The 288,358-nt window shown below is 42.8% G+C and overlaps 9 protein-coding genes and 1 pseudogene across 15 annotated transcripts; 5 read left to right on the forward strand and 5 right to left on the reverse strand.

Moving 5' to 3' along the window:
• Positions 1-4,992: 4,992 nt before the first annotated feature.
• On the reverse strand, positions 4,993-5,996 carry LOC103286375 (olfactory receptor 13C3). The gene has a single exon (XM_008141839.3). It carries the CDS (start codon positions 5,944-5,946, stop codon positions 4,993-4,995), a length of 954 nt encoding a protein of 317 aa, XP_008140061.2. The 5' UTR covers positions 5,947-5,996.
• Positions 5,997-18,679: 12,683 nt separating this feature from the next.
• LOC103286573 (olfactory receptor 13C8) lies at positions 18,680-19,642 on the forward strand. The gene has a single exon (XM_008142129.2). It carries the CDS (start codon positions 18,680-18,682, stop codon positions 19,640-19,642), a length of 963 nt encoding a protein of 320 aa, XP_008140351.2.
• A 16,761-nt stretch (positions 19,643-36,403) lies between these two features.
• LOC103286572 (olfactory receptor 13D1-like) lies at positions 36,404-37,342 on the forward strand. The gene has a single exon (XM_008142128.2). It carries the CDS (start codon positions 36,404-36,406, stop codon positions 37,340-37,342), a length of 939 nt encoding a protein of 312 aa, XP_008140350.1.
• A 1,189-nt stretch (positions 37,343-38,531) lies between these two features.
• Positions 38,532-39,774, forward strand: LOC103286571 (SWI/SNF-related matrix-associated actin-dependent regulator of chromatin subfamily E member 1-like; annotated as a pseudogene).
• Positions 39,775-41,825: 2,051 nt separating this feature from the next.
• LOC103286570 (olfactory receptor 13F1) lies at positions 41,826-42,785 on the reverse strand. Its single transcript, XM_008142127.3, has one exon. The coding sequence runs from the start codon at positions 42,783-42,785 to the stop codon at positions 41,826-41,828; it is 960 nt and encodes a 319-aa protein (XP_008140349.2).
• Positions 42,786-49,509: 6,724 nt separating this feature from the next.
• On the reverse strand, positions 49,510-50,847 carry LOC103286374 (olfactory receptor 13C9). The gene has a single exon (XM_008141838.3). The coding sequence runs from the start codon at positions 50,845-50,847 to the stop codon at positions 49,891-49,893; it is 957 nt and encodes a 318-aa protein (XP_008140060.2). The 3' UTR covers positions 49,510-49,890.
• A 4,219-nt stretch (positions 50,848-55,066) lies between these two features.
• Positions 55,067-86,250, reverse strand: LOC129151702 (olfactory receptor 13C3-like). Of its 3 annotated transcripts, XM_054727557.1 has the most exons (5): positions 85,801-86,132; positions 81,985-82,157; positions 80,199-80,284; positions 65,976-66,237; positions 65,419-65,488 (listed from the first exon to the last, which is right to left on the reverse strand). In XM_054727557.1, the coding sequence occupies exons 2-5, from the start codon at positions 81,988-81,990 to the stop codon at positions 65,459-65,461; spliced, it is 384 nt and encodes a 127-aa protein (XP_054583532.1). In that variant the 5' UTR covers positions 81,991-82,157; positions 85,801-86,132; the 3' UTR covers positions 65,419-65,458. The 3 variants fall into 3 exon arrangements, 1 of the variants encoding a protein (XP_054583532.1); XR_008558369.1 differs by lacking the exons at positions 65,419-65,488; positions 65,976-66,237; positions 85,801-86,132 and adding exons at positions 55,067-55,198; positions 86,176-86,250 and having other exon boundaries at positions 80,199-80,288; XR_008558368.1 differs by lacking the exons at positions 65,419-65,488; positions 65,976-66,237 and adding an exon at positions 55,067-55,198 and having other exon boundaries at positions 80,199-80,288.
• LOC103286568 (olfactory receptor 13D1) lies at positions 71,959-77,998 on the forward strand. Its single transcript, XM_054727602.1, is given in 6 exon segments — positions 71,959-71,980; positions 71,983-72,693; positions 72,696-72,760; positions 72,762-72,789; positions 73,356-73,377; positions 77,845-77,998. Coding segments are annotated over 6 exon segments (1,002 nt in total).
• LOC103286373 (protein NipSnap homolog 3A) lies at positions 84,931-105,931 on the forward strand. 5 transcript variants are annotated; one of them, XM_054727554.1, is made up of 7 exons: positions 84,931-85,045; positions 89,498-89,708; positions 92,253-92,411; positions 94,068-94,217; positions 95,822-95,908; positions 95,999-96,174; positions 105,447-105,931. In XM_054727554.1, the coding sequence occupies exons 1-6, from the start codon at positions 85,013-85,015 to the stop codon at positions 96,073-96,075; spliced, it is 717 nt and encodes a 238-aa protein (XP_054583529.1). In that variant the 5' UTR covers positions 84,931-85,012; the 3' UTR covers positions 96,076-96,174; positions 105,447-105,931. The 5 variants fall into 5 exon arrangements, with proteins under 5 accessions (XP_054583529.1, XP_054583531.1, XP_054583527.1 ...); XM_054727556.1 differs by having other exon boundaries at positions 85,035-85,053; XM_054727552.1 differs by lacking the exon at positions 84,931-85,045 and adding an exon at positions 86,227-86,383.
• Positions 102,613-214,651, reverse strand: ABCA1 (ATP binding cassette subfamily A member 1). Its single transcript, XM_008141836.3, has 50 exons — positions 214,401-214,651; positions 192,754-192,915; positions 181,480-181,573; positions 177,660-177,801; positions 176,780-176,898; positions 165,004-165,125; positions 162,749-162,925; positions 159,547-159,639; positions 154,977-155,217; positions 153,038-153,177; positions 152,587-152,703; positions 148,286-148,483; positions 147,441-147,646; positions 146,677-146,853; positions 144,886-145,108; positions 142,996-143,217; positions 141,760-141,964; positions 140,267-140,380; positions 138,270-138,441; positions 137,141-137,272; positions 136,394-136,536; positions 136,092-136,229; positions 135,005-135,225; positions 133,724-133,796; positions 132,611-132,813; positions 131,374-131,422; positions 131,072-131,185; positions 129,893-130,041; positions 128,241-128,365; positions 126,901-126,999; positions 124,213-124,402; positions 123,236-123,330; positions 122,063-122,095; positions 120,784-120,889; positions 119,684-119,758; positions 118,987-119,156; positions 117,569-117,746; positions 115,414-115,529; positions 115,161-115,305; positions 113,564-113,687; positions 112,397-112,526; positions 112,016-112,136; positions 110,973-111,035; positions 110,226-110,332; positions 107,974-108,115; positions 107,457-107,591; positions 106,094-106,197; positions 105,436-105,528; positions 104,554-104,797; positions 102,613-103,969 (listed from the first exon to the last, which is right to left on the reverse strand). Exons 2-50 carry the CDS (start codon positions 192,817-192,819, stop codon positions 103,829-103,831), a joined length of 6,786 nt encoding a protein of 2,261 aa, XP_008140058.2. The 5' UTR covers positions 192,820-192,915; positions 214,401-214,651; the 3' UTR covers positions 102,613-103,828.
• Between the last annotated feature and the right edge of the window lie 73,707 nt (positions 214,652-288,358).

A 288,358-nucleotide genomic window follows, 5' to 3' on the forward strand; every position in this document is an offset into this window, starting at 1 on the left:
GAATTAATGGGCATTATATAGAAATAACAATGATAATAAATCATAGTTATTTGGTAACAATAATAAATTGGTAGCCATATTTCCTCACATTATTCAAATTTTAAATCCATATTTAATAATAGCTTAAATTATGGAATGAAGATTGCAGTTTCATGGTATTGAAGACTTACTTTTCAACTGATAATTATTCCCACCTCCTAAAAGAACCAGTTACTTTCTTCTTAGTATTTATGTCAGCATTCTGAATTAAGGTCAGGTTCAACAAACAATGCCAGATTCCACAGATGTGGAAGAATAAATATTTGTAATGCAACAGTTGTAATTGCTCCCCAATTCCCAAAGCAATTTAAAGTTGGAAGGATAGCTCTGTGGAATGAAGAAACTTCAGGTGTGTCAGGGACAGTGTCCCACAGACCCAATTAAGATGGCTATTAGGAATACACTGTGACCGAACTAAAGCACAAAAATAAAATGACATTCTCCGACCCATGCACCTTGTGGAAACAAGAACAAATGTTCACCAAATTAACTTTATAAAATGTCAAAGCTTTTTAATCCAAAATATGCTTACTAAAGCAAAGTTCATTCAAAGTAAGTTCTTAATTCAAATGATAAGTTCCAAGGTGAAATGCTGGAACTGGAAAATGGTCTGGATATCTATCATAAATTAAACAGATATTTGTTGTGAATTAAATACATTGCCATTTAACTTTTTTGCTTAGTTTATCTTCATTCTTTTAGAAAGGTTAATGTCATGCAGAATGCTATCATCAAGCTTTTTTGGAATGAGATGAAATACAGATAATCAATAATATTAATAAATTTATAGGGCAAAAGTGAATTCAAATGTTTAAGGCCAACAAGTAAACTAAAAATAATCCAGAATGGTTAGTTTGGGGCATGAATTCAGATAGATAGACGGTATATTATCAAATTACAGTGTTTCAAACAACAATTAAGCTATATTACAGATATTAACACAGATTCTGGCTGTAATTTTCCAAAAGATGCTATATTTCACTGCAAAATAGATGAAATCTGGAGGGCCATTTTCAGAAGGCAGGCCCATGCCCAAGCAGGAGACTCGCCAACTATGGACTATGATTCCACATACTAATCCAGAACCAGCCCTGTTCCTCTGCGGACTTGGCTACAACACCGTTTGACCTTGATCGTGCCACCAGTACCATCTGCCAAAGGACCCATCAGGAGTCATGCCTCCCCATGCCACAGGTAACAGGCTCACCAACTTCACTCCTGGCTGTGGCCCTGAAGTAGCCATGACCTGGCGCCAGCTGCTCTTAGCCAACAGGAGCATTTGTCCAGGGACCAGGCAGGAGACACACTCCTTCTATGCCCCATGGCAAGCCCGCCAACCTCTGTCTGGCTGCAGATCCTGAACTGGCCTATAAATCTGTTCCAGTCCCTTGCAGCTTCTGGCTGGGAAACTCCCTGCCCACCAGGGGCCCGCCTAGAGACATGCTTGTCTAACTCCCTGGAGGTAGACCTGCTGACCTCAGTTCCTCTAGAAGGAACTAGAACCTGGCTCCTTCACCTTGGCAACCAGAAAGAAGTACTGTTCGCACACACTTTTTAGTCTGTGTCTCTAGAGGTAAGCCCTTAACCTCTGTTCCACTGCAGATCTTGAAAGGGTACCATAAACTGGCTCCAGCTCCTCACAGCCACAGTCTAAAAGTGGACCAGCCCAGGGCCCTGTTGGGAACCCTCCCAGCGACCTGAGAGCTACATGCATCAGTGCACTTGATAAAAATCCCACTGTCTGTGGACCCTAAAGCAGACCCTTGTCCCAAAACTAGCAATATTGACCAAGGCCCTGGAGGCAACCTCATCCACCTGGGGACTTGAAAGTATATAAAATATGCACTTCACTGCTAATGACAAATATAAATATATACTGCAATGGTGGCATGTAAATCACTTTTATTACTAGTATATAAAAGATAAAAGTAGTATGAATTAACTGAAGCATAATAATCTCTATTTTGTAAAATTACTGTTTATAATTCTCTATTTTTAAATGATACCTTGTTCTATGTAGTCAACTCTTGTTATTTTTTAGACAGTAATTCTGCAAATTAATGTTACTTTTTAGCTTGAGTGAATAATAGTGAAGATAAACTTAGCTGTCTGACCTTGCAGGCTAGCCATCTGATGTAAGGGGCTGATACTACTCCCATACTCTGTGCTCAAGGTTACAAGCTGCCTGCAAAAATAACTTATACAGAGGTCTTTGTAAAGTCTGCAGAAAGTCTGGAAAAAAACCTTATTTGGGAGACAAAAGGGCTGGAAAGATATAAAAAGGGAAAACTTCCTCCATATTTTGCTCAGAATTTGAAATATTTCTTTGAGCCTGCATGCGTAATAAACAGTGTAACTCCATTTCTGTTGGCGTTGCTTGGTTTTTCTCTGGTCTTCTGTAACATAACTAATACCACAGAAATTTGTTAATAGAAAAACAATACAGAAACCTGATATCAATTACATGAAAGGAGGGAATAAATTGTAAAATTGCTGCATGTGATTGTGTTATGTTCATCTGAAGAGAGTAGTAATGAGTAGAGAGTAAATCAATAATAATAAAAAAAAAAACCTCCCAACAAAGAAGAGTCCAGGACCAGATGGCTTCAATGATGAATTCTGCCAAATATCTAAAAGAAATTAATTCCAGTCCCTCTCAAAATCTTCCAAAGAATTGAAGAAGAGGGAATGCTTCCAAATTTATTTTAAGAGGATGGCATCGCCCACATACCAATACCAGGTAAGGACATTATAAGAAAAGAATAATACAGACCAATATTCCTGATGAGCATAGATAAAACAATTCTCAACAAAATATAAGAAAAACAAATTCAACAACACATTAAAAGGATCATGCGGGATTTATCCCTGAGTTGCAAGGATGATTCAACATTTGAAAATCAATAAACATGAAACTCCATATAAACAGAATGTAGATTTAAAACTATATGATTTATTCAATAGATGCAGAAAAAGCACTTGATAAAATTCAATACACTTTCATGATAAAAACTGTCAATAAATCAGGTATAGAAAGAAGGTACTTCAACATAACAAAGACCATATATGACAAGTTCACAGCTAACATTATACTCAAAGGTGAAAAGCTATGGTGGTGGGGAGTAAAACTAAGGTGCTCAAGAGTTGGTTAAAATTATTTAAATAATATTTTTATATGCCTAAAGCCTTGTTGTCATAAATCAAAGTTAAAGAGAATTAAACAAGGATCAGATACAAATGCAGGGCCCCAGGGAGGAGGGAGGAGGGAGGAGGAGAAGCACTAGGAGTTCAAAAGCCATCATCCACAGGGTCTGGTACACACCCTTCTGTACAGAACCCAAAGCAATGCCAATGGGACCCACCCGGAGAAGAGAGGAGCAGCTGAATGTTTTCTGCAGTAACAACACTCTCATTCTGGCGGAGCAGTGGCAGAACAGCAGAATTTAGTGACCACATCATTTATATAGAAACCTGGGTCAACCCAAAGGAGATGGATTGGCAAAGAACGCAGCCTCTGCGTAGGAGATATATGGTCATGTTGTGGCTCTAAAACAGGAAAGAGTAAAATTAAGAAAATAAAATCAGCCCTAGCTGGTTTGGCTTAGTGGATAGAGCTGACGCCTGTGGAATGAAGGGTCCCGGGTTTGATTCTGGGTAAGGGCATATGCCTCGGTTGCAGGGTCAATCCCCAGTAGGGGGTGGGGAGTATGTGTGCAAGAGTCAGCCAATCAATTATTCTTTCTCATCACTGATGTTTCTATCTCTCTCCCTCTCCTCTCCTCTCTGTAATCAATAAAAATATATTAAAAAAGAAAGAAAATAAGATTAAAGCTTAGCTATCATAATGGACCAAGAGATTATGGGAAAGCTAGATGGTAAAAAAAAGAAAAACTATGATAAATTTATTGAAGAGTTTCAATGCATTGGAGAATGAAAAAAAACCTGATTTTATTTCCCCAATCACTGTTTTTAACTCTCCTTTGGATCCTTTGAGAACATCTCAGACAGATTTGAAATGTTTCTGTTTATTTTGGCATAAAATACCTTCTTCCCTCTTTTAGATAGTTCTCTGCTAGTCTGCAGTCTTGAAAGTTCAGCAGGTCTTCATTCATGACGACAAAAGCCAAATGCTCTTTTTTTGCAGGCACCCAAAACCTTAAGAGTTTTTTTGTAGCACACCCTCACTTGGCTTGCATTGGAAAAAACAGCTTTCCCATTCTTCCACAGGGACTGCAGGGAAACACCTCTCACCACTCCGTTGTGCACTCCCCAAAAGGTAGAAGTTTCTTCTCCTGGCCTGAACTTTTCTTTATATAGATATGGAGGGAAAGACAAAGGAGGGTGTGGCATATTAGCAGAGTGATTTTTATGGGGTGATATCCAGCTCTTGTAATTATTAGTTTTGGTAAAAGAGGTGCTTAGTAGTAACTTTTAGTCCTCAACTTGGAGTCTTAGCTTCAATTCTGAATTTCTAGGGCACTACAAAGCTGGTACTATGCTGAGTCCCTTCTCCAGTGGAACCTGGTTTTAGTCATTTCCTTACTGCATGGTAAGGTAACTATGGCTTACAAAGAAAGTCCATCCAATATCATTTAGGTAGTTTGTGTAATTACAGATTTTGTACTCTTGTCTCTCTACTTCCAAAGCTGTGTGTGATTGTTTTCTACAATATTTCCACACAGTATAAAAGAAACACTTATTTTAGATATCACCAGGAGTGAGACGCTAATAGAATTCATTGTTCTTGTGTGATCTGGATCAGAGCATATTGGAAGCTGAGTTTATAGAGAACTATATTTATCAGTAATTCTTGCTGTACAGGTTTAGGGAAGGAGAAGAATAAAAATATTTCTCCTTCACTATGCTTTCCGCAAAAAGGTTCTTACTGGTTTACCTATGAGTCCATCTTTGTGCCTATTACACACAGACTTATATTTTCTGAATAGAAAATATTTATTGAATAGATTTTTTGTTCAGCAGATATTTCACAGCAGCTTTTACATCCTTATTTCTCAAGCTATAGATTATAGGATTTAGCATGGGGGTCACTACCCCGTAAAAGAGGGAAATAAGCTTGTCTGAAGTTTGCAACTTGTCTTCCCTAGGCCGTTCTTGAGACTTGGGTTTGGCATACATAAAGAAGATGGTTCCATAAAATATGATCACCACAGTCAGATGTGCTGAGCAGGTGGAAAAGGCCTTATGCCTCCCTGTGGCTGAGTTCATTCTCAAGATGGTGTAGAGGATGAACATGTAGGAGAGAAAAATGACCAGCAGTGGAAGAACCAGGAACGCCACATTGGATATCACCATGGTGATAACATTGAGGGATATGTCAGCACAAGCTAGCTTAAGGACAGCTAATATTTCACATGTGAAGTGATTGATAATATTATTCCCACAGAAAGGCAATTGCATGGCAAGAGATGTTTGCACCATTGAGTTAATTCCGCCGGAGAGCCATGACACAGAAGCCATCAGAACATACACCACCTTGCTCATGATGATGGGGTATCTCAAAGGGTTACAGATGGCCACATAGCGGTCAAAGGCCATCATGCCGAGGAGCAAACACTCTGTTGACCCCATTGCAAACCCAAAGAACATCTGCACTGCACATCCAGAGAAGGAAATGTTCCTTTTCTTTGAGATTAAACTCACCAGTGTTGAGGGAACAGAAGAGGATGTGTAGCAGATATCCAGGAAAGAGAGGTTGCCCAGGAAGAAGTACATGGGGGTGTGAAGACGGGAATCAAAGATGCTCACTATGATCAGAACACCATTGCCCATCAGAATCACTAGATACATAACCAGAATTAGAGCAAAGTAAATGATCTCAGTCTTTGGGTATCCAGAAAGACCAAGAAGTAGAAATTCTGACACAAATGTCTGGTTAATTTTATCCATGTCATCTGCTTTCAGAAGGAAGATGCAATATAAAATGCATTCACTGCCAAGAAACACTTGTAAAAATTACCTGAACAATTCGTGTGTGTTTTTTAATGGATTACAAGGAGTATTTGCTTGAAGCTCTACCATCTGGTTATCTTCAACAATGTATGTAACTAGACTACAATAAAATTGGGAAAGATGGAAGTTCCAGCACCCAATGCCAATATATGAAGATCTACCTCTGATCAGACACAGAAGTAATATTTCCTGCTGTTGAGGACATGACCCTGAGTTGAGATTTCTAAACTCTTGACTAATTACTAATTATAAGCCTGACTTCTTAATCTATCCCAGAAAGCAAGCAGTGGAAATGGCAAAACACTGAAAATTAGATTTGGAATTAATAACGATGGTCAAAATTTCACAGCAACTTTGATTTTTTTGGTGCATATATCTTTCTCAGCATGCATACCTTAGGTTAGTCAATTTAATTATAGATTTTATAGACAATTAATAATAACTTGAATGGCATTAACTGAAATTTAACATGTTTAAACATAGTTGATCTCATATTCCAGCCCCTCTGGGTATCTTCTGTGAGACCATTGCACATATCAGCTCCACATGAATGTTATAGATAATCTTCGGAGAATATTACACAGTCTCTTCACTTATTTTATTCTGTAAAATAATAGGTAAATCAGAGTATATCTTGATAATTTATTCATTTAGTTCAACCTAAGAAAATTAGGTTTAAATATTTTATATAAATACATATGTGTGTATATGCACCACTTTATGATTTATGAAATATAATCTTTTATATTATTTCCATTTTTTCAAACATAAAAGATGGAACTTCTCCAAAGTTAACAAGGTAGCAAATAAGCAGAGCTCGAAGCTCCTATCAAGCCTAGTTCACAGCTTCACTAACTTTCATTACATATGAACCATCTGGGTATCTTGAAAACTTTAGATTCTGCTTTAGTGTTCAGGGCAGCTCCGGAGATTCTGCATTTATCCTGGGTGCCCAGGTGATACTTATGCAACAGGTCTGAACACACAGGTAGCCTACACCAAATTGGTAGATTATGTAGATTTTTCTGATCCAAATAGATTTTCATTTGCTTTATGATGGATGGGCATGCCATCCTGAAAAATGACAAGAACATACTTTTTTGTTTTACAGAAAGCTCCATATTCACATCATGTTTGTAAACATCCTAAAGAGAAAATATTATTGAAAGACAAAGTTTTTTAAAGTAGGCTAAACCTTGCCAGATCTTTAACCCAGTCATATTGTCAGCACAAAAGAATAAATAAAAGAATAAAGTAAAGTGCCTGCCATTACCAAGCTGACAATTCAGTTGGATACAGGAAAAGTACATATGAAAAGATATTATAAGTATAATTACATTATGTAACTGAAACCGTGGAAAGTGAAACCCTGGATAAGAAGGAACTACTGTCCTTATTGATATATATATATATATATGACATGCGTTTAACATACTGGAATAGTCTCTCAGGCTAAAGTGAAAGTCTGGTTTGAAGTTTTGAGCTCCTAATTAGAGCTGCAGTCTTTTCATTTTAAAAATGGTGATAAAAATATCTGCTTTACTTTTCTTGCTCAGGTATTATACGGAAATAATGAGATAGCACAGGAAAATTGCTTTGAGAATTATATTAACAGACATTTTATAAATAATAATGAAATAATAAAATTATTCACATCTGTATTTTGCTGACAATAAAATGAATATTAAATAACAGCCTTACTGTAGATTGAAATACAGTTTCATGGTATTGAAGACTTACCTTTCTACTGATAAATTATTCCCACCTCCTAAAAGAAGCAGTTACTTTCTTCTTAGTATTAATGTCAGCATTCTGAATTTAAGGTCAGCTTCAACAAACAATGCCAGATTCCACAGATGTGAAAGAATAAATATTTGTAATATAACAGTTGTAATTGCTCCCCAATTCCCAAAGCAATTTAAAGTTGGAAGGATAGCTCTGTGGAATGAGAAAACTTTTGGGTGTGTTAGGGACAGTGTCCCACAGACACAAATAAGATTGTTGTTGGGAATAAACTGTAGCTAGACTAAAGCACAAAAATGAAATGACATTCTCCTACCCACATAACTTTGGAAACAGGGGCAAATGTTCACCAAATTAACTTTATAAAATGTGAGAGCGTTTTAACTCAAAATATGTTTACCAAAGTAAGGTGATTTCAAAGTAAGAAATTACACATTCAAATGATAATTACCACCCTGGCCGGTTTGGCTCAGTGGATAGAGCGTCGGCCTGCAGACTCAAGGGTCCCCAGTTCTATTCCGGTCAAGGGCATGTACAGGGGGATGTGCAGGAGGCAGCTGATCGATGTTTCTCTCTCATCGATGTTTCTGACTCTCTATCCCTCTCCCTTCCTCTCTGTAAAAAAAATCAATAAAATAGCCCTAGCTGGTTTGCTCAGTGGATAGAGCCTATGCCTGTGGACTGAAGGGTCCCGGGTTCGATTCTAGACAAGGGCACATGCTGGGGTTGCGGGCTCGAGTGCAGGAGGCAGCCGATCAATGATTCTCTCTCATCATTGATATTTCTATCTCTCTCTCCCTCTCCCTTCCTCTCTGAAATCAATAAAAAAATATTTTTAAAAAATCAATAAAATATCTTTTAAAAAAAGAGAAATATTTCAAATGATAATTACCAAAACAAAATGCTAGAATTTAAAATGATCTAGCTTGGCTGGTGTGTCTCATCAACTGAGGAACCAAGAGGTCATGATTCCCAGTCAGGGCACATGCCAGGATTTTGGGCTTGATCCCCAGTGAGAGGGAGGGGGTATTGGAGGCAGCTGATCTATGATGTTTCTCTCTTATTGATGTTTCTATCTCTCTATCCCTCTCCTTTCCTCGCTCTCTAAAAATCAATAAAAACATATTTTAAATGATCTACATATTATAAACAGATATTTGATGTGAGTTAAAGGCATTGTCATTTAACAATTGTCTATGAGTTATTGTTTTTTGCTTAATCCCTTCACTTTTTCATCCAGCCCACAACCCCTGCTCCTCTCTGACAGCTGTCAGTCAGTTCTCTATGAGTCTGTTTCTATTTTTTAAAAATATATTTTATTGATTTTTCACAGAGAGGAAGGGAGAGGGATAGAGAGCTAGAAACATCGATGAGAGAGAGACATCAACCAGCTACCTCCTGCACACCCCCCACTGGGTATGTGCCCGCAACCAATTACATGCCCTTGACCGGAATTGAACCTGGGACCTTCCAGTCCGCAGAACGACACTCTATCCACTGAGCCAAACCGGTTTCGGCAAGTCTGTTTCTATTTTGCTTGTTAATTTATTTTGTTCATTAGATTCCACATGTAAGTAAAAGCATGTGGTATTTATCTTTCTCTGACTGATTAATTTCACTTAGCCTAATACTCTACAGGTCCATCCATGCTGTCACAAAAGGTGAGATTTCCTTCTCTGTCACAGCTGAGCAGTATTCCATTGTGTAAATGTATCACAACTTTTTTATCCATTTACTAGAGGCCCAGTGCACGAAATTAGTGCATGGGGGTGGGGGGGAGGGTGTCTCTCAGCCCAGCCTGCACCCTCTCCAATCTGAGACCCCTTGAGGGATGTCCGACTGCCCGTTTAGGCCCGATACTCCAGGCTGCTGGCTCCCAACTGCTCGCCTGCCTGCCTTCCTGACTGTCCCTAACCGTTTCTGACTGCCAGCCTGATCACCCCCTAACCACTCCCCTGCCAGCCTGATTGATGCCTAACTGCTCCCCTGCCAGACTGTTTGTCCCTAACTGCCCTCCCCTGCAGGCCTGGTCACCCCTAACTGCCCTCCCCTGCAGGCCTGGTCACCCCCAACTGCTCTCCCCTGCAGGCCTGGGTCCCCCGCAACTGCCCTTCCCTGCAGACCCGGTCGCCCCCCAACTTCCCTCTGTTGGTGTGGATTCATAACTGCCCTCCCCTGCAGGCTTGATCACCCACAACTGCCCTTGCTTGCAGGCCTGGTCCCTCCCAACTGCTTTCCCCTGCTGGCCTGATCACCCACAACTGCCCTCCCTTGCAGGCCTGGTCCCTCCCAACTGCCCTCCCCTGCTGGTCATCTTGTGGCAGCCATCTTGTGTCCACATGGGGGCAGGATCTTTGACCACATGGGGACAGCCATCTTGTGTGTTGGAGTGATGGTCAATCCGCATATTACTCTTTTATTAGATAGGATAGAGGCCTGGTGCATGGGTGGCGGCCAGCTGATTTGCCCTGAAGGGTGTCCTGGATCAGGGTGGGGGTTCCCTTGGGGTGTGGGGCGGCCTGGGCGAGGGGCCTGTGGTGGTTTGCAGGCCAACCATGCCCTCCGGCGACCCAACCGGAGGCCTTGGTATCTGGGATTTATTTATCTTCTACAATTGAAACTTTGTAGCCTGGAGCAGAACCAAGCCTTCTGCTTGCTCTGTGGTGGCAGCCATTTCTGTTGGGATTTATTTATCTTCTATAATTGAAACTTTGTAGCCTGGAGTGGAGGCCTAGGCCAGCCAGGGCTGCAAAAGCTTGGCTTCCTCCATCACCGGGGGCAACCCTAGCCTCCTGCTCTCTCCAGCTCCATGGCTGCCACCATTTTTGTTGGGATTTATTTATCTTCTATGATTGAAACTTTGTAGCATTGAGTGGAGGCCTAGGCTGGCAAGGGTAGGTGGAAAGCTTGGCTTCCTCTATTGCTGGGGAAACCCAAGCCTCCCTCCTGCTCTCCATGGCTGCAGCCATCTTGGTTGGGTTTATTTGCATATTTGTTCCTGATTGGCTGGTGGGCGTGGCTGGTGGGCGTGGTGGAGCTACAGTCAAATTGCATATTACTCTTTTATTAGATAGGATATCATATCAACACAATGTTATATATCAATAAAAATTCAGAATAATGCCCTCGCCGGTTTGGCTCAGTGGATAGAGTGTTGGCCTGGAGATGGAAGGGTCCCAGGTTTGATTCTGGTCAAGGGCACATGCCTGGGTTGCGGGCTCGGTCCAGCGTGCAGGAGGCAGCCAATCAATGATTCCCTCTCATCATTGATGTTTCTACCTCTCTCTTCCTCTCCCTTCCTCTCTGAAATCAATAAAAATGTATTTTAAAAAAATTCAGAATAACACAAAAACATAGATTCCAAGTTTTTCTGGTTTGAAGAACAGAGAAAGAGTTTAGAGTAAGAGGAATTGAGCTCTAACTTCTTTCAGAATTCTTTTTTTTCAATGGTCCTTCAGTGAAAAGTACCACTGTAGGCCAAAACTATAGACATTAAATCAACATATAATTTCATAGTAGACAAAATATAGAGCACATTTGAGAAACTAATGGATATGGTAAAATTGTCCATCTGCCTACAAGTGTATATTTTGTGTGTCCACCATGCTCAAGACACATCTTTTTTAAAAAAATATTTTAAAAATTTATTTATAGAGAGAGAGGAATGGAGAGGAATAAAGAGATAGAAACACTGATGAGAAACATTATTGATTGGCTGCCTCCTGCACACCCCCCACAGGGGATCGAGCCCACAACCCAGGCATGTGACCTGATGACAAATCAACCCGGTGATCTCTTGGTGCATGGGTCAATGCTCAGTCATAAGCTACACTGGCCAGGGCTCAAGGCACATCTTGAGATGTTGCTGTGATAGAGAAAGTAAAGCAGAAAGTTGTCTGCCTTTAAGTAGTTTTCAGCCCCTGCAGGAAAACTTGTTGCATATACATATTATAGGCAATGAACAATATCTTTTTGTTGCTCAGTTACTCATTCTTTAACAGAAAGATAATAATAGTATCTACCTCATGAACTATAATAAGGATTATATAAATCAATAGTATATATCTCATGTAAAGTGCATAAAATGGCCCCTTCTCCCACTCAGTTGGTATTGTCTGTTATTAATTAGCATTAGATTACAGACACCTGAACAGAATAACTTATATCATTTAGAGTAAACTAAAGAAGAAATATGTAGGAGATTAGAGAGAAATTACTAATTTGAAAAAGTAGGCTTATCTGAAAAAGCTTTAACCAAAAAATATTGAGAAAGGAGGATTCATTTCTGGGACAAAAGTTGAGTTTGAATGCAGACCCTTGTTATTAAAGATAAATTGTTTTTTATACAAATTTACATTCTGTCCCACATGCTTTAACTCTTACTTGGATCTAGAGGGAAAATAAAGCTTAGTTTTAACTTTTTATTGAAATTTCATTGTTAGCTTAAGTTAATAAAATCTTCTAACCTCACTTTCCCTGCACTCATCGCAAAGTGGGGGATGCAATATTGGAAAAGCTCATTTCAGGTTCTCATTGTGAGCAAGGGGGCAGTGCTGCAAGTTGATTGCAGCAGCTGAGGTCATAAAAGCTGGATTTGAGATATTTTTCCCCCCTTCTTATACTGGTTGGACAACATTCAGCAAAATATTTTCAACTTTCAGAGTCTCGGGCTCTACATCTGTATAATAGTGACATTGTACTAACTGATGGTAATATTCTGAGAAAAATTGCAAATATTTGAAAATTCTATGCCAATGAAGGCAATATCTATGATTAATCATAGGACATTTTCAGATAATTTCAGAAAAGAAAAAACAATACTTACTAAAGAGTTTTTCTGTTTGAGTTTTTAAACCTTCAAATACTATGGTGATATAGACAGTGATGTAAATGTCTTATTTAGGTTGCATTGCAACAAGGATATACCAATTATATGATATAATTGGATCTAACTGCATTCTCCCTAGAGTTTTGGAAAGTTTTTAATTTTCCATGTTTACAGTCCTAACTTTAGTTTGCTGCAAATATTGGACCACTCCCTTGGCTCACCCAAAAATGAATATAAAATGTCCTGCTGTAATAATGGCTGGTCTTTTTGAGGATGTTTCTGGAGCTCAAAATCAAGAGAAACACTTAGATAACCACAAAGTCTTCAAGAATCTACGGGTTATCATCCTTCCCCCCGCCGCCACCCCACCCCCCGAAACTGAACTAGAAACTCTGGGCCTGAGAGTCAGAACATTTTAAATAAACTCATCTATCCATTTACCTGAGGAATAAACTGGTAAGTACAAACTGGAAGAAAATAATGACAGCACCTGGCTTACTGTATAAATTTCACTAATATCTCCTCACTTTGTCCTGCAGATTATTGCAAAAATAGAATTTCTTAAACTTGTAAAGCGAGACAGCCATTAAGAAAGAAAACTGGTCTCAAATCAAGGAAAGGAAACCATTCCTCAGAGGTATATAAATGACATAATATTCCATCTTCTTTTCTTGTAAATATTGGTGTTTTTTTAAATTATGGGTAAGATATCAATCTATAAGTATGTCTTTGATTTGTTCCTAAAAAAATGTGTGTTCCCGTGTAAAATATTCACTTTAAATTTACATATAAATTTGATTGTGCTATAAATCACAATATCGATTCCTTTTTTAAATGCTTTTCCAGGGATCTATTTATCTTGCTACATAAACATCTGGTTCATTTGCTTCTCACTCTGTAAACTGTTGCATAATGCATGCTCACACGTAGTAGAAGCATTCCTCTAATGATGGACATCCAGATCACCTCTAACCACTTTTTGCCACAAACAATGCAATTAAGAGTATGCTTATGCTATTCCCCTTATAGTCCTGGGCAAGAACTTATTTAGGACATAGTCTCACGACTGGAATCACTGGGACCTATTGAACTTTAATACAGCCAGAGAGTTTTCCAGCATACCAGTGTACACTCCCAACGTTTGGTATCATCTACTACTTTTTCTAGTAAAAATGAATGATATCTCATGAACATTTAATGAGCACTTTTCAGATTTTCTAAGTGTGAGAATCTCTCCAGATACTTGTCAGCCACTTAGAAAAACTCTTCTGTGAATCACTGATTTCTATCTTTTGACTAAGTTTCTACTGGCTTAAAGCTTTATATTTTATAAGTTTTTTTCTCCACTATAAGTTCATATGAGATTTTCTAGTCTTTTATTAATTTTATACTTTTTTTCTTTACATGTAAATTGTTAATCCATCTGGTTTCCACCTTTATGTATGGTAATCTAAGAATCTAATTTTATCTTTTCTCATATAAGAGCATTTTCCTAACATGTTCTACTAAGCTGTTACTTCCCCATTGCTTTGGGGTGAGTTTTATGACATGTTATTCCCATAAAGCATGTGTCTGTATCCGAGATCTCTTTTCTTTTCCACCGGACTATTTAAATGGCCCTGGACCATTATCATAATATTTTTATTACTGTGGCTTACAGTGTGTTTCAAATATGGATGGTCCCCTTATTTTTCTTTTATAAATTTAATTGTTCAAGTTGTATACTTTTATTTTTCCATATAAATTTTAGAATAAGTACTCATATTCCTCAAAACAAAATTAACTAAAATTTTGAATGTATTTAATTGAATATATAAATTAATTTGGGGGTGAAATGGCAGCCTTATATTTTTATACCATTTATTAACATGTTTACCCTTTCAATTACTCAGTCTATTAGGCTGTTATAATTTTTAAATGATTTCTGTAAATATTTTGCACATGCTTTAAGATAAAACACAGGTGCTTCATATTTTTATTTTTATCATGTTAATTTCCATTATGTTTGCTAGTCATTTACTGCTAATATAAAGAACTATTGATTTTTCCATTGATCTTACATCCAGACTCTTACTAATTTTTTTCTCACTAGGTTTTATAAATTTTTCAGTTTCCTTTTATTGCTACTTTTGCCATTTTTTATCTTGTGATTTTGAACAGGATTACCAACTCTATGTTAAATAGTAGCTTTAAGAATGGGCATCCTTATTATAGATCTTAATTAAAATGTACAAACTGTCTTAATTATTACTAAACTAGGGCCCAGTGCATGAAATTCATGCATGGTGGGGGTGTGGGAGGATCCCTCCGCCCAGCCTGCACCCTCTCCAATCCAGGACCCCTGCCGGCCTGATCGCCCTAACTGCTCTCCCCTGCCAACCTGATCCCCCTAACTGCTCTCCCCTGCCGGCCTGATCCCCCTAACCACCTCTGCCTCGGCCCCCACCACCGTGGCTTTGTCCGGAAGGATGTCCATTCTAATTAACATATTACCCTTTTATTAGTATAGATAGTAATTTGCTACTGGTTTTTGGTTTCCTTTTAAGATTAGGAAGTTAACTTCTGTTTCTGAACTTCAAATAGTTTATATGAAAATTATGAATTAACCTTTACCAAATTTATTTCTTAAATCTCATAAAATAATTGCTTTTCATTTTCTTCAGTCTAGTCATAATATGATTTACTGGTGATGTTTAGCAAATATTTAAGAAAAGCTAATAAGAAAAATCCATATGCATACAATAATAGTTCTTACTTCCTTGGATTGTTATGCATAAAATCACTTAGAAATATATATGGCATAGACTAATCGATACATATATTACTATTTTATTTTATTATTAAAATTATTAAAATGTAGATTATCAATATTACTCCATACTTAATGCATTGGTGTCCAAACTATGCCCCTTGGGAACCAAATTGAGGGAGGAAGAGTGAATAAGGTACCAAAAGATCGTGCTTTTTCCTTCCCTGCAAAGCAGTGTAATTTGACCAGAAAAATTCTCCTTTTAGTTTGTTTCCTATATTATGCTTCCATATAAATGTTATTTGCTAAAAAACAATGGTTGCATGTCACTGACTTAATTAAATGTATACATTTTTAATAAAAGTACTGTTATTACAGTTGATCCCTAAGTTATAGTTCTTACATAAAGTGAAAATAAACAAGTTAGGTGTAGTCTACAATACACAACATTACATCACTCTATTCATTATTAAATTGACTTTGTAAATACTTTCAACTCATATCATATACATATGTATGTATGTATGTATGTATGTATGTATGTATGTATTTGAACACAAAATTCCTCATCAAATTGAAGTAGATACTGGAGTAATATAATTATACTAGAGGTCTGGTGCATGAAATTCGTGCACTGGGGGAGGGTGTCCCACAGCCCAGCCTGCACCCTCTCCAATCTGGGACCCCTCGAGGGATGTCCAACTGCTGGCTCCCAACTGCTTGCCTGCCTGCCTGCCTGCCTGCCTGCCTAATTGCCCCTAACCGCTTCTGCCTGCCAGCCTGATCACCCCCAACCACTCCCCTGCCAGCCTGATCAATGCCTAACTGCTTCCCTGCCAGCCCGATTGCCCCTAACTGCCCTCCTCTGCTGGCCTGGTCACCCCTAACTGCCCTTCCCTGCCAGCCTGGTTGCCCCCAACTGCCCTCCCCTGCAGGTCTGGGTTCTCCCTAACTGTCCTCCCCTGCAGGCCTGGTCATCCTCAACTGCCCTCCCTTGCAGGCCTGGTCCCTCCCACCTGCCCTCCCCTGCTGGCCTGATAGCCCATAACTGCCCTCCCCTGCTGGCCATCTTGTGTCCACATGGGGGCAGCCATCTTGTGTGTTGGAATGATGGTCAATTTGCATATAACCTCTTTATTATATAGGACTAGAGGCCCAGTGCATGAAATTCATGCACATGGGGGAGGGGGGAGTCACTCAGCCTGGCCTGTACCCTCTCACAATCCAGGACCACTGGCTTCTAACTGCTCACCTGCCTACCTGATGTCCCCAAACCACTCTGCCTGCCTGCCTGATTGCCCCTAACCACTCCTTGAGGGAAGGTCTTAAGGGTCTGTAGGGTTGGGGTGGCCAGCCTGGGCAAGGGCCCGTGGTGTTCTGCACTTTCCAACCAGGAATGTTTTAATAGGCAGTCTCCAAAAACTTGAACTGGAAAACCTAAAACTTAAGAGTGCTCAGATTTCAGGCATCAGGTGCTATTAGCAGGATTTCTATCCCAATTAAAACTCTAATTCTGAGCTCTCAACAGTCTGGACAAACTGTCCTTCACTATCTCCAAAGTTTCTTATTCGTCACTATCCCATTTTCCTCTGCTTTAAACCAAAGTAACAAGCAAAACCTTTAATTCTGATCTTCCTGCCGCAAGGGAACAGCAAACCTCAATCGAAATAATTTCCTGCCAGAAGTCACATCCAAATACTGTGAGACTGAGGACTATAGGGCTGACTATGTACATGCGCAATAACAGGCTCATGTTCTAGCGGTAGGTGCCCAGGCATCCTCCACAATCCCACAATCCTCTGGTTGCATACTTCAGGTTTTTCTAGATCCTCTGTAAGTAGTGTTTCCTTCAGTCGCGTTGCAACTTCCAGGGCCTCTAGTTGGAGAGGATATTTCTGTTCTTTGACATTGATAGCTGTTTACTATTTGGAATCAGTGAAGTTTCGGGAGTACTGCCGCTGCCATGAACATGTCGGACCCAGGCGCACTCATGAAACAACCACCAATTCAGCCCACGGCTGGCACTTTCCTGGTTCGCAATGAGAAAAGTACTGTGCTGAGCCATTTTCCAATCAGATCTTCCTCTTCCTTCCCCAGAACACTCCAAACCTACTCCAGGCTGACCACCCCAACCCTACAGACCCAAAAAGTGAGAATCTGACTTTCCCCCATCAAACTCATACCCTATTGTGTTGCCTAGGAGCGCCCCTAACCGCTTCCTGGGTGGCGGGGTCAGCTTAGGCGAGGGGCCATGGTGTTCTGGTCTCTAGTTGTTCTGGTCATTCCACTGTTTCGGTTGCTGGGCTTTTATTATATCGGATGTCCTTTCAATAAGGCAACTGTCCTCAATGAGACTGTATGCATATATGTAATGACTGCTTATACCACCAGCACAAACATACTGAGCTCTAGAAAGAGACTTAACCACACAGCACTGCATTATGATTTTGATGGGCCCACGACACTTTGCCTTTATGGGCCCTTTCTTCCATGCAATAATATTACACTTTATATTTACATTGGCATGAAGACAAATATACTAATACTGTGTATTAAAACTTAAAAATTCATTGCTTTATTCAGATTTTAAAAGAAATAAAAACATTTTCATAGTCTCCTAACAGTATGGTAGGTCTACTATGCCTGGCGGATAAATCAGCCTTGTAGCCTTGGGTCAAGCATTCAAATACATACAGGATTCTGTCAGATAATATCAATTACTGAAGTCAACTGAGAATAATATGTTAATGGGCAACTAATATTCATCTCCAGTGACAAACGTAAGAGAGAAGGGTGAGTGTTCTTGTAGAATGGGGAACATGCTTCAAGTCCAATGCATCAGCTATAACTGAGCATGATGATGAAAATGGGTTCAATGTTCTCAGCATTATAATTTATTTTGCGATGAGCTAAAGGACAGATTTTTACACCATATCCCCTGCTTTTACAATGCTGACCTCTAATTTAAATTTAAAGCATAGTGTGGGAATCCCAAACAAGGCACATCTGTCTGCTGAAAACTATGGGCCGCTGATTTGCAGTCAATGTATTAAGAGGCAGAGCCAGTGGAAATGACAAGAAACTGGTTTGGGACCCAATCTTCCCATAATCAAATGTGTTCCCTCTTAACCCTGAGAAAATCAGATTAGGATTCCTGCTCTAGTGGTATGGGTTTGCAGTAAGAAAACAAGTGAAAATAAACAAGTTAGGAGTTATACTGTTGCATCCAAATATAGAACTACATACAGGAACAGAATATGTTTATTAAAGGAGGAACTTTTACCTACACTGTTTTAATAAATTTCTGTTCTATCATCCAGACAGTCTGTTGGAGAAATGGTATATGTGATATGGAAAGGACCAATGACTCCACATTGACAGAATTTGTCCTGGTTGGACTTTCTGCCCACCCAAAGCTCCAGACAGTCTTCTTTGTGCTAGTTTTGTGGATGTACCTGATGATCCTGCTGGGAAATGGAGTTCTCATCTCAGTTATCATCTATGATTCTCACTTGCACACCCCCATGTATTTCTTCCTCTGTAATCTTTCCTTTCTGGACATTTGTTACACAAGCTCCTCTGTCCCACTAATTCTTGACAGCTTTCTGACAGTAAGGAAACGTGTCTCCTTCTCTGGGTGCATGGTGCAAATGTTTCTCTCCTTTGCCATGGGGGTCACAGAGTGTTTGCTTCTTGGCATGATGGCACTTGACCGCTATGTGGCCATCTGCTACCCACTGAGATACCCTGTCATCATGAGCAAAGGTGCCTACATGCTCATGGCAGCTGGGTCCTGGGTCTCTGGGCTTGTGGATTCAGTGGTGCAGACATCTCTCGCAATGCAATTACCATTCTGTGCTAACAATGTCATTAACCATTTTGTCTGTGAAATTCTGGCTATCCTGAAACTGGCCTGTGCTGATATTTCAATCAATGTGATCAGCATGGCAGGGTCAAATGTGATTGCTCTGGTTATTCCATTGCTAGTAATTGCCCTTTCTTACATTTTTATTGTTGCTGCTATTCTGAGGATCCCTTCCACTGAAGGAAAACGTAAGGCCTTCTCCACCTGTTCAGCCCACCTGACAGTGGTGATTATATTCTATGGAACCATTTTCTTCATGTATTCAAATCCCAAGTCTAAAAAGTCTGTTGGTACAGATAATCAAGACATCACTGAGGCCCTCATCCCCCTCTTCTATGGAGTGATGACTCCCATGCTCAACCCTCTCATCTACAGTCTTCGGAACAAAGATGTAAAGGCTGCTGTGAAGAACATGCTGGGAAGGAAAAACGTCTCTGATGGACTATAAATGAATACTGATTTGCACTATGTGACTCGCCATCCAAAGCTGTGGCAGACACAAAATGCAAATGGAGAAAATTACCATGTGAAAACAAATTTACTATCTCATTCAGAACCATACTATGAACATATTTGGGGCCCTGACTGGGTAGCTCAGTTGGTTACAGCATTGTCCAAATACACCAAGATTGTGGGTTTGATCTCTGGTCCAGGCACATACAAGAATCAATGAATGCACAAATAAGTAAAACAACAAAGTTTCTCTCTCTCTCTCTCTCTCTCTCTCTCTCTCTCTCTCTCTCTCTCTCATAAAATTTTTAAAAAGCAGGTCATTAAAAAATAATAAAATATTTTGATTTGGTTGCTGTGGTTACTATAAGTTTTTGTTCTAAGTGCAGAAATAAAACATACTTGTGGTTATAAAATACTATTATGGTCAGACTGTAAACTGCTTGTGATTATGGATGCCTTTGTTCTTTGCTTGTGTTTTTCCGTTTTCTATATATGCACATGCTAATTTTAAAAAAATAAATGTTACTTAAAAAATACTATTATGAAAATACAAAACATTGAAAATCTCTTAGGAAGCCCCAGCAAAACATAATTATTCTTAAACCTTCAGAAAACAATAAAGGCAAAAAGTGTTCTAAAAAGGAGTTTATAACCTAAGTTACATTATTAACAGTTAATTATTCAAGTGATTATTAATCAGCACATGATATATATTCATTTATATATATATATATTCATTTTTAATTTGTTCATTTATTTACTATTTCTGTCTACCACACATATAAGCTTTCTGAGAGTATTCTGAGAGTAGGAACTTGTCTATTACCCTATATAACATTGCAAAGGCCTAGAATAGAACTTGACATATAACAGATGCTCAATAAATATTTTTCAATAACTAAATGAATCACATCTATAAAACTAGAAATGTATTTATGTCATATCTGAGGTGACAATAGTTATTCAAAAAGAAATCTGATCAACTAGGTTGTAATGAAGACTTCTTTCCCACTCTGCATTGAATCACACAGCTCCTACGCAGAAGGAGAACTAGACAGAACTGATAACTGACAGAAGCTGCAATAAGAGGATTAGAAGTGGTGAAAGAGAGTCAAGTCATTCAGTGAACTGAGGAGCTGCAGGGTTTTGGGGGGATATGACGAATATAACTTAAAATTGAGATGAATGTTATTGCTGAGGAGTGCAGCCCTGGGGGGGTGGGGCAGTGCTATTGGAGGAACCGAGTCAGATCTCGTCCTTTGAGGAATCTATGGGAGTTTACGGTTAGAACACAAATCTGAAGCAAAAGTCTTTAACTACTTCTAAATTGTAAAAGTAAGTCCATAATATCTTCCTTTCTTGTTAGAAGGTAATTATTGTTTCTTCATAAGATTAAATAAGTTCATTCATGCATAGCACTAAAAAGTGCCTGAAACATACTAAATTCCAAAAACATTGACTGTTTTTTTATTAGTGGTGGGTGTATTTTAATGGGTCATAAAGCTTTTGAGTATGCACAAGATTTTCATCCTTACTTTTTATGGAGTAATTTTGATGCTATTAAACTATTGTCTCTGAGCTTCAAATCCGCTTTGAGTTGGGATCCTCCCTCATTAGCTAGCTTCTGTTGAATTCTTCCAAAAGAGTTGCTAGAGAGAGAATGGAAGGTAAGTTGGATGAAGATAAGGGACCTCCCTGTGTGTTTCTTGTTCCTGACAGCACCCGGCCAGCTGTGGTTCTTCACCATGACAATGGCAACTCCTGAGCTGCTTCCAGCATTGGTTTCAGTTTTCATTTCTTCTTTTCTATAACCCAGAAGCTACCAGTGCTACCTCCTCAGAGGTTTGAATATGTTTCTCAGCTTTTACTTCTGATTAATGAATAGCCTGTCAAGTCTTTAGCCTTGAAGATCTTTAAAGAAATAAAACACACAATTCTCTGCTTGAGAAATTTAATGAATGAGATAAGAGTGTAAGCAATAGATTTGGTTGGGCTATCATTTTCAGGCACAACTAAATAACAGAAGTTAATGGGCAAGATATTTGTATTTCTTTTGCAGTTTCTTTCTTATGTCTAAAATGTAGATTATGAAAGCCTTATTAGTATACTCTAAAATAACATAATGATAATCATTATGTGAAAAAAATACTAAATAGTTATAGGAGACTCTGAAATACGTGTGAGAAGGAACAAACTTAGGACCTTGAGGAAAATGTATCTTTACTTTCCTAATGCATACCTAGCACCTACCTAAGTTCCATTCCTAGCACATAGTATGTTATTTCTATAAATACTAGAGGCCCAGTGCATGAAATTCATGCACGGGGATTGTGTGTCCCTCAGCCCAGCCTGCACCCTCTCCAATCTGGGACCCCTCGAGGGATGTCCGACTGCCCGTTTAGGCCTGATCCTAACCTAAACGGGCAGTCGGACATCCCTCTCACAATCCAGGACTGTTGGCTCCCAACTGCTCACCTGCCTGCCTTCCTGATTGCCCCTAACTGCTTCTGCCTGCCAGCCTGATCACCCCCTAATCACTCTCCTGCCAGCCTGATTGATGCCTAACTTCTCCCCTGCCAGCCTGATTGCCACTAACTGCCCTCCCCTGCAGGCCTGGGTCCCCCCCAACTGCCCTTGCCTGCAGGCCCGGTCGCCCCCAACTTCCCTTCTCTGCCAGCCTGGTCACCCCTCTCCTGCAGGCTTGATTGCCCCCAATTGCCCTCCCTTGCAGGCCTGGTCCCTCCCAACTGCCCTCCCCTGCTGGCCATCTTGTAGTGACCATCTTGTGTCCACATGGGGGCAGCCATCTTTGACCACATGGGGGCAGCCATCTTGTGTGTTGGAGTGACGGTCAATTTGCATATTACTCTTTTATTAGATAGGATTATTAGATAGGATAGAGGCCTGGTGCATGGGTGGGGCCCAGCTGATTTGCCCTGAAGGGTGTCCTGGATCAAGGTAGGGGTTCCCTTGGGGCATGGGGCGGCCTGGGCAAGGGGCCTGTGGTGGTTTGCAGGCCAGCCACGCCCCCCGGCAACCCAAGTGGAGGCCCTGGGATCTGGGATTTATTTATCTTTTATAATTGAAACTTTGTAGCCTTGAGCAGAGGCCAGGGCAGGCCAGGGCTGTGAGAATCTTGGCTTCTTCCATCGCTGGGGGCAACCCAAGCCTCCTGCTCTCTCCAGCTCTGTGGCTGCCGCCATTTTTGTTGGGATTTATTTATCTTCTATAATTGAAACTTTATAGCCTTGAGCGTAGGCCAGGGCCAGCCAGGGCAGGAAGCCTGGCTTCCTCCATTGCCAGGGAAACCCAAGCCTCCTGCTTGCTCTGTGGCCACAGCCATCTTGGTTGGGTTAATTTGCATACTCGCTCCTGATTGGCTGGTGGGCGTGGCTTGTGGGCGTTAGAAAGGATGTTAAATTGATGCATAAGTAAATAAGTGGATTAAAAACTTCAGAAGGGCCCTAACTGGTTTGGCTCAGTGGATAGAGTATCAGCCTGCAGACTGAAGGGTCCCAGGTTCGATTCTGGTTAAGGGCATGTACCTGGTTGCAGGCACATCCCCAGTAGGAGGTGTGCAGGAGGCAGCTGATGGATGTTTTTCTCTCATCAATGTTTCTAACTCTCTATCCCTCTCCCTTCCTCTCTGTAAAAAATCAATAAAATATATTTTAAAAATAATAAAAAATAAATAAAATAAAATCTTCAGAAGGGTATATATAGTTTTCAAAATAGTTTATCAAGATCATATTATTAGATCCTCATGATAACTGTTTAAGTAGCTAATATTTCCCCAACATTAGATAAAATAAAACCTAGTTCCAAAAATACAGAAATATCTGAAGTCACAAACAGGATATAAAAAGTCTTTGATTTGAACAAAACAACTGACAACTTTAACAACCGAACTAGTATGAAATACAAATTCTTCTAAAGTACATATAAAATATGCACAAAACCTGGTATTTTGTTAGACAGAAAGCAAGAATAACAAATTTGAGAGAGAGAGATAGAAACATCTAGCAGTTGCCTCCCCCACACACCCCAACCGGGGTATCAAATCTACCACTTTTGGTGTACTGGACAATGCTCCAACCAACTGAGCCACACAGGCCAGGGCAAGAATCAGCAAATTTCAAAGAAATCATATTAAATATTCTATATTATTCCAATTAAATTAAAAGTTATTAATTTAAAAAACTCCATAACCTGAGTTAACAACTCTAAATGACTAATGAGTAGCCATGATATTCAAAAATATTTAACAACTTCTATGGCAAGTACTCCAATAAATCAGAATTGAATGCCTGCCATAGTAATGTATGCCAGCTCGATTTCAGCTTTGCTTTTCAGAGAAAAAATTACAAAGAAAAATATTAAAATGTCATGCAACCAGACCTGAACTTGTACCCACTAGTACCACAATACTGGTTGTTTACAGTTAGTAGTCATGCTGACTGATAGAGAGCTGTGACACAGTCTTTGTAAAAGATACCCAAATATCAATCCTGCTAGGAAATGAAAGATAATTGTATATAGTATATTAAAATTTAATAGATATTAAAAAAAACGTTTTTGAGGGAAATTTTCATTTTTAGTTTTTTATAGGAAACAGCTTCTTAATGAAGAGAGAATAAAGGAAAGGAAGAGAAAGGTAAGAAACTATAAAATTTGAATGCAAAGCCAATACACAAGGCATTGTTGCTATATATTTACATCTTATTTTTATTAAATCTTCACAAAAATGCCCTGACCAGTTTGGCTCAGTGGATAGAGCGTTGGTCTGTGGACTGAAAGGTCCCAGGTTCAATTCTGGTCAAGGGCATGTACCTTGGTTGCGGGCACATCCCCAGTAGGGGGTGTGCAGGAGGCAGCTGATCGATGTTTCTCTCTCATCGATGTTTCTAACACTCTATCCCTCTCGCTTCCTCTCTGTAAAAAATCATCAAAATATATTTTAAAAAATCTTCACAAAAATGTTGAAAAGTAGATCTCCTTGCTCTTAATATATAGGTGAAGAGACTAAGACTCATAGAAGTTAAGATCATGCAGGTTCTAAGTGGTAAAGCTAGTTTTCAAAGCATGGTCTTGACTATGGAGACATTATTTCCTCTACTGCCTCCTAGTAAGAAGGAAAATACCTGAAGTCCAGCTACACCTGAATCAGGAAAATTTAAGATATTAGAAGGCAAGAAAGTTAATATAGCCAAACTGAATTTAACCTCAGAATTTCTCCAAAGCTGTTAACTGGATATATAGGTGAATTCAGGAGACTATGACTGAAATCTCACCACCACATCTATCTTACTAATCTATAGTCTATGCAAGTAATTTAACTTCTCTGAGCCTCAGATTTCCTATTTATAGTGAGGATTAAATATGCCAGCTCAGTCATCTACTCATGACAGCACTTCTCTCACTCTAAAGAAAGGGTCTTAGTTTGAAAGACCAAAGAGCCAGGGGAATAAGGAGAGTTCAACTAAAACCACGGTTGCTCTGGTGATAGTGTAACTACATCTACCAGGCAGATGTAGTCTAGCCATCATATGAAATGGAAATTTAAACACTAATGATGGAAATTTAATTTGATGCCGTAGATGGTGTGATTTTTGATGCAAATGTTATAGGTAATACCTTTTCAGGATATGAGAAAAGGTATTAACTCTATGTTTTAACATATATATATATATATATAATTGATTTTTTACAGAGAGGAATAGAAAGTTAGAAATATCGATGAGAGAGAAACATAGATCAGCTGCCTCCTGCACACCCCCTACTGGGGATGTGCCCACAACCAAGGTACATGCCCTTGACTGGAATCGAACCTGGGACCCTTCAGTCCACAGACCAATGCTCTATCCACTGAGCCAAACCAGTTAGGGCTGTACTCTATGTTTTAAGGAAGAAAGAAGGAGGACCACTAAAAGGAGAAGCAAGTTGCAAGAGATAGAAAGAGAGGTATGGAATGTAGAGTCACCAAGATCACAAAAAGGAGAGCCTCGAGAAGCCTAAAAGGGAATATCCTAACTCTAAGAAAGGAAATTGGAGATATGACCACTAGCGATACCAGAGATGTTCAAGTAGAGAAGAGGGACCATGACCCAGTTGGCTCAGGAATGGCTCCTGGAGGGCAGGCTGGAGAGTCATCAGTGGTAAGGCCAAAGCTGTCAGAGCATCAGTAGGACCGTAAACAAAAATAAAAGAACAATAATTTTACTGAGCCCAGATAGAAAATTATCATGACTGTGTCTAGACAACACCCATGCGTTTTCAGAGAAATGGGAAAAGAAAGGAAGGGCCCTCTTCCCGTTGCAGAGCAATTAAAATGAAGCAAACATGTCAGTGAGTAATGTTTTATGTAGCTCACGGAAGGGAATACATTCAACATCACTTAAGTTGCAGATACATTTAATTCTCATAAAACCCTGAAGATATATGTGATTTTCTACAGTAAGGAATGTGGAGTCCAAAAAAAGTTACACAAATTGCCCTGGGTCACATAGCAAGAAGTGGCACAATTAAACAGACTCCAAAATTCATACATTTCCCATCACCATTTTATATATATATATATCTGCTAAAAGACCTTCCTATCCATCTCTTTAGCAAATAGAGAATGATTTTCAGTTCTATATGACCTCTGCTGTAAAACACAATGGTTCCAAGGAGGCCAGTCAGCCTAGGAAGACATCATTTCTTTTCTACTTGTTATCTCATAACCTGGTAATCTCCTCTCACGGGAATATAAAACACAGTCAGATATTTACATCTAAGCAGAGAACTACATCTCAGAGGGCTTCATTAAAAGTTGACTGACCTACTTCTCTCTGATACCAAGATACAAATAGGTTACATAGGGATGGGATCCCATGTGCTTGCAACTAAAGTCAAGCTTGTTAAAGTAAACTTGTAACTTTTTAACAACATTCCCCTCAATACATTTTCTGGAGGGAATCTGGGGATGTTCCTAAGAGAGTCAATTCTCCTCCTTAGTCACAACTTCTATGAAAGAAAAAAATGTATGAGATCATCACAAGGAAATTCTAAAAGTGGAATCATTTTATTCTGTGAAGAGAAAGTAGTCCTCTATGCACTTGCCATCACCATGTCATTCATAAAATGTAATTAGATAGAGTAAAGAAGGTATATCCTAATGAAAACATTGCATAGAGGGGGTGATAAGCTGATGGGAAAGGGAATAATATATAGCACATACATTTTATTTAGTCAAATAGAATTTAAAAGAGTAGTCACAGTCCTCCGCCCTCCATATTGCTTTAGACTCAACTTGTTTTACTCAAGTGCATAGCAGTGAAGATATGTGAGTTTGTGACTCCTAGAAGACATAAAGTCATGCAGATGGTTCATTTTTGTTCTGGGAAATGAATTGAGGGCCCATATAATTAATGTTGTGATTAAAAAAAATAATTACATTTGTTTGGAAATAGAATGATCTAACTTTTAAAGTACAAAGTTATTTTTTCTCCAATATTCATGTGTAAGGACACCATAAAGGAGAATCCTGAGTAGGATTCCTCCTACCTGGAGTAAAGTTCAATCAGTATTAAGATGTTTTTCTAACTCTGGATTTAAATAATCTATGATAACATTTAAATATGGTATAAGTCAAGTACTTAGGTCAGGGCCATTAAGATGATAAATGGCAACTAAACAAAAATGGTAAACGAATAATCATATTAATCAGCACACGTTTGAAATGCACCGGTCATCATATCCATTCAGAATCAACTGTGAGATAATTAAGACCCTCAAAGAGCAACCTTCTCTATCCGGGTTCTTTTGGAGAACAACGAATAAACTATTTGCTCATCTGCATCTAGATATGTGAAATTTATTACAGCAATTTTAATATACGGATGCCCAAGGTTTCTAACAGTAGCTATATGATCAGATATCTATGAGATGGTTCAGTGAGAATATATCTGTACTGATTATAATACAAATGTGAGTAAGGGCACTAGGGCTGACCAAACCCCCTTATCTTTTTTGTTGGAGATTTCTTACGATTGCTCAAATTTGCAATGCAAATTTAGAGGACTCAAACTTGAAATATGTCTCAAATAAATACGTCATTTTTAACATTGCCTAGCACTCATCAGAACTACAAATGTATCTATCTGTCCCTTTGGCATCTGGTAGCATTGGACACAGACATGTGTGGTGAGAAGGGAATCAGCCCATACTTACCTGCCAGGGCCTGTGTTCCTGTCTTCCCTTTTCTTCACCCACACCCCAAGCCACACAGAGTTCCAGGAATGTAGGATGAGCTACCTTAGCCCTGGCTGCAATCAAACGCCCAAAGATGAGCATGAGAATGACAGCCCAATACTTGAAAGTATGAATTCTGCTTTTTCCAAATATATTGTTTTAGAGGAACCTGTGAAACATATGAAAGTCAGAATGCAACATTTCCTCTCATCTTCAGGAAAAAGTTGCTGTCTAGAAGGAAGTCCTTATAAGATAGCAAGTGGTGGTCATTGCCCAGTTTACTATAAATGTGAAACTGTGCCCTAACAAGAGATGATATTCAAAAGAATATTTAACAAGTAAGATATAGGCAACAACAAATCGTAAGGAAAGCACAGCTGAAATGACATGTTAGGCTGCCAGCAGAGGGTGGTGGTTTGATCACTATCACAGTTTAAGATGATCCATCCTGCTGCTGTCTGAAGACTAGACTGAAGGAAGGCAAGAGTGAAAGCTGAGAGGCCAACAGGAAGGCGTTACTGAAATGCCACGTTAAGCAGGAGCTCACGACTTACTGGAGCTGTACATTACTCAACTTTGTCTCCCACAGCCTTTTGGTCTGCAAACGTGCCTGCTGAGTTAAACTGACTTGAATACATTTATCAGGAAAAATGAGCCTCTTCTAATGTAGATGGAATTATTTTAAATGACTTACCAAGGCTTTTTGTAATCAAATTTAGTAAGTTATATAATTTTATCTCATACAAGCAATCAATATTTTCCCCAACTCATTAAGGAATAGATTAGATTCTTTGGTGGCAGTGGTTCATTTTGATATTCTTTCTATTGATTTTTATAGCTTCATATTGGAACACAATTACGTCTATTTTATTTACCTAAACCAACTAAAAGTGATTCTTTTTAGTATCAACAGTAAGCAAATTGTTCTCAAACTCACTGATTTGTAATTAAATATAGTAATGTTAACCATTTTTTATGGAGGGCCTATTAAATACCAAGAACCATGGTAAGTAATCTTTACCATGTAACAACCTTGTCAGCAATCTGTAAATACTTTAAAAGTTGTCACAAGAAAGGAATATATACTTATTTTTTCTTGTTTGAAAGGGAAAGATGAGTTGCATATAGAGTTTTATATATAAAGAACATTCTAACAATGACAATTGTGCCCAAATAAGCTGTGTGGCCTCACTGGGTTTGGGGAGAGAAATAAGATGAATGTCAAGCATACTTAGATGTTTTCTGTCATCTCATAAGGATTATAACTAGATTAATTTAAAGATGATTTCTAGCTCTAAAATCCAATAATTTAGACTTTGACTATTTTACTGGCCCAATTGTATGTATATGCATTTAATTATATTTATCTCCACTCTCATAAGGATGAAATTTTAAAAAATCAAGTCAGCCCTAACCGGTTTGGCTCAGTGGATAGAGCGTCGGCCTGCAGACTCAAGGGTCCCAGGTTTGATTCCAGTCAAAGGCATGTACCTTGGTTGTGGGCACATCCCAGTAGGGGGTGTGCAGGAGGCAGCTGATCGATGTTTCTCTCTCATCGATGTTTCTAACTCTCCCTCTCCCTTCCTCTCTGTAAAATAAATCAATAAAATATATTTTTTTAAAAATCAAGTCATAAAAGAAAAGTCCATTCATATATTTTTAAAATATTTTTATTGATTTCAGGGAAGAAGGGAGAGCGAGAGAGAGAAGCATCAATGATGAGAGAGAATCATTGACCAGCTGCCTCCCCCACGCCCCGCACTGGGGATGGAGCCAGCAACCTGGGCATATGCACTGACTGGGAATCAAACCTGGGTCCCTTCAGTCCGCAGGCCGATGATCTATCCACTGAGCCAAACCAGCCAGGGCAATATTTTTATGGATCATATGAAAATTAAAATAACATGTCAAAAATAAGGAGGAAATCCACACGTTGGAAAAGTATTTGCAAAAACAATTGGAGCCCAGCCAGTGTGGTTCAATGGTTGAGTGTCCACCTATGAGGTCACAGTTCGATTCCTGGTCAGGGCACATGCCCGGGTTGTAGGCTTGATCCCCAGTGTGGGGCGTGCAGGAGGCAGCCGATCAATAATTCTCTCTCGTCGCTGATGTTTCTATCTCTCTCTCCCACTCCCTTTCTGAAATCAATAAAAAAAATTGGAGAGAAAAGTGTTAATCTATGAAGAGCTTAAGCAAATTAAAAGGAAAACTATCAAATTACCAAGAGATAGTCAAGCAAAAGATGTGGATAGACAACAAAAGAGAAAATACAAGTAACAAATAAACATGGACTGCCCTGGCTGGTTTGGCTCAGCGGATAGAGCGTCAGCCTGCAGACTTAAGGGCCTTGGGTTCGATTCTGATCAAGGGCACATGTCCAGTAGGGGGCATGAGGGAAGCAGCCAATGATTCTCTCTCATCATTGATGTCTCTATCTCTCTATTCCTCTCCCTTCCTCTCTAAAATAAATAAAAATTAAAAATAAATAAAAGAAAAAGTCATAGCTGGTTTAACTCAGTGGATAGAGCATTGGCCTGTGGACTGAAGGGTCCTGGATTCAATTCTGGTCAAGGGCACATGGATTTATAGAAATAGAGAGTAGACTGGTGATTTCCAGGGGTTAGGGTTGGGGGGGAGGGATGAGTGATGGTAGTCAGATGGTACAAACTTCCAGTTATAAGATTAATAAGGTCTGGAGACCTAATGTACAGCATGGTGACTATAGTTAACAATATGTATTGCATACTAGAAAGTTGCTATGAGAACATCTATTTCATACCTAAAAAAAAAAATTTAAAGTTGCTATGACAGTAGATTTTAAATGCTTTCACACCAAAAAGGCAACTATGTTGAGAGGATGCATATGTTAACTAACCTTACTGGTATTGTGATAATCACTTTGCAGTATGTACATTCATCAAATCATAACATTGTACACCTTAAACTTATAAAATGTAATGTAAATTATTTCTCAATAAAGCTGGGGGGTGGCAAATTCTTGGGGAAGAGTAACTTTTTTGAGAACTTTTGTACATATTCTGATTCCAGACCCAACTTATTTTGAAGCCATAAATACACAGACATAGTCAATGAATACTCCAAGAAATGTATGGAAGTTATATAAATTTCCAATCACTGGGTTGTGCACCAGAAACTATACTGTACCTCAACTCTAATTGAAAAAATAAAAAAAAATATTATGTTAAAAAAGATTATCTTTATGTCAAAATAATTGGGTCTTTGGAATGTGCAGAAGTAGAGACTTTCTCTCTAGGGAAGCCTAGTTTCTGACTCACAACCTTAGGGACTGAAGAACTTTGTAAAAGTGCTAGACTGACTTCCAGAAGAAGCCGAGTCTCTCTCGAGTAAGTATCAACTTCAGGGCAAATCATGTAAAACGAGAGTTACATCATTGACCTTTATTTTTAATGTGTCTTATTTCCTTGACACCCTCTTCAGAAGATTCAAGTTTGCCTAACTATGGCTAAACTTTTCCGTGTGTGTGTGTGTGTGTGTGTGTGTGTGTGTGTGTGTGTGTTTAGGAAGGAGGAGCAATCTTCTTTAAAATTGAGAATTTTCTGGTCTCATTTAAAAAATGCAAATGAAATTCAAATTCCTGGGGATTTTTTCTATTACTTTATAGAGTGGATGGTGTGGATGACTTACAAATCCAGTCACAAGGTAAGATAGACAAGTTTTATTAAAATTATCCCAAAAGAAAAATACCCTATCAATAAATACAAAAATTTCTGAGTTCAGGCCATCCTTAATGGTAGGGTTTTAAAATATATATATAAAGAAAAAAATACAAAATCCCAGGCATCATCTCCAAGACCAGAATATTCTTTGATTTTTTTTTAAATCCCAAAATAGTTTATGGAAGAGACTAGTGAGGAAGAGAAAGTTGCTTGCAATATTAACAGACTCTTATAAATAATGGGCTAATGACTACTATATTTGAGTATCCAATGCAATAGAATCTTAAGTAAAAATTATCTGCAGCAAGACCCATAAACTAGGCTCAATAAGGGTTTGAGAAAATATGTAGTTAAAGGTGTTAATGGTAAAAAAAAAAATAGGATTGGAATAAAAAATATATGTAACAGAGGGCAGAAGTAATCACACCTGTAAGTCTGAATCCCAGGTGGCCAAGGCTAAAGAAGAAATACTAAAAATGATGGAGTTCTCATTTATTACAAAGCAAATTCTGCTACCCTGGACCTTAATTCTCTCCACACTAGACATGAAAGGAACTTGGGGCATGTTTTTCATTTGAATTTATCTTTGTGAACAATGTCTTCATAAGTGGAAGACAAGGTCTTCAATGTTTTCAAAAGAGGTAAATATATTTTGTGTGTATAATTATCATATGGATCCTTGCATTGTATTAAATTTTATTTTATTATAAGTTTATGAATTAGTAAACATTGTAGTATAGTGGGAAAATGGAAGCTTGGGGATCATATAAATAAGAGTTTAAATCATAATTGTAGTATTTGTCAATTATAAGATATTTAAAATTGTACTTAACCTTTAAAATCTCAAATTAGTTTCTTCATAGGTAAAATTTTAAGATAATATTTGGGCTACTTTGAAGGTTAAATAATAAAATTTATATGAAGTGCTTCATACTAGAACATCACATGTCAATTATTCTTCTCTTTGTGAGCTAAAATAGTACATCTTTCCTTGTGGCATATTAAATAAAAGATTAGAGTTTTCAAAATCTATAAATTGAGAGTTGGAAAATCCATTAATCTTTGTGTAGTATCATCATTGGTCTTAATTGATCTTTTTAGAAAAGTTGGAGAGGATAACTGAGAATTTAGAGTGCAGATGGTATGTGTTTTTCATTGAAAAATCTTAGTACTTTAAAAACTAGATCTTAAGTAGCAAAGTCAATTTTAAAAAGCAAAATAAAAAACAAAGAAAGTTAGAGGCCCTTCTAGAAAGCTAGAGTTTGACTTCTGGCTTGGATTAAAAAAAAGGTCACAAATTTTTGTAAGTCTATTATAACACTGAAATAGTGACTGGATGAAGTCCCAGCATTAAACCACAGAATGGTGATTTCATATAAAAGACTAGAGGTTAGGAGAGAGGGATTAGAGGATGGCTAGGATCCAGGCCAGTTCAGCCTTTACAAATAAGAATTTCATCTTTTAGGGACAATTCTTTTCTTGGAATCAATGGTCTGCAATCTCTTTTTATCACACGTGATTAAGTCAGGAGCTCAAGTTTTCTTGGTGTACCTCCTAAAAACAATAAACACTGTTACCTGGAGGATTTTGAGGGCAGGGATTATAACTGTACTAGGTCCACCAGAAACAGTGCATTCCTATCAATAACTGGACATCAGTACAACTCAAGCTCACTGTACAGTCTCTAGACACCTAAGACAATCAACATTTCTTATACTGTTTTAACATTTTGTCTGAGTTCATCTTCCTAACATAATTGGATACCTGCTTCAGTGTTTTTCTCTTTTTTATTATTTTTTTTATTTTATGCACATCTATTTAAGAATTTGGGTAATTCAGAAAAGCAGAAAAAATATCTCTAAGATAACCATTAATGTTTTGGATATTTCTTTCTAGTCTTTCTATTCTATCTAGGTTATCTTGGTTGAGGTTTTGGTTTTATAGACAATGCTGTAATTGTTATTTTGTTTCTTAATCATTTTAACATAATTTAAGCATCATTTTTCTATTTATACAAATTCCTCATAAATGTTATATTATTAGGTGCATAATGATCCATCAAATAAATGTACTAAGATTATCTAACAATTACTTTAGCATTAATCAAAAATAAAACTGTTTAACAAAAACAATATCCAATAATGGCAAAGAACTAGAAAAAAATTGAATTATCTAATATATAGATCTCATGGAAAGTAACTTACTAGAAACTCAAAAATCTTAAAAATCTTCATTCCCTTGTTCCCAGAAATCCATTTTAGGGAAGTAAACGTAAGTGGAGAAAATATTTCAGACAATGATATTCAACAGAGTGTTTGTAGATTGCTTCTTAAAAGTTACTCTAGCTTTATAAGGTAATGAAAATAACTTCCTTTATACTGTCCATTACCCCTTTCCCCCCACTTGAAATCATTAAATCAGATTGGTGGTCTCTCTTATAAAGATTTGCCAGTGATTTTTTTCCAGCAACTATCTCAGGGCTGTTAGAATAGCAAATGCACACCATAATTTTTTCCTGCAATTTCCAAATAGAAATCAATTTTCAGGAGATGTTTCTAAAAAAGAAGAGGGGGCATTTGATCTGATTCACATATTGTCTGAAAAATCTTCAGGACAGACCCCAAACAACTTATGTTCCTGCAAAGCCTCTACAAGAATTTTATTCCTAGATTCAGAGTAGGTTGATATCCGCACATATAGGCAATCAAATTCTAATCTTTTTGTTTTATGTTGCACATTAAATACTTGATAAAAACTGATGATGAAGACAATGTTGATGATGAAGAAAATACTGGAATAATTAAAGTAACAGAGTAATGTAAATTTAGAAATGATGTTAGGATAAAAAAAGGTCACAAACTTTAGTAAGTCTATTATAATAGACTCATTATAATGTTGAAGAAAATAGGATTTTAATTTGCAAAACAATTTCTACTAGTTTTACAGATAGCTTTTCAATGTATTTTTTACTCAATCAGAGTTGCCACTCTATTACAAAATATTAGTATATTACATTACATTAGATTAGAGTTTATGGTGTGATAGATTCTGCTATGCTTAACAATTCTTGGGTTTTCTTTTTTCTCTCATTGACTAGGAATATTACATTTTTTAATAATTTTTTGCAGTACATAAAGAGTTATATGATTATGATCTGGTTATTGGAAGCTGGACAAAAAATTAAAGCAAATTGAAGTATATGCTGGCCTACCCAACCCTTCTTACCCTCTTTGTAATGTGTGCCTACAAAGTAGGGTTCAGCTTGATTTGTGTGAGAGGTCTCATTTCCATAGCCAACATGTATGTAGACATTCTATTATGCTGATTAATATGTCTCACTATTATAAACTGGAGTTTTTATGGAAAGTAGCATAACATGTTGGCAATTTACTATACCAGAAACACAGCCACTGTCTGAAAACACTAAGTAGAAACTAATCCACTGGATCAATTTTCCCCCACTAAGGATATTTTTTAAGCAATGCAAAATACCTTGAGGATGAAGAGATGTCTTCAAAATTATGTTAATTTATTTGCTATAAAGAAGGTCATCTACTAATATCTACTCTTTCATTTTCTCAAATTAAAGTCATTTGCTCCATGCTTTATGGTACACAACTCAGGTGCTTGAGCTAACCTCGAATTCCTGTTTTGAAAAAATATTGATCCTAATTACAAATTCAACACATGGAAGAGTAATGACTTTCATATGGGCAGAAATAAAAAAAATTGTATGTAATTTGGTTGACTGTGTATCTAAAAAAATCTAAAGATCAAAAAATGTATTGCTACACACTAACACAGAAGTCTCACATCCAACTCTCCCAAGTGTTCAGTTTTGCATTGTCTACTATTCACTTCTACAAAGCACCAATGGCACTCTGCAAAGGTTGTGGAGAAAGATGGTCTAAAATGCCTTACTATTCAAGTGAGTTGTGCAGAGAATCAGCATTAGCAGCATCTGGGAACATGTTAATAAGTGCAGATCTTAGAAGCCACATCAGGCCCACTGGTTCAGAATCTTTTACCAGGATTCTCTATGTGATTCACCTACACTCTGACGGTTGGAAGCACTCCACAAGACAGGTAGCTCTCTCCCTCAGTTGCAAATTAGAATCATCTGGAGCATACTACTTAAAACTATGCCTGATTCTCACTCCTTAGACAACTTGCATAATTTGGGGACAGCAATAAGCAAGTAGTTAAAAAGGGGGAGGGGAGCGAGGTAAAGTAAGAAAATGCAAATTTGAATAAAAAGTATGTTTTTATATACATTTCATTTACTATGTTTTTATACATATTTTGCCTCTATGAATTTTATTTTCCTTAGAGAATTAGAGTAATAATAAAATAAGTATAATGTATGAACATATTTGTAAATTATAAAACCCTAAACCAATTGTATTGTCAATGATTGACATTAAAAATAAATAGGTATTTTTAACAGGTTAGCATGCTCTTTCCCAAATACTCATATTCAAAATGGGGCCTGTGGGTCCACTGAATCAGAGATTACAGATGTTTATTCAAAATTCAACTAGTTCTTCCCTACCTCATAACTTGTGCATTACACTCTCAGGAATAGACTCCAGAAACCTGTATTTTTCATAAGCTATCCATGTAATTATTTCATGTCTTCAATCCCTTGCCTTATAAGCTAGAAGAGGAACTGGAAAAGCTAAACTCACAGCTGTTACCACTATTCCAGCTAGTGCTGATACTTGTTGCCCCTCCTACAATGATCTCTTCCTTCATATGTTAATACAGTAGACTCATTAGATTAACTTGTAGTTTTCTCTAGATTACTCCAGGTATAAAATAGTGAAATGGAATTGACCAATTGGACAGAGATCGAGTTCATTCTGCAGGGACTTTCTGAGTACCCAAGAGCTGAAAAACTCCTTTTTGTGACTTGCTTGGTGATGTACCTGGTGATCCTCCTGGGGAACGGCACCTTGGTCCTCCTAACACTCCTGGATTCCCGCCTCCACACGCCCATGTACTTCTTCCTTGCTAATCTCTCTTTCCTAGACATTTGGTATACATCCTCCTTTATCCCCTCAATGTTGATACACTTCCTATCAAAGAAAAAAACCATCTCCTTCACTAGATGTGTTGTGCAGATGTCTGTCTCCTATAGTATGGGGTCCACAGAGTGTGTGCTCCTAGCAGTAATGGCATACGATCGGTTTGTGGCCATTTGCAACCCTCTGAGATACACCATCATCATGAGCAAGGCTCTTTGTATTCAGATGGCTGCTCTCGCCTGGGGATTGGGCTTTTTCAACTCACTGACAGAAACTATTCTTGCAATACGGTTGCCCTTTTGTGGAAAAAATGTCATTAATCATTTTGCTTGTGAAATATTGGCCTTTGTTAAGCTGGCTTGCACAGATATTTCCTTGAATGAGATCGCTATAATGTTGGGTAATGTAATATTTTTGTTTACTCCGTTACTGTTGATTTGTATCTCCTACATTTTCATCCTTTCTACTGTACTAAGAATCAATTCAGCAGAAGGAAGAAAAAAGGCCTTTTCCACCTGCTCAGCCCACATAACAGTGGTGACTGTGTTTTATGGGACAATCCTTTTCATGTATATGAAGCCAAAGTCCAAAGATTCTGCTTTTAACAAATTAATTGCCCTGTTCTATGGAGTAGTAACACCCATGCTCAATCCTATCATCTACAGCCTGAGAAATACAGAGGTGCATGGAGCTCTGAGAAAATTGGTGAGTAGACACTGGTTCTGGAGGAAAGGATGAGAAACTCACATCTTTGAATTCATGCACAAAACAAGCTTATAGATTGGAGGCAAAGGTTTTTAATACAAATGCAACAAAAGAAATAAAAGTTATATGTAGAGTCACAGAATTTGGAAATAAATTTCAAAATAATAATCTACCTTCATCTTTTTATGAAAATGTTGGAAATAAATTGCAAAATAATAATCTACCTTCATCTTTTTATGAAAATGACAAAAATGTAGGGACAACTGGTCTAAGAAGTAAGATTAAACTTTTTAAAATAAGGAAAAAATGAACTTGAGCTTTTCCAAGAAAATCCAGTACATATGTCTACTTAACAAGTAAAACACATATTTTTCATTCCCCTTTTTGAAAGAACTATTTGAGTTCATTTTTTTTCTGTTTGTAATTGGTTCCTGGTTTTGAATTTAGTTTCTCACTTGATTGTCACAAACAACCTCATGATACAGGCATTGCTGTATCCATCTTCCAAATGAAGTAACCAAAGCACAGAGAGGTCAAAATCAGTTTTCCAAGGTCACACTTCAAGGAAGTAAAAAAGTCGGCATTCAATCCTGAGTACTTTGGTTGTAAAGTCCATGGTTTTCCATAATACCATATCACTACCCCTGCTGCAGTAGTTACTAGATTGACAGGCATTAATATGTAAATGAGAAAGAGATTTTTTTCTACAATTTTTTACTTTGTTAGCAGGAATATGTAGATAATTAGAATAATATGCTTTGTGATTTTAATTGAGAATCAGGTTATCATATATCTTATTTTATTATACTAATGAGGATTCAGTGGAAAGGAGGATACACAGGATTTTTTAAATTAATATCCATTCCCATTTGAACATTGCTCTTTGTTCACAAACCTTTTTATTTGTCATGATAACCCTATTACTTCTTCAATTCAGAGGTAGTCTATGCATTAACATTAAAAGGCATTTTTTAATATGGAATATACCATTAACCTTGACTCCAATATCACTTTTTCACTGTATTTTAAAAGTAATGCTAACCCCATCTTGCTATTTAATGTATTAAAATAAAAATTATGAAATATAAAAAATCTAGTCATAAGATGGTCTTCTTGACATTTTAGAAGATTGAGTTCGCAGTTCCTTAAGAATGAATCTGAGACACCGTGGGCAGAAAAGGTGCCTGCAGCTCCAGCCTCACTTCCCTTTGTCAAACCCACCCCAGCTCCTGCAACACAAATGCCCAGCACACCATGGTTTGTGGGATACAATCCATACAGTCATCTCGCCTACAACAACTACAGGCTGGGAGGGAACCTGGGCACCAACAGCCACGTGGCATCTTCTGGCATTACAATTCCAAAACCCCCAAGCCACCAGATAAGCCGCTGATGCCCTACATGAGGTATAGCAGAAAGGTCTGGGACCAAGCAAAGGCTTCCAGCCCTCACCTAAAGCTGTGGGAGATTGGCAAGATTATTGGTAGCATGTGGTGAGATCTCATTGGTGAAGAAAAACAAGAACATTTGAAAGGAATATGAAGCAGAAAAGATAGAATACAATGAATCTATGAAGGCCGACCATGATTCCCCCGTATATCTTGCTTACACAAGTACAAAAAGTCATGCAGAAGCCTCTTTAGAGGAAGAAAGGCGACAGAGGCCATCTCACATGGAGAAAGGAGAACCTTACATGAGCACTCAGCCTGCTAAAGACTGGATGATTATGATGATGTCTTTTCAATGAAGCATACAGCCACCGCTCGTTTCCAGAGAAACCACAACCTCATCAGTGAAATCCTTAGTGAAAGTGTGGTGCCAGATGTTCGGTTGGTTGTCACAACAGCTAGAATGCAGGTCCTCAAACAACAGGCCCAGTCCTTAATGGTTCACCAGCGAAAACTAGAAGCTGAACTTCTTCAAATAGAGGAGCAACACCAGGAAAAGGAAATTCCAGGAGAGCACAGATTCATTTAACAATGAACTTAAAACGTTGTGTGGTTTAAAAATAGAAGTGGATATAGAAAGAAAAAAAAAACTGCAGCTGAAATTGCACAGGCAGAGGAACAGGCTCGCAAAAAGGCAGAAGGAAAGGGAGAAGGGGGCAGCAGAGCAAGCTGAACACAGGTAGAGCAGTATTGTTCCAGAGGAAGAACAAGCAGCTAATAAGACCGAAGAAAAGAAAGAAGACGAGAACATTCCAATGGATATAAAGGAGACACATCTTGAAGAAACGACAGAAAGTCAGCAGACTGGTGAAGAAGGCATGTCTACTCCTGAGGACAAGGAGAGTGGACGGGAGGGGGGTGGGCAGTATGACCGAGGAAGGAACCAGTGATAGTAACACTAGATTGGAGAACAACTGTGCAACAGTGGAGGAGCCACCACCAGATCCAATACCAGAAGATGAGAGAAAAGAACAAATGTTGCCTTGTTTTATGTATTCTAAATCCTTTTGTAAATGAAAAATTGTTTTTTTTTTTTAGTTTAAGAAAAAATACTAGTCATAGGCAATAGAAGAATGAGAGATCCGTAGCAATCTAGTGTGTGTGCTACTGAAGATGATTCAAATCAGGCAGAGCAAACCACAAGACTAATGCCTGTGATCCTGTCAGAAGCCTTAAGAGGTCTTCACAAGTGAAGGCATCCTCATACGCTCATAGATATTTGGTGAAGTCAGTTTCAGAAAAGTACCCACTTGGAGATAGTAAACCCAAGGCCAAATAACAGAGAACATTATAAGGGATGCAAGCCTTATTTAGGAAGGCTCCTGATAGAAACAGAGGTTTGTGAGTTCCATAGACCATATTCACCCTGCCCTTATGCAGGCAGTAAGGTGAAATCTCTGAGGTAGAATAAGTGATTATGACGAGATGGAATTAATAAGCTTTAAGTCTTATCACTGTGTTTGCTGTTGCTTACATTCAGTGCCACTCTCCTTTCTGTTAGCTCCACTCTCTCACCCGTCTATTAAGGATTATCACTGAATGACGACTGGTCAGTCCACTGACCCCAATCTATCTACCAGTCTTGCAGTTGTCACCCTTTAGACAGACTAGATAAACCTTTGATATGATTTTCTCACATGCCGTAAAGTTAATCCCAGAACATCTCCCTCCCGTCCTTTTCTTCTACACCAATGGGCAGCCCTCAACCTGGATCTAAACCATCACAACAATCCTACTGACTCTGGTGACAACTCCATGATAAATAGCAAATAAGTTTCGCACATTAACCTTGCATTTAGTTATCTGGTCCAGAGGGGATCTACGATACTATGAAAGCTGCTGGGTGTACATTTTTTAAAGTCCTCGAATATTGTGGTATATACAATAAGATATATTCATATGTTTCAATAGTTTACACCAATTTAGTGGGGTTGGGGTATTGTAAATTCTCTAATATAGATACCATGTCTTTTCTAAGTACTAATGGGTTTATTTATACCTGTGGATTTAAGGAACCAGGTGTCAGGAAAAAGCACAAAAGTGCTAGTAGTTTCATTGAAATACCCTGTGGCTTCTCGGAATTCACAAAATAATGTCAGCACTCTAAGACCAACATAACACTAAACTCTCTATTTTTCTTCCAGACTGGCACTCCTCTACCCCACTTCAAGATACATTTGTGCATTCCTTTTACATTTGTACACAGACATTCACATCACACACATACTTGTCTGCATGAACAAACATACTTATACATGTAAAACACAGCCACGCATTTATAGAATATTAAATTATTTCCATTAAATTTAGCTATGCTGAAAAATAGGTTGTATTCGTTTGCTAACTGCCATAACAAAATACCAGAGATTTGGTGTCTTAAACAACAAATTTATTTGCTCATAGTTCTGGAGGCTAGAAGTCCAAGTAGGGTGTTGGCAGGTTTTTATTTCTTCTGAGGTCTCTCCTTGGCTTGCAGATAGCCACCTTCTCCTATGCCCTTTCCTCTGTGTGTGAGCACCCCTGGTGTATCAATGTGTGCCTAAATGTCTTCTTCTTACAACAACACAACTCAGGTTGTAGGAGGGCCAAAACTAACAGCCTCATCTTAACTTAATCACCTCTCTAAAGAGCATATCTCCAAATGCAGATACATTTTGTGGTACTTGGAAGTTAGAGCTTCAACATGAGAGTTTTAGAGGAAAACAATTCAGCCTAAAATAGAGGTTAATCATAAATTAGCTTTTAAAATCTATAAGAGTTATTATATTTGTATGTTACATGTACATAATTTTGAATACTCAGTATAAAAACTTTTAATGTTTATTTCAAAGTTATATTTATACTCTATAACCCAGAACAAAAACTGAAAATTTTCATCATAAGACTTATTTGTATAAGATTTCAGATATGTTTACTTAAAATATATCTATATTATCTTAGAGTCTCAGTGGTTAGTCAAGAAAGAGACTTAGGAAATCACATATCTCATTTAAAATGAGAGCCTGGCCCAATTATCCCAATGTTCTGGTGTGTACTGACCACTAAATATCCCTTAATGTTTATCAATATTATTTGTTACTATGGATTGAAAGAGCACAAAGAGAGTTCCTAATTACCAATTTTCTCACAGCCGCTTTTACCTCTTTGTTTCGTAAACTATAAATGATAGGATTCAACATGGGAGTTAATCCAGCATATACCAACGCCATAAATTTATCGATTTCTTGTGAATCTACACCTGAGGGCTTCAGGTACATGGAGAGAGCTGTCCCGTAGAACAAAACCACCACAGTTAGGTGGGCTGCACATGTTGAAAAAGCTTTGCTTCGACCATCCACTGAGGTGATTCTTAGGATGTTGGAGAGAATAAACGCATAAGAGATACAAATGAGAAGCATCGGCATAGGAAGAAGAAGTACACTGATCACCAGCATGATTAACTGCACTTTGGAAGTGTCCCCACAAACCAGTTTCAGGACAGCCAGAATTTCACAAGTGAAATGATCGATGATGTTCTTTGCACAGAGAGACTGATGCAGCACAGACACAGTTTCCACCAGGGAGGTGAGGCAGCCTGCCACCCAGGAGCCAGCTGCAATCTGCACACAGACCCTCTTGTTCATGACGATGGGGTATCTCAAGGGGTTGCAGATGGCCACATAGCGGTCATAGGCCATCATGGAGAGGAGCACACACTCAGTGGAGCCCATGGCAAGAGAGACATACATCTGAGCGGCACATCCTGAGAAGGAGATGGTGTTCTTCCCTGAAACAAAGTTTGCCAGCATTGGAGCAAGAGCAGAAGAAGTGTACCAGATGTCCAGAAAGGAGAGGTTGCTGAGGAAGAAGTACATGGGGGTGTGGAGGCAGGAATCCAGGATGGTGACGGAGATCAGAACAATATTACCCAACAAAGTGACCAGGTACATCAGCAAACACAGCACAATTATGATGATTTCAACTTTGGGGTAGTGAGTAAATCCCAGAAAAATAAAATTTGAAATGACTGTTAAGTTTGTCTTGACCATTTTATTCCTTCTTGTTCATCTGTCATAGTGAATAAAAGTATACATTGTATATACTTAAAATTTTAAACTCTACCAACTTTTAAGGGGTTTTTGATAGGGGTACTTTAAGAGAATCATGATCCTGGCAATACCTATTTATTTATTCATTCATTCAACATGTACTGCACACACTATAAGTCACTGAAGATCTAAAGCTACTCCCAGGCAACTCACAATAAAATATAAAACACACTCAAGTAAATAAACAGTTATAATGAAATGACATAAATATGCCCCAGGGTACCAGGCAAACATGAAGTAAGAATCATAATTCTATGTTGGGAGTGCTCAGTGAGACAGTTTGAGAATTAGTTTAATAAGGTATATTGGACCTACTCAAGATAAGGACCAGGGGAGATTTCTAGGCAAATAAAAATATTTTATAAAAGATGCAACAAGAAAATATTTGGTTGCATTTCATAAAGCTGCAAATTGTGTAATATATTGGATGGATATGCTACACACTACAGAATATAAATAGAAGATAGACAAGTAAGTGTTCACTCACTGTAATACTAACTGATTTCTCTCTTCAAGAAGGCATTTTTGTGTGTGGAATAATCATAAACCTGTACTTTCTTAGAAAGAAAATAATTTTACCCAACAAGTATTTTATAATGCAAATCAAATTACTTACAATATATTTCACAATCCATCACATATGGCAACACGCTTAAAAACTACTTTCCTACAAGATAGAGTTCAAATGAAAACAAACACAAACACACAAGCCTCACATGCTCATCATTGCCTACTTCTCCAACCTCATCTCCCAATACTCCACCTCCTTACTCTGGTCTGAGGCAACAACCAGCTTACCATGCCATTTTATATTTTTATGGCTTTAATTTGCAGTTTGTTCACCTAGAGTGTCCTTCTTTCCCAACTCCAATCTTGTCTTTCTCGAATATTTTATCCAGTCATTAAAAATATGTCATTGTCTCAAGTACACTTTATTCTTTGTACATACTTATGTGTCACACTGAACCACAATCATATGTGCACAACCACTGGACTGTCAGTTTCTCAAGAGCTTGTTCTCCACAAAACTAGCAAGTAACTCACAGTTAAGATTTTTAATGATACAACGCTACCTTGAACTTGGTAAGTTTTGAATACGTGTTAAAATAAGTGGACACTCAGCATCCTCACCATCCTGACTGTGAATGGACACTCAGCACCCCCACAGAACATTTTCGCTATAGTTCTATGTCAACATAAAAGCCTGAAGACTTCTTAACTTGTAATTTACTTTTGCAATAAATTATGTGCAACATTCAAAAAAGCTAGTTTCCTTAAGAAATAAAGATGAGCTCTTATCTTTAAATATTTGATGTACAGTGTGTATATATAGGGTCGGGAGGTAAAAAAAAATAACCACTTGTACTCGCAGAAGTAGAAATGTTTTCCAAACAATCATTTTCTGCAATGGAGCACCATCTTCAGAGTGTGAGATCTGGGCTCTCAGTCCAACCATGCTACTTACTGGTATGCAAAATTAGGCAAATCGCTTGATTTCTTTGAAACCTGGTTTTCTTTTCTTTCTTTCTTTTCTTTTTTTTTTTTTAAGACAGACCCACTGGATCATTTCCCCAGTGGATCTTGTCATGATGCTTTTTTAAATTTATTTTTTATTTTATTGATTTCAGAGAGGAATGGGAAAGGGAGAGAGAGATAGAAACATTAATAATGAGAGAGAATCATTGACTGGCTGCCTCCTGCACGCCCCACACTGGAGATCAAGCTTGCAACCCGGGCCTGTGCCCTGACAGGGAATCAAACCATGACCTCCTGGTTCCTAGGCAGATGGTCAACCACTGAGCAACAAAGGTTGGGTGAAACTTGGTTTTCTAATCTGTACAAGAAGGATAATCATTCCTCCCTTGTTCACAAATCAGAGATCTAGATGAACTTCTTTTATATTCTCCCTCCACCACCCCTCCAATTCCATGGCTTCTCTAAAATTTCCAACAATCACAAGGGTCTATGATTTCATGGCTTCCCTGGCCTGCAGAACCATAATTGCCTCTATGCTGCTCCAGTGCTGGCCCACACTGACTCAGATAAAATAACTCTGCACCTCTTCATAACCTATTAAAATTTCAACCAACAATCCATAGGTGAATATGAACACTCTACTGATTCACCGGGAAGGTGAATGTTAGACATTTTTGGTCTCTAAAGTCTGTTCTGGGCAGCACACACCCCTACTTCCATTGAGGGTTTCTCTATTGGTCTTTCCCTAGCCAGCATGCGGTCTTCTTGCTCCAGCTCTGGGTCCTGTCTTCCCTCTCCTTTCACTCTCTCCACCACTCTCCTGCTCTCCCTTTCAGAAACAAAACAGTGAAGTCCTCTCGTGCATATTGAGTCCCCACTCCTTCCCTTACCCTTATCTCACATGTTTGCCAGAGTCTAGATCTTTTCTCTTTTTCTAAACATGATTTCTAATTACAGTGCTAAAATAATTAAATGTTTTCCTGCAAACTCCCCCTCGTTAAAATGTCAAAGCCAAAGTAGACTTGGAGAATTTATAATCCAACGCTCTCAATTTTTTTGTTTTTGTTTTTTCCTTTTTATTGAATTTATTGGCATCACATTTTAAAGTTGACAGATGCTTGGAGGGGTTTAATGAAATGTTTAAGATAAATGAGAAAAACTAGGGCATAATAATGCTAAAAATTCTATGCTACAGGGTGGGGCAAAAGTAGGCTTACAGTTGTTCATATGGAAAATAATACAATAATTAATAAAAATAATGTAAGAATAAACTTTGTTTTGTGCACTCACAACTGTAAACCTACTTTTGTCCCACCCTGTATATTCATGACTCATTTCTTCAATTCAATATTTTCCTACTAATTAATACTTCTTTTTAAAGTAAGTATCTCTATTCTGGTTTCATGGCCTACCTGAGACTCATTAACAAATTCTGTAAATACAAGAATACAAAAAGTAGATGGATAATGTCAGTGCCCATTTACCTCAGCACTTGTGATGAGCATCTTCCTTTGGTCAATGTATGCTTCAACATTTAGACTTAGTTATCTTCAGCACAGTCTCTTATGAATCTGATGCAGGGCTCCAAAGAGCAAAAGATTCTTAATGTTTTAAATTACACTAATACTTTACAAAAACTATATTCAAGTCAGCCATGCAGAGGTATTTTTTTTTCAAAATATTGCAGTGAGAAGCAATATGGATACTCATAGTTTGCAAAAATTCAACCCAAAACTTGCCTGATTCACAAAGTCTCAACATATATAGTTCCTATTAATTAAAAATTTAAAAGTAACTTCCTAAGAGAAGTCAGGACATGAAGATTTGTTCTGCCAAAATCACCACCTATAATCTGCTCCAAAAAAAACTTCCAAAGAGTTACCCATGGAACTAATATTACTAATATATCTTGTTGCTCTTAGGGACCTTCCAACTCCCTTAACAATTTAATATTGTGATTCAGAAGCAAAGTTAAGAAACTTTCCAGTTCTCAAGGGTGTGATTCTCCAAGTTCAGGACCAAAATAAATTGGGCAACTTTAAAAAATTATTTTAAGTCATTTGGCCCAGTAAAAGACCTGGTTCTTGAGCAGCATTTGAGTAAGCAGAACTGGAAGAGACTATTTGCCTATTCCATTCATTCTATAGATTGCCCTTGAATTATACAGCAAACATTGCAATTAATAGAACTATAGAAATGCCTTCCCATGTGGCCTCTGAGCTTGTAAAGTGACCCATTTATTTTCAGAAATCTCTCCAAATATCTGTTACCTGAGTAATAGAAGACAGACATTCTTACTGAGCTTTAAAAGTGAAGAGAGAGCGTTGATCAATCAGATAAGTTATTACTATCAAATGCTCCATGAATAAACTAAGTTCCTAATGCAATGTTTGTGATTCTTTATAAAGATTATTTAATAATACCTGATGGTGCAATTCATTAGAATGAGTATTGGACTTAAAGTAAAAGAGTTATGGATTGAGTCCTGGCCTGTGTGGCTCAGTTTGTTGGAGCATCATCCCGTGCATGGAAAGTCTTGAGTTTGATTCCCGGTCAGGGCACATACCTAGGTTTCAGTTTTGATCCCCAGTTCATGTGCATACAGTAGGCAAACAATCAAAGAATATCTCTCATATCAATGTCTTTCTATCTCTGTCTCTCTCTCATCCTCCCTCTCTAAAATCAATAAATGTTTTTAAAGTTATGGATTGAACCTTAGCTCAACTACAATTAGCTAAGTGATCTTATACAGTTGTGGTACATTAATTGCATTAATGACCCTGGTTATTTGCTTCTTCCTAGGTCCACCTAGTCTGATTTTGGCCCTAGGCACTTGACCTGGTTTGGTCATATAATGCAAGTAGAAACTTGTAAAGCACTTGCACAATTAAGTTAGCCCTCTCCCTTCCATCTTTGCTATTGTCATGAGAATATGTCCAAGTTAGCCAGCTGGAGGAATTGGGTCACCTTAGGTGAGCCAGCTGTCAGTCAATCCTCAACAAATTAGTGAGTCCCAAAACAAGCCAACACACAGCTGATTTGAGATACAAAGATAATCTAGCAAAGATCACCTGGCTCTAACCCAGATAAACTATTATCTCATAGAATTTAATAAATGTTTATTTTGGTATGCCACTAAAATTTTATGATTATTATGTTGCATCATTGTATCAATGTAACATTGACATAACAATAGATACTTACATTACCTATCCAACATTGACTCACTTGGACCTTTACCCTTCTTAAAAGAATCACAATTTTATTCATTTTTCTATCCTATTTTCTATCCATAGAATGCCCTAATTAGTTCAAGTCCCCTACCTTTCTAGAAGCCTTACATTTTTTACCTTTGGTAAAGACATATACAATCCATCTGGAATTAACTTTTGTATGTGGTATGAGACAAAAGTCAAGATTTATTTTTTACTGTATGAATACTATTTGCCTCAACATGATGTATTGAAAAGAGTCCTTCACCACTGCACTACAGTGTTACTTTTCACATAAATTAATTGACCATTTTTCTATGGTTCTGTTTTGGGCCTCTTGTTCTGTTCTTATGATCTATTTTTTATTGACTTTATTAGGGTGACATTAGTTAATATAATTATATAGGTTTCAGGTATACAATTCTACATCATTTGTATACTGAGTGGCCAGATTATTATGATCTCTGAACACATAATAATCTGGCCAATCAGTGTGTGTGTGTATGTGTGTGTGTGTGTGTGTGTGTGTATTAGAGGCCTGGTGCATGAATTCATGCATGGGTGGGGTCCAGCCAGCCTGGCCAGGGGAAGGGGACATGGGCGGTTGGCCAGCCTGCCTACTGGCCAAACTCCTGGTTCAGGGGACAATTTGCATATTAGCCTTTTATTATATAGGATATACAATGAGTGGCCAGATTATTATGCGTTCAGAGATCATAATAATCTGGCCACTCAGTGAATACTGTATTGTGTGTTTACTGCCCCAAGTCAAGTCCCCTTCAATCATCTTTACTCTCTCCTATTTTCCCCCAATGCCCCTTCCCTCAGGCAAGCACCATACTATTGTCTGTGTCCATGAGTCTTTTTTTTTTTTTTTTTTTTGCTTAAACCTTTCACCCTTCTCACCCAGCTCCCAGCTCCCTCCCCTCTGTCTCCATTTGATTACTTTATATCAGGGGTCCTCAAACTTTTTAAACAGGGGGCCAGTTCACTGTCCCTCAGACCGTTGGAGGGCCGGACTATAGTTTAAAAAAAACTATGAACAAATTCCTATGCACACTGCACATATCTTATTTTGAAGTAAAAAAACAAAACAGCAAAAACACCCACATGTGGCCCGTGGGCCATAGTTTGAGGACGCCTGCTTTATATTGTTCATTAAATCCCATATAGTGAAATCATGTGGCACTTGCCTTTCTCTGACTAGCTTATTTCAATTAGCGTAATACTTTCCAGGCCCAGCCATGCTTTTGCAAAAGGTAAGATTTCCTTCTTTTTTTATGGCTGAATCATATTCCATTATGCTTGGATACATGAAACAGATTGACAAATATTAAAAGGAAGGGAGGTGGGGGAGAGGACTGGATAAAAGAAGGTAAAGAGATTAGCTAAAGAACATATATGCATAGCCATGGACACAGACAAAGTATGGTAAAGGCTTGGGAGTGGAGGCTGGGTACAGGCGGGCAAAGGGTTGGTAAAGGGGGGATATCTGTAATCATGTTAACAATAAAAAAAATCAAACGTAAAAACCATCTTAAAGGTAAATCTAATAACAAGGTAGGTTAATAACAAATTCCTCTTGGATTAGCAACATACTTCATGGATAAAGAGCCACTGAGACAGAGGAAAATTGTAGCTCTATATTAACAGTGAATATTTGACTCAGACATTATTTACATTTAATTTTCAAACAGCTTTAAAAATCAGTTATTTGGTCCCAAGTCCAAAGAAGTTAGATCCCACGATCAGAAGGTCTTTGGAAAGAAGACTATCACAAATATATTGAAAGCAGAAAAGAATAATAATGTAATGCTTCATAGTTAAAAATGAACAAAAAGTTATAAAAATACGAGTATTTTAGAACCAAAACATTTAATAGATTACAGCTACCTAGACAGAAGACAATCACCATTACATATCTGAATAAATTATTTCAGTAACTACAGTATGAAATTTTCTAATTTTAGCTGAGTTTTAAATATCTGAAACCAGGTTTCATTCTTTGTTGTAAAGAAAATAAGGAAGTATGAAACTGACTTTGGAAATAATTGTATCAAAAATATTTTAAGGTTTTAACACTTAGTATAACATTTTTTGCCTAGAACTTTCTCTTCCTATTACACTATCCCTCTACTAGCCCTCACAATCAAGCTCATCATTAACAACAACCAACTATAATCACTGACTCCACTGCCAAAACACTGAGGTTTACTTGCTTTCATTATGCACCACACCAAGAAAGACTATTTTAAAGCTTGCAAGCATTGAGAGATAAATTTGGCACAGTAGCAAGAACCTATCTTTTTGACTCCTTGATTTCCTCGTTGTGATTATAAAAATTACCTGTTTCCCATTTACTTGTTAAAAATTTTTCTTCTAAGTAGATGTTTTACTGCCTCCTTCACATCTTTGTTTCTGAGACTATAGATTAAAGGATTCATCATGGGAGTCATCACTCCATAAAACAGGGATATAAGTTTGTCAGTAGCATCCAAGTCATGTGAATTGAGTGTCTCTTTAGACTTGGGCTTCATGTACATGAAGAGAATGGTTCCATAGAATATTATCACCACAGTCAGGTGGGCTGAGCAAGTAGAGAAGGCTCTGCTTCTCCCGTCAGAAGGGTGGATCTTGAGGATGCTGGAGATGATTAGTGAGTAAGAGATGACAATCAGGAGCAGGGGCATCAATGTGAACAATGTCGTGGCCACAAGCATGATGAACTCATTGTCTGAGATGTCAGCACAGGCCATCTTCATGACAGCCAGAATTTCACAGGAGAAATGATTGATGACATTATTCCTACAAAATGTCAATTGTACCACAAGTGTGGTTTGTACTGCAGAGTTGATAACCCCTGCAAACCAGGACCCAGCTGCCATGGGCACATAGGATATCTTACCCATGACAACAGGATATCTCAGAGGGTTGCAGATAGCCACATAGCGGTCAAAAGCCATCATGCCCAAGAGCACACACTCTGTTGTCCCCATGGCCAAGCCAAGGAACATCTGCACCGCACAGCCAGGAAAGGAGATGGTCTTTCTTTCTGAGAGGAAGTTCACCAGTGTGGAAGGAATGGAGGTGGTAGTGTAGCAGATGTCCAAGAAGGAGAGGTTCCCCAGGAAGAAGTACATAGGGGTGTGAAGGTGGGAGTCCAAGATGCTAATTAAAATAAGGGTGCCATTGCCCAGAAGGATGACCACATACATTATTAAGATTAGCACAAAAAAAAGTCGCTCAAGCCTTGGGTAACCAGAAAGCCCCTTTAAAAAGAATTCCACCAGAATGGTTTGGTTTTCCCATTCCATTTCACTTTTTCTCTTTTACCTGTAAAAATTCAAATATTTTTAAAAATAATTATTTACTATGGTAACTCCAAGTTCACCTATGCATAAATATAAAAGTCTTCCATGAGCCCAATAAGAAGGAAGAAAGAAATCAGGGAAGGAAAGAAGAGAAAAAAGTAAAGGGAGTGAAGAAATAAACAATTTAGAAAGAGAAATATGAGGGGGAAGCTATTGTATCAATTACTCTTTCTGTTCCAGCAACTTCATACATTTCCTCATTTAAACGCCACAAATATTATCATTTTAAAGATAAGAAATGTATTTAAGCTAAACAAGAGAGTTTATTTTAGCCTGCAGTCATATATTTAAAATTAACATAGAGCAAAGACCAGACTCAAGCTCAAGCTTGCTTGTCTTCCATAATTTATTTGGTATTTTAATGAGCTATAAAAGCAATATGGAATGCATTATATCAGAGATTGGGTTAACTTGGAAAGGCAATCTAGGTCCTGGGTCAGGGAAACTCAACAGTAACCCACTGCATAATAAAACACTAAAATAAGTGTATCAATCTAATGGGAGAATGGTTAGCAATAAACCCAAGCAATGTTTATTGACTGCCTGATTGCCCAAAAAACAGGTGCAATTTATGTAAAGCCCAATAATACGAAGTCTTTTTGTTACAACGTAAATATACTGTTGTGGTGAGATATAATTTTTAAATTTGTATTTTCTAAATAATTAGACAATAAAATTGATTTTTGACTATTTCAGTATTCAGTTCTATGAATTTTAAAACATGTATAGATTCATGTAATTATTACTACAATCAGGACATGAAACTCTCCAATCACCATAAAATCTCCATTGTGCTCTCCCTTAATAGCCATCGTTCCATCCACTCATAAATCCTGGAAAAAACTAATATTTTTCTATCGCTACAGTTTTACCTTTTCCAGAATACCATATAAATTGGAAATATGTGACACACAGGTGTCTGGCTTCTCTCACTTAGCATAAAGCCTCTGAGATTCATCCAAGTTGCTATTGCTGAATAGTATTCCACTATATGGATGTACTATAGTTTATCTATTTACCTGTTGAAAGACATTTGGGTTGTTTCCAATTTGGGGGAATTATGAATAGAGCTGCTATCAATATTCATGCCCAGATTTTTGTGTGAACAATTTTCATTTTTCTAGGGCAAATATCCATGAGCAACATAGTGGATGATATGAGATATACATACCTAAATTTACTAGAAACTGCCAGTTTTCCACAGTGGCAATCTCATTTTTGCACTCCAAGTGTATGAGATTTCAAGTTGTTTTCCATCCTCATCAACACTTGAAATTGTCAATATATATATTCCTTACACATCCTAATAGGTATGCAGTGATATTTCATCATAATTTTTAGTTTGCATTTCCCTAATGACTAATTTTTTTGTGGAATTTTTTCCCTCTTTATTTTCTCTATAGTAAAGTGTCCTTCATATATTTTGATCATTTTTAATTGGGTTGTTTGTTTTCTTATTGTTGAGTTTTGAGAGTTTTTTACATATTCTGACTACGAGTCATTAATCAGACATATAACACATATTTTGTCTACAAGACTGTGATTTGTCTTCTCATTCTCCTAATGCAAACACATTTAGTTGCCATTTTAACTAGTTGCTCCTTAAGTACAATTGAAAGAAACACTATGATCAAAAGGACATCTTCCAAAAGTTCATTGTCACCTCTTATCCTGGGTGAATCCTTGGGGAAATAACTACTGCCATCATTCAGGGGTCAAAAAGGTAGGTTTTGCATTCAAAAAGCTTGACTCATAAAGTCTCAGGCCATTCCTTTTCATTTTTCCTCAGAAATAGAGCTTGCCCACCTTCTCTGCGCCTCCCCCGCCCCCTGCCAACTTACACACACTAATTTATAGCAATATCCTTATTCATGGACACAAAATCCATTGAAGGTGTTCTAATTCATTCACAAAGCAAATAGGCACTTAACATGTAGACCATTTCTCCTTATTCAGCAAACTTGGCAGAAATTTTAGGTCTGGATTTAATCCTTTGGGAGTATTTCAACTAGCTTCTAATTACCTATATTACCTTTTGTCATTATTAGGGCACTTCAACTTTTATTCTATTTTGTCCTTATTTCAATCAATTCTACCTTTTATACTTTGAGATTCTTTCATACCCTAAAAATACGTGCTTCTTTTACTCTGAGTCCCAGATCACCTTCTTAATGCTAGCCACCCAAATCCCAATTCCCTGGTAAATGATAACTGAAAAGCAATTTCACTGTCTCACAAAGCAAGCTCACTTTGTCTATTAAAAAGAACATGTATGTTTTACTGAAATTGAGATTTTTACTGACATATAGATGTGCTTTAGAGCAAGTTTTCTACACAGTTTCTATAAACAATAGAAAACTTCTAGCATGAAGTCACAGGATGTTAAAAATATTAAAACTCAGTAAACACAATTACCCCCTCCACAGCCCCAACCAACCACAGAGAGGAGTAGGCAGCTATCAAGCTTGGAGGGGAACTCGCTGTGAGATGGCTTTCACAAGTAACAGTAGCTCAAACACCACACCGCCCAACAAGAGGGTGTGGTGTAAGTCTTTGCTGCAGAATCAGCCACAGGGGACTCCGCCTCCTATTTCCCCAGTTCTGCTACTTCCCAGCCCTATCTTGACTGGGGGCCTGCACCAGCTGTCAACTCAGTCCACACTTCTCCCCTCAGTCCTCACTGAAAGCCTTTGTTCAGTGGATTGGATCAATGATAGGCTTCTGCCTTTGTGCAGAGCACATGGACACACACTCTACGTGGTTTCTATATGGATTAAATCTGTCTATGGCCAAAAATGACCTCAGGAGTCACTCATCCATGGTCCTTCTGCTTACAAGGCCAGTAGCTAGTTATGTGACATTGTGCAACTTCTGTCTCAATATCCTTACCTATAACAGGACTTTAATAGCATCATGGGGTGTTCTGAGGAGAGTTAATAAAACAATGCATATAAAGCACCTACCATATGGCAAGCACTATTTTGGTTTCCTTTATCTTCCCTTGACTTACTCTTTTTTCAAGTCCTTTTACACTTCTGTCCCCAGGTTTATGCTCTTACAAGAGTACCTTTAAATTTTTATAATCAGACCTGTTAGGTAGCTCTCTTCTTACTCAACCAACCTACTAATGTTCATGACATCTATGATATGACATGGACGCATATTATACCAAACTCTACTCACTTTGCAATGAAGGGCATTATACAACTATAGCAAAGACCAATGCCATTTAAAATAAGGAACTCAAGGGGTTGACATTATTTTGAAGAAAGGCTATTTCAATTCATTCATCTAAAAGTTAAATGAAAGTGTGTGTGTGTGTGTGTGTGTGTGTGTGTGTGTGTGTGTGTGTGTCATATATTATGTCTAAAGTCACCATAGGAATACATTACCAACAACAAGAAAGAAGAATTAAAAGTGCTAAAAGTAATTCCCAAAATACTCATGCAAACATTAACTATGAAAGTCAAAATTATTTCCTGTTAGCTAAGAACTCATTGTTCTTCACTTCCTTTATGCACAGATCAAAAGATGTATGCAAGAGCCAGTAATGAAGTTTTCCAGATAGCATTCTCAGTGTAGAGGCCCCAGGACAGGGACTGTCTGCTCATGATTAGCACTGGATATACATTTGCTAACTGAACCAAAGGGAACTGAGTTAGTGCTATGAGGTATATTGTTACAGAATCAAAACTTTGGTGACACCAGCCTCCTTTACATTCTGGATCAAGGGTACAAGTCTGCTGCCTATTTTACAGCAACCTTATTGCACCAGTGAGAAATGACAACATTAGACATGAAGGCACTTGTACTGACGTAAGGAACCAGTAAAGTATATTCTGACTAAATGAATCTCTATTCCCTGTAAGATAAATTCTAGACCTAAATATCCATCTTTTGGATATTTAAATTACTTTGTATTTCAAATTACTTTTTGGTCATATTTTTTCATTTTTTTTCTTTATTTTCTTACTATATCCAAGAAAATCCTCTTAGAATGTTTTTAGTCCTATTCTCTTTAGACTCTCTATGGTAAAAGAAATATTCTATCCCAAAACGCATAGCCTATTTCAACTCGGTTCATTGGACTGACATCCCCTTGGATTTGTTAGTAGTATGTTTTCAGCAATTACCCTCTGAATGGAAGGTCGACTCACCTCCTAGGTTGCAACACACACCAGACTGTTTTGCCTTGATCTTCTATTTGCAGCCTTTTGTACAAAATTTTCTATGAGGTTGATGAACTTCTGAAGGTGTTACCATTGAGGTGCCAGAGTGTCACCGGACTTGTAGTCTGGAAAACATTGATGGCAAAGTTACTATTTCAAAATTGTTTTAAAACCTATACGGTACAACCAATATTGATTACAAAGGAAATGTATTTTGGTTCTGCTAGTTCAAAGTAAGAGGAAAATGAGTCTTTGAGAATCTGGAAGATTTCATTTGCCCTTCCAGCCCAGGTTGAAATATTGCCCCATTCTGAAGACCCAGGAAATTTTCCAAAGAATCTTCTCCAGGCTCAGGAAGGCCATTTAAATATTTCTTGCTCTCAGGGACTTACGCAATTTTCTAAGCCATAACTTCAAATTGCTTCAGAGGAAAGATGCTCAAAACTTTTGAAAACTTCAAGAATAATCCCTAAAGACTTAATTATATTAGATCCATTACTGTATTTCAAATAACCAATCGGAAGTCTTAAAGACGTGTCTTATCCCATTTCAGTCTATTCTCAGATACTTGCTGGAATCGTCACTCCAAACATATTCTAATGGCTTTGTCCAGACTTTTGTTCATGCTACCATACCTTATTGACAATATAGTAGAAAGACCTCATTTAGCTACATTAATTCTTGGTTATAAATAATAAGAATGAGAATAAAAACTTATGTGGTTCTAGGTGTTGTTATAAGCATTTTTTTATATATTGATATTTAATTTGAATTTGTTAAACTAATGAGAGAAGACAAAAAGGGTTTTATTTTACAAAATAATCTAAAAATAATTGCATTTGATTCAAACTCAGAATTTTCATGTGTTCATGTGAATATGAGTAGCATGTTGAAATTCATAATAAATTCAGAAATGTGGGAACCATACAATGAAAATGTAGAAGACATTGAGCTATTCAGTTTTCCTATTGTAAATCTACAACCTAACTTGTAACTTAGTCCCACTCCATACTGTAGGAATCCCCAAAGAATTCACCTAAACAGATATACCTGTCACCCAGATTAATTGGCATAAAATCACCATCTATCTAATTTAAACCATTACAAGGAGCTCTCAATCATATTCTATATTTACAAGCAGTGCTCTCCTTTTCTTGAACTGCTTCACTCAAATAATGAATGCAATTTGTTAACCACAAAACCACTAATCCAGGAAAAATAGAGTTTGACTAAAGGTCTAAAAATAATGGTGGGGGAAGGGGAATCATAGCACTGGACAGGAAACAAGTTAAAACCGGTGTTCAACATCATTGTTTCTGAAATTCAGTGACCTGATCACAAGGCATTGCTTCCTGGACATCTTTCTAACCTTTCTTCTCAAGAGAAAAGTTCTTTTCCCAATCTTTCTAAGCTTTCTTCTCAAGAAAAAAGTTCTTTTCCCATTCCATCCTTCCCCCCAAGTCACAGGGGATCCTCAAAATCCTATATCCAACATTACTTAAAAGAAACACCCAAATAAATCACATCAGAACAATGTTTCAAGGAATAAAATTTTTTTTAGTTTTCTTGGCAGAGAAGAAATTTAATCAATACTTTATTCAACCTATTTTATTAATGCTAGGAAATGGAGATAATTTTATAAATCCAAATAAGGCCCCTCACCAATTATTTTTTAAAAGCTATAGTTATCTGTTATGACATCACCTAGGATGTAGCAAATATCTTAATGGGCATGCTGTACAACTCAGAATCAATGTGTAATCTCCAGGCCTAAAGTTGCTTCAACAGTTTAAATTGAGATTTTCCTTTTTTTTTTTTTTTTTACTATAAGTTAATTTTTCTAACATAATTAGGTACCTGTTTAAATTTTTCTCTCTTTTTTTTAAATTACAGTTTTCTGTTATCCATATGTATCCATATTTACTTTTAAAAATTTGGAAATTTCAGAAAAAATACCATGGTTAATTTTGGGGGGATATATCTTTCCAACCTCTATAATGCATGTTTCCTTGGTTTAGGTTTTGCAAACAATGCTGAACACTAGTTTTTGTTTTTCTTTCAGTTAAACATAAATATTTTTTATTAATATAAATTCTTCAAAAATGTTATTAATTTAATAGTTGTAAATGATTGATGTACTGTCATGATTTCATAATTCCCCATCAAAATAGATAAATATGAAAAATGAGTTCAAATGATAGCATAACAATGATGGCAAGATTATCTAAAAGGGCAAGTTCTATGGGAAATAAATAAAAATTTGTTACATACTAGTCTTAAATTTTTTTCATTTCCTTTATCCAAACAGATTATGGCACTCCATCTTGTATAAGAAAACAAAGATGCAGGAAACATCTCAAAGATATTCAACACAGTACTCTTTTGAAGGACAAAATGTTTAGAATTCATCAGTTCCTTTTTTAAAGGAGTTACTCTAGCATTATGACAGAAATACAAATAATGGTCTCTACTCAATTAATTAGATTTTTTAAGCATCAAAAGAGATGGGTGGCTTCCTATAGAAATGTCTGCAAGTAAAAGCTTTTGGCAGCAATCATTTTAGGGCTGAGTACCAAATATACTACCTTAGTCACAGCATAAAATAATTACTTTCTCAAAATAATTTCTAAATAGGATTAAACATTTTGGAGAAATTAAAAGAGAAGAAATGGCATTGGACCTGATTCATACCTTCCCTAAAACAGCTTCAGTGTAGACTCCAGACTACTGATGCTTATTCAAAGCCTGTCCGAGATTTATACACAGACTAACAATAGGTTGATTATGCTCCTGTGGTAAATCAAATTCCAATCTCAAACAATACTGAATAGGAGTATATACTGGCCTATCCACCTCTTCCTGCTCTCTTTGTAAGTCTGCATAGTTTGGCACAGCTTGAATTGAGTAAGAGTCCTCCTTTCCATACTCAATATGATTATACACTTCCTTATATACCGACTAAATTGTCTGAGCATTGTTTCCTCAGAGAGCAGCATAAATTGTTGGCAAATGACTATCACAAGGAAAATCCTATATCACCTCCACAATCATTGTATTAAAATATTAAGTAGTAACTCATCTATTAGATCGATTAATTTATTTATCTAGAGATATAGTTTGTAGCTATGGTAGAATACCATGAGGATACAAAGCTGTTTTTAAAAGGACATTCTGTATTCTTCAAGGAAGGAACAACCTAAGACAGGCACAATCGCAGTGGGGCCATCAGGAGAGAATTTGGGGATCAACAGAGGTGGGGCACAGACCCTCACCTCCCCCCAACATTGCAGGGGCCTGAACCCTAGCCCCTTCTGAGGGAGGTCTCCTGCCCCCATGGCTGCTTCGTGCTTCCCATGCCCAGCTCAGATCAGGACCCAGGTGACCGACAGAGACTTGGCCCACAGCAGCTGCCCTCTCAACTCCAACAAGAATTGTTTGAGTTGTCTTGTACCCATGGTGTGGGAAAGTGGGTTTACGATATCTAAATCCAGCCTACCACCAGGAATGCTCAGGACCTACTCAAGAAGGCAAATAATCCTTTCCACTATTATTTACAGGGTAAAATAAGATTGTTGTTAGAGTAATAAATTTGACAGTAAAATAGTAGTCAAGTTTTCAGGCAAATTTAAATTGGCTAGTTCAAACAAGCGAATATGCTAGAAAAATTAATTGTACTGGACAAAAAGGTGTTCCTAAAGTGTTAACTAAAATTTTTATTGGTAGTTCAACTCATGATAAAAATTGCGCACAATGTAATGAACCTAAAACAGTAATATTATAGTGCAAAATATTAAAATTTAAAATCCATCAAGACTACATTATAAAATTTTCAAGAGCCTCCTAATATTTAAATCAAGAAAGGGGGGATAGTAGAATATCATGTAAGGAAATATATCCTGTAAGTAAATTAAATCTAGAAAATTAATTGTAAGGCTAAAAGCAAGACACCCATGAAAAACACACAAGGTGTCAAAACAAGCCAGAGGAAAATCATTTGGGCAAAAAATGAAATAGGATTCCAAGTCAAATTTATAGAAAATATTCCTTTATTAACTTTTGGTCGAGAATATGATTGTATATTTTTAGAAAACAACTCTGAGACCATGTGGATCCCAGCAACAGAGAGGAATCGACAGGACTACTCCAGCCATGAAGACAGAAGAGAAGCAGTACAGAGATGGAAGATGCCGACGTCACCTTGCCATACTAGCAGTTAGCAGCCGGGCGTCACTGCAGGTTGCCCAGGACCAAACCAGAGAGAGTCGGACCTGCATTACCACCATTTGTCCACCATCCAGAACTGAAATGTCAGTGCTGACATGTACACATAAGGAAATGTTTGACATTGAAATTGGGTCTCAAAGGAACTGTTGGCCTAGAAAGAAACTCACTACAGACTGATTCATTTGCCTGTCAGTATAACCATTATTGCTTTTCTCATTTTCGGTTCTTATAAGTGTATTTCTAATAGCACATGATCTCACTCATCTTGGGGAAATAATGAACAACACAGACTGATGAACAAGAACAGACCCAGAAACAAGGAGGCATGGATCAGACTGTTGGGCCTCAGAAGGAGGGTAGAGGAGGGTGTGGGTAAAGGGGAGAGATCAACCAAAGGACTTGTGTGCATGCATATTAGCCTAACCAGTGGTTAAGGACAACAGGGGGGTGGGGGCATGCGTGGGGAGGGGTGTGGGATGGAAATGGGGGGGATGAGGACAAATATGTGATACCTTAATCAATAAAGAAATTTTAAAAAATAAAATCAATTAATCAACCTCAAAAAATAAATAAATAAATAAATAAATAAATAAATAAATAAATAAAGGCTACATACCAAATGAAAAAAATAAAAATAAATAAATAAAAAGACATTCTGTGATTCATTTACTCTAAACAGGAAGGTCATTTGCTAATATTTATTTTTTAATTCTGTTTTCAAATTGAAGAGATTTGCTTCATGCATTTTTATGAAAAACTCTGGTGCTTTAGTTGACCCAAAATTTATTATTTTAAAAATATTGGCCCTAACTGAAAATTCAACAAGTCTAATTACTTTCCTATGGACAACCTATATGCAATTTGGTTGCTTGTATATCTAAAATCGTGAAGAACATGAACCCATTTGCAATAAACTACACAGAAGTCTCACCTCCAAGTCTCAATAGAACATTCCACTTCACATTGTGTACTACCCAATTACCACTCTATACACAGTTGAAGCCGCAGTGGTGCTCTCCCAGGTTTTGAAGAGAGACAATCTAAGAGGCCTTGCTACTCTGTGTGCTCTGTGGAAAAGGAGCTCTTAGCATCACCCTGTAACATGTTCACAAATGCAGAACTCAGGATTCACCTCAGCCCTAGTCTATCAGAATCTGTATTTTTCAAAGACTCCTGATGGGGTTTATATATGCACTAAAGTTTGAGAAATGCTCACTGATTGAAAATCATCTGGAGAGATTTACAGGAAGATGGCAGTGTAGGTAAACGCCTGTACTCACCATCTCCCACAACCACATCTAAATTACAACTAAAAAATAATAACTAATTAATTAATTAATTAATTACAACTAAAATACAGAACCACCATCATCCAGAACATCATGAGAGAGAACCACTGATTGGCTGCCTCCTGCACGCTCTCTACTGGGGATTGAGTCCACAACCTGGGCATGTGCCCTTGACCGGAATCAAACCTGGGACCCTTTAGTCCATAGGCCAACACTCTATCCATTGAGCCAAACCAGCTAGGGCAATGTGTGGCTTTTTTAATCAGGAGGGAGGTCATCTCTGCAGAGGCCACCCAGAGGAGTAAGGGGTCCCAGCCCCACACCAGACCCCCAGCCCAAAATCCCAGAGCTGGGAAAAGAAGTCCCTACAGGCAATAAGAAGAATGGGCTGTAAAAACCAGTGCATACTGGGGCTCAGTGACACAAAGGCTGCTGGAGACCCAGCTGTTCCTCTTAAATGGGAGGCACCACACACAAACTGAACTTACAAGCTCCCACTTCCTCTGAGCTTCAGCACTAGGGCAAGGTGCTAGGGAACACAGACACATATGAGGAGGAACTGGATTGTCTGGCATGAGGGCAGGAACTCAGGATGGCTAGCTCCCAGAGGTGCTCTCAGGGATCATTGTTCCTATGCTGGCACCTCCCCAGTTGCAGAGCTGACTGGCAGCCATTTCTGTTTGCTCCACCCTGGTGATTCCCTAACACCCCACCTCATCCAATTTACAACTTCACCCAAGCTGTATGCAGAAGCTTTTGCATATGAATGGCCTTTCCTTGCTCAGGATAAACTCTCTCAAACAAGCTGCAACTGGATCAGGGATCCCCAAACCTATCAATAAAAGGCCCAAAACCCAGCACCAGCACCAGCCTGCCATGTTTCATAAGTGGGCCTCATCTGGACACTTCCAAACCTGATACAAAGAGGAGGAATCTGCAGATCTCTCTGTATCTCCTGCTGGGTGGGCCCAGACAATGGCTGACTTTGCACCTCCCTGGAGACCCAAGAGCCAGTGTACCTAGTGGTCAGTGTCAGACCATACCAGATTACAATTCTACACATCCATAAGTGACACACGCAAGGGGCAGACTCAGTGAGCACCAAAGCCCCACTAAAGCAAGTCCTGCCCCATAAGGGTGTCTCCTGCATAGCAGCTCTCCCATTGTAGTCGAAGCTGGTCCCCACAGCCAATTGGCCTGGAGGTCAATTCCTTCCAGTGGCATCAACAGCAATCAAGTCTCAACTACAACAGGACTGTGCTCACAGCCCACAAAGGGGTGCACCTAGAGCTCCCAGCTCAGGTGACAGGGGAGGCTGAGCCACTGGGCTCTATAGAACACCTACTACACCAGGCCACTCTACCAACTCAAGGAGACATAGTGCCAGAAGCTAATTCCAGCATATCATAAATGCAAGAAGTTTCATCAAAAGGTTGATGAAACTTGGGGATTCAGCAGGGCTGAATCACATGTTATTGCCTGTTGGAAATGGCTGAGGGCATTTCCCCAAACCTGAAAAGGATGCATAAATGATTGCTTGCTGCCAGACAGCTGAGGGCATTTCAATCTATATGTTATTGCCTCCTTGCTGGCCAAACACCTGAACAGCCAAAGGCAGTTCCCCCAATCTAACAATGCCTACTGTATACCAAACTTACCTTTGATATGTATATCTATTTTTCCTTAGGACAAATTGTGTTAATAAAGAACAAGGGGTCCGGAGATTCAGGAGGACTTGGTTTCTTTAGCTAAGTCTCCTCTGGCTCCCCAAAATGCCTTCCAAAATTATGTTTCATCTCTGGATTCCTGGACCCTTCTAGATGCTGGACAAGACCCCCTGCAATATAGCAGCTCTACCTAATACATAGAAACAAACACAGGGAAGCAGCCAAAATGCGGAGACAAGGAGGCATGTGGCAAATGAAAGAAATGGACGAGAGCAGACTACTGGATATAGAGTTCAAAACCATGGTTATAAGGTTACTCAAGAATCTTCTAGAAACCTCCAAAAAAGTGGAAAAGGACTTGTTAGAAATTAAGCATACACTGACTGAAATAAAAAATAATATACAGGGATTCAACAGTGGAGTGAGCAAATCAAGATTTGAAATATGAGGGAGCAAAAAACACCCAACCAGAAGAGCAAAAAGAAAAAAGAATCAAAACATATGAAGATAGTGTAAGGAGCCTCTGGGACAACTTCAAGCGTACCAACATCCGAATTATGGGGGTGCCAAAAGAAGAAAGAGAGCAAAATATTGAAAACCTATTAGAAGAAATAATGACAGAAAACTTCCCCTACCTGGTGAAAGAAATAGACTTACAAGTCCAGGAAGCACAGAGCCCCAAATAAGAAGAACCCAATGAGGACCACACCAAGACACATCATACTTGAAATGCCAAGGGCTAAAGACAAAGAGAGAATCTTAAAAGCAGCAAGAGAGAAGCAGTTAATTACCTACAAGAGAATGCCCATACGGCTGTCAGCTGATTTCTCAACAGAAACTATGCAGGCCAGACGGGAGTGGCAAGAAATATTTAAAGTAATTAACAGCAAGGACCTACAACCAAGATTACTCTACACAGCAAAGCTATCATTTAGAATTGAAGGTTAGGTAAAGAGCTTCACAGACAAGAAAAAGCTAAAAAAGTTCATCACCACCAAACCAGTATTACATGAAATGTTGAAGGGTACTCTTTAAAAAGAAGGAAAATATAAAAAATATGAACAACAAAATGGCAACAAATACATACCTATCAACAATGGAATCTAAAACTCAAAATAAACGAATAAAAAATCTAATGAACAGAATAAACTGGTGAATAAAATAGAATCAGAGGCAAGGAAATGAAACAGACTGATGATTCTCAGAGGGAAGGGGGTTGAGGGGACGGGAAGAGATTAAACAAAGATCTTACATGCATATATGCATTACCTATGGACAAAGACAATAGGGTGGCGAAGGCCTGGGGTGGGCAGGAACCCGGTAGAGGGGGGCAACTGGAGGGGGAAAGGAGGACATTTGTAATAATTTCAACAATAAAGATTTTTAAAAAAACAACAGTAAAAGAAATCTCTAGTATGCAATGCTTTCTTCCTTGTTGCATTATCCCTTCTTTCCCACTGTCCCCTTTCATTTGTTTCTTAGAGATGGCCAAGCCCTTTCAGTTTATTCCATTTAAACTACTCCATTTCTACCCATTACTTGTTCAGCCCAATAAAGACCTAACATATGAAAGCAAACAAAATATCCAGCTTAAAAGGATAAAGTTATTAAAATTTTGTAACATTTTATGTGTCCCCAATTTATGTGTCAGTCTGTATTCCTCAAGACTGTGTGCTTCTTGATCGTATTTTGCTTTTGTTTCCAAGTTTTTTAGGTTTTTGGTATCACCAATAGTTAGCACAATGCCTGAGATAAAATAGGTGGTAGGTAAATACTGGTTGATTGAGTAATCGAAATAAGGAATAAATGACTGACTGACTGAACAGAAAGCTCACATTCTATAGGAAATTCATGTGACTGAAAAAATACTTATCTGTAACACTCTAAACCCATTATCACCATGTTCTCAGAGAACTGTGCAACCAAGTTCTTTAGAAATTAATTTTTTGAGTCATTTATCAGTAACAATGGTTTTCACTCAAACATGCCATGGTTCATCCCTATTAAAAATAGCTTCATTTTTCTACTCTTGTCTCCCTGTACCATGTACACAGGCCAGGCACCTGATGCCCTAAAGTCCTCACCCTTTCCCTCTAAATGATCAAAGATTCTCCCCAATAAGAATCATTTAATGTTGAGTTCATATAGTACTCTGCCCCTTCACAAAGCACTTTCAACTTTCTTCCTAAAAAAAGAGATGAGACTAGAAACCTAATGCATGTAGAGGATAAGAGGTTAAGTTAGTAAAATAATATTTCCTTTTACATAGTATTATAAAGTCCATCATTCCTGAACTAAATTCTGTTATCCGTGAGAAAGTAGATGGTTGGGATGAGAATCCTGTTAAGGTCGCCGAAGGAGGAATGCATGAGGCCAAAGTGGTGAGGGATTATAAATTTATTAGGTCATCTGGATACCAGATAGGCTAAGCCCCAAAATGGTGCCAACACCCAAAGATGGGGAGTCAGAGGTTTTTAAAGGACTCTAGGCAGGCTTTTTCTGGGTGGAGAATTCTCTGTGCAGGTCCGGATTCTAGGAAAGTCCAGAGGGGAGAATAATCGTTTTAGCAAATGGAATGTGGTCTAAGCAAGTGGAATGTGGTCTAAGCAAGTGGAATGTCCATTGTGAAGTGGCCTAAAGGTCAGTTCCCAGGAGAGGGGGCATTGATTCAATTATTTGATCAGACCTAACAAATCCTTTTACCCACAAATTTCTGTACCTTTTCTCCTTAATCCAGTCATGAAGGGAAAAGGTAGGACCTAGATTTCTCTCACATTTAAATACCAGGAACAGAAAAATGAGTTTCAGGGATTAATGGTACCACCAACTCTTATTTTTTGTTTTGGAACCTTCAGGTGAGAAGGAGACCTGCATTCAGAGTAAAGGAATTTTTTTATTAGCATTCACGTTCCCTGTGGGGAGCATTTCTGACACAGTATATTCTTCACAGCTGCCTTCACATCTCTGTTCCTCAAACTATAGATGAGAGGATTGAGCATGGGTGTCACAACTCCATAGAAGAGAGAGATGATTTTGTCTGTGACTTGTCCTTTGTCTGCACTGGAAGAGTCTTTAGCCTTGGGTTTTGCATACATGAAGAAGACGGTTCCATAGAATATAATCACCACTGTTAGGTGGGCAGAGCAGGTGGAGAAGGCTTTCCGCCTTCCCTCTGCAGAAGGAATCCTCAGGATGGTGGACATAATCAAAACATAAGAAACAAAAATGAAAAGTACTGGAACAACAAGAAAAATCATATAAGCAACAGCCATGCAAATAACATTTATTGAGATATCAGCACAGGCCAATTTTAAGACAGCTAAGATTTCACAAGTAAAATGATTAATGACATTATTCCCACAGAAAGGAAGCTGCATGGCAAAAGAGGTTTGCAACACAGAATTGACACTCCCTGCAATCCAGGACCCAGCAACCATGGGCACATAGGAAGTCTTGCTCATAATGATGGGATATCTCAGAGGGAAGCATATAGCCACATAGCGGTCAAATGCCATCATGCTGAGAAGGACACACTCTGTGGATCCCAGAGCTAAGGAGAGAAACATTTGCACTCCACATCCAGAGAAGGAAATAGTTTTCTTTGAAGTTAAGCTGCTGAGAAATAGGGGAATAGAAGAACTGGTATAGCAAATGTCCAAGAATGATAAGTTACTGAGGAAAAAGTACATGGGGGTGTGCAGGTGGGAGTCAAAGACACTTACGATTATGATGACTCCATTTCCCAGCAGGATCACCAGGTACATACATAGGACCAAAACAAAGTAAATGGCCTCAAGCTCTGGGTAGCCAGAAAGCCCCAAGAGGACAAATTCTGTCACAGAAGATTGATTGGTTTTCCCCATGTTAATGTTTTCTTTCACCAAAAGGAATTCTGTAGCAGCCAGAAAGTACATGGACCTGTTAAAGCAGTGTCTGTAAGAGTTGTCTGCATCCTTAAGTGGCTTCCTTATGGATAATATGGACCTAAAATGGGATTAGTGGATAGGATAAGAATGTCACTATCTTCTAAGCTAAGATCAGTTAGATTTTTACACTTCATAAAAGAGGCTTTAGCTAAGAACAAAACAAACCCTTGTTAAAGACAATTCAGACGGCACACAACCAGGTTAAATTATATTATGTATCTCACTTACATTATGAATTTGAAATTATTTTGAATGCAGTTTTACTATAACATTTTGACCAAATCTATAACATATAAAGTATTATTGGCCACTATTATATATATAAGTTTTTCCTCTACAATGAATATATTAACCTTAACAAAAATCACTATTCTTTAGCTACTAAAACAAAATAGTATATATAAATCTTGTTTCAATGGTAACAATCTCAGTTTAGAAGAGTTCTGTGATTAGGAGAACAAACCAAAAAGATACATTTTTAGAAAAAGAACTTTTGGTTCTTTCTAATTTGAAGGAAATGTATACTTGCAATCTCTTAAGAACATTAATTACTGGCATTAGTGGTGTTTGTAAAATAAAACATTTTTAGATAAAATTGTTATTCTTTGTCTTTTCCAGTACAAATTGGAACATCTACGTAACTATCCTATCTGATACACATAATGAATGGCGAGTTGTTCTCAGAATAACTTAGCACGCATGTCTCTGTCTAGAGTCAAACCATAAATAAATGTATAATCTAAGAATTTAAGTGACAGGGGATTTACTCTTTTACTTCCAAGAATGAGAAAATACATTTTATCTTCTCCTTGCACAGAAATCAGCTCCCTCCACTCTAACCACTGCCCTTCTGATCTTCCTCTCACTGCATGTTCAGACTACCCATAATAAAAAGGTTTAAGTCACTCAAAATATCATTCAGCATTAGCAATATGTTATAATTATTTGTATCCCACCTAACTGGAATATAGAGCATTTCTACATTAAAATGCCAGAAACAGAAGTCCTACTATTTTATGAGATTGTTAGTCTCATACGTTTCATCTCAATAAGTTCAGTAAGATAACTCAAGGAATTATCTGCTTCTCAGTTTTCATTAACATCAAGTATCTGCCATTGCTATTGCTAAAAAATAATAATAATTTACCAGTGACAAAATAGCACTGACTTCCAGTAACGATGAAAGGTGGGCTCTTTACATTCATTACACTATGAGGCTCCTTTAAAGAACCAGCCAACAGAGTACCAGAGCAACCTAAAGTTTGTGCTGCTCTGCAGATGTTCCTAAATCCCAAAAGCAATTTAAAGTTCACAATGTGGATTGAATAGAATTTAGAAACTTTCTGGTACTTTTGGGATGAAGTCCCTTGGAAGCAATTAATACAAGGTTGCTAATACAATTTAATTGAAGTGTAACTCACAAAACAAATAATTCTTCTGACTTTACACTGTCCAGGAAGAACGAAGTTAAAATGGCTACCTAGGTCAAATGGTCAAGATCTGGAAATTAAAATCGACTATATCTGATAGAGAGATGCATTAGTAATCTGTGACACTTAAGTCAAAATGATACTTTGTTCTTAATAAATTATCTGCTGATATCCTTTATTTTGACCTCTAAATCCTGGAGTCTCAGCGCCCATAAACTGTTATCACTGGTCTCTCTAAAACAGCCAGAATAGTATGCACAGTCATTTTAATTTTTCTCATTCATGTCCTCTGTTCAAATACAGGGTGGGGCAAACGTAAGTTTACAGTTGTGAATATGTGAAATAGTTTATTCTTGTATTATTTTTATTATTATATTATTTTCCATACAAACAACTGTAAGCCCTACCACCCTGTATATACACAATACCCCAAAGTTATCCAACCTGTCCTTCAGTCATGCCCACAGTGGCATGAGACACACAGAACAGACCACATCAACAATTTCCATGAGATAAGCAAACCATACTTTACTTCTGAACAGTACAAGAAGTTCCGATTGAAGTGGATAATTATGTCATGACTATCTTTTGAAATCAATCATTAAACATGAAGGTTATGAAATACTCTTCAGCATTAAACAGTAAAAATCATTATGTATACTGTTAAAAAGAATAGAATAAAATTAGAAAACAGCACTCCTTTTTGTCAGTGGATAATAATCATAAAAAGTTGTTGAGCAAAAGATGCAACATAATCTTGAACAATATGAAAGCAACTTATGCCATGAAAGATGATATTCTATGCTTCAACAAATCAAATTTGAAAACCAATTCTCAGAGTTCTTAACTTTATGCAAATACAGTTTTGGTATACTGGCTTGCAATGCAAATGTTGAACATGTTTTTTCATTAATGAATGTTCAGTGGACAAAGGAATTAAATAGTTTTGATATGACCACAGTAAAGCTATATTACAATGCAAATATAACTGCAAGAAGTTTTATAAGCAAATTATGTAAAACAAAATAATGTTAGAGTAGAGCCAAATAATTATAGAAATATAATTAAAGAGGTACTTAATATAGATACTTATAATTTATTTCTGACAAACAGCAAATAATTTTTAGTACAAGTATTTCCTATGCAATAATTTTCTTGTATCCCAGTGTGCATATGTGAAGGCAATTAGAAATAATACAAATTTAACTGGGCGTCATCTATTTTTATTTGCTAACCTGGCAAACCTAACTTCCTGTGACTGGGACTCACATGAAATCCAGTCCAAGCCTGGGTTGCCCACCTGTAATCATTGACAGTTCTGGCCTTTCCTAGAATGAAGGCATCTAGGCACTACTGTGAGACAGTACTGTTTTTAGAATTTTTAAATGAGAAAGAGGAGAAAATATTTAGTGTATTTCTCTAAGCCACTCTGGTAGACACAGAATTTATTCTATTGTCTCAAATGTACCTTCCCACCACATAAATGACTATAACTTCAACACTCTTACCCCTTTCCAGGACAAATATGGTATGAAGAAACAATTAGGATGAACTTATTGAGACTCTTGATTAATTACTGTGCTTCAACATTACCAAGCCCTAGTCTATAGTCTTATCTCCCTTCTGATTTCATTCAGTCTTTACTAACTGAGATCATCTTGTTCCGGAGACTCTGTCTGCTTCTTCCCTAGATCCCATGCATCACTTTAGTCCTCTGCCAGGTACTACAACCCATTACAAGAATGGCAAGCCAATGTCTAGGGTCTTAATATCTGGGATCAGCTCCCTTACTGTAAACTGCCTGACTATACTTCAAACAGAGTTTGCCCTGGCTTCTGCCTTCACAATGCTCTCCCTCTTGCTGGGCCATGCATCAATCCTCGACTTTCCCCTGGAGTGACTGGCACACACTTCTCTGGTTCCCTAACTCCCAGGCCCCTCTGTATCTCTTACTTGTATGGTATTCACATGCCATCTTCTTGTCCCTTTACGAGACAGCTGGTACATCTGTCCATTTCAGTCTGTCTAAAGACAAATTAACAACATAATTAAGGACCAGACACTTAATTTGGCTCCAACCTCTTCTGTCTCCTAAAATAATTTACTAAAATATGGTTATATTTTATCTAAATTGTGAACAAAATTTTAATTTCATAATAAGCCTAGAAAATTTAGTTTCATCACCTTGAAGTTAGGTAAGAGCAATGTTTCATACATTTTTGTTGAATGAACACAGAATCTCATCTAGATCCTCAGGCTAAAGTTTATCAAAATGGTAAATATTCACCATAGTACAGCTACATTATGATCAGTGTATTCACTCATTTCATCATAAGAGTCTCTCTCACAGACTCATAATCATTCTCTCACTTGCTTGTAGTATGTTCTCTAACAGGAGGGCTTTGTACCTGGCAGGAAAGAATCTAGAAAGACATAACATGACAGATTGTAGGGATAGTCAAAGGCAAACAAGTAACTACCAATTAATCCATGATATAAAGAAGAGAACCAGGATATCAAATTGTGATTAGTTCATTAGAATTTAAATGGGATATCCCAAAGCCAAGCAGTGAAAGGATCAGAGGTGTGATTTAAATTAAGAAAAACAACAACACAACAATTAATGTGATTATGTGGTTAATAGAAAGAGATGGAGGCATGGGAAAAATAACACAGGACAATCTAATGTAACTCAATTCAAAGATAGGTCTCAGTAACAAGGCTGTTTATTTCTTATTAACTTTTTAATCTAATTAACCATTCAATAAAAAGGTGCTATATCCCAGTTCTGAAAAGAGCAAACTAGCATAATCTGATTTCTTCCTCACTCAAACATGGAAATGCCATAGAAATAAGATTAAAAATGTTATCAATCTGAAGAACAGGATCTATTCTAAGAATCCTATCTAATAAAAGAGTAATAAGCAAATTAACCATCACTCCACTACACCCACAAGCCACGCCACCAGCCAATCAGGAGCGAGTATGCAAATTAACCCAACCAAGATGGCTGCGGCCACGGAGAGAGCAGGAAGCTTGGGTTTCCCCGGTAATGGAGGAAGCCAAGCTTTCCGCACACCCTGGCAGGCCTAGGCCTCCACTCAAGGCTACAAAGTTTTAATTATAGAAGATAAATAAATTCCAACAAAAATGGCAGCAGCCACGGAGCTTAAAGAGAGCAGGAGGCTTGGGTTGCCCCCAGCGATGGAGAAAGCCAAGCTCCCGCAGCCCTGGCCTGCCTTGGCCTCCGCTACAAAGTTTTAATTATAGAAGGTAGGTAAATAAATCCAACAAAAATGGCTGCAGCCACAGAGCAAGCAGGAGGCTTGGCTCTGCTCAAGGCTACGAAGTTTCAATTATAGAAGGTAAATAAATCCCAGATACCAGGGCCTCCGCTTGGGTTGCTAGGGGGCGTCTTCGGCCTGAAAACCACCACAGGATCCTTGCCCAGGCCACCCCACGCCCCAAGGGCACCCCTACCCTTATCCAGGAGACCCTTCAGGGCAAACAAGCTGGCCCCCAGTGCACCAGGCCTCTATTCTATCTAATAAAAGAGTAATATGCAAATTGACCATCACTCCAACACATAAGATGGCTGCCCCCATGTGGACACAAGATGGCTGTCACAAGAAGGTCAGCAGGGGAGGGCAGTTGGGAGGGAACAGGCCTGCAAGGGAGGGCAGTTGGGGGTTATCAAGCCTGCAGGAGAGGGCAGTTAGGGGTGACCAGGCCGGTTGAGGAGGGAAGCTGCAGGGAAGGGAAGCTGGGAGGGACCCAGGCCTGCAGGGGAGAGCAGTTGGGCGGGGGGGGAGACCAGGTCTGCAGGGGAGGGCAGTTAAGGGTGACCAGGCCTGCAGGAGAGGGCAGTTAGGGGTGACCAGGCCTGCAGGGAAGGGCAGTTAGGGGTGACCAGGCTGGCAGGGGAGCAGTTAGGCATCAATCAGGCTGGCAGGTGAGTGGTTAGGGGGTGATCAGGCTGGCAGGCAGAAGCAGTTAGGGGCAATCAGGAAGGCAGGCAGGCAGGCAAGCAATTGGGAGCCAGCAGTCCTGGATTGTGAGAGGGATGTCCGACTGCCCATTTAGGCCCAATCCTGGTAGGCTCTTGCTCCTGGTAGGATGAGGCCTAAACAGGCAGTCAGACATCCCTTGAGGGGTCCCAGATTGGAGAGAGTGCAGGCTGGGCTGAGGGACACACACCCCTGTGCACGAATTTCGTGCACTGGGCCTCCAGTAAAACATAAAACAAAATAATAGAAGTGAAAGTCATTTGCTACATCTACATTTTAAAAGATCAAAATTCCCTGAGTCTTGTCCTTTTCTAAACCTTGAAGGTGGATGGACACAAATAGATGGGGAATTACTCAGCCGTGACCAATTCTTTCTGGTAGAACTTTCCCAATACTCAGAGCTCCAACTTTTTCTTTTTGTGCTCTGCCTCAGCATGTTTGTGATAATCCTCCTGGAAAATAGCCTCTTCATTATCATCAGTATCCTAGATTCTCACCTTCCCACCCCCATGTATTTCCTCCTTGGAAACCTCTCATTCTTTTACATCTGTTATACATCATCATCCATCCCCCCAATGCTCATCATATTTAGGGCTAAGAGAAAATCCAGCTCCTCAGGTGGCAGTGATCTGCAGATGGTTGTCTCTCTTGGTTTGGGCTCCATTGAGTGTGTACTGCTGAGTGTGATGGCCTATGACCAGCATGTGGCCATCTGTAACCCACTGAGGTACCCCATCATCATGAACAGGGTGCTGTTTGTGCACATGGCTGCATGGTCTTGGATCATAGGCTGTCTAAACTCCTTTGTGAAAACAGTCCTAACAATGGCATTGCCTTTATGTGGGAATAATATCATTAACCATCTTACTTGTGAGATTCTGGCTCTTCCTAAACTCATATGTTCAGATATTTCCACGAATGTGCTTATTATGACAGTGGCAAGTATTGTTGTATTGATGATTCCTCTACTGTTAATTTTCATCTCCTATGTTTTCATCCTCTCTTCCATACTGAGAATTAATGCTGCTGAAAGAAGAAAAAAAGCCTTTTCTACCTGTTCAGCCCACCTGCCTGCAGTCATTTATACTATGGGTCAGTACTTTTTGTGTACATGAAGCCCTAGTCAATGAACTCAAAAGCATCTTGATGAAATCATTGGACTGTCTTATGGAGAGGGACCAGATCAAATCTTTAGTATTCACAGATGAAATCAAGGGAACTTATCTGCCTGTAAAGTTCATATTATTTTCAAGACAGAATGCTCATTAAAATCTTCGGAATAGTGTCTTGTCTGAGATTTCTAACTGTATATAGTTCTGCCCAGGGTCCCATAAGGGCACGTGGTTTTTCCTCAAGATGAATCTCTCTTCTCTCTGTGATCTCCTTTCTCCTCTCTTTCTCTCTCTCCCTCTTTTCTTTTCTCCATTTTCTCCTCCTTCTTGTCCTTTCCTCTCTTCCATCTACTTCATTTCTCTCCCTTCTGTTTTTCTATCTCCTTTTCTCAGTCACTGTGATTGAACATCTATTGTTTTATTTTCCAGCATCCCCTCTTGTGGTAAGATTGTATTTTTTTTCCTTTTGACAATTAAACGGTCCCATTAGGAACACGTGGTACTAGATGGGGATGACCCTACCCTCTGGAAATAGTGAAAAGCGTGGAACAAAAGCTTAAGCAATTAAAGAAGCAAATCCCTCTGGTCCAGTGATTCATTTAGCATAGCAAGTGAGTCCTGCCAGGCTAATTACACTCAACCCAAGAATGTTGTCTCTCAGAAAGAGATGAGAAGCATTCTTTCTACTACGGTTGCTAAACTGGTCCACTGTAAATGTGGAGTCGGTCTTTAGCAACATGTGCAAAGAACCTGAGAGGCAAAGGAGTATTGAATGGTGGAGGGAGGGTGTGTCTGAGCCTGTTATTTTAACTCCTTGATCCAGCTGTGTCTAAAGTTAGATTCACAATTATTCTTTTTAGTTATACTAAAGGCCCTGTGCACAAAATTCATGCACGGGGTGGGGGGAGGTGGTTCCTCAGCCAGGCCTGCACCCTCTTCATTCCAGGACCCCTCGGGGGATGTCCAACCAGCAGTCGGACATCCCTCTCACAATCTGAGATTGCTGGCTCCTAACCGCTCGCCTGCTTGCCTGTCTGATTGCCCCTAACCACCTCTGCCTGCCAGCCTGATCACCCCCAACTGCCCTCCCCTGCCGACCTGATTGCCTCCTAACTGCTCTCCCCTGCCGGCCTGATTGCCCCCTAACTGCTTGCTCCCCTACCGGCCTGATCGCCCCTAAGTGCTTGCTCCCCTGATGGCCTGATCGCCCCTAACTGCTTGTTCTCCTGATGGCCTGATCACCCCTAACCACCTCTGCCTCGACCCCTGCCACCGTGGCTTTGTCTGGAAGGAGGTCGGATGTCCGGTTGATCCAGTCTAATTAGTATATTACCATTTTATTAGTATAGACTAGAAGCCCGATGCATGAAGATTCGTGCAAGAATGGGCCTTCCTTTCCCTGGCTGCCGGCACTGCCTTTCTACTCCGGCCCTGGAGCCGCCTTCCTGCCTTCCCACGCTGCCCAGAGGCCCTGAGCAGCTGGGGTGGTGCAAAACGCATGCATCGTCGCCATGGTGTGGATGCAAGCTTTCCAACCCACCCCCCACCGCTCAGCACCTGTGTATGCAAATTAACCACCATCTTTGTTAGGTTAATTTTCATACTCACTCCTGATTGGCTGGTGGGCATTGGTCAATTAGCATGTTACTCTTTTATTAGGTAGATTAGGTAGATGAGTCAATAAAACACTAGTTTTGAGATGAATTTTCATCACTTATACTCAATCATATGGCCCTAATTAAAGTATTCCTTTGTGCCCTGCACCCCTCTCACATTTGAGGCAAAAACTAAAAACATGAGGATATATTACCTAGGTGGTCTCAAGTTCTCTAGCCTTCCTTTAAGAACTAAATAATCTAATTTCTAAACTGCAGGTATTCCAGCCATATCCCTAATAATTCTGAAGAGTGTTAACATTTTCCTAGTTTTTGGTGTGCATGGGTATGTTTTTTTTACGCCACACTACTGTTCTAAATTTTCCCTCTCTGGTAATGTTGTATGCTCTGTGTTGCGTAAGCTCTCAACAGTACCTTTTATCCACAAAGAAGAGATATTGAGTCTCCTACATATCCACATTCAAAATGCCACTCTGTGTAGTAACTTTAGTTAGGCTTAAAAATAAGATAGAGAAATTATTATCAGTAAAAAAATAAACCAATATTAAATATTACTGTTTTTGATATCTTTTAGCCATCCCCATTCACAGGGTCCCCCTTAAGTCTATTTTCCTCTTTAGCTCCTGTTCTGCTACAAGATTGATAGTGTCTATTCATTTCCTTCTTCCATAAAAATCAGCACTTCTCCCAATAAAAAAGAATGAATACCTGACTCAAAGCACTCCTCAACATGGTCCTTCCCAAAGTAAAGAGTGAATTTACCCCCAAAACAGACTGCAGCTTCTACTCTTAGAGCTACAAGAAAGAAATTCAGGGAGTTTTAAAAGAAAAGTTTGTAATAGATCAGGCCGAGTCCAACAAACCCAGTTATACATACATGTAATAACTTAACTTGTTGGGCTTATAACTTGACACTGATTAAAATAAAAAATTAGCCCAGCTGGTTTGGCTAAGTGGTTGAACGTCAACCTATGAACCAGGAATTCTCGGCTCAATTCCCAGTCAGGGCATATGCCCAGGTTACGAGTTAGATCCCCAGTGATGGCGGGGAGGGTGCGTGCAGGAGGCAGCCAATCAATGATTCTTTCTCATCACTGATGTTTCTATCTCTCTCTCACCCTCTTCCTTCCTCTCTGAAATCAATAAAACTGTGTTTTTTTTTAAAAGATTTACTCTCTTAGCAACTTTAAAAGAAACAATACAAGAAACCAAGATGGCGGCATAAGGTATACACCTGTACATGCTGCCTCTCACAACCACACCAAAACTACAACTAAAAGACAAAACTATCACCCAGAATCACGGGAAAGCTGGCTGAGTAGAAGTTCTACAACTAGAAGGAAAGAAAAAAGCGCATTGAGACCAGGTAGGATGTGCAGAGGCACAGAAAAGCAGAGGTACAGAGGCACATGAATTGGGCTGGCGACTGGTTGCGCTGTTTTTTTCAATCGTGAAGGAGATACAAACTCCTGACTGCTCTGAACTCCAGTTTCTGGCAAGACTCTGGGGACCCAGACTCCTATGGGGAGAAGCTGGTCAGGTCGGAAAGTGAGGGTGGCTTTCTTGCAGAGGTGCTTGTAGGAATCATTGTTTACCGCACTGGAGCACGGGATGCAGGGAGACGCGGAGACACAGAGACAGCTGACTGGCAGCCATCACTGTTTGCTACACCCTGGTGATTCCCTGAGACCCTGCCCCACCCAATTTACAAACCCACCCAAACTGTGCGCAGTGGATTTTGCATATGAATGGCCTGCCCTTTCACAGCTTAACCTAACAAACTGCAGCTGGTTCAGAGAGCTCCAAAACTTCCAAACCCCAAACAAAGAGGAGAAATCTGCACATCTCCCTGTAGCTCCTACTGGGTGGCCTCAGGCATTAGCTGAATTGTACTTTCTTGGAGATTCAGGAGCCAGTGTACCTAGTGGGGGGGTGAGAGACGACACCAGATTTCAACTCCTCACAACCATAAATGACACACTCAAGAGGCAGACTCAGGGAGCACCAAAGCCCCACTGAAGCAAATCCAGCCCCATAAGGGTGTCTCCAGCACAGCAGTTCTTCCATTATAGACACAGCTGGTCCTCACAGCCAACTGGCCTGGAGGTCAATTCCTCCCAGTGTACCAACAGCAATCAAGGCTTAACTACAACAAGACTGTGCACACAGCCCACAAAGGGGTGCACCAAGAGTGTCCACCTCAGGTGACTGGGGAGGCTGAGTCACTGGGCCCTATAGGACACCTACCACACAAAGCCACTCCATCAACACAGGGAAGCAGCCAAAATGCAGAGACAAAGAAACATATCACGAATGAAAGAAATGGAGGAAAGCAAACTACTGGATATAGAGTTCAAAACCACAGTTATAAGGTTACTCAAGAATCTTCTAGAAACTTCTGAGAAACTTAGTGAGACCTTCAAGGATCTTAATGAGAATGCCAAAAAATAATGGAAAAGGACCAGTCAGAAATTAAGCATACACTGTCTGAAATAAAGAATAATATACAGAAATTCAACTGTAGACTACAGGACCCCAAGAATCAAACTAAAGATTTGAAATATGAGGAAGCAAGAAACACCCAACCAGAAAAACAAAAAGAAAAAAGAATACAAAAATATGAAGATAGTGTAAGGAGCCTCTGGGACAACTTCAAGCGTACCAACATCCAAATTATGGGGGTGCCAGAAGAAGAGAGAGAGCAAAATACTGAAAACCTATTTGAAGAAATAATGACAGAAAACTTCCCCCACCTGGTGAAAGAAATAGACTTACAAGTCCAGGAAGTGCACAGAACCCCAAACAAAAGGAATCCAAAGAGGACCACACCAAGACACATCATAATTAAAATACCAAGAGCAAAAGACAAAGAGAGAATATTAAAAGCAGCAAGAGAAAAACAGTTAGTTACCTACAAGAGAGTACCCATATGACTGTCAGCTGATTTCTCAACAGAAACTATGCAGGCCAGAGGAAGTGGCAAGAAATATTGAAAGTGATGAACAGCAAGAACCTACAACCAAGATTACTCTACCCAGCAAAGCTATCATTTAGAATTGAAGGTCAGATAAAGAGCTTCACAGACAAGAAAAAGCTAAAGGAGTTCATCACCATGAAACCAGGATTATATGAAATGCTGAAGGGTATTCTTTAAGAAGAGGAAGAAGAAGAAAAAGGTAAAGATAAAAATTATGAACAACAAAGTGAAAACAAATACATATCTATCAACAAGTAAATCTAAAAGTCAAGTGAATAAGAAATCTGATGAACAGAATAACTGGTGAATATAATAGAATCAGGGGCATAGAAAGGGAGTGGACTGATAATTCTTGGGGGGAAAGGGGGTGTGAGAGGTAAGGGAAGAGATTGGACAAAAATTTTACACCTATGGATGAAGACAGTGGCGGGGGGTAAGGGCATGGGGCAGGGGTGGAAGAATCGGGTAGAGGGGAGCTATGGGAGGAAAAAGAGGAACATCTGTAATAATCTGAACAATAAAGATTTACTTTAAAAAATTAAAAAATAAATAAAATTTTAAAAAAAGAAACAATACAGCATAGTCACTGTGGGAGATCAGTACGAGCCATCCTGGATTACAGGAGAGCAATTAAAATAAATAAGCAAACTCTAACTATTCATTCTGTTACCCTGTAGCAGTCACTTAGCTTCTGTGAGCTTCTTTTTCATTGTTTTTGTTTTAATCTGTAAAATGGAAATATCAACTTCATAAAGTGAATGAAAGAGAATAAGAAAGGACTAAGTAAAAGACATATCCATCACTTCTCCTACATTATATCAGGTATATTAGAATCTGCTGTTATTTTGTCTGTGAAACAGGCATCATTCACATTCTGAGAGAAAGAGCAATAGGAATGGGATTTATGATTAGAGAATTTTAAGTAAATATTTACTAAAAAACTCTTTAAATGAGAGGACAGTTACATAGGATTGAAGAAAAACGCAACATAGGAAATAAGGGCCTAACTCTCATTAAGGAAGTAATCATAAAAAATACTCTAGTAACATGAATCTATCAACATTCCTCTTTGAAAAAACTTACAGGCTCAGAACCAATGAATATTCAATAAAAAATACTATGAAATAGGATTTATACTGAGACAGCCTGTAAAGTTATGACTTTTCACTGTTTTCAATTTTTATTTTGGGCTGAATGAGAGCATCAGATGGCTCCAGGGGAGTTGGAAAATTGGGATTTTTAATTTTTAATGTCCAGTGTCTTTATATGAGAAAACCATCTTGAGTATGAAGCCTATTTTTCAGAGTACTATTAAGCTATCTTGAGACTTAAACTTAGAATGTTTTTCAGATGGAATTTTAATCTGAGTAGTGCTGATTTCCATAAACTATGTGTCTGTCAGCCTTCATAAGACATAGAGGGACATTTGAACTTAAACCATGAAGTGTGTTGGGGAAAATCCTAGGCGATATCCTGAAGGACCTAACAGAGGGCAAAAGAGATTATAGATCCACTGTGTTTGGACACAGCCTACAAGCCCCTTACATTAATGCTCTGGTCCTCAATACAACATTGAGGATAAATGAAACAACAAAGTATAAAGATGCTGCAAAAGGAATCAATGATGGCCAAGGAAACCTAAACAAATGAAAAAGTGAATTGATAGGTCAGCTGCTGGGTGTCTGGGACAACATGTGGAGGTGAAGAGAGCACTGGATAATGGTGTTCACTTCACAGAGGAACTCATGAAAAAAAAGTTACAAACTAAGTGTACCAGTACTTAAAGCTGAATAATGTCTAAACCTATACCTACAAAAGAAACCAGATATTTAGTAACACAAATAGAAAACAAGTATCACAGGCCCAGAAATACTTCTCCTCAATTCCAATTTCAAAAAATAAGAATTATTCAAAACAATAGACTTACAAAGCCTATTTGGGGAAATGATTCCATTTATTAATGAGAAGTTTTAAAATATCACTAGCTCTAAATTTATTTTCAAATGCAAAACAAGAAAAACCAGTTACTATAGGATATCTAAAAGGAGATATCATGAGCACACATTAAACTCATATGTTTGTGAGTTTTAGTAATAAAAACAATTTGATTTGTTGATAGAAACGTTAAATAAATTCTGCTATACTTAATATTGAGCTGCTCACAAACCTTTCCTGCTATTTATTCTAGTAAGGCTTGCAGCAAAGAGGCTGATACAGAAGTATTACAACATGATGACAAGCTCAAGAAGCCTCCAGTCTTTTTTCCTTCCCCACAGCATTTAATTCAATATTCATTACACAACAGGAACTTCCACAAATACTCATCTATATGAGAATGAAACTTTTTTAGGATTATTGATTGAAAAAAATTATTTTTTATTACCAATTACTTTATTAATGCCCAGCTGGTGTGACTCAGTGTTTGAGCATCGACCTATGAACCAGGACCTGGTCACGGTTTGATTCCCGGTCAGGGCATATGCCTGGGTTGTGGGCTCGATCCCCAGTGGGGTGTGCAGGAGGCAGCCAATGAATGATTCTTTCTCATTATTGATGTTTCTATCTCTCTCCCTCTCCCCTCCTCTCTGAAATCAATAAAAATATTTTTTAATTATTTTATTAGTAACAAAAAGAAACAAATCCATAAACATTATGATGATAATTCGCCTTTACTCAAATGTTTCCAATACATAATTCTGTATCACACCCACATGCACAAAAGGAACTGTAAGCTAACTCTACTCTAACTAAAGGTTCAGTTATAGGAACTCAAAACAACAAAAATGGACCTCTGCACAATTTGAAACCTAATTAAGGAAAAACTAATCTATACCACCATCTAGTGGTCTCACAATATAGCACTAAGAAAGCACTTACCCAGGATGTGTCACCAAAATACAAGCTTCCAGCTGGGCTAGCACTAGATCCACCTCTTCTGCTTTCTTCTGAAGATTTGCATGAGCCTGACTTACGAACAAAACCAAATAGGAACACCATTAAGTTGAGTGTTGCCTTTGCCCACATCATATAATTTCTTCCACCCTTTAACTGACACCTATTTGTTATGTGAGGTATAAAAATGCATCTTCACATTCATCAAACCAAATGGACAATAATAAAAAATTTGTCAGAAAAACCTCACCCACTTTAATTAAGGGTATAAGTATATATAAGACAATTTGGCACTATTTAGTAAAGATAAATAGATATATATTTATGACGCAGCAAGTCCACTCCTAGGTATATATGCTAGAACAGTGTTTGGTAACCTCCAGTACATAGATCCCCAAGAGTCTATGGATAGAATTGGAGGGTCTGGAAACTTGGATGGAAAAAGTTACATCTTCATTGTCACCAACTTCTAACTGAAAATAAGCATTTCCTTTGATTATGAAATATAAGCAATAAATCACAATATTATTAATAGGACCTGTGACTTTGTGGCCAGTAAATAACATAGATATTGTCAAATTCCATTTAGAGTTGTTGCAAATATCTAAAATTATTATAGCTGTTAAGTCTAAGATATTGTTATTTAGTACCTTAATAAAGAAGCATGTCTATTTCTTTGTAAAGAATCATTTAGTTGTATATTTTGATGATTCTAAGTCAATATAATATGTATCCTTTGTAACCCTATGTATTTATTAACCATATAAAACTATTAGGGTTCCATAGACTCACAAAATTTCAAAAGGGTTTATGGCATACAAAAAAGGTTAATAGAAACAATAAATGTCTATTTAAAAATTCAAAATATCTTTGTCGATAGTAGTCAAATGAACAAATAAAGATATATACATACAATGAAATTGCATACAGCAGAGAAATGTATTAATTACTGTGACTGCATCAAAATACGTGACTTTCAAAAACCTTATGTCAAAGCTAAAAATCCAGTGACAGAATAATAGTCTGATTCCATTTATAGAAAGTTCTAAAATAGCCAAAGCAAAACAATATATTTATAGTTATATACAAATGTAGTTGAATTTTTAAAAAAATGAATGAAATTATTAACATAAAATTTGGAGCCATGGTTACTTGAGAGAGGTTAGGAAGGGTATTGTAGGGAGGAGAATGTGACCAGAAAGAAACATGTATTGGATTTCTAAGTTAGTGACAGTATTTTTCTTAAGCTTGATGGCAGGGGCACAAGCATTCACTTTATTCTTTTCCTTAAAAGTGTACAGATATATTATTTATATTTTTCACCTATGATAGGTGTTTCTTGTTACTTACCTCCATAGATAGGCAAACTCAGTCCACTCAATCTAAAATAATGACCCTATTGTTTTATATCACCACATTACCCTACTTTAATAAGCCAGACTTATCTAGCTTTGAACTACCTGTCCTTTGGACCAGTTGCCAGAAATTTAGAATATACACAATAATTTTCAAAATGCTTCCTCTAGGTATCTTCCAGGCAGTTTAGGGATTTTAATTTTTTTTTTCTTGCTGCCACAGAAAATCATTTCTTTTTAAATACTGTTTAGAGGCAATTTTCCACCACAAACCCCAATGTACCACTTAGCAACAGTGAACTTGAGAAAATTCTCAGAACTTCACCTTTCTAACTTGGAGACAAAGCTTAACTCTCAGAGTTTGTAAGATAATTAAAACCTGTGAGAAAGTGAATATGACACCTAGCAGCACTCACCAACATTTTTCCTAAGTTGCAGTTACAAAATTTAATCTTCACTGTTAAATATTTTCATCTTGAAAATTCTGCCATTTTGCTGGCTGGATGCTGTTGATGACGGAGCTCACGATGGCAAAGCCACAGAATAGGAGAAACCTGGGTTCTTAATTCACCACGTGGGAAAGAACTGCCTGCCAATGAGGAAAACGCATTTTAGATTCTTAAAGAAATAAAATCCTATTGTGTTAGAGACATACATTTTGGCATCTATTTGTTACAACAGTTGAGCCTATCCTGTTGAATATACTCTTTAAAAGTTGAATCACGTTCATGAATACCAGACACAGCTGAAGGGATCAGAACCAGTCCTGAACAAAAAAATTAAGTGAATGGCTACCTAGAAAATACTGAGATATCCAGCCTCCTTCCCTCCTCAGTTACAGGAAATTGGCAATAAGGCTTATAACACACAGATGGGACCATGGAAGTTTCCTCACAGGGGTAACTGACTAGATCAGTGGTCGGCAAACTCATGAGTCAACAGAGCCAAATATCAACAGTACAACGATTGAAATTTCTTTCGAGAGCCAAATTTTTTAAACTTAAACTTCTTCAACGCCACTTCTTCAAAATAGACTCGGCCAGGCCGTGGTATTTTGTGGAAGAGCCACACTCAAGGGGCCAAAGAACCGCATGTGGCTCGCGAGCCGCAGTTTGCCGACCACTGGACTAGACTAAGAGAAATGACTTACAGATAACAGACAGGGATATTTCCCCTCAATTAAATAGCCCAGTCAGACAACTCTGCAGTGAAGCCCACTATTTGTCAGTCCCCACCCATACTAAAAGAGTTTTCCAAATTTTGCCTAATTCAGAATATGAGCTGATAGCCAAGGATCACAACAAAAATATTTTCGGAAAAACACTAGCATGTAGGCAGAAAACAGGTCAAATAAAAGAAAACATAATAAAACATAAAAGAAACAAATAATGCATGAAGAAGACCTAATAATTAAAAAGTAAACACCTACAATTAATGTCTTCATAGATAGAAATACTGAATCCACGAAACAAAAGAGGATATTATTTCTAAAAAGAGAGTGAGAAATAAATATTCTGGAGAAGGGTTAAAAAAGGAGATTTTGGAAATAAATATTGTGAAAGCTGAAGTTTAAAATTCAATAGATGAGTTAGAAGGTAAAATTGTACTTTACGCCAAAAAAACTAGACCCAAAAAGTAGAGGTGTGAAATAGTGGAGGCACAATAACATGTTGACAGGAAAAAAATCCTGGAAACAGAATAAAATTTTCAGGATTGAAAAGTGTCCAAATTAAGAGGGTACACTGAATGAAGAACAATGGATATTGTGAAATTTCAGAACACAGGGACAAAGAGAAAAACATAAAAGGTTCCAAAGGGAGAGAGAGGAACAAGTCACATAAAAAAATAGGATTCAGAAAGGCACAAATGTGTAACTAGAAGCTGTAATAAAATGGAGAACTGCTTTAAAAATAGGAGGAAAAATTATTTTCAATGTAATATGTTATACCTACCCAAAATATGAATCAAGAGAGTTGGCAGAATAAAACATTTCTAGAGATGCAAGTCTCAAAAGTCTAATTTCCATGTACCCTCTCCTAAAATTAGAAGGAAAAAGGAGATACAAAATCCTAGAAAGAGAAGGTCCAACCTAAGGCAAATGAGATTCCCCAGGTCAGTGAAAAGAGATGCATCTTAGAGAACTAGACCACACTGGAGCAAGAGAACAAAGGACTCCCAAAAGATAACTCTGGGTGAACCTGAGAAGCTGATAAATGAATTTAATCATATTGAGAAGAAAAGTGTCTTTTGGCAAAAATAGTAACAAAATGTTGATTAATAAATGATAGGTATAAAGAAAACAAACAAGAAAAGAGGAAGAAAAAAAAATAGCCACCCTCCTATTGATTAAGATCATAGATCTAAGCTAGTGGTCGGCAAACCGTGGCTCGCGAGCCACATGCAGCTCTTTGGCCCCTTGAGTGTGGCTCTTCCACAAAATACCACGTGCGGGCGCGCACATACAGTGCGATTGAAACTTCGTGGCCCATGTGCAGAAGTCGGTTTTCGGCCTGGGCGAGTCTATTTTGAAGTGGCATTAGTACACTCAAGGGGCCAAAGAGCCGCATGTGGCTCTTGAGCCGCGGTTTGCCGACCACTGGTCTAAGCCACTCAGCAGTGACTTAAACTAGAAGATGATTTCTCATGTAAAAAAAAAAGTCCAGAGATGGGGAGTCCAAGGCTCCTACTATGTTGCTCCATGGTGTCAGAACCCAGGCTTCTTTTATCTTGTTGTTCTGCCATTTTCAGCATGTGGCTTCTGATTCACAATTCAAGAATTTAAGCCATTACATCCACATCCCAGCAAGCAGAGATAAGAAAGGGACAACGAAGGGAACAAACCCTCCAACACTGCTTTAAGATCACTCACAGTAGGTCATAAACACACTCACGTCCCATTGGCCAGGACTTAGTCACATGGATGGATCGAGTTGCAAGGGTTCTATTACTAATTTTTAAAAACGGGGGTTGGGGGGGCTAGAGACAATGGATATTGGAAAATGGTTAGCAGTCTCTACTCCCTCCTGCACTTTCTCCATATTCTACTTTGTTTTTCCTCGCAGCATTTATTATTCCCTGACATATTCTCTCTCCATATGTTTATCTGTTTCCCCCAACCTGTAAGTTCCAAAAGGGCAGGGACTTTTTGTCTTTTGTTCACCTCTGTACCACAGTTTCTGGATAAGTGCCACAAGCATAGAAGGGATTTAATAAATATGACTTGAATGTGTGAATGAACTGTTAATACCATGTTTGCCTAAAAAAAATACATTTAAACATAGAGATCCCCTCTGGGCACGGATGATGCTTTGTTTTGTCTTACTTGGTTAGAAATGAATGCCCATCGCCTGGAAAAACTGAAGCGCCCCCTCTGAGAATTACACATTTTAAGAAGCCCCGCCTTCCTCTGAACAGGTGTTTCAAAGGCGGCACAAACCACAGGCGATGGCCATGCAGGAATTCACCCGTCTTAACAGTGTAAGCAGGTTTGTTTCCGGGTGCGGTAACTGCTATAATTCTGTGTTTAGTTATGTACTGTGTATAATAACGTGATTAGTGAGAAAAACGTGAACATTAATATAATGTAAATTGATGTAACAAGGAACTAGATTTCATGGAAGCATCGTCAGGTGTGGGAAAAGAACCTGATCCTCATTTTCCAAGCAACAGACATATCTACGACTTACAATATCAAGGAATGACAGCCCAAAACCGGTTTGGCTCAGTGGATAGAGCGTTGGCCTGCAGACTGAAAGGTCCCGGGTTCGATTCCGGTCAAGGGCATGTACCTTGGTTGCGGGCACATCCCCGGTAGGGGGTGTGCAGGAGGCAGCTGGTCGATGTTTCTCTCTCATCGATGTTTCTAGCTTTCTATCCCTCTCCCTTCCTCTCTGTAAAAAATCAATAAAATATATATTTTTAAAAAAAGGAATGACAGAAAATGCCAGGGGGAAAAAAAAGAGGGGTGGGATGGAGTGTGGGGGGGAGGTGGGGGTGGAGGGAACAAGCCTTAGAAGAAACGCCGACATGTTGCAGTGAACTCTGGGGACCCATGATAAGGGGCAGCAGGGAGGACAACATCAAGAGGTCTGCTGTTTTGCTTTCAAGGCTTAAAAACTATTTCATTTCAAACGATGTTATGTTTGAATCTGACTTTTTCCGCATCTAGTTCGGTGCCCCCATTCCTCTGAGCCCCTGAGAAACACAACCTAGGTCATGATGGGGAGCCTTACAAGCAAGTTCGTGGTGGAGGGGGCGCCAGGAAGGGTGCCCTCAGGAAGGACGGTGAAGGCGCCCGTCTTCGCCTTCACGTGCATCATCCCGGGCTCTGACCTCCGCGACTCCGAATGCAACGCAAGACCCACGCGCGCCCCCGCACTTCCTGGTCACACTCCCCGCGCGAACATTTACGAATTTGCGCAACTGCGCCAAGGAGCCGAGGTGAAGGGGCCGGAGGGCGGCACCGGAGCGACCTCGGCGTTCAGCTGGTCCCACGTCACCTCTCACGTTCGGGGATCAGGGGGTTTGAGAAAACAGAAGGGCCCCCCCACGGTGCGTGGCGACACCCGCGGCGGAGCCCGGCGGACGGGGCGAACCGGCCCGCGCACCTCGAGAGCGGGAGGCGGAGCCAAGCCCCCGCGCCCGCGCGCCCGCCCCGAGCCTGCGTCCGAGGGCTGTCCGGGCGCTTCTCCAGGTCGCGAAGCCGTAGGTGGAGGAATCCAGGGAAGAAGACCGGCCGCTGCCCCTCGCCGCGCCATGCTGGTCCTCCGAAGCGGCCTGACCAGGGCCCTGGCCGCGCGGACCTGGCCGCCTCAGGTACGGGGCGCGTTGACGCCCCCCCAGCCGTTCCCCGGCGGGAGGGGGGAGGGACGTCTGCGGGCCGCGCGGGACCCGCGCATGCGGCCACCGGGCTCCCAGCCCAGACCTGGGCCCGCGCATGCGTGCATCCTGCACCGCCAGCCCTGCAGCCCACTCGGTGCTGCCCTCGTGCCCCAGCTGCTCAGGGTCAGGGACGCCTAGCCAAGGCAGGTTGGGGCCAAAGTAGGTTGGCAGTTGCTCGTATGGAAAATAATATAATTAATAATACTCTGTGTTTTGTGTATTCACAACGGTCAACCCACTTTTGCCTACCCTGTAAAATGAACTCATTTAACCTTAGGTTAAGTAAGGTACGAAGTAGATTTTTGTGATTCGGCCTTAACTGTAGGGAATTGGTCTAGTCTGTAAATCTAACCAGAGAGATTTTTCCTTTTGATGTTTATACTTTTCTCCTTTCTCTGTGGCCAGGATCCCAAGGGGTTGAACCTAGGGCAGTGGTCGGCAAACTGCGGCTCGCGAGCCACATGTGGCTCTTTGGCCCCTTGAGTGTGGCTCTTCCACAAAATACCACGTGCGGGCGGGCGCCCACGTACAGTGCGATGGAAACTTCGTGGCCCATGCGCAGAAGTCGGTTTTCGGCCTGGCGAGTCTATTTTGAAGAAGTGGCGTTAGAAGTTTAAGTTTTAAAAAGTTAGCTCTCAAAAGAAATTTCGTCGTTGTACTGTTGATATTTGGCTGTTGACTAATGAGTTTGCCGACCACTGACCTAGGCAATGACTTTCTAATGAAGGCTTAAAAAGAGCCATGAATGGCCCCATTCACCCAAGATTAGCAATACAGTCTTTATCCTTCTGATTATCTACTGGGGAAGGGACAATAATTATTGCTTACAACTTTATTCTGAACTCTACTAAATGTCGTCCTGCTGTTCTTATAAGTGAACTCGAAATTATTGCTGCCGAAAATGAGATGGAACTTGAAAGATAAGGGAGCCGGAATCACTCACAAATCCTTCCCCAGCATAGTTCTTCTCCTTTGTGACACGCAACAAAAATCTCCGCCCCGGAAGCACACACACACTTATCTCACTGCTGTTCAACCTTTCACTGGGCTTCCCCCGTTTGGGTTGCTCCTACAGAAGGTACAACGTTATGTACCTGTTACAGGACAGAAGGAATTTGTCCACCCCTTGCTAGCAGAGCCAAGAATTGCAGTGGAGAAATACTGTCTATTTTATTATGAATGGCAACATCCAGGAGAACGGGAAGATAATGTTCTAAAGCCCGAACTCCCAGATGGCATGTAGGGCAAACTCACAAGACACCATGGCTTTAGGGGTTCCGCGTCGTGCTGGGAGCTTGCTGGCCAGAAGTGAGATAAGTCACATCTTCAGGTCTTGAGGACAGCTCTGAGGTGGTTGTTTTTTTTACAACATCCCTCTGCCTGGTCCAATGGGAAAGTAGCCAGGGGGTGGGTGGTTCCACCTTAGGGGTCAGGACCTGAAACAAAACTTAGGCAAGATGTTATCTTTAGCCAGAGGTCTGGACCTTGTGACCATTAGTCAGGTGTGGACTACTACCTTCTGCTGCCTTACAGGTTGCTAATTAACCGGGAAAGGCCAGGTCTCTGAGGGGGTATAGACAGAGAGATTAGTTTGAGAACTAAGATTTAAAACTAAATGTTATCAAACTCAGTTTCATACCTTTGACCACGTATTTGTTTCCAAATACAAATTCCCTGAGAATCAACTTAAAAAGCAATTGTTACAAATACCCCCACTGTCCCATTTTCCAATATACTTGATCCATAATACTTTTTAAACTATAACACTAGGCAGTTGTTTATTTGTATCATAGTCTCTTATTAGAATTTAGTTAAAATGACACAGAAAGCATGTCATCCAAAAATGGGTGCAGCTGCAATTGTTTTAGGTGGGAATAAGAACGTCACTTTAGTAGACAACAATGAAATGAACTAATATCGATCATTCAAACTATAACATTTTACACAATCAAATAAAATACATAGATAATTATGTGTTTTAACCAAAAATATAGGGTGTCCCCCCAAAAAAAATGTATACACACTTTAACAGCTGATAGTTCAACTGATGTTTCTTTCTTTTCAGATTTAACCCATTGGAATTAATAATTAGTCAAAGTATGTATACATTTTGGGGAGATACCCTGTATGTCAAAAAAAAAAGTCCACTGATTTCATTTGACGTACTAGATAGTCAGTATAATTTGTCCATAATTTACTTTGCACCAAAACTTTTAATAGGTAATGCTGATTCATCAGCTTCAGAAAATTGGCACATAATAACAAAAACTGCAATAGGATGGATTTGTAAATGCAAATGCCATTTTTATGCCTGTGCATGTACACACACATACGAATACACAGAGGATCATTTCTAGTAGGGCATTTCCTACCTAAACTTCAGTTCACTCAGACTTAGGGGTACTAAATAAGAACAAAAATTTATATAGTGAGCATGTAACTAATACAGAAAGAACCAATGGTTCTTAAGGGATATTTCCATCAACCTGGTGTAATTGGATAGATGAAATGCCCTTCAGATTCATCTGTAATTAAACCTAATAATGATTCAGACAACTCCGGCCTGTTGTTTTTTCCTTTATAGCATTCATAAAGAGTTTTCTGCTAGTAAACACATTTTTATCATGTTTGCCAGCATATGTGCATATTTTATAAAGTTCATTTAAATGTAAAACTGTAAAACCTAGAGCATCGACTAGAGATAGGATATTGGCTAAATAAGGTAGAATCTTAACTGTAGTTATTAGAATCTTAACTGTAGTTCTTGAATAAAGGACTGATTAAGACTCCATTGCCTCATTATGATTAACTTTTCATGAAAAGATGGCTAATGGTGGACCCCTGCCAGGAAACAGTAGCTATGTATTCACCATACTCTATTGACATCTCTCTAAACAGATGTCTGTGGAGAGATGAGAACAGAGGTACAAGCATGAACTATGATAAGTCTAATGAGTGTTCCTTGTTTCCAAATTCAGATTTGGTTGTAGCATAATATTATAAGCCCTACCTTCCCCAAATATTTGAATTTGCCATATCTCTTTTTAGGTGTACTCATCTTTTGCCACGGGACCTAGACAAAGCGATGGAACATTCTATGAATTTCGTACCTATTCTCTTAAGCCTTCAAAGATGAATCAGTTTCTGGAAAATTTTAAGAAAAACGTACATCTTCGGACAGCTCACTCTGAATTGGTTGGATACTGGAGTGTAGAATTTGGGGGCAGAATGAATACAGCATTTCATATTTGGAAGTATGGTATGAGTCATCAGCTTAAGTATTCAGTACATATTTTCATTCTGTTAGTTGTTACATGTGTCTTAGTTCTTGGATCTACGTTACCATAAATACACACAGGTTAAACTTTAAAAAAGCAGAACAACAAAAAACCATTGGTTACTCCTCCCAGTGCGAATATATCACTGACAACCTCTTGCTCAAATCCTTGTGTTACCATAAATGGCATCTCATATTTCACATCATAAAATTGTGAGCTAGATTTTAATTCTCAGGAAAAAATTATAAAATGGGTTATTCTAAAGATGATTTCTGAAAAATTTAAAGCAGTAATTGTAAAAGCCCAAGTGGGTTAAGATCATAAAAGGAGAGGAGAGTACTTTTCATTTATTATTGAAGCTACAGCTGGATGTCAGGATTTTAGTGGAAACAGTTGAGGTATTTAGGAGCTTGAGGGTGGGTAGTAGAGGTTGATGTGGGTGATAGTTAACCTCTATGCTTCACCCAACTCTGAGATTTAATGATTTGTTATGTTTATGGAACCACTTTTGTCATTTGTACACCCCAGGGTTTTAGGGAATTCAGTATTATGCTGCGCAGAGTTCTCCCGCTATGGAAGGTGACCTATCCCTGGTTTAGAAGAGGAAAGAGACTAGGTCAGTGGTCAGCAAACTGTGGCTCTCGAGCCACATGCGGCTCTTTGGCCCCTTGAGTGTGGCTCTTCCACAAAATACCACGGCCTGGGCGAGTCTATTTTGAAGAAGTGGCGTTGGAAGAAGTTTAACTTTAAAAAATTTGGCTCTCAAAAGAAATTTCAGTCGTTGTACTGTTGATATTTGGCTCTGTTGACTAATGAGTTTGCCGACCACTGGCCTAGGTTATAGGAATCCCCAGAATGTTCGGTACTCCAGTGTCAAATCTTTGTGAAGTGCACATCAAGACTTGATGATATCCAAAGAACTTTTAATAATTTCATTTAGTGTTTGGTCATATAAAGTACTTTATTTAGTATGAAAGGTGCTCATTCTCTACTTGACATGGCCATTGGTTAGGGGTTTTCCCCTGTTGTAATAGAACAAACCCAATCAAAACACAATTTATGCGTTAATGTGCAAACAAGTAGAACTGTGTTTCATTCAAAAATTACTTAAGGTCCTGGTTTAACTGACTTAAGCTCTGAGGTAGATGTTATTCCTCACCCAGAGCATAAACCATGGAAAACTTTTACTATCCGTCTTATGAGGCCCTAATAATAAACATAGTACTTGGTCCATATACTTAGTAAATACATATACCTGTTTGGGTAACAAACAGAAGAGAAATAATATTGGGTAAAACACTAGGTGGCAATAAGTAAGATAATCAGCATTATTTCTTTGGAAGCTATTTGTTCAAAGAAGATGAAGCTGTAAACTTGCATATTTTTAAAGATTTTTTTGTTTTTTTGAGAGAGAGAGAGAAACATCAATGTGAGAGTAAAATATCTATTGACTGCCTCGTGCATGGCCCCACCAGGAATTGAGCCTGCAACCCATGCATGTGCCCTGACTGGAAATCGAACCAGCAACCTTTTAGTGCACAGGATGATGCAAACTAAGGGAGCCACACCGGCCAGGGCTGTAAACTTGCATCTTAATTTCATTTATGTTACATTTAAGACCTGACCACCATCACCATCACAACCACCAAAGGAAATAGTATTTTCCTAAACTGGCAATATAAATGTCTCAAAGTAGTAAGAATAGTTAATTGAGTACTAACCAGCTGCCAAACACTGTTCTCAGCTCCTTTCATGTATTAATTCATATCTTCCTCATAACAACCCTGTAGGTGTAGATATTATAGCATTATCCCCATTTCACAGACAGATTCGGTAACTTACGGGAGTCATACAACTACCTACTAAGTGGTAGAGCTTATAAAGTCCACTCTATGGTTTTATCATTAACTGTTTCCATTTCTACACCCCTTTTAGGCCATGAGAAACTTGGGATAGATGTCCCATCTCTTTGGTGAGGGGAGGGGTATCCCAGCGATTTAACGCAGTGTTCCTATGTGGCCTTGATGAACGTGTGCTGAATTGAATGCAATCCAAAAAAATGTCTAGATCAGTGGTTCTCAACCTTTCTAATGCTGCGACCCTTTAATACAGTTCCTCATGTTGTGGTGACCCCCAACCATAAAATTATTTTCATTGCTACTTCATAACTGTAATTTTGCTACTGTTATGAATCGTAATGTAAATATCTGTGTTTTCCGATGGTCTTAGGCTCTACAGCAGCGGTGCTCAACCTGTGGGTCGCAACCCACAGGTTGAGAACCGCTAGCAGGATCGCCTAAGAACCGCTAGCAGGATCACCATCGGAAAACACAGATATTTACATTACGATTCATAACAGTAGCAAAATTACAGTTATGAAGTAGCAACGAAAATAATTTTATGGTTGGGAGTCACCACAACATGAGGAACTGTAAGGGTCGCGGCATTAGAAAAGTTGAAAACCACTCGTCTAGATGATTTTAAATAAAAAGTTTTTACTTTTCTTACTCCTTTTCTTCCCATAGATAATTTTGCTCATCGAACTGAAGTTCGGAAAGCCTTGGCCAAAGATAAGGAATGGCAAGAACAATTCCTCATTCCAAATTTGGCTCTAATGGATAAACAAGAGAGTGAGATTACTTATCTGGTACCATGGTGCAAATTAGAAAAGCCTCCAAAAGAAGGTAAGTCCATTCCTCCTAGTCACTTTGAGTTTTGATATATAAAATACTAAAGATTTGAAACTATAAAAACTAAAGTTTCTTAGGGGGAAAATACAATAAGCCTTTGTTTTAGAGAGTAATATATTGTGATTATAGATGTGAAATGAATTTGAGCTCTTAGATTCTCATTAAAACAGTGAACATTAGTGTTTTTCCAATTTGGAAGAAAAAAAGCTCTTAACGTTTAGGTATGAATATAAAACGTTGACATGGTATGGAGAGTAAAGGTTGAGAAGTTGGGGATTTAGAGCAAACAAGTATAGACAGCGAAGGATAATATATGAAATGTTGTCATAGTTTAGTATTTTAGTATTTTTTTACACAAATTATAGCTACTTAACTGTATCTTTGCTTATAAGACTGGCTGGGGGAATGAATTAAAGTGTTAAGCTCTATTACTATATTTTAACTTCGTTGTTTTCTATTTCTCAGTTTGAACATAATTACTATAGATTTGTCTTCTTGCTAATTTAACTTCCTTGTAGACTTTAAGGAAATACTATTTACCTCAACCTAGTTTTAAACAAAGGTCAGATTTTTTTAAAAGCATAAACTAATTTTGTAGTATCATCTTAGATTACAAGAGATTTGAAAAGTCTTATTTGGCCTGACCGGCGTGGATCAGTGGTTGAGCATCGACCTATGAACCAGGAGGTCACAGTTCCATTCCCAGTCAGGGCACATGCCGGGGTTGTAGGCTCCATCCCCAGTGTGGGGCATGCAGGAGGCAGCCAATCAATGATTCTCTCTCATCATTCATGTTTCTACCTCTCTCTCCCTCTCACTTCCTCTCTGAAATCAATAAAAATATATTAAAAATAAAAAGAAGTCTTATTTGGACCCTTGCCCACTTAGCTTTCAGCATTATCTAAATGAACTAAGTGGCTTCTAGAACAGGGTCAAGTCTTGGTTCTCTTCCTCTGTGTTGTTTATAATTCTTTAATAGTTTTATACTTTTTCCCTTTTTCTTCTCAAACCTACTTGTCCCCTAGTTCCTTTCTCTCTATCTGCCCCATTCTTCTTACCACAGGTAAAATGCTTTCCAAGTGTTTACCTGGATATTCAGGAACAATACAACTGTCTCCTCCAATTTTTTAGTTTTTTATTTTTCTCTCAAAATCTCAGATACCACTTTGGGTCCATTGTTTGCTTGCTGTTCCTGTTAGAAATGGAATCCTAAAGAGGGAAATTATACAAACAAAAAATGTATTTTCTCTCAGAATTGGAGGAAGAAGGAAATATAGGTCAGAAACTACTTTTCTTATTCATATCTTACCTGAAAGTGTAGACTTGGGCAGCTCAAAATTCTTAATTCTATAACAAATTCTCAATATTTGCTTTATTTTATAGATTAAAAATAGTTCAGATAATAGCTTGCTATAGCTTCCCTTTGGTTTTGTATGATAAGTTTAACAACTGACCCTTAAACATGGACAAGGACTTTCTAAACATAGAAACAAGGAAAAATAATGCAAAGAATTCATAATGTGTCCACATAAACACATATGATCCTTGAAATTTATATACATATGTTAGCCTCCCACTGGAGCCATACTTACCTGATGAGAAATTTCTTGAATATCTTTTGTAAAATACTTATTTTTCTCCCTTCTCTAGGAGTCTATGAACTGGTTACTTTTCAGATGAAACCCGGTGGGCCTGCCGTATGGGGTGACACATTTAAAAAGGCAATTAATGCCCATGTCATTCTAGGCTACTCAAAACTAGTTGGAGTTTTCCACACAGAATATGGAGCACTCAACAGAGGTACAGTTGTCCACTTCTATGAAATTGCAAAATGTATTGGTGAACTACTAAGTCGCTTGGGTCAGTTTGTCTCACTTTTTCATTCTGGCATATATTTTAATTTTTATTGACAAATTTTTAAGTTTTTCTTTTATTTTAAAGGTTGAAAAAAAAAACCTGTTTTACTTCTTGTCTATATAGAATGTTAAGACTTTATGAAGCCTGTTTCAAAGCTGAATGTTGTTTTCCATGGTACATCAGAATGATAAAATTAAAATCTGCAAGGAGCCTCAAGAAAAGACCTGTTCTTTATCTCTTTTTTTTCCCCTCTAAATATACTTGTATTGGTTTTTTAAAAATAACATTAGTTGGGGGTAGAGATATTGCCTTAGAATGAAAAAATATTACATATTTTAAAATACTAAAAACATGGACATGCCCAAAGGGAGAAACAAACCTTTTCCACCACTGTATAGATAGTACTGTTAACATCTTGGTTTTTGTATTCCTGTGTTATTCATATATATAAGAAGACCAAAATGTAATCTTATATATATGTCAGATGTAATGCATATACATGATTAATAATGACTTTCTAAAACTCTGGTGTGAGGCTATACATATAGAAGAATAGTAATATGCTGAGTATAAATCCGCACATCATTTCTGGAGGACAGTGTATAACACGTACATTGTACACATATAAGTACATATTAGATGTATTCTTTGGTCCTCTCAATTTGAATTTTGGGAGCGTATTTTGAGGAAATAATCAGATCCAAACTGTTTGGCTTTGAATCCCAACTCCACCACTTATAACTTAGTGATGTTGGAGGAGTTACTCTACCTCACTATGCCTTCCATTGCTTATCGTTAACAACCTACCACCTAAGATTTTTATGAAGCAGATCTGGCACAGAATAAGCACAAAATAAGCAAAGATGTTAGTAGCCATCTTTGACATTGTTAGTATTATAGATACACATGTAGGTGCTACTCAAAGGAGGTTTATATGCCAGCATTGTTTACAGGAAGGAAATATTGGGAACAATGGTAATGGCACATACATGGTATGTATATAATGTACTTATAGTACACAGATAGACATATATGTCCATCATATATATCATTTATCAGTAAGACCCTAATTTTATTTTGCTCACATTTTTTAAAGAAAAAAAAAAAAGACTAAGCATTAGTAGGTTTTCTCTGGGCAGTTAAAATTATGCTACTTTTTATTTTCTTCTTTGTATCATCCACATTTTCCATAATAAACACTTTTTTATAATATTGTGAGGTGATTTTTTTTTTTAAAGTAAAATGGAGTAGATAGGAATGAAACCGGGGTCCAATCTTGATTGTCAATGTCTTTAGTTGCATTACTTTACTTCCCCTGTCCAGCTTTCTGTTTCATCTATAAAACCAGCTTTGAATCAGTTTATGAATGTCTCTCCCAAATCTGTGACCCCTCTGAAATTGACCACTAACATACTCAGTCTTCCTTTTTTGATACTCACTTTTTTGACTTAAAGAATAAGATTTGACACATCTGATTAACTTTTCTGCATTTCTTCTTTGTAGCCACGCCATAGTCCTTAGAATCTGTTTCTGGTTTCTCTCTGTAGTTCACGTTCTCTGGTGGAATGAGAGTGCGGATAGTCGTGCAGCCGGGAGACATAAGGCTCATGAGGATCCCAGAGTCGTGGCGGCTGGTAAGCCATTTCACTGGGCATTACTCTTAGGGAAAATATGATTTAGTCAGTAACTTCATATGCCTTCTTCTATGATGTATTTTTTTCCAGTTCGGGAATGTGTCAGTTACCTAGTGTCTCAGCAGAATATGCTTCTGATTCCTACATCGTTTTCACCATTGAAATAGTTTTCTACTGAAATACAAAGCATTTCAAGAACTATCTTAAGATGTGTCTGCTAATGGTACTTAAATACTCCCAAGGGCGTCTCTTATTGGAAGAAGGTGGTAAGTTAATTCGCTATGTCTCTGCATTTTTAAAGCCACCTCTGTTCTTTGTCATTGCCACCTCAGAAGGTAGTTCTGTTCATTGTCCCTCCCCGTGGCATTTCAGTAGCTATACTGTAGAAATAGTTACCACTATTTATGATCTTGATTTTTCATTTTTTTCAAAATATCTCTTATTCTCTATTTTAACGACCCTTTGCTTTATAGCATTTTCTTATATTTAAATGTTTTTACGTTTCTGTGCCTGACAGCATTTTAAAATTATTTACATGCAATGTCTGTATTTTCAACATGTCTTTTTTTTTTCTGAGATTTAAAAAAAATATTTTGCCCAGTAAAATTTATTTTGTAATAGCAAATGGGATTCATAAGAATATCAGATCAAATGTATTTCTTTACCTTGGGAAAGTACAGTCTCATTGTGTCATCTGTATCAATTATGGTTTTCACATTAATTGTTAGTCACTCTAATTTGGAAAATAATGCAATTCTCAATGTTAAAAATAACTTCAGAAGACTTGTTTCATATGCTGAAATGTATACATGTATAGTTAATTTTATTAATTTTGTTCATTTTAGATGACTAACAAAGATACTTGGGACATCTATTTGTTTTAAAAGAGATTTTTTGGTCATGGAAATGCTTGCCCTAATAAAAGCCTACATATCCATTCTGGGTTTTTCTTAATTTGCATTTTATATTTATATTATCTTCTCTGGAGTTTTCACTGTGTTCCTGTATGGTATTGACACAGTAATATTTACCAGTATAATTGCGAGTGTTAACCAGCATGGTGGTAATCCCAGAAGGAGGGTTTCATTAGTATCACCACAGACACGCTAGGGTTTTCCTTGACACACGTGAAATTTCCATTTTAGTTGACTGCCTCTCAGCCTTCTAAAACTAAGTTTGAAACTTCTAAGTTCCCTTGATTGCCTATATTTACAGCTGTATTATTTTACATTTCTAAGATATATTGGAAATAAAATCGTAAATTATGAGTTGGCTAAGGGAAATCTGAACAACATTCAGTGTGTACGGTTTCGGATTGAAGAAATGTCTAAAGGATTAAAAAACCAAAACAAGCCCTGGCCAGTTTCCCAGTGGTTAGAGCATTGGCCCACAGCCTGAAGGGTCTTGGGTTTGACTCCGGTCAAGGACATGTACCTCAGTTGCAGGCTCTATCCAGGCTTAGTCCTAGGCCCCGGCAGGGGGGCGCACGTGAGAGGCAACTAATCAATGTCTCTCTCACATTGATTTTTCTCTCTCTGTGTCTCTCCCCCTCCATTCCACTCTCTAAAAAAATCAATGGAAAAATATGCTCAGGTGAGGAGTAACAACAACGAAAACTCAGAAAGGTGAGATGTTGCTTAGGTGCAGCTTATCTACATATATAAAAGCCTAAGCAATCGTCCAACCATTTGACAGTCTGACCGGTAGCTATGACACACACTGACCACCAGGGGGCCAGACATTCAATACAGGAGCTGCCAAGCTGTGGTGACTTGGCAGCTGTGGTTCTTGGGTGACGCACCTGGAACCAGAGAGGAGGGAGCCTGATTCCGGGGTGTGTCACCCAAGAACTGCCCTCTAGCAATCTGGGACCCCTTGGGGGATGTCGGAGAGCCGGTTTCGGCCCAATTCCAGCAGGTCAGGCTGAGGGACCCCTCCAGTGCATGAATCCGTGCACCGGGCCTCTAGTACCTTTATAAGAATTCAACCTTGTCTGGGTGACTCAGTTGGTTGGAGTGTCATCCCGTGCACCAGAATATTGTGGGTTCGATTCCCCATCAGGGCACATACCTAGGTTGCAGGTTTGATCCCCACAACATCAGTGTTTCTTTCTCTCTACCCCTTCTTTTTAAAAATCAATAAAAACATATCCTTGGGCGAGGATAAAAATAAAAAAAGACAGGAATCCAAATAAAAGCTTTATAAACCAGCTATTGTCATGTTTTCTGCTTTCCTTCAATGCAAGACTCTCTGCAGTGTTGTATATATTTCACCATTTTCCCTTCCCTACCTCTTATCTTCCCTGAGCCCAGTCCAGGAAGGCTTACATCCTTGTCAATCACTGAAACGACTCTCCTGAGGGTCACTGAGGACCTTTGTGTTACCAGATTCAATGGTCTCTCGCTGCCTTTAGCTGGCTCACCTCCTCAGCAGTGTTGGACACAAATGACTCTGCCTTCCTCACTTGATTCTGAGCATCGATCTGTGGCATCATACTCATTATTTTCCTCCTCCTCACTGGCCAGTCCCTCTCTTTCTTTTGCTGGCTTCTCTTCTAAACGTGATATGATCTTAGAGCTCAAGATACATGCTCAGTCAGTCCCAAGACTTAAATACCACACACGTGCTGACGATTCATACATTTTTATCTTTTTTCTTATCATTGCTTCTGAGTTCCAACCTGAAATACCAGCTGCCTTTTTAACACAACCACCTACCTCGTTTGGGTCACAAACCAAAAGTCACTTTGATAGCTCTCTTTCCCTCAGCCCCTACTTGCAGCCTGTCAGCTCCTCAATATTCCTCTTCTTCCCCGTGTCTGTTGCTTCCAGCCTCCATCATCCTCTTAGCCTTCCTACTGTCCTTCCTCCCCATCCAGCCAGCATTCTTTCTGAAAACAGATTAGGTCCAACCACTACCTTGTTTAAAAGTCTCCAGTGGCTCCTCATTGCACGGACGATAAAATCCAGATACCTTGGCCTGGCCTGCGAGGCTGTAAGCTCTGAGCCCTCACATACACACACACACTGCAGAGACGCTGCAGTCTCTCTCTCGCTCCCCAACTTGCCAAGCTTTTTCCCACCTGGGGCTTTTGCACCAGGTGTTCTTTCTTCCGGGAATGTTCTTCCTGCCCACCTTCAAATGCTGGCGCCTCCTGCTCCTTTTAATCAGATCTGAGCATAAATGTCACTCCTCACTCAGGGGAGCCATCTCTGGTTGCTCTCCATCGTTATCCCATGACCATGTTTCATCATCTTGGTACTGACTGCTGTCTGAACTCATTCTATTTGTTTGTCCACACATCCATTGTGCATGTGAACATATTTTCTGCACTGAAATTTAAGTTCATTAGAGCAGGAATTCTGTCTTCTTCGACACTGGATCCCGAACCTAGAAAAGGATCTGGCACACAGTAGAGGTCCATCAATATTTGTTGAATTATTGTAGAATGATGCCATATGGATCAGGATAATTTTAAGTGATACCCAGCTTCACCAAGAAGAACCCTCTGCCAGTTACTAGCCGTATAACTTGGGACAAGTTCCTTATCGTCTGAGCCACAACTTACTCGTATGTCAAATGGTGCTACTTACGTCATAGGGCAGGTATCAATTGAGGATTAAATGAGGTGCCTGACAACACAACAAACACTGGAAAAAGGTAGCTAATTTTCTGTTATACGTTTTCATATTTGATGTATTCATTAGTTTTCCAAAGGCTCCAGATTTGTTTTTTAATCTGTAAATGTTTATATTGGCTTTTCTCTGGATAAGACAATGTTTTGGTCAAAACTCATGGGTAACATTTTCATCTAAATTAACTCTTCACTTTTCAGTAGTTTGTTCCTCTCCCTCCATCAGTTGCATAGAAGTCGCTGTAATGTGACCGCTGGAGGGAGGGCGGGGGGGACACGGGGAAGACAAAGTGGGGACGCTTATGCTGAGCAGTCAACCAGAGTTCACATCCGGTGCCTTCGGCAGAGGACTGTTCAGAAGGGTCACAAATAGAGCCACATCTCCACTGCGCTGCCTGCCAGGGGGTGTCGGACAGGCGTTCTTCCAGGACCAAAATAAGCAGACACTGTTTCTGAGACATCAATTGCTCATGAACTGTAAAAACTGATCCACGCGGCTCATCATAGCACCACGCGGTCTCGGGTGCAGACGGCACCGCTCCTTTCACAGGAGAAAGGGTCTCTGACATTAGTCTCAGTATCCCTTCTCGGCCCACATCCTTCTCCTTGCCCTGCGGCTGGCCCTTCCACCAGCCCAGCACCTCCACAGTACACTTGCCACAGGGTGTCCCTGTATTTGGCTGAGTAAACAAGAGAGCCCCGAAGGCTGCCTTTGTAGCTTTCTCATCTCCACGTGAAGAAATGAGGTTTTGTGAAATAGGCTCAGCCTCAGGGGGTTTGCAGAGATCACCGCTTCGTCACCAGGAAGCAGGACACGTTTATCGAAAAACCTTTTAAACTTCATCTCGGTGACACCCTTAACTGAATCGTGAAAGTGCAAGACACCCTTTTTAAAATTTCCGAGTAGTCCCCTCAGTTCTCTTTTGTGATGACTAGAACATGGAGCCTTTTCTAGAATTTCTACTTGGAATCCAAATGGCTTTAACAGCAGGTGGTGCTCCAAATGCACAGAAATCAATGTGTATAGATCAATAGAACCGTCACAGCTTTATTTCTTCGTGACTCATTACAACACAGAAATATGCTTTTAATACTTCATATAAAGTTATAGACAATACAAATGTTTTTCTTTTTTTCCCCCTTTTAATGAAAATGATTTAACTTAGAAATCTATTGTGAAACTTTTGTCTAGTTTTGCAATTCTCAGATATTCCAGTGCAAAAATAGATCCCATTACAGACAACATAAAGTGCTTGGAATGAAGGGCCAATGGTAAAGAAAAAGCACAAAAACAAAGCTTCATCCTAGGGTATAGGAAGGAAGAATAGAATACCTAATCCTATGTAAATAGAAACATTCTATAAAAGGGATGCAACAATTTTAAAGAGAATTAGAGCACTACTCTATATAGTACTATATTATTACTAGTAAGTAGTAACAAGGGTACAAATTAATATTTCAATGTCAAAGTGGTTCAATATTATATGACACATGGCTCTTTGGAAAAAATCTTTCCTGATATATACAACCACACAAAGAAAACATAGACAAATCCCTTTAGTTACTATACAGTGGATGAATAATGTGCAACATTTAATAACCACAATGCATTGCTTTCAGTACAGATAATGAAATACAGTAGTTTGAGGTTTGGTTGTTTGTTTTTAACAATGAACTGAGCTGGGCATTTAGGTATAGAGGGCTCTGTTACTGTCTTCTTTTGTAGTTTTCATGTTCACAGTTGTTCATAACGTTTCCAAGATGTCCAAAAAAGGCAAAAGCAGAAATCTTTGAACACTTGAGAATTTTCTGAAACTCACATAGTTACAGTTCCACAGGGAATATATAGAGATTTTACTTGAGTAAGAACTGGTAAAAATGTTTACTATATAATTAGGTTTACGTAGGAAAATTCAAAAGGTTTCTATTTGGATAGCCTAAGAGGTAACAGTATTAATGAAATTGATGGTAACTGTAGATTGTTTCTAGCTTCAGAAGATATCTTTTCAAATCTATATTGAAACGTCCTTTTTTTCCCCAAAATGATTCAGTGCCTTTTGATGTTTTTTTAAATATGGCCTTGAAGTCAGAGTAATTAAAGCAATGAGTTGCTTATGGATTTGACATAGGAGAAAATTCAAACATGATTCTACTAAAATGGGAAAACAGAAGTTTGATTCTGAAAAAATTATACAAGAAACTAAATTATGAGTTTTACATCATTATAGATAGCATAAAATACATTGGATGATCTCTAGTATTTGGAAATATGCCTTCATTACTTGTTTATCATTTTAGAAAACAATATTGGCAATCATTTCTGAAAATCATTTTCTTTTCCAATCAATAAGTTATGTGATAACATTCTGTAAATTTTAAAAGGAAAAAATATAAATTAAAAATAGATCTGAAATCTTACACCCTTCGAGTTAACAAATTTTAGAAAAAAGTGACAGTGAAAAGACCAATTGAACTTCACCAAACAGTGGTTCCCTCCTATTTTTGTTGTCTCAAGACAGATGACATTAATCAGTGGTAAAATAATATTTTTTAAGTATTTACTGTCTAAAAAAATAAGACTGGTTGGAAAAGTCTGAAATATACTTCATGTGCGGGCATTTGCTGCTTTTATTTATTTTTCCGTGATAGGTTAGTGATTGAAGAGATGAAAAATTTGAGACTGTACGAATGAGGTGTCTAAGGTCTTCAAAGCCAATGCTTTGAAGAAGGTACTCAATGTCATAAGCACAAATTGTCTTGTTCAGCAACTTTTAAAACTTGCTGTGTTCTCCGGAAAAATACTCATTGTTCAAGTCTTGTGACCCTCGTGACGTTGAAACACTCTTGGCTTTTGCATTGTTGCTATTTTCAGAAAGTGGGCTGCCCCGTTGCCTTCCATCGGGCTCCCACGACCACAGCAGAACCACCTACATGTATTTGTAAACCACTTAGCTGCATAACATGGCACAGGGGATCTGAGACTTGGTTTCTCCCCACCCCATCTATCCAGCCATCCATACTCATTCGGCTGTAACACAGGCTCCAAAAAAAAACACAAAAAACAAAAAAACCTTGAATAAAGAGCTGAGATTATTTAAAATGATAGTAAAGAAACTTAAATGTAATGTCATGAGATCTTGACCCTCACGCTGTTTTCCGGTCACGAGGCACCAGTCAGGTGGTCACCACAGGCCATATTCTAAGGTTTCAAAAGTCACTGGTAGAATTTAAAATTCCAAATAACATTAAAAGCACGAAGACTTTTGTCAAAATACAACTCCATATTTTCATACTCCAGAAAAAGCCAGAAATACTACTACATTTTGCTGAACAAGATCTTGAGATGCAGTGTACCGTGTTGGCAGACAATCGGGACGAGTGGACACAGGCCTGCCCAGGTTCAAACGCACCATCGGCACCATCTCCTCCATCCCTCACCCTGGCCCCGGCAGCTTATCTCCCCGATGAATTGGGTGCTGGTTCTTACCAGGACCTAAGTACATTTAAGGAGTCCCAGCAAGATGACCCTAGAGACCCATGGCTCCAAGCGAGGGACAATGTAACAATGAAGCCACTTGTCTGGAGCCACCCGCAATTTGCATGTTACCACCAACCAGAGCAGCTCATCAACGAGGGCATCAGAGCAGGACTTTCCCCCACACGTGGCACCATTTTTGTCACCTGATATTTGACGATGTCGATAAGACTCCGAGTAGCACAGCTTTCACCGCCCTGGTGCTTCAGGCTTTCTGAGCACCACTTGGCACTAGCAATGCCGGCGCACTCGCTGCCCTCCGCGGAGGAGGCACCGGGAAACCAGTCTCCGGGCATGGCACGGTGGAATGAGCGAGGGTGTGCATGCATGCCTTCTGATGGGGGGCAAAAAATCACTGGCCATGATGACTTGACGGATTGTTGTTGCAACCCCGGTGAGAATACAAAGGAACCAAAAAAAAAAACAACAACAAAAAAACGAAACAGTATGATTTCAAACCCATATGTCCTCTGGGTTCCATACGAGAGGTTCACATAGACATAAAGTAATACACTAAATTCAAGTCTTTTTCCCTCGAGAGCCATAGGAGACATCGGCTACAAAGGCACTGCCCCCGGCATGGAATTCTGTGTGGATTGCATTGAACTGCATTGCATTGAAGAGGATCAGTACAGTATCCAGTTTACTTCTTCCCACGGAAGCGTCCGGCTCTTTCCTCTGGGCTCCGCACCCAGCGTGAAGGAAGGACAGTCCCTCCTCTCTTTCAGCCACCCTCCAGGCACAGGAGTCTTCACACGTAACTTTCTTTCACTTTCTCATCCTTCAGGAAAGATGTGAGAACTGCAACGTTCACTACCGTCTGGTTTTTGTGTAACGACAGGTCCTTTAAGGGATCGTCGTCACTTTGGTCCTTGGCAAAGTTTACAAATACCTGTCAAGAGAAAGATGGACCTTTATCGATACCCCTCGACTTGCTCTCTCTTTATTTTAGTCGCGTTTTTTCCCCTCCGGGGATAGTAGGGCAGGTAGGAGAATACGAGACTGCATAAACACATTAACTAGAAAACGGCTTGAAAAAGCATTAACCCTTCAAAAATTAAAAACCCTCTACACTGACCCCCACCTCACCAACTGCTCAATCATCTATTTGCTTTGGCTTATACAGGCGTGATGGAAGGGAAGAGGGACAAACACGAACATTTACTGAATACCTACTAAGTGCCAAGATCTGTTTGCTGTTACTTAAATGGGATAAGGCACCCAAAGCAGGTACTCAGTAAACGGTAGTTATTAAGATGATGATTACAAGCTATTCTCCTAACTACCCTATGCAGTAGACAGCACCATCGCCCTTTTCGGATTCAGAGAGGTTTGGTAGAAAACACAGCTAGCAGCAGAAGAGGGGGAAGTCAAACTCGTCTAGTCTGTGCTGCTCTAGGGCCCAAAATGGGGTGAGGAAGGGAGCAGGACTCCTCTCCCTAGAAGATAAATCCATTGTTGATCTTCCACGCTTACTTGGTCAAGTGTTGTCTGCGAAACAGAGTAGTCTTCTATGTGGAGGCGCTTCTTGCTCTGGGAGAGGATGCTGAAGATCTTGGCCAGGGACGACAGCGAGGACGGGAGCTGGTACTGCAGCATGTTCCGGTGCTTCTCCTTCAGGACGCTGCCCGGGAAGGCCAGCCCGAAGAACTCCTGGACAGGCTTCAGGTCCGGGTTGGACCCTGCTATGCGGACAACTATCGTATACCCATCTCCAAACCTGAGAGCAGAAAAGCCAAGTCCACATGGAGGATCCTCAGAAAACTTATCAAAAGAATAATTAAAATGAGAGGTCCCTGACAGACCCAGAGTAAGAACCAGAGAGAAGGAACTAGTCACCATTTACTGAGGACCTGCTCTAGGTGGGGTGCCATGCTGAGGGCCTTAGACACATGGCCTCACGTCACCCTCACCTGGACCTCCGAAGCCTGACAGATGAGACACTGACGCCTGGGGGGTAGCCACTCCCCCATACAGCGCTCACAGTGGTAGGCCCGGGACATGGACCCATCCGGTTTTTGACTCCAACTCTCTGCTCTAACCAGACTGGCATGTAGACATTTCTCTCTTTCATCTATGATAACGAAGCTGGAAGAGGTGTTGGGGGGGGCCTATCCCTTAGGAAACAGACTCTCGGAGAGCTTCAGTAACTTGCCCACAGCACACATCCAGTGAAGGTGAAGACAGGATGTGAGTGCAGCTCTGTTTGACTTCAAAGCCCTCATTCTTCCCACCACACCATGTTGCTCAATTTGTTTCCCTTTGGTTTAGAGCCACCATTCAAAACACTCACACAAGAAATAAATAAATGCAAGCTTTCTCAGCAAGGCGCTGCCCCAGAGAAATGATCTTTTTTACCTATTTTTCAGATGTTGGACGCTACCGAGGCACCTGAACTTGCCATTGACCATAATTGCCATCCTCGTGCAAAGAGCTTCACATTCTTCCATGCTGTGGGAAAACAGAACCAGGTTTCAGCTTAGAGTGATGTGCCTCTACCCATTCGAACATCACCAGGACATCTGGCATTTCAAGAAATGTTCCCAGCCTCCTAAGGCATAACGGCGTCCTGTTACAAACACACGTAGATGTAGGGAGAACCCTGTTCGCTGCAGTGCTCTGTTCAATCGTGGGAACGCTAGAAACAACCCAAATGTCTACAAAACACAGTACAATTAAATTGGACTACTCTCCAGCTATAAGAAATGACTTGGAATAATGTTCACGATATAGTGTTGAATGCGCAAGAGCAGTATTACACTAAGCTTGCATTTTTTATTATAAATCACCCACACAGGCACGCACACTTGTGTACACAGGTTTGCGTAAGGAAACAGCAAAGATATATTATTGCCCAATGATACTAACAGTTATCTACAAGTGATGCAATTCTATCCATAATTGTTTTTGTCTTTGCCTTTCTGTATTTTCTAAGTTTTATACGGTGGTCATTTATATCAATTGGAATTTTTAAAAGCACACAATGGAGAAGCCAGGCCAGGCCTGCGCTACGGACCTGTGAGAGGTGAGCACTACCGATCTCCCCTCCTTGATGATGCTCAGGGCACAGTTCCACAGGAACCGCCGGGCCTTGGGGTCCATGCCTGTGGTCGGTTCGTCCTGTAATTAGAATAAAATGAATCCTGTTATTTGCTGACAAATAAACATCGAGGACAGATTTGGTGTTAGATGCAGAAGCATCTCTGAAATAGCCTAAATTTTAACTCAACGATGCCAGTTACTTATGGATAGGCCCAAGAACCAGACCTCACATACCAGAACCAGGTCGTTTTTATAAATGTCTCCCTGAAGCAGGAAGCTCCACCTAAATTTATCTTTAAGATTATTTTTTTAGAGCGAGAAGAAGGAAGAGAGGGAGAGAGAGAGAGAAACATGGACATGAGAGTGGAAACCTCAATCTGCTGCCTCCTGCACGCGTCTCACAGGGGATCCCGCTGCAACCTGGGCACGTGCCCTGACCAGGCATCATGCTGTGCAACCTTTTGGTGCACAGGACAATGCACAACCAACTGAGCCAGACTGGCCAGGGCTCCGCTTAAGTTGTTATGAAATTAAATTTCTCCAAATAGACAGAAATGGGAGGAAAGAGCCATTTAGTTTCCATCACCTTTCAGGAAAGGGCCATTTAGTTTCCATCATCTTTTTGTGACTGACAAATATATACTAAAAATTCCTTTTGTCTAAAATCTCTACTGAAGTCAGTATAAGGTTTTGGCAAATAAAATTCCTTCTCTCCTCTTTTTCTTCTAGTTCACTCCAGCTCACCCCGTGTTATTGTACTTGCTAGTCGTCGAGAAACAAATTTCAGGTCCAAATGCCTGGATAACATTAAAGCCTCAACCCCAGGCCTCTTCCTGCAATAACTTCAATGCTCTTCTCCGTAGAAGATAAAGGGTCCAGGACCACTGTCCCGTCTAGTCTCCTGTTTCCCATGTATCTGCATGTGGGGAATGAAGGCTCAGGTGCTAGTTGGGGGACCTGAAGCTGTGCCCACACACTCCATTCTTAGGGGATAAACACATAGTCGGTAAAAAAAAAAAAAAAAAAAATGTTCCAGCGAAAAGTCAAATCACACAGGCAGCCCCAGCCACACTTGTCAGGACTGTCCGTGCCAGAGAAACAGGCCCTGGAGCCTCTCTCTTGGGGAGCATAGGAGGGCCTGGCAGAGCCACCCCGGGCCTGTCAAGGAGAGGAACAACGGCCCCCCTCTGCTTCCCTGAGGCCGCTCTGCTGTTCCTGGTCGGGGGAGGGGAGCTTGTCACTGGCGAGCCGGTCAGGCAACATCCCTGGACATAACGGGGTTTAGAAAAGTGACGTTTCCATTCGGGCCAGAACAGTTTTCACTGAGTCCCACTCACCAGGAACACCACAGGAGGCCCGCCGATCAGAGCCATGGCTGTGGAGAGCTTGCGCTTGTTGCCGCCACTGTAGTTGCCAGCATACTTTTCTCCGTACTTCACCAGGCCCAGCTTCCGAATCGCCCACTCGCCGACCTAGAGCAATAAAAAGCTCCTTGACATCTGTCTGGTTTGGTAACTTGACCATGTTTGCTCCCACTGCCCTGAGTAAGACCAGATTCTGTCATCATGACCTGGCAAGAGCCACAGAGCCTAAGACAGGGAGAAGGGCACTTCCTCCGTGGCCCTGCAGCATGGGCCTGCCCACAGCTCCCCACCCCCGGTCCCCACCTTCACCCCACCCACCCCCGCCACCACAGACTCCCACCCTGAAGGCAGGGGCAAAGAGCCAGCACTCCCCACCACTGTGTCCAGGAAGAAAGACAGCATGAAGCCGAGGGTCATGTGTGAGTCAAACCACACGGTATATTGCCAGGATGCCAGCTGAGGCAGGCTAGCTTGCTGCTGCCCACGGTACCTTGCCAACTTCCTTCTCTGGGACTCCCCTCAAGAGGGCAAAGAACTCCACGTGCTCTCTCCCAGTCATCAGCTCCGTGATGGCATCGAACTGCGGGCAGTAGCCCATGTTTTGATGTACTTCGTGGATGTTTGATAAGATACTGCAAAGGAAAACAAAACTGGTCAGGCTTGGGGCATTTGGAGATACGCTGGTCAGACGATCCTGCCTATAGAGTACGCATGTGTGTGGCAAAAATACCAGTGAGCACACCTGCTGTAGGAACAGCCTTTCTGCCCCCAGGATGCCAGCCCCTCCTGGCAGTCAGGGTTCCTGCCTCCATCCCGCCCAGTCCTTGCACCTGGCTCCCCCAACAATCTGTAGGCTCGGTCCCATTTTAGAATTCCTGAATCCATTCCAACCACAGTGCCAAGTGTATGACCAATAACCTAGTCACACGAACTTCCATCCCAGACTTGACTCTGTGGTCCAGTCCTTTGTACCAAGTGCTTTGTTTCTCCAAAGTCTCCTTCATTCAGATCCAGAGGAGTCCCAGCAGCTCCGGGTGTGACCTCCCTCCGCACTCTGCTGCCCCATACATGACACGGCCACAGCATGTTCCAACCCGTTGGCCCTGCTCAATATCCCACCAAGGCACCCTCCTGGTTTGTAAGGCGACAGGAAAAAATACACCTGCAGACACAACCTGACATATATCGGAGGGTCGGCGGTGAGGCACTATAAAGCCAGGATCGCGTTAAGAACCCGTGACGTGGGAGAAGCTCAGTGTCCACACCCAATCTGATAGCTGCACTTCAGCCCCCGGGCAGCCCTTGAGCGTGCCCTTTCGGCAGCATCCATTCCTCTCTGCACGTCTAATTAGGACTCCCAGATCCACCCTTTTTCAGGACTATGACTGAGGTGCCCATGACACTCCCTGGCGCTCACGGCTACACTGCCCAAGCCAGCTCTTCCAACCAGTCCCTGCGATCGACCTTCGTGTGGCCACTTATCCCCTCCACTGTTATCCGCCCCAGGAGCCCGGTGCTAGGAACACGCCTGGGGGAGCAGGTGTGCCACCTTACGGCTGCTATTCTAGAATTCTGTTCTCTTTAGACATCCTTCACACGGCTACAGAAAAACCGCGCAGAGACAGAGGAGGAGGGCCACAAGTACATTAAGTTCTTTCTTTTCCCCTCAATTTTATTGGCCAGTAGCCCCCGTCCATTATTTTTCAACTTGTGAGTCATCGCCCATTAGTCGCTTGAGAAATAAACTGATTGGGTCACAACCAGTATTTTTTAATGACATGGTAGAGAGAAGAGTAAGAATTATCAGAGTGTACTATAAGTAGTAACAGGAGGTATTGTTTTATGAACCTTTATTCTGTGCTTGTTTATGCCTTTGGATTTACTGGGTTTAGGTGTAAGATGTATTTGCTCGCGTGGGGCATGGTCGGAAAAGGTCCAAAGGCACTGCCCTGTACCAACTGAAAAGCCTAGAGGCGCCCCACGGGTCTCGAGTCCTCCAGGTGACACGGTCTCCGGGCTTCTGACGTGGAGCTGCACTCCCACTGATCAGACTGCCCAGTGACCGGCACATTCTCAGGTGACAGCCTGTCGGCGGCCCCCAAAACTGAGACAACTGTTAGCGAGGGCAAGTGCATACCCTTTTGCCTGGTAGGATTTTTCCCCGAGGAAACCACCACAGACGAGTACAAGGACATACTTACAGAGGGAAAAGCAGAAACTAATAAATGTCCAACAATAAGAAATCCAGTAAATAAAATTCTACATCTTAGAATAGGTAACCCTTTGGGAAGTAGTTATAATATACTCATTAACAATGAAAACTAACTTTAAAACTCTAGATACAGTATGGTTCAAGTTTATAGTCTATTTATATGTATATAAAAAATAGATTTGGGGTGATGGGCATGTTCTAAGCGTGGATTGTGGTGATGGTTGCAAAACTCTGTAAATTTACTAAAAATCATGCGTTGTGCTCTTAAAACAACTAAGTGGTATGATATGTAAATTGCACCTGAATAAAGCTGTTAAAAAAACAATGAGACGGAAAGGAGAGACAGAGGGGTTATCTCCAGGGACTGGGATTAGGCATGATTCTGCGTTTCTTCTTTACACTTGACTGTATTCCACCATTTTCATAAACTATCTATATAGTACTGTTGTGACCATAGAAACACACATAGGACGTACTTAAATAAGTAATAAAAGTCCTCGTAGCAAAACGCAGACCCGTTCGTTCCTCACCTATTTTTGTTAAGGAAAGCGTCTCCTCTGGTAACAGTGCTGTCTCCAGTTAACATCTTGAAAGTTGACGTCTTCCCAGCCCCATTAACTCCCAGGAGCCCGAAGCACTGGAAAAGATTAGGTAAACTGTGTAACAAATTACGGAAACTCTGAATCTAAGTGACCATTACAAAGTACGGTCACCTCAGCTTAGCTTTTATAGAGCATGACCCCACCATTCTCAAGTATCAATGAAGAGTCCAATATTTTCTTTGTCTTGAGAAATCACATGGTCACTTAAACAGGTATTTTATGACGGGATCATTTTACTAGTAAGTGTGGGCGTATTCTGTAATATAATCTGAGTCCTTAAGTTGAGGCCAAAGTTACTGAGTGAAAAACAGTAATGAAAGCCAACTAGTCAAATTTCACTAATCTAGCTAAAGGGCATAAAAGAACACAAACATGAATGAAACAAACAAAATATAATTTCCAAAAAAATCTATTTGAGTTTCATCATCATCTTGAACAGATCACAAAATCACATGCTGGGCGTGCATGTTTTTCTTACACTGCCTGAGATTATCCAAAATCATTCTCTTTTGACATATGGGGTCCTCATCCCCTCAATGACTGATTGCTTCACAGAGACACAAAGTGAGAAGGAGCCTTTAAAAGCCACTCTGACCCCTTACAAACATTATCGTTGGATTGGGTAGAGGCTGTCTGAATTAACGGACAAATACAATGTAGAGAAAGTGCCTGTACCTCTCCAGGAGGAATGCCAACACAAATCCTGTCCACAGCAGGCTTCCTCTTCCTTCTATATACCTGCAAACAAAATGCAAAAGGTCATGAGCCACAGTGACTCATGGCGATCCCAGGAGGCTATGGAAGAGGGAACGGCACATCACAGGATAAACTCATCGACGAGACTAAGTCACATATAAGATGTGCTAAGAGCCTTGGTCTTTGGTCTGTCTCTGTGGCAACTGGCTTCTGAATGACTCTAAAGCTCAAAATACGAGTGAATTTCTTTTTATTTTCAATCTAATATTTTACAAAACATATTGGTCATTAGTGTCTACATCAGGGGTCCTCAAACTTTTTAAACAGGGGGCCAGTTCACTGTCCCTCAGACCGTTGGAGGGCTGGACTATAGTTTAAAAAAAAACTATGAACAAATTCCTATGCACACTGCACATATCTTATTTTGAAGTAAAAAAACAAAACGGCAAAAACACCCGCATGTGGCCCACGGGCCGTGGTTTGAGGATGCCTGGTCTACATAATACTTCATTTACTTAATATACAAAGAAATTATATATGTTTTTTTAATTAAATTCTACAGGGTAAAAAAAATCTGTAATCGCAACATTGCAAATATTGTACATAATACAAAAAAAGTGGACTTTGGGGACTCTAGCACCTAGAGAGGGTGAAACAGACCTTCCCTCCTAAGCAATGGAGACAGAACAGCTTTGTGGACCATGACATTCAAATCAACCATTCAGTCTCCCTACTTAGCTTTGACTAGGTATACAACATTAGTATGTTTTAGTAATTAATACACGAATAAGCGTGAAAAATAAATATACTCAAGAATGAGAATGCGCATTACAAAGGTATTCTCTAATGCAGAAGTCCCCATGGTGTGTTTTAAATAAAGTTAAGTTGACAGAAGCTGGGTATAGATGCGCATTTTGAGAAGCAGGCTCCTTTTACTAAGCGCGTCACCTAGAAGCTAGTTCCCCACGTTAAAGCCGAAGCAGTTACAGACAAGCTGTCACGGCCTGTGTTCACTGCCTCACCTTAGTCAGCTCCTTGATTTCCAAGATGTCATTCTGGCCTCCCCCGTCGAGAATCCTCTGCCTTTCCCGCCTGACGTCTTCGTCCTCGTCATTCAGAGGAGGAAGCTTTGCGTTCACAGGTCTTAGGGGGGAGAGTTAAGAAAAGTCAACCTTTCCAGCGATTTTTCCAGAGAAAGATCATTTCTAAAGCAGTCCTATAAGATCTACTCTCCAGTTCCCAGGACTGGCAGTGCTGGGGCCCGGGGATGTCCACTTCAGGAACACAGTTTGATCATCTGCTCTGAGTTCAATTCAATCTAAACGCCATTGACAAGTATTTCCCGGTGCTTCTTCTCTGTGACCCTCAAACGGGGGCTCCAAGAGTTCTGAGAAAAAGCTCACCTGGGCCGGATGAAGAATCTGTACTGGATCAGAACAGTGATGAGGAAGAACACCGCCCCCTCCACGGCCATGGCGAAGAGGTTTCGTCCCACCAAGTCCCACGAGAGTGGCGAGACGAAGCGGTTCTCCCCTGGTAGACACAATGCAGAGACCCAGTCAGAATGGAAGCACCAGAGACCACGGCCCTTCCTCAAATTCACCCCTCTTCCCGGAACACCAATGGGTATCCCCCATGACAAGGAGAAAATATATAAGGGAGTGACCACTGTCCAAGCCAGATTTAGGGGAAGTTTGGGGGAAACATACTGCGATTCAGTACCGATCAGAGTTTCAGAGCAAAACGTGTATTAGATCTGTAGCATCATCTAAGATATGTAATGTCTTTTTTTTAATGAGATGCCAAAATCCTTTGTAAAAAGGCAACAATCCAGGGTCATTTTTACTGTCAGTATTTTAACAGATTATAAGTTCCCCAAAGAAAGATTAGAGAGCACTTTACAAAGATGCCCCTCTCAGTAGCATGTAATGTAACCTAGTGACTCAATCAAATCACCTAGTTTTATATAAATATTCCTTCAACTTCCTTATACATCTCCTTTGTACCTCCAAATTGGAAAAAAAAAAGTCTCTGTCCTAAGTCCCTTAAATAACATGACCCATCTAACTGACATGAGCCTGCGGATAAAGAATAGTAATGTGGCCACAGGGCAAATACTTCTAAAGACCATTAAGGTAGAAAGAGCTGCAGTAATTCCCTTTGTATAGACTATGTGAAAGATAATGTACGGCCACAGCCCCAGACCCATGCTTGTCCTAATGAGCCCGAGTTTGCATCTTTCCTTGGGATTCGCTGCCTGTGTACCACATTCTCAAGGCTTTGATTTGACTTTTGCAGTGACTTTGACAATTCCAACCAGTGGTATTAGGCACTGGATTCAAGCTAAAGTCAGTTTTCTCCCTACCTCCTAAATAGCCCTCTCACTTCTCTCAGGCACAAATGGTCCTGTCATAAGACCCATCCCACAACCAGCTGTGCCCAGCCCTGTCAGTCGGGGGGAGTCCTGTGCCCAGCCACCAGCCTCGTTCTTGAAACAAAGGCCAGAGTCGCAAGGCCCGTGCACTCTGCCACCTCTAGTACAACGCCCTCCGACTACTGCTGGCACTCACCGAACCTTTCCAGGGCATCAGCCATGGCCTGGTTTTTCACCATGTCAATGAGCCCCCGTCCCAGGCAGAAGTGCGGGAAGATCAAGAACACAGACTTCAGGATATCATTGATGTTATTCAGCTTCTAAAAAAAATAAGACAGAGGGAGACTGAATGTCATTGGTGGTTTAAGCTAAAAACGTATCCAGGTCAGAGGTATGGGCGTAGAGAAGACATCCGGTTCCCTGAGGTCAAGGTGAGCCTTTGATTTCAGATCCCGGTAAGCAGCAGCAGCCACCATAGCTGATGATATGCAGCTTAATAAAACCTTTGCTCGCGAGAAAATTTGGAATGATCCTATGAGTATGGAGAAATATGAGCCAAGTTGGGAAACACGGTTATGTTTAATCAGAAGCAAATCCACCAAAACATTTGCTTAGCATTTTAAAAGCAAACTGCTCATGTCTGGGTCAATAGTTCAGTTCCAGGATTTTGTGGTCATTTGAACAATGCTTCTTGAACACATCAAGCCAGCACTAGCCAGCTATCAAACAACTGAGTAAGTTGCTATGTGCTGGCTACACGTGCTAGGACACAGGTGAGGCCAAGGTCAATAAGAAATAGTCTTTGTTCTGAGGAAGAGTGACAGGAAACAGGAAATTACTGCACAGTTGGGTATGTGTTGTATGGAGCATGAACTGAGGGCCCTGGGAGCACAGGGCAGAGAGAGCACCTCCCATAGGGAAGGGAAAGAAAGGCCCGCATCGGACCTCAAGCAGGAAGGGTCAGCCAGACACTAGGGGCCCCTGGGACAGAGGAAGGGATTTTAAGCCAGGCCCACAGGAGTGCGGCGGGTTGAAGGAGCAACTCGGCTGAGATTGCAGCCTCTTGGGGAAGAGGATGCACCTCTGGAAGGTCCTAAGGGCCAAGTTCAGGTGTTGGGACCAAGGCGACGACAGGAATGGAGAGGGACCCTTGTTTACGGGATCTGTAACTGGAAGAACTGACAAGGTGACCAGTCGAACGTGGGAAATAAACAAAAGCAAAGCACGCAAGATGACTCAAATGTCACCAGCTCGGGGGACTGGGTGGATGGCACCGCCATCCAGTGTGACAGGAAAGGCAGAGAAGCAGTAGGTTCTAGGGGGAAAGATAACCAGGACATGTCGAGCCTGGGGTATCTGTAAATTATGAAGATGGAGCTCTGCACCAGGCAAGTGAGAAGGCAAGGCTAGAGTTCCAGGGAACCTTCAGGGCGAAAGGCACAGAATTGAGAGAGAACAACATACAGCACCAAGAGATGCTGGTAAGAGCCTCCGGAAGGAATGGTGCCAGCCAGAGACGGCACCGGAAGTGGAAAGCAAAGACGGAAGGTGAAAAAGGATCGGAAAAGCAACATGTAGGCAGAAAGGAGTATAAAAGAACTTGTCGAAGGAAACGGAAAGGTTTGATGAGAGAGCTATAAGGAAAAGGAAGCCGAGGAAGAGAGAACCGGATACAGGACAGAGCGGTGGGTGGTGTGAAACCACAGACGCGTGGAGTGGGATCATGATCAAACACTGTCCCCCGCTCCCGGAGATGCTCAGCCCAGCGCAGCGGCTCTCCCTGCAGAACTCACGTTGTCGGTGAAGAGCTCCAGCACGAAGGTGGCCACGCTGCCGTTGATGCCGATGAAGAGGTTCACGCTGGTGAGGACCACGTAGGCGGTGCTGGGGATCTTGAACACGAAGGAGGCGGGGTACATGAGCGGTGTGATCGACCACCTGGGGAGGCACAAAGACAAATGTCCACTGCGTGTCCCCCCGCCTTCCCTCTGACATTGGGCACCGTGTGCCTCACCCACGGCTGCCACCCACCCAGGGGCACCTTACCCATACAGCAGGAGCAGGAGGGCTAGCACGGGCAGGTTGGTGGAGGACACGTAGGACTTCTGCTGGAAGCAGATGAAGATGATGATGACCAGCGTGGCAGGGACCACATAGTTGCACTGAAAGTGAAACAAGGAAATCGAGTTCGCCCCTACGTCAAAGATACAGCACATCCCACGTCTTCACTAGCGTCGGACAAGAAAGGGCAGTGGACATACTGGAGAATAACTCTGAATTAATAAAGCCGCATAAACTACTAATCAATACACTGAACAATACATTTTGACAAGCATTTTACGCTTGGCTGATTTTATAAACTGAATGCCCTGGCTGTCTTTCCAAGAGCTGAGCCAAGGTGTCACGCTCAGTAAACTTACTGAACAATGGATCCCCGGTCAGAGTGATTTCAATTTCCCAGGCAGCGAATACGCTTCCATTACTCTTCCCAAAGATGACTGTGTCGGTTTCATCATTAATGCCATGTTACAGTCTGCCCAAGTTCAATCTCACATATAATCTATTTATGAAGTAAGTGCTCATAATGTGAATGTCAGAACTGCTTCATCACACTGAGAATAAACTTAAGAGTCTGTCCTGACAGAGTACCGAGAATTAAAATGCACAAACAGGGAGCACCTGAGATCTGGCTTCCCAGCCTATGTCGTGTCAGTTTGACACAAATAAACTCTGATAAAAGTTCTCTAAAAAAATAATAATAATTTTTAAATGCACAAATAAAGACCTGACCACGAGACCATTGTGAGAATTCACAGCCGGCAGAACAGAGCACAGGGAGGGATGTGAGGGCAGGCTTGTCAGATGTAAGAATTTGCAGCTTCAGACCACAGGGCTCTGCTTCAGTCTCATTCTACTCAATGTGTTTACCAACAACTTAGATGAAGACATGATTAGAGCAAACTTCAGAGGCTCGAAAGCAGGGGAGGGACAGATGACACACAGGAAGGTGAGTGACATTCCTGAGCTCGGGACTTGGTCTTTCATCTCGGAAGCTCCTGTGTGCGGTGGAGTCAGGCACGCAGCGAGCACTCGGAATGTGTTGACTGAATAAAGTAATGACTGGGTCAAGATAAAAGCAAATGGACACTAAACAAAATGCAGTTGAACAGCGATCAACATAAAGTTTGGGCTCAAAAATGTCAACTGCATTGGTATAGAGAGAAAGAGGCCCATTTAATAATACCTGTCAACTAGAGATTTCAGTTCACTACCCAACGGCCGCCAAGAGACAGGGCTACTTCCAAAACGGGATGCCCTTGGGCTGTGTTAATAAAGTCAGGGATACAGATCAACTCCCTCTAGGCTCATAGCCACTCAGACCGCAGCCTGAACACAAGGCTAATTCTGGGTTTTACTTTTCAAAAGGGACATTAACAATAGGGAGCATGGCCACACAAAGGCAGTGAAATCCAAAGAATGGCACGTCCGAGAGGCTTGCTCCTCATCATCACTCACACGGGTTCTGTGCTTTAGAGACTACACAATGAGTCCTCAGAGATCGTCTTATCCGGGGAAGACTTAGGTTCAGTGAAAGTTGTCTTCACTTATCTGAGGGGCTATCTGGTGGGAGAAGCATCACGTGTGCTCTGTATGGCCTACAATTAATGGAACTCAGAGGGAGATATATTTCAACTCCGCTTTCCGAGAAGTGTAACTTTGGAATTATTTGAAGTTCTCCATATTGGTCTGAACAAAAGCAATGCATTGTAGCTGGCGTGAAAACGTATTTGCAATAGGTGGATAAGCTTCAGGTAAAATGTGTCGAGTTTTCAGATGACAGATTTCCTAGTAAGACAAAGAACACCCTGACTCTCAAAGAACACCCTGTACCTATCAGACAAGGTACAGGCACTGGAGTTTGGACTGGCTTCCCCGTCCATGTCTCTTTGAAAAGTTTTGCATTAGGGATTAGGTGGTGGTGATACTAACTGCCGTCAGAGTGGACAGATTTCCTCTCGGGTGTGGGATGGGCGCTGTACTTAATGCTCCTTAAGTACACTGCACTTAATTACAATGCCTCTGTCATTTTCTTTCTCATTCATCTTCAGATGAGCAAGGACACCGTAACGAGAGCCAGAGGCTGTCATCCACGCGTGGCCCCGCCGGAGATTTACGCACGGCAGCACGGCGGCGCCCTTACCATGTCCCAGACAAAATTGGAGAGCCAGTAGATGACGGGCTTCACCCCGCTGATGAACTGCAGGTGCTTCGCCTTGCTGACCCGCTCCTGGATCAGGAACACGACAAAGCTGGCTGGGACGAAGGACATGGCGAAGATAACACAGATGGACACGAGGACATCCACCGATGTGGTCATCCTGAGAAAGAGGCAGTGAAGACATGAGGGGACACTGATGCAACTGAAGACTCCATCAGGAGGACACACAGACACGGACACACACACACGCATGCACGCACGCACGCACACAAATATCTGAGCATAGCCCAGGGAAAAAATAACCTGCTCACCAAATATTTATTTTTTTCAGGGCTAATGATTATTATTTTCAAGTAAAAAAGAATAAAACAAAGCAAAAACCCCCCTAACCTGACAATTCCAATGCAAGACTGATTGCACTGAGGTTACAAAGAGCCAGTGTCATAATGAACTATTAATGGGAGTCAGAGTGGCCTAATGTCCTTATAAGAGCAATTAAGTTGTGAATTTTTACTCACAAAGGACAAGTGTAGATTGAAAATTAAATAAAGCAGAAATGTTAGTGTGAAACCATTCAAATAACTTCATTTCTGGCTGTAAATAAATTTGAAAACACCAGTGTGTGGCCTATCAGTCTAACACATCTATCAGATGCTTAGAAGAAGAGCAGTCTTATAAGCTCAATAAACAGGGTTTAATATAAATTATACATATAAATGTTATATAAGCTTGGTATAAAGATTCCAATGACATATATTGATATTTTATACAAGTTAAGCAAAAATAATAACTGTGCCATGCCCCTTATACCGGAAAGGGACCCAACATGTGTTGAATATAAACCAAATGCTAAACTTGGCAACTTACATGAACTGCCTTGTTTAACACCATACATCTAGAAAGTTTAGAAACCAGATTCAAACTCAGATCTCCACAATTCCAAAGGCTCTATACACTTTGCCTAGTGTGTACTGGCTTAACCTCGCACACATACACACAATTCAGGAATTAAAAACACAAGCTGATAAAAGTACATTTCACCAAGTTTAAAACCAGCGAAAGACAGTTGATGGCGGGCTTCTGTTTTTTTTATTAAACACTGTATTGATAGCAAGTTAAAATATTTGGGGGGTGTTATTAACAACTTACATGAATCCACTAGACGTAACGGTTTTTACACATATGAGTAATTTATCTATCTTTGGCACTTTAATCCCTGCCAGCCAATTCCTAAACTGATCATATTCTGTCTAGACCCTGGACCAACCCAGACATACCCTAATGTAAGTGTTTCCCCAGCTGTTATACACAACCAGCATCAGGGTTCCTTCCTCCATTCCACCATTACCCCCAACACCCTCTCCTGCCCCGACCAGGTCCATGGAGACGTAGCTACTTACAGAGCCACTTCCGAGAGCTGCTGCTTGGTGAGGTTCAGGGGGTGGTTGAAAGCCGTGATCCCGTACTGGCTGGGGTTCGCCCCCTTCTGCAGGTTGGCCCGCAGAATGGCGTTGTTGATGACATTCAAGAAAGAGCTGATGGCATGCCACCCCTTGTTATTGAACCACACCTGAAATAAAACACAGAGGTACAAGGTAATGCTCCCAAACCCTGTTCTTGGAGGTGGGTGCGCGCGCGCGCACACACACACACACACACACACACACACACACACACGTCTGTAAATTTCAGAAATCCCAGTCATGCAGAGACAAAACATTATGGTCAGAGAATGTGGCAAAGCGGTAAGGGCAACCAGGTGTACCAAGCACTGACCGTGTGGCCAGGCACGGTGCCGATTACCCTCTATGTTTAACTCATTTAATTTTCATCACGGCTTTGAGAGAGCCTGAGTACTGTCTCCATGGGAGAGGTTAGGAAACTGAGGCTTAGAGAGGTCAAGTAATCTGGTCAAGGTCACAATGGTCCGCCTGCTGTGTCCAGGGGCAAAGCAAACTCTCTGAATCACTGCATTGCACGTCCTCGCTGGTGAGGCTACTAGACTGCTCTCTCTGCCGTGCCTACCCCATCAGTGCGCTCAGGAGCTGAACAGAGGGTTACTGTGCATCAAGAAGCTACTGGAACAAAGGGCTTTACCTTGACGTTGTTTTTCGTGTCCAGTCCTGTCATGAACCTTCCCAAGCTGCTGAGAAATCGTTCCGAAGAGCTGTCCTGTGGACGACAGAACCTGCCTCAGCTCAGACGGCTCGCGGGAGCAGCAGGACAACCTTAATACGGCCACCATGACTACCTTGTTCATTAAAAGAAAAGCTGAGCCGAAACCGGTTTGGCTCAGTGGATAGAGCGTCAGCCTGCGGACTGGGGGGGTCCCAGGTTCGATTCCAGTCAAGGGCATGTACCTTGGTTGCGGGCACATCCCCAGTAGGGGGTGTGCAGGAGGCAGCTGATTGATGTTTCTCTCTCATCGATGTTTCTAACTCTCTATCCATCTCCCTTCCTCTCTGTAAAAAATCAGTAAAATATATTAAAAAAAAAAAAAAAAAAAAAGGAAAGCTGAAGCCACCGAACAACGAGTGGCCAGAAATCCAAAGCACCGATGTTGCCATGAGCCACGGGTCTCAAAGGAACCACCGGGAAGCCCTGTGACTCAAAGTCCCAAGACTCCCACGTCTGTCTCTAACTCAGGGGTGGGGAGTCTTCAAAATGTTCCCCTGGCGTCATCCTAGGGCCCAGGGCAACCCTCGTGGGGTCTGGGCCTCAAAACAGAGATACAGACTCGAGGACTAAGCCTGCGTCTGTGATCCCAGCGTCCCCATCATCTGACCCCCTCAATTCTTAATTAAAAATGGGAAACTCCAGGCACAGAGAAATGAAGTGAATGCTTAGTGAGTCCTAACGCCTGCTGAACACTTACAGAAAAGGATGCGTTTCCTGTTTAACAGTGACCGCTTTGGAAAAGTATGTTTGATGTGAAGTTTGCTTACCTACTGGCTAAATTCATAAATTTAAGTTACTGGGAGAGACCTGGATTTGTCTTTGGTCTGTGCTTTCAGATCCTAACTGGTCACTGAGACCCAGCTCGGTGCTGGCTGGCACAAGACGCTAACTACTCAGGACGACTTTGTACCCAAGTCTTACACAATGAGGTGCTCAGTGATCCGATGCCCCTGCCAACTGCTCCCCTGTACCAGCAGCTCTGGGCCCCTTTCTGACATGTCCTGGGAGGGACACCGTACCTTGGCCAGGTTCAAGTGTTTCTTTATTTGCCTGATGGCATCGTTAACTTCTTGACTTGGAGGAAGCGCGTGAGAATTGCTGACGCCCAGGGAAAAGCCGCCGTACCTGGAAGAACAGCCTGAGGTTAAAACACAGACAGCGCAGGGCACAGGACCCCGGACACCACATGTTTCCCGCAGGCGAACTGCTTCCTCACAGCAGGACCGAAGTCAGACCGAGAGGAAGTTACCACTGGACTCCTCTAGTGGATTCCGGCAATCTCTTCCCTTACCCTTAGGGTTCCTGCCCAAGTAGGAAGGGTCTGGGCCTGACTAGAGACAGAAGCAGCTCCTCCCACCCTGGTGCTCAGGCCTGAACTTGGGTCTCAAGACAAGCAGATGGGCCCAGCCGGTGTGGCTCAGTGTTGAGCATCGACCCATAAATCAGGAGGTCACTGTTCAATTCCTGGTCAGGGCACATGCCTGGGTTGTGGCTCAATCCCCAGGAGGGGGCCTGCAGAAGGCAACGAGTCAGTGATTCTCATCATGAATGTTTCTATCTCTCTCTCCCTCCCCCTTCCTCTCTGAAATCAATACAAATATATTAAAATATTTTTAAATAAATTAATAAAAAAAAGTCAAGCAGACGGGAAGTCAGGACAAGGAGTGAGGACACGGACCGAGCGTCCAGAGGTTTGCCATAGTGAGCCCAGAGGCCTGGGCTCGTTCCTAGCATGAGGACAAGTGGAGGGGCCCCGTCTGCTCTGTTCACAGTTCTGTGGGGCCTGGCCCTCAGGAAAAAGGCAAGGAGGAAAAGTGGAAAGCAGTGTCAAAGAGTCACATTGTGGGGCAGCCACATAAAATTGCCCATTTTTCATAAGATGTTAATGAACTTCAACGATTCTTCCTTCTTTTCTTCCCTGATCCCATCTGTTCCTTCAAATCCCAGAGGGACAGATGGGTTGAAATACAGTGAGGATATATGGTGTTGATGCGTCTTATTTCATCCAAGAGAACCCCTGGGATTCTGGTTTGGGGGCAAAGTGTAGCTAGCGGAGGTTTTCCCCTCACGACATTGTGCTTCCTGCTAAATCGCACCAAAAAGCCTCTGCGCCTCCTCGAGGAGATCAGTGTGCCCGTTGTTCACACGCCTCTGCAGCGGCAGCTGGCGCTGAGCAGAAACACCGAGGGCAACGCAATCCCAAAACTAACAACTTCCCGGGGCCCACGATTCCTGCATCAGAACCACCCTCCTGACCGACAGGAGGTCCGGGGAAAGCACGGGAAGAGGTCAACTCACCTAAACTCGTTCACCCAGATCTTGTTCTTTAAGCTGCAGAAACCAGAGACAAACCACAAATCAGTTCAGAGCAACACGGATCCTATTCCTGATGACACAGAAGGAGTCAATATCTACCTGAGGGCTCAACAAAGGGACGGAAATAATCCTAGGATCAAGCTGATGGTGTAAGTTTTTGCCGATGGGAAGAAGCCCTAATCGGCATGTCATTTTTCCTCCCATTCTTAAAATCTTATGTATATGAAAACCATGCCTTGGATTAAACCAATTCAGAAACTAATTTATAGACAAAGGTGTGATCAAACTAGAAACTTCTAAAATTCAAAGTCATGCATCAATTAGGGATGACATAGGGAGAGGCTGTGCCTCTTTGTTGGAAACTCACAGTAGCTGTCATTCAAGCACACCCTTGTCATTTAGAGCCACTGAGAACTCCGAGAGGCCCAGCTGACCAAACCGGTGGGAAGCGGCAGCGGGTAAATCAGGGTGGGGAGTATCCAGCCTGCGGGCCATCTGAGGCCCACAGAATCACTTGGTCTGGCCCTACCAAGGCACTGACTACCAAGGAGTGAGTCAATTAAATGTTTGACCAAATATAACAGGCTCATTTTTAAGTGGATAATTTTGTATGGCCGGTGAGTGAATGATGTTATAAATATCCAAATGGCCCTTGGCAGAAAGAAGGTTCCCCGCCCCTGAGCTACGTAGTCAGCGTTAGGCTGCGAGGCCCCAGGAAGCTCCATGGCTCTTCCCCACTCCACGGCCCAGGCTGCCATGCATCCCAACCATGAGCGGTATTTATATTTATCATTCATTTAGTCCTCACAACAAACTCATAAGAGCAGCACTGCTTTCACATTTGACACACCAACTGAGGATTTAAAAGGATAACTGGTTTCCGTTCGTCAAACAGCTAGTTGGTAAGTGGCAGAATTAGAATTTGAATCCAGATTTATTTTCATTCTGGAACCAGGCAAACTCAATCTTGAAGCTGACAACCGAATGCTCATAGTACTTCGCATCTTGTCTACTTTGAAAGTGCATCCTAAGCTTCCACGACAACATCAGGCAAAAATATGATGTTTCCCCCACTACTCGGCCTAACTATCTTTAGGTCTTAAATTCCTCTGATCAGTAATGACAGAGCAAGGACTGAGATTAGCAGAGAATGACCTTTTGGCTATGATCTGCACGTATGTCTTCACCAGGTAATCCGAGATGTTTCTCCCCGTCAGGTTCTGAAGGATGTCCTCCGTGTTCTGCTTTCTCTGTTGTTACAGAAAAACCAAGCACATGTGCTTTTATGGACCAGAATTGAGACCAAAAGCAAATCAAGGACTACATTGACACATGTCCCTCAGAAACACACCACTAGGCCCTGCCCACAATGCCCAGGTACCCCAAGCCAGCCACCAAAGCCGGATTCCTTCTACCCCTGACTCAGGCCATACCCTTAAGCCACTCCAAAAAGTTCCCCAGGAAATTATTCTGGACAAATTATTCTGGAAACCACAGACTGTACAATCTATTCTTCACAGTCACAAAGGTCTTTAGGAAGCAGCATCACTGACGATGCTTGGTGAGTTCTTTGTTCAGTGGTGTCCCACGGATGAATAGATTAGCTATTATTTAGAAAGACGCAACCGGAACCCGCAACCTGGATGCTGATAAAGCAGCAGACAGCTTTCACAAGCAAGCCTCATCCTGAAACTGTTCTCAGAAAAAAAAAAAAAAAATGGCTCACAACTGCGTCCCATGCTCAGACTCTGAGAATGTCAGACTTAACAAGACCCTCAGACAGTGATGGCCCAGCCTCCCTAAGGCAGAGCCGGGGAGGAAGGGGGGCCTGTCCTGTGACACCCCCACTCTGGGAGAGGGCACCGTGCGTGTCTCCCGTAGCCCATCGGTCCAGAGTGTTGTGTTCTGGTTTTAACGCAAACAAGTCTCTTCAAAATAAAGAAACAGGCTAAGCTCACTCAGTATAGGAACAAGGTGGTTCAAGCCTCCTCCCCTCAAAACTCACATGTTTTGCCCTGTGACAAGAACTAAGGTCAAGACAGAAAGAGGCCCTCCCGATAGGTCACCCCGTCCTTCTTCCCCAGCCCGCCCTGCGCCCCTGCCTGCTCAGTCACACCTGGTGAGGGGCTCACCTGGGGAGGAGGCAGCCCCCCGGCCCCCAGGGGACACACGGGCAGCATCTTCTTGATTTTCTCGCTGCTGCACTGGCAGGTGGGTGAGGGGTTCTCCATCGTCCAGTTCCCGTTCTGGAAGAGGTCCGTGATGGTCTGGGGGACGGGGGCCGTGGTCCACTCCTCCTCTCCCACCAAGCAGGGCACGTCTCTGCACAGGGAGGACAGCAAGGCCAGGTCACCCAGAGGGCCTGGGTTTCCTGTCGCCTCAGGGGCACAGGATCCATCAATAACACCTGCAGACATGCATCGACCCCTCCCCATCTGATTATTTGTTCCCTCCAAAGACTTGTAAGCTGTGAGCTCACTTCACAGATATGAACAATGGAATGCAAAGAGGGCTTAGATGCTCATCTACGGAACTCCAGTCGATCCAATCCACCAGCATTCAATCACTCACCCACGTGTTCACTCCAAAATACTCAATGAGCATCAACTCTGTGCCAGACACTCTTCTGCGTATTTGAGAGTCTGGAGTGAACGCGACAAAGTCCCTGCCTTCATGGAGTCTGTGTTCCCATCGAAGAGTTAGGTGATGATTAAATACCATCTTAAATGGGAAAACATGTAGCAAAATAAAGGGAGCGTGACTGGTAGGAAAGGAGTTGCACGAAGAGGTGGTACACTTTGGCCAGAACATAAAGGCTGAGCCAGGGAGAGATTTGGAGGGAAAGAATGTGACAAGCAGAAGCAGCAGGAAGGGCAGGTGCAAAGGCCCTGAGGTTCCTGTTGAAGGAGCAGCGGGAGGACAGTGTGGCTGGAACGTGATGAGCTATGAGGCAGAGGAGGAGGCAGGAGCCAGATGACACAGGCCTGGAAGGGGTCTCAGTTTTATGCTCAATGTGCTGATTAGCTGTAGACAATGTCAAGATTCACTTTATGTTTCAAAACAAGTAGAGAATTGGGGCGGGGAGGGGGGGTGCGGTATTAGAGCGATTGGTACATAGAGAGCTGGGTTGTTCATGCCCAACTCGCGCTCTGAATTACTGTGAGATCATCAACCCGTCACCTGCCCTCTCAGGGCTTACTTTCTCCAACAATAAAATAAAAACATAGAATGACTTGTTTCAATAAGTCACATTTCCACAAGTCATTTCCTATCCCTTCCAGTTCCAAACTTCTACAATTTAACGCACAGCCACCATCCAAACGAACGGTTCTGTGGACTGCGCTCTAGCTCTCTGTACGGTGCCCCAGTGAAATGGAAACTTCCAGGGAAGCCCGGCTCCCTCCTCAAGTTCCCTTCCTAACACCTGCACGCAAGGAGTGGCTGAGGCAAAGATAAATGCCCCAGGGAAGTGGCCCCGCCAAACGTCCCTCCTGTCCCTCCGTTCCACTACTTTCTGAAAAACCTGAGAGTGCCCGGAGTGGGGCCCCCACATCTGACTGCCCCCAGCACACATTCCATGTTGCTGGGCCTCACGGCGGGGAGTCCTCTGATGTCGGGGCCCTGCCTCTCCTGTGCTGTTGGCGAGATCTCAACCCAGACTTTGCTCCCACGAGTCTTCCCAGGCTGGCATTGAGTCCACACTGCTCAGCTGGCAGGAGCTGCATCCATCCACCTCTATCACCATCTCCTCTCATTCTTCTATCTCGCCTACAAAACTGTCAAGTGGAATCTCCTCAAAAGAATCGTGACATCCAGATAGGATGCCTCTTGGTCCTTCTCCACGTGAGTCATCTTGTTCTTTAGGAGCTGATAATACTGGCTGCTAGCATTTACCACCCAGTAAGTAGTAACAAACATTTAGTAAGTATCCAATTAATAAGAGATAACAAGTACACAATCGCTATACTTAGAAGCTGCTCCAAAACCCTGCACACCCAGGTACCATGCTCACTGGTCCGTGACTCTGACGGGGTGTGTATCTGCCCTTTAAAACCTGGGATTGAAGTTAGCCCTTTCCCAGTATTTCTGCACCTTCCCACACTCTCCACAACTCCTCAGTGTGTGGGTAACACCCTTACCTGCAAATTCTACCTGAGCCTGGGAACTTGGAACCACCTCTCCCCTCAATGGGCTTCCAGAAGCTCACCTCTGTCCACTGTCTTTACTCACAACCATCGCTGGATGTACCTTCCCACATACCTACTTCGTCTATGGGTCTTTAACAGAATTTATCTACATACTGCCTCTTTCTCTTCAAGAATTTTGAAGGAGGATACAATAAAAGTAGGCAACTCTAAAAGGAGAAAATGTCAACTTTTATAAAACCCCATCACCTCTTCAGCTGTTAAAGTCAAGAAGCTGACAAGCAAAACTGCAAATTCTATATATTGGCATCCTGTCTCTGCATTTAGGTACAGGAGCTGGGCGGGGGAGGGAGGAAGGGAAAAGCATTGGAGCAGTAAGTATAAAGTGCTATTTAAATTAAATATTCATTTATAAAGCAGTAAACAAACATCTGCAGTAATTTGCTTTGCAGGATGTTAGGATATGCTCCTAGTCTGTTATGTATGTTCCTAGATGGTCTTATTAGATTACTATATCAGCTTTTTGAACATTAAAAAAAATAAGGGTTCAAAGGGCAAACGATGGTAGTCACAGTGTGGCGTACAACTGATAAAAAATGCAGTGCACTCGATTCCAAACCAGGCGGCAAGCACAGGAAACCAGAGCGGAGGGGTGCGTAGCTGAAAGGCACTCACGGGATGGGGTTCCCCTCCATACAGCGGGTCCCGAAGCCGGGCTCTCGGGTGAGGGCATTCAGGAGCTCCTGGGTGCCCAGGTCCTCGGGAGCATCGTTACTATGGGAACAGAAGAGGCAGCCAGTTCAGCGATTCATTAAAACCATACATTTGAAGGAGGAAACTTTTTTAAAAACAAATGCTTTATTAAGTAATTCCTGTGTGCCAAGCTCTTAAAACAGCAATGAATAAAACAGAGCCCACCCACAAGGAGCTCAGACTCGGGCCATACACTTGATATCACGGTAACATTCAGCACTCCAAAGTGGGGCTTGTGTAAATAAACTGTATGTACAGAGGTGTGCGTGCACATGCGTATACACACATACTTACACACATGGACATACATATTTTAACAAAAAGCAAATGAATTCATTAAGGATCCGTATTTCAAACATACTTCCACAATCACCCAGTAGGTACAGAGAGCCAGGATATTACTCCAGGTGGACTTTACTGGCTGCATGTTTGCATGGACACCGGATCACACAAACAGTAAAGGGCTCAGGTCACAAACACAAAGCCAGTCCACGCTCCACAGCCCTGGGCAATCGGCGTCAGCAGCTGGGAGAGGAAAGAATAAAGTGACCTGCACTAGGTAGGAAGGTGGGGTCACAGAAAGAAAGACCGATTCCCATGTTTATGTATTTTTTCTGTCTTTTTTTTTTTTTTTAATATAGCTTCTCTTTTACATCACTGAAACAGATCTACTGCTTAACTGCTTCCCAGATCTACCTGTCCACAATTACTAGAGGACTGAAGAAAATTTTTGTGTAAGGAGATGGAGAAATTCCTTGGTCCTTTTGTTTGAAGCACTGGATCGCTATAGAGTAGCTGGCATTTTTGTCCAAAGCACAAACAATAGCTACTATCCACAACTAAAAAAGTCTAGATAATAAATGCACGCATTGTATTGTGCAAAAAAACAAGAGCGTTGACAGTGTCTGGAAGCCCTGTGTTAAACCACAAAATGAAAATCCAGATGTAGTACAGCTCGATCCTAGATGTTTTGCAAGGGCAGATCATTTACATAAAACGCACGCCTGTTCCTGACAACAGCAGTAGGAAGAGGAAAGGAGCTCAAATGTGGCAACAGGGGACTGACTGGCTTATTCCTTCAGCCTGTGTTCACTGCTGTTCTTGGCATATACCATTACCGTGCATAGAGGCTTCAGCCACAGCTGGTAAAACCCATTCCACTGTGTGGTTCTTGAGCCCGCCTCCCCCGGCCCTCGGCAGAGCAGACACCGTGGTTTGCTCGAGCTTTCCTCTCTCCTTGGGCGTAGAAGGCAAACACATACCTGACGAATGTGTACTGCTCGTTGTACATCCAGGGCTGAAGTTCCAGGCTGGGGTACTTGCCAAAGGGTGGCACGATCAAGCTGAACACCAGGGCGATGCAGACAAACACAGCCGGCAGGACAATCTATAACCAGCGGGGAGAAGACAAGTGTTAGAAAGGCAGCCACGGGACAAGCCTCCCAGACCAGCCGGCACGCAGGTGAGTACCAGGCCCATGGCCAGACTCCACCGAGGCGCTGTCGGAGGGTTGGAAGCACGGAGCCTGAAAATTAAACCTCTTCCCTCCAGGGCATCCCTGGAAGCTGGCAACCCAAGGCCAGAGGCTACGGCCACCTGGCAGAGGCATCAAGCTGAGAGTAAACAGTGGTCATAGGTCAGGGTGACTCAGAACTTTGGGTTCTACCTTCTGCCCCTGAAAACCTGGGAAAGACCATGCTGGGCCAGGAGCCCAGCTCAGCTCAGAGGAAGGACAGGGAGCCAGAGACCTGAAGCTGGTTCTGTCCCTACAAGTGCATCCATGAGAAGTCACTGCCCCCTCTGGCCTCAGTTTTCTCATTTATAATCTGTAGACTGAGCTTAGCTGACCCATTCAGACCCATATTGTGATAATAAATTTAAAAAGCCACTCTCCACATTGTCTCCATTGAAAGGGAACAGCAGCCACTGTCTCCCCCACGGCCTCACAAGTATAATTATCTAAATCCTTACTCAACCACCTCAAACTTTACACTCGTACCTTCTCTGAAAACAACGACTTGTACATACTTTATAAGTAAACTCTAAGCTCCTTCTACTTATTCCTGAGAAACGTATCCTTAAAAAAAGAACTTAAAGATTCAAATGATACCCGTGGTTTTAATGTTCTGGGGTTTCAACGCTAAACATTATCACTGAGTGAGTAATTCCATGGAAAAGTACTGTAAAGAGAATTACTTCATTTAATGACCATTACAACCCTAAGTAGCAGTGTCATTATCACCAATCAACAGACAAGGTCAGTGAGGCTCAGAGAGACGGAGAAACTTGCCCAAGTTCACTCAGCAGAACCAGAATTCAAATCCAGGAGGGTATGCTCCATTCATACTCTACATTACCCACACAGCCTGTGGGGAAGGATCTCTGCAGACTCCTTCTCTATACATGATTCTCTAGAGAGCAATAATGTTATCCCCTCTAACCAAGTGAGTCAGCATGCAGATGCTGCCATGCAGGCAACAGTGTAAGGAGGCTTCTCCATCAGTAGTTTCTGACTGGTTATCTTTCCTATCAGTTTGCAGTTAAGCATCATTTAGAGAAAAACCAAGTTTCCAGTAAGTTGATATGTCAAATGCATCTGGTCATATCATCATCGCTCAAGTTATGAAAAACTTCGTCCTCGTTATGCTCTCCTCTACAATAAATACACACACACAAACACATACAGTAATTACTAATGTGAGGCCCATTCTAAGCACTTTCTCATTTTAATTTTCATAACCACCATGGCACAGGTACTATTATTATCCCCATTTTACAGATGAGGAGATTGAGGCACAGAGAACTAACTTGCCAGCAGATCCGTGAGTGGCGAGAAGCAGCCCTGGGGTGGAAATACAGATAATCTGGCTCCAGCCCCCATCTCACATCCTTGGCCTGCCACAGCCCTGCTCACCTGAGCGAAGAATCCCTTCCGACTCCGTCTGGCAATCAGCAGCCTCTTCCACAAAAGGGCCACGAACTGCTGCTGAGTGAGCTTCCAGCCCTTCACCTGGTAGGAGCCTTTGCCATCCATCTCGCTGAGCAGGTCTGTTTCTCTGGATTCTGCAAGAAGCCAACATGAAGGTCACCTACTCTCTGAAGCACTCCTTTCTCCCACACCTGCAGCAACCATCTTGGAGGTTGAGTTTGAAGGGGAAAGTATCTCAGGAGTAAAGGACTTTCACATCCAAGAAAATGCTAGGACTCCCAAGTGTGCAGCCACAGCAGGCTCAGCCTTCTGTTCTCCTCTGAGGAGAGCAGACAATGAAGGTGCCTGAGACAATGAAGAGACGTGTTCACACGTGACTGGGCGTCACAGCCCGTTGTTCAGATGAATCAGGTCATCCTCGACTGCTTACGGAATACTCTATGAAACAGGCTGTGAACACAGGCGGACACTGGAGAACACACAATGGCAAGCTGTCTCCCACCTATTAGACTTCTGGTACAAGGTAGACACAGTCAAGTGACCTAAGTACAGACAGTGTCTGAAGTCGGGGAGAACAGGAGAGTCACACTCCCGCAGGAGCAGGGAGAACCAGACAGGTTTCTGTTCTTAAACATTCCATAGAAATCCTCGTCTTCAACCAATGATTCCTAAATGTCACCTTACCAGGATCTACTTGATTTCTTGCCTCCCTTTCTCCATCCCAGTTAAACACACAGGGAGACACACTCACCCCAAAAGATCTAAGTCTAGGGCACAGGTGAGTCTAAAAGCAAAATCACTTCTCTGGGTCTTTCAAAATGATCCATGCATTCAAAGAATACTTATTGATTCAATACCTCAACACCTAAGTATGCAAGAAACTGGGATTCCACAGAAAAGATGCTAAGTGGACTCAGAGAATCGATGGGCATCTTGGGAGGAGGACCCCAGCGCGGTGAAGGCAGTGATGAGGGTGGGCTTTCTCCTTCAGGCTGGACGGCAAGGGCAACACTGGGAAAGGGAGAGTGGCTTTCCTCCTTTTCCCACTTCCCTTGGGACCCTGCAGGCATCTACCATCCTGGCCACCAAAAGATAACCCCAGAGAAGCACACACGAGGGAAAGTCACTTTCAAGATGTGGAACACAGAGCTCGCCCACACGGACCTGGGTCTATGTCGGAATCATTGGGATCCACAGCGTCGTCCTCCGTGAAGGGGTGAAGGCAGCTCTGCCTGTCCCCGAAGGCCCGCCGGTTGCGTCTTGCCGGCAGAGTGCCATCTGAAGGCAAAGGGAAGGAAGGCCCACATTTTATTTTACTTATTACAAAATCAACTCTCTGCATCCGTAATGAATGTATACACTAAAGATGGAAATGCCACACAACAATTCAAAGGGAAAGACCTAGCCCCCGTGAGCTGAGCAGCCTGCGGGAGGCACAGCCCAGCGTGCAGCCCCCGGAGGGTTACCTGAGGTCTCGGCGTCCACTCCACTCTCTTCAGCCACTTTGAGGAATATCTGAAAAATAAGAGAAAGTGAGAATATTATAGGCTCCGTGTGATGACGGCAGCCACCGCTGCTGTGATGATTACATTATCGAATGGTTGCTAGGCCCTCAACACAGGAAGGAGAAGCTTCGCTTATTAATGCCGCTTGGTCAGAGTCACTTGGGAGAGAAGCCTTTTTTACCGAAGAACCCAGCCTCAGTGGCGAGACTGTCAACCCAGACAAGACAATGGTTTTCACATTAACCTTTTGCACTCAGATGTCGAGTGTGACTCGACTCGGTTAGCATCGGTAGCAGCTCGAGAAAAAAGCAAGCGAGTGCAAAGGGTTAAAGCTACGGCCTCAGGACGCTGCAGCAGAAGAAATGCGTTCCCCACCGACAGAGAATGAGCCCCGTGGCTTCTTCCAGGCGTATGGCCCCAAGTCTTGGAGTGGGCTAGAGCCGTGACATTATCCAGGACAGAATGACCAGGAGACGATGGGTTTCCCTGCTCCTGAAATGCTGGGGCAGGGATCCAGACACCAGAAGAGAATCTCAACTCGACCAATGATTTCCAAACGGATCTACAGACCGCTGCCGCGGAAGCACGCAACAGAAGCACCGACAGCAGGGCCTTCCCTCCAGAAGTTCCCATTCGAAGCCCTGCGGCTGAGCCTGGGGGTTCTGATCATCGATGACATCCCCAGAGGACTCTGCTGCACAGTCAAGCTTGGGACCACTGGGCCAGACAACTTTCTATCCCTTCTAGCCCTCAAGGCCTGGCTGGGATGTGTGTCCCGAAAGGGAATATGGGCTCTAAAGCCCAAAATCCCTTTTCAAATCCTAGCTCAGCATCCCTGAGTGTCTACTTTCTCATCTTGTTATGAGGGTTAAATGGAGTTACAATGACTTAAAAAATTTAAAAAAAAAAGACACCAAGCTTGGCACTTGGCACAAACTGAGTTTCCATGAATGCCGGCCACCTCCTGGGCATGGCCGTGCCGCGGTCACACCGGGGAGCAATCCTAATACTTCTTTCCCACTACCGCCCACTACAACCTTAAAGGGTTTACGGGACCTGACACCGCCCAGGTGCCAATGACCTCAGGACTCCGTGAGCAGTTCCAGGGTAACCTGTTCCCAGTGGAAACGCAGGCTGCGTTGTCTGGCCTTCGGCCTGTTGGCCCTGCTCTGTTCTGACGGCCGGGCCCTGAACTTACTTCCTCCAGGGTGGTCTCTGAGATGCCGTAGCTGGAGATGCCCAGGTCCGAGAGCCGGTCGTCGATCTCGTGGAAGAGTTCCACAAAGGCTCCCTCTTTGGCAGCTTCGTAGGGCAGCACATAGGTCAGCTCGTGCCCAATGTCTTCCACCAGCCGGGCCTCGGCCACGTGCTTCCGGATGAGGTTGGAGATGATGGAGACATCTGTGGGGAGCACAGCACACAGACGGCTCAGCCAGCGCGGAGGCCCCGCACGGAGGGCCGGCCATTCCCTGCCTTCTCCCTCTGCCTACCCTTCAGAACTCCACTAGCCACGTTCTACACCTGTCTCAGAGTCCTAAGTCATCCATGTTCGTCTCTGGCCGCGAGTTCCTGGGGGCAAGAACTATGTCTTTGGAGCCCCCAAACCAGGTCCATCGTAGGTTCAGTGCATGGGTGGGTGGGCGGATAGATGGATGACTCAGCTTGAAAACCTGGTTTCTATTGCCTACGCTCTAGGATTCTTCAGTGGAAAACCTGACTAAACAAGCTTTAAAAGATTCTTCACCCTCCCCTAGAAAGATCCTTATATCTCTCTCAATAGAAGCCTAATCAGACAGTCCATGGAAGGAGTCTCCTCCCTGGAGAATGCTGGCGACGAGGACTGGGCAGGGAGGGCCGAGGTACAGGCTTCTGTTGCATCCTCATTACTGGTGACACTGGCCCCCACACCTGCTTCCAGAGCAAACCTAGCAGGCTATTCCCGATCTCCTGGGCTCTCAGCCTCCCTAGGTCCTGAGCTCTAGTCCCTCCCCAGTGGCTTGGCCCTGAGCTCCGCATCCCTGGTCTCCAGTGTCCAGCCAGATTCACCCGCCTCAGGGATCCCCTCACCCCCAATCATCTCAGCTCACTGGAGCCCTACCCTGTCAGCTCCCAGACCAAGCCCCAGGCTTCCCAGCAAGCGTGAGGCCAACCCGCCACCAAGCTGCACCCTCGCCCACAGCCGCCCGGCCCGGCCCAGCAGCAAACCTTGAGTCAGCGCCACCAGCCTCTGCACCTCCTCTCCTCTGCCTCCACTCTGCCCAGCTGGGGGAAGCTCAGGCACCACCTGAATAAGAAACCCCAGAATCCTTACCGATGGTCAGCGTGTCACTTTCATGGTCGCTGCCCAGGCCAGCATCAGAACTGCTTTGAGAAACACTGTCCTCCTGATGGCAAAGAAGGAGGTGAGAATGGGTCAGGGACCAGGCAAGGCACAGTCACCACCACCTTCGCCAGGGAGGGCTCCGAGAGGCTCTGTGTGTGAGAACTAGAGTGGAAAGCTTCTCCCAAGAGGCATGCAACGGGGCGGCCAGGCTTCTGGGCCACGGTCCGACGTGTGTGCCGAGGGGATGGCCGCCCTCCTGGAGGTGGGACGTCAGGATGCAGCGCCATCCACAGAACCACGGCCACCAATGGTGTGTGAGCAGACCCTTGGCCAGCTGAGCATGGGAGTTACCTGGCTAGATGTCTAGTCAGTGCCTCTTAAGCTCTCATGTGTGTTTAATCACCAGGGCACCGTGACAAAATGCAGATTCTGAGTCGTCCTGGGGTGGCCCAAGTTTCTGCATTTCTAACGAGCTCCCGAATGTGATCCCAGTGCGGCTGTTTTTAGACCACACTTGGGATAGCCTGGCACTAGGGAAAGGCAGTGGACGGGAGCTCCAGGTTAGGATGTAAAGGTTTTAGGTGCCACGGGTTTCAGCACGTGAATCTCAGGCATGCACTGTGGTCCAGAGGCAAACGTACTTGGTTATTGGGTTCTGGTCCCACCCCCATTATTTAACTTGAATAAACTACCAAGTCACTATCAGCCTCCCTTCCCTCATCGGGGACAGTAATCACAGTATCTTATTCCCAGGGTTACTTTCCACTTTGAGATGATGTTTTTTTTAAAAAAAATGTATAAGTAACAGCAAGTTACAAAGAATTATCATCATCATTTTCTTTTGTGCTCAGAGTCTGCTACACTGAGTATCTGGCATGAACTCGGTGCTCACTCAGTAAACGGCTCCTTTGCAGATTAAAAGGTGAGGTCACTGCAATGGCCAGGCCATGCATGACAGGAACAGCAGGGCCTCCTGCAGCCACGCAAGTCTCTTTTCTCCAACATAACAGAGTCCTCTAAGGACCTCCTCCATCACCCAGCCTACGTGCTTCCACAGGAAAATGCAAAAGGGATTCCACGGAGCTCGCATTATGAGACCAGAGGCCTCCCGAGCCTTCCACGTATGCGGTACGATGTGATGCCAAGGGAACCACGGCGCCAACGTGGCGGAGTGGGTGGAGGGAGACAAGCCATTCTCAGCCAGCAAGTCCTGGCCCCCCCGAACCCGGCCAGCCCCCGCACCAGCCCCGCGCACAGGCGGCAGCTCACCTTCTTCAGGTACGACACGGTGCTGCTGCTGTTCCTGCAGGAGCTGAGGGAGGACTCCACGTCCTTCTTGACCAGGGTCAGGTAGTAGCCGGTTCCCATCTGGTTCTTCAGGAACAGGGAGGAGCCCACGCAGCACAGCTTCCCGTGGGAGATGATGGCGATCCTGTCCCCCAGGATGTCCGCTTCGTCCATGTGGTGTGTGGAGAGGATGATGGTGCGGCCTGCGGCACAAACACAAGGACCCGGGGCAGGTGAGACCTGTCGATGGGCACTGACTGCAGTGGCCAGAGCTAAAAGGTTAGCAGGGGTAAGCATGGGAGGAAGACCTGGCAGCCTGGGGGCCCGGACCTCTAGATGCCCAAGCTGTGGGCGGCAGCTACTGCATCCTCATAAAAATAAAAATGAACATTTGGAGGCGACGACCTGCCAGGCAGTGTGCTAGGTGCTCTACATGCATTCTCCTTTAACTTAGTCCTCCGTGGGGTAGGCTCTACTGTTATCACAGGTAAAGAAACTGAGGCAAGTCAACTGACTTCTCCTAGGCCTCAGGGCCAGCCAGGGCTGGTTCCAAAGCTTGTACTCCTCATTGTAACCATAAGGTGGCAACCTTACACATCATCTAAATCGCTAAGGAGACTGCCAATCAAACCCACTCATTTATTCATCCACTCTTTGGACATACATAAATGTAATGCACCATATTGGGGACAGGGATGAAAAAAAGACACAGCCCCTGCTCACAGGGCCCTCAGTCAATAGGGGACACGGTTATAGGACACGTGGGTAATTTTTTTACTATAGATGATGGTGGGGCTGTGGGAGCCCAAAGGAGATGCCCTTTCTCCCGTTTCCCTTCTTCTTGCAGGCCCCTAGGTCATAAAGCATAAACTTTAAGCATCCTATAAACCAGGCCTCCCCCGACACACAGGGGGGCGCCTAGCTTTAAGAAAACGAGTTCCGCATTTTCCTTGAGAGGCAATTCTGTTGCTCTAGCAAGAACAGCCATTAGCTATGGCCATCCTCCTCGAGCCTCTTCCTCCCTTCTTCCCTCCCAGCCCACAACACAGGATAAATGCACATCGTTTACCTTGTCGGTATTTCAGCAGGAGCTCCCATATTCCCCGGCGGGAGTAAGGATCCACGCCGGCTGTGGGCTCATCCAGAATAACAACCTTGGATCCCCCAACGAAGGCCAAGGCCACAGACAGCTTTCTCTGCATTCCACCTGTAAGCAAGAGAGCGGGAGGCTGAGGACAGTGAGCCAAGGCAGCAGGGGTGAGAGAGGAATGGAGGAGGCACCCAGACCATCTGGGGACAGGCCAGAGAGAGAGAGAGAGAGAGAGAGAGAGAGAGAGGGGAGAGGGGAGGGAAGGCAGCTCTAGGCCTCACCTGACAGCTGATTGGTTTTGCTTTTCAGTTTGCTGGGCGGCAAACCGACATCCAGGGCCATCTGCTCCATGTCCGCTTTCACGAACTTCTCGGAGAGGCCTTTCAGGCGGGCGTAGAACCAGATGTGCTCTTCCACAGTCAGCCTGGGGACAGAGGCAGCTCAGCCCGGGCCCTGCAGGACGCTCCGGAATACAGGGCCCTCTCTGGAACCCCGCCAACCAACCGAGAAGCTGGCTCTGCATTAACCGGGAGCTGCCCCCCCTGAACTTCAAAGGACCTCAGACCCCCCAGAGAAGGGAGCCCCTGTGGAGGGCACCAGCACGAGCTGCTCACTTCACCTAAAAGGAAATTGGGGCCCAGAAGGATAAAGTCCTTGGCCCAGGTTACAGAGCCCGGGTCTTTCTCTGCTCCACCACAGGGCTCCCTGGGGGACCTCCTATTGCTGGTGGGGCAACCCAGCATCAGGGAGGGCTGTGGCAGGAGAAAGGACGGGCCCATCGACCCTCCAGAATGACGGCAATGGACAGCACCATTCCCCAAGCCCTCGTCCTCTGGCTGGGCCGATGGAACATCTCCCATCCAACAGTTTGCCTCCTCCTTTTCCTAAAACCGAGGGACAACCAGGTCTCAACGTGTCCAGGCAAGGACACCACCAAAGAGCATAAGACGCTGAGGTCCTCCTCCGTCCCTGACTCACGAACCCACACATCCAGAGAGGCTCCGCCCTCCTGGGCCGCTGGTACTCACATGTCAAAGAGCACATTGTGCTGGGGGCAGACCCCCAGGTTCTGCCGGATGGTGTTCATCTCGGAGCGAATGTCTTTCCCCAGGATGTAGGCGGTCCCCGAGGTGGGAGGGAACAGCCCAGTCAGGATGGACCTGAGGACAGAAATGTTCAAGTCCAGGAGTCAGCGTGAAGCCCCGCCGACCCAGAACCGTCCATTCCCGGCTGCACAGCCAGCACAGAGCAGAGGCCTCCAGCCTCCCACCCCCGACTCCTCCCTAATGGACTCTGACACCCCGCAAAGCAAAAACGCCTTCGCGTTAGTGACTGACTACGAGTGGGCCACGTATTGAAAGTGACCGTCTCAGTATGAGCATTTTTTAAATGAACTCCGGTTTGCACTGGAAACTAGTTTCGGACACGGATTCTGCATGCCCAAGCTCATGACCACATAAGATGGATGAACAACAAGAAAGTATTCGAAGATAAAAATAATTTTGTTTGTGTAAAGTGGTAGCATTTTTGTACGCCTCTTAAAGATTTTCTGCAGTGTTCCTAACATATTGGCTTTGCATTAAAAAAAGATAGAATAGGAAAAGGCGGGCACCCCCGGTGACATATCCTTTGCAATGGTTGAGGGGCCTCATTGAAAGCCACGAAGGCTAATTCTGGTGTTTCCATGGCCTTCATGCCCTTTGGGAGCTTCCGGCTAGAAGGCCCGTGTAGGTCTAGGGAAGACAAGCCTACAGCCAGCTGCCCAGCTGCTTCTCACAGCTGCTTAGAGACAGAGTTCCTGGAAAATGCTACCTCCCTCCAACACATCTTCCTTGTCTCACATTTCTGGGCAAAGCAGCTCCAAAAGAGAACCTTGCTCAGAGCTGTCAGAACTTCACCTTCCAAGCACACTGCCGAGAACTGAATGGGAATGGTCAGGAAAAGGCCCCCAGACTGTTTCAGGCTGAAATCAATAATACATAGTAAATCCAGCCTTTGGAAAGCACAATCTGATTAGATGGCATTTTTACACTCATCCTCTCCTTGTGTGTCCTGCCCTTACCCCAGTGACCAACGCAGTGGGTGCTTAGGGATGAATTTCTAACGGTGCTCAAGGACCTCCCTGGGGCTGACTCTGAGAGAACCACACCCTCTTACATGGTGGTGGTCTTCCCGGCTCCGTTGTGGCCCAGAAAGGAAGTGATCTGGCCCTCGTAGAAATTCAGGGTCAGGCCATCGACAGCCACCTTCATGCCATCTCGGTAAACCTTCATCAGGTTCTGAATGGACACCCCCAACTTCAGGTGGCTGGGTTCTTCCTCCATGCAGACTGTGAGAAGAGAGAAAACAGGAATGAATGCAGAAAGCAATGACGCATGGCCTGTGAAGACCAGCAGCTGGGCTTGTACTTTAAGAACTGTCCCCTCTCCATGCCCGCTTCTGGTTTCCCAGGAAGGATGACAGGCTATAAATACAGGGGTGCACAAAAGCAGGCTAATGATAATACATAAATAATACAATAGTTGATAAATAAATAATAGTACAAGAATAAACTCTGTTTCACGTACTCACAACTTATAAACATACTTTTGCCCACCCCCGCATTTATTTAGGGCCCATTTGGGCACTGGTGTTGGTGATGGGAACACAATGATACAGAAGGATCAGTCCTATAGGGGGAAAAGACTTGACAATCAGTTAAAATATAAGATGCTAAAAGCTCTTTAAAAAAACACATTTGAAGTGCCATGGCACTTGTGGTGTCGCCATCTTGTGGAATACTACTCAGCAATGAAAAAGAACAATCGGTTGATACACATCACAACTTGGATGGATCTCAAGGGAATTATGCTGAATAAAAATCCAACCCCCAAAGATTATATATTGTAAGGTTCCATTTATATAACATTACGGAAATAATAAAATTATAGAAGTGGAGAACAGAATCTTGATTGACAGATGTCACAGAATGGGGAGGAAGGGCTGTGGCTATGAAAGGGTTGCAGGAGGGAGCTTGTGGTGAAAACGCAGTTTTGCATCTTGACTGAAGCAGTGATACAAATGATAAAACTGCACAGAACTAAACACACACACACACACGAGTGCATGTAATACTGGTGAAATCTGAAGGTCTGTGAAATGGACCAATGTCAATTTCACGGTTTTGAGATTGTACTATAGTTATGTTAGGTGTCACTACTGGAGAAAACTGGGTGAAAGGTACAAGTTTCCTTTTGTAACTTCCTGTGAGTCTACAATTATTTTAAAATAAAAAGGGTTTTGGGTTTTTTTTAATGCTATGAAATCTCAGAGGAGGAAGTGACTGACTACCTGGAAAGCTAGTAGGGGTCCTCAGGGGAAGGGATATTGAACTAGATCTTGAAGAGCAAGTAGGAATTTAAAAGGCGGGCAAGTTGGAGAGTTCTCCCGTGAGAGAAAACGGCATGCAAGGCAGGGAGCTGTGGAAGAACGTGAGACGTTCCGGCAGCTGTGCGCAGCTCCAGGTGACGGATACAGAAGCTAAGGGTAGAGAGGAGGTTGGGCAAGAAGACCAGGCTAAGGAACGCCACACTTTACCACTGGTGATGAGGAGGAGGACGCAGAGGGGAGCAGCAGAAGAGGGACGTATGAAAACTGAGGAAGCCACAGTGAACACACAGAGAGAACTTCCCTCCAAGAACCTGAGCAAAGAGCCCAGAAGGCAGAGCCTTTGCTGAACTATAGGCGTCACCACCCGCAGGTCAGGAGCCAGGAGAGGATTAGGCTCTGGGTAACGAAGGTGAGAACATTAAGAAGCACAGGCTGAGCCCTGTGGCAGCCACGTGGTGTCAGCCTACACTGGTTCCTACAGCTATCACCATGGCCAGGCAGGCAGTGAGATGACGGTTCCACAATCACAGTTGTATTTCTCTTCCTTCTACTTATTAGGATAGCGTGAAAAGTGGAGCGGTGGTGGGGAGGGTGGAGGAGGAGGCTTAGAGTCACTTCCCAAGAAGCCAAGAAAAGCCCCCTCAGGGACTCAGATGCTGATTCTCTGACAAGTCCACAGCACTGACACAAACAGCTTGGGAGAACGGGGGAAGGGACAATGGAGTGGTTTTAGACTCTTGCCCCCCCCCCTCCCTCTCGCAGTCAGTGGGAGCAGCAGCACTTACTTTCAGAGGCGCCCTTCTGGCTGGAACCAGGATGGCTCTTCTCATCGCTTTCCTCACCTAACCAGTAGGACTTGGTGCAAGGAAAATACCAGGGCCTGGGGATTCCATACTGGCCTGAAAGCAAAGCACAGGCATGAATCAAGCTGGGCCACATTCCAGCATTCCTGAGATATCCCAACCAGACCCTCTCTCTCCTTGCGCTGCCTTCCTTGGGAGACAGGGACGGGCTGGAATGGGAGGGGGGGAGGGGGAGCTACCATTCGATGAGACCTACTTTGTATGACATAAGTTTGCACCTCTTTGAATCTCCCAACCACCCCATGACACAGCTATCGTCCCCATTTTAGAGACGAGGAAACTGAGGGATCATTCCTCTACTCAAGATCACTCAGCCAGTAAGTGGAGGACTCAGAATTTGAATTCAGATCTGTATGATACAAAATTGCATATCCTATGCAGGAAGTTCAGGTAGGGGTAATAATCATTTCACGTATACCTACCCACCTCCTCTTAGGGGAAAATTAGAAGGTGAACCAGAAAGAGTTAAACCTTGCTCTCTCAGAATTCGATCTTACATGAAAATGTATCCAAGGCAGGTCTTGGTCAGGGAGATTTATTAAGGGAAGTAGCGAATAAATTTTTATGAATGCTAATTCGATTAGATCACAAGCCAGGGCTGGGAGCCAATGCATTTGTTATTCACAAGCTGTGCTGAGAAAACAGAGCCTCCACCAGTGGTAATTCTGGGGATGCAGAATGAGAGAACTGGGTCAGCTCTGGGAGCAATCTCCTGGGCCAGCTGACCCAGGGTAACCCAACTGGGTTCACCTCCAAGCACCGACACTTACCAGCTGTGTGGCCACAGGCAATTACTTAACTTCTCTGAGTCACAGTTTTCTCATTTGCAAACACTGGTTATAACAGTAACGCCTTCATTGTAGTCTTATGAGGATTTTAAATGAACCAAAGTATATAAAACACTTTGGACAGTGCCTGGCACACAGAGCTCAAGAAATAAGGGCTAGCCAGCCGGCGTGGCTCAATGGTTGAGCATTGACCTTTGAACCAGGAGGACATGGTTTGATTCCTGGTCAGGGTACATGCCCAAGTTGCAGGCTCAATCCCCAGTGTGGGAGCACGAAGGAGGCAGCCAATCAATGATTCTTTCTCATCATTGATGTTTCTCTCTCTCTCTCTCTCTCTCTCTCTCTCTCTCTCTCTCTCTCTCTCTCTCTCTCCCCTTTCCCTTCCTCTCTGAAATCAGTAAAAATATATTTTTTAAAAAAGAAAAAGGGCTATATCGGTAGTAAGAGTTGTACTTTTAGCATCAGCTGCTTCTCCTTGGTCTGTGTTTGCCATAGGTCTAAAGCCATAGCCACTTTCCAGGGAGCCCCCGGCCCTGCAGAAGTCCCCGCAACACGGGAGACAAGCTCTTCAGCGACAAGTCGCCTTTCCCTAGCAGAAGGCTGAAGCAGGGCGGAAGCTCGGCGTACCTGGGAAGACAGCCTCGATGTACCACGTCATCACCCCATAGAGGAAGGCGTCAAACAGCATCATAGAGACCGAGGTGGTGAGGTTGAAGCCATCTTCCTCCACGGGGCTCTCGAAGAGGTTGTCCCACTGCACCCCAATGCCCTGCTCCTCGAAAAGGGCAAAGTACTCACAGCCAAACCCGAAAGCCACGGGGGAGAGCAGGCTCTGTGAGAAAGAGGCGAAAGTCACTTATCCATCTCCTGTCTCTTTTTTCTAACACTCCCAGTGTAAATTTCACCTGGAGAAATTTGAATGTACAAAGTGGATCAATGACAAGACATGGAAGTAGTCATCTACAGGGTCCCTCTGGGGGGGGGAGGGAAAGGGGCTCCTTGGCAGCATATAAAATGATTCTATTTATAGCCACTCATTATGCGCACACATTTCGGAAACGCGATATGATGAAGTGTAAAACTTTTAGAATTTTATGCTCCCAAAGATGCCCCAAGGGCTCAACAATCCTGCGCCCCACACATACACTCATCCATCATCAAGGTCCTCCTGAACCCTCTGCTCAGCAGTGATGCCTCATGTCAGAGCAGCCTGCCTGGGGCCCCTGATATTTAAGGGTCCAAACTGCGGCACCTGGAGGTGACTCTTAGAAGTGATCCGGGGGACAGCTGGCAACTCACCGTTACACGGGCTTACACACCCTTGAAGGCCCCTCCTACCACGTACAAGGGAAGGAAGTGTTGAGGGCAGGGATCCGTTTTTTTGTTGTTGTTTGTTGTTGTTTTTTGTTGTTGTTTTTTTCAGTTCAGAAAACGTTACTCAAGTGAAACCCCATGCTGGACCCAAGGAGCACAGAGTCAAGAAGGAGCCACCTGTGACCTCAAGAGGTTTCAGTTCTATCTGTTGCTGTGACTTACGGTGAGCTTACGTGGGGGTGGAGATAAAAGGTGGAAACGGCATCTGCTGCCTAAAGGGGCTCCCCAATGCCATTTACCCACAGCTAGGTGGATGGTACAGCCTGGCTCTGAAAAGTTCCACCTGATTCAATTCGACCATTCGATTCACTGAGAGGACTAACGGTCAACAGTTTCATGAGACGCAGCCCCTGCCTTCAAGCAGTTTAGAATCTAGCTCTGAGGTTCACGTCCCGCTGGAAAGACTCTCTCAGCCTGGACTGCAGCACGGAGGTGAAGCCCAGGGGTGGCCGGGACAGCGGCGACTACAGAGAGGCCAGAGTCACTCACCGCGAAGAGCTTGAGCGTGAAGCCCACGTAGTCCTGCCAGGCCACGCACAGGACGTAGGGCAGGTACAGCATGAAGTAGATGATGCCCCCGCAGGCTGCCGCCAGGTTGGCCCGGGAGAAGATGGTGCTGATGAGGAAGCACTGCAGGATGGTCACCACGGCGAACACGGACAGAAAGACAAACACCACGCTGGGGTCACTGTAGGGCAGCAGGTTTCCCCACTGGAAAGGAAGAAACCCAATCAACGTGCTGCTTCTTCAACCAGCAAGCACATCCTCGCATGACCTGCGGGAAGAAGCAGGGCTCATTCCCTCTCCGCTTAGAGACGATATTGAGGGACGGTGCTGTTCGTTTTTCTGATGAAGAAACCGAAGCCTAGAGAAGGGAAATGACTAACCCAGGACCACACTGCAAAATAGTGGTCGTCAGGACCAGAACAGAGTCCAGGGTTGACACTCATCAAGGTTTATCTCAACAATTTTGTTCTTTGTTTCTCAAAGCAATCTGACCTGGCTTTTTCTTTTAAAGGACTATGACTCCTGGCACCAAGAGAGTTGTGAGAGAGATGGCAACCCACACAACTTCCCCCTCTAACAGCCAAGGAAAATGGCCAGGCAATCGTAACATCCCCCTTGACAACCGGCCATGGATCCCACACTCCCACAGTCACCTGAACTCGTGTGGACCTTTACGTTTATCTGCAGGAGCTGGGTGTATCTGAGCAGGACCTGCCAGCATGCAGTAGTCCCCGAGCAGCGCCCATGCACCTGCCACAGGACCCCCACCCCCCCGCCAGAGCTCTGTCCCTCACAATCAGGTACCAGAGCATGAGTGGGGTTTGCTTTTAGCAAGAACTGCTCTGCCACAGGGTCAGATGACCTCAGTGAAGTCCGTACCCCTCCTTGGCCTCATTTCCTTGTAAGTTAAGTGGATTTAGTGAGGATATGCTAAGACAGCACCTGTGATAAGATTTAAACAGTGCTTGGCAATCAATAAGTGGGCATTTGTAATGAATAGTAACTAGTATTACACTGAATGTTAGTTCCTATGCCATTGCACTCCCCCCTCTTTAAAAACATTTATTTTTATCTGATGGGTCCTTAACTGATTGTGGAGAAAGAAAACTGGCCTACAAACTTATTAATGTATGTGGTGGATATAGAACTGTGCCCCTGGGCGGACTTGTCCGGCTCTCAGCAGACAGCCTCCAGGTACCAAATCCTCTGGGTCTGTCACTGCTGCAGAGAGCACCTGGCCCTGGGGAACACACACGTTCAAGGACTGGCTGAGGGGCCTGGGGCCTGGATGCCAGGGAGGGAGACCTTGGGGAACCTAAAAAGCTGGACATTTCAGCTTCATGAGGGACAACTCTGACAAGCATATAGGCTCCCAGTGCCCATGGGGTTGGCCTTGCATTGCCATTCAGTTCCTCCCTTTGCCCAGTCCTGCATCCTCCCCAGGGATACTGATCCCTAATAAATATTCATATGCCAAACTGTTTCAGCCTCTGCTTGCAGGAAACCTAACCTGTAACCATGTGTCCTGCTGACTACAGTTTCTAGATATTCCAGCGGAAGCACTGCCCAACATGAGTAAGGCAATGACCAGCTTTCAGATGCTGCCACGAACCTCTGCCCAGCAGACAGCATGGCACAAGGCAAGTGTGAACTTACCTGGGAAGCAAGCACCCTGAGCTAATGCTGCTTAGCTGCTACCCAGCTGGGCTGACCTTGGGAAAGTCATTGTCCCTGCCGGGGCCTCGCTTTTCCCAACTTTAAATGGGGGGCATTGCAGGAGATGGCATGTCTGACCCCTTTCCTTCCCAAAGAATACTTGCTTTTCTCCCCCTCATGCAGCCCATGCTGGGAGGAGCCAGGGGGCAGCCTTACTTTCAGGATGACCACCAGCAGGCTGGCGCTCACGAGCAGAGGGATGAGGCTGCTGATGAACCAGCTGAACCAGAGGATGCCATTATCCAGGCCCATGATACGCATGGTCTCCTTCAGCCGCGCCTCCTTCTCGTACACGATGCCCTTGATGATCACAGCCACCGAGTAGATCCAGGCCAGTGTCATGAAGAGAGGCATGGACCGGCTCATCACCCTCAGGAAGCTGAGGCCCCAGGGAAGGGAGCGGGGAGAATTAAAGACAAGTGTGAGTCAGACTCATGGGCCAACGCCTCTAGGCCTGCATGCAAGAGAAAGCACCTCGACTGAGCCAAAGATGGCAGGCCCTCTGCACCCGGACACATAGAGTGCTCACTGCATGAGCAGTGCAATGTAGTGATAAAAATCAGACCAACAACGTATTGCCAAAATAAACTTCTTTGGGGGCCTGCTTTAGTAACTAGGTAACTCTGGGATGTCCTTAAGCTAAACGTGGGTGGTTTAAAATGACAAAAAACAAAAAGTCCCAAACTCATTCTCTCATGAAAGTTCTCAACATCTCCAAGGTCATCTCATCGCACTACTGACTTGCCTTGCACAACCAATATGACCGATGGTGCAGAAACACACATCAGGAAGCTCCTGTCAGGGGTATTTCCAAACGAGAACAGGAAACGCGGTGAAGCAAATGGGACACAGAATCTGGTCCCTGAAAACCGAGGTCCAAGGCCCAGCTTTACCCCTTCTGCACACACTGCTGCAAGTCAACAGCAAGGCTCTCACTGCCTCGACTCCCAGCATCCTCATCATAAGACATCCTTTCTAGAATGAAGCTGGGCTGAGAGGCTCTTTGGGAAAGTCTTCTTTTGGGAAGTTCTGGCTAATCTTTCAGAAATTAAGGAGCAAGATAGTTCTGGATGACATGGCAAAGCTAGAGTGAGCCACGCAAGGAAATACAATTGTCCAGTGCAAAGCAGAGAGCAAACACAAGGAGAGGCACGCTGCTCCTTCCGCACTCTGATCTCTACACACACACACACACACACACACACACACACACACACACACACACCAGCAACAAAAGAGCACAGACATTTTCCAATTGGGAAGAGGCATCGCCTATTTCAGATGCCTGAGATGATTATACTTCTCCCCATGCTCTCTCACAAGAAATCATTAGATCCAGAGGCCCAGCTCCCACCATGAGAACTTGGCAGCACAGTAACTAAGCACTAAAAGATTATCTTAAAACTCTAAGATAAAAAGGCCTTGTTCAATTTTATTTGGGTTGTTTCAAAATATGGTTTCCCAATTATGGAGAGGAAGGAGATATATTTGCACACAATGAGCTTTTCTAGGTCTGGAACGCTGTCCTGTGTTTGGGGAATATGTGCATGTGTTTGTCATGACATTTTAAACATGCAGATCAGGAACTTTTAGAGATAAGTTATTTAACTGACTTTTGGGCAGGAAAAAGGTTCAAAAGAGTAGAGTGTAAAAAAAAAAAAAAAATGAAGTCCTGGTAATTGTGGACAAGAAGGGAAGGAGGATCGACAGTGTGTGCATGTGTCCATGTCTCTGATGTGATTCAAACTGTCAACTACCTACATCTGGCATCTCATTTCCTGAGATCTTCACAGAATTTAAAAAACAACCTATGACCAGTATCAACACCCACATAAAATAAATAAAATCAAAGCGCTCTTTCTCCTCCCTGGGTGTGTGCGTGTCTACACGCCACTTGGGGACAGTGTCAGCTCGCTAAATAAAGAAGGTGGCTTCCTGGAGACTTACATGTCATCGACGTAACAGGGGTAGGGCATCTGCTGCACGTAGACCCCGGTTTTCTTCTCGGTGCCCGTCAGCACCCGGATGATCGCCTGCTCCACCACATCCTGCAGGTAGGCGAAGCCCCCCCAGACGTACCGCATGTCCTCAAAGGGGTCCGCCCGAGGACCAGGGTCCCAGTACCTGAAACCGAGCCGCAGGCTTGGGTCAAACATTTCGCAGAACCACACAATAAAAACGCAATCACCCACAATCCCATCACTGCTGCCAGCCACTGTTTTTATTTTTGTATCTTACCTTCTGGTGTCAGTTGACATGTACACATATTTTTAAATAGATACCAGAAAAAGCATACCACTTGGTTTGTTTTCCCCCTCCACTGAATACCTAACATCGCATCCAGTAGACATACCACAATTTACCTGACCACTCCCTTCCATACTGATTGTTTGCCCCTTTTTGTAAAAAAGGATAATGCTAACTTGGGGTACCCAAAGTCTATTTTTCTCCTTTTTTGTTCTGTTGATTTAATTCCTTGGGATTAATTCCCTTGAGTGAGAATGCTAAATCAAAAGATAATATTTTCTAAAAAAAAAAAAAGGTAATATTTTATGACCTTTGAAATAACTGTCTCCATCAAGAAATGTGGCCATTGCACCAAAATTATGCCACCGTTTGAGTTTCTACCAAATTAGTGGGTAAAAGTAAGTACCCCTAGTCATCTTAGCTGACTTCCCCAGGGCTGGCTGGTGTGATGGGACTCAACTCACCCATCTTTGATCTTATTCGTCCTCTCCACATTGTCAATGTCCATGCGGATCTTGTACTTGACGTGATGGGGCAACTCAACACTGTCGGGGGGAATCCCGGTGAACACGATTCCAGCCCAGAACTTCCTCTCATCCAGCAGCTCCATGGACTTGTTGATGAGCCAAACCTCTGTTGCGATGGGTTCCACCTTGTTCAGGTTGACACACTGAAGGAAGAACAGCCGCCATGAGAAGTCTGGTGGCCAGAAAAGCAAGCAGTGGCCCAGGCAGACCTGACCCCGAGAGCAAGAGGCTGTGTGGCTTTTTTATCCTCACTCTACAAATCTTCCCTGGAGCCATTCTCCAATATGCAACCGAAAGGGGTCATATTTCTTAACTGAAATTTAGAGATAAGTTACTTAACTGACTTTTGTGTGGGAAAGAGGTTCAAACAATGACCATGCCTCCTTTTCCTCTCTGTTTTCTTAACAATTTTGAGTCATTAACAACTAACCAAATAAATAAACTTGAATAAACTTGTCCCTATTAAGTGACATCATTTTTAAGACTAAATTTTTTAAAATGTAATCTGTCTGATTAGATTTCAGATAAATTTCATAGAAACACTCATGGGTCAGACAGAAAAAAGCTCGAGTTAGACTTGTTTATTTACGTATTTGATCATTCAACTGACATTTACTGAGTGCCTTTTGTACACCAAGTCCTATGTTAGGTTTGAGGACACTGCTGTAAATAAGTCTGTACATTATTCCTAAACATCCCCCCAATCTGACTTACTGCACCATCTCAGAGGGGGGAAAACACAGCATGGCCTTTTCTAAATGCTCCACAGAACAGACCCTCACCTCCATGAAGCGACCTATGGTCTGCACCGCCCCGTTGGTCTCATTGAAAGCCTCTCTCCAGGTGTACACAGAGCCGTTCTCTGACTGCACGTCCTCTGGGTACTTGGCCAGAAACGCCACGATATCTTCGGCTGTCCAGTCTAAGCCGGCCAAGCGCTGCTTCCAGAAGTGGTCATTGCCCCTGCTGTTCAGGAGTGTCTGCCATTTCAATGGGAAATCACAAGCAGCAAACATTACAAAACCCTTCACATACGTGGTCTCCTTCATTTATCTTCACAGATATAAAACTGCGAGTTAAATAACAGTGTCCCCATTTTAAAGGTGAGAATGTTGGGGTTGAGCAATAAATGAGTATGATTTTAACCAAGACTAAGTCACAATGCTAACAGCCATGGAGCTGAGACTCAAAGCCAGACCAGTGTGAATGCAGAGTCCCTATGTTTTCCACTGTACCAAACCACCTAGCTTAGCAGCAGTAACCACAGCAACAACAGTAACCACACTTACTCTGCAGTTACTATACTGAATTATTTATCCGCTTTGCCTCACGCAACTCCACGATGAAGGTACCTTTAATAGCTCCCATTTTACAGATGGGAAAACCTACATTTAGAGCCGTCAAGTCCCTAACATAAGGTCCCTAATAAGTAGCAAAGTTTAGCAAAGTCGGGATATAAAACATGGGCTCTCTGATTCTACTGCACCTTCCCAACTGCATTGAATTACTTTCCTCTCTTGAGACCCCATCTGATGACTCCTCATACAGACCACATCTCTAGTCTGAATGAAGACAATCCCACTTTTGCTGTTTAGTCTGGGAAAATAATACCGTTATTAATCCAAGTAAAATATGATCTTTCCCAACTGCAAGACACATGGGTCATGATGCAAAGGAGGCCTATCCTCCATTTCTTGCTCCCTAGCTGGTCGGCCCCCAACGTGGGTAAATGTGGAAAAACAGGAAAACGTAATTTGGTGCTCAACCCACAGCTACTTTCTTTTTTAATACATTTTTATTGATTTCAGAGAAGAAAGGAGAGAGAGAGATTAAAACATCAATGATGAGAGAGAATCATTGATTAGCTGCCTCTGCCCGCCTCCTACTGAGGATCAAGCCAGCAACCTGAGCATGTGCCCTGACAGGGAATCGAACCGTAATCTCCTGGTTCATAGGTCAATGCTCAACCACTGAACCACACCAGCTGGCGATGGCTACTTCCCAAATCAGTCTCATTTCCACTAACATGAGCTGTTTTCCCCACGTGGCTTCATATTTACTATTTTAATGGAAGCATAATGATTTCATAGATTATATTTACTATAATTTCACTGACTGTTCTCATGCTGCTAAGCGTTTAGCCTATTTCTAATTTGTCACAATAACAATTATTATAGCAATAACATTTCTGTCCTACAGTGCCTTCTTCCTTTTAAAATGATGTCTGTAGGATACATCCCTGAGGGTGTGTGGAATGGAGGTACACAAAGTAGCACATTTTTTATGCTTCTTGCAATTTTCATCCCAAATTGCTTTCCAATAGGGAATATCAATTTATACTGTCATCAGTAATATATGTATTTTTGTTAAAATAAATAGATGCAAAATTGTACCTCACAAATTCTGAAACAACTTTATTCGGAGACTTGAACTGAACGAATGAGGGCTGAGTGGAGACATGTGGTGTTTGGGGTGAGACCTGCCCTGCCCAGTGTGGATTCTGAACAGTACTGACAAGGAAGCAAGACTAGAGAGGTGAGCCCAGTGAAATCCCCTGACCACATGGCCATTCTAGGGTACATGAGGGGACCCGGGGACCTAATTTCACTCTGAGGAGTGGTAGCCAGGGAGAAAGCAGGGTCTTGAGATGAAGGTGGCAAAGAGCAGCTAAAAAGGAGAACTGTTTAGTATCGGTGGATTCCATGATGCAACAGAGAAGTGATTCTGGATCTGTGGGGTGATGCAATGGGTGCAGACAGAGCCCCGGACAGCAGAAAGATAAGAGCTATCACAGAGTAGAATGGTGGTTGCCAGGGGCTGGGGTGGGGGAGATGGGGAGATCAAAGCGTACAAAGTTCTAGTTATGCAATCTGAGTTCAAAGGTACATACTCTCGAATTGAAATTTGCTAAGCAATCACTACGTGAGATGATGCATATGCTACCAATTGTGGTGATCATTTTACAATTATTATAGCAATAACATTTCTGTCCTACAGTGCCTTCTTCCTTTGAAAATGATGTCTGTAGGATACATCCCTGAGGGTGTGTGGAATGGAGGTACACAAAGTAGCACCTCAAGTTGTTCACTTTATATATACTTTTTGCTTATTAATTACACCTCAATAAAAGCTGAAAGAAACAAGGGAGGACAGGAAGGAGGGAAAGAGAGAAGGGGGAGAAAGAAGAGAGAGAGGGAAATAGAGCAAAAGAAGGAAAGAGCTACTCCAACAACAGCAGAGACCTCAGGCACTGCCTGATATACCAGACTCCATGAGGCTGTGGTGGGTACAGAGTTTGAGAAGCCCAAGCCTGGAGTGTGAAACAAACATTCCTTCACAGAGAAAGGAAAGTCAGAGGAGGCTCCTTCAATTTCCACCCACAGGCTGGTAAGTCCCTAGTCAGTTTCCAGCCAAACCACCCCTGCTCTCCAGGCCCCAATATCTGTCAGCCTAATGGACATCCCCACCATCCACCAGCCAGAAGTCAAAAATCCCCCTAACGCCTCCCTGTCCTTCACCCTCTACATTCAAGCAGCCCTCAGGCTTCACCTCCTGCCGACCCTGGCCACCCACGTGGCTGGCCTCCCTCCTGGTCTCTGCCTCCATCGTGCCCCTCTTTCATCCACGTGTCACATCGGAGTAAGACATCTACATCGCCCCTTGCGTAAAGCCCTTTCAGGGTCCCCTGGAGCTAAAGTCAGGGTCCTCCAAACCACACGCCATGCCTTCTCCCCAGCCACAGCTCCCACATTCCCTCTTGCACATCCTGGGGCCTCCCAGCAGGATCCCTAAATGGATGCCACAGTGACGTGTACAAGGCTTTGTCCCAAAGAACTGGGAGCCTGGAGCTGCTGGAACATCCAGGCCAAACTCTCCATGTAAGAGCAAGAAAAGCATCTACCTGCCTCCAGACCCAAACTCACGGAATCCCTTCCCACTCGTGGGATCCTCTGACTCGGGAGGAGAGAAGTCCAAAGGGAGAAGTGCAGGTTCCCAGGAGGGGACCAGGGAGAAGAGGCCTGGGATCGCACGAGGTCCAGTCACCGTGCATGGCTGCGCCACAGAATCCCTTCACAGAGAAGACTGGAGCCCAAGTGAGAACCATGCTTGACGGGCATGAGCTGTTACTATTATGAGTCAGGAATTACTCAGTAAATCCATAAAAACGGCTGCTCATGTTTTTCTCACTAAAGTCCCTTGGTTTTGGAAAGGCCCCAAGGTAAGAATTCTGCATAGATAACAAGACCAGCACAACAAAGATGACTCCAGCTTTGCCATCAGGGGAAGGCCCCCTGGGTACTGCCCCTCCCAGGGCATCTGGGGACACTCCTATGCCTGAGAAAGTTCCTTCCAGATAGGTATCAGCTCTCAAACCCAGCTGCCCCTCTGATCGATGATGTGTCAAGACAAGAAACCTGGCAAAATCCATCCCTGCTTCTTAATGGCAGCAGACACGAAAGGAAGCGCCTCCAGTACGTGGAGACAGAAAACAGCCTAATGATCCTGGCTCAGCCCAAGGCAGGGATGATGTGATTAAATGGCACTGGGGCTCGAGCAGAGGAGATACTCTGTTCTTGCTCAGACTCCTCTGCTTTTGAATCCAATTGTCTCCAGAGCACTAATCCCTTTCAAGTGCAGCGGAAGCACCGAGTGCAGTTGGCCTCCATGTGGTAATGGTGGCTCCTCAGAGCAGGTCTCTCGCACCTGTCTACGGGTCAGAGTAGCCCTTTGCTCCCACACCCAGGTCCAAGTTCTACCAAGACACAAGAAGGCGAAGCTGGCTCTAGAGCCAGAAATGAAAACAGCCAGGGTCCAAACGCTTGCTCCAAACACCAGCCCTCAGGCTCTTAGGAAACTGATGTCTGACCGCCAGACGCATGGATGCTGATGTGCAAGAAACAGGGTTACCTGTGCTCCATCACCTGCAGCTCTACAAAGGTGACAGCCCTGTGGCTTGAGCTCAGCTCAACACGTCTACACTAGTTAAAGGTGAAGAGTTCTCATCTAAGCCACTTCTGGGTAAGTGACTAGAAACTCGCCTCTCTAGCATCAAGCAGGCACATGGTCTTCAAAGGACACTCACCCGGACAAGGTCCATTTCTGGGCTGCTCTCCATGAAGGTCCAGAGCTTGGGGCTAAGCTCTTCCCACATGCCTTTTATATCATGAAACACAGCCAGTTCCTGGAAGGTCTTATTCACCTGGAGTGAGGAGGGGAGCCAGGGAGAGCAGGAAGAAAAGAGGCAGAGACATGAGAAATGCAGCTGCTCCCTGAAAAGATGCTCATCCCAGCACCCTCTCTCAGTCCTCTCTCAGCCCTTCCCATCCCCAGGAAGTGCCTGCCGGCAGCGCCGATTCAAATACCCAAGGCTGGAGAGCCGGACCTCAACAGTCAGCCCCGGCCTGGGTCAGACCCCAGGTTCTCACTCTTTGGAAATCCCAGAAGAGTCAGGATTTGCTCAATATACTCCATCTGGAACCACCTGCGATTCCAGCAGGATTCTGGAGAGAAAATCCTGGGCCTGGCCAGCTTACCTCAGCCATGACCTGCCTCGTGGCTGGAGTGTCAGGTGTATACAGGATCTTCCCAACAAGCAGAGGCTTGAGAGCTTTCCATATGATGCGGGAGAGAGGACTGGACTCCAAACTCTTCATCACATCATTGCAGTAAGGACCTGTGACGATGAAAGGCAGATGTTCACATGCGTGCTCACAGACCTGTGGGAACTAGCAGGGCTTTGGAGCCAGAGAGACAGTCCTGGGTTCAATCCCTGCTCTACCACTTAATAGCTACATAATAAATAATAGCCGGTCTGAGCCTCAGTTTGCTCCCCTGTAAAAATAAAGTGCATTACAGCTATCTGGAGAGCCCTTAGAACAATGCTTGATAAATAATCAGAGCTTATTATAACACTGATTATGGGACGCTCACAATGGAGACAGATCTACACTACAAAACAAGCCTGCATACCCCTAGATTCATACTCTCATGCCGACCCTCGCCAATTTGTTTTCATTGAAAACACAGGGCTGAACTCAGAATTTAGTTTTCACATAAAAATCAAATAATTACCACAGGGCAGGGGGGGGGGAGGGGGGACATATGTAATACTTTCAACAATAAAGGTTTATTAAAAATAAATAAAAAACAATTCCCTTTCATTAAAAGGTCTCATCACAAATATAAGTAACCAATGTAAAAAAAAAAAAAAAAAAAAATCCTTAACCTGAGAAGTCTGAAGTTAAACCAGACACTAGGGTTTGATTTTCCAGAAAGATTCCTAATCATGTTTTTAAATTTCATTCCAGGTCCTTTTAGATACCAAGTATCCTCTACATGCTGCAAAGACAATATAATTTTTTTTAAAAAGAGGATTTGCTCACAAGTCCACCTGCTGGGAAAATGAGGGTTCCCTTGGGTTGACTTGCAAAGCGAGGAGCAGAGGGGATGGCATTTCAGAAAACTGCCTGTAACGCCATCCCCTCCGGCTTGCAAAGCAACTGGGCTGTCTGAGGGCTTTACTCCAGCGGTAAGGAGAGGTTCTTGGGTTACAGTAATGCACAAAAAGCTGCCTCACTCGCTGTCTGAAAGACACACCTGCGGTTGGAAATGGAGAAAGCCTCGCTTGCATCAAGTTTTCAAAGGAAAGGATGCCATTGTTTAAAACTGTAACACTGGCTCCTCGCTGCCATCCAAACTGCCCGGGTGTGAGCAGCAGATATGGAGTTACAAGGTTCTTTAACACCGCCTCGCAGCTAAGACCCAAAACAAACACCTGATCAAACGCCCGGGCCTGATGGGAGACACACGCCATCACAGACAGGTATTTCCGAGGCTGTGTGGTTTACCGGGGGTGGGCGGGGGCGGGGGGGGGGGGGGGGGGGGGATCTGGGCATAATCTTGGCTCTTGTGGATTAGTTAGGCTTGTGTGGCTTTGAACAAGTCACTTCACCTCTCTGAGGCTGGAGAATGTGAGGCTATAAAACCTTCCTTGAATGGTTACCATACGGGTTGAATGAGCTAACAAGCAGGATGCATAGGAAATGTTCCCTCCAGGTTGACTTTATGTTGTTATTATTATAACTGCTGTGTTTTTTTTTTTAAGTTTTTATGATAAAGCATATCTCAAGGGGAAGGAGAGAGGAGAGGGAGAGGGGAGAAAAGCCTTCATTATTCTGGGAACCACACTCCTACGTTTCCCAGAAAACTGGGAAATTGGCTTTCAACTATTTCATTCACTTGATAAACACACTGTGTACCTGAGACGTGCCTGGCCCCGAGCAGTGGGGACGGGTAGCTAACCAGGAAAAGACGCTAGGCTCTAGGTGCTCAGTGTGGTGAGCAAACAGACACATGCACATCCAATGCTGCACCAGAGGATGAGGGTTAGCATGAGGGAGAGGGGACACAGGGCTGCCTGAGTCTACAATGAAGGTGCCTGGGGCCAGGGCCTGGGCCTGCACAGACACTCACTTGTAGAATTGTCATAGATGGCGCCAGCATCCTCCTCGGTGCCATTGCCTCCAAAGAGGGCTTTGTAGTTGTTGTCCTCATACCAGTTGAGGGACTTGATCTTCAGGCCCCCACCCTCGGGGTGGCCACAGACGATGCGGGAGACAGCCTGGTATATCTGGGTGGAGGAGATGGAGCTGTTCACGTTGGTCAGAAACATCACCTCCTGCCGCATGTCACTCCAGCTCTTCATGCTGAACAGCTGAGGTCAGGGATCAGGAGGGAAAGGTGAGGGAGGAGGAGAAAAGGGTAGAGCAAGGGTGGGAGACAGAAAAGAGAAAAAAACATCTTATTTTCTCACCTTTCCAAAGCCACATCCCAGAACACATCTTATATGACCTCATCTCCTCAGAGCCTGTGAGGGGGATGCCAGAACCATGCTACCCGGGTTGTGGTTTACCACCAGCGGCATCTGTATACTCTGAGAGGTCTTGAATGCAGACCTGATCTACCTGTTATAGTTCAAACCTGCATTTTCATGAGATGCCAGGTGATCCCCAGGCACAGTAAAGATGGGAGAAGCACAGCTGGGCAGTGAGTGGGGCCGCTGGCAATGGGCATTATTTCATTCTGATTATCTTCTGGTGGAGGAGAGAATGCTTTCTCTGAACAGCTACGTGCTCATATACATACATCAGGAACTGCTCACACCCTCGATCACTGACTCATTTCTAAAACACCCCCAACCTCAGTGTGGAAACTAAGGGGCCCCCCGCCCCTCGGGAGAAAAGTGACTGTGTGTGCCGCCCCATCCTCGTCTCAGTTAAGTGCTGGGTGATGGAAGAGCATGAGATGGGAGACCTGAGTTTGCACCCCAGCTCTGTCTCTCATTAGCTTACAGCCTTACAAGAGTCACCCCTCTAAGGCCCAACTTATCATCAAGACGATGACAGTGTGGTGGCGAGGAATAAATCACATGACACACCAGAGCGGCCCCTGCCACAGAACAGCCCCCGCGAGCGGTGAGTCAGACGCTCCAGGCAGCCAGGGGCTGTGTCTGACTTCCCCTCGACAAGGGCTTTGTCTCCCATACAAATGGACTCCCGCACCTTGTGGAGTTCTTGGCCCCAGTGCTCTTATAATTAAATATTTATGGAGCACTTTGTATTTCCACACATTTCACAGTACATCATTAACAGATCCCTCATTTCCTTGTAAAGTCACTGCATGTCCTCCACCACCTGGAAGACCAGCTGGGGGGGGGGGGGGGGGGGAGGGGGACTATGGGACCTGCACACGCCTCAGAGGAGGCCTAGAATCGGACTCCACGCCCCCAGGTTTCTGTCTCACGGAGCCTGCTGGTTCCCATGAGTGACATGGTCCTATAGATCCTGACCGCCTCCTGCCCCCAGAGGGGAGCCAGGCACAGGTGTCAGATGTCACAAACGTTTGTCCCTCCAGAGAGGGAGAGCCAGCAGGTGGCCAGCTTTTCCTCACTTTACCTTTTCATAAGCTGCATGAGGTGTACGGACAGGGAGGGAGAGACGGCCAGACCACTTTCCCTTTTGTCCGCGAGTGGAACGGCCATGGAGATCTTTAAATAATAGTGAAAGCCCCTCGCTTCTCTTCCCACAGGCGGCCTCACCGCCACCTCCCGCCGTGCCCCAACCAGAAGAACACTCTGCCTCCACGTGAAACCAGCACGGAGGCACTGTGAGTGACGAGGTTACACGGGGCCCTCCCAGCACCTGTCTGAGGGGCACAGTCCACACTCCTCGGTGAAGCACCCCCACGCACAGCCCCCGAAAGGTGGGGTCTGATCTTCCCTGGAGTGAGTGAATGGCTGACTGACCTGCTGCCTCTCAACCCACTGCCCTGTGCCCCCACCATGGTCTCGGGTCTCTTCTCAGTTTAACAGCCAGAACGCAAACAGTCTCAGACGCTAGGTCATGTCATGCCCGCCCCTCTGCTCCCAGCCCTCTGCTGGCCTCCCATCTCACTCAGCCCGACCAGGCCTACGTGGCACTCCCCTCCTCCTCTGACCTCTCACCTCCTCCTCTGGCCTCTCACCTCCTCCTCTGGCCTCTCACCTCCTCCTCGGGCCTCTCACCTTCAACTGCCCTCTCACCTCCAACCACCCTCTCACTTGCTCACTTTGTTCAGGCTACACCAGCCTCCTTCCTGGTCTTTAAACACATTCCTTCATCGTGCCCTACACAAGGGTCTCTGTATCTGTGGTTCCTCCTCTGTGGAGTGCTCTTCCTTCTCCATTGAAACGCTGACATTTCCTGCCAGTTCAACTGTCACCGTATCAGAGAGGACTTTCCTAATCACTGCCTTTAAAACAACACTTCATCATGGTCTCCCTTGCCTGCTTTATTTTTCTTCCTTGCACGTATCCCTGTGATCACATCATACACCGACCTGTCTCCCACCTGACCCGAGACCCAGGAGAACAGGGAAGTTACTGTGTTCACTGATGAGTCCCAACATCTAGCGATGCCAGGCCCCTGGTAGGTGCTGGGTGGATCACATACACTGCTCCCTGCCCTGCCTCCCAATCCTATCAGGCACAGCCTCCCTGTCCCCTGTCACCCAGACATGAAGCTCACGTCAGCTTTGACTCAACTACGTCCACTCAACTGCCAAGTCCTGTTTATATTTTCTCTCTTTAACGAGTCTCCTTCCTATTTGATACCAGTTACCATCAGAGTTCATCAGACAACAAGTGGGCTAGAGAAGCAAGAACATAGACTTTGGAGTCCAACAATCCTGGGTTCTAATCCCAGTTTTACCAATTAGATGACTGTAGGCAAGTTCTCTAACTTTTCTGAGTCCGTCATCTATAAAATGGGCACAGTAAGACCCATTCATATTTGTCACATGGATTGTGCAGGAAAATTGAGTGAAACTGAATTAACCAGGGGAGCTGCTCAGAAAATATTAGCTCCCTTTTCCTTCAAGGGTTGTGCTCTAGTCAAGACAACCAACTTTTCCCCCAAACACTGAACAGATAAACAAGGGCATTTATTTATTGATTTATCCTCTCCCAGCTGTCCCAGAGAAATAGCAAGTTAGACAATGGGTAACTTGTGGTCGAAGTGACTTGAAGGTTTTACATGGAAAGGAGCAGATGGCCCCTGCTTGCCCTGGACCAGGGAGCAAGCTGCCAAGAAAAATGTATATTGCTCAGTTGGAGAGTTTCGCCACATCAGCAGTGGGAACATCACATGCTTTTAATTATTATTTTTTTTAACCCCCGACAAAAGGCAGGCCAGTGATGTAAGAGGAAACAGCTGTACCCAGACCCTGAGCTTAGAGACAGCCTCCCATGTCGCAGTCCCTGCTCTACTTTCTGTACGGCTGGGTGAGGACCTGGAGGAGTAGTCAGGTCAGGGCACGTCAATGTCAGCTAACGGGACCCTAGAGAAAAGGCTATGGACTTGCCCGGCAATGTCTCCTGGAAGAACCCCAGGTGACCCAGCTTCTCCCCTTACAGAAAGATCACCGGCATTCATAACTGAAATAACCAATGGCAGCTGGAAGGGGCTTCTTTCCCTGAAAGGGACCCAAAAACCAAGCCTCTTCAGTCAGACACACATGAGTATAATTTAAAAAAAAGAACCAAAAACAACATACTAAAGGGGTGACTGCTTAATATTGGTGTTTTCTATATTTTCCAAACATTACCCATTTTCCACAGTGAACATGCAATACTTTTATTCCCAGAAAAAAAAAAAATTGATATTTGAGAAACACCAAAAAATGACTTAGAGAAGCAACTCAAAATAAGGCTGGACCAAGTCTGAGAAAATGTCCCCACAAGTCAGTCCTATCCAATGTCCCCTGCCCTCTGCCCTCTGCCCACTGGGCTCAGCTCCTCACATACTGGGCTCCAGACAACCCCTCCTCCCCAAGTCTCATCTGCAACAAGGCTGGGTGTCAGAAAAGGGCAGCACTCACTGGCCGGGAGGCAGAGGAAAGGTGAACTGCTTTTGTGACCACCTACAGGCCCTCGGATCCTATGACAAAGCTTCTTCTTACACATCTGTCAACCTGTGGGCTCAACTCAATGTTCATCAAGAGACTATATGCCCAAAGCGGGACCCCAGAGGCCAGATGTTTACAGGGGAAAGATGTGATTTAGGGATATCCACATTATTCCCTTTAGTTAGCAAACAAATATTTTGGTAAAAAGAGTATCTAGCCTTGCAACCGCAGAAGAAATACGGAGAAGTTGCTGGTAAGACAAATGCAGCACATGGGGAGGAGTGGGGGGAGCCTCTTTCCAAAGGAGTTATTAGCAAGGGTTGGGAATAAAAATAGAAGAAAGTTCTAGACTAGATATGGGGCCTTTAGCCACTAATTAGCTCTGAGACATCCATGAGTCTGTTTCTTCATCTCTATAGTAAGGAGATCAAACCACATCACTTTAAACATCACCGGTGCCTCTAACACTGCTTGTACATTTCATATGATATTTAAATTTAAAAAAAACCTTGTTAGTCAACTTAGGGTTAAAAAAAAAAACAAACAAAAAAACAGCGACAGAGGATGGTCTGCCTCTTGGTGCTGGAAAGACACAACTTACCTCTTGGGCCAGAGTCCCGAGACTATCCAGCAACATTTTTGTGCCTTCAGCCAGCTCCTGGCTCAGGAAGGGAGATATAGAGTCTAGTCCTGACTGGAATGAGAAAAAAAAAAAAAAAAAAAACTTGGTTTTTAAACTCAAATGTAAACCTGAAATCTCTATGGAAAATAAACAAGTTAATTAAAACCATTCACAACCATGAGTTTAAACACAAGATAGTTTTACTTGATCTTATTGATTTTTAGAGAGAGAAGATGAGAGAGAGAAATATTGATGTGAGAATGGAACATCAATCAACTGCCCCTACATGCCCCCTATTGGGGATCAAGCCTGCAACCCGGGCATGTGCTCTGACTAAGAATAGAAGCAGCAACCTTTTGGTGCATGAGAGGATGCCCAACCAACTGAACAACACTGGCCAGGGCATAATTTTTCTTTTTAATTCAATGAAAGATAAGCAAGAGGAGGAGGAAATGAAGAAAATAAGGCAGGGATGAAGGAAGGACAAAGAGCATAAGGGTGGGCTGAGTATATATCAGATCTGAAAGACGTAACTTCCTTGAATAACATTAACCCCAGGAAACAGCCTTGAAACTAGGCCACAAAATGAAGTCTGAGAACCAAGTACCTGCACTAATATTAACTGTGGTTTCCTGCTCAGATTTGTTTGACAAAGGCCGGCAAAGCTTGCCAAATCACTTTTCCAAAGAACTCCAGTAAATAATTCAGTTTGGAATTCCTAGTATTATTTCTCCTAACCAAAAACACCCCCTTGGCTATGAACTCATACAGGTCCCTACTGACCACTGGAGGCAAGTGATTTTCTCGTATGAAGTAAGGAAAGGGGGTGGAAAGAGGAAAAAGAAAACCTTTAGTGAAGAACTGTACATTCTGTGTTGAGCAAACAGGAATTCATGCATTATTCAATATTTTTAGATCATAACTAAAGACTGTAATAGCATTACAGGAAGAATACACAAACGCTTGTTGTGCTACTCAAAAGCTCCCACCTACTCCTATAAAATGTTTTCACCACAACACAGTGACAGTTCCTAAAAACATGACATTCTGTAGTGCTGTCCCCAGAAGGACAAAGGCCATTGTGTCCTCTCCTTTCTGGGTCTAACAGATAACTTCATTATTTTCTTTCTCTCCTCACTAGCTTAATAGCTAAATTAGAAAAGACTGAAAATTTAAAAGGCAATTTGGCTTTAATTTCTGGGCTGGTGTTTTATTTCAGCTCAGTGTTCAGCATAGTTCCTGGCACATAATAACGAGACACCCCGTCAATGTTTGTGGGGCGGGGGGGGGGGGGGCGGAATCAAAGGGAAGGGAGAGCACATTAGGAGGGCTAGATGGACTGGTGTGAGTCCTGCTCCAACAGTCATTCAAATCCACAGATTTATTCTGTTTTGTGTTCACCTCAAGTCATCCACCCTCTAGAGTCTTTTAGTGGTTCCCTTACTCTAAAGATGAGGCCCAATCGCCTAACATGATCAGCTCATCTTTGCCCACCTCCGCAGTGTCCTGCCTTACGTTCCTTCTCCCATCAAACTCCCCATAGGCTAGATCCACTCCACTCAGAGCTACTCAACCATGTGCAGGTCCTCTACATGCCACCGCCTCCTCTCTCCCCTCCAGATGCATACAGAGGCCATATCTTCTGCCTGGAGCATTCTTCTCCTGTTCTTTTCCCGGCTAACCTCTTTGGTTTCAACCTAGAGGGTGCTTCTCTCCTGATCCTCAAGGACTGGATGAAGAGGCCGCATCAGGGCCTGCACAGCACCGAGCAGAGGGGCTTTCGCTCTGTAGAGCATCTGCTCCTTGCTTGGTCTCGCCCATCTACTCCCCCACCTGCAGGGAAGCTCGGAGAACGTCGTACCTTGCTCAGCACGGCCTCCCTGGCCCAGTACATGGCACAGATCAGGGCTCAGTAAATATTTATTGAATGAATGAATATGTTTATTTATAGAAGAGAAGACTGGGAGGGATTACTACTAATGCATTGGAAGTCACCGCCAACTAGAAATAGAAGACAGAATGTCTGTGAAATAATAAAAATGTAATTGAAAACCCTTTTCAATTGATAAAAGTCTTATCTACACAGAAATTTTTCAGGGACTCTACTATGAAATAAAGTGACATGTGGATATATTTTCAATATGATGCACAATTTTGCTTTCCTCATGCCAATGCATGTTACCAAGTGTTTATGGGAACATTTCAAACTTTCTTTAAATACTCTCATAAAGTAGACTAAAATTTCTCCTTCACTGTGCCCATAATCAGAAACTCCAGGTCAGGACTAGGGTTTATGTTGTAGCTCAGACTGAAAGTAAACCATGTGCCAGTCTGGGAGGACCCATCTCTCTATAGAGAAATTAGGTGGCACAAAGTCCTAGAGGATTCCAATTTCAATGAGGAACATCTCTTTCCAGGCATATCTTTCTTCCAGGGCTCTTTCCCTGGTTTTAAGAGAAACTACAGACAAATCGAAGTGCTATCTGGTAAGAACACTGGATGTTAAGTTATGTTGTTGGGAGGGGCAATTCCCCAGAGATCCCACAAAACCCCCAGAAATGCACCTGTTCTGGAACTATACACAACACTCCAAAGACCAAAATGCTCAAGTTCATCCCCCATTCTTTGAATAAGAATGAACAAGTATTCTCATGGACTGCTTTTCTGAACTATTGATTCCTAGACCTTGTTGGCATTCGCGGGGAGGGGGGTAAATGCGATTTTGTCACTGGTTAAGCTAATTATTGAATGTGCTTCCATCCAATTCCAAGGCTTAACCACTGTGACAGCTCACAGTGTCTCCCTTCTGATAGGCTTTTTAAAATAAATAGATCTCTCTCTTGCCAACAATGGTTTTGAGCCTTTAAAAAAAAATGTGGAGAACTCTTTCTTCAAATGAACTCATATAATCTCAAATTTTAATTTTTCAGAAAAACAGGTCTTCTCTGATTGAAACAGGCACAAGGGACCTTGGGCTTAGCCTCAGAGCCACACCCAAACTCACTCTTCCTCCGTTTACCCTTCGGGAGATAGCCCAAAAGTTTGCAAGAACAGTTAGAATACCACTGACTCCCAGCCAGCTCTATGTTTCTACAAAAACAAAGTCACATTGTCCAAGGAAAAATTTCACATTCCACCAGAATTAGTGCTTGAAACTTGTCCACACAGCACGCCTACTCACCAGGATGGGCTTCAGAATGTTCAAGTTGGAAAGAAACACCTGCTCTGCGGCATCCAGCTTCTCCCCTGGCAGGCTGCAAAGACTGGAAACGTCTTGGTCACTAAGTTGGATCACCTCTTCTAACTTTGATCCACTGCACAGATTGGTCAAACGTAACTGGTAGCCGTGCAAAAAGACCTGGAAGCATTTCATGCAAAGAGAGACAAGCAGGACTGGGTTACAAAGATGGGAAGGTGGGTCCCTGAAGCCTTTTGGGCGACTTCACATCGACATAGCTCTGAAGAACGGACACCCCTGCAAAAGTCCAATGCACCGGGTCTCTTTCATGAACTTCGGACTGTGTCCAGGCACGATCTTCCAGGGCACCGAAGACTTGCATGTTGTGTTGGACTCATCGTCCATCTCCCACTCTCCTGTCCTTGAGAAGGGAAATCCTGAGTCCAAGTCTTTTCTCAAAAGTGGGACACATGATTCGGTGACTAGGAATCTAGAGTGTGAACTCCTGAAACCACTTTTATTAGAGAAAAACATTCTCATTATTTTAGAACTTACAATATGTTCAACAGGGGTTGGGCTGAATTATAGAAAAAGAAGCATTTATTCTATTTATTTGTAGGTACAGATAATTAACGGATGCAAAGAACTCTTCAAGCAATTTCAGAATTTGGAACTCTTCGTGTTCCTTGCCTGGGAGCAGAGTACCAGCAAGCCAAGCTTTTCATCTCATTGGGACCAGTTCTAAGTCATTCTTATCTGTTCATTATACCAGACTCCCCCTCTCCCCCCCCAGAGAACCTCTGCTTGGCCACATTTTTACTTACTAATTAGCTTTTCTGGGCCTGCATAAACTGAGCTTCTGGTATGATCCTGACTGTCCACTAGACAGCAAGTCCAATAAGAGGAGGGGCCTTGCTTTTCCTGCTCATTTATGGGTCCCTAGTCCTGTTACATTACCAACAGTAACGTTTGTGGAATAACGAATGGATGATGCAGACTCTTTCTTACTCTGTTACTACCTCCCCGTTCGTTTAAATCAGTGCAGCTTGACTTGCTTGTAGTACAACCTATTGTGATGGTGAACCTCAAGCTTCACAAAACCCATGCAGCTTTCTGACGCTGCAGAGCACTTGGCCTGCCACGGTCTCCACTACGTTTTCACCGACTACCGGGTACCCAAGTGCACTCCAGTCTGACTCCTTTCTCTAACTGTCCTTGCCTTCAGGCTGCCGGCCTCCCTTTCGTGTCTGTGTTTAAGAGTTCAGGCTACATGGAGAATCTATCGCCACTCAAGGGCCACCTCCATACTTAGCATACCCCCCATTTCGGACGTGACATGACAGATACGGAACTGGCAGGGGGCAGTGGAAATCCTGCTAAACGCAGCTATTTTCCTAGGCCTGCTCCCTTTGGCCCACCTCCCAACCACACAATTGCTAAACACAAGGCATATTTTCCTAGTTTCATCAGGGCGAGCGGTAAGCACATTTTTCTGATGTTAAGAGTTCAACAGCATGTGCAGCGAAGATCTTGTTTTCAGGCATAAACATTTGCACTGCTTCTGCTTACTGTGAAGACAAGCTAGTATGCAGGCATGAGACGGGGTGAGGAAGCAGTTCCCCTTTCTGCCAGAGAATAAACACGGGTAGCCTCTCTGAAAATCAATAACCATGCAAGGGGGTCTCCTACCCGCTCCACGGGAGCTGTCTACCTAGTGATGCCCGAGGAGGGCTTCTAAGAATGGAAGGTTAAAAATCTATATAAACACTAACATTACTTCCTGTTATATAAATTAAGAAAGGAAGAAAAAAACAAAAAACCACATTTTCTCTTTACATACCTTTCTTTAAAGGAAGCATTAAGTTTTTTTTTTTTAATCTGCTGACAAAGCTGCTCCAGATCAATAATCCTCAACCCTGCTTATTGTCTCAGAACTGTGAGATTTCAACGAAAATGCTTAATTCATCTTAACTTAAAGCCATCCCCCTTTTAGGAGGAAGTTAGCAACAAATGCCAGTTGACAGGCAGGAAATCAGTTTTATTTCAACCAGCTGGCCCCTGACAGCAGGCTGCAGGTTCCACTCTCTGAACGGCTTGGCAACGCCAGCCTGCGCAGGGAAGTGAGAATAGGTGAATTCGAGCTAAAGCCCTCCTTCAGCGCCATGATGCGGACAGGGGCTGATTCATTTCTTCCCAGGCTCCCTCGAACAATGCCATTGCCATCAGCCCCACCGGGGCAGCCGCGGGTGGCAGCTTACCTCGCGAAGGCTGACATCGGCCCCCAGCATTCTGTCCACAGTAGGCTCTGGCAGAGAGAGGTTGTGATTCAGGAATCCAGAGAAGGTTTCATTGTCCACCAGGAAATCCCGCAGAGTCAAACCTGCAGAGAAATGGTGTTTTGTTTTCATTTAATAAGTAACTCCAAAAAAAAAAAAAAATGTCAGCACAATGAGGCTAGTGGAGAAAACTATCATAATACCGATTGCCTCGTTTTAAACCGATGGACATCCACAGGCTTCTGGCGTAAGCGCACAGAGCAACGAGGTTCGGGAGCTTCGCCATAAGGGAAGGGACACGATAAGGTTGCTTTCTGAAGACGTGGGGAGCCACACTCAGCATGGGCTCCTGGGCTCGACAGCGCTGTGCACACACGCACAGCCTGCCCTGGCTTTCCAAGGAAAAGACAAGCCTTTCAAAGGATCTCACCCATCCCACCTGAGATCTGTGGCACTAACCCCTGTGCTCCCGCCTCCCCGCTGCATCTCAGATTGCTCAAATCAGAGGTACTTAAAGTCGTATTTCTTCAAGCCCCAGGGCTGATTTCCTCGTAAAAGGGCAGCGGTTCTCAGGCTTGAGAATCACTTGCAGGGCCTGTTGACAAAGCTTGCTGGTCCCATCCCCAGAGTTCCTGATTCAGGGGCCTTGGGGGGAGGCTGGAGAATGTGCTTTTCTAACAAGCTTTCGGGTGACGCTGATGCTGCGGGGCCAGGGCACCCACTGTGAGAACCACGGGGGTGGAGCATTACTCATATCAAAGTGCTTCCACCGACATGGTCTCAGTTTAATTCCAAACATGGAACATGTGATATGGAGCTTCAAAACCCAGGTCTGCGGCGCTTTAAGAAAACACCTAAGTGTATATTTAAAAAATCACCTGTAGTAACGTTTGGATTGCTGCAGGATTTCATACCCTTAAAAAAAAAAAGCCCTCCAGGTGCATTTAGAGAATGCTCCGATCCAGTGTCGTGAAGCAGAAAGAGCACTGGCGAGAAAGGCAGATGTTAGTCCCCAGGGTTGGAGGCTGTGCACATGGTGCCTCTTGGGAATTTCAGATCATCTTCCTGAACCTCAGCTTCATGTCCAAACTGAGGTTTCTGACCAGATAAGATACTAGGCAGGGGCCTACGAATCTAAAATACCATCGTTTTCCCTGCCCTGTTTCATTTGATTGTCCACTTCTCCTTCTGCTCGCTCTCTTAATAACCCAGCTTCTTCCAACACAGAGAAAGCCAGCTGATCATGAGCACATGGTGGGCAGTCATCGCCTGCAGCCTGCAGCCTGCAGCCCAGGGGCCCAGGCACTGCCCGACCTCTAGGGGGCAAACCCTGCAAACCAAGTCACTTAACTGAGGAGAAACATGTTAGATCTGAAAACCCGCTGAGGTCTGAGGCTTAAAGAGAACAGGAGCTGCACCTGGGAGTGAGGGCTCATGTGTGGGGACGCGGTGGGAGGGCCCAGCAGCCCAGCCAGATCTCATCAGTGCCGTCCGGTCCAAGTGTGTCTGCTTACGCAAACTTGAGGAATGCAGATTATAGAAAGGAATTTAACACAGGTCCCATCTCTAGAGAAGTGAGTCTCTGGCTACATCTAGCTATTCCTCACGTTCTTGCCCAAGTTAGTGTCCTCCTCGGAACAGGGATATCTGTAGACGGCCACCTGCGTGGTGCTCACCATCACGTATGACGTGATACTGTTACCGAAGGCTCACCTCTGTGGTTGTCAAACCTCAGAGCACCTGAGCTCCACTTAGGACGCGTGCTGCTGAAAGGCCGCTGCTTGGGCCCACTCCCCAGAGATCCTGGAAGAGTGGCTCTAGAATGGGGCCTAAAATCTGTAATTTAATAGGCACCCCTCCGACTTCTGTGCAGGGGTCCTGGGAACTGGGCTTCTAGGAATGGTGTTTTATTCATATGCCAAATCCACTAGACTATGCCTCTGAGACACACAGTATGTGTTTTACCTCTGTGTCACAGTGCCCCGATCAGGGCCTGCCGAAGAATTACTGGTCAGGATATGGTGGCTGAACAATAAATATTTGGAGATGGGATTAGGACTAGGAAGGCTCCAGAAGTATCTGGGCAGCACCACAGGAGACTTCCTTTCAGCTGAGCAGGTCCAAGAAGGGCCCTGCGGTGTCAGGACGACACCTCCCGGCCACATCCCAGGAGTAAACAGGATCCCCAGAATCACACTCCCAGGGACACACGGTGACATCAGGGGTGTCCCGGCATCCCTGTGGTCGGGGTAAACAGGAAGGGATGTAGGAACACTGGTGGCTTCGCCGGGGGCGTGGCATGGGAGCCAGACACTGAGCACTGTGGGACAAAGGGAAAAGCTCCACGCTGGGGTCAGACCTCTCTGAGCCCTGGCCAGGACAGAACACACACATGGGCTGACTGTCACTGACCAGTCACGTGGACAGGGTGCTGGGGAATTCAGAACAGCCTCCTCCCTCCCGAGCAGGGCGGCTGAAGCCGGGGAGGCCGACCCTGGCTGCCCTTGCAACGGGTCTAGGTCACGAGCAACACTCTCCAGACCAGCGCGTGTGCTCATCGTGTTTATAAGACTCTTCTGCTATGTCAACAGGCTCTGAGGATGAGAGCAGCTGGGTGTGATCAAACTCCAACCGCCTATCAGTGAATCCCCTGGACGAGACATGAGAACCAAGAAGCTGATTAAACAGTCAGCGCATCCTGGCAGGGCATGTGCCGAGGCGTGAGGTCACTGGGTGGGGAAGCAGCAAGGAAGCCAAAGACTCCTGGCCACAAAGAATTTGCATTCTGGTCACGTGGATACCACACATGTGGACACTTAAGAGTCACACATCACCACCAGCAGCTGCAGCCGGCGTGGACACGGAAAGGCAGCGTGATGTGGCGCACAGGTTCTCAAGCTTGGCTCCCGTTAGACTCACCTGGGGGAGCTTTACAAAACTCCCAGTGCCCGGGCCACACCCCCCAACCCCTAATCAGAACTGGGGCTAAGACCCGGGCATCGGAATTTTATACAACTCCCCAGGTGATTCCAGACAAGGTTGAGAAACAATGGTGTGGTAGAAATTAGGATGAGAAGGAAGAGGAAGGAATGTGGTGTGAGGCCAGAGGGCTGGCTTTGTATCTCTGGTCTCAGTTCTCTCCCTTACGTGGCCGGCAGGAAAATGAGCGGAGAAGCCAAGAATACTGAGAAAGCCAGATGTCTGAAAGCGTCCTTCTCCTCTCAGCCCAGCGAACGCCTATCCCTTCTTTATGACTTGGGCCATGATTCATCCCTCCAGGAAGCCTGCCCTGACTTCCCCACCCATAGCTGGGTTAGGTGGCCTTCCTCTGTGGCCTGATAGCATCCTATCTTTCCCTCGAGCACCGCGCAGATCAAGGTGCAGGTGTCTGAGCACACACCTCTCTCCCCAGAGGAATGGAAGTGCCCTGAGGGCCAGGGCTCTATCCTGGCATGCAGCGGTGCCTGGCACAGAGGAGGCACTCAGTAGCTAGTGGGTGTGTGAAGAAATGAATGAACGCAAATGAGTGAATTAACCAGTGAACTGAGATGATCTGGGAAACAGCCAATCACGGAGAAGTAAATTCACCTCGCAGAGGTTAGGGAAGAGTGGGACAGGACCTGAATGTGAAACCAACCAGATCAAGGCAGCACTAGTTTCTCTGAGCCCACTCAGCTGCATCCGCCCAGGTCGAGAAGACAGCCAGCCGGGTGGTGCAAGCTGGAAGCAGGGAGTGGGGAGACGTCAACAGAACCAATGGGGTGACAATGGCATTTACCTCACTGGGCATTAACCCTCACTGGGGGTTAAATGAGAAAATGTAGCTGAAGTCCCAGGATAATGCCAGGCACCGAGAAAGGTACTCAATATGGCTACTATAATCATCACCTTCAGGAAAGGCTGGTTTCATTGGCTTTATTGTACGTGCACGTGCGTGAATGTGCGTGTGCATGTGCGTGTGTGTGTGTGTGTGTGTGTCTATGTTATATATTTGCCTGGCTGAATTCCTGAGTTGGACAGAATTGTTGAATTATCTCTGCTGATACTATGAGATAAAGGTTGAAGCTGCCTGATCTGTCTATTCAGAACTTGACTGAGGAATTTAAAAATCTAGCATTTGACAGAGAATCAACAGGAAAGATCATATCTACAAGGTCACTACAAGGGTTAGCATAGGTGTAAGATGACCGGTAAGACCAGTTATTAGAGGCAAGACAGGGAACATTTAGTGGAAAAGGCAGTCTCTTAGCCATTTAACTTGGCCCAAGTGAGTTGACGTGACCTCAGTTTTCTGATCTGTAAAATGTGGGATAAGAAGATGACTTTGGAGGTTTTCTCATCGGTGGTATTGAAAGGTACACTTGGGGTAAAACGAAGTCAGCACTGGATGTAATGTCAGAATTCAAGTCATAGCTCTGCTGTTCCTTGACTGCATAACCATGAACCTCACTTTTCCCCTCCTCTGAATCTCTCTGGGCCTCAGTTTCCCTAAACATAAAATGGGACTATTAACGCTCGCAGGCTGTTGTGAAAACCAAGATCAAGAAAGTGAAAGTAGTCTTTCCTAGGGAAAGAGCTAACGAGCCTCCGTTTTCCACAGGTGCCTGAGAGGGTCTGAATGCTGTCCCAGAGCACGGCCACCAGGGAGCTGGGCCCGTCACTAAAGTGTGAGCCCCTGCTGCCTGCAGAGAAGACTGAAACTCACTCTCCAGCAAAAGGCCAGGAGAGCTTTCCTGCTGCAGTCTCTACCAGATGGACCAAAATAAGTGATCCGCTGAACTCAGCCTCCTTGGTTTGGGCTAGAGGAGCAAATGGTGGTCTGTCCAGTTCCCAAGAGCTTCCTTTGGGTGTGGGGAGGTGGGCAAAGGAAAGGAGGAAAAATAAAATCTGGACCTTGAAGTCTAAAGAACAAAACAAGTGAAATGTGTTATTTTGTGGATTGAGGAAGAACAGGACAGAATCCTCAGTTTCTTACTAATTCTCTGGGTCAGGCCTCTCTGACCAAGCTAAGGAAACACCTTCAAGCAGGTAGAGGGGTGTGGCAGGAGAGGCCCTGCACGGGGAGGGCGAGGGGGGGGGGCGGGGGGTGCTTTCAGTCAGTGTTCCTGGGATTCTTTCCAGCAGGGCCAGAGCTCTGCAGGGAAGGACAAGAGAAGGAGGTGGGGAGAGGGAGGAGGAGAGGAGAGGAGGGGGAAGGAGGGAGAAAGGCAGCAGGGAGGCGGAGGAGGGAAGCCCTCAGCAGAGAGCTGGGGTTACTCTCGGTCAATGCCCTCCAGTCCCCGGCTCGGGTTTCAAGATTGCTGTAGTCTCTTTTGTTCAACATGAAAAGGAACCACAGCAATCAGCTGCTCCAGAAGTGGGTGGAGGAGGCAAATGAAAAAAAGGAGAAGTGGAGAAAGAGATCACGTCAGCATCCACGGCCCAGACACTCTTCTGAAAAGGACCCCAGGAGGGTCTCCCAGCCTCGCCCTGCCCCCATCAAACAGGGAATGGGCTTGAGGGGCCTGGGCCAAATTCCAACTCTTGGCTTTTCTCAGCCTAAGCTTGTCTGGCGTTATAAACAAGACTTTGAAGCATTTCTCTGCTAAAAAAAAAGCGCTGGTAACAAACACACTCGGGTTTCTTCTTGGCGGTTTTTTGTTGTTGTTTTGGTTTGTTTTCTGGATGGTAGGGCTGTATTCCCCTTTTTAAGGACAGCTCCTGACTGTTTCACTGAGATGGCTGGACCCCGCTCTGGGAAGACCAGGCTTCCTCTGGGAAGGTCAGGGCTCTGGAGAAGCAGGTCAAGCAGGTGGCCTGGCTGTCCCCTGGGGTGACTCCTTGGCAGATGAGAGAAGGCCAGGAGCCTGGGGTGCACGTAGCCTCAGGTCCTCCCTGGGGGGCATCTCAGCCTGGGTTCCCAACCCAGAAGTTTCCCTCTCTACAGTTCACTTGCTCAGGGATACTAAGATCTCAGGTTCCAGATTCTGGATAACCTGGTTCCAGAATGTTCCAGTTATGTGGCCTTGGAGAGGTGGCTTGGGCTCTCGGAGCCTGCATTTCTCTTGTAAACGGAGGTCTACCTTATAGGGGTGTAGGTATCCTGAATACTGACTCGTTATGTATGAGAAAATACAAGCTGAAAATTAAACAAGTTCAAAATAAATGTGTTGATAAAGTCATGACGACGACAATGTTGCAATGGGTTCCCAAGAGAATCCAGAAAATTTAGGGTTATGCTCTCTGAACCCTTTGAGGCCAGAGTCTGCTCTTGAAACCAATGGGAGTTCTGTGAGTTTAGGATCCACACAGTTCTTAAAGCATTTTACATGGTATGTGAACTTGCATTAGTTCAACTAACTTTTAAATGCCCACTGACCCCTAAACACTAGTGCTAGTGTTCAGAGCAGCAATATTGCTCGGTGCTCCTTGAAGGCAGGAGCCTGTGATGGAAGAGATGCTATAGAAAGACATGATCCTTCCCCTTGCTCCCAAGAGGGGATGGACAGAGGGTGGATGAACAGAGTTGCGAGCCTCCAGCCCTCCCTGCCATGCCAGAATCAGTCACCGATGAAATCGAGGACATCACACATCTTTCCCCAGATCCATCTACTGAGGCAGTAGCACACTCATGTCTTACTAAGATGTGGCCAAGGCGGGAGAGGGAGTTGGTAGCCCCTGGAATGAGGATTCACATCAACTGGTAAGAACCTGAATAGTAACCAGGTCCTCAAAGAGCCCGTGGACACTGTGGCCCAAAGGAAAAGGGTGACTTGCTCACACTGGCCAGGAGCACTCCTGGTGCAGTGGGGGCAGCAGGCAGAGTGGGGCTGGCTTTGGGAGACAAGTGCAGGACCTAAAACGCAGATGAGTTTATGGGTTGGGGACTGAGAAGGGATTCTTTCCAGGACTGGACTAAGGAAGAATTGCTAACATGTATCATGCGTAAATAGCTTAGTTTCTCTTCTTTTAAAGTTAATACAATATTTTAAGGGGAAAGGTCATGATGTGTGTGGCAAGTGGAAGTTGATTAGCATTCACTGATCATCAGACACGTGATATGAATTATTCTTTTAAGTCCCTAAAACAAATTTCCAAGAAATATATTATTCTCATTTTTCGAATGTGAAAACAGACCCAGAGAGGTTAATATCCTGTTCAAAGTTACAGAGCAAGCAAGTAGTAATTTGGAACCCGATCAGCTCTGGCTACAAAGCTTTGGCTCTCTCTACTATATCAGGAAATAAATAAATATCTTTACCCTTTAAAAAATGCCTCATCATGTTTTTGGCATCAAGCTCATGATGCTACCCTTACTTCTCGGTATAAGACAACATGGCAGCACAGTGTGGTGGGAAGATGCTGACAGACCTGGATTCAATTCACTTTATTCAATGGTCTTGGGCACCAGACATAACACTTCCCAGCCTCAGTTTCCTCATCAATAAAATGGGGATGATAACATCAACCTGCTAGTGGCGGTGTAAGTCTTAAAGGCAACGCTATATTAAAAATGTAAAAGGGCATCATTACCTGATGCGACTTCATCCGCTGGACAAAGTGTCACTCTAAGATCGCCCTGCCCTTTCGTGCCCCGGGACAGCAGTGATAGAGGGCCGGAAATGGGAAGTTCTCAACTGGAAACAAACTGGATTCCCAAACTGCTCTTCGTCACCCAAGATTGTAAATATAATCTTATGTTTATAAGATGATAAATAAATCTTAAACTGGAAAAGCAAAAGTCGAGAAATAATGTTTTTTCCTACAGTTCTTGATGAGGGCAATGCAAATTTTTTAAAGGCAGTCCAATATTGCGGGGTACACGCTGTCCTGTCGTCAAGTGCAATTGTGCCCTCTAATTCTTGCCTGGGTAACGTTGACCTTTGACTCGATTTCGTTCAGGCAGGATTTCAACACAGTCCCGCAGCAAGCGTGTCAGCCAGCGGATTGCAGCCTGGCTGGGAACAGCCCCACAGCAGATGGAAAGCGAGGGCCCGGGCTCTGGGAGCAGGCTGGCTGTGACAGATCCAGGACAACTCTCACACATTAGGTAGAAAGGTTTCAAAATATGAAACCCTAAGACTCTAAATCAGAACTTTTGACAAGTGCATACAGAATGTGAATTGCGGTCACCCAAAGATATAAAGGAATTTCCAGTTTGATGACACGATATTGACACATATGTCATGAGCTCTTCCAACAAGATGACACACAGGGGACCCACAAGGACAAAACACAAAGTTTGGGGCTGCAACCTCCCCTTCAGCGGCTGCTCCCGGGGAGGGGAGGGTTCAGGCGGGGAAGGAGAAGTGGCTGTGAGTCACAGGATGTTCTTTCTGGATGGGCCTCGGGGAGCGGTCCACCCATGAAGCAGGGAAGTGGAGGAAGTCTGGCATTGCTCTTTCGGAAGCCCTCTTGTCTCCTTTCTGATCCCAGCCCACGAATGCCTAGTATCCTGTTTCCTTAGAGACGTTTCTGGCTTCACTGGGCTGCTCTCTCTTTAGGATGTAGTAACAGCAGAGTATGAAAGACGGACGGTGTAGCCCTTTTCCTGCCTCTTGTCAGCTGTACTTCCTTAGGCAAATTACTTCGGCATAAAAAGGAACAAAATCCCCTGCCTCGCATGATGGTTGTGAAGATGCAGTGAAGGAAAGTACAAGCCTGGTGCTTCTCACGTGCCAGATACTATACTAAATGCTTTATCGTTATTGGCTCATTCCCCACAATGTCTCTGAGAGAGGTTCTGTGAATGTCTCCACTTTGAGGAAACTGAGAGAGAGACGTTAGGGAATGACCTGGTAAGCAGCAGAGCCAAGATCTGCACCAAGACAGCCTGGCTGCCAAGCGTGTTCTCTTAACACCAAAGTGGACTGCCCAGCGGATGTTTACATGATGGCAATTCTACAACCCCTTTCCTCAACACTCTGCCATGGCCAACTACACTGCCATGTCCCCAAAGCCTGCCTGCCCTCTGGGGATCATGCCTTTTTGAGACTCAAAGATCAAAGCAGAATCAAAGGTCCATACAGTTAGTTCTCAGTGTTGCCAGTAAATCCAACAGCCAGGAACTTGTGACCCTTTCCCCTAAGTAAATTCCAGCGTAAGCCTCGGGACTTATTTCACAAAAGTCCTACAGAACACGTCAGAAAGGCCGAGCAAACCAGATGCGTACCACGAATATACAGAAAATGGCAGTCACGCCATTGACCCAAATATCTAGCCGAAGGGATGGGCAAGTTCGAGACCCAACTCAGAGATCAGAGCGAGGGAAATCATTCCCTAAGTCTAGAAAAATAAAAAATTGAGGGGAGAAAGGGTGGGAAAAAACGAGAGCTGTCTTTAAATATTTCAAGGGAAATAAAATTAGCCTCATGCTCTAAAAGGTATAGCAGGGCAGTGGATATTTTCTGATAATGAAAGCTGTCAACACCCAAAAAGAGCTGGGTGTGAGAGGGAGGTCCCCATCTGGGGAAGTGGGTGTACGGGAGAGAAGGCTGAGGACGGCGGGGCTTCAGACCAAGGATCCTGCCCATGCTGATGGGGACAGGGCAGGAGAGCCAAGCGCAGGCCTCTCAGCCAGCATCTGCATGGCACCCCCCAGCCTCTGACTCTCTGAAACCCAGAGTGCTAGTCAAATCCAGCAAAACGTGGCTGACTTCACCGAGGAAGAAGCAACACTTGCCGCATTTCCCTCTGGACTGAGGCCTGGCTCTGTGCAGCAAGACAGGCAAAGAAAGGAGGCAGCGATGTAAGAATTGGCTACGGGACAGAAAAGGAGAGTGAATGGAGAGCTAAGCACTGATCGGATACAATCAGAATCGGAGATCTTCTCTCTTCAGAGCTGAGCCGAGAAAGTTGTTCGAATGCAGTTTTGGCTTCTCTTGCCCACCCGAACTCCTATGGCCAGCTGCTCAGAGAAGAAACATAGTTGTGTCTGAGGAAGCCCCACTAAGATCTGAAATTCTGTTTTAAAAGCTCACCCCCATCAGCCCATCTATTTCTCCAGCCATGAACTTGACTAGGGGGAAGATGAATTGAGCAGAAGAGCAAGGCCAGGTGCTCAGAAATGCATCACTGACAGACACATAAGAACAACATTTTCTCCCATTTATTGAACACCTACTATGTGCCAGACACTTAAGACTTTACAGTTTACATTACAAGTTACCTATTCATTCATAGCTGAGGAAATGAAGGCTCAGAAAGGTTAAATGGCTTGGCCAACATGTCTCCACTCCAAAATAATCATAGCTCATATTCGCTAGATGTTTCTCATGTTCCAGATGCTATTTTTAAGCAATTAAATGTTATATATCATTTATCCCTCAAATTAATCCCATGAGGTAGCTTACCCTATTGTTCCCATTTCATAGATGAGAAGCCAAAAGGGCCCAAGGGACTTATTCACAAAGTCACAAAACCACAAAGTAAAATAGCCTAACGGTCTTTCAACTCTTTCCTCTGGGCCACACTGCCTCTGCAGTAGAAGGATCACCCGGGCTCTGCCTCTGGTCCACCAGGCAGGCAGTGCCCTTCGGTAGATGAGGAAGGACTGATGCTTTGCTTGGTGTTTGCACCTCTGTGTCCTGCGCTGGGACAGACACACGTGTGCAGGACCAGGGGCCTACAGGACACGGAAACAGCATCCAGGAGGCCTGGCCACGCAGCCAAACGCAGTCCAGCTGGAGGGCCCTCGACGCTGACCCTAAGTGCCAGCGCACCTCTATCCGACGTGAAGCGACACCTTCTCCGTGCCACCAGGCACAGCTTCGCTTCCCTTTGTCGTCAGTCCCGCACTGCCCACTGCCTCTTTCCCTGCCCAGGGGGAGGACAGATCTGTCTGCCATCCAAGTCTGGTTTAAACTCTAACACTTTACACCATTTCTTCTTTTGCCAAGTGGATCCCAAACCGGGAGGCCTTTCAGAGAAGGCCAGCCCACCCAAAACACCAAACTAAGTAAAAAGAACTTTCCTTGAGCAGTGGCAGAGGCTGGCCCATGATGGGGAGTAACTGATCACTGACATTGTTTAGAACCACCAGTGCATGGTGATGATAAAAAGAAGACTGACTTTCACTGGGCTTCAGTATTGCTTTTAAATCCTCTGCAGACCATGCACACCACCGTGGTCTGCACCCAGGGGATTGCTCCCACGCTCCCTGCCGCCTTGCAGGCCACTGCCCTGGAGGCTCCACGACTTCTTCAGCCAACACCTTGGCCAACAAACTGCCTGCTCCGCAGACACTTCCTTAATGGCGTGCCCGGCACTTATCCAATCAGAGATCAAGATTTCGCTTTTTAGAGATCAGAGTTCAAATGTCCATCAGGCTCAATCAAATGACTAGGGGGAAGATGAATTGCATTTTACTTTTAGAAGTAAATGCTTGCTTTCACTTATCCATATCAAGTTGCAACTTTAATTGCTCTTATCTGCACAGAAATATCCCCATCTATAAATCTGCCCATTCACTGCAACCATAGGGCTGACTCCGGAGAAATAAAGTTGGAAGCACCCTGCACCCCTAGCCGTCCTAACACCGGGCCTGTGCCATTCCTCTCTGGGGGGGTTTTCTTCTGTCACCTGGAGGAGGCCAGGGCACTCATTGTTTTCCCAGTTCCTCCTGACAGGCCTCCTGCAGAAAGGCCTACAGCTCAGCCACTGAGGAAAACCCAGCAGGGGAGAGTTAGGAGGGCCAAGCACCAGGCCGCCTGAGCTACTCTCTCCCTGGGGCAGGTCAACTTCCAATGATACACCGATACAGAGCAAGGCTTTGGCTTACTTGAGCTGTTGTTCTCGATCTTCTGCAATGTTCTCAGAACCTTGTGTATGTCCTTCATGCTGGTGTCTCTCTGGCTGTATAAAAGCAGCCGCTGAGCATCTGAGAACAGGCGAGACACACTGCAGGGAGGACAAGAGAAGCACAAAAGCTCTGTTAGGCCGGCTCCCTCTCCCACTTGAAGGAAACCTGGCTGCCGGGTTCTCCACTCCTGCTGCTCCCCATGCCCAGCTTCCCTGATACCCTAGGCTTCTAAACACCCCCCAGCCCAGCCCCAAATGCTCCTCCCCACGTGTCCACCAAATCCTGCCACCTCCTTCAAGGCCCAACCCATGTGCATCATCTCCAGGAAGCCCACACACACACACACACACACACACACTCTCTCCCCCAGGGCCCACTTATCCATGAGACACAGTGGGCATAGTACCTAGGACTCAGGCTATTCTTGGGGTCCACCAAAAAAAATAAAATTAATTTCTTTTAGAAGCAGAATAAAACCCCAAATACAGAATGAATGTGTATAAGATGAATCCAGCTTGGGTTATATTCACCTTTAGATGGACACACTTATAAAATAAAGTTTTTAATATTTCTGCATAGAAGGGGCCATGAAAAGCACTCCTTCCCAACTTATCAGCCAGTTTTTGGAGGAACACTGTCTCTCCACACCCCCTACTGCCCCCCAGCCACATGACTTGCAGCTCCACAATCTTAAATCTGGCAGCAATTCTCCCTGCCCTCATTCTTCGGACTTCATCGCACAAACCTTGACGGAAGCAACTTCACTCAAATCCAACCATTCAGAATTCTCCAGAGGTTGCGAAGGGAAGAGAAGAACTAACGGACAAGTTTGGGAAAGAAAACCTGACCTGGTACTTACATGGACTCGTTAAAGTTTCCGACAACGCCAGGAGCCTCACCAGGAGTTGGGTACCGGAAACACGGGTTATTGGCGTTGCAGATAATCCCCTGGACCCAGGGCAGCGTTCCTGCAGAGGGCATGGCTTTGTTTGGAAAGTGGCCTGTTGACATAGACAAGAAAAGCACAGGAGAAACATCAGTTCTTTGAAGCAGTTTGGGGACTTGATCCTTATCTCTATTGGCTCCATACGGTCTCATCGCAAATCTGTCTGTCCCTCCCCCAAGTCCCAGAGACCTGCCACCTCCAACGAATCCGACCCTGAGTTGGAAACCTGGCATCAGATAACGATTCTTGATCTACTTAACATCATGTGTAGAATGGGATTCGTGGCGCAAACCTTGGAGACATGGTGAGAGGGGTAGATTAGACCATATGCAGAAAGGGGCTGGTGTGCAGCTAGCACCTGATCATCAGTTCATCTCCCACGGTCCCCCTCCCTCTTCAGAGGGGCCCTGAGGATGGCCTAATCCAATGCAATTCCTTCATTCTCTAAAGAAGAAGATGCAGTGGCTGGTAAAGAATAGTCAGGGAACCCGTAGGTAGGACTGGGGGTGGAACCCACAATTCCATCATCCACATCCATGCTCCTTCCCTTATATTGGCACCCCTCTGTGCACCTGAGCCCTTCTCAGGTTCCTCTGTACTGTCCACTGTTTGGTGTCACCTCCTCTGCCAGCTCACAAGCTCCTCAGAGGTACTTAATAAACAGGCTAATTGGGGTCAGAGGTCATCTGCTGCTCGTGTCCCTCATCGAAACCATGAGCCCCATTCAATAGGTCATCTCCTCACTCTCCTTTCCCTTCATTATGGAGGAGCATGTGACCAACAGCAGGCCTGGGTGTACTTGGCTGATCAAATGCACAGTTTGGTTTGGGGCAGTCTGCCCTGGTGCTGCTTCTAGGCTATCATGATAAATGTGCCCCGGAGCAGGAGCTCCTAACCTGAGGACCAAACATGTGTGAATTCCTTTGGACAGAAAGGCCACGCTGCAGCTCCCATCATATTCTGAGCGTGTTCTGTGACCCCAAATAGTCAACAACCATTGAGATCCATGGCTCTCTAGGCAGCAAAGAGCTGTGGGCTGCACAGACTTTGGGGTCAGACCTACTGGGATTCACATCCAGTCCCTGCAATACACGAAGCGGAGACTTTGGCCAAGTCTCTGAACCACCAACTCTCAGTTTCCTCATCTGTAAAACGGTGATAAAAATACAATCTACTTCACAGAGCTGCAGGAGGCATCCCAGGAGTTCTGACAGGCAAGCATGCAGCTCAGTGCCTGGCGCGGTGTAAAGGCTGTCAGGATTACTGAGGCACTGCGGTGGTGAGCCTACAGTCGTCCTCACTCTGCTACTGTCCTGCTAGGAATACTCCAAATCTCACAGCCACAACCTGCCTCCAAAGCAGGACCCCTCTTTTACTCATCCTACTATTTTCACACAAATATGCTAACGAGTCTTCCCAAAAGCTAACCCACAGCCAGGACTGGCTACCCTGCATTTCAGTCCTGGGGCACTTCTCTCCGTCCTTTTCTTCTCTTCATATTCCATGGAGAGTCAGCATCCTCAGCAAGGATGTAACAAGATCTGATCCCTGTGGCTACTCCGCAGGGACTCTGGCCTGTTCAACATTTACTCAGTTAACCTCCTTATCTCCCTGGTAATAGTTCAAGGAAAACCAAACAAGGTCCCTTGCCTGAGTCAGCTGCTCCTCATGCAGGGAGATTTATGTAACCCAACCAAGTACTCCAAGGACCGCAGGAGTCTCCCCTTGAACCTCCCTGAGATTCTGCCACCAAGGACAGGGTGGGTGTTAGTCCAACAGCACAGGGCATGGGAGGTGAAGGTATTTTGGGCTATACCTGGTGGGTGAAGCAAAGATACTTCCCTGTGTGTTGTGTCCCACTTTGTTTGCAAGCAAAAGCAGGAAGATGACTTGGCAAGGGGCACAGGATGACAATCAAATAGCATAATGAGTCCCAGGACCCAGGAAAGTAATGATGGCCTGGATGGCTCTGGGTCAAACAGGGAAAGATTTATGGGGAAGAATTATATGCCAATCCTTTGTTTCCAGAGACAACACATCTCTGCAAGATTCGCCTAAGCAATCTACCTTCCAGCCAGGTCACCAGAAAAGTAGGTGAGGTGGCAAGAAGTGCATAGGTGCTCCCAAAAGTCTTATCTGCCTCCTATAGGTATGAAAATTCCACAGCATTTCTGAAATTCTATGACCTAGATTCAGATAACTCTGGGTTAAAATTCAACAACTTGTTCAAGATCACAACCTCGGCAGGTGTCAGAGATAAGAGATAAGAGGAGCGGACCCCAATTTCTGTCTGATCCAAAGTCGGCCTGTTCCTACTACACCATCTTGCCTACTTGGGATCATTCCAGAGAGAGAACAGCCAAGCAGGTGAAAAAAACTGAGTTTTCCTATCAGTGGGGCTTAGGGCAATGCTTAAATAAAATCAAATATGCAGTTACTCATCAATCTTTGGGATTCCAAAAGAGAAGTCAGAACTACCTCCCAAGCTCTCAAACTGAGTGTGTATTTCATTTTACATTTTTTCCCTTTCTGGTGAAATCTGAAAATCACATCTGGTAGAATGTCCTGAGGTTGTGTGGCATTTTTTTTACTAAAACTTGAGTATATGTAATGTGTGCTAGCAAATTAGCAGGTAAATGACTGCCTCGATGTGCTGTGGACCAGACCGAGAACACAATTAACAGGTGACCCAGAGCCACACCGTTCCTGAAGAACAGTATCCTGTAAGTCCATACATGATAGCAACATGATATACTATACCATTACATATCCCATAAGTCCAGGAGGCTGGCAGGGTGTGGGGAGAGCTGGTTAATGGTAGGGAAAGTTATAGGAGCAATGGAACAGAGGTTCCAGCTAAACCTCCTACATAAATGTGAATCATTTAGACTGGGACATTTCCGTAGTGTCAATCCATCCAACATGCCCAGCCAGGAGAGAAAGACATGACTGTGGAATAACAACAACCGCTAGCATGGGGATTATTATAGAGATGAGAACACTCAGGTGCCAAGAAGCTAAGTCGCCTGCCCAATGTGATATACCCAGGAATTGCTGAAGCCAGGATTCAAACCCAAGTAACCTGACATCTAGAGCGTGTGTCCTTGGCCACTACTGTATTCTCTATGCTCACCGTAAAGGCTACGATCAAAACACAGGATTTGGGAGTCAGAGGACCTGAGCCTTTTACTTCATCTCTGTCACTTATTAGATGTGTGGCCTTGGGCAAGTCCCTGCCCTTCCCTGAGCCCCAATGAACTTATCAAGCAAAGGGTAATAATCAAGTCTATTTTACAAGGTTGTTATGAGAATCAAATAAAATAATATTAGTCGATCTGAGAAGCTCTACGCAATTGCTGCTTAGAATTATGTTCCATGATTTGCACCTGTGTAATAAAGACAGCTGACGGTGGTGTCAAGGCACTGCCCTAGGGGCCTTTGTTAATCACCACTTTCTGAGCCATCAGAAAGGTTATTTTACTTTCGTGACTTAAAATGTATGAAACAGACCTTGGCTATTATTATAGTTACTATTATCACCATTCCCTAGGACTGAAAACAGCTTCCTGAGTTCAAGACTTATCCAAAAATTGAGAGCCTAGCTTTTCTGTGCCAACCCATTTACAGTGTTTCCTAAAGATAGTGTCTCGGGAGAGGTCAAAGTTAGCCCAGGCCCATGGCCTGGATTTCTCTTGCCGGTGGAGAGTCTCAGGCAGGATGCTCAGATACTCACATTCATGTTGTTCGTAGGGTGGGTAGCTCAGCCGAACGGAGATCAGGATCAGGAAGATAAATAGAGGCCAGGCCACTTCCAGCAACAACTGGCACTGAGAGGGAAATAAGACGGAGCACTGTGAGTTTAAACAGTAATACGGGTGCCTGACACTTTTGGGCTTTGGGAAATCCACAGAGAAGTTAACTCAGCAACTGATCAACTTCTCCAGTCTCTCCCACCATTCTCTAAGCTTTCATACCACTTTACTGTCTGCAGTTCTCACCTTGTGACATACTATTCCATACCTCTGTGTTTCCCTTAAGAACGGGAAGATGCTGCCCATCCTGCATCATCTGGCTCATTTCTGCTCATTCTGCAAGTCTCAAACAGACATAATGTCCTTCTCCTGAGCTCCCACAGGAGCCGTGCCCCTGAAATCATCTGATTCTACCACTGGCTTCTTCGCAGCAATATGAGCACCCTGCAGGCAAGCACTGAGTCCAGTCATCTCTGTATCCCCAGCATTAGCACAGTTTCAGGTACACAGTGATGTTCATTTATTGAAAGAGGAAGGCCAGGGCCACCGGGCCTTGCTGTGCTAAATACACACCACCTCTGTTCCTCAAATGCACACAAAGTTGCCCCCCATGGGGCTGAGAAGAGGGCTCCAAAGGACAATGGCAATTCATACAGAATTCCACATTGACCTCCACACACCCAGGACTGGAAAAAGCTGGGAAGAGTGCAAAACCCTCCATCCAGCAAGGTCTGGTCAACATCTTCTCCAGTGGGTAGAAGATCATTAAACGTATAAGTAAGCCCTATCCACAGGTTAAAGCAATGAGGTTTCTCTAAAGGAAAACCCTGCCTCAATGAGTTACCAAGGGAAAAATAAAGCATGGGGCAGGATGGAAATCATTAGACAGAATTTAATTGAACCACTGGTGTTCAGACAACTACAGATGCTCCTCTACTTACAATGGGGTTATGCCCCAATAAATCCGTTGTAAACTAAAAATACTGTAAGTCGAAAATTCATTCAATACACCTAACCTACTGAACATCAGACCTTAGCCTACCTGACTTAAATGTGCTCAGAACACTTACATTAGCCTATAGTTAGGCAAAACCATCTCACTGTAGAGTGTGGGTTGTTTACTCTTGTGAACGTGTGCCCAGCTGGGAGCTGCAACTAACTGCTGCTCCCAGCATCCCAAGAGAGACTGTACTGAATATTGCTAGCCCAGAAGAAGATCCAAATTCAAAGTATGGTTCCTACTGAATGGGTATCACTTTCGTCCCACTGTAAAGTCGAAAAATTGTTAGGTCAAACTATCGTAAATTGGGTACCTGAAGAGACTCACCTCTTTCTTCCTCTCATTTCTAGACTCTGGTGTTCTAATTAGGATGAACACCAAGAGCCCAAAAGAGTGATGAGGCCTGTGGTTAAGAGTAATTACAACTGTGGCTTCAGCACCATAAAGCCAAGAGACACTGGTATGAAATTCCCCCCTCCCTCTTCTCTTTTAATAGAATTATGTTCGTCAACCTCAAGACCATACATATTTTTTGTAGAAAAATCAAAATTAAAAAATGTTTAAGTGGATATAAACCACCCCAATCCTACTTTGCAGCAAGAATTCCTACTAAATTGAGCTAACAATGGTTCTCTGTTAACATTTTTGTTTTTTATTCTATGCATACATAATGTTTTTTCTACTAAAGTGAGATTAGATATCATATATAGTTTTGCATTTTGCTTTTTTATTTAGCATCATACTGGGAGTGTTTTCCATTATATACAATATTCTCCTAAAGTATGAATTTTAATGACCACTTAATATTCTACACTGTGAATGGACTGTAATTAAGTTAACCTTTCTGCTGATTGCTGGTGCTTCAGATTGTCTTAAGAGTTTCTCTTTATTATTTATTGTTGGATTTTTGGAATTTTAAACAGACCATTTTTAATTTGCAAATGCCTTTGATATGGTTCCACATTAACCTTTTTTAAAAAATCTTCTATTTGAAAAGCAATATAAGGGTGATAACAGTGCATGTCCTGAGGTGATAAGAAAATGGGTAATTTTTAAAATGCTTTCCTAAATTTTCCATAAATGGAACAAAAAAAAACCCACCATTAGCCTCTAACTATGAGGACTAGTATACTATAGACAGCACACCAGGAAAAACATAGAAGACAAATGGTCCCTCTTTGAAAGAAGGCATGCTGGTACTAGGGTCTCCAAGACCAAAGACGGGCTGGTCTTGCTAAGTAGTTCCATACGTGATCCCAAAGAGGCAACACACACTGAAACATGCAAGCTCTCCAATGGCATTGGGCCTCTCCTACCTGCTGAGGGGAAGTCCCTCCTGGGGAGGGGCGGAGGGTCCCCAGATACTCTCTGCCTTTATCAGCACTTGGCACAGCAGGGACCCTATGTCTGTGGGAGCTTCTCCCCTAGTGTCACTTTCTTCTCACTAGGCCTACCACACCCTGAGAGCTTAGCAATGCTTGTTGAGTAAGAGAATGAACTAAAGTTTATAAAATAATGAGGATGGAAATACAAAGCAGTGGAGCCCTTTGGGAAAGCAATTTGGCCAAATGTATCAGAAGACACATTTATCCCCTTTGACCAAATAATATCACTGGGGCTATGACCTATAGAACTAAATTCAAAATGTCAAAAAGCTACATATATGTATTTGTTCACTGAAACACTATAAATGAAAAAAAAAGTACTAGAAATAATTGCACAGCACTAGGGAGATGATTAGATTATGGTACATCTACTCAACGATTCAGTAGGCAGTCATTACAACAATGTTTATGAAACACAGATACTATTAACCATATAATATTAAGTGAAAAAAGCAGCACACAAAATTGTATCTATTCCAAGCTTACAGCTGAATAAAATCACAAATATTACCCAGACAGGAATAAAACTTCTCAAAAATTGCATAACTGGGGATGAATTCAGAAAAGAATAATCAACTCAGAAAAAAAGAAAATGAAGAGGATGAGTAAGATTGCATCAAACTTAAGCTCTGAAACTACCATTTGTGCTTTCAGGATAAATAGTAGCTACCATTTATGTAGTAGGCACACTATATACAGATTATTACATTGAATCCAAGGCTAAAGCGCAAGGGAGGGTCATCATAGGGCTGGCCCATGGCAGGGTTGAGATTAGCAGCCACTTCTGTCCAACCCCAGAGGCCACATATAAAATTCTATTTGACACAGGAAGTGGCCCAGGTGGGACGTGACTGCACTAGGTGGCATGATCAAAAAAATCCGCAGGTTCCACAGAGGTAAAATGAACTTATGGCCTATAGATTTATTATAGCTACAGCCAATACTGAGTGCCTACTGGGTACCCTGGATTTTTATACATCTCATCTCTAACATTTAATTCTCACAATAACTCTGTGAGATCGGTTGTACGATTACCATTCCAGAAGTGAAGAAACAAAGGTTCAAACCAGTTATGAGCCACAGCCTGGTAAGGGGAGACGACCAACAGTGGCACCCAGACCCACTGACCCCTAGATCTGTCCGTTTGCATTCATCCTAGAGCCATGTTTGGGCCACACACCCGTTAAGACGGCTCACAGATCTGATCCAATGAATCAAGCCTAATGTTCCTGGGCATCTCTGCAGCCCCCACATCTAGGACCCTGTAGGGCAACAGATGCTCAAAATAGTTGGTTGATTGGCACTGATAGCAAAGGGAAAAAAAATCTGCCAGTGGGTAAGAAAAAGAGGTAAGAAAAAGAGTGATAATAACAATAAAGGCGCACACTTAAACAGATCTTACTAAATACCAGTGTTCTAAGTACTGTACATATATTAACTCAACCTTCAAACAACCTCATTAGTACTATTATTCTACTCCTTTTACAGATAAGAACACTGAGGCTTAAAGAGTTACTATATTGCCCAAGGCAACAAGGTTGGTAAACAGCAGAGCCAGGATTCAAAGCCAGTCTGATTCAAGGGTCCCTGCTCTTAGCCACTAAGCACCACTATTACGAGAGTATCTAGATTACTGATCTTTCAAACTCCTTGGTAGCCTGAGTTACTAAAATGTATGAATGAATGAAGAGATTGCCTCCAAAGCTCATACCACACAAACCAGAAAACTCATGGAGAGAAAAAACTTAATCCATGCCCTTTTACTCGGCACCTCTAAAATTACACCTGTCATTCAACACAAAAGTCACCTTACAAACTCAGGGGGATGGTCTAGGCTCTTTATTTTATTTACTTATTTTTTTAATCCTCACCCAAGGATATGTTTTTTAGAGAGAGAGGAAGGGAAGGGGAGAGAGAGAGAGAGAGAGAGAAACATAGATGTGAGAGAGAAACTGACCGGTTGACTCCTGTACTCGCCCAAATGGGGTATCACACCCAAAACCTAGGTATGTGCCCAGATTGGGAATCGAACCTACAACCTTTTGGTGAACGTGACGATGCTCCAGCCAACTGAGCCACCCGACCAGGCTAGGCATTTCTTTTCCTAATAGTCTCCTTCTAGAAACCTAACTGCCAGGCTTGCCATTCTGGCTCCACTCACCATCCAAGATTTCTCCCATCCCTAGACTTAGCACTTTTCCTTCACATAGTCCCTCAGAAATAGCTTGGAAATAAAACTGATGCTTTACTGTTATAAACCCCTATAGAAAACGCTTCTAAATCTTGTTTTGGTACCTACCCACCCACCTCCACATCTCTCCCTCTCCCCTCTCCCCCCCACCCCCCGAGAGGAACATAGTTTTCAAAAGGCGTTTCTCACCAAAGTCAGACCGTCAGGAGCCTCCCTTTCGTGTTGGGTGTTAAAATAGTACGTAATTCTGATGTTGAAGTGATTGCTACACTGAGCTGCTCTGGGAAGGCACTTTGTGCCTTCTGACTCGTTACTCCTCAGCTCTAACATGGGACGCTCCGAGCGAACACCTGGAGAGCAGGTGCTATTCTCAAGAGCAGCACTATGGACACAGGTAACTGTTGAGGGGACTCTCCTGTGAACTGTAGGATGCTCACCGCACACATGTACTCTACCAACCACCCCCGCCCAGGGCAGTGACAACCAAAAAATGTCTCCAAATATCACCAAATGTCCCTGGGGCATTACATAAGGATAGGATCCTTTTTAGAACTTGGTAAGGTAATAAGATTTAATTGGAAAGAGAAAGAGATGAAGTTATCAAAGACTGTTCTGAGAGGCAAAAAGGGAGTGTGGGACAATGAGATGCCCCACATCTCAGTGTTCAAAGTAATAGCACACTCTGTGCTGTATCAGCATCAAAATAAAAAATATGTACCAAATGGCAAACAACCCCCAAATAGCTCCCTAATGACATTACAGTTTGATAAATGTCCCAAAAATAACTAGAAAAGGAATCTCTATTTAATAAAATTTGCTAGGATGATAGGATATGAATGTAAAGAAAAATCATGTTTAAACCCATCCCTGATACCATACACCTCAATTAAGTCTGTGTAAATTAAAGTGAAATCTTTAAGGTCAAATCAGAGCAATGCTAGAGGGAAAAACATTTTTTTAAAAACCCAGACCTGCCCTCTCAGAAGTATGTAGCCTCATGCATTGATGGTGGCCTTTTAAATTGGTTTAATCCTTTGGAAGGACATCTGATCATAGACTTCAAGGGCCATTCCCCTTTGACCTAATAATCCTGCTCCTGAGATTGTGGCTTAAGGAAACAATACAAAAGTAAGAAAAGGCTAGATGTATAAAATCTTCATAGTAATTCATTCATAATAGCAAATGCTGGAAACCATCTAAATGTTGGCAATAGAGAATAAACTTAGAAAATAAAAACTGTGTTGATAGATTATTGTAAAGCTCCCAGAAATGTCAATGGACTCAGCCCCGGGGTAAATTTGGGACCACGAGATGGAATTCTTCCTCTAACCTCTAACTACTTCACTAACCCATACTACGTTCCTCACTGTGAAGCAGGAGCTGTAATGCACACCTCTCAGGATCGCTGTGAACATCAAGATAATGCATGTAAAAGTGCTTTCAAAACTACAAAACACAGCCTACGCATCAAGAATCATTATTATAAATATGAAGATTATTTGGAAATTTGGGAACAGACACGCCGAGTAATGTTCAAGGAAAGAAAGAAACCATAAAATGGAACACGTGAATGTAATGACTTCAATTGTCTCCCTGGGCTGTCGTCACTCAAGTCCCCTTCGTGCCGAGGACCAGGCGTAAACTGACCCTCAGAAACTCCTTTTGCACATAAACTAAAACTCAACTGCCCTTTGCCAACTGCAAAGCCCTGTGTGGCCTGGCCCTGCCGACTCCCAGCTCGTCCCCAGCCGGTCTGCATTCGCGCCACCAGTGCCACCGGCTTTTCTCTTCCTTGACTCGGGAACATGTGTTAGGCCCCGTGGCCTTCACACTCTGTGTCTCTGCCGGGAATACAGTGCCCTTGATCTCTGGGATCCTGATGTTCCCCTGGCTAATGGCTGCTGAAACTTAAATGTCATGACCTTCCCTTCTAAATTAAGTCCCTACCCACAGCCTGGCAGTATCCAACACAGAACCACAGTTTGTCTTCATGACACTTATCACAATGTGTCATTATATGTTTACTTACATAATGTGTTTTATACCTGCTTTTCTCACTTCTTTAAGGACAGGAATCATGTCTGGTTCACCACTATGTGCCCAGTTCACTGTCCCACATGTAGTAGATGCTCCATAAACATTTACCCAAATGAAACGATAAATGGCTATTTGTTCTAATGTTCTCCATTCCACGGAAGGGGAAACTAAAACCTAGGAGAAATGAGTTTCCCCTAAACCCAATGGCATATGGTGGCCAACCTGCAGTCAGAATTGAATTAGAATTAGATAATGATTAGAATTATTATTTGGATTTGAACTATCACTGCCAAAGACTAAGGGCAGGGAAGAAGTGTATCAGGTTAAAATGGAAATGGGGAGGGGATATGGAAGTTTTCATCTAATCTGTAAAATTCTATAATGGCTCTTAAATAAAGAGTTTTAATTTTTGATAGCTTATTCCTATCATTAAACAATGCCCAAATACCGATACTCTAATGTATGCAATAACTAGAATTATCTATTTTCCCAACCACGTGGCCATCAGATCTAGCTAATTGAGAAAATATTTAATAGCAAAGGCAAAAAACAAAAAGGGGGAGGGGGGGGAGGCGCAATATGGCCGTACTCTGTCTACGGGACCTTGGCCTCTGGCTCAGCCTAATACCAGATGAGGATCAGAAAAACTCTGATCCCTCTTCCTGTCCCCCAAGCCCTGTTTGTACTGAATGACTGCCACCCACACAGGTTAACCGTTACTCTGAACCCAAACTGAGCTTTGCACCCAACTTTCGCAACTCAATTTCAACGTATTCTTTGCCCAACAAGAACAGCAGAAAGCTAACCCTGGCTGATGGTCCCCATGATTTTGCACAAAGGGGACACCGGAGACAGGTCCCCAGAATTCATCAGCAAACAAAGACACAGAGCAAAAAGGCAAACAACCGCCTCTCAACAGGGTAGCTCAGGGGAGTACTGGCAGATCCCAGCTTCTCCATAGTCTTTCTCTTCTTCCTGGCAGCAGCACACAAGGCCCCTAAGCAGGGGAGCCTCCTTGAGACCTGAAAACTAATAGCCCATGTAACACGTGCGCCACTCACTGAGCAAATACTTACTGAGCATATCCCTGATGCCGGGCTCTGGGGCCAAGTGTGTACACTGCAGGGTGGCAGAAGAAGGGAAATGAGCAATGATTTCCTGTTCACTGTGGGCAAGAACGATCATGGAAATGCAAACTGCTTCCCCACCTAATGGGAAGGACTGGTTCTGACTAGGTGAGCTAACCAAGTGGCACCAAAACTCTTAGCAGGTTCCAATGTTAAACAGTATCATCTAGAAACCCAAGCCAGGTGCACTAGAATGTCACTACCAGTCAGAACTTAAGATCCAGGGACATTAAACCTTTCGTGCAAAGAAAGCCAAGCCTGCTTTAAAAAAGGAGGGGTGGGTGGGGCGGGGAAGGCTGGGCCTATAGGAAATTGGTTCTTGTGCTACTTCCATGGAAGACACAACCTGGACTCCTGTCCTCTGGCCCAAACCCCAGTTCTGTCGACTTCCCATGGAGCAGGCCAGATCTTTCCAACTCTGACAATCTAAGCACCTGGGACCTGAAACAAACCACCTTTCTTTCTGGCTCAGCAAAACGCAAATCTTTTATAAATCAGGAAGGGAGGTGACTAACTGGACCAGCCAGCAGGCAATGATATACAATCTAAGAAAGCCCTTTTATATCAGGATGCTGTGTCCCTACTTCTTCCTTCAACAGGCACTCTGGCATAAGACTGCAAATTGCCTTGACTAAGCCTGCCTATCTCTCCAATCTTAACTCTCGTTAAACCCATGCGCTACATTGAGCAAGAAGCAACACGCTCAAGACCAGCGGAGACAGGTCCGTTCTGGATGGCCCAACCCCCACATCCTGTTACAGGACTCTGATTCCTTGGCTGACCACAGGGAAATTCCTTCCCTGCTTTGTGCCTCAGTATTGTTATCTGTACAATGGAGACTTGGACTGTACTACCCTGAAGACCTCCTTTCATTGCTGAGATGGTATGATTCTTCCCACTACTCACTGGCTGATGGACACACCACAGCAGAAATGATTTCCTATCACGCGGGCTGCTACAACCAGGATGGGAAGAGGCAGGAGATCGGAACCACACGGTAGCTAAGAAGTGAGGATGAGAGATGAATTTGGGAACACCAGAATCTGGGAAGAGCCACAGAAGGCAGGGGGAAAGGTGAAGGAGTCGGAAACTTCAAGATCTTGAGAGGGAGGATTTTAAAAAAAAAAGTTACCACTGAAAAGCAATTTGCCATAGTGGTTTAGAGCGCCCACTCTGGAGTCAGAAGGCCTGGGCTGGAACCCGACATGTGCTTCTGGGGACCCTGCAAGTTCCCAGCCACAACAAGGACATGAGTACTTCATGGAGTCACAAAAAGGTTAACCCAGTTAATAACGCACTATTGAGTGCCTAGCACATGGAAGCTCATTCTAAGTGTTTGCTTCCTCATATAATACTAGAGGCCCGGTGCACGGGTTCATGCACCAAGTGGGGTCCCTCGGCGTGGCCTGCGGGGATTGGGCCGAAAGCGGCAGTCCAATGCCACCTGCCGCTCCGGCTCATCCCAGCCCCTCTGCGGCTCGCGCCCAGTCAGTCCCCATAAAGAGAGGCTCACGCTAGCCAACGTGAGCCCTGCGTATGGCGCCCATCCGTCAGCTAGTGGCATTCCCGCTGTGGGAGTGCACTGACCACCAGGGGGCAGCTCCTGCGTTGAGCGTCTGCCCCCTGGTGGTCAGTGCGCATCATACCCACGGTCGTTCGGTCGCTTAGGCTTTAAATATATAGATTAGGTCTTATATTTTACCATTATTATTATCACTAAGACAGGCAGGATACGTTAGATACACAGATTCTAGTTCCTACTCTCTCATTAGTGACCTTGGGACTCAGGTCCCCACTAGTAACGTGAAGGGCTAAACAAAATCGCTGTTCCTCACACTAGAATCTGTTTGTGGGGAGATTGAGGGGTGGGACTAGGGGATATATTTTCAATGGATTACATGTGAGTTCCCTATGAGAATTTTAACCATGTTGTGTTTTCGTTTTCGTGGTCATATAAACAAACTAGAATAACATATCTGGATTTTCCAAATGCCTATTTTATAACCAAGTTCTGGCACAAGATTTCAAAGCCTAAGTTTATATTTGTGTTTGATTGTGTTGGCACCATAATTGTAGCAGACTAATGAGGAAGGAACAGATGCAGACGTGATTTATGAATGATGAGATTGGACCAAATGAAAGCCAAATGGTATCAAATGAAGGTCATGGGAAAAATGGTTGGAGAACTGAACCCTCAGAACATAGGCTGTCCAAACTCACAGGATGGCACCACAGCATCCCCTACCATATTCACGTCACTCCTCATGGTTTGGGTTCGGCTAAAGCCGTGGTTGGCAAACTGCAGCTCGCGAGCCACATGCGGCTCTTTGGCCCCTTGAGTGTGGCTCTTCCACAAAATACCACGGCCTGGGCGAGTCTATTTTGAAGAAGTGGCGTTAGAAGAAGTTAAAGTTTAAAAAAATTGGCTCTCAAAAGAAATTTCAATCGTTGTACTGTTGATCTTTGGCTCTGTTGACGAATGAGTTTGCCGACCACTGGGCTAAACAATGTCAGCTGTCTTACTACATTCCTTTGAATTGCATTGGTTTTGCGATTTGGTTTGCATTTAATTTGTAAGTGATCATATGGTTTATAATAGCATATACAATAAGGGGGGAGGTGTCTAGTTTCACATATGTACATATTTAAGTAAATTATAATTAAAAGAAATTTAATGAACACAAACGGACCTTAACATTTTTATTTTAGAAAAGGTCCAAATAGTATTCTAGTCTGAGAAACTATATTATCTCCAAGGTCCCTCCTAGCTCTTTGAGTCTAAGAAAGATGATCATTTTGGTTACGTTAAGCTCTGTTAACACAGCCAAGTGAGGGTGCAGGCTCAGAATTCAAGAAAAAGGCAGGGCAGAAAACAGACTTAGATGCTAACTACAGAGAGGTACAGCTACCCAGGAGAGTAGATGGGATTTCTAAGAGTGTTCAGAGATAGAGAAGCAAAGAGCCCGCACTGAGCTTCAAGGAGTTCACCATGCCTTACAGCTTTCGTCTCCCTCTGTGGAAAAATACCCTTCACCTACGCATTACAGATGATCTAAGAATTACCGCCCCATCCAGGCAGTGAATGGCTTATAACCCTCCACAGGAATAAAACAATGTTCCGTTTTATTTTCCTCCAGGCTGGCAGTCAAAGCTGAGAGAGTCCACACTGGCACTAAAAGATCCAGTCTCTCTACAAGCTGGGCCATTAACTCCCTCCATGCCCACTCTTGGAGAGCCACATGGCCCCCGGAGCTGTAGGAAAAGGAGGCGAAGGAACGGCTGGGGGCAATTCTGTGCCACATTCCAGAGGTCGGAACTCACGCCTGGGCACTAGCGTAAACCCAAAGCTAACATTTCTGCCCTCGATAATAAGTGATAGAGCCCACCAGGGCCACATTCATTCAGTCACTTTGAGAAAACCAACAAGACTTCCTTTCCTCTCTTCCAATTCCCAACTCAAAACCACAAAGTAAAGCATGGGAGAATGCCCTCCACCCCAAGAAACCCAAGCTTACCGTTTGTCTTCTTCTGTAAGTGAAGTTCTTCCACAGCAGCAGCCTCAGCTGAGGCCAGCACGCCATGCTAGCTCAGCTGGCACCCACCGCAACCTGAGCGTGGCTGGGAGCGTGGAGGCAGTGGCCAGAGCTCACAGCAGAGACGCTGTGGCTGGTCATTAACTGAAAGATAAAGCAGGCAGGGAGAGAGCTGTCAGTTATTGCTGCGAAGCCAGACATACGCCAATGAGGGCTGTTGCTCCAGCCCCCTCACCTGAGCCCTCAATCCCAGCCCTGCGTCATGACTGCTTCCCAATAGGTCCCCAACAGGTCATGAGTCCCCGACTTCCGGCCTTGGGGCTTCTCCAGTGCACAGGGATTCTGGCACTTTTCTGGGGGCAGCCTGGGAGCTAGCTGCTATAATCCTAATCATTTTCGCTCCACGGGTGTGACCATTTGGGGAGGAAAAAAATACACGTATGCAAACAGATTGAAGTGAGCAATCTGAGGTGGTGGACACACTGAGTGTGGAAGTGGCGGCCTGGCATCCCAGGGACCTGGCTCCCTTCCCTACGGAAATGCCTCCCCTCACATAAAATGTCAGCGGCATTTATAAAGTTTGCCTTGAACCTGGTGTAATTTATGCCATTTCCTTCAATTCGCTCAAACAACATTGTTGAGTCGTTCAAATGATAAACAACACCACTGGCAAAGCAGTTTCCCAATCTGGAAAGCCCCCGTGTGTTTTAGGATGGCTGTGAATAAACACCGAGGCAATGCTACTGACACCTGGCTCCCAGGTGGTGAGGGCAACCCCCGTGCTGCGTGTCTTCGCAAAGAAAAAACAACATCCCGTGGAGAAACAAGTCCGCTAAGGCGGGTGGGGAGCATCGCCTGTGAGACTGACAGGCTCCCACTGCCCAGGCATCTGTACCCTCTGGCCTTGCTCCATCTGCACCTGCACGAAGGGCCCAGCTGCTCCTTGCCACGTGTCGCAGGTGCCTCCGTGGAGGCCTGCTTTGCCGCGCTAGGAGAAGGGGAGGTTCTCGTAAACAGGGGATACCACATGTCCACGTGTCCCAACTGCCCACGCAACCAACCGTACTCACTTAATGCTGGAATAATCCCAATAGCCCTACGACAGTTACAGTTGGGGGAGGGGCAGAGAAACGAAAAACAGAAGAAGGGAGGGATACACAGGCTAAAGCTGGCACTCCACAGCCATGAACCCTCGGCGGAAACCAACTTGACTGCTAAAGTGGCTGTCAGTCAGTCATCGTGGCGGGTAGTGGAGTGAGGTGGGAGTGGGATTTAGGCATGAGGAACGGTCAGCAAAAAGAGCTAAGCATGTAGTGACCACTTGTGGACACAAAACAAGGTGGTAGGCTGAAAGTCCACGAGTGCTAATCAGATCTCAGCGCAAAGGCCAGCCCCTAGTAGGCTTACCCTTTTGTCCCCCACTCCACAAACACTTGGATTAAAAACTTCTAGAGAAGAAAAGCGAGTGGAGGGCATTCGCAGGATCTGTGTAGAAGGCATGACCCATTCATCCATTATGTATTCAAATTCATTCCTTGGCAATCCAACAAATTAGGAGTTCTTCTGATATCCTCAAGACATGTGTATATATCCTAAAAGTTCTCACTCCAAAAAGAGGAAGAGGTAAACCAGCACCCAGTCAGGTTGCAATTTGTTGTTTAAAAGGTAACTGGCCTCTGAGCACGCAGAGCAGGGTGTCATTGTGCCTGTAACCCCAGTGTTTCCCGAAGTAGCCTAGGACAGGGCTTACATTCCAGAAACAGTGAAATAAATTATTAGCTAGTTTTCCTCCTGCAAAAGCAACTCTCCAGCAATCGCTTAGTTGATTCAGAAGCGACATGAATCTTTTCAGATTTCCAAGGCAACAGACAATGAGGAGGTTAGAACACAAGTTTGTAATTTAAAAAGGGAAAGTGGAACCTCGTACAGAAAGCCCAGAGGTGCATTAGCCCCAGCTTCCCACCTATGTACCCTTGCCCAAGCCTTCTGGAAACAAGTTCTTCTCTCCTATCTTATCTTTCTCTGTTCTATCGGTATCCTCCCGCACAGAAATGGCTCCATGCTGTCCAGACATTCTTTTCTATTCCATTATTTCTAGCAAATCCATCGGGTGGGTGTCTGGAAAGGTAGGAAGGGCAGAGTAGAAAAGACAATATAGAAATATCCTAGTGTTGGAGTCTAAAGCACAGAATTGCCTCCCCTACCCCTGAGTGGAGAATCTCAGAAGGAGGGAAGACACACCTCTATAAAAGGAGGAGATGTGGGGTAGAGTATTTTTCTAAAATTTGAGTTTGTGGGTTTGTAGATGCTGGTTCTGACCCTAGGGACCCTCCAAGGGACCTCAGATAGGGTTAGCAAGAAGTAGCCCAGAGCGGCAGTAGAAGGTTCGGCTCTGGCTTTGCTGGGTGCAAACAGGCAGGCTTCTTGCCCCAGTTCCCGTCCCCCCGTTGGCATGGCCCCGGCCACCCACGTAATTCCCTCCTCCCACCTCAAAACGCAGTGATCACGGGGAGGAGCAATTCTGTCCAAAGAAGCGGGTCTGGCAGAGCCCAAACCCCTCTGCTCAGGTAACTGAAGCCAAGGGGACATTTCTACATCAGCTTCCCAAAAGGCGAGAGAACAAACAAACTGAAAGCTCTGAAGAAGGCAGTGCTGTGTACTAGATTTCTCAATGTTTCAGAGCTAGCGGCACACTCACTCCTGCCCTTCTGCACATTTCCAGTTACTGGCTGGAAAGGATCCCACTTCACAATCACTGCCAGTCCACAGGCCACTCTCACTCGCACCAGCCGCGTCGATGCGCTCCCTGCCCCCAGTCCTACCCCACCCCCATCCATTTACCACAGAGCAACCAACGCTATTCAGCTGCACCAAGTACATGAATACGCACGCCACTCCCCCACTTAAAACCACCATCTGAGGATCAAGTTCCATCCTCACTGTAGTTTATCTGGTGTCCCTGTTGACTCCTCGCTCAACACTGTCCACAACCTGATGCCTGGAAAACTCCTTACCGGCTCTGACTGGGCCACACTCTCTCCTGTCCCTGGGACTTCCTGGTGTGACCCTGGTCCTAGCTTAGGTCTCCATTTAGCTGTCACTGGGTCAGGATCCTTTCCTGGTCCCCTCCCAGACACTGACACCCGTGCCCTGCTTTCCATTGCTGCGTGTCTCCCACATTCTGAGTGCTAGCAGGGGCCACTCCTATCCCTAGTAAGGAAAACAGTACCTGGTACAGAGTAAGCACTCGGGGACTGCTGCTTAATTAATTAATTAAGAGATGGACATGAGAAATAGGGTTTCAGACTCTAAGGGTGGTGGCATGTCTGGGCATGCAGTAACTGATTTCTCAAGCTTGATTAACTAACTCGGGCAAATTGTCCCCAGAGAGGGAGCTCCATGTTCAGCAAGCTTCCACCGCACACTTGGGATGGCCACAGAGGACTGCTGAGTTTCCCAGATGACTCCTGCGGCGTCCAGGGAAATGTAATTGAATCTAGGTCAGCTTTCCACAAACAGCAGGTATAGCTACGCATGGAGCAGGCCCTCCAAGGCCAGGGGAGCCACGGACATGCTTTTGGCCACGCTTCATGTCCAAGTGCTCCCTGTACTCTTGCCAGGTCTCATTGTTAGTCACACAGGTGGACCACCCTGGTCCAAATTTAACAGTTTCCATACCCTCACCTTTCTTTTGTACCTGGAGGAAGTGACCGTTCAAACTTTGGCCAATGTTTGAAAGAAATTTTCACTTCAAATGCCATCTTAAAGCTATTCATATCTGGAAAATACAACAGACTGCTAAAACATGACCTTCTAAAATAAAGATGCTCAACATCATTAGTTGCTGAGTTATTACTTGACCATAAAAAAGAATGAAATCTTATCATCTGTGACAGCCTGGATGGACCTAGAGAGTATTCTGCTCAGTGAAATAAGTCATTCAAAGAAAAACAAATATCATATGATTTCACTCCTATGTGGAATCCAAAGAACTAAATAAACGAACAAACAAAACAGAAACAGACTCATAGTTACAGAGAACAGACTGGTGGTTGCCAGAGGGGAGGGGATATCGGGACTGGGTGAAAGAGGTGAAGGGATTAAGAAGTACAGATTGGCAGTTACAAAACAGTCATGGGTATAAAGTACATCATAGGGACTATCATCAACAATATTGTAGTAACGTTGCATGGCGCCAGAGGTTACTGGAAATATTGGGGGAACACTTTGTAAAGTATATGATTGTCTCACTTGACTGGATTTGTATTATGCTGTACACTTGAATACAAAATAATACTGAATGTAAACTGTAATTTAAAAATAACATTAAAAAAAAGAGAGAAGAGAAAGCCAAAATCCTCCCATTTTTAATTGCTTTTGCAATAGACCTACAGATTTCCCTTAGGCTAAAAGGAGAAACCCCAAGCAAAACCGGGTTTCGTTATAATAAAATTAAAAAAATTAATTTAATTTTTAAAAACCCCAAGGAACTACCACAACACACCCACTGGAACTACTAAAATGTTTTAATTGTTACTGTTAGCGAGTATGTGAAGCAATGGGCACTCCCATACACCGCTCGTGGGAATGTAAAATGGAACAGCAACTTTGCCCAACAGTTCCTGTAGTTACACAGACTGAGGCTACAGCCCAGCCGTCCCACCCTAGGTATAACAGTGCCCCTTTATCCACAGGGGAGGTGTTCCAGGACCCCCAGCAGATGTCTGAAACCACAGATAGCACCAAAGCCTTTAGACTATGGTTTTTCCTATACATACATACCTACCGTAAAGTTTAATTTACAAATTAGGCACAGGAAGGGATTAACCACAGGCACTAATAATCAAGTAGTGCAATTATGACCAGATAGTGTAGTAAAAGTTATGTGACCCTATTAAGTAAAATAAGGGTAACTTGAACACAAGCCCTGCCATACGGTGACAGTTGATCTGATACCGAGATGGCTACTAAGGGACTAACAGGCAAGGAATATACACTGAGTGGCCAGATTATTATGATCTCTGAACACATAATAATCTGGCCACTCAGTGTATATCCTATATAATAAAAGGCTAATATGCACATTGTCCCCTAGACCAGGAGTTCGACCAGCAGGCAGGCTGGCCAACCGCCCATGTCCCCTCCCCCTGGCCAGGCTTGCCAGACCCTACCCATGCACAAATTCATGCACTGGGCGTCTAATATATATATATACACTGAGTGGCCAGATTATTATGCGTTCAAAGATCATAATAATCTGGCCACTCAGTGTATATAAAGTGTGGATATGCTTAACAAAGAGATAATACATGTCCCAGGCCTTACAGAACAGGATGGTGCAAGATTTCATCATGCTAGTCAGAATGGCAGCCAACTTAAAACTTATGAATTGTTTTGTCATGGAATTTTCCATTTAATGTTTTTTGGACTGTGGTTAACTGTGGATAACTGAAACCACGGATAATGAAACCACAGATAAAGGGAACCACTGTATTTACCTGAAAGAAATGACAGCGTATGCTCACATAACTGTACATGAATTTTTGTAGAAGTCTTATACAGTACAGCCCAGATTGAAAACAACCCAAATGTCCATCAACTAGTAAATACATTACAATGGAATACTACTCAGCAATAAAAAGGAACAACCTACTGATACACGCAGCAGAATGGACCAATGTCAAAAGCCTCAGCTATTAGAAGCAAGCCAGACACAAAAAAACTACATATGGCAGGACTCCGCTCATTCTCACATTCTGCAAAATGGAATAATAGGAACAGAAATCAGAAGAGTGGTTATGGGTGGGGGAGAGGACAGACTATAAAGGAGCACAGAATGATGGAAACATTCCACATCACAATTTTGGTAGTGGTTATATAACTATTCCCATTTATCACCGAACTGCTCACTTAAAAAGGATAAACTTAATTGTATGTAAATTATATACATCAATAGCCTGACTTTTCCTCCCCTCTCCACCCCGGCAACCAGAATAAGAACTTGCCTTCCATTATAATAATTAACATTCTCCACAAGTCCAATCATACCTTGGAAGACCTAAGAACTGCATAGTGTAAAGCTTGATTATTGTGTAATTCCCCAGGAAGGTGAATAGTGAATCAAATATTCACCATCTATTCATTGAACAAACAACTGTGACCTTAACTTTACAAGACTTCTATTCGCCACAACAAATACTGATTGAGTTCCTCTTATGTGTCAGGCGCTGTTCTAGACACTGGTGATTCAGCAGTGAACAAAAGAAGCCAAGTCCCTGCTCTCAAGGAACTCCAGCAAGGAAGTGGAGAATTTACAAATAACAGTGGGTGGTTACAGCAGAGGGTGGTCGGAATAATGAAGAAAAATAAAACAGAGTAAGGGGACAGAAAGCAATAGGGGGAGGGTGACTCCTTTCTGCCGAGACACCCTGGGGACAGTGAAACAAGAGGGTAGGCCATATGCTACTTGCAAAGGGGTCTCCAAGTGACAGCTGGAATTGTGAATTCTTTTAACGTTTCCCTAAACCAAAACGGGAAATGCCAGAGAGACTCAGTGATGCTGGCAAAAGAAAAACATATCCGTTCACAGGAAGCTGGCGTGAAGGGGGAAGTGAGGACCCCCGTCAGCACCTACCACACTGCCCCTCCACCCCATCTCACCAAAACGACGCGCCCTTTTGAACCTCACAGATAAGTTTCAAAGAGAGATAAGAAATATAAAAAAGAAAGGAGAGGGGGAGAGGAAGACATTCTGAAAGCACAAGATGGGGGTGTGTTTTCCCCCCCACTTAGCAAAGTAAAACAAAAAAACAGGAACTACTTCCCGTGACTACCTCTTCTTTTTAGATAGAAGCTCAACCCTAAATCTAGAGGGCATGGCCTCACATGCCCGCAGTGGTCTTAAACAAATTAAGAGTTCCTGTTAGCAGTGCCAACATGAGCATTTTTTTTTATTACATTTCCTTCAACATTAAAATCTTGTATTAGGAGATAGAAAGAATTCGATGGATTTCGGAGACCCGCTCTCACCTCACACCTGCTCCACTCTACAGAGAAGCTGAAGCTCCCCAAAAAGTGTCTTGCCCAAAGTCACCCCCTAGAGTAAGAGCCGGCCCCTAGGTTTCTCAGGAAATAACTTCCAAAACAACCGCTGTATGCCCTTTCCCACCACGGTATTTCTCCCACAACAGTTTGTTCTTCTGAATAGTTCATAACCCAGAATGTGCGGTGAGCAACTCATTTTCATCCATCAAAACAGTGGTTTTATGAAAGCCATTTCTCGAAACTCCAGATTAATTAATAAGTGTGTGTATGTGTGTATTCTTCTCTGTCAGGCAAATTTCCAGATGGTTACCAGAAGTGAGACTGACATTTCTGACATCTATCAGTATTTCCCTTGATGGATCTGTTCCTACATGTCTTCTATCAATAAACAGCTAGCCAGGAGCCCACAATGCAGGAGAGAGATGTAAGGCAGGATTTAACTATATCACATACAAACGAAAATGTATTGGTGCTGAAGCTCAACCGATTGCCTACTCATGAGATGTGGATGCAAAAGCAAGAATTACAGATTTGTGCATCTCATCTCCAGAGAGGTGCAGAGGGTCCTGGAAGCCCAACAGATGTGCTTGCTTGGGGAAAGGTTTGTTCTCTCATAGCCTCTGAGCATATGTGTCTGAGCATATAGCCACATTCAGGAAACAGGCTCATGAGGTAACTGAAAGTCAGAAGACCAGGCCGGAAGATGCTTACTGCGCCCATGACTGAAGACATGGCTGTGGCGGTGGGGATTTCAGTCATCCTGTGATTCCCCCAGCAGACTGACTTGTCAGCTTTATTAAGCCTGAGGCTAATTTAACTGCTTCAGTTTAACTTTTCTGGCCTCCAGGTGCTATTCAGCTCTCGAGCCTTAAGGTCATCCTTACTAACCCTTAAATTCCCCTGCACATTCCCAACCATCCTGTAGACCCACATTTAAGTAAAACTGCCCTTATAGTTGCCATTAGGCCATTAGAACCCTGCAGAGAGACCAAGAGCTGGTCCTCAGTCACCCATGGAATTTTATTCTACTTAAGTAAACGATAACATTTAAATACTCAAATTTGAGGAGGCAATGAGTATAAGAGGTCCTCCAAGAATAAAATGAAACCATTCTGTCAACTCTGCTATTGCACTACCCAGTTAAATAATATAGATCCAGTGAATTTAATCAATGCCAGCACTCTGTAATTTAGAGGGACTTCTTTGAAATTACCAAATGTGTCACCTCTACTTGGTTATTAGTAGCAATACGTTTATAGATAACTGCACACTCTTCTTATACCCTGGGATACATTATTCCATTTCCTGGACAAAATTATTTGCTAATAGCTAGTTTTCAAAATGAGGGCTATGAAATAAATACATAAAAACTAAAAGTTAGAAGAGATCCACGAATACTGTAGAAATCTGTAACTGGCCTTTGAGATGCATTAATTTCTCAAGCGTCAACAATTCTATTTTAAAGGAGACTCAAGAAATTTAAATCTATTATCATGATCCTACTCAACACTCAACACTCCAGTTTCAGTCTCAAGACCTCTCAAACTGCCACGGGCCAGGGTTTCTGAAAGCAAATCTGTACTGTAACCCAGTTCTTGTCTCATCGTAGAATTATGGAGAAATTCTAACAAAGGGTTAGATAGCCCTTCTTCCTCCGGCTGATTTCCGCTGAGCGCACACACACACACACACACACACACACACACAGCAACCTTCAAAGGAGGGCTTCACCAAACAATACAACTATTTGCCTTTTCCCTGGTTGGGTGTACGCAGAACAAAGGAAAAAGAACCTTTCCCCTAGAAAAAGAAATCAACCTGTCACAGAAAGTAAAAATTCAAAACTTTTCAACCACAATCAAAATGCCCAAATAAGTGGGACCTGCGGAGAAGGAACTACTGGTCAAACACCCTGAGCTATAGAAGCACCAGCAAAAACAAGACTCCACCAACAGCCCTATAGTTACAGATAAACTTGGTCGCATAATGTTCCCTGCTGTTGCAGGCGGGGTTTTCCAAGAGAATTTTAGGATAAAAGGCTTAGTGAATATATCAGCAAAAACTGTTTTGTTTGGCTTACATCTCTTAGAGGGTCAACGTCTTCAGACATACTATCATCTCCCAGCTCAAAGGGTTTATTTTTACAGAAAAGCTCAAAGGATTTGGGGGATACACAAACCCAAATCCCTCCGCTGCCTTCCCTTGTTTGGCCCCCTACCACCATGCAGCAAACGCCCCCAAACATTCTTAACTCTTTTTATGTTCTTAAATTAACTGGCCCAGTAGAAAGAAGGGAGGTTTTGGAGTCAGAGAAAACTGGGTTTGAATCCCGACTCTTGCTACTTAGCAGCTCTGGGACCCTAGGGACTCTGAACCCCTGTATCCTTTCCATAAAATAGAGCTAGTAATGTACATAAAACATTTAGCCAGTTCCAGTAAACAGTAGCCATTATGATTAGTGCAGCTGACTTCACAGGGTAAAGCACTCATCAAGGGTGGGGCACAGAGTGGGCGGTTTATTAAAGGAATCTCTCTTCCATCTCCTTTGTCCACAGAAGGTACTACACACACACCCCCGAACCCCAATGGACTTTCCAGAACAAACTGAACATCTTCCCAGGGCCCAGCTCAGTGGAGGATGTGCGAGGGTTACCCTGGTGTTCTAGTACCACTTCTGCCATTGTTTTACCATAATACCCCCTTTGGGGGCTCCCACCACTCACTCCTATTATTCCCTCCACACTCATGGAAGTCAGCCCCCAGGTTCCGCGGAGGCACACTGCCAAGCTTCCTTCCAGTCTTCAGCACCTGAGTTTTCCTCTCTACCCTACTTACTCCGGCCTCGATGTCAATTACCAATTTGGCTTTATAATTCCTTCCTCTTTTCAGCTCTTCCTATCATCTTCTCCAGAGCACCAGCGTAGCAGGTGCTCCCTGCTAAACTGTGAGTCCTGTGCAGCGAGCTAACGTGTCTCAGCCTCTTCTTATCCTCTGCCACGCTGAGCCCAGTGCCCAGGAGGACTCCGTGCTCCGCAAACATTTGTAGAATGAAGCCCTCAGAAGTCAGACCCCAGGGATGGGAGAAAAGAGTAAAAATAGGTTCACTACAGTAACCAGTCAGAAATTTCATTAAAAGTAAAGGTTCGGGTAGCCTAAAACCATGACAAATTTTCCAGCTGTGTTCAAAGCAACACGAGTTCAGGCAGGAGTGCATGTCATCTGGCTTTTCTCAAAGCCGCTCTAATTTGTTGGAAAGGACATTCACTTTCATTGACTTCACGTGAGCAAAGAGCCTGTCATTCGCTGGACTGAGGCTCTAGAGCCCTTGGAAACATGCTAATAAGAGCACCTCTCCTAGGGGCTCCACCCCAATACCAGACTGTCAGCTTCGGTCAGGAACACTGAGCTCTAACGTCATAGGCTCAAGTCAAGAACTGGCTTCATGAAGCATATCAACACCTGAATACAAGTTTTCTACCTCAACACTATTCCCTTTACTTTTGCCCAAACCAGTTCTCTAATCTCCGGGCTCTTGTCCAGTTCTAGTTCACAGAGTCTATGGCCAAACCCAGCAACCTTCTTCGGAAGGTCCTCTTTCACCAGCTAGCTCTTGGGGAGGGCAGGCATGTGTCATGTGAGCCAGACACCTCTGTTTCTGCAGCCTGGTGAGGTAGGTGAGAATGTAGTCAGGGTTCCAGAATAGTCAGAGAAGCACAGGATCTAGCCCTGCCCTCCCAACTTGATAATTGAACTCCTCTGTGATAACCAAAACAAACCACTTTGCCAGCTGCCTGGCTAAATTTAGGAGAAGAAAGAGGAATAAAATCACAAGTTTAAATCCACATACTTGTGATTTTGAAAAACAAAAACGGAAGGATGTTAGTTCTTAAAAAAAAAAAATTGCTGGTAATATGAACTCCATTACTTGAAGTCTGGGAGGATTCTCCCAAAAGAAATAGATCTGTTTTATTCCAATACCAGAGGCCCGGTGCACGAGATTCATGCACTGGGGCAGGGGGAGGGTCCCTCAGCCCGGCCTGTGCCCTTTCGCAGTCCGGGAGCCCTAAGGGGATGTCCACTGATAGCTTAGGCCAGCTGGGGAGTCGGACATCCTTAGCGCTGTTGCAGAGGCGCTCGCCAGCCTTGAGCTGGCTCCTGGCTGAGCGGCACCCTCCCGCCCCCCACCCCATCCCCGTGAGAGAGCACACTGACCACCAGGGGGCAGCTCCTGCATTGGGTGTCTGCCCCCTGGTGTCAGTGCACATCATTGTGACCAGTAATTCAGCCGTTCGGTCCATTTGCATATTAACCTTTTATTATATAGGATTATCATGATTCTGAGTATGCCTTCTAGAAAGCCCTACTATCATTAAGATGTTCACAAATCAAACATTTTCTGTGCCAGATTAGTAAGTGCTCAAGGAAAGATGAAAGGACACTCAGGGGTGGAACTCCTGACAGCCTCCTTTTTCCAACCGTGGTTTTATAGGGGCATTAAAAGTCCAAACGGTTCAGTCTCCGAAGGGGCCATTGCTAAGTGTCTACATCAGGTGAGCACCAAGGAGTCCCCAAGTGGAGCTCCACCTAAGGACAGGGTGTCCCGCAGCCTCCAGGGCACGTCCACTCCCCTTGATGGAGGCCATTTGAACCAAGTGTCAGAAAACCCTCCATTTGCTCAGCAGAGGAGAAAACCATGTTGTGATCATGTGAAATGTGACTAGAGTCAGAAACTGGAAAGTGGTCTAACACCCCTAAATTTACAAATCCTGCAAGCAGGGCTGACAACTGAAAAAAAACACTATTTGACCAAAGGCTTTCTTTATCTTGAACTCAAGTTCCTTACTACAATTAACACAATCATTAAAGGTAAAAACAGGGGGGGAAATCCTGCCTCGTATCACAATCAATCTTATCTGGCCGAAATTAACATAGAGTTCTGCACTTTTGCGTAAAGGAAGTGGTTCTAAGAAAAGACTCGACCTTCAGGACTTTTGTGATTTCCTTCCAATTGGAATCTACAACCAAAAAGCAATTTTTATTTGAGAGAAAAAAACTAGGTTGAAAAACCCCTTAAGATTCAGATTGGACCAACAGAAAGAATAAGTAAATGAGGCCAGTCCAATATTCAAGGATTCGGGTTCCATTTTAAGCAGAGAAGGATAGACTTCTGTAGATGATTTCCTTTTCCTCTCCTAAAAGGACACTATACTATTACCCAAAATTCTGGTGTAAAGAAGCTTGGATTAAAAAGGCAAGAGGGCAAGATTTTAATTTTCAGTCAATCACAAATGGGGAGTGAATTTAGGCAAGTCGTTCTACCCCTTTGAGCCACAGAACAGACAACCTCTCTTTATGACAAAGAGGCTGCACCGGATGATCTTCCGAGTCTAAGAAAACTGCCTGCAGCTCGGGTATCAGACCTGAGTTTGAATCCTGGGCTCTGCCATGAGCGAAATGTGTGAACCATGAATATGTTATTTAGCTTCTCGCTGTGTCAGGTGCACCACCTGAAAAATAGGCCACCTCAGTGTTTCCCCAAATGCGGGCGAGTTATACAAGATGAATTTAAGCGGTACTTAGAAAATGTTAGGAGATGGACAGGCACCACAATTAAACACTGAATCATGTCATGAGAAAATTCTGTTCTCTTCAGCACTTCCTTAGCCTTTAGAAAAAGGTTATCACATTCAAGAGAACGGTTTTGATTGCTCTTCTCGTCCACACCGCTTTAGCACAGGCTAGTTCCCCTGCTCAACAAGGGAAGAGCACGTCTCAGCTAGCCAGTGCCTTAGGAAAGCCATTTTATTTCATAGATCGTTTTTTTTAAAAGGTAATTATTTTTTAATATATTTTTATTGATTTCAGAGAGGAAGGGAGAGGGAGAAAGATATAGAAATATCAATGATGAGAGAGAATCATTGATTGGCCTCCTCCTGCACGTCCCCAACTGGGGACCGAACCCACAACCTGGGCATGTGCCCTTGACCGTAATCGAACCTGGGACCCTTCAGTCCGCAGGCCGATGCTCTATCCACCGAGCCAAACCAGCTAGGGCTGTAATTATTTTTTAAGTTACCTTCTATTTGAGACAAATGATACCAGTTTCCAATTTAGAAGACCAATATACAGTTAACTTTAAAAATATATTGGTAATTACAAAAATGAGAGTCAATTTAAGTAACTTGAGTGGCTTATTTGCTATCTATCTCAGGGTTACAGTGAAGATTAAACGAGGAATGTAGGGGAAGACTGCCGGGGTTCTTGTCCCGGCATTAAGAAGGGTTCAGCAATCTGGAGAAAGGCTGTGCGTAGATTAAGTAAGAGTCCAAAGACGAAAGATAATTTTGAAAGGCATTGGGAGTCTTGGGGGAAGTGCCCTCTAGCCACTCCAACAGGTGATCACATATGTGACTCAGCCCTTATTGAGCCCCCAAGTTTCATCAACCTTTTGATGAAACTCTTGTAATTATGACATGCTGGAATTGGCTTCCGGCAGAAAACCCAGTCCACACGGGGCTCTCATCTACCCAAGGTCGATGGGTACAACTTCAGCCAGTGAGGAGCATGAGTAGAAGGTACAGTGCAAACAGAAGCGACTACTGAGGATGGATGTCACTTTCCAGAACAACGAGGAGCCAAGAAGGTGTTCTAGAGGTAGAACTCAGAGAAAACCTATAGAGGGAGATTTAGTAAAATACTTATTGAGCCATACTATGTGTTAATCAATGGTGAGAAAACCAGGTGCAGTTCCCTCAAGTATGCCACACAATCTCGGACAAAGCTGTGAAAAATGGTCAGAGTCTTATTTCAAAGAGCCTTGAATGCCAAGCTAAAGGTCATTATGGTGGCAGATCCTTAAAATATTGACATTTGCTCAGCACCTAGTACTTTATATAGTGCTTGAAAAATATTTGCTGAACAAAATGAATTTTAGTTCAATGGTATTTTTTATATATTAACACACTTAATGTATGTATTTTATAAGTATATTTTAAATATTCTATCTTCCTCTTCCCTCTCTCTCCAGTACCAGAGATCACACCTCACCCCAGCAAAGATAAACTGCTACCTCCATGACAAGGACCTACCTCTGGGAGTGGACAAAGGTCTACAAGTCAATCTAAACTCATTAGTCTGAGTATTCACTTTCTCTCTGCCTTTCCCAGGAAGGCTACTCCCACCACCAGTGTTCCCTTTATGTCAAATTTGTATCATTTAAATACCAGAGCCAGTTCATTTCAAGCTGCCATACCCTTGCAGATTTGTTTTCTTTCCAGCTTGGTTTGATTCTTGGCAAAAACAATTATTCCCAACCTGGCATCCTATAGGAATTCTGCAAAGCAAGTGTAGGTAAGGATATGAAACCCAAACAATTTAGCAGCTCCTTTCTCCTCCCATGCCCCTCCCCGAAGTCTTGCTCCTTTTTCTCCCTTCTTCTTCCTTCTAGTCCTAATTTATTATGATTTCTGAAACAACAAATTCATGGCAATGCTTTAAAAAGCTACTCTCAATGAGTCAGATATTTAGAAATATCCTTATAAGGTTAATCCAATTCTCTAGGATGAACATTAACATTCCTTTCTTGGAGGATAAATGAGTCTTAGGAGTCAGCTTTTCTTTTTATCACACACTAGAGGCCCAGCGCACGAAATTCGTGTGCAGGTATGGTCCCTAGGCCTGGCCTGTCATCAGGGCCATCTCCCCCAGCTGTCGGCCCTGCCCCCAGCCGCCACCCATGCCCTGTTCCCCATTAACCCTCAGGCGATCGGAGCCTGAAGGCCGGGGGGAGGGACCGAGAGGTGGTCAGTGCACCTCATAGCGACTGGTCGAGCAGTGGTTCCACCATTTGGTCGATTTGCATATTACTCTTTTATATAGAGAGAGATTGGCTTAACAAGACTGCAATATAAGTTTAAGAAGCAAAGCATATACCCAAAATGGAGATGTCCAGGATGGAGAGCCCAAATGAACATTTATTCCAGGGAGACTCTCCAAACAGTGAGTCGAGGATAAGATCAATGTTTCACTGTGTCTCACTATACCATGTTTGCTCTATTGAAATTTATTGAGATGAACTAACTCCTTCCTTTGTATTTCAGAGGAGAATTTCCTTCTGGTCCTATGACTCAAGTCTTCATCCACCTAATGCACATAAATAGGCAATTTCAACAACTTTCTTTCCTTCTTCCTCTCCTCCCATCATCTTTCTTTCTTCCAACATTATTCTCATGGGAAATACTTTTATGCATTCCCTGGATGTTTCTCTTCTATCTTTCAAAACCTGTTACACTAATGTCCCTCAAGCCACAATTCTGGGCAGCTCCAATCAAAGGATCAGCTTCCCTTTTCCTAAGTGCAGACCTAGCGTTAGAGGATGTAAAAGCCTGGAGGGATCCTTAAAATCCAAGTACTTCAGCCTCTTTTATTTTAAAAACCAAGAACCTAAATCTCAAAACAGCAAAACGACTTGCCCAAGGTCACATGGTTCCTTTGTAGGTTACTGGGGTTATATGCAAAATATAATTATATGTAAGATTGTAGGTATTTGTAATTAAATGTAAAATTTGGAGTGTACATGCCTATGTATATTTTTTCTGAAGACAGAATGCATAACTTTCATCAGATTCTCAAGGTAATAAAAAATTCTCACCCATTAAATATAACCATTGACTGAATTATATATATTATAATTCTTTCTTCCTAGGAAATGTCCCATACAAAATACAGTTATCATAAAATATGTTGACTTCTAGACTAGCCAGATAAAATGTTTTAACTTCCAAGTGTTTCTTGGAAGTTGGATTTGGCATAGAAAATGCTGCAGTTTTCAACATACACACACACACACACACACACACACAGACACAGAGAGAGAGAGAGAGAGAGAGAGAGAGAGAGAGAGAGAGAGAGGATGAATAAAAGGTCCTATACATAAAGGTTATTTTGGTTTCTAAAAAGTATTTAAATTCTAAATTACTTGGTGAATTATCTCATTCTTATTTTAAAAATAAATTAATGTGAAAATCAGAGTACATGAATGTGAAAGTATCTCAAATCACAGCTGCCTCAAAAAGAGAAATGAAACTGAATGGAATCAGAATTGTTTGTTCTAACAAAGTTAGCGGGCCTAGATAATTTAAGTATGTACTAAAATTTCTCAATCATAAACCTAACCTTAACTACAGTTATTTCTCCAACAATTCTATTTCTAATGCTTTTCTATAATTATCCCATTTTAATTATTTTACAATATAGAAAACAAACATTAGTTTCCCATTCTCTTGGTTTGACTCGTTCAAGTCAGCACTTATTGAACATCTTCCATATCCCGTATCAAAAGGGTTGAATTAAGGACTGGGGAGAATAAACCAAAGACCTCCTCCTGGAGAAGTATACGCTCAAAAGGAAGGCAAATAAATGTTAATGATATCAAAACACAATTAAATACATGACATGAACGGTGCTGTAACCCAAACTTATGGGAGTAAAAGAGAAGGGGACAGGTTCATTTTAACTCTGTTGGCAAGGAGTGAATCCATGAGAGTTTATGGGAAGGATGGGCATTTAAATCAGATCTTAAAGTATGTTTTCAAAATGAAAAAAGACAGGATCTCAAAGTTTATTTTGTTTTAGGATCCAAGTCTCATGCATTTTCATTCTAAACACTCTTTAATACAGTTTATCATCTCAATGCAGAGTAACAGAAGGCTCTATTTGAAAACAATTTTACATAGGAGATTTTCATTCTCTGCCTTCAAATACTTCTAAAATGCACCTCTCTATCAGCATCTATGCTGGTTACCTATGCAGGGAACTATTTTCAGGTGAAACTATCCAATGAAAAGGGAAATCGCTCTGACTCTTGTCCGAACTTCAATTGTCAGACTTTGATATTGTGACAGGTCCTACCCTGATCTTGATAAATCCATGAGAGCCAAACTGAGTGGTATGCAACCTCAGCTCCACTACTTACAATCTCCATGATCAGACTACCTAACCTGTCTAATACCTCAGTTTGTAAAAGGAAGATAACAGTACCCTCCTCATGTGGTTCTCTCATGAGAATGAACTGAAATATCACATGTAAAATGCTTAAAACATCTAGCACACAATAAATCAACAATATACATGTTTTGACCAAGAAGAATTTTTTTCTAAGAGTTTATTTCTAACTTGCTACACCATTTCCCATCCTATGTCACTTTTATAAAGTAGACTTTGAAACTGTATTTACTTTCAGAGATGTCTTTAAAAAAGGCTAAATTTGGTTCTTAGACAGTAATGGCAGTAACAGAGAAATAGCTTATTTCAATGGCCCACAACACAATTAAGGATACAACAGGCAGGAATTTTATTGTATTATAAGCAATTTTTAAAAATCCCTTTTTCCTTTTGTTCCTTACACGAGGAGAAAGAGAGAAAGACTGATCAGTTGCCTTCTTCATGCACCCCGACCAGGGATCGAACCCACAAACCAGATATGTGCCCTGACCCGGAATCAAACAAGCAACCTTTTGGTGCACGGACGACGCTCCAACCAACTGAGCCACGCCAGCCAGGGCTGTTCCTTATACTTTAACAGCCAAATACTCTGCCACTCCATTTTCTGTGTATTGTGCACAGAAACATTTTGAGATCATATATCTACTCACGAATATGTGACTGAAGCAACAGCTCACTTTTCATTTTAAACCAAGAACTGGAGTTGAGCAAATCTTGTCTGTTTTTTCCATGGTGTTGCAATCCCTATGCAACCAATGTCCCAACAAGCTGAAGAGAATTCGGCTGGCCCACTCAGAAACAAGGGAAATATGATACAGGCTGCAGATTCTGACAAGGACTTAGCAGATGAACATACCAGAACACAGTGAGCATCCTTGGAAAGGCCTCTGCCAGCAGCAGCCGAAACCGTACCACCTCACTGCTTAGTATGCGAGTTCAAGAACTTGAGCTCACTGGTCAGGTTCAAATCTTAGCTCTGCCACTTGCAAAATGTGTGGTCAGGGTCAAGTAAGTTAACCTCTCAGTTTCTTAAGCTACAAAATAGGAATGATAAGTCAGTTCGTTGTAAAGATAAATTAGTGTTCGAAAAGCATTTGGAACAGTACTTGGCCCACAGTGCTATTGAACTGTCTATTAAATAAACAATGCAATAACTTTGGCATTTATGATTACTGCTACATGCAGATATGAAAAGGGTCTCAATTTTTAGTATAGGCCCTTTCCTAGAAGAGCTAAGTAAAACAAATTTTCAGAAAAATCATTTAAAAGTTGATGCTGACTCCGAGACCATGTGGATTCCAGCAAGAGAGGAATCGACAGGACTACTCCAGCCATGAAGACAGAAGAGAAGCAGTCCAGAGACGGAAGACGCTGATGTGGCCTTCCCATACTAGCAGTTAGCAGCTGTGCATCACTGCAGATTGCCCAGGACCAAACCAGACAGAGTCGGACCTGCATTACCACCATTTGTCCACCATCCAGAACTGAAATGTCAGTGCTGACATGTACACATAAGGAACTGTTGGACATTGAAATTGGGTCTCAAAAGAACTGTTGGCCCAGAAAGAAACTCACTACAGACTGATTCATTTGCCTGTCACCATAACCATTATTGCTTGTCTCATTTTCGGTTCTTATAAGTGTATTTCTAATAGCACATGATCTCACTCATCCAGGGGAAATAATGAACAACGTAGACTGATGAACAAGAACAGACCCAGAAACAAGGAGGCATGGATCAGACTGTCGGGCCTCGGGGGGAGGGTAGGGAAGGGAAGGGTTAAGGGGGAGATCAACCAAAGGACTTGTGTGCAGGCATTAGAGCCTAACCAGCGGTTAAGAACAACAGGGGGGTGGGGGCATGTGTGGGGAGGGGCGTGGGATAGGAATGGGGGGATGAGGACAAATATGTGATACCTTAATCAATAAAGAAATTTAAAATAAATAAATAAATAAATAAATAATAAAATAAGTTGATGCTGGAGTAACTGACCATAAGGAGCACTATACATGCATTATTTCTTTAAGTAGCCAGTAGTGAAAAAAAAAAAATGTATTTGAATCTGAGAGTATTATAGAAAAATACCACATGTCTATTGGTATTTTCTAGATACCCTAAAAGGTTCATAATTAAAGAATCTAAGGCAATGTCCATTTAACTATTTTAGGAGCTAAAAGTTGAAATCATGTACACATTAACAATTTGTAATCACTATAAATATACCATAAGCAACTTACTTTATGGGAGGGAAGATCCCTAAAATATTTAACTGGGAAAATATGCCAACTTCTCTCCATATTAGGTAAATACTACAGAAGATAAAAAGCTGTGCCGCTGTTTCATTCGGTTTCATTAATTTTTAATAATGTAAACAATGAGGCTTCCTAGAGCAAAGGTTTAAAACAATTAAACCCAAATCACCCAATCCTAGACTAATCACTGTCTCACATGACCAGGCCCTAAGTCAAAATGTGTTGGGTGTCCATTACAGGCCTCTAATTTATATGTAAATCAAAATGCTTGTAAGGGTTGAGATTTCAAATGCTCATCTGGAGGGGAGACACACCTATCCCCGGTGTCTCCTTTACAAATGTGTCAGGCTTGTCCTTGGTAAGGGGGCTCATCGATTATCCTGACTACATGCACGGACAGCGGCCATCAAGAAGGCTGGTCACACTGACCCTACCGCTTTTGCTCAAGAAGATACCAATTTGCTCTGTGTGGCCAATGTTCCCCAAATTCTCCCTGTCACGATTTAATGCTCCATATGAGCATCTGGGGAACGGGCTGACTTTGGAAACTTTGTATTTGGAAATGAGTATACTCTCTGAAGAGGCTCTACTCCAGACATTTTCCGTGCTTTCACACTTTCTTGGATTTGCGAGAAGTGTTCTCAACAGAATGATACGAACAACAGAAAGAAGTCTCCATTATTTTTGTGGTGGGGATGAGAAAAATGGGCTGAAATAAAAAGAGATGAGAAAATAAGCACTTTTTTAGTTGAGATTTAAGTTTTGTCTGAAAACAAGATCAAAACTTGGGTTTGGGGCCCCCAACTACTGTTAAAAGAACCAGCAAAACTTGGCTTTTGAAGTTGGAAAATTTTGTGAGGTGGTCCTTTTGGAGGGGGAGGGGCAGGGGGAGGGGGGATCCGGCCTTAGAAAACGACTTGATTTTCATCAACAAGCAAGTTTTTTTTTTTAAATATCAAATTTGTCCTCTATTACATGAATGTCTATACCATCCTCTCACTTTGTGAGGTGTCACTGAAAAGCCTTGGGTTTTAAAAGATGCAAAAAGACAAGGGTAAAAAAAAAAATCTTATTTCCTTTTGTCTAATAAGTGCTGGGGGGGGGGGGAGGGGGGCGGGCAGGCACCTACACACAACCCTGGCACAGGCCCACGCCGCAAGAACCTTCTGAATTACCAAGGTCTGGGAGTCAGGAAACATTCTAACAAAAAACAACCAGAAGGGCTTTCATCTGAACCCCCAGGGTTTCCTTCACGGGATCTCAGTGGGAGCCCGCTAGCAACAACGCCTTGTAGAGCCCGGCCCCACTCTAGCCACAGGGCCAATTCCCAAGCCACCCGGCCAGGAGGCGCTGCGGGCCAGTCCCCCCGGGGCCACCCGCAGCCCGAGCCCAGCCCTCCCCACCCCCACCCCCACCGCGCAGCCCAGCCCAGGCGCGGAGCTCCCAGTTCTGCACCGCCCGCCGGGGTTACTCTCGGTCATTCCTCTGCACCATCTCGCCCCAGCTTCTCCATCCATGCCCGGACTTAGGCTGCCCCAAGAGACTAGCAGCAAAGGGCAGGAAGCTGGCGGGGGCGGGGGGCGCAGTGCAATGGGCACCCTCAGCTCCAGGTTTGTGCAGGCTCTCCTTCTAAATCTTCTGTTTTTTTAAATAATAAAGCTCGTCCCGCTGCGCCAGGGACACCAGCTCCGGTGAGCGCACGGAGACTGTGAGCAGGACCCCCAAGTCAAACCAAGTGAGCAATATCCCCACCGACCCCGTTTGGGACACCTCCCCGGCAGGTTCTTAAGAGGACAAGAACGCGCCGTCCAGTCTGAGGGCGCACGGGGCGGACCCCCGGGTCAGAGCCCAATTCTGACCAGCTTCCTAAGCACCCACTGGGGGCTCAATGTAGGCATTCATCCTGGTGGGCGCCCGCCGACCCGCACCCAGAGGCGTTTCTAGCCGGCCCGGGCACTTCCAAACAAAGGGAGGCGCTCCGTGCAGGACCCGTCACTCTCCCCACTCCGGCAGCAGTGCTCCCAACAGGACCAGGAGCCCCCCAACCCACGATGAGGTACTGCGAGGTACTGCGCCCGGGTCTCCCAGCCCAGAGATGCTCCCGGGGCTCACCACAGGGCGAGCCCGGAGAGCAGCAGCGCCGCGTCTTTGGGTCGCACAGAGCTCGTCCTAGAACGACATCCCCACATTCACGCTACCCCCGCACCATTTCAATGCAAGAGGTGGGGATGTGGGGGTCCGGACTAGAGTCCCCGAATCTTAGCGCATCCCAAAGCCTCCTCAGCCCCGAAACAAAACAAAAACGCCTAGGTCACTGCAGAGCCTCTTACCTGTTTTCCACTTTTGTGTTTTCGTCTCTTTTCCCCACTCCTTGAAAAACCCTTCCGGAGAAGGGGAAGGGGGGGAGGGGAGGGACAGAAAGAAAAGGGAGCGGAGCGCCCCGAGAAATGGGCTCTGGTGGCCCTGGTCCTGCGGCGACCCCTGCCTTGCCCACCCGCGCCCCGGGGGGAAGATGTGTCGGCTCGGCTCGGCGGTCCCGGCCCCACTCTGTCTCGCTCGGAATTACCCGGCTTGTGCCGCGACTAGTTCCTTTTATAGATTCGGCCGCGCTGAGCGCAGAGGTTACTATCGGTCAAAGCCTGTTCTCTCCCTCCTTCCCCGCCCTCTTCCCCCGGCCTGTGTTTTTGTAGCTCAGTCACTCAGCAGAAAGCACGTGGAGCCGCGCCCCGCCCCTTAAACGGGCGATGTCCCGCAGCTCCCCGCAAGGCTGCCGGCGAAAAGTGGGAGACGGGAGGTGCTGCAGGCATCGCCCCGTCCTCGGTGTGCGCCCCCCGACCCAGCCAGAGCCTGGCAGCCTGGGGCAAGCCGGAAATGCGGGGCTTGGGACTGCTCGGGAGACAGTCTCTCTTGTTCCCAGAGGACATCGCTTCTCTACACTGCTTTTTTCCCCCTTACTTTACTCGGTGATTGGGAACGCGAGGCTGAAAACCACCCCGACAACAACCCTTGAGTCTTTCTTTCCTTTCAAATGCTTAGGGTGAAGGGGGAAGACGGACAGTCCTCTGGAATTGACTGGCTGTTTTATTTTATTTTATTTTATTTTTCTACCACAAACCCTGACTTTGATATTCAATAGGCAACCTATTGCCTTTGGGATTCCCAGCCTGGGCCTCTCAGGTCACCGGAAGGGCCGATGAAAAGGGTCCTTCTCCTCCTCTTCATAAACTGGGGGAGGAAGGAAGCCCACATGACAGAACCATGGGGACCAGGCCCTTTGTATGTTCAATGTATTGGTCTGCTCCCAGTGATACATACACAAGGCTTGTATTTTGGCTTCTACAGATTTGCAAAGTGCAGCTAGAGACTCCCATTTGTGTTAAATTATATAACCACCCCAGATCTCCAACTTCTTCCTCTAACTTTGGCTTTTAACAGTCATGACCAACATCGCCACCCATAACATTTGAGGGGCAGAGGCAAGATTTCAAGTGGAGGCCCACATACTTATGTCTAAATATTTAAGTCATAAATCAAACCTTGGAAGCAACCTGGAAGGGCAGGTTCCCATTCAGACTCCTCACAGTTTGATCTGAGGAATGGGGAATGGGAGAGCCTGCCCCAGACCCCTTCTCTTCCCACTTCCAGCTCCATCATATTCCAGAAGAGCCTCCAGTACATGCATGTGGACCCCCGCTGCACAAGCTTCCTCCGTGCATGCAGTCAGTCAGGCCACAACTTGAGCTCAGGTGCATGTACCTGTGAGGAGGCCCATGCAGACCCTGGGAAGTACACGTTGGGACTTTAAGGTCAAGGAAATCTGGGGTTCCAAAACTCTGGTGTCATGGCCCCATGGCGCTGTGGGCTGCTGACACTTAGGAAGGGATGGAGTTTGTGAAGGACCAGAGCCCAGCTTTCCAAAGCTCAGGGTGCAGGAGAGAGGTCCCTCTTGCCCTGGCCAAGAGACTGGGTTCTGGGGTCACATTTGACCAAATCACATTTGATCCATAACTTTCTACCTCCATTTCTTCATCTGTAAAATGGAGAAAATATGTATTCTCTCCCTGCCTCTGAAAATAAATTTTGTTCATTTAAGCTCCTTGAAAGAATGGTATTTTAAACAAAGAGGATGTTATTAGGTGACTATTAATGTCATTTTCAGGTACCAGCCATGGCCTATAAAGTTTTCCCATGTCAAACTCTTAAAACTCCAGGTCTAGCAAAAGTTAAAAGCAATCTCTCTGGCCCAGCCACAGTGGCTAACTGGTTAAGCATTGACCTATGAACCAGAAGGTCATTGTTCGGTTCAATTTCAGATCTGGCACATGCCTGGGTTTTGGGCTGGATCCCCCGTGGGGGGCGGGCAGGAGGCAGCTGATCAATAATTCTCTCTCATCATTGATGTTTCTATCTCTCCCCCTCCCTTCCTCTCTGAAAAAAAAAAGCAATCTCTCTGACCCTCTAGATATAAAGAAAAGCTCCTGGAAGAGGTGTTACCATTCAAGTGTGATTTGGGGACAGTGACTAGGCCTCTCTGATTCTCCATTCCCTGCACCATGCCCACCCACTGATCACAGCGCGTAAAATTCCACCACCAAATTATTCCTTTTGGAATTTTGAAGGCTATGGTTCCCAAGAACACCCCCACTAAGAGTAATCCCTTAGATTGCTCTACTGGGGATTGGGCAACAGTAATCCTGTACAAATAACACAAAGATAGGATGCTGGGGAAAGAAGGTGAGCTCAAGAGGAAGATGAAAGCCCCAGAGAGAGGGCAGCCATTGACGCTAACTATATAAGTCAATGGCCTCAAAGCCAAACTTGATCATTTTTAACTAAGAACAATCTGCAATGTCACCTCTTCATTGCATGTATGCACACACTGTGTTGTTTGAAACGTATTTATGAGTCTCATTGATTTCTACCAATAAAAGAGCCCAAGCTCCCAATGAGGCTACATGAGTTGGCCAGGTGGTACAGGGGCATAAGTCTGATGACACCGAGCCCATACTTCGCAAGTGTGACAGCGTCATGTGACAAAAATACTGACTTCCAAAAGTTAGAGCCTAAGAGAAGGTGTCCCTTGAGAAAGTTTCCAAGTGTGAATTCTCTCCCTTGAATGTCATAGGTGGATTTGTTCCTGAGTATGCTTTCATGAACTTTCCTCCAGCTCTTCAGATTCCTGCTAACACCAACACCAAAACTCCGAGTCTCCACCCCTTGACCCTTTCCAAATAAGTAAGAAGACGCTTCTTTATTGCTGTTTGTCGCTCTGGAGAAGCTGATTCTGTAAATATAGCCCAGGTGGGTTGAGGTTCCGTTCAGAGAGGACCCTGGCATTTTCTAATCCCAGAATTGCCCTTCAGACAGCTGTGACCTTGAAGACCTTGTTAGAAGTCATGGAGCTACAGAGAATCACGATTTTATTATGCCGTTGAGACCTTTAAATTAGGGATTACCTAAAAGGCTTTCTTGGAGATTGCTTTGATATATAATATCTGTTAACTGGTCTACATAAATGTACATATACACCTTGTTTAAAATATAAATACTGTTCACCACACATGTAGTTTTCATTGGTATGAATTCTGTTTGGTTCCTGGAACTCTGCAAAAAATAGAGCATTACAGGAAGTCAATGAAAAATAAAGAAGACAGTGTTCTAAAAAACAGCATCAAGTTGAATTTGTTACAATTGAAAAGAGTTGATTGCAGGATTTTTTTATTGTTTAAAGTATTACATATGTTAATTGCAGGATTTTTTTTTTAGCATTCCTGGAGAATGAGAGGTGCCTCAAAATAAAATAAAAAATAATAGGTAATCCTTCTTTGATATAAGGCATAATAAAAGCACCTACAGTTCATATTTGAGTCAGTTTAACACCAATACATGGTTAGACACATAAATGTATCATCAAGCAATTGATGTTCAAAGTTTAAAAAATGAGGAATCACCATTACCTGTGGAGTAAACCATGTATCACATAGACTCTTAATACCTACAAAGTCAATTTAATTGGACCAATGCAACCCCTTCTGTATTGATGTGACTCCGATTTTGACATCTAAGCAAGATTCAAAACCATTATTGCTTCTGGACTTGAGTAAGATGTTTATTCTGCTTGTCATTGGGATCAACAATTAGTCTGAACTATAGACGAATTTTTTTTAATTATTTTTATTGATTTTAGAGAGGAAGAGAGAGGGATAGAGATAGAAACATCCATGATGAGAGAGAACCACTGATCAGCTGCCTCCTGGCATGCCCCCTACTGGGGATCGAGCCCGCAACCCAGGCATGTGCCCTTGGCCGGAATCGAACCTGGGACCTTTCAGTCCACAGGCCGACGCTCTATCCACTGAGCCAAACTGGCTAGAGCTATAGACGAATTTTTGATAGAGTACCCTGAACTACTAGTTCATCGGTGAGTTATAACTCTTTTTTTAAAGCCATCTTTCCAACCTGCCTCCCTGCACACTTTCCTTCCCTTAAGAGCCAAACTGCTGGAAAGACTTGACTCCCTCCATTCATTCCCTCTCCAGCCCATTTCAGGCAAACTCTTGTCCCCACCACTGAGTCTGGTCTGTCCAAATTCATTAGTGACCTCCTTAAAAAAGAGTCCAAGTGCTTTTTTTTTTTTTTAATCATTAAAAAAAGAGAGAGAGAGAGAGAGACGTGCTTAATTGGTACGCTGATGACCTCCTTTAAGTGCCTAGGCCACCTGATCTCTGGTATCTGACACTCTCGACCACACCTTCCTTTCGGAAACTAGTTCGCCTGTTGCCTGAATCTGGCTCTCTTCTGCCTCTCCTGTCTCTCGGTGAACATTCTTTTCCTGACTCCTCTTTCCTTATATACATACTAGAGGCCCAGTGCATGAAAATTCGTGCAAGGGTAGGCCTTCCTTCCCCTGGCTTTCCTCCGGCACCCGGGACCCAGACTTCCCTCCTCGGGCTGCCAGCAGGCACCCGGGACCCGGGCTGGCTTCCCCCGGCCCCAGCTTAGTTAGGAAGGACGTCTGGAAGACGTCCGGTCTAATTAGCATATTACCCTTTTATTATTATAGATGTCCCCCCGATACTGGTTTCCTTTTTATTTCTGCGTGCAGCACTCCCATGGCCCCACTTAAACCCTGCATCGCCAGCTCTCACCTCCTGCTGAACTCCTGGACGCTCACAGAGGATCCAGCGGGACCAGCAGTGTGCTCAAGTCTAGCTCAGCTCAAAAGAGCTACGTGAGTATATCTCTACCCACCTCAGCAATAAGTGCCTCCGCTGGGCTACTTTAAAACTGGACAGTGGTGGGAATCTTCACCCCATTGGAAATGGACACAATCAGGGCTTCCTTTTCTTTTCCTTTTTCAGAAAGCCAGTTGTTGACATTTACCAGCACAACACTGAACGGGACATTCTGCAAATCAACGCCAAGTTTATTTTTAAATCTTCCCTTTAAATCTCCCTCCTCCACCTGCATTTCAGTTTTTATTTCACTTAATGACATCATCATCCACACACTGACTAGGGGAAATCATAGTCATAGTTGCTTAGCTTTTCATCTCTCTGTCCCTATCCTTCTCTTCTTATTCTAAAAAGCACAAAAGTCAGGTCGATATCTCTTAAATCTGGCCCTTCATGTCCACCACCATCCCTTCCCTCCTCCCCACCTCCACCCTCCACCCCCCACCCCTGCCTAAGCCCAAGCCAAATGCCTGGGCTTCTGTACTGCAGTAACCTCCAAACTGCTGTTCCTGCCTGCTTTTAGTTTCTTCCCTTTCCTATTTATCTTCCCTGCACAGTGGAGCGATTTTTGCTTACAGGAGTTTGGGGCGGAGCGGGGAGAAGGAAGCTAAGCAAACCAACACACACCCAAAAACTAATCAATTCTTTTTTTCCTCCTCAAAGCTATCGTTTTCTATTGCTTACAAAGAAATGGTTTGGGGCAGAGGAGAATAGGAGATATCTGTAATACTATAAACAATAAAAAATATATTTAAAGGGGAAAAAAAGAAATGGTTCCTCAAAGTTCCTTAAGAAAACCTACAAAGACCTTTGCAAATATGACATTTGGAGGCTTTTGAAGACTAATTGTAGGCCCCACATCCCTATCTCATCTCTACCCAGCACCCCTTCCACAAACTCTCTGTGTCTCTGCTCCTATAGTTTCCCATTGCTTGGAAATCCTTCTCATCTCCACCCTGTCCTCCTGTTTGAGAGTGTGTATTGAAAGAGATGGATGGGATTAAATAACTAATGCTGTATTTTATTACTCAGAAGCAGGAGGCAAAGAGACAGAAAAGACAAAGGATATAGAAACCACTTCCCCCGTTAGATGGAAAGTATGAGATAGGAAGTAGATGAGAGAGAGAGACAGAGAGAGAGAGGAGAAATATTACAGATATTTTTTAGCTACTCAAATTAATAGACAAATAATACCCTCAGCTCAGATCCATTAGTAAGTGTAACAATAGATGTAAGTTTGAAAAGAAAATAATTGGACTCTGTGGATTAAAAGAAACCAAGCATTTATAACAACAGAAGTGATGTATCTGCATTCTTCTCTCCTTATTCAGAGTGCTTTTTGACACTTGTTAAGAATTCATATTCCTGGCTGTGATTTCTGGGATGAGGGATTGTTTTGTTTCTTAGCCAGGAGCTTTCCTTCTCTCCAACATATTAATAAGAGAATAAGGCAGAGAGAGAGAGAGAGAGAGAGAGAGAGAGAGAGAGAGAGAGAGAGAGAGAGACAGAGAGACAGAGAGACAGAGAGACAGAGAAATCCTAGAAAATATTCCAGATTTCCCTTTTTTCTTAGGCCCTGAGCCTCTCTTTTTCTCCTTCAGCACTTTGGGGACGATTCCTTCAGAGTAGCATGGTCTTCCTTTGTGGTTCCCCTCGGGGTCTTGTATTGGGTCTTTGGTCCTTCTGCCAGTACCCTTCATCGCTTCTGCAATGTGTCTAAGACAGAATGAATTGCCTCCTCAAAGACTGACTGCCCAGATGCTGCACTGTGACCACACCATGGAAGCAGGCCTTTATTTCCCTTCTTTGTTGCCATGCTCCCGGTGACTGATGTCCAGTGAAGTCTGAGCAATTTCTTAGCTGGGCACGTGTCCCAGAAACTGACACGTGCAGAATCACCCCTGAGTATGTACATTGGTGGAGAATGGGTTCCATTCCCAGAGGCTGGGGCTTCCCACAGAGCTGACCCTAATGCTGATTTCCTCTTCATTGACTCCACTACCCAGCAGAGCTCAGCAGGAAGTTCCCACATCTGTCTACTTACCACTGGGAGTGGGCTGCCCTGGACACACTACTAGGAAGGGAAAAGAAAGCTAAAGTGAGGGTCTAGTCCTAAGACATCTAAGGAAATAAAACGGAGGTTAAAGAAAGAGGGAAATGATATAAAAATGAAGATCACAAAAACTGAGGGTGCCAGTGGTATGTGAATTGGCCCCACATTCTGCCGGGCAACTTAGCAATATGCATTAAGAGGCTTTGGCCCACTCATTTTACCTGGAGGAATTTATGCTAAGGAAAGATACAAATATGTGGTCAATGATTTGTGTTCAAAATGTTTGTCACTATGTTATCTGCAAAAGTGAACATTTAAAAAATACTTAATCATCAAACAGCATGAACATTCTAAAGTAAACTGATATATTCACATGACAAAATTCTATGTGGTCATTAAAAATAATATTTTTAAAGGTAGTGATATGGGAAACTGCTTATGATAAATGTTAATTGAAAAAGCAAAGCTATAGTTATGTGTATATATGATTCCTATTTGGTAAAAGTAATTAGTAGTATATTTCTACTCTGTGTAACTGAATATATGTGCATAGGAAAGAATGAAAAGAATCCCATCTAAAATTAACAGCTATGTTTTTGTGGATGGTGAGATTAAAAGCATATTTTTAATGCATGTTTGTATTTTCCAAAATTTCTGGGATAAACATATGCTATTTTTTAGCTAAGAAAAAATGGCATTAAGAACAGAGTTTGTAGATAAGCAGTGGAGGAGGTAATTTACAACTGCAGAAAGGCAAACCATAAATTACCACATGGAAACAGTAAACCCTAACATATTTTAGAAGAATGTATACACAGTAATGAAAAACAGAAGAGAATGTGGAGAGATGAAAATGATTAAGACAACTAGAACTTTGGGTAAGTTTATAAACTTAAAAAATAAAATGGAAGGATTTTAAACCAATCCTAGGGGTCCACTGCTGAGTGAAAACTCCTTATTTATGTAACGTAGCTGTGTGTCCTCAGGCATGTCACCTCACCTCTCTGGACCTCAGTTTACTCATCTATCAAATGGAGGTAATAATGGAATCTACCTTATGAGTATTAAATGAATTAGTACATGTGAAGCGTTTGTACTGTGCCTAGCATATAGTAAGTGCTCAACAAATGACAGCTATTGTTATTATTACAATTTACTATTTAAATTGTTATTTACTATTTAAATTGTTATTTACTATTGTTATTATTACAATTTACTATTTACCCCAAAACAACAATATAACTGTTCCTCAATGCCCAATAATAACTTAATAAATATGGCTTCTTTCCAAAATTCCAATTTGTGGATTTTTAAATTTATGTTTTCAATTTGATTAACCAATATAACTACTTCATCAACTTGGAGTTCAAATACAAATATGGCCATATCTCTTTTTAATCTTTTATTTAACTACTCAAATCCCCACTTGCCTATTAGCAGGAAGTCCAATATCTCTTTCTTGAGATTTCCCTTCCCCGGAATTGCTTAAGAGCCCTGGGGGCTTCCTCAGGGAGCCAGAGAGGCTGGTCGGGCTCTAATTCTTACCACCAGTTGCTCTGTCACTTGCACACGCAATACCACTGAAGACGTGCCTCAAAGTTCACCACGGGAATTATGTCCTGACCTTGGAACAGCCTTCACCGTACCCTGCTTTTGGACTCCAATGTTTATGCACTTCAGTTTTTATCAGAATTTGCACACTGGCAGCCCATGGTCGCATCCAGCTCTCTAGACTCATTATTCGGGTTAAAGTATATTGGAATTTTATTTGAAATACTTGACAGTATTGGAAATATCACACAAAAATCTTTATTTCTTGCTTCTAGTGGAAAGATGGGGGGACCTGACCACAGGAGGCCTATTTCTACAGAGTAACAATTATCTGACATGAAAAGAAATTCTCTTCAGATGGAATATGCCATTCGCATTTTGTCCCATTCTCCACGAATACCTGATTTTCTGAGACAGCCTGGCTTACCTACGTGTTGGTGAAATTTAAACCTAGCTGAGAGATCTTTGACGATACAGCTGAACTCTCATCTCTGCATTCATAAGAATCACATCTTTCCTTGAGGATAGTAACCCAGAGTTCCTACTTTTGCTAGTTTGCTTTTTTGTTGTTGTTAATCCTCACCCGAGGATACTTTTCCATTGATTTTTAGGGAGAGTGGAAGAGAGAGGGAAAGACAGAGAGAAACTCATCGATTGGTTGCCTCCTGCACAAGCTCTGACCAGGGCCCAGGCCGGGGAGAAGCCTGCAACCAAGGAACGTGCCCTTGACCAGAATTGAACCTGGGATCCTTTGATCCTCAGGCCGACACTCTATCTACTGAGGCAAACCGGCTAGGGCCTACTTTTGCTAGTTGGGATTTGATTTTTTTTTTTTTTTTAAGGCACGCCATTATATTGGAACTGAACACAACTCAAGTCACAAAGCAACAAAAGGCATTACCACCTCTAATAAAAGCAATACCAAGTCCTCAAAAAGTCACCCTCCACCAGTATGAAAGGCCGAGTAAAACCAGCAGGGAAGAGTCAAAGGGGTCAGAAGCAACATTCTCTTTTGGTAACTATAAAGGAGACCAAAGAATAGATCCAAACCCATCAGAGCCCAGGGTTTGATCCAAGACTCTTTGTTTATTGAATTAAACCCTGGAGATAAACAAAGGAAGCAAGATTTAACAAACAGGCAGCACTCCACTGGGGGTGGGCAAGAAGGCAAAGCTGGAGAAGAGATGGACCAGAAACACATGTGGGCAGCTGGGAAGACAAAAGCATTCCCAAATGAATCTCCAGTGTGTGTGAGAGAGTTTTGAATGACCTAAGATTCAATGAGATCACGGCAATTATTTCTTCTGCAGACAATTAGTTTGTCACCTCATATTTCTATGAAATTACCAGTGTGTCATATAAAATATGATACAATGAAAACTAACTTTGCAGTTTCACACTCTCGTTTATTTAAAACCATGCAAAGGCAAACAGAAATGTGATACTGAGACTTCAAGGAAACTGTAGAGTCATAGTAATTTGATTCTAAAAACAGATGCTTGACAAGAAGTTATATTTAAGTCAACCATCAAATCTATCAGGACATAATTTCTAAATTTAGTAATAGATAACCTTTCTATTTTATCCTCCCAATCACCTATGCCTGGAATCATAATTTATGCTAAACAAGATACATACTTTTATTTTTTTTAACCTTATAAACACCTTGAGGTTATATTCCTTTGGCCCAAGAGTTACATTTTAAATATCAAAGACAACTCCTCAAAAATGAGGAAGTGTTAGTAACCCACACATATTGAAGGTGAAAAGTTAAACAGTGGGAATAATATTGCTGGTGTCAGCAGTCCTAGAAATACACAGCTAAATGCTCTCTTTTATAATATATTTGTGCAAGATACTTTTGGGGTGTGCATGACATTTGAATAATGCTTTGACTTGAGAAAATTTTTTTATGGTCTAAAACCCAAACCTTCCAACTTTGCATGTTTGTTTTAATAAATTTTAAAAATATATAAGTAATACATGTTCACATTATAACAAAGGTATTAAAAAAAAAGAGTATGGAAAAAGTATAAAGAGGAAAAGCCCACTACCGAGAGATTACTTCTGTCAATGTGTCTGCTGTACATTCTTCCAGAATTTTTTCTATAAATCAATATATATTTGGACATATACTTCCCATGTCTAAAAACAACTGCATGCCATATATGCTATTTGTAAACTGTTATTTCACTAAATATTATGGACAATTTTCCATGTAAACAAGTATATATTTATGTCATTTTAAATACATGTATAATATTCCATTGCACATATATGTATCATCACTTGAAACCAAATCCCCATAGAGAGATGTGTAGTTTGTATCCCATTTTAATACCATAATAGATATACCATCAACACCTTCATACTACCTTTGCACACAAGCCCAAAGATTCCTTAGAATGAGTATTTTTGTAAAATTGGTATTATTAAGTAATAGAATAGAGATACTTTGCATTTTTATATATATAGCTAACTTCCTTGGCACCAATGTATAAACAGGGTATGAGAATGCCTAGTGTTTTGTTGTTGTTCTTTTTAATTTTCATAGAGTGAAATTTACTTTTTTTTCTTTTGGTATAAAGGTCTCTGAATCTCAACACATATATGGATTTATTACCACCACCATAATCAGGATACAGAACAGTTTCATGGCCCCCAAATCTACCTCATTCTATTTCTTCCCCCTACTTCTAAACCCTTGGCAACCACTAATGTATTCTGTTCCTATAATTTTTGTCCTTTCAAGAATATCAAATCAACAGGGGCAGAAATAGAATCTTGGAGACTGTTGTAAGATATTAATAGGAAATATTAATCATCCTCTGTTAACCATGATTGTTTTGTTCTGATTAAAGAAAACACAGTCTAACCTGGCTGGGAGTTGTATGCGGGACCTGGGAGCTCACCTAGAAATGCTGCCCTTCTTCCCCATCTGGGCGCTGCCTATTATCATGGAAAGATTAACAGCCTGGTTGCAGAAAGGAAACAATTGAGTCCCCCTGCCCTTTGCAAACCCCCAGGGTTTCATGATTGGCCCTGAAAATAAGGGCATGACTTGTACATATGCTTTATCATCAACAGCATCGTCATTAGATTGGCTGTTTAATTTATGTTAGTATCACCTCATCATCAAATAGTCAAATATGTACTAGTGTAACGTGTCAACAACCTTATGCAGACAAGTCAAAATAAGGGAAAGGATTGAGAAAAATGATTAGGATAACTAAAGCGAAAAATAAAGTTCTTTACATAGTTTGAAGGCAGAATCTCTGAATGTCCATAATTATCTCATGATGGTAACACTTGCTTTAGGCATTTTTTTTTTCAGTAAACATTTCTGGAGGACCAGCTAGGTGCCACACACTGCGCCAGGTGCTACCATGCTTTGAAGGAGCTCACAGCTTAGTGAAGTGACAGAGAGACAGAGCAATTACCGTATTACCTGAAACAAGCTATGGTGAAGGAAGAGCCAAGGGTTGAGGAAGCACAACGGAGCAAAAACCCAGTCTGCAAAGTCTGAGAAGTTGACATTCAAACTGAGTCTAAAAACCAAAGGATTTCTCCAAACTTTGATGCAAGAAGAGCTTTCAAGGAAGGGAATGTAAAGGCATAAAAGCACGGGAGTTGAGCAAACCAAGATGGGTGGCTGGAGTCTAGGAACATTACTCAGTGAGGGATGGCAGCATACAAGGTAGAAGGTTGGCCAGGCCACCTGGGGAAGGGCAGAGAGCCATGCCAGAGGCTTAGATTCACTGTGGTCCCTCTGCTCTTTCATCCCCCAACCCCTCCATTTTGTTTTCCTGAGGTATAACTGACATATAGCACTGTAGAAGTTTAAGGTGTACAGCATAATGTGTACTTGGATCATAGCTGATAAATAGTCAGCATTCAATAAATATTAGATAGTATTGCTATTAGATTGTATTGGCATATTCAGAAATTATTAATATGCTTTAAAACATTTCTTTCCCATCATGTACTTTCCCATTGACCCACAGATTAGACCACATGTGATTTTTGTTTTCTTTCAATAGCCCTGCTGGGTGACCCCTCCCCACTGTCCACTCTCCACAATAAGTTTAATGAACCTCCATCATCTCACATAGATTTTTTTGTTGTTGTTAATCCTCACCTGACGATATTTTTTCCATTGACTTTTTTAGAAAGAGTGGAAGGGAGGGGGAAAGAGAGAGAGAAATAGCGATGTGAGAGAGACACATCAACTGGATGCCTCCTTAACGCACCCCAACTGGGGCCCTGGATTGAGCCTGCAACTGAGGTATGTGCCCTTGACCAGAATCAAAACCAAGACCCTTCAGTCACAGGTTGATGCTCTAATAACAAAACCAGTCAGGACATAGATTTTTTTTGATTTTTTTTTCCCTTATGTCCCTTCCACTTCTGATTTGGCCTAAAATATGCTTATAGTTGATGCTCCTTTCTTCACGTGCCACGTGGAGGGAAACATCGTTGCTCTTGAAGCAGTAGCGATTAAGTGTGAACACTGAAATCAAATGGTCTGGTTTCAAATCCCAGCCTTGACCCTTCAGGGGCTGAGTGACCTTGGCCAAGTTATTTACCATCTCTGTGCCTTGGTTTTTTCATTTATAAAGTGAGGATAATAGTATCTGCCCCACAGATTTGTGGTGAGGATTAGTGAGTTAATATATGTAGAAGAGCTGAAACCGGTTTGGCTCAGTGGATAGAGCGTCGGTCTGCGGACTGAAAGGTTCCAGGTTCGATTCCAGTCAAGGGCATGTACATTGGTTGCGGGCACATCCCTGGTAGGGGGTGTGCAGGAGGCAGCTGGTCGATGTTTCTAGCTCTCTATCCCTCTCCCTTCCTCTCTGTAAAAAATCAATAAAATATATATATAAAATATATATATATATATATATATATATATATATGAACTTGGAACATAGTCAGCATTCAATAAATATTAGATAGTATTGTTATTAGATTATATTGGCATATTCAGAAATTATTAATATGCTTTACAACATTTCTTTCCCATCATGTACTTTCCTATTGACCCAGAGATTACACCACATGTATTTTTGTTTTCTTTTAATAGCCCCAATGGGTGACCCCTTCCTACTCTCCACTCCCTCCACTCCCTCCACCCTCAGAAACATCAGTCCTTAAAAATTACCTCTGAAGCAGAGCACCATTTGCTATTATCAGATCGGTCTTGTGTGATCACTGTCTAGCCAGGGTGCTCATCAGAAATAAATGGACAGTTCACAGCCAGCTAAGCTGTGTCCCCCAGAGCATGGCCTGGGTCGGGAGAGGCCACTGACTTGGAGAAATCTCAGCCTGGGCTCCCAGATTACGGATGGCACTGTGGAAATGGACTTTCTACTCTCCAAAAGCAGGGACCACGGTGATATCACACCTCCACTGGAGGCGTTCCATTTAACTTTCTGAAACAGCAATCTGCCAAGTCTGTGGGGAGTAAAATAATAAAAAGGTGTCAGGTATAAAGCACGGGAGAGAAATAAGAGGCCAGGCAGGAAATAAGCAGAGAGCTACAAGACCTACTTTCGGGCTCGTTCCAAACTAACTACAAATGGGTGCAGTTAGTTGCCAGTTTGGCAAATTTGTCTTTCCTGCTTAAATTTATGATCAAGAACTCAACCAAGGTATGTTGGCTTGAGGACAATAAAACAGCTGTTTAAGAGTTATCTCTTAAGATAAAGCCCCAAAGCAGACACTCATGCAAACACTGTGACTGACCCTGCCCTTCAACTCTGCAGTGTTTGGTGATAACCTGGCATTTTATCTGGGAGCACTCTAAGAAAAAGAGGACCCCAGACCACAGCCACCTTCAGAACTCCAAGGCAGGAGTTATACGAGGGGACATTCGCTGGGCTGTCGTGTGTCCAACAACGCTTTCTGGAGAAAGAACTCTGGTTATCGTAACATTAAAAAGAACCTCAGCTTTCATCTTGCCCAATGAGGTCATTGTAAGATGAAAAAAGCCTGAGGCACAGAAAAGTCAAGTGACTTGCCCAAGGTTCTTGTTGGTGACAGAGCTAGAGCCCAGGTTAATTGAATGCCAGGCTTTCTGCTGTGCAGGTTGTTTAAATCATGTGGATGCCAGCAAGCTTACAGCAATCACAGAGCTGAAAATAGCCCAGGTCTCACCTGCCTGGGAGCACAAAGTGGGTCACATGAGCAAAGTCTCCTAAACTTTGTCAGCTCTGTGCCTCGACCTGCTCATTCAGGAACTGGTCCCTGCCCCAAACTCCTCCCCACCCAGGGTCTTCTGCTTCGTCCTGCTCAGGGGCGGTCTGTAGCCTACCAGCCTCTTACAGGAGATCCGGCGGCCCAGCCCTGGGTCTTCCCTGATGCTCCACTGAGTTCTGCACATTTTGCAGACCCATCTCTGACCCAGAATGAGCACTGGGGGCTGGGGCCAAGGTGGGAAAGGACAGCATGGGACATGCTCACTCATTGTGTGCTGCCTTGAGCCACCTCGGTCCCAAAGCAGGACTGTGTGTACCTTAAGCTTTCTGTCTCTTTCACGAACACAAACTCTGTTACTTGCCCTAGCACCCTTCCCACAGGGGCTCACAACGGTGAGGACAAAGTGAGGGAAAAGGTTGAGGTGATTACCTACACCAGCGGTCGCCAACCATTGGTGGTCCGTGGGGTCCAAAAGGTTGGCGACCGCTGACCTAGACCATGCTTGCCTTCCTGTCCTTCCAGGGTCTTTATCTCCCCTCACACCAGCCCTGATGCCTCTCCACCAAAAACAAAACAAACAAACAAACAAAACCCCAGGAGCAACCACCTCTTACACATCCCTCCTTAATCACCCAAAAAACAAAAGGTGCCCATGTGTGTATGTGTTTCAACTTGTACAAAGAAGGAAGTAAATGCCTCACCCTGAGCACCAGAGCATCTGCATCCCAGCTCCATCTCAGAGAAGATCTGCCCTTACAGCTACAGGAATCATATCGTAAACTTTAATGAAGTATCTGTGGGGTGAGGGGAGGGGGCCTGCCTTGCTTAGCTTAAGCTTCCTCAGAAGTAGAAGCTGAGAAGGAAATGGGGGTAAGTACAGCATTTGAAAGACAATCCCAGGATGCACCAGTGAGAAAGTAGGGAAAGTGAGACAAGAAAAGGAGAAACATCAGTAAAGGGTGTGTTAATATGTAGGTTATTAACTATGAGCTACTGGGGCTCAGAAACTGTGAGGCACTTGCCTCAAAATCAGAGCCAGGACCAGGGCAGGCTGAATGAGGTGCCCAGGGAGCAAAATTTAAGGGGGCACTCACTCTCAAGGTCCGCCCAAGTTCAAGTCATGCAAAAACCGTCAGCCCTGCTCAGCATCACACCACTGGAGGACTGGCAGACTGGAGCGTTTACCCACTGACTTCCCTCTCTTGTTGGTTGATAATTATCCCCTGCCCCAGGGGGCTGATGATTCCGCACTCCTGGGCTGAGCCTGTTGGAGCCTCTGCAAGCTCCTGGAGGTGGCAAGAAAGGCCTGAGGCAGAGAAGCTGCGGGTGCTCAGGGTGCAAAGCTGGCGGTGCTCTGGAAACGGTCTACAGCAGCTGCCAATGCGCATGGCTGGACCGAGCGAACGGGAGCAGGGCGTCGACTGCGTCTGCTACATGCCCTGCAAGTACCAACAGTTTCTTGAATCCACATCAAACTTATAAAACTCATGCACAGAGCCCAGTGTTGCTAAATGTTTGGGCCTCCTGTGCCTCAGACAATGGCTCAAATCTCACAGCAGACTGAAGGCAAAGACATTCTGCACGTGGAGGTACAGAATTTAAATGGCTGGAGCCCAGATTTCAGACATAGGAACTTTAGAAAATTAACACAACTTGCAGCAGCATTTGGGTCTTGATAGCTGCTCTGGAAAAGAGGTCTTTCTCTTCCTAGTTCCTTCTTTCCAGGGCTTTGACACTTGAAGTGGTTTTCATGTGTATCTTAAAGGACAGGCAAGCACATACCTATTTTAGGCAAAAGTCATAGCCCTAGGGATTGTGTTGGGGGACTCCAAATGGTGGTATTACTAGTTTGTTTGTTGTTATTTGGGGGGAGGGGGATTCCTTAGAGACTCCAAAACTGCATAGACCAGTTTCTCTAGATAATAATTATTTAATCTCTTATCTGGGGAGATAGAAATCTATCCCCCCTCCATACTAAGTTCTCTATACTGCTGCCACAGTGTTTTTATAAAGCACAAATCTGATCATGTCACTCCTGCTTAAAATGACTTCAATGACTCCCTCTTGGCCTGCACGATAAAGCCCAGACCCCTATAACGATCTACAAGGTCTTCCATAGCCACCTTTCCAGCCTCCTACCTTATCACTCTCTCTCACACTCTGCATCCAGCTCTGCCAAATTACTTCTGTAAACTGGCTTGGTTCTTTCTTTCTTTCCTCTACATGTACCACTCTTCCCACCACACTGCCCCTATTCTCCTGACGAACCCCAACTCACTCCTCTGGAATTAGATCATGTACAATTTCTTTTAGGAAGCCTTTCCTGCCCCCCACCATGGAGTTCCGTGTAGATCCTAGGTTCAGTGCTTATCCTTTCCACTTGGCACTGTCCCCGTTGCATGTCACTGTCTGTTTTCTTGTGGTCGTTTTACATGTCTGCATATCGATAGCTGTTCAGTGAAGAGGTGGGGTCTAATTCCCCTCCCCTTGAACGTGAACGGGTGTTTGTCACGGCCTGGAGGAATGCAATGCATCAGAAATGATGCTGTGTCCTTCTGAAGCAAGGTCCGACAAGGCCATTCAGTTCCTGCTGGCTTCTCTTGGGATACTCATTCTTGGATCCCAGTCATCATGCAGTAAAGAAGTGGAAAGACTACACAGGCAGGCCACATGTAGGTGTTGTAGTCACAGCCCCAGCTAAGATGTCAGCCTACAGCCAGCATCAACCTCCAGACAGGTTAGTGAGCATGCCGCCGTCAGGTGATTCCACTCCCCAGCCTTTGAACTGCCCCAAAAGACATGGAACAGAGGTGAGTTGATGCTCTGTACCCTAGCAAAATTAGAGACTTATAGGCAAAATGAATGATTGATTTTGTTTCAGCATGAAGGTCAGGTGGCTTTTTAGTCAGCAATATGTACTAGGAACACTTGTCCATTTTCCCAGTATGCTCATGAAGATAAGGACAGAGGCTAGTTAATATATCTGCAGAACCTGGCCAATAGTAGGTGCTCTATATGTATTGAATGTGGATGAGAGAATAAAATATGAATTCAGCTTTTGAAAGGCAAGTTCCAAGAAGGAATGAGCTTCACTGAAAAGATGGAGGCCATCTTTGAGATTTGGGATTTGTTTTGAGGAGAACAGGTACTGTTGACCGAAGTCTCATTTCTAAACGTGGATTTCTATTCACTGCACCACTTCCATTCATGAGAAAAGAAACAGTATGTCCATTCTACACTTGACTAAAGGTTTGTCTCTGTCCTTGGCAATGGAACTCAGTTGCCCAGAATGAGAAAAATTATATCCTCCTATAAAGGCCTGGTGTCAAGAGTGTACAAAAGTGAGTCTGAGAAAAAAAAATACATAAAATATTACATTTACTCTAGATAAAGGGGGGGGGTCTTTAAAAGACTATATAAAATTTAAGGGTTATGAATTACTGATCAAAAGCAAGATCCTTAACCACTCCCTTAGTTTTTCAGGGCCTTTCTTTGCTTTCTTGGGATAACTTATAGTTATTGCCTGTCAGCTCCCTTCCAAGAATATCACCACTCACCCTTTTGTTCTATACATAACATCTTGGCTCTGATCTTTTACTAAACACTTTTTCCATGACTATCAGTGGTTATTTGTGTGTGTGTGTGTGTGTGTGTGTGTGTGTGAGAGAGAGAGAGAGAGAGAGAGTGTGTGAGAGAGAGAGAGAGAGAGAGTTAGAGTTTGTGTGTGTACTGGTAGCAGCTTTACAGATGAACACTTTTGGTAAAAGTGGACAAAGCACCCTCTTCAAGTACTATCTTGTCATGCTGTGTTCATTTCACAGCCAAGAGGCACCTTCTCTGAGGAGAACCACAATGTCCCCTGTCAGTCTGGCTAAGCCCAAGCGAGACAGGCGTGGATCATTTGGTTACTGAGCGTCTCTGGGGGTGTCTGAGTGCTTCAAGCCACACTCAGAAATTGCTACAGGAATCCTGAAGATGTTGAATTTGCCTGAAAGCCTGACCAGAAAGAATAAGAACTGCTGCTAATTGGAATTCACAAGGGTAGCTGTTTAGTGAGTCAGTGCATCACAGAAGAGGACGTTAGTTACATATCCCTCCTTTGAGACATATTTTTGGCAGAATTCTATTATTATTTATGACTTAGATTCCAGTTTTCACTAAGAAGGGACAAGAGACATTTTTGCAGATGGAAGACACGACACTGCTTCGGAACCAAATGTTCAGCTTTTCTCCGACACCAATCAATATGTAATCTGAGTGCTATAGTTATTCCTAATGCAACATTATATTTATATATATTCAGCTTATTAGGTTAATGAGGATAAAACAAGGATTTAGAAGTTTATTTTGTTTTTCATCGTCAGTCACAAGATCTGTCCCAGGTCCAATTAATACATTATTTTCATTCCTTCTCATATATTCAGCAAACATTTGGAATCCCCATAAGTGCCATGAATTGTTATTCACTTGACAAACAAAAATGAGTGAGGCAAAGTTCCTGCCTTTGGGGAGTTTAAAGTTTTATGAAAAAACTAAACTTCCAAGGGAAAAATCTTAGGATGACTTAGAAGTACATAGAACCTTGGCTTATTTGGTATTTCAATAAATCACTGAATGAAGAGATTTCATAGTCTTTATAAGCACATATTACATATACAACAAAAACATTCTTTAGTGCTCAGTGGGTGTGGCTCAGTTGGTTGAGCATCATCCCATGCACCAAGAGGACGCTGGTTCAATTCCCAGTCAGGTCACATGCCTGGGTTGCGGGCTCGGTCCCCTGAAGGGGGCGTGCAGGAGGCAGCTGACTGATGATGCTTCTCTTTCATTGATGTTTCTCTCGCTCTCTCCCTCTCCCTTCTGCTCTTTCTAAAATCAATTTTTAAAAAAACATATTAAATAAATAAACAAATAAGCATTTCTTTAGTTACATCAAGCAAGTCACAATACCTTTTGGCTACTGTTCCTATCCTCCTGAGCGGGCTTAGGGCATGGTCCAACACTTAGCAGTAGAAGAACCCTTTCTCCAAGTTAACTCATATTTGGATAGGCATGTACACATTTCATTCAAGTTGTTGATAAAACTGGAGGACAATTAAGAGTCCTGATGTGCCACCGTGTGCCTCCCTCAAGGTTGCCCTTGGCCCATTAGCTACTTGTTTCACTAGCAACATGTCTACCGAATTATCACTCAGGTGAATTTTCTCTATTTTGCCCTCAAGGAAACACTTCAATCTTATTGAAAGCAATAAGATTCCTGATTTTAAGGGATTTCTCTCTTCTATCAGTGTCAACCCTATCACAAATGAGAACAAGGTTAGTTTGGCATGGCTGGCTCTTAGCAAACTCACGCTGTTTCCTTTGCTGTGTGCGTGCAAACCATCTGTTTCACCATCTGATGCCACTGATTGTACACCAAACCCGCCGGTTCAATGAATATAAGTTAGATGTATTGCATGCTGGACTGAATTTTGTTTTATTTTTGTTAATTAGGTATAACATATTTGGGTAAGACTTTGTACTATATAATACATTCCCAAATAAATATATATATATTAATGCCCTGCCAACGCCCTGATTTGATCACAACTTGCAAGTTGAGAAAATTTGGGGATCTTATGCATATGTTGCCCCACAAGTCACCGTGCCACTATCTGCGTTATTGTATTTATATCGTGTTTTCCTCGGTGGCCTTCATTGCTCCTAATACTGGTGATAAGCACAGTAACAGAGCCCAAACCACCAGGCGTACACAGCGGTTTGGCACAAATGATTTAGCAATTGGTAGAAAAGCCATGATGACATAACAGAAAGAAGATCGCTGCACTATGATAGCACCGGCGAAGCAGCAATTATTCCAGTCCGGTATGGATGCGCAATAAACACAACCAGTAAAGATGGAGAAGGCAGGAAGCAGCCTACATTTCACCCCATCTCTACCCCCAATAGGTAGGGTTATCCATTCCACACTTCATGGATGGAACAAAACAAGCCCATATCCCCAAGCCACTTTTGAAAAACTAATAATAGCTGAGGAAAATTCAAGGTAAAAATCCAGCTCTGGTACCATTCATTTTTATATTTAACGTTCTGGATCGTGAAGAGCAAGTGCAGAAAGAGCAATGGAGAGGGTAAGGAAACTAACCCATGCTGTACCCAGGGTTGGTTTGTCAGACACATGGAGTGTGTGTATATTCACACAAGCCCATAAGCATTGGTTTTCCTTTGCATGCCTCACAATGTTATGTTGCAGGAATTTTACCATATATTCCTATGTAGGAAGATGACCTTTATAAATGAGGGCCTTTAGAGTTTTTCTAATTTTCATGTGCCAAGCTGTGCTTCCCACACCCTTTTTGTCTGTTCTTTAGCAGGAAAATCCTAATTGAACCCCATGGAATGGGTTCTCCTCTTCAATTCAGACGTTAGTTATAAAGTTTTTAGAAAAACACAACACTGCCTCTTTCTCAGAATATTATAAAGCAAGACTCCTCTGTACACTTAAGCTCACTAGCCTCACCATACAGGAACGAATTGCAAAGCTATGCCCCAAATTCTTTTTATTTTTTTTGGACAGTCTGTCTTTATTAATATTATAATTCATTTAGTAATGGATTAAATATTTAAATACAAAGATGGAAGAGATGGAAATTGCTGCTTTAATTAGATACTATATTGGTGTTTGACCATTATTTAACCCATTTAATCTAGGTTTTCAGTTATTTTAAAGAATAAAATGTATACATTTAAGTGCAGTTAAGTAAGGAAAATCTCAGGAACTCAAGTATGACACAGTTTGATTACTTTCCCAGTGGTTTTCACTGTTTCACACTCCTTTTATTTATTTTTTCTTTTTTTTTCTCATGTTCCCTTTTATTTATTTTTATTTTTTTAGTCTCTGAAGTTTTACATTTGTCTTCTTTTTCCCCAATTTTCCACTCCCACCCCAGGCAAGCCCCCACCACCTCAGACCTGTATCCATTGGATATGCTAATATGCATGCATACAAGTCCTTTGGTTGCTCTCTAACCACCCCCCTCCCCTACCATTTGTTTCTGGATCTACTCTTGTTCATCAGATTATGTTGATCATTATATCCCACATATGAGTGAGATCATGTGATATTTATCTTTCTCTGACTGGCTTATTTTACTTAGCATAATGCTCTCCATGTCCATCCATGCTGTTGCAAATGGTAAAAGTTCCTTCTTTTTTATAGCAGCATAGTATTCCATTGTGTAGATGTACCACAGTTTTTTAATCCACTCATCTGCTGATGGGCACTTAGGCTGTTTCCAAATTTTAGCTATGGTAAATTGTGCTGCTATGAACACAGGGGTGCATATATCCTTTCTGATTGGTGTTTCTGGTTTCTTGGGATATAGTCCTAGAAGTTGGATTACTGGGTCAAATTGGAGTTCCATTTTTAACTTTTTGAGGAAACTCCATACTGTTCTCCACAGTAACTGCACCAGTCTGCATTCCCACCAGCAGTGCACAAGGGTTCGTTTTTCTCCACATCCTCGTCAGCACTTGCCATTTGTTGATTTGTTGATGATAGCCATTCTGACAGGTGTGAGATGGTATCTTTGTTGTTTTGATTTGCATCTTTCAGATGATTAGTGACTTTACGCATGTTTTCATATGTCTCTGGGCTTTCTGTATGTCCTCTTTCGAAAAGTGTCTATATAGATCCTTTGCCCATTTTTTTTATTGGATCGTTTATCTTCCTTTGGTTAAATTGTATGAGTTCTCTGTAAATTTTGGAGATGAAACCCTTATCGGAAATATCATTGGCAAATATATTCTCCCATGCAGTGGGCTTCTCTTGTTGTTTTGTTGATGGTTTCTTTTGCTGTGCAGAAGCTTTTTATTTTGATGTAGTCCCATTTGTTTATTTTCTCCTTAGTCTCCATTGCCATAGGAGCTGTGTCTGTAAAGTTATTGCTATGACATATGTTTGCTATTTTGCTGCCTATGGAGTCTTGTAGGATTTTTATGGTTTCCCATCTTATATTTAAGTCCTTTAGCCATTTTGAGTTTGTTTTTGTGTATGGTGTAAGTTGGTGATCTAGTTTCATTTTTTGCATGTATCTGACCAAATTTCCCAGCACCATTTATTAAAGAGACTGTCTTGACTCCATTGTATGTTCTTTCCTCCTTTGTCAAATATTAATTGAGCATAATGGCTTGGGTCGATTTCTGGGTTCTATGTTCTGTTCTATTGGTCTATATGTCTGTTCTTGTGCCAGTACCAGGCAGTTTTAAGAACCGTGGCTTGGTAATATAGCTTGATATCTGGTATTGAGATCCCACCTACTTTGTTCTTCTTTCTCAGGATTGCTGTGGCTATTCGGGGTCTTTTTTTTATTCCAGATGAATTTTTGGAGAGTTTGTTCTAAATCTTTGAAGTATGCCATTGGTATTTTAATGGGGATTGCATTGAATCTCCCCAAATTCTTAAGCAATTGAGGGTGATGACCAAAAGAAAGAGAAACAAAAGTTGCTTCAATCAGGAAAACTATTTTGAGAAGCAGTAGGAAGATGTGAAGGGTCTGGCTCAGCAAATTTTACTTAACTAGAATATTCAAGGAATGGGCTCTATTTTGTTGTGGTTGTTTGTTGGTTTGTTCTTATTTTAATCCCCTAATTTAAAAGTTGCTATGTTACCATATAATTAATTTTGCATATCATTCTGGAAAAGGCTAAGACTACAGGGACAGTAACTTAGATCACTGGTTTCCAGGGACTGAAGGTGGGAGGACGGGTTGACTACAGAGGGCAGCACAGACGACTTTTGTGGGTGATAGAACTGTTCTTCTGCATCTTAGTTTTGGTAATGGTTACATGACTCTGAATTTAAAAAACAAACAAACATAGAACTGTACACTAAAAGAGTGAATTTTGCCTTATATAAAAATAAATGAATGTAAAATTTTAGGTTGTCATGTGATATAGGAGAAGGACCCCTGGACTGGGATTCAGGTGACCTGCGTTCCACTTCTGCTAACTCCATTCCCCTCCCTAGCACTGTACACAAAAGTTATTTTTGCTTTTATTCTTATTAGGAGCAATCTTTCTAAAATGATTCTAGGAGCCTGTCAGCCCTGCAAAAGGAGCAGAGACGACCCAGTCTTTCCCTCCATTGTGGCCTCAGCCAAGTCACAATTTTGTAAGAAAACTGAAGAGCATGATCCAGCTACAGTTGGGTGGACTGGGTTCAAGCACAGATGAACATCAGATACTGTGGGTGATAATTACAGAAAAACGTAGATTTCAGAAGCTGACCATTAGCTCAAGAAAAGCTGCAAAATCAGATCTAAAAATTCAAAGGCCTTGGGACAGAATTCCAGCAACATCAGACTAAGGAACATGGGCATTCAGGTTGCTCATAAGTTATAGGACTTTCTCCACCACATCCACAGCCAGGTGGAGGGCCATCCCCACCACGACCAGCTCTCCCAGCACCATTTCTACCCGTCAATACCATCAATACCGCAGGAATTGCTCCACTTCCTCCAACCACTTTTATCCTACTAAACGGCATACCAATCCACCACCATCACCTTTGTTCAGGAATTTCCTGCTCCAGGATCACCACCTGCACTAACAATGAAACAGTAACAAATAGATAAACCTGAAAAATAAATAAATACAATTATTCCAGAAGCTGTGCCTGCCTTAGAAAGTAGAACATACAGGGGGGAATATCAACTATGTTTGTCATGTTTCAATGTCTTCGGGACCTGCATATTCCGGGACCCAGAAGGTAGCTACTGGCATAGCACCACGGCTCTTCCCAGCTGAATACTCTCCCTTCCTGGTCCTTACACCTCCACAAGCCATCATATTTTAATAGATTTAACTGAGGTATTAATGCATTATTTATTCATACATTTCATTATAAGCACAATTAACAATTATGTTCTCAGATACACGTCATGAGTTCAATAAGCAGGCTCCTGAGAGAGCAACATATGGTTGGTTGTGATTAGATTCAGCAACATAGAGATGTCTATACTGAGTCGTCCTCCTGTCCATATTCTCTGCAGCTCTTGGCTCTGCTTCTGTTTCCTAGACAAGCTCTTGTGATAGAGCAGGTAAATCCTACCATCATAACAGTCTTTAGTGTATGTTTTTAACTACTGCATCCAAGTGCTCTTTGTAATAACAACTATTTCTTGTTATGCTTTTCCAGGTTTGGTAATGATTTACCCCAGCATTTCTTTTTTTGTTCGTTTAACTTTTTTAAAATATGTTTTTACTGATTTTTTTTAGAGAGAGAGGAAGGGAGAGGGATAGAGAGATAGAAACATCAATGAGAGAGAAACATTGATCAGCTGCCTCCTGCAGGCCCCCTACCGGGAATTGAGCCCGCAATTGGGCATGTGCCCTGACCAGGAATTGAATCAGTGACCTCTTGGTTCATAGGTGGATGCTCAACCACAAGCCATACAGGCTGGGCTACCCCAGCATTTCTATATGATTAGTTCTAGGGCATTTTCATGTATCTCATGTCCAATATCTGCTCTCTTTCATCAGTGTATCAGTATTCTCTGTCTTTAATGTTGGTTTCTTGGACTATCTGATTGTTTGATATTTTATCAGTTTTTCTTATGTGATTTTTTTTGGGGGGGAGTTCAAAAATTGATTCAAAAGTATACAGTTTAGCCACATAAGCTTCTTATAACTTGTAATTATGTAAACTGATACACTGGATGACAAAATATTAGTTGACTATAGTTATCAGGTGAAACTTTGCCCAGTAGAACCTTGGGGAGGCATGTCTAAGCATTATAAATACATATAGGAAGACTGCCATATTATCACATTTGGTTTGTTTTAGGTGGCACCCAAGTTGCTGTGTCTGGCAGAGACTTTAGATCTCTGCAAAATTTAAGGGGAAAGGCTTCCAGTCAGGAGTTACCCTTGGCTCTCCCTTCATCATCCTTCACCTCCTACTGGTTGTTATGTCTTGTCAACTCCCTCACCTCTCTGCCCTACTCTTTATTCCCACGTCCCTGTCCTTAGACAACTTCCACCCTCTCTATTCCTGCACCACAGCAACTGGTCTAAGGAGCTTGGTGCATAGAAAATACTCAGTAAATATTGGATGGATGGATGGATGGATGGATGGATGGATGGATGGATGGATGGATGGGAAGGAAGGTGGAAGAAGGAGGAAGAGGAAAAGTGGAAAGAAGGAAATAGTTCTTTTTGATATCATGTGGATTGAGTACTTGAAAATTAGAAATTACTATACTGTGACTCACATATAATCTCCCAGCTCAGTAGGCGAATGAATCCAAAGATATAAATTCTCCATCCCCCGTGACCAAGGATTCCACTATTCATGTGCTGCTGGTAGTCATTTGATGATTAATATTATATTACATTGTTCTACCAACAAAAGACAGAGAAACAAATAGTATTCCCACATGACCTCCTGGAAGGATGATGAGGTATCCAATGCCTTTTGCTGACAGCCTCCCTCGACCCCCCCATGTACACGTGGCTCCACAAGTCATTATGACCCTCAGTAACAGTTGCCTGACTGCCTGTTCTACACTAGAAAACCTCACCACATCACTTATCCAAGAGAGCTAAGTCTTTCTCCTCCATTACCTGGGAGCCTGAAACCCCTGCCTTGGAAAGTCGTGCTAGCCAAGAGAAAGGCAACCTGAGCTATAATTGATAAACTAACTAAAGAACAAGCTGGAAGACAGAAGCCACGCTCAAAATCATCACTCTTTTTTTTTTTTAATAGAAATTTGACTCTTGACATTGAACTGTGCTGATCATATCTTTGTTGACTGAGAATTTTTTTTTCTAAACTGCTACCTTTATTTCAGTGGTGTTATACTAGAACTTTATCATGTTTATGCAGGTGAATGATTTTTACTTTACAACGTATGAGGAAAAGCCCCATAAAATGAATTCAAGTGTGTACGTGGGTAGATGTAATTACCTTTGGGTTTTGTCTTGGTAGAGCTCTATACTATAGTCTAAACATGGACTACATTCCCTTCCCTGGGTGCAGCTCTATTGTAACAAGTTATATCTGGCTTTTTTTACCATAGAAAATCAAGTGTTTAAAAACTACCAGAGAAGGCAAAAAGCCAATTGACCAAGGTAAAAGCTTAGCAGACTTTCTGTAAAGACAGAGAAAAACACGTCCAGTTGGTGTGGCTCAGTGGTTGAGTGTCCACCTCTGAACCAGGAGGTCACGGTTTGATTCGCAGTCAGGGCTCATGCCCCGTTGCAGGCTCGATCCCCAGTGTGGGGCTTGCAGGAGGCAGCCGACCAATGGTTCTCTCTCATCACTGATGGTTCTGTCTCTCTCTCCATCTCCCTTCCTCTCTGAAATAAAATAATATATTTTTTTAAAAGACAGAGAAACACTTTCCTACCATCTTCAGCCAAGGTGTGTAGTGCATGCCCACTGCATGGCTGGGAGATGGGGAGATGGGGGAAGGGAGTACCCTATAGCCCTGCGCTCGAGGGGTTCCAACAATCTGGAGGTTATAAAGGTCTGAGCAATGACAATGTGGCCAAAGAAGAAGACTGACCAGCCCTGTATAACTGGTATTACTTTAGTTTATAAACTCTATGGGGTAAAGACAGCGTCTCTTTAAAACTTATTTACTAGGTGTTCAATAGAGTACTGTGAAATTGTGGGTGCCTAATTAATAAACCTTGTTTGCTGATAAGTGGGAAAGCATTCCAAGGCTATGCACATCACTTGAGAATCCAGGAGGACCTGTGCTTCCAGGTATAAAGGTGAAGATGGTAAAGAGCAAATATGTCCTATGAAGTGTTCATTCCAAGTGCTCTTATTTTATTTTTTTTTTGGAAAAAAGATTGTATACGTTTTTTTCAATAGCCAATTACAATAGTGACTGTGTACTACCAAAATAATAAGAAAACAAGGATTAAAACATTTCAGCCAAACTAAATTTTCACAATTAAGTATCTTTAGTAAAGCAAGATATAATATTTTCTCTGTGTGCGGATGTCATGCCATTTCAATCTTTAAAATGATATAAAAAGTACCTTTTTTAAAATTGAGATATAATTGACACAAACATTTTATTAGTTTAGGTGTACAGCAAAATGATGCTGCATGTGTATATATTATGAAACTAGAGGCCTGGTGCACAAATTCGTGCACCGGTGGGGTCCCTCAGCCTGGCCTGTGACCTCTCACAATCCGGGACCCTTTGGGGGATCGGCAGTCTGACATCCCCCAAGGAATATAGTAGTGCACAAAGCAGCAAGTGGCTGGGGAGGAGCCCGAGTCCAGGCCAGCTGTGCCACTCCCGCTCATACCAGCCTCGCTGCACCTGCCTCTGCCTCTGCTCAGTAGTGCTGCCACGGAGGTGGGGGAGGCTTGGGCCACCACAGCTGAGTTCACCAGCCCTGAGCCCAGCATTTGGCGCTCATTGGTCAGCTGAGCAGCACTCCCGCTGTGGGAACACACTGACCACCAGGGGGCAGCTCCTGCATTGAACGTCTGCCTCCTGGTGGTCAGTGCACATCATAGCTACCGGCCAGTCATCCAGTCGTCCGGTCACTTAGGCCAGTGGTTGGCAAACTGCGGCTTGCGAGCCACATGTGGCTCTTTGGCCCCTTGAGTGTGGCTCTTCCACAAAATACCACGGCCTGGGCGAGTCTATTTTGAAGAAGTGGCGTTAGAAGAAGTTTAAGTTTAAAAAATTTGGCTCTCAAAAGAAATTTCAATCGTTTTACTGTTGATATTTGGCTCTGTTGACTAATGAGTTTGCCAACCACTGACTTAGGCTTATATATATATAAATGATCAACACAATAAGTCTAGTTAATATCATTACCATACATAGTCACAAAATTTTTTTCTTGTGATAAGTTTTTAAAAAAATATATGTTTTTATTGATTTCAGAAAGAAAGGGAGAGGGGGGGAGAGATAGAAATATCAATGATGAGAGAGAATCATTGACCGGCTACCCACTGCATGCCCCACATTTGGGGATGTGTGGGATTGAGCCCGCACCTGTGGCATGTACCCTGCCCAGGAATTCAACCGTGACCCCCTGAATCATAGTTTGATGTTCAACCACTGAGCCACACCGGCTGGGTGTGATAAGTTTTAAGAATTAGTCTCCTAGCAACTTTCAAATATGCAAAACAGTATTACTAACTATAGCATTTATTTTATAACTGTAAGTTTGTATCTTTTGACCATCCTCACCCATTTGCCCATCCCCCAAAAGTACCTTTTCTAAAACTGAAAAACAATTGCAGAGGGTAAAAGGGAAACCTTGTTTAATAATTTGGCTCAGCTGCCTTCCCACTAGAATCCGGGACTCCAATAGTTTAATCTTCCCATTTTTATTGGAAGATGCCCACAGAATAATGAGGAGTTTAACTGCTTAAAACTGCAGCTTCTACCTGCATCCCCTACAGATCAGTAGTAGAGAGCCATGCTCTTAGCTTGCACCCTCATGCTCCTAGATCTGCAGCCAGATTTAAGCTCCTCAGTGCTAGCTAACCATGCTACCTCTACTAGTCCCATGGTGTTGTAGGGCTGTGGAGACAGAAAGCTGGGCAGATTGCTGTCAGCAAGACCCCTACATGCCTTACTTCTTGGTGCCAAGGGATCCTATAGAGAGTGATGAATGATTGGATTGAAGTATAAGGAAAACTCAGAAAGTTATGTGAAAATATGTGTAACTTCAGTTCACCAAACAGGTCAGTGAGTCTTTTTCTTTTAACGGATAATTTCAAAAAATAAAGCAATAAAATGTTACAGACATATTTGAAGCTCTCCCTCCAATGTTATTTTCTTCTCTCCCCTTGAATTTGGTGTTTATTGATCTTTTATGTGTTTTTATACTTTCTCCACATATGAAAGTTCCATAATCAACAACTAGTATGTTTTGTATACTCCAAACTTTATAAGTGATATTATACTGGCACTGTACAATACATCATTCTGTAACTTGCTTTCTCGAACAAATTATGTATTTGAGATTTATACATGTTGATAATGCAGTTCTCATTCATTTTCACTAAATATTTTCATATCATATTCTACTGAATTAATTAATATACTTGCCCACTTGAGGGACATTTTCATTGTTTTCTATTTTTAGCTATCATCAGTACTACTATGAACATTTCCCAACATGGCACTTTATGCATTTGTACAAGAGTTTCTATCCTATTCTCAGAATATATGCCCAAACTGGATTTGCTTTGTAACCTTGACTTTTGTGATACCAATTTACACTAACATTAGCAGTAGTTAAGAGTTTCTGTTGCTCAATATTTTTGACAACACTGAATATTATTGGTCTTATTAAATTTCTCTATTAGATAAATGTGAAATGGTGCCTCTTGTTTTAATATTTCCCTTATTACCAGAAAGGTTGAGCACCTTCTCATAATCAGCCAGTTTTCCTCTCTTCTTCTCAGAATTCCCAGGCCCAATCTTTATTTAGTATCATATTGTATCATGATATTGCATCGTTTGCCTTTGTTTTATTGGTCTGTAGTACTTAAATGTTCTGAATACTCATCTTTGGTATCTCTTTCAGTTGTAAATGTCTCCCCAGTGTGTGCCCTGACTTTTCACTTGTTTTCTAATGTACAAAAGGGTGGGTTTTTTTGTTTGCTTGCCTGCTTATTTGTGTTTAATGCAGACAGATTTACCTATCTTTTCCTTCATGGTTTGAAATTTATGCGACGTGTTTAAGAAATCCTTTCCTAGACCGAGTTCATAAAGATATATAGGAAACCATCTAAAAGTTTTGAAGTTTTTCTTTTTATATTTAATTCTGTAATTCACATAGAATGTATTTATTAATTTTGTATGTTGAGAGAGAGATCTTGTGTGTGTGTGTGTGTATGTGTGTGTGTGTGTGCTTAATCAATTACCCCAAGCTCCACTGATTGAACAGTCTGTCTTCTCCTAATGATCTATCACTTAAGTCCCTGTGTATGCACAGGCCTTGTTCTGTTCCCTATTCGCCTGTTCCAGCAACAACACCACACTGTCTTGCCACTACAGTTTTGGGATCCAGTAGAGTAAACCTTTAATATCTAGTAGAGGCCCCACCTTTTCCACATAAATTATATTTAATAAGCTTGACACACACATAATCTCTAAATACACTATTTATTTTATGTAAATACACATACATTAAAAACACTATTGAGAAATTGATTTAGGTTGCATTAAATTTATAGATTTGAGGACAATTGGTAGCTTTATAAAATAGAATCCTTTCATCCATGAATATGATATATGCCTCCATTTATTTAAATGTTTTTCAATAAAGTTTTATACTGCCTCCCAATAAAATTCTGTGCATCTTTTTTTTTTAGATTTATTCTAAGTGCCTGAGGTTTTTTTGTTGCTACTGTTAAGTGGTATCTTTTGTCAAATGGATATAGTTGTCCTTTGTTGATGGTGATAGAAATAAAATTTGATTACTGTATATTGTACTCATTTCCAGCTGCCCTCTCTTAAAAGTGTTAATAATTTGTAGGCTCTCTTAAAAATTTCTTGCACACAATAGCATCATCATATGTCTTAGCTTTCTTGTCTGCTTTCTTGTCTTACTCTGCTGGCTAAGGCTTGATAAACTGACTGTTTAGTAGAAGAGCTGATAGGCAGAAAACTTGTTCTGTTCCTAACTATAAACAGAACACTTGAGAATGCGGGGGAAATTTAAATATTACCAAATATCACGAGTATTGCTTTCACCCTATTTAATGTTTCAGAATGTATGGAGGATTTGTTCAGAGCACAATAGCTGCTCTGGTCATCTCAAGAATCACAATACATCAACCACTATTTCCAACCTATTGCTGGGTTCCCCCACACAAAGAACAAATAAAAAAGAATGTGTCTTGTTAATATTTTGCAAAGTTAGCCAGTTTTGTATTATCTACAATGTCACACTAAACAGACTGAATGTATACAGAGCCATAAAACTCAACAGGCTGAAGCTGAGACATCCAAAAACAAAAAGAAAAAAACTAACTCAAACTATTCAGGTTCTGAATTGATTCCCTCTGAGGCCTTTAAAATGTACTTGTTTGCCAAAAAAACACAAAAGTTTATTGTTAGAATGTGGAGGTGGTTTATTAGTGGCTGTAAGAAATCAGGGTTAGAAAGAAATAGGGAAGTTCTTCTAGTTTAGTGTTTTAAACCAACAAAATCTTAGGAGGAAAGCAGGGAAGTTCTTCAATTTCAGTGCCTTAAAACAAAATCTTAAATCAGTTTTTTATCACAGTATTTATGTAACAGAGCAAGATGCTGCCTCTCTTTGACTGTATTTCTCCCATGGCCTTCAGCAAAACAGGTCCTGCTACAGCTGTGCTATTTATTACAGAGGAATTCTGCTTGAGGTTTGAGCTTTTGGCAAAAATTTGCAGGAGCCTCAAGACTTGGATTCAGATCAGCAGAGGTCAACAGACTGGGGAACAAAGAGTTTTAGAGATTCATGCTCTTCCTTGGAGCTTATCAGCACCTAGGGGTCACAGACCTCTTGCCCCACCCATTCTCCTTTCTCTTGACATAAAAGAAGCCTGAATTCTGGGTTTCCTTAAGATGGACTTAGGAAGCTTTAAGGATCCCCATCTTCTCAAGCTGGCACCTTCTTGATCAATAAACCTTTCCTTACTCCAAACTCTGAAGTTTTATTCCTTCTTTTTTTTTTTAATTTAAATGATATTTATTTTCAAGTTCTGAAGTGTTCATTCTTGGCCTTTTGCAGCATCTGACACACAAACCTTGAATTGGTAACAACGACTCTTGTTCAAAAAACAACTTAGTCGGGAAGGCCTAGAACTAATGGCACTATTCTCTTTTTATTTTTTAATCTTTATTGTTGAAAATATTACAGATGTCCCCCTCTCTTTTCCACATCCACTCTGATAATGACGCTATTCTGGTAGCTATTCCTCAAGCCCTTTAAGAATTGCCACTTTATGCTTCCCTATAGCAAGAAGCAGAGAGCAGCAGTTTTAAACCTCACTGCTCTACCTTCTATTCAAAGATGAGGTTACAATTAAAAGTAGATTTTAAAATCTGCTTTTTAAAACAGGATTTCAAGGGTGCTACATTTTATTTTATTTTATAGATTTTTTTACAGAGAGGAAGGGAGAGGGATAGAGAGTTAGAAACATTGATGAAAGAGAAGCATCGATCAGCTGCCTCCTGCACACTCCCCACTGGGGATGTGCCCGCAACCAAGGTACATGCCCTTGACCAGAATTGAACCTGGGACCCTTCAATCCCCAGGCCAACACTCTATCCAGTGAGCCAAACCGGCTAGGGCCGTGGTCGGCAAACTGCGGCTCACGAGCCACATGCGGCTCTTTGTCCCCTTGAGTGTGGCTCTTCCACAAAATACCAGGGCCTGAGCGAGTCTATTTTGAATAAGTGGCGTTAGAAGAAGTTTAAGTTTAAAATTTGGCTCTCAAAAGAAATTTCAATCGTTGTACTGTTTATATTTGGCTCTGTTGACTAATGAGTTTGCCGACCACTGGGCTAGGGCAAGAGTGCTACATTTTAAACAAAAGTTAAAACCTAGAAGTAGAAAATTTATCAAATCAATAAATAAGCTTATACTTTTCCAGGATGATTTACTGCAAGATTTCTTTAAACATCCTTTCCTTTTATTTATTGGATAGAGAAAATAAGTGAGTCTGTAAACATCAGTCACTGCCACCTGCAAACCAAAAAGGAAAATAATATTGCTCTGACATAATAGGGAAGATAATTTGTCTTACAGAAATTGAACACACAGAAGCTATTTTTCAACTTCTCATTTATTAAATCTACAATTTTGTATTTGTGAAGTAGAAGCAACGAGCCACTGACGCTGAGAGAAACCTCTAAACGTGCTTAAGTATTGTTTATTTGTGTTGTGCTGTTTGCTAGTTCACCTACAAACTGGCAAATTGAAAGACACCACCACTTTCCCACTCTGCCCAGCTCCCAGCAGAAAACAAGGGCTCAGAGGCCACCAGCCCCAGCGGCGATCGCCGCTTTAAGCCGCAGGGAGCTTCGGGCCCGCCCACAAGGAGGAGGAGCCTGCGCTGTGCTCGCTGGGAGTTGTAGTTCCAGGCCCGTGTGCTTCTTTACTGGTTTCTTCCTGCTCCACCTCACTCAGGCCGCCAACGGACTCTAAAGCTGCTATGTATTGAGCATGAGACACAACTCAAGATAAAAGTAGAAAATCGGGGCGCCGAGGATGAGTGTCTAAAGAGCATTTAGCAGCAGCAGCAGAGTAAGCGGCGCGCATGCGCAGGTGACTGGTTGGCCCCTGCTCCACCCGCGTGTCTCAGGGCCGCTGGGGGTACAATGGGAGGGCACCTGGCAAGTTTGATATAATAAGGCTTGCACGTCGTGGTTGTTAGCGGGGAGATGCGGGAATCTAGCCGTTAGGGGTTTTTCTCGTCCTGTCCTGCTTCATCATGCCTTTGGGGATTATCCCACCTCCTACCCTTTCCCAATTTGCAGAAATGCAATTTCCCCACCCTCTCTCCACTCTCCCACCCCAGCCCCCAGCCTGCCGTCTCTCTCCATGGGAAGCCTTCCCCTGCTGTGTTGTGAAATCTACCAAAGCTGCTCAGCCAAGGCCTTTTAGCCAGCCTGGAATTCAAACTGTCCCCTCCCTGCCAAATCCAGGTCATGGGAGGCCCCAAAAGGCTTGAGGTGCAGGCCCTACAAAGAAAACCCTACAAAGCAACCCTCGTCTGTTCTCTTAAATTTACTGTTACCCCGTCCTCTTCTTCCCCAGCAAAGCTGGGACCTTCTGGGAGATAGATTAGATGGGTGGATAGATAATGTCCTTAAATTTGCAAAGGGCTCTCATAGCTTCCTTTGCTCTGGGAGGTTACATCAGTGTGTGGAAGGGCAGTGAGTGGCTGAAGAACTCAGGAATGTAAAACACCCTGTATTTCTCAGAGGATAGCTTTAGGCACAGTCCATTGTAGATGCGTTATTTGTCTGCCTTTCTTGAGAGTCTGCAGAACTGTTTTGTTCACCATCGTGTCTGCAGTGCTAACACACAGTGGCCTCTTACTAAATGAAATGCATGAATCCATTGTCTGCCCTTCAGGTCTGTACCCCAGGTCTGTTGGGAGAGTTGAGAATGAAAATAGAGATGCAGATTTATATAAGGATTGGGGCAAGAAGGAAGAAGCACATAACTGCCTGGAGAGGTTCCTTTCGTGGAGGAGGTAGTATATGCTAAGCTTTGGAACTGTCCCTCTTTGAATTAGCAGATAGGAAGCTATCACATCAAAACCTCCATGTGAGCTTTGCCTGCGAGAGAAAGGGACTGATCCAGAGCTGAGCAGGACAGGAACACAGATGCTACCCTCTTCCAGGTGATCATCTGCAGAAGCTGCACTTTCCAGGGACCTGGCTTTCTTCAAACATCTTCAGAATGCTCTTTGTGGACATGCCTTCTGAGCTCACAGCACATTCTTTTGTAACTCCTCAACAGTGGAACATCTCGTCCTTCAGAGATTTAATATTTGGAAAGAGCCAAAAGTCATTTTCGATGCAGGTCTAGAAGATGAGGAAGACAATCATGCTGCATACTAGCTGAAATTTGGGGCAAGTTGTGTTTTGTTTTTTGTTGTTTGTTTTTTATTTTTCATAGGGCCTGCATTCTCATCCAGGAGTGTGTGGAAGTTTGGAGTGTATATATATTTTCTTGATGGATCATGTCTTTAGCTTTTATCAGACTGCCCAAGGACTCCATGAGTCAACAAAGATTAACAACCACTACCATAGAGTCATGAGATCATTTCTTCTGTGGCTTGCAAGCTGGCTCTGAAGGAGAGTTTTGTGTTAGGAAAGAAGGCAAGTGTCAGCTTCTCTTGTAATTTGATGTGTGGTCTCAGCGGATTCTAAGGCTCCCAGAGCTTCAGTGTCTCCACATACAAAGTGCACGGTAGAACTGGAGGTGGGGGTGGGGGTGGGGGAGCGGAGGGGCTAGGCCCAGAGGTCACTTTTGGATTGGAGCCTGGAGGCCCTTTTTGTCACAGGGCCCTCCAGCCATGTAGTGTCACTATTGAGCTGGACGCCTTAAAAACAAGTTGGTCTCCTAACTTCAAAAAAACTCTGAACACCCAAGACCCACCCTTGAAGATGAGAAAGTTGTGGATGGAAGACACCCCTGCTATGTGAATTTGTACAGTGGTCAAAGTCAGGGACAGACACATGGAGGGAACTGAAATTCTGCTTCCATAGGCTTTCACTACTGTTCAATTGTGTGTGTGTGTGTGTGTGTGTGTGTGTGTGTGTGTGTGTGAGAGAGAGAGAGAGAGAGAGAGAGAGAGAGAAAGAGAGAGCGCTTTCTGCCTTTGGCTCAACTTGTCTTCTTTTTCTGGAATTCTTTCTCTCCATTATTTGCATCTATTGAAATCCAAGAAGGGGGCACTACTTCCTGAGGAATGCTGTTTTTCTTTCTAAGTACATGCTTTTCTTTTTCTGGTCTCCTAACAAGTTCCTAACCATCATTTAAGGCTCTTGGACACCTGCTCCACTGTGAACCTCTCCCTGACATTCCCTCCAGGTCCTCCTAGGCTATTATTATTCACCTGGTCCAGGTGAGTAAGAACAGTTATTGCTCCTTGACATTCCATTTTTTTGCAGCTGAGAGCTGAAAAGCCCTCTATAATCTGGTCTCTATCTTAAATACATCTCAAGTCTTGTTTCTTTTTCAGTCTTGTAGTACACTGTGTTCCCCTCGGAAGCCTTCCCTGATCCCAGAAAGTATTAACTGCCCCTTCACTCTCCACCGTGTGACTTTGTCATTTTTAACATACCAGATCTTGGTACGTAAGACACTGTATTGAAACGTTTTGTTTATGCACCTATCTCCTGAACTAAACTATGAGTTCTTTTATAACAGGGACCATGTTTATTTCATCCTTGAGCGTGGAACTTAACAGACACTCAGTAAAAGTTGAATAAATGAGTGAATGGCCAAATGACATAGTTCGTTTACATATGTGTCCTTCCCCCTCTATTATTCTTTGAGGTTAGTAATATTGGCTCATTTATCTCTTATTCTTAATAGCTAGCTTGGTGTCTATAATAGGCACCCACTATATCCTTCCTCTCCTTTGACACCTGGAGCACTTTCCTTGTGTTTATCCTGTGGCATTTTCTTTAGCTTGTACTATTCTCGGTATCTAATCCTCCTACTCAATGGTCAGCTCCTTGAAGGCAGGAGTTGAGCCTTACTTTCTCTGGTGCCTCCTGCAGTGCCTACCACAGTGCTGGGCAAACAACACATGCTCAAAGTTGAGCTTTTCTGATAAAGATGAAGTCCCTGTCATTCAGAGCTCCTATTCCAACAATGAAATGCCCAAGTACATGTGCTATACATAGCGACTTTCCCAACCCACCATTTTACCTCATGCATGTTCAATGTTGCCAACTCCTAGGTGATAGGAAGGCAAAGTAGAAAAGACCATGTTTCACATTTGTGTTCGCTGCAATGCTCTATATTAGTAGATGCCCAGTAAATGTTATTTCCATGTTAATAAAGGATATAGAGCCCATCAAGAATGAGTGGGCCCCAAAATACAAAAGAGGTGAAAGATGAAAATCACATTAACCGATAATGATCAGTGCATATTCCCTCACGATAACAGCTTAAAAAGAATTAAAAGGCATGCTTTTTTCCCATAAAAGACAAAGTGCAATGAATGCATTTCAACATCAAAATGTTAAGAAGAAAAAAAAGTCCCTCTGACTTTGCCAGAGCTAAATAGAGAAAAGCAATCCTCAACTGTAGAATCTATTAACAGTTGTGGGAATTTTTCATCCATTCCCTTTTTGTGTGGTCAACCACTTCTCTTCCTCTCTTTCTTTTTTCTTTCCTTCTTTTTCTTTATATATTTTTTATTGATTTCAGAGAGGAAGGAAGAGGGAGAGACAGAAACATCAGTGATGAGAGAGAATCATTGATCTGCTGCCTCCTACACCCCCCCGACTGGGGATCAAGCCCGAAATCTGGGTATGTGCCCTGACCAGGAATTAAACTGTGACCTCCTGGTTCACAAGTCGATGCTCAACCACTAAGCCACACTGGCTGGGCTCAATATATTTTTAATGAGCATTAATTATGTTCTAGGTACTCATTCTTCTAAGTGCTTTATACTCGTAATTTCTCATAATCCTCATTACAACTCTGTGATGTGAGTCTTAGTATCTTCATTTAAAATGTGATAAAACCAGGGCTCCAATTCAAGAAGTTCCCTGAGGCCTCACAGTCAGTAACTGTTGGAGTCATAATTTGAACCCAGGTCTCAAACTCTGATGCTTGTATCTTCATACTTAATCCCTACATTAAAATGCTTCTCTATACAGCCCAATGGTTCTGTTCTCACACAGCTTACAATGAGAAAGACAGACAGTAAAAGTAAATCAAATACAGGATCAGAGGTTAGCAAAGGATGACACTGGAATACGGAGAAGGCCATCTATGTTGGGGGTGGGGAAGAGTAGGAGGATCAGCACTGGCTTCTGGGAGAGCTGAAGGATCAGTGGGAGTTGCTAGATCAAACCAGGGACATCATCTGGATGAGGTATAGCAAGTACAAAGGCCTGGGGGTAGGAAGCAGCCTAACATATGCAAGGAATAGTATATACATATTTCCCTGGGTAAATATCTTAGTAATTTTGTTTTCAAAGCTTGTTTTTTGTGTGTTTTTTAAGATAGCTCACAGTGGCTACTTGTCTTTGCTTTGTCTAAAAGTGCTGAAATGTAAGGGTAGTGGTCATTGAAATGAATTAAGGTTTTCATGTTGATTTCAAATGCTCTTGAGGGGACCAGTGCATTCTGATGTGCAGGTGACACAGTGAAGAGGCTGATGCCAGGGCCCTGCTGCCCAGTGAAATCAGATAGCTGTGAAGGTACACAAGGATCCTTTAGGGACAGAGAAGTCCAAAATGTGAAGGCTATGCTTTTTTTTTTTTTTTAATGCTTTCTTAATGTAGTGGTTTTCTTTAAATGTTTTTATTGATTTTTAGAGAGAGGAAGGGAGATGGATAGAGATAGAAACATCGATGAGGGAGGAACATCATTGACTGGCTGACTCCTGCATGCACCCCTACTGGGGATTGAGCCTGCAACCTGGGAATGTGCCCTGACAAGGAATCAAACCACTTGGTTCCTGGGTCGACGCTCAACCACTAAGCAACACCAGCCAGGTCGCATTATACTTTTTTAAAAAGGTGTTATCCTTTATAATTTCCACCTGATATATAAATGTAAATCATCCTATTCTTATGTCAATTGTGAAATGATTTCACTAGTCACCCCAAACACTCATATTATATTAAGATCTAAGGTGGTAGGTCCATGGGGATCGATTATACCAAGCATGTCAAACTCGAGGCCCGTGGGCCACATGCCTCATTTATTGGCCCATGTTAACCTTTGAGTTTGAAATGCTTGGATTATACCAGGCGTCCTCAAACTACGGCCCGCGGGCCACATGCGGGTGTTTTTGCTGTTTTGTTTTTTCACTTCAAAATAAGATATGTGCAGTGTGCATAGGAATTTGTTCATAGTTTTTTTTAAACTATAGTCCAGCCCTCCAACGGTCTGAGGGACAGTGAACTGGCCCCCTGTTTAAAAAGTTTGAGGACCCCTGGATTACACTATTCTCTCTGATTTTGTTAATGTTGTTAAACACACACAAAAAAATTAACTTTCACAGCTGAAAGTCTTCTTCAAAGAAAGGAGTTATTAGGCCATTGCTAGCAAAAAATAAATAAATAAATAAATGACTGGTCTTGGGGCATGGAATCTAGACCACCAGCAGCATGGTCAGGTGGGAAAGACAACATGCTCATCATCTCAGAGTTTTGCAAGTTTTTTTTTTGTTTAATTTATTTTTTACAGAGAGGAACAGAGAGGGATAGAGAGTTAGAAACATCGATGAGAGAGAAACATCGATCAGCTGCCTCTTGCACCCCCCCCCCGACTGGGGATGTGCCCGCAACCAAGGTACGTGCCCTTGACCGGAATCGAACCTGGGACCTTTCAGTCTGCAGGCCGACACTCGATCCACTGAGCCAAACCGGTTTCGGCTGCAAGTGTTTTTATACATCAAGTAGGGAGGAGAAAGATGTGAGCCCCTCTGAAAGGATTTGCATTCGCCATGGGCAGAGGGGATGGGGACGGTGAAGTGGGGCTGGTTCTGGGGTAGGTGCAGAGTGGGCAGCAGATGCCACAGTGGAGTCCCTACAGCTCCCGTGTAAACAAGGAGCGGAGGCTCCTGGAGGTCCAGGTTCCTGGCTAAAATAATCTGTGGAAGTCGCACCTGGAAATTAACCGAAGTCCCAACAGATACACAGGAACGTGAGCAGTCTTTTGTCAGAGCTGATCCACAGCTATTAACAGGCTAACTATTCTGTCTCTTTACCTCACTCTCTGGCTACTGTCATTTTAATTTAGAACATTTCAGATTTTTCTCCTTGTCAGTGTTTTCCATAATATATATATATATATTTTTAATTTTTAAGTAGGCTTTATTTTTTAGGGCAATTTTAGGATCACATGCACACAGCCCTCCCACTGTCAACACCTTGCACCAGAATGGTTTTTATCCATCTAGTCTTTAAATCAGATATATCACAGATGCTTTGTTTATTTGTCAAGTATATGGTGAGCATTTCACTATTTGCTTAGCATTTTGCTAGGTCTCTTTGCTAAATAGGCATAATCCCTGCCTTTATGTTGTTTATAGTCAAGTGGGAGATAGATCCATTAAAGAAATAATTTTACCAAAAAAATCTAATTGCAAACTGCGATGAGGAGAAGCAGAGGCTGCTACAACTATGTTTCCTACGAGAATTCCCTTAGTATGGGTGTCAGGGAAGGCTTTCCCAGAGAAAGTAAACTGAGATCTGAAGGATAAGCAAGCATGAACTAGGCAGATGACAGGGAGAGCGCTTCAGGCAAACAAAGTAACTGCCTTCAAAGATCCTAAGGCAAGAAGGAGCCTAACATATTTTAGGAGCTGAAAGTTGACAGACAAGGACAGAGATGCAGCTGGGGAGTCAGGTGGAGGCCAGAACATGTGGGTGCTCTAAGCTGTGTTCATCTGTCTTCACTCTGAGTGATGGGAAACAGTGGGTGGGTTTTACATAGGAGCTGACATGAATGGGTTTTGTTTTAAAACAAAGGCCCTGAGTGCCTCCTGAAGAATGGATGAGAGGAGAGTAAGAGTGGAACTAGGGAGTCTTGCTAGGAAACTATGGGAATAGACCCAGAGATGATGGGAGTGTCAAGTGGAGAGACAGAGAAATGGATGGTGCCATGAACGTTTATGAGTTGGAATCAACCAGATTTGGTGTTTGCTTCGCAAAGGTAGGAGGGTGTTGGGTTTCTAGGCTTGTAAAACTGGATAGATTCTGGTGCATTTACTAGTGCTGAGGTGGGAAGGGTGAAGAGAACAGCAGGAACTTACATGGGCTTTATAGCTTTTTTTTTTTTTTCTTCTATTCCAAATAATTACTTTGTAGTAGGCACTGAGCTAGATGATTCATATTCGTAGGAGTACTTTTACCCGATGCAATAGGGACTGGCAGTAGGTTGATTCCCATACTACCACAGCTCACTGAACCTTAAGGGACTGTACTTACTGTCCTTTGTTATCATTCCAAGTGCACATCGTTTATTACCTATGCACAGCCATTGGCATATGGCTAATTGAAGCTCTAAGCATTGTTTCCAACTCCCTTCCCAATTATTTTCTCATGTGACTCACTGGGCGACTCCCACGCTTTTTTTTTTGTCCCTCTCTCAATTCTATACCTACTCCAAGGTAACTTGTTTAACAGGTTTATCTAGACATCTCTCCCACCTCCCACCTCCCACCCCCACCCATGGTCAGTTTCAAGTCCTCTTGATCAGAGCCGGTGGTCACTGGGCAAACATGTTCTCAAACCATACATAGCAGAAGTTCATCTTTCATCCATTATCCCAAATCCTTCATCCCATGAGCATCACAATTGTTCTCCCCTGGCCTCACTTCCCAAAGCAACGCAGTGCTTAAAGCCCACTGTCACAGGGAGCCACCCCCAATCCCCACCTTCCATTTCAAAGCCCTTATCAGAACAGACTATGGCATTATGTCCATCTTCTCCTTCTTCTAGACAGCCTCCTCTGTTTTTCTGAGGCCCTTCTGCTATTGATTCTCTTTAATAGCAACCGAGAGTATATAGGATTTTTCACATATGTTGTGCCATTCAATCCCACAACACCTCTCCCAAACCTGGCCTGAAGTAGTCATCTAAATATTTGCTGAATTAATGAATGAACCATGTTGCTGGGGTGCCTTATTTGGAGGGAGATCAGGCCCCACTTTTAAGATTAATTTTAATGTTTTCTTAAATTTTCATAAATAACAGCTCATCTATAACCTATTACCAATTTTAAACTATTAATTCATTTATAATAGTACATAGTTCATTCTGTATAAATGACTGCACTATACAGACCTGTTACTCTCAAATGAATTAGTGTTTGAATTACAGGGAAAGGTGTACCAAAATAAGTAAATAGCAACTAAAAAGGAAAAACTGAAAGTATTATTTCATGATGCCTCCAAAAGAGAAATCCAGATTTTTAGCCTTGGCTGCCCATCAAACAAACTTCAGAGCCTTTTCTAGGGGTACACTGAACAGCATGTTTCAGTCTAGATGGTACTATATTATTATTTTGTGCATTCAGAAGCACTTTATATTTCCAAAGTGCAGGGCAATCACATTCATTTGTATTTTTGCAAAGCCCTCCTGTATGGTAGCTCAGCATTACTGAAGCCAAGCATAAAAATAAGTGTACACTTATCGGAAAGATGCTGATAGGATCCAAATGAAATGTCAATGAACACTAATGCACAATACTCAAAATGTTAGTTTTTCTAGATACATTGCAGCAAAATTACCAAAACCTCTTTTCATATAATTTGGATTTCTAACCCCAAAAATAAACCCTAATTTTGGGGAAAATAAGTGATTATTATATTAGATCTTACTTTAAATGTTAGGTCTTACTTTAAGACCTACATACACAGAAGTCTAAGTTTATGAAGGTTATGGTTAAGTCAGTATTTAACATAGGATAATTCATTTGCAATCTTGGCCAGAGCAATTTTTTAACAGTCAGATTAAGGTAAAAATTAGATGCTTTTGTGGCAGAGAATCTGAATTATTCAATTAAATGCATAGGATTGCCTCAAATTGCCTGAGATTTACCATTTTAAAGATCAAAGTGTTGTTAATTAGCCAAAACATTCACCTATCCTCACCTATCTTCAGATCAGTACTATCTAAGAACCTGTTCTGATGGAAGAAAGAACTCCAGTACTTAAAGGACTCAAGGAAAGATGGGGCAAACACAAGTACTCAGGTTCCCCTGTCATTGTTTCAACAAAGTCACATGTGGCCCCAATCTCTTGGTTCAACAGGGGCTCTACCTCCAGCCTCTCACCCTTGTTTCAGACAAAAAAGGAAAAAGAAGAGGAGGAAGAGGGAGAGGAGGAGGAAGGGGAGAGCACAGGTAAGAGGAAAGCAAGACTTTTCAGTAACTTTCCAGCAGACTCCCCAGCAAGCCCTGTAGCCTCACTATTCCCGTTCCTCCCCCATCCCTCCCCCGCCCCACCCCCAACCTGCAGTGGCACAGGAGATAAGAGAATAATGTGTTTGTTTTTTTAAAAAACTGGGCATACTGCCATCCCAAACAAAACTGACATTCTGATAATAATGAAAAAAGGACAACAAATGGCTATGGGTTGAAGGAGGAACAGTACTATCCACCACACCAATTGTTTTTGTTTCAATGTGAATAAGAGACACATGAATGCGTGAAGCAGAAAAACAACATGCTGAGTGGTGACCAGAGCGATTGGAGGAAGAAGAGCTGGGGCTACAAAGCTTTCAAGGAGATTGCCACCCCTTCATGCAGCTTCTGGGGGTTTTAAGATTTGAAGGCAGAACCACGTATGTAAAGTGCCCCATGGAACTGTGATGAAGGTGAGAAACGCTACATAGAGTATGTTTTAAATTCCCCCCAGTGTGCACAAGGAGGTACATTCAAGGATGTTCATTCCAGAATTATTTGGAAGAAAAAATATCCCTAAATGTCCATCAATAGAAGGATACATAAAGTTTGGTTAATTCATATCATGTGGAATACTTTACAACAGATAAAATAAGTACAATTTGACAAAGCTAGGTGGTAGGTACTAAAGTATTTGTTATATAGCTCATCTTGTTTTTCTGTGTGGTTGAAACATTTCATAATTTTATAACTTAGCAAATAAAACAAAGCTTGGGCAGTGTTTCCCAACATTTTGGTCCACAAGTCGCCTGCATCAAAATAACTGAAGATGCATGTTCAAATGCAGATTCCTGAGGCCCCTCCCAGGCCTAGTACCAGAAATTCCAGACGTGGGCCCAGCAGTCTGTATTCCAACAAGGATACCAGGTGATCCCTAGAGGACCGCCGACACAGGGTTGGTGTGGGGGAAAGAGTTTAATGGAACAGAGGTATAGAGAAGACCTCTGGGCTGGACAAATGAGTCATGTGGAGCCTGGGGGTGGGTGGAAACTATCCTATATCCCACACCCAGGCTGCCACAGCATGACACAAGCAAGGAGGGCAATTCAGTGGTAAACAGGACCTATTCGCTTAGGATTAAACTATGAGAAATGAGAACCCAAATATTAGTGGTTTAACCAAGCAATCCTTGCATTTCCCACTCATGTGGAAAAAGTCAGCAGGTCATCAGCTCTCCAGTGTCAGGAATCAGGTTTGTTCTGTGCTGTTGCTCTGCCCCTGTTCGGCATGCCACACCCACTCACGGCCCAAGAGCTTCAGCCACCACAACTACAATACAACCAACAGGAAAGAGGAAAAGAGAAAAAAAGAGCACATCCCTTTCTGGGGGAGCGCGTAGGCTAGATTCTCCCTTTTCAAAGTGTGGCCCTGGGCCAGCATAATCTACCCGCCACATTTCTCCTGAGTCAGAATCTGCATTTTAACCCGATCCCCCAGAACAGAGGCAGAGGACGGTGAGAAATTGAAGAGGCTTGTAGCACAGAACGGGGCCCAGAGGCGAGAGTATCTGGGTAAAGAGGTGGCTGGGCTCCTGGGAGTCAGCGAGCTCCCCATGGAAATGAATACAGTCAGGCCAGGAGTTGAGGGTTCAGGCTTGACTCAGGGAGGTGAGTGAAGAGATGGCCAGCAAAGGAGAGAACAAAGAAGAGGAGGAAGAGAAGCACAAGAAACTCGAAAAGAACAGGCCTTGAAAACATACTTTAAAAGAGTGTCAGTAAAATACAGATTTCATTGCCCTGCACTGTGGACTAAGCCGTACTTAATCCTTGAGTGGTAGGAACTGATTCCCACTGGAGGTGATGTTCACTTGCCAAGGCCACACAGCTGGATATTAACACAGTTTACAAGAATACTTTGAAGCGACCTGGCCAGTTTCCAAAGCACTATTATATTCATCATCTAATTTAATCCCATAATGACTCTGTGAAGTTTACAGAAAGTGGCTATTTTAACTTTGCACCTAAGGAATTCCAGGACTTTTGCTTCTCGGTCCAATTTTTTTTTTCCCCCTCAAATTTTGTTTCCTGATTTCCTGACACGTGATAATAATGAAGAAGGGATGGGAGTATGCGGGGGTTCGCTGACCCCGAATTTAACTGTGTGAGAGTCTAGCCTGTGACCGGCATATAACAGACCCTCTTATATAACTGATATTGTTATTATAATTACGACGACTGGTTTTGTTCAAAAGGAAAGTAATATTACAAAAGCAGCTTATTGGAATGAGGAGCACAGAAGCCAGCTTTGGAGGGGAAAATTGAGGATACTGTGTAAGCAACAAGGGAAGGACTTCTAAACAAAGCACTGGAGCCAGAAAAGCTGAGTCTACTTGGCTACTTATTAAAATGGTGATGTTGGGCAAATTATTTAACCTCCCCTTGTTCCCACATCATCCTTTTCAAAGTTGAAATAAATAGTACTTGATTGAATAACATAATGAGGGTTAAATGAGATACAGTACATAGGATAATAAGCCCAGTGCTCCGAAGAAAACGCATGTTCAATAGTTACAGCTATTATTAAATCTGGTTGTGGGTGGAGGAGTAAAATGAGATAGCAGTTAAAGCAGTAGATTCCTGTGGTCACTAAGGTGAAGCATACAGTAACCTATGTAACTGCTTTGGGCGTTTGTCAGTTTATAGACTTAATATCAACTTTAAATTTAGAAGAGGATGCTCCCTCTTCCTCGGGCCCACAGTCTCGACACGTTGATTGCCATGAATTTGCCTTCAGATGATGCCACTTTCATGACTAACGCTTCCAAGTTGTATATTTTTAAATCCTGTTTTTCTCACAAATGTACTTGGTAACTCCGAATCTAGCAAATGGATGTGAAACCAATAGTCATAGTTCTTTAAATGTTCACGGAGGCAGAGAAGTCAAGGGGAAATGGCGCTGAGCTCTTACGGTCTCATTTATGAGCAGCTTTGGCACAGCTCATGGAGGTGACAGATGCTCTGCTTCCTAGAACCTTTTTGTTCCACCCTGAGAATCTATAGTTTCCTTTAGGATATTGATTTCTTGCTGTAGAGCAGGAATGGCTATTAAATAGCCTTATCTGGGAGTTGGGAGGTGCCAGCATGTGAGAGGGGAAATGCATCAGTACTTAAAGGAAAGTTGATGGGATGGGTGGAGAAGGACTGGAGACAAGGAGGTAGCCTATATCTGGGAAATTATTTACAATTTGACTGATGGACAGAAAGACTTGCCAGAGGAAGAATAGGGGGAGCAAGTGAAAAAAGCATCCAATCACAGGAAAGCCCTTTGATGGATGAGGAAGATACTTTAATAGATGAGAAAGCACTTTTCCCCAGTGGCCAGCTGGCTCACCTCATCTCTCTTGGCTTGTAGCACAGTGGAAAGATTCAGGGTAACAGATTATGGAATATATAACAGTGAACCAGCTGATGCAAACTAATAACACAATGAAGCGTTCTTCTTTTCTGTTTTGATGAGGGGCTATTGTTTTCTCTTTTGGGGTGAGGTTGGATCTTCAGTACCAAAATAGCTAGAAATTGAGTTGACTATTTATGAACAATGTCCCAAACACCACTTTTCTCAGCAATAGAAACAGCATTCATGTGGTGTATTTATAGTTTCAAAGCATGCTCACCTGCATTGTCTCATTTTACCTTATAAATAACCTTGCGAGGTAAGTGTCAATATCCACATTGTATAGTTGAGGAAGCTGAGATTTAGAGACGGTAACTAACAGCAGTACCCACACCCAGCTGTGTCTTATACTACCTTTCTTTGGCTCCTCCAATAAATGTCCATGTATGGCGATAGTTCCCACCAAGGGCTTTTGGGGGACCCATCTCTGCCAAGCATACCCTAGGTTTCAATATTTTTCCCTCCAGCCCAATTCAATGGCCTTGATATTTTTCAAAGGCCTTAAGAGCCCACATGAGGTCATTTGGGGACCTGAAATGACAGCGAGTGCTAGGAGTGGGACAGAGCAGTGCAGTTTTACCAGAAACTAAGATACAGCTTCCCTGGGCTTCCGAGGACCCGTGTCCTCTGTGCCTCACTGTTCCTCTGTAGCTCACACCTCCTGCAGCCTCTCTCAGATGTCCCCCTAGAGCCCCTGGGATGCCCTCCAGCCATCCGATGGATCCCATCCCTCAAAAGGCCCTTTTTCTTCTACCTCCCTCTGGACATCTCAGCCAGTGGTTAGGAGAACAATCGCTTATTACAAATTACTATCTCTTGAGAGAATTTCCAATATGGGAACAAACAAGCCTGGGGGAAGGGGGTCATCCTTAACCACACCAATAGTATCCGTGGGCAGGAAGCCTCCAGACTTGCAGCTACTCCTCCACTTCCTCTGATAATATCCTCGTCTGGGGGAACCTCTTCCATCATCAGTTATCAATGAGCTTAGAATGGTGCTATGATGGAGAAGAGGGAGCTGCCTTGCCTAAGCTTGGCAACGCAAAGTAATGCCAAGTACGGTCTCCGTAGACCGTAGGAGTTACTAGCTAGTGAACAGATTTGCCTGCATTTGAGTTTAGGCAGCACCATTTGCTAGCTGTGCTATATGGAGTGGTAATGAGAATTAAAAGTGCTATAAATGTATTTAGAACAGTTCCTAGTACTCAGAAAAGCTATATAAGGATTACATAAACTGAATTTTTAAAAATTACCTACTTTCCTGCTCCATACTAGGTTATTTACATCTGGAATTCATCTGGAGTTATCCTGGCCCTTCAGATGCAGATAAATGGTTTACATCTCCCTTTCTGCAGATTATGGAAAAACCTAATAATCTCCCCAAGAATTCTTGGAATTCCCAAGTGTGTTTCACATTTCTTGATTAGCTCAGGCTCTAAACACCAGCTTCTTCAGAATTACTTTGCTCAGGGGATGTTTTGTTGTTCTGCCCAGTGTGTCCCACAGATGTTTAACTCAAATTGATAGTCACGCAAAATTTATCAGTGCCCACGTGTGTAGCAAGCTTCACTGAACCTTTTAGGAAAAGAACGGTGCAACACCCCAATCAATTTTAAAGTCAGCATCAGTCACCCTATTCTTTATAAGGCCTTTGACCATGTCCACATCTTAGAATCCAGCCTCCCGCCTGGTTCCTTAATTCCCCTCTCTCATCCTTTCCCTACTATCTCTCCTCCTCAAACCTTCACTCCCAGATTGCCCGAGACTCCAAATTCTCCTTGTTCTATTATTCCAATAAACCCATTAAGCTCTCCCCATCCTACTACTTAAAAAACAAAAACAAACTAACAAAAAAAAACACCAGCTAAAGCTTTAAAGGCCACCACTTCAGCTACACAAAAACCTGGATGACAATTTGAAATTATCCTTTTTAAGGATTTCATTAAATTATTGGCAAAGATTAACCTCATCCTTGTTTGTGTGGGTGGGAAATGGGGAGAGGGTGGTTACTAAACATACATTATCTCAATTAGTTCTCACAGCAATGCAGCAAGGTAGGTCTGATTCTCCCCGTTTTATAACTGGGAAAAATGAGGCTTAGAGAAGCTAAGAAATATACCCAAAGTCACCTAGCTGGTAAGGGTTGAACAGAGTCAAGATCATACGGGTCTGCCTGGAATCCCTCACTATTTTCACTGTGCCTCATACACTGTGCTTGGCCTTGGACTCTAGTGTCCCAAGGTGGTGGACAGGATCAGAGGAGCCAAATGCAGCTCCACCCTGGGCCCTTCATCTTGGGCAAACCCCAGCTGTGCTCCTGGCTGCTATCTCAAGTGTCCATGTCTTCATATATGGTGCCCAGAACTGAGTCCAGTCTTCCAGGTGGGACTGGATCAGCACAAAGGAGAGCAGTCTCCTCCACTGTGTTCTTTACCTTGGATTTCTAGTCGCACAACCTGAGGTCCCTTTGGTTCCTTGAACCCACATTTCATTGCTGATTCATCCTGAGTGTCCAGCCAACAGAAACCTCTAAAACAGTGATGGCGAACCTATGACACGCGTGTCAGCACTGACACGTGTAGACATTTCTGATGACACGTGGCCGCTGAGACGGCAGCATGCCGAGGATGAAACATTTGCTGCTCCTGAGGATGAAACATTTGCGAAATAATGTTTTTTCCTCAAAGTGACACACTACCCGAGTTATGCTCAGTTTTTTGGCGAAGTTTGACACACCAAGCTCAAAAGGTTGCCCATCACTGCTCTAAAACAAAGGTTCTCCTTGAACCCTGGAGTTAGTCCCAGGGTGAATCCTTGCTTTGCCATTTCCTGTGAGACTTGGACAAATCACATCTCTTTTTTAGCCCCCAATTTCCCTGGATGTTCTAAAAGAGACAACAATATTATTTACTTTATAAGATTGTTAGAAAAATTAAATGAATTAATGCATGTCTGGAACATTATAAAGTTCAATAAATATTAGCTGTACTAATAATAACTCTATATAATAAAAGCCTAATATGCTGAGTGTCTGACTGTTTGTTAGACCATTCGACCAATCACTATGACACGCACTGACCACCAGGGGGCAGACACTCCGACCGGTAGGTTAGCTTGCTGCTGGGGTCCGGCCCATCGGGACTGGGTGAGATGGGCTGGACATGCCCTGGAGCCCTCCCACAGTCCCTCCCCGGCCCCAATCGTGCACCGGTGGGGTCCCTCGGCCTGGCCTGCGCCCTCTCGCAATCCAGGACACCTCGGGGGATGTTGGAGAGCTGATTTCGGCCCAATCCCCGCAGGCCAGGCGAAGGGGCTCCACTGGTGCGAATCTGTGCACAGGGCCTCTAGTTATTATTATAAATGCCCATCATCTGCCCCACCTCCACACACACGTGATCTCTCTATATCTCCATTTCCCCCACTCCACATGAGCCTGTGTCTGTGTGTACACACACAAACCCATTACTGGAAGGCTCTCCTAAAGCAGAAGGCTTCGCCTTAGAAACCCAATTTAGTTTTATCACATGATTCAGTCTTATCATGTTAATCATGTGACCTTAAGCCAATGTTCAACCTCTTTTAATGGCAGTTTCTTCCTCTGCAAAATAGAAACTATAATTTTAGAAATGTAAAGACGTTCCATATTTGTTACCTTATTTCCATTCCCCAAATAAATTATGTTAGTTTCTTTTTTAACTAAGTGCAGGACTTTATACTAACCTCTGGTAAAACGTATACACTCACTTAGGATTTATCAGACTAACATTGTTCTAAATGGTTTCTCTATGTCCAGCCTTCACACTTTTTTCTCATGTGATACATTTATCTGCTCATGACCTTTAAAAATCTCTTCATAATAAAATGATAGAATAGGAACCTTATGCCCCCCTAGTCAAAAATTTCCTTTTATTAATTAAGAATGAATCTGCACCAATTGGCTGCATTGTAAACTGTGCTGGGGCAATAGCAGAGTCAAAGAAATGTAATTTGGAAGAAATGTTAATGTCTTGAGACAGTTATCCAACCTTTCAAGGAACCTAGAAAAACCTCAAAATGTCCAATCATGGAACATACTTGTCACGCTGATGGTAATTCCCTTTACAGCATTCCCTGCTGGGCCTGTCTGAAATGGAGAAGACACGACGTTATGGAACTGAGGATCTTAGGATTCATCACCTAGCTGTAATGCTGAAGGACCTGGGGTATCACCCGGACTAACCCCTACATCTTATAGGTGAAGATATTGATCCTGGAGAGAGGAAAGAACTTATCCCAATTCACTCTGGACATGGTGTGTGGGGGGGAGAAGGGGGGCGGGGAGGGAGGTCAGCAGGAACCAGAGGTAGGGAGAGAGTGGGACCGGCCACAGGAAGAAGAGGTAGATTTTGCACATAGCTAATATTATTTTTCCATAAAAAAATTGATACTCATGTTTTACATTTTAATTCACACCATCTTTATAATAATATTAAAGCCTTTTAAGCATGTATCTTCCTTGGAAATTTTCTATAAACATAAAACACATATCTCTTATTTGTCTTCTTCTTCCCTTCTAGTGTGTGAGGGAGGTTCCTTTACAGAGATCTTTCTCAAAAGACCACATACAATCGCCAAACTACAGGACAGAGTCTAATACGCACACATCTAGTTCTTATTCCTCATCCTGGACCGCGTCCCCTACCCCTAATTCGGTGGGCTGTCAGGAGAGGCAGGGCCCCGGGAGCAGAAGGTAACAAGGAACCCTGAAAACCGTTATTGGGGGTTGTGTGGCTGGGAACTCAAAAGCTCACCAGACGATTTTTTAAACAACCCATTTCTGTGACTGTGGTTGCCCAGGGCGCGGGAGTCTTTCCTGCCCCGGCACCCGCACGCCCCGCCCCGTGCCCGGCAGTAACCCCGGGCGCTGAGCTGTCGTCCACGTAGCCAGGGGCTGGAGAGAGACAACCGAGAAAGTGCTCCTTTTCCTCAACCCTGCTCATTACACCCGGGCTCCTCCCCGGCAAAAATGGGAACATTAACTTTGCGCCCACGCGGCTTTCCCGCGGACGGGTGCTCCGTTGAAAAGCCTGGGACTCCTTCCCTAGCTGCCTTTTGGGGAAAGAGGAGATTTGGGGAGATAGCAGAGCTGATAGGGACCAGCTGGGGGAGGGGGGTAGACGGGGGTAGGGATGGGGCGGGACAGTGTAAAGACAACAGATGGGGGCGGGCAAATAGAAGTAATGGGGTGTTTCGGGCAAGGGGGCGCATTGGGGTGACGGCTGAGGGGGCCACGGTCGCCCGTCGGGCCAGAGATTGTGCCCAGCCCCGCCAGACCCAGAAAGTAGGGCACATCCTCCCAGCCCACACCCTCTATTTCAGAGGGAAACGGAAACCACCAAAAAAAGCACCATTCTGCTAGCTCCGTGGTGGGGAGTGAGCTGCGCAGGCGCACGGGGCTCGGCGTCTGCCCTCGAGTTACCCCGGGCGCCGGCCCGGCGAACTAGGTGAAAGGTAACTAGCAGGCGCCGCTCCTGGCGGGCGCCCAGGGCGCCTGTGCGGGCGGGCGGGCTCGGGCCTGGGCAGCTCGTCCTGTCCTCTCCAAGGTTCTCCGAGTCTGTATTTCATCCTGCCGGGGCTGTGGCAGGGCCAAGGCTCGGGCGATGGGCGGTGCGGGTGAGGGGCATCGAGCCGACTTGGGAAATTCGTGTCACTCAACCCTCAACTGGGAAATTAAGTCCAGACACGGTACAGGGTAAAGAGCCACTTACTGAGACCGTTGGTGTGCCCGACACCCTGCTGGGCGTGTCACTCACTGCGTTATTTTCATTATGGAGGCAATGTGGCCTCCTATTTACAAAAGAGGAAACTGAGGCGCAATGAGCTCATGTAGCTTGCCCAAGTCATCCAAGCGATAAATGGTGCCGATTGTGGGTTTTGGTTCCCCCTTTCCTCCCCCCAAGTGCTAGTAACCGACAAAGGTGACTGACACATTTTACAAGCACCCTTGCAGGCATTACTCATTCCATTCTGAAACCTATGAGGCGGGAACCATTAGTATTCCCCTTTTGCAGTTGGGGGAACAGACTCAAAAAAAGTTGTTCTGGCATCACACAGAGACTAGAGGAGTTGAGATTTTTGTGCCTCCTTTCACAGGGAGGGCAGAGTCAAAGCTCAAGCTTGGATTCCCCCACCCCGGAGACCTTTGGCGAATATGAGAGAGTCAAGCTCTATGGGATGAGTGGCCTAGGCCAGGAAGAAAACAGAAAAGAAGTTCTCATCCCGGAGGTTTCCTTGGATTGCCGGTTTCCATTACAGAATCACACAGTGACCACCGCTTCTAGGAGATAGGTGGGCTGTTAGCTCCCTGAGAGCAGAGGCAGAACGCACTGCGCATGGGTTTGTTGAACTTGGTGTTTACTGGGTGAGTTTATAATGGAATGAGCACATTTGCAACCCCAGATTACCCTAGAGGGAAGCTGCAATTGTGTGTGGCAGAGGGTGAAATGACAGCTTTTGTGTGTGTGACTTTTCCTGGACTAGGATTCATCCGGCAAACACACTTAGCACCTACTCTGCGGTGCGCACACCTGGGGAGCAGAGTGGGAGCTTCAGTGGGCGGGAATGCCCTGCTTCTCCCCACTCTGGGAGCCTGCCCCTTACATGCATGTGGGAGCCGTAACGTTTCCTAAGAGGCAAGAAGTGCATCACCCAGGGAGGGGCACAGGACCAAATCCCATCCCCACCTGCCCCTCAGTGCCCCCCCCCCCCCCCCAGCCTTTCCTCAGAGTCACAGAAACCAAAAGCAGCTCTGCTCCTCTCCCGAGGCGGCCTTGGCAGCAGGGAATCAGAAAAAGCTGCGGAGTAGCCGGTCGGCCCCCTCCCACCTTCATCTCTTTCCAATAATCCCCTCCCTTGAGTGTCCAGTCAGGGAGTTGGAATTTCATTGCCTTGTGACCCAAAACTGTGTTCAGCTCAGGCTGAAACAGACAAAGACTGCAATTGGACTGTTTTTTGCCCTAATGTAACCCTGCCTCGCAGCCTCCCTGAGGCAAGGGGAGATCATGTGCTGCCCAACACTCTCAGGATGCCACTGTGAGCTGCCTGCTGGGATTGGCAGAAAGAAAGCTTCTCGGAGACTTACATCATCATCCTACTGAGAGTCTTGTGTGTTGAGAACTTTGGCCTCACTGGCCCTTTGCTAGACACTTTCACTTGAATTCCCACTTACCCTCCAAAGCCCTGTGCAGTAAGTGGTGTGACCCCCATGTCGCAGAGGATAAAACTGAGGCTCTGAGGGGATAAGTGATTACCCCACATCACACAACCAGTGAAAGGCATGGCTGAAACTCAACCCACCCAACCCCCCCAATGGGGTAGGCACTTGGGCTGGTTGGGAAAACTGTCCCTAGGTTTCTCTTTTTCTATCCTAATTATCCTAAAGACATTTCAATACCATGTACAGCAAGTGGAATTCCATGCCTTACACACAGTTAAAAAAAATGAGTGACTCTGTTGAGGAATGAATGAGTGGCTGAATGAAAGTAGAGAATAAGATGGGGTGAAGTGCCTAGGATATTGCACGTGGTAGACAATAAGTGAATCCCAAATGAATTAATAAAGGAGGAAGAATAAGTCAAAGGTTAAAGTATGGAAGAATTTCAATGTGAGGTACAAATACTTTAAGGAAACAATTTCCCAGACTTAAGCTCACAGATAAAGTTTATGGTCCTGTTGGAATTTGAAATTCTTCTTTTTGACTTATTGGTGAAAGGTTTGCTGGTGCCAGGAGGTTATCAGTAGAGATACAGAAAGTAAATACAGTCAAGCCCTGGTCCACACTCCCCTTCCTATTGAATTGCCTCTCATGGGGTTTCTATGATTTGTGCTGCTGGCCTCTACCAATAGGAAAGGCCTTTCATTCCATTTGGTAGAGATAGTACTCGTTATGAAGCACTACATAGTTTATACAGTCATAAGGTAGGGTCCTTGCTCCCAAGTGGGAAAACATGAGATTTGGAGTCAAATGCCTCAGGTCTGAGTCACTGCTCTGCAGCACACGATTTAACCTCAGCAACACTTGGTTTTCCCATATATAAAATGGGTGCAAAATGACCTCACAGGGTAATTGTAATCATCTTACAATGTGAAAAATTAATAATATAAATATGTAAAAAGGGAGGGGGTGATAAGTGACAAAAGCTATTAATTTTATTCAGAGCAAATATGGGGAGTGTTGTCCCAGGCAGCAAGCCCCCCCCCCCCCACCCCTCCCCTCTCTCCAGGGAAAGGGAATGAGGAGCTGTACACGTGAGGCCTAAGACAGATTCTGGGCTGGAGGGTTTCCAGGTGGCATGGAGCCCGGAGAAGAAGAGTTGAACTGCCCTGCCCGGGGAATAGTGTAGGAGCTAAGCAAGTACCTCTGGGCCTTGGGCCTGAGCCTTGGGCTTCTCTACCTCTTCCCTACTGAGATATAGATATGTCACTTGAATCCTGCAGCTGCAGGAGGAAGGAGCATCTGGAGCAGCTGAGTCCGTGGGAACTGCTGTGTCCCACTGTGATCACCATGTCACTGCCCTGCTCAGTTCAGCCTGAATTCATGGCAGCCGGCATTGATTGAGTCTTTCCTGGATGCCAGACTCTAAAAACTCAGGGCAAGCCAGATGCAAATATGGAATGTGTAAACATAGCATTAGCTGAAGGTTTAAGAGGGGAGAAACTGAGCCCACAGCGGAATGAGAAATTCCCAGGAGGCACCCTTGGCTGAGATGTGAAAGATGGAGCCTACGTCCCCTGAGACAGAAAGCAAAATGAGTTTACACCTTTCGGCAAACAACCAGAAAACCGGTAGAATCCCACTTTGGCCATACCAAATTCTCTCTTTGATTTACCCAGAGATTTTATGGGGCTGGAAAGAAAGCAAACACTAGAAATACATCTTGGTCATCTTAGGATGAGAGTGAGCAGCTGAGGCTTTACAACCGAGGTTTGACTTTACCAGCTCAGTGGCCTTGTTCAGTCACCTTCCCCCAGCCAGTTTCCTTGTCCATAAAATGTGCGGGGAGTGCATGAGATGATGAAGGTGAAGTAGCCACCGCACTGTCAGGGGTGACGTGATCAATTCTGGATACATGGCAGCGTTTTCTTCTTCCCCACCAGATGGAAGGTCAGAACTCAACAGGGCTGAGCTCATTCATTTGCATTACCTCACAGCCTCTTTTTAATTATAGGCCCAAGAAAGCTATTAGAACATCCTCCTATTAGGCTCAGAAATGTCTGCTTTCTTCCTTCCTAGCCAGAGAAAACGTGTGCAAGTGTCGACCCCTTGGGAAAGAAGCAACTCTGTTAATTAAGTGCAACCCTGTTCTGTCTGAAGACTATAATTACCTTCTGTGTGGATGTCTTGCCTTGAGACTTCCCTTGCTCCCCAGGGTAACTGTCAGAGCTCAGCCTCCTTCGGGTGAACATTCAGAAGGCCTGGGATCTTCCCATCCGTCTGCAGGGGACAAAGGCTGATCCCCTCGGAAAGCTGCTGTAAATAATTTCCCTGCCTAGCCTCGTGGCAGTTCCAAGGACAACAACACAGAGGAAAGCCAACTCTCTGAGGCATTTCCTGAAAATCCAAAATGCTCAAGTGTCAAGGAATTTCCCCACACAGCATCCAAGCCGTTCTGTTTTGTCCCATTTCACACTTGAATACACTATAGCGAGTACAGGAAATTTTAATTCCCATAGGGGTTTTTTCCAGAATTAATTGTCACTGGGAAAAAACTGTCAAGGCTATAAAAAAGAAGCCAGAAGTTTGAAGTCAAGCTAACCCCATCTCAATGGTTCCTTTGGGAAAACCAGCAGGTGGTCATTTTGAGAGATTAGAAGCACAACCAGGTGACTGGGGTCCTAACTCAGTTTCTACCTCTGATACACATGCAGCCTTAGCTAAACCACTTCCCTTCTCTGAGCCTCAGTTTCCACGCCTGTAAACTTAGAGGTTTGGATAAGCCAATCCTTAGGTTTCTTCCTAATTATCAATCCCCTCTGGTACATATTTGGAGTTCTGCTATCTGCTCCCAATCCAGGGAGAGTTTTGAAACTAGAAGTCAATATTTCAGAAACCTCAAGAAAAAAAGGCCTGTAAGACACTAACATTCATTGAAATCCAAGCAGAAACGCCAATCATAACCCACCAACAAAGTCCAACTTAGGAAAATATATACTTGAGAACAATGGAAGTATTATTTAGTTCTTTGCCAAAAGTTAAACTAAATTTAACTTTTTTTTTTGCTAAACTTATTTATTTTGCTATGTATTGAGTATATTTTTTAAAGGAAGCAAGCACACTTTATTACTGTGCCAATTTTTATTAATTAGGGGAAACACTGAATTTATTTGCTTACCTTTCTGCACATATTTGTATATTAGATAAGTAATGAGGACCTTTACAGTTATAGTTAGGAATAACAATGAGTATGTTTATGAATTAACTATTTTTAATGAATAAAACTAGGAAATGGTTGAGTTGCTGTAGTGGACACACCATGGGCACCCTGCTGGTACATGCCTATTCACCAGTCGCTATGGATGTTCACTGCTGATGGCTCATGGAAATTGCCTCCAAAGAATGGAAGCTGACTCTCCCAGGAGGTTATACTCTCCTCACCCTCACCCTGCAGCCAAAAACTGAGTGACGTGGGACTAAAATAGCTGGCATCTCACCTCAGGGTGAGTCTGTGGTGTGATTTATGCTCCAGAGCTCCCCTTGGCTCAGGACAAGGCTCGACTTTACCTAAAGGGACATCTTTACCTGACTCCTTGCCCTTCCATCCTACTTCCTCATTCCCTTACAAATTTTTTTTGGTGAGCACGACCTCAGTAAATCACTCACACCCAATTCCCTGTCTCAGGCTCTGCTTCTAAGACACTTGACCTAAGACAAGAATGTGCTGTTATTATGAGTGGCCGGTAATGAAAACTAGATTTGAATGTCTTCCATTCATTCATCTATTCCATCGATACTTAATGAATTACTTAGTGTGAGTCAGACACTGTTTCAGCTACTGGAGATAAATTTAATGGACAAGATAGACATTGCCTCTGAAATAAACAATAATGCTGTTTGATAGTGGAGAGACATGTCATGATAAATAAGACAGACAAAATAATCAGTTTAAACAAAAAGTGAACAAGATATTTAGGATTATTATATTCAGGGGTTCTTTTTAACTGTGTTTCTAGATTGTGTGCTATGATCATTAAATAAGTGTTTAAAATTCAGTTTTTCCGTAGTATAAGCTTTAGACTCAATGACTGTATATCAAGAAATCCACTTGATATATATACATGTACCTGTTCTTAAAGACATAAATAAACAAGGATGTTTATTGCAACGTTGTTTATAATAGCAAACAAAGAACTAACTTAAATATCCATCAATAGAGGATTAAGTCAATTCTGTTCCATACATAGTAGGAAATACTCTGCAGCCATGAAAAAGAGTGAGGTGGCTGTATATTTACTAATGTTGAATGATTTCTAAGATGTATTTCTAAATGAAATATAAAACTGTGTTTGTAGTATTCTTCCATTTGTGAAAAAACGAATATAGATACACACAAACATGTACACATAAACACACAACTTCTATACCATAGAATCTCTGGGAGGATAGACAGGAAACTGTTGATAGTGTTGTTTCTGTGAAGAGGAAGCAGGTGTCTGGATTTCCTTTTCATTTCAGATTTAATTTTATAAATATGTGCATGAATTATTTAATAAAACCAGATAATTAAATGTATTAAATACTTAGTGAGGAAATCTTGTAATATACAGAAAAATAAAAGTCACTTATAATCCCATCTCTAAAATAAAGCATTATTTATATTTTGGTTTTTATTTTTCTTCTGTTTAAAGACAAAGTTTTTCTTATAAATGAGATCATAATGTACATATATAGATTTACTAGAGGCTGGTCCATGAATTCGTGCACGGGTAGAGTCTGGCCAGCCCACCCCGATCGGGCAGATGGGGGGCGGGGACAGCTGGGGGGAGGGGGTCTCGGGCAGTTGGCTGGCCGGCCCCACCCCCTGGTCGAACTCCTGGTCGAGGGGACAATTTTCATATTAGCCTTTTATTATATAGGATATCCTGATTTTTTTACTGTTTTATATCCTGAGTATTTTCCTACATCAATGAATTTTTTTCTAAAATATTATTTGTAATGGCTGTTTAATTTTGTACTTATAAACATACAATAATTTTTTTTTTTTTTTAACATACAATAATTTTTAATCATTTTCCTGTCGATGGCCATTGAGATTGTTTCTTCTATTTTGCTGCTCTATAATGCTACTAGATAGCTGTGAATATCTGTTTGTCCATATATCTCTAATTGTTCTCTTAAAATAGATTTCTAGATGTGTACTTACTGGTCAAAGGAAATGGATATTTTTTAAACTTAAAATAATAAAATGTTAAATTGCCCTCCTCATAGTTTATATTCATTTATAATTCCCCCAAAGGCATATTTAAGTATTAATGTGCCCTCAGGAGCACTGAGTATAGTAGACCCTTGGTATTCTTGAAGTCATCATTTTCAAATGTCCCCTGCTCAGGAGCTTCCCAGAAGGCTCATGACATGTAGTCATGAGAGGATTGGGAAACTGCCAGGATGGCTGAGAAGGTCACTTAGTGCGCAGTGAGTCCAGCTGAGGGCCCAGGCGGCAGTCAGTGTGGAAGCTCTGCCGCAGGGCCTTGCTGACCTCAGCCTGCAGTGTGACCACTTCTCATCACTGCCTTCATTGTCAGCACCTTACTGGGCAGCAGTGGTCATTGGCACCCATCATCATAACTGAGTTTCTGTGCATCAGGCAACCTGATGGCTCGCTATGTTTCAATAATGATGCAGTATCATAACAGAGCACTGAGATTATTTCTGTGGCAGATTTATTTTAAAAGCCTTACCAGTTACATTTGTGTAATATTTATAGACTTTGTTAGGGGTCTTTTGGGGTTACTTCAATTTCTCAGTTCTTCTTTAATGCACCTTTTGGAGGAAGTTGTATGCTTCAGTAATATTTGACAATTTAGAATTTCCAAATTCCAGAGATGTCAAGGGGCTTCTGTTATTCCAAAAGAAATGAAATGGTAATACTTGGTTGCTTTCAATGTCCACACGACCCATGACAGTAGTGCTTTTAATGGCCTTATTCTATACCTGTCATAGCACGCAATCTGGGTGCATTTGTGACCTTTATGAACATGGTTCTAATTGTCCTGATACATGCACAATCCTACAATCTGGGAGTTCCAAGTTCTAGTGCTGGTTCTGGCCGTGATTAGCTGGGAGTAGTCAGGCAACTCACTTCCTTGAGTTTCAAGTTCCCCATCTTTAGAAGCGAAATTTATTCTCAAATAGCAAACCACAACTGGACCTTAGAACCTCATTTGAAGTCTTAAAAGGTAGTAATGAGTATGCACAAACTAAAGTATTTCTAATACTGTATTTTATTAGAAACGTAATGTTACATAGAAACCCATTAGGTTTGACAGGATAACAAAGAGGGCCCTTTTCTTTCTTTGGGTTGTGATAATGCAGGAATCCTCACAACTCTATGAGGTATGTACTATACTTATCATTATCTTACAGATGAGGAAAAGGAGGCACAGGGAGTTAAGGAATTTGCTTAATGTTGCATGGCTAGTTCATCGTGGAAGGAAGATTCAAATCCAGGTAATTTGATTCCAAAATTAATAGCCACACAGCCTACTGCTAAGTCTAATTACCTCATACTAATTGGAAGCTCTGATTGGCAGTAATATGTCTTTAATGAAAGTGAGAAAGTGAAATATTAGTAATTAATAATTAGATACAGTTTACTATGCAAAAATTTTCCAGAACCTCAGGTCTTCAGAAAAGAAATGCTTTCAAATGTTATGAAAAAACATGAAGATATTTGACCAGCACTGAATTCTATGATAACCCCAACTCTCTTATAGTTCTAGCGTTCTGTGAGATTGAGGAAGAAATACGGATATTAAATAAAAACACAATAGAGTATACAGATATAAAATTATAATGTTATACGCCTGAAATTTATGTCATGCTATTAACCAATACTACCTCAATAAAAAGAAAAAGAAAAAAAAAACCTCCATGAAACATTATTCAGAGTGGTGCATTTATATCCCAAGAGTATTCAAAACACTATTTCTTTGTTAAATGGTGCAAACAAGTTTAATCTTAAAAATTGATAATCCAATGAGAGTCAGTGGACTTGACTATTAAAATATCGTAAAGTCAAATGCAAAAGGGCATTAGAAATGCAGTTTCATGGTTGACTTTTAACACATTAATATTGTGCTGGAGAACAGTCGCACGGAGTCCTACACAGTGCCTATCACAACATGCTTTATGAACACTCTATTTCCCATAACAATCCTGAAAGTTTGGTGGCCTGGAGAATTATAGTCAACTTGGATTATTTAGTAGCAAGAAAGAAAAAAAATATAAGAGCAAGGGTGGGGTTTATCTTATTTACCTATCAGGAATTGCTAGCATAGAGCTGGTACATAAAAGCTCAGTAAACATTTGTCCAATAGATGAAAAATTCACCAAGGTGCTGCTGGACCCTGGAAAAATGTCTATTCAGCTGCCCTATATCCACAATGTAAGTTTAATAAAATGTAATGCCAACTAATGCAATTTGTTCTACATAATTAATATTAGAAGTGCCAATGTAATTGCCGCTTTGGTCAGACAACTTATTAAAAACTCTGTGACCATCTATATATATATATAAAAGTCTAAGCGACTGTTATGATGGAATGACCAGAACAACCGGTCAACCAGTTGCTATGATGCTCACTGACCACTGGGGAGCAGATACTCAACACAGGAGCTACTCCCTGGTGGTCAGTGTGCTCCCACAGGGGGAACGGCTGGCGAGCACAGCTGTGGCAGCTGGAGCCTCTCCCAACTCTGTGGCAGCACTACCGAGCAGCGGCAGCAGGCACAGCAGGCCAGTATGAGCGAGAGCGGCGCGGTGCCCAGCCCCAGTTCTGGGTCCTCCCTGGCTTCCTGCCACTTGGCACACTGTTACATCTCTTGGGGGATGTCCGACTGCCGGTTTAGGCCCAGTCCCCACAGGCTGGCCTGTGGGGATTGGGCCTAAACCGGCAGTCGGACATCCCTCTCACAATCCGGGACTTCTCAGGGGCCTAAAGCGGCAGTCAGACATCCCCTGAGGGGCCCCAGAGTACAAGAGGGCATAGGCCAGGCTGAGGGACCACCCCCCCAGTGCACGAATTTCATGCACCAGGCCTCTAGTAGTAATTATAATCTTACCATTGCATTCCTATTTTACTTTATCTTCTCATCAGTTCTAATGATCCTTGTCCTGTTCAGAGTTTGCATTATATTTTGCGCCATATATAATGATTCAGATTCTTATCCTGATATTCAAGATTCAATAGAGAGGCCTGAACTTGGAGCCAAGTTGTGAACTCATGTTTTATTCAGAGGAAGGTGAATGACTTCTGGTAACCCTGACTTACGTTAACGTTGGGAGCAGCCCTACCCTCCAATTCATTGTGCAATGGGGAAGTGGTTTGCTGAGCAGGCCTATATAAAAAAGGCAAAAACTGTATTGTACATTCAATGTGTGAGTCATATCCCTTGCTCCTTGCTCAAGAAAAATTGTATCTTAAACAAATGATGGAATGCAAGTGCCAGACACTGCTGGGATTTTGGAGATGAATAAGATGTGGTTCCAGCAATCACATGACTGGGGCATTGCATGAGGGAGTGGGAGGGTATATTAAAAAAATAAATACACAAATAACTATGATTCAAGGCATAACGTGATCAGAGCACTCAATTCCCACCAGAGGGAAAAAAATTGTTTCTAGTTAGAGGATCAAAAGACTTTGAGAGAACTGTTGTTAGAATTAGAATTCCCTACTTTCAATAGGCATTTATTGAGCTCTGCTGTTTGCCAGACTCTGTGCCATGTATGGGGAATTCAGAGAGACAGGTGGTACATTTGTGCTCATGGAAAAGCTCTCAGCCTAGCCAGGGAAGAGAAACAGAAAGAAAAATCTTAACCATCCTGGAAAATGTTCTTTTAAGAGAAAGAAGAAAAAGCCTGTTGAGCCAGAGGATTAAGTAGCTAGTCTTGTGCCTGTGTGAGGATGTCCCCCCAAAAAAGTAGTAAATAAGAGTTTGTGAGAACAAACATTTGACCACTGAGGCACTTACTGTTTTCTCCACTTTATGGATGGACAAACTACAGCTTAGTTTCGGTAACTTGAAAGTTGCCCTGAAGTCGAATAGTGAGTAAGCAAAGACGCAGTGAGCATTGAAATCTGGGTTCTGTTGGCTATCTCTAATTGCCCCAAAGGAAAGAGAAGAAAGTTAGAACAAGCATTTATTCTGCTAGCTTGATCACAAGCCAAAAAAACAGGACAGGCAAGCTCTTCTGGGGAAATAACACCTCTTACAGATTCTGCAGTGTAGACCGCCTAATGGTTCAGAATATAGTGGAATCAGAATACATGTAATCACTCCTGAGATCGGATGTTTGATTGTTTCCATTAAAGTTTTGTGATTAAAAGGAGCTAACACCATTAACACAGAAAAAGGGAAAGGCAGTATGGGGAAGAGGAGGGTGGCTATTTAGGTGTAAGGATAAACAAGACCTCCCTCTAAAGTGCTTGATGGGCATTGAGGTCATTGGGCTTTATTTCGAGTGTGGTAGGAAGCCAGAATGTTTTGAAAACATAAATAAAAAAAATTATAATAAAGTCTAAAACTTAAATGGGGACATAACCACTGATAATATTTTGTTGTATTTCCTTCCAGTTTTCTCCTATATATGTAAATCAGGTAAATAAATATATTTTGAATGTTTTAGTCTTTTAAACTTATGATCATACTGTACAGGGATTTGTAACTTGTATTTATAACTTGTTATTTTCATACTAGAGGCCTGGTGCATGAAATTTGTGCATGGGGGGAGGGATGTCCCTCAGCCCAGCCTTCACCCTCTCCAATCTGGGACCCCTCGAGGGATGTCCCACTGCCCATGTCCCTGCCCGCCTTCCCATGTAGGGCAGTGGGACATCCCTCTCACAATCCAGGACTGCTGGCTTCCAATTGCTCACCTGCCTGCCTTCCTGATTGCCTCTAACCACTTTTGCCTGCCAGCCTGATCACCCCCTAACCACTGCCCTGCCAGCCTGACTGATGTCTAATTGCTCCCCTGCCAGCCTGTTTGCCCCCAACTTCCCTCCTCTGCCGACCTGGTCACCCCTAACTGCCCTCCCCTGCAGGCTTGATTGCCCCCAATTGCCCTCCCTTGAAGGCCTTGTCCCTTCCAAATGCCCTCCCCTGCTGGCCATCTTGTGGTAGCCATCTTGTGTCCACATGTGGGCAGGATCTTTGACCACATGGGGGCAGCTATCTTGATCTTGTGTGTTGGAGTGATGGTCAATCTGCATATTACTCTTTTATTAGATAGAATAGAGGCCTGGTGCATGGGTGGGGGCCGGCTGGTTTGCCCTGAATGGTGTCCCGGATCAGGGTGGGGGTTCCCTTGGGGTGTGGGGCAGCCTGAGTGAGGGGCCTGTGGTGGTTTGCAGGCTGGCCATGCTCCCCTGCAACCCAAGTGGAGGCCCTGGTATCTGGAATTTATTTACCTTCTACAATTGAAACTTTGTAGCCTGGAGCAAAGCCAAGCCTTCTGCTTGCTCCGTGGCTGCCGCCATTTCTGTTTGGATTTGTTTACCTTGTATAATTGAAACTTTGTAGCCTTAAGCAGAGGCCTGGGCCGGCCAGGACAGGTTGAAAGCTTGGCTTCCTCGGTTGCCAGGGGCAACCCTAACCTGCTCTCTCCAGCTCCGTGGCTGCCGCCATTTTTCTTGGGATTTATCTTCTATAATTGAAACTTTGTATTCTTGAGTGGAGGCCTGGGCCCACCAGGGTGTGTGGAAAGCTTGGCTTCCTCTAGTGCTGGGGAAACCCAAGCCTCCCTCCTGCTCTCTGTGGCGGCAGCCATCTTGGTTGGGGTTAATTTGCATACTCACACTGATTGGCTGGTGGGCGTAGCTGGTGGGTGTGGCTGGTGGGTGTAGCAGAGTGATGGTTAATTTGCATATTGCTCTGTTATTAGGTAGGATCATTTCAAATGTTATCTACAGAAAAGTTGTAAGACCAGTACTAAGACTCATAACTTTACCCAGATTCACCAATACATTTTGCCTCATCTATTTTATTATTCTATGTATGTATATTTATATTTATGCATATTATCTGGTAGAACCATTTAAGAGCAAGCCAAGACATCAATGTGTATTTCCTAAGAATAAGGACATTGATTCTCTTATATAACCATAGTACAGGCATCCTCAAACTACGGCCCATGGGCCACATGTGGGTGTTTTTGCCGTTTTGTTTTTTTACTTCAAAATAAGATATGTGCAGTATGCATAGGAATTTGTTCATAGTTTTTTTTAAACTATAGTCTGGCCCTCCAACGGTTTGGTGTGGTTTTGCCCTTGACATTTTTTAAAGAGTACAAGCTAGTTATTTTGTACAATGTCTCTTTATTTGGTTTTGTCTCATCAGATGCAGGTGTTGCCTTTTTGGCAGTAATAGCATCAAATTAATGCTGTATCCTTATCGGTGCATTTCACCATGAGACAAATTATATTGGTGTGTTAACTTCAATGACTTTGTTAAAGTGGAGTCTGCCAGTTTTCTCCACTCTGACATCATCATTTCCCCCCTTTAAAATAAATAAGTGATTTATGAAGAGATACTTTGAGACTACGTAAATATTACATTCTTTATTAACCTTCAACCACTAGTTTTAGCATCCACTCATGATTTTTCTATTTCTATCAGTCTTTCTATATTTGTTAGGCATCCTACTTAAAGAAGAACTCTCTGCCTTTCTCATTTTTTATTTACTCATTTATTGATATAAATATGACCTCATATATTTTAATTTTATTTAATGGGTTATAAACCCATTATGGTCATTACTTATTTTGATGCATACATTGTGTCATATTTGGCCAGTGGGAGCTCTTTAAGTTGGCTTCTGTGTTCTTTTATGTGCTCACTGGTGTTTAACCCTTTGTACTCGCTTGCTTTTTTCTCGATTCCTTTATTCTGCTCAGGATTTAATTTTTTAAATACCCCAGATTTTACAAAGCGCGGCAGTAGAATAAAAAACTGGAGTTTTTTTTCATACAAACTTATTTATTTGGATTTTTTTATATTTCATATTATTGATACATTCAAAGAGTAATTTTAATCTCGACATCCGAGTGCAAAAGGTTAAGAAATTTCTTACTTTCTGGTACAAGATGATTCATCTTATGTTTCTCTGACTCAATCCAAGAATCTGCTCTTTCTCCAAGGAGCCTTAGTTCCTCTTATTGAGTACACTCTCAATGTCCACAGTTAATATTTTTAACTCCCTCCTCAATGCTGAAAAAAAAACTGACTTAGAGATGGAATGCAACTTTACTTACAAAAATTGCTATTAAACTCCTGCTTTAAGGCGTTCTAATTTTCTGTGAGTACACTAAAAGTGAAGAATAAATGTGAATAAAATGTAAAAAAAATGTAGTACTGAAATAAATATCCTATTGACACTGTTAAAAATAGAATGCAGGGGGCAATGGGGGTATAAGGACACATATGTAATACCTTAATCAATAAAAAGAAAAAGAAAGAATGCAATATCACTGTGTAAAAGCTATAGTTAGGCTGCCGTTCCTATACTGAAGGAAATATTCTGTTGAATGAATTAGTCAAACTTTCAAGATTTTAAGATATTCCAATTGTTATTCCTACAACTAAATTTGTTCTGTTTCAGTGTATTAGTTTCCTAGGTCTGCTGTATGAAATGACCACAAACTAGTTGTCCAAAACACTAGAAATTTATGAAACCATAAAGAAGAAAAAGGGTAAAAAAAAAAAAGGATAAATTATTTTAAAAGTCAAATTATAGAATTAATTATAAAGTATAATAAAATATGCAGACGAGTGTGCTTATGTTTGTATTGTACATGTAACACAGTCAGGACAGCCTGAAGACAATGGAGAAATTAAACAAGTATGATCTCAGGGCCCCTTGCTTCCCCCAATTTGTCCTTCTTCCTCCTCCTTGTCCCTCAGTCTTTTTCTAGCCCTAGTACCTTGCCCTCATCTTGCCCTTTGATGATTGAGAATCCTTCTAGAATAGCTCTGTCCAACAGTAATATCATGCAAGGCCACGTATATAATTTTCCCTGTCCTACATTTTAAACAGTAAAAAGAAATAGGTAAAATTAAGTTTAATAATATATTTTATTTAACCCAATATAGTTGAAATCTTATCAATTCAATATGTAATCAGTATTAGACACTGTTAGCAGCCTGAAGCACCACACACTTTACATTTGGCAGGCAGTCTCCCAGGGCATCGAAAGTGGGGCCAGAGCAAAGCTGTGGACCACTGCGGGCAGCCACAGGAAAGCACCAAGCAGTCTTTCTCAACGCTGCAGATTCAATTCCCTCTTTTGCTTCAGACCCTGAGTCCTGACAACCATTTGCCATCACCTAAACCATTTATTGCTGCTGAAAAACTTTCTTTGTCTAACACATCTGAAGGAAATGTGACACTGCTAGCTATAAAGTGGTTATTGTATCAGTGATTTCAGAGGGAGAAGATGGTGAGATTTTTCAGAAGAAAAAAGCATGCCCCGGGCTGCCATGGCAGGGATATAAGAATGCTGAGGAGAGAGGAGAGAGAAATAAAATTCTTTAAAAGCCTCCTAGATGATTCTTCTACACCCAGTCAAAAAGGTGCTCCTCCCTCACCTCTATGCAGTAATTAAAAATCAACATTGCTCTAAAGACAGAATATTAGTCCTGTGGGTCATCTCCTATGAAACTACCTACCTACTCATAGCAATTGCCAACAAGGTAGCCACTCGTAACACCTCAAATCTCAGTAAGTCCAACATATCCTATGGGGACACTTGCAAACACAATGTTAAATTTCCTTAACACCTGCTGACCCAAAAAGTCCACTTCTAGGAATTAACTCTAAAATAAATGAAAATAATCTATATAGAAAGAGCTTTACACACAAAGATTTTCATTAAGGATGTACATATATTCATGAAAAAATGAAGTAGACTAAATTTGTAGGAAGGAAATGATGATAGCTGTTAACTGACTGAATGCTCACTGCATCGGGCTCTGTGCTCATCAACGCATCGAACCTGTTTAATTCTCACAACAATCCAGTGATGTTGGTATTATTTTTTTATATGTAGTTATTGTTTCACAAGCAGGAGTTCAAGGCACATTGTAGCAAAAACTGAATGCAGTCTGTGTACCGATTAAATATAATAATTGTGAAGAGCTTGTAATGACATGGACAATGATTAGATAGCAATCTTAAGTGGAAAAATAAATAGATGGTTTGATATCAATTATATATGATCTGCACTAAAGAGGACTTGGAAACATATTACAATGTTACCAATAGCTGTCCTGGGATGGTAAATTACCTTCTTCTTTATAATTTCCTATATTCTCTAACTGTCCACAATGAACATGATCTATTTTGAGTATTAGCAAAAAGTAAAACAAAGTGTTTAAAAGTTAACGTTATGTACACTAAAGCATTACAGTGGATGTCACTGGGTGAGTAGAACTGTAGTTTTTGTTCTTCTTTGTAGTTTCTTATTTTCTGCTAATCAACAGTCATTGTTTTGAGAAAGAAAAAAAGAAAAAAATAATTAAAAAGAAAAAGAAGAAAAAAGAAATGTCACTTTAGATTCTGTAAGTCCAATAATTCATTCAAAGCATTTAGGGTTTCCTTCCCCACTCCCTTTGCCACCCAATTCTTTGTAACTTAAAATAATAGACCATTATTAGTTTTTGCCTCATAGAAAGTTATCCCTTTCAGCACTGTGAGCCACTAACAGCAGGAAGTCACATTCACCATTCACCAAGCTGTGCATTTGCAAAATGCATGAGATCAGGAGTCAGTGTGAGCAATATCCCTGGTCTGCAGAGCAGCATAAATGTGGGTGGTATAACTGAGGACAAAGAAATGTTCAAGTCTTTGAAAGAGAAGAGTGTTCAATTTTCAGAAGCCAACACAGAAGACTTAAAGGTTTCCAGAAATAAGAATATATAATAATAAAAGCATAATATGCTAATTAGACCGTACAGGCGAACGACCTTCCAGATGAAGCCGGGGCTGCGAGGGCCGAGGCAGCCCTTCCATAAGATCCCCCCGCCTCCATTCCCAGCCAGTGGGGTGCAGTTTCTGTGACACAAAAACGGGCAGACCCTGGGGTCACCCAGCCCTGTCATTTACACCACCAAGGAACAGGTAGGTCTTCCTCCTCCTGCAGTTGTCAACACAACCACCTTAGCCTGAGCCCTGGCGGTCTAGTACCTGGATAATTGCTATGCCCGCCCCCCCCCCCCCACCTTGTTTCAACACTTCCACTCTTTCCTCTCTCTAATCTCTTCTTTATAGAAAAGCCAAAGCGATTATTTGAAAGCATTGATAAGATCATTTCACCTCCTGCTTAATTAAGCTTTTGATGACTGTCCCATTCTATGGCACATAAAATGCATATTCCTGTCCATGGTCTAGGAAATCCTACAGAGTCAGAGCTGCCTTCTCTCCATCCTCATCCTGGACCTCCCTGACCTCGCCAGCCCCCCTGCAGCCACCTGGGAATCCTTGCATTCCTCAGGCATGCCAAGCTCTTCCCACCACACAGCCTTCAAGTCAGCTGTGGTCTCTGCTGGAAGAACTCTGCCTTCTCTTTTCATGGTTTCAACTAAATGTCAGCTCCTTTGAAAGGCCTTTCTCACCATCCAAGCGAAGAAGCAATCCTCCTCCCGCCCCTGCCCCCAATATCCTCTACCACTGCACCTAACCATTTCCTTCACAGCACTTGCCACAATTTGTAATTACAATCATATGCCACTTTATGACAGGGATACATTCTGAGAAATGTGTCGTTAGGCGATGCATCGTTGTGCGAACATCATAGAGTGCACTTCCACAAACCTAGATGGTGTAGCCAGCTCCACACCTGGGCTATATGGTATAGCTATTGCTCTTAGGCTTCAAACCTGTACAGCACATCACTGTACAAAATAACACAAGATTAAATCAAGCACAAGAGAAAACGATACAATCAAGAGGTGCAGTAAACAAGAGATGTATGAGGCTGCTGCCAGCACAACATGGCATTCTGATTTGCAGTAAACTTTTTTTTTTTATAATTAGAAAGAGTACCCTCTAAAATAACAATAAAGTATAGTGCAGTACATATGTAAACCAGTAACACGGTCGTTTATTATCATTATCACGTATTACTTACTGTACATAACTGTATGTGCTGTACTTTTATATGACTGGCAGCACAGTAGGTTTGTTCACACCACATCACACAAACACGTGAGTAATGCATTGTGGTATGACATCACGATGGCTACCATGTTGCTAGGCAATAGGAATTTTTCAGCTTCCTTATAATCTTATGGGACCACCATCAAATATGTGGTCCACTGTTGACCGAAATGTCATTATGCAGCACATGACTGAATGCATGTCTACCTTTGTTTTCTTGTTTATTGTCTGCCACCCAGAGTGTAAGCCCCATATCTGATTTACTTACCATGGTATTCTTTCCCAATGTGACTCTAGAAGAATGCCTGGCACTTAATAGGTCTTCCTGGAAAAAAAACAAAAAAACAATTTGTTGAATGAATGAATGAACTCAATTCTATTGCTTATTCACTGTATCCCTGCATAGTTTACTTAATCTGTCTAGGGCTCACTTTCTTCATCTGTACAATGAGAATACTAGTTACCTATCTATCGATAAATGCTTCTAAAACGTCTAACACAGTAGCTGCAGGCTCTCCCGAAATTATAGCTCTCATGATGAAGGTTATTATGGGCCGGGCAGTTTATAGAGAAATCCGTTTTCATCTTGTGAACTGACAGGCAGAGTTTGTTCCTCTAACTGGTGATGTCATTAAAAAAAGCACAGTGCCAGGCACAGAGTGGATGCTTGATAAATGTCTGATCAATAAATCGATTGTAAGCTGAAAACTTTAAAATTCTAATCTTTAAAAAATTCACCATATGCATTGTTTATCATTTTAAAAATTGAATACAATTTAAATGTCAATCAATAGGAGAGTAGTTAAGTAAGTCTGATATATCCACATAATGTAATTGTGTCCCTACAAAGATCGGGATATAAAAACCATTAATTTTTGACATCTACAGATGAAATCATCTAGGCATAAGGAAAAGAGGAACCTTGACAATAAACACATGAATTTACTAAAGAAAACAACCAGTATACTTTTTGTACTGATATGTCCAGTTTGGCTGTGAACTATCTTCAGATTTATAAAGGGAGCTTAAGGTAAAATGAACATTATTCTAAGAATCTAGGGTTGGCTTCTCCATGCAGGCTCTGGCATGAAATAGCTACTTGACCTTGGGTGGATCCTGCCTAATTTTGTAAAATGAAAGGCTTGGCTTAGATGATCATTAAGGTTCTGCTGCTTCTAGCATCTGAGGGGTTGACCCTTTGCTATCCACAGCTCTCATTGTCAACCATCATTTGCTAATTACATAGCAATAGTCCCTCCTTAGTCCCTCCTTATCTGCTGTTTAGATTTCACGGTTTCAGCTAACAGCAGTCAACAGCAGTCTAAAAATAATAAGTGTAAAATTGTAGAAATAAAGAATTCGTAAGTTTTAAATTGCGAGATTCTGAGTAGCGTGATGAAATCTCGCCCAGGACACGACCTTTTGTCCAGCACATCCATGTCTATCTGCTCCCCACCCATTAGTCCCTTAGCAGCCTCAATTATCAGATCAACTGTTTCCATATCACAGGGCTTGTGTTCAAGTCACCCTCATTTTACTTACTAATGGTCCCAAAGCCATTATTACAAGAGTAGTGATGCTGGCAATTCAAATTGCCAAAGAGAAGCTCTAAAGTGCTTCCTTCAAGTGGAAAGGTGCGTACAGTACAATAAAATGTTCTAAGAGAGAGAGACCACATCCACATAACTTTAATTATAGTATATTATTATAATTGTTCTATTTTTATCATTAGTATGTAGGTATAGGGAAAAACAGAATATATAGGGTTTAGGTACTATCCATGGTTTCAAACAACCACTGGGGGTCTTGGAATGAATCCTCCATGGATAAGGGGGGATTGCTGTAATAATAATGGCTTATCTACATTGCTTAACTACATGAGATAATTGCTAATACTCTTATCTGATAGTGGAAGAACCCACTGGGGCCTATAAATGTACAAAGAGGCTTTAATCTACCACCCTACTTCTCTATCATGCAAAATTTGTTTGCAATCAGAGCATGAGCTCAAATAACTGTGTGATTTAGACTCCCAAATTCAGAAATCTTAAGCTAGCTAGGTGCATACTCTACAGATAGTAATTTACCAAATAACTACCAATTCTTACCAGTGACATTATGTGATCATTTTATTACCCCTAATGTTGTAGCAATTACCAAGGACTCAAACCACAACCTGTAACTTGTAGCAGTACAGAATGGTACAAAGAATGCAGCGTCAGCGTCAACCAGGATTGAGTTCAAAACCCAGCTCAACCATAGCTGCTATAAGATCTTGGGAAAATCCCTTAATTTTCTGTCAAGTAAGAATAAGAATGTCTCTCTCACTTATATTAACTGACATTTATAAGGCAGCAGTTTTATTGCCTGGTATGCGGTTTCCTTTTCCTATTGACAATTGGGATCTGCTATAGTTTCCATTTATGGGAGGACAGATGGAAGTTCAGAGCACCCCCGCCACAAGCCAACTCCTGAGAAGTCAGTGTTTTCTGGTTCTAAATCTTAGTGTGGCTGGCTCACACCTAGGCTTCATGAAGAGCCATTCACTTTTCTAACATTTCTGAGCACGTACTCTATTCCAATCACCGATCTGGTTCTCAGAGGTTAAAACGGGAGTAGGATACATTCCTTTAATGAAGTTATAGGCCAGTGAGGAAACACTAAAAAACAACAACAAGAAACAAACAAACAAAAAAAGTAAATAAGTAACACACCCTCACCCCAAATGCAGCATGATAGGTGGTATAAATGGGGGCATTAAGAGTACCCTGGGAGCATTAAATCCCACAGGAGTATTTGAGACAGGGCTCATGAAGGAAGGGACATTAAACTACCTCTCTAAAGATAAGTAGGAATTCGCTACGTAGAGAAGGGAATTCTAGGCAGAGAAGTAGTACTGTCAAGACCGCAAATGCTCTAGTGACTAAAACTGGGTATGGGGTGGTACAGAGAGTGACATATAGAATTCTGGGAGGTAAGACTGGAGAAATGTGTGTGCTGAGGCAGACTATCATTAAAATAATTACTCTGGAATTAGGGTATTTCCAGAACAGGAGCAGAGAGAAGGAATTGCATACACCAGATGATTGTAGTAATCCAGGCCAATGAAAAAGTCTGACCTTAAGCACTGGCAAAGGGAATGGAGAGGGGGAAGTGGATTCAAGAACCATTTAAGGAACAAAACAAAAAGGATTTGTGTCATCTGCCTGAACTGTGTTTGCCTGTTTGCTTCTTTGGCTGAACTGAGCTGCTTATTATATTTAGGGCCATGTCTTAATCATCTTTGTCTCTCCTGTCACAGTACAGTATCTAGCAGTGGTACAAGTAAATGGTGAGGAGCTATCTACTGAATGAATGGTGCAGGGTGAAGGAGAAGGAACTGTTAAGGATGGCTGCAGATTTTAGCTTGCATATTTGGATGACTGTTTGAACGAAGAAAGTAAAAGAGGAAGAACAGCTTGGGGTAGAGAAAGGACGTGAGTTCAGTTACCATGTATGAGGTAACTATGGGACAACCCACAGTTCGATATCTCTTGTTGGGGCTCTTGAGAAAGCTATGAACTGGAAAATAGGTTTCAGGGTTATAGGAGAGGGAGATGCTCAGAGGAATGGGGTGGAGAGATCAGACCTCCCATGCATAGATGGAAATTTGAGTCTCTCCTCATAGACTTTCTACCCTTTTCTCCTTTTTTTTTTTTTTTTAAACTACCTACCTTTGCTTTCCCCCCCTCCTCTCATCTGGGTACCAGCCCAACCCTCCGTGGATATCAGCAGATTCAAATTCCTTATGTGGTTTA

The sequence above is a fragment of the Eptesicus fuscus genome, chromosome 15 (genome assembly GCF_027574615.1).
Source record: "Eptesicus fuscus isolate TK198812 chromosome 15, DD_ASM_mEF_20220401, whole genome shotgun sequence".
NCBI lineage: Eukaryota > Metazoa > Chordata > Mammalia > Chiroptera > Vespertilionidae > Eptesicus > Eptesicus fuscus.

What these genes read in the sequence shown, in the direction of transcription:
- LOC103286375 (XM_008141839.3), bottom strand. Translation starts at nt 5,946, where the DNA reads ATGGATAAAATTAACCAGACATTTGTGTCAGAATTTCTACTTCTTGGT.
- ABCA1 (XM_008141836.3), bottom strand. Translation starts at nt 192,819, where the DNA reads ATGGCGTGCTGGCCTCAGCTGAGGCTGCTGCTGTGGAAGAACTTCACT. An exon ending in CCGTGTCGTACCTGAAGAAG is followed by an intron (nt 133,797 to 135,004) that starts GTGAGCTGCCGC and finishes CTTTGCCATCAG; the next exon opens with GAGGACAGTGTTTCTCAAAG. An exon ending in CTCCTGCTCCTGCTGTATGG is followed by an intron (nt 115,306 to 115,413) that starts GTAAGGTGCCCC and finishes GTGCCTCCCCAG; the next exon opens with GTGGTCGATCACACCGCTCA.
- LOC103286570 (XM_008142127.3), bottom strand. Translation starts at nt 42,785, where the DNA reads ATGGTCAAGACAAACTTAACAGTCATTTCAAATTTTATTTTTCTGGGA.
- LOC103286374 (XM_008141838.3), bottom strand. Translation starts at nt 50,847, where the DNA reads ATGGAATGGGAAAACCAAACCATTCTGGTGGAATTCTTTTTAAAGGGG.
- LOC103286573 (XM_008142129.2), top strand. Translation starts at nt 18,680, where the DNA reads ATGGAAAGGACCAATGACTCCACATTGACAGAATTTGTCCTGGTTGGA.
- LOC103286572 (XM_008142128.2), top strand. Translation starts at nt 36,404, where the DNA reads ATGGAATTGACCAATTGGACAGAGATCGAGTTCATTCTGCAGGGACTT.
- LOC103286373 (XM_054727552.1), top strand. Translation starts at nt 86,324, where the DNA reads ATGCTGGTCCTCCGAAGCGGCCTGACCAGGGCCCTGGCCGCGCGGACC. An exon ending in CGCGGACCTGGCCGCCTCAG is followed by an intron (nt 86,384 to 89,497) that starts GTACGGGGCGCG and finishes ATCTCTTTTTAG; the next exon opens with GTGTACTCATCTTTTGCCAC. An exon ending in TCCCAGAGTCGTGGCGGCTG is followed by an intron (nt 95,909 to 95,998) that starts GTAAGCCATTTC and finishes ATTTTTTTCCAG; the next exon opens with TTCGGGAATGTGTCAGTTAC.
- LOC129151702 (XM_054727557.1), bottom strand. An exon ending in ATTTTGGTGACACATCCTGG is followed by an intron (nt 66,238 to 80,198) that starts GTAAGTGCTTTC and finishes ATCCCATTTTAG; the next exon opens with GTCCATATTATCCATAAGGA. An exon ending in GAAATGGAGTCATCATAATC is followed by an intron (nt 65,489 to 65,975) that starts GTAAGTGTCTTT and finishes TTGTTGTTCCAG; the next exon opens with TACTTTTCATTTTTGTTTCT.